Here is a 288358-nt window from a genome sequence, read left to right as displayed (position 1 = left end):
TTCCAGGTCTATCCACTGTCCTTCCTCTATCAAATACCGGCATGAAAAGGCCCAAAAATAAATCTTTAAAAAAAACAAACAAACAAAAACAACAAAAAAAAAAAAAAAAAAAAAAAAAAAACAGCAGTGTTTTCTATTGAACAGTAAATGTACTGATTCCTCAGCTGTCTCTGTAAATAATGACCAATAAGATTATTCTTCTGATATTTTATTTGATAAGTAACCCTTATTTGGACTCAAGTAACTTGCCAGTTCTTTCTAAGCTAGATATTAACAGTGCTAACGTAGCAAAGAAACAAAGTGAACAATCTTAACTAGTATCAGACTGTTTAATCTGACCCATTCAGTGTTGTTGTCATCATAAAATTGATATCTATGTATTTTTATTTTACAGCTGAAACCAGTGTACATACACTGTATAAAAAGACACATAACCTTTTTTTCTCACTGTTTGACATTAGGCCAGACTAAACTTTTCCTGTTTTAGGTCAGTTAGGATTACCAAAATTATTTATATTTGCTAAATACCAGAATAATATGAGAGACATTTTTTTGAGATTTTTTATTACTTTATTCAAAGTCAGAAGTTTACATATACTAAGATTACTATGCCTTTAAACAATTTGGGAAAGCCCAGATGATAATGTCATACTTTGGAAGCTTATATAGGTTAATTGACAACACTTGAGTTAACTGGATGGATTTTAAGGTACACCTCAAACACACTGCTTCCTTCTGTTACATCATGGGAAAATCCAAAGAAATCAGCCATAATAGCAGGAAGAGGATTGTGGACCAGTGTAAGTGTGGTTCATCCTTCTGTACAATTTCCAGATGAAGATGCCACGTTCATCTGTTCAAACAATCATACGCAAGTATAAACACCATGAGAATGTTCAGACATCATACCGCTCAGGAAGGAGACGGGTTCTGTGTCCCAGAGATGAATGTGCTTTGGTGCCAAATGTGCATATCAACCCTAGAACAAAAGCAAAGACCTTGTGAAGATGCTTGCTGAAGGTGGTTAGAGAGTTAGCCATAGTGAAATGAGTCCTGTACATGAGCTGAAAGGCCTCTCAGCAAAGAGGAGGCCATTAATCCAAGAGCAACAAAAAAAGCCAGATTACAGTTTGCAAATGCACAAAGGGACAAAACCTTAATTTTTGGAGGCATGTCCTGTGTTCTGATGACACAAAAATTTAACTGTTAGGCCATAATGACCATCGTTACATTTGGAGGAAAAAGTGAAAAGCTTGCAAGCCTGAGAACACTATCCCAGCTGTGAAGTATGGGGGTGGAAGCATCATGTTGTGGGGGTACTTTGCTGAAGGTGGGACTGGCGAGCTTCACAAAAAAGACGGCATAATGAGGAAAGAACATTATGTAGAAATATTATGGAAACATCTCAAAACATCAGCCAGGAAGTTAGAGCTTGGGTGCAAATGGGTTTTCCAAATGGACAATACCACAAAATTAGTTACAAACTGACTTAAAGACAACAAAGTCAATGTTTGGGACTGGCCATCACAAAGCCCAGATCTCAGTCCTTTTGAAAATTTGTGAACAGAGCTGAGAGGCATGTGCCAGGAGGGCGGCCTACAAACCTGACTCAGTTACACCAGTTCTGCCAGGAGAAATGCCAGCAAACTCTTGTGAGCAGCCTGTGGATGGATACCCAAAATGTTTGACCCAAGTCATACAGTTTAAAGGCAATGCTACCAAATACTAAGGAAATGTCTGTAAACTTCAGACTTTGAAGAAAGTAATGAAAAATTATCTAAAAAATTCTCTGGCTCATTATTCTGGCATTTATTACAGAGAAATTATTTTGGTAATCCTAACTGACCTAAAACAAAAAAGTTCAGTCTGATTGAGTGTCAGACAGTGCATGTAAACTTTTGGTTTCAACTGTATTTACGTTTGGCTGTCATTAGAAAAAAAGGCTGCAACCTGGAGCACACAGTCTTCAACCAGTTACTGACTGCATGCTCAATGATGATCTTCTACTTGATCCAAATTAATCTGGCTTTAGGCAGGGCCACTCCACTGAAACTGCACTTTCGTCTTTAACAGAATCGCTGTTTCACATGGCTTATCGAAAGGAGTGCTCCAGGATCAGTGCTTGCTCCCCCCTTTTTTCAATATACACCATATAACACCGATCAAATGGCCTCTCTTAACACTGTTGTGCAAACGATACACAGATTTTCCCATCCTTTCCACCAGATGACACAACTGTCTCAGCTTGGATCTCACCCTGCCTTGCTGATATTTCTTAATGGATGAAGGAACGCCACCTTCAGCTCAATCTGTCCAAGACTGTGCTTATATCCAGCTTGGATCAAATGAACTCGTGCCCTCTAAGTCTGCCCAAAATCTGGGCGTCATGACTGATGACCAGCTAACCTTCAAGGTTCAGCCTCAATTGCTTGGTCTTTCCAATTTACCCTCTATAACATCAAGAGGATCAGACCCTTCCTGATAGAGCAGGCAACACAGCTCCTGGTACAGGCTCTTGCACACTCAGACCACTGCAGATGTTCCAGAAAGCAGCAGCATGTCTGGTCTTCAATCAACCAAAGATAGCAAGGCACTGCACTCTTTATTTCTCTACACTGGCTTCCAGTTGCAGCTCGCATCAAATTTAAAACCCTACTCATTGCTTACAAAGCAAGTAACTACACTAGAACTTCTCCTGTTCACCCTATTTTCTGGTGCAGAGTGCTGTAGAGTGTGCTGCCTCCACCTCTAAATTCTTCCCAGTTGATTCTGGTGTGAGGCAGGGGTGCGTCTTAGCTCCTATGCTCTTTGGTACCTGTATGGACAGGATAATGAGGCAGGTAGAGGGCAGCGCATCATTTCACAATGTCCAAATCACTGATCTGGACTGTGCTGATAATGCTGTGGTCCATGCAGAGGCTCTTAACTTGCTGAGTGAGGAGACTGAAGCATTGGGAATGCATGTCTTTGAGGATGCCTTGGATGCTGCCATTGAATCTGTGTCTGTGAATAGTGAGAGCATTGACGTAGAGAAGCTCACCTACCTTGGCAGCAAAATGCATTGCTTCACTGACTCTGACTTTCTTGTCCTTAATTTATTCCCTGTGACATCAGGTGTATTAAAAGCTCTCTAAAGACCCCTTAAGGACATATTCATGGACATAAAGCAGCACATGATGACACATACAATAATCCCTCCCTTGTTGAAGCTGCTGCCAGGATTATGACGCTAAGTGACGGTTTGTTTAACAGTGCAGAAAGGGAAAATATTTGCTTTCCAGGACTCAAAGTGCATCTTAGTGGTGTGTGTGTGTTGTTCTGTGCCTGAAAAGTAAAAAAAGTTTTCAGTTCCATGGGAAAAAAACACCAGCCCTATCCCGTCACAACATGACTCACATTCATACCGGTGTGTTCTTGATCTAAAAATAAGGCCTCTCCACCATGCCCACACATCATTCTGCAGTACACCAGCCACGTGGATGTCTGTAAATGAGACTCTTGATCTGGTATTAAATCACCACCCTGATAAGTGCGGCAGTTTTTTAAACTGTAGAAATTCACTTACTTACTTTAAAAGAGCCTGACGACTAATTTTTAGAATTAATTCCAGTGCCTACAAACCAAAATCTACATAGTCTGACTAATATTCTGTTATTTTTTGAAGGTGTTATTATTAACATGAGTCCTCACGCTTTCAGTCCAAGTTATGCCCAAGGCACACTGAATAAGCTGGCATTGCCTTTAGGCTGTTAATATAACTCAACAACATAAGCTCATTACTTATGGCCTGCAGTTATGCTTTAGGATGGTTGCATATGAAGAGTGAGCCCCCGGCATAAATCATAGAATTTATTAATCTGGCCAGTCTACATCCAGGCGTTTCTCACATTAGGACAGCAGTAGCATTCAGAACTTACTACATACTTAATTTAACAACGCACTTTGTGTAATCAATTATTAGACCAAGTTTTGGACACAGCTGAAAGCACTGCCTGAAAAGGATGTCCTTTGTGAAGGGCCAATCCTGGATGGTCTGGTCTATGGAGGATTCTTTGTTTGTGCTGTACCCATCTTAAACTTCTTGCTTCTAAAGGCGTCCTTACACCTTACAACTTTTCCTCTGATTTCAAAGTTGCAGACAAAATTCCAAATTCGTAAAATCGAGTAAAATCATGGGAGTCTTGCTAAAGTTGCAGCTCGCTCCTGTTATCTCGGTTGTTAGGTGTAAGGTGGTCATAAGACTCCATTTTAGCCATTTTAAGGCAGTCTTTCTTCAGTCTTGGCAGTAGGATACTAACATGTTTGATATTGTTGAAAGTCTGGTCGTATGCAAATTGTGTTTCTCAGGGACGTGACCATTGTCCACGACCAACGGGAGCCGGTGTTTCTGTGGTGAGACAACTCTCGTTTTCATACGATACTTTTATTCTGAAGTGTGTCTGGGCTAGTTCTTTGGTTGTTGCAGTAACATGCAAAGTTGCTTCAGGCTCCAACCCAGGATGGTCTACCATACATGGCAGCTCTTCTTCAACCTGCCATAGCCATTTGGTAACTTAAAGTGAATTACAAAATGTCAAATGGCATGACAGTTTGAAAATGTAATCAAATAAATAAGTTAGTAGTTTGGCTATTGATATTGTTAACTGTGGTATCTCCACAGCTTGCACAGTTTCCATGGGAGCAACCAAAAAAATGTAGAGATTGACCATAAATCACAGTAGGTGGGTAAGACGTCTGTTTGGCAAAAGAGCATATAACACAGGTGATTTGTAACAATTACATGTAAATATACACCTAAATGTGGAAGTGGAGAGCAACGTAGTTCACTAAACACTGCACACAGCCTTGACATCTGAAAACAAACTAAAGCTTAAAGATGCTGACAGAAGTTTAGGCTTAATTAATGGGGTGTTAAGTTCAATGGGATCAAAAAATAAATAGATTACTACATTGTGGAAGCTTTTTTGTAAGCACATATTCTTAAACAGACTCAGACACAGAAACAGGTCATTCTGAACAGGGCTGAAACAGGGGTTCATAGACTACAAACTTCACAGGCATGTTTCAGCGACCCCTGAAACCAATGTAAACATTTCTTAAAGGGATACTTTTTTGAGACCTTTAAAGGTTAAAAGTGTCAAGTGGCACCTATGCTGACATGAATATTGCGCAGCACATTTTACCTCAGCAGAAATTAAATGCTTCTGTTTGATGTGTGAGAGCTGTGAAGCGCCCTGCTGTCACAAAGGATCGATTATACACAGTCTTTATGAAAACATCACCAGAACATGCAGATCCTCCAGGATGTTTAGAAGTGAGGATGAAATCCAGATAAGACTTAATACAATATAAAACCCTTAAATCAAGGATCAAACAAAGAAGAGCCCCTCTTCACTTTAAGGATGGTACTTGGGCCTTGTTGGTGTTCTGGGAGTTAAAAGTAAAACAGGCCTCAGCTCAGGGTGTTAAGCCCCCTTCAGACTTTGTATAGAAGAATGTGGCAGATCCATATGTTACTGAGGCATGAAGGTGATTGCATCTGGCTTTAACAACTTATCCAGGAGGGATTTTAATAAAACCTTATAAACCAGTTAGATTTCATTTATCATTTTACAGCCCTGCATTCCTGTATTCCATTGAATCTTTTATGAATGAATTTCAGATATTTTTGTTGCACTGCGACAAATATTTTCAGGACTTACTAATCAGTAGTCAATTTGTGGGACTTTAGATGGGCCACTGAAAAATGGATAAACTCAATTTAGATATTTTGGACATTAAAGGCCCAAAACTGACCATAAAAACCATATTAGATTGTTACATTTCATTCTTAAATAAGATTTTGTCTTCAGTTCACCCTCTTCTTGCAGCTACATCAAATTTCAATTTCTGTAAATTCTGACAGGATTTTTTAACTCATCTTTGGGAAATTGTGCTGATTCAGCCAAAGGGGCTGAAGTAGATTTAGCATAAATGTCAGATTAGAAGGCTTTATTGCAGTCTAAACTATGATGATTTGTTTTTTCACTAAATAGATTTACATAAAGAACTAAGTCAAGTTCCCAGTGCCTGATTGGCAGCACCTGTGAGCATGGGCCCTGCTACAGTGGTCAGTAGATGTCTGCTCCAAGAATTGGCATGCCACGTTTGTCTGATCTGGATAGGGCCTTAGCAATAGGGCAACTTCAAGATGGTGTTCCGTAAAACCAAATAGCGGCATTGTTTGGAGTGAGCCATAGCAGCATCTCCAAACTGAAGGCCAAGTTCTATATAATGGGGGATGTCAGAGACAGGCAGCGAAGTGGGCGACCCAAGAAGACGACACCCCAAGTAGACCGTCTCCTCACCCCGTCAGCACTTAGGTACCGTAGGCTGTCTTCTACAGATTTGCAGTCAAGGTTTGCAGGACGATACGGCTGACGGCTCTCTGTCCAGGAAATCTGGAACAGACTGCACGCAGCCAATCTCCAGTCTCATAGGGCTGCTAGGTGGCCTGCCATGACAGCCCATCACTGTCAGGCCCGTTTGTGCTGGTGTCGACAACACGTGCACTGGAGCCCGAACATGTGGAGGAACGTTATGTTCAGTGATGAGTCCAGATTCTTCCTACGGCAGGTGGATTGCTGGGTCAAAGTGTGGAGAAGACGCGAAGAGCGCTATACTGACTGCTGCTGCACCGATAGAGTAACATCTGTTGGTGGAAGCAGTGCGATGGTGAGGGGCGGCATCTCCCTCACTGGAAAAACAAGGCTTGTCATCATTGGAGGCAATCTCAATGCAGAGAGATATTGAGATGTGATTCTGCAACCAGTGGCAATCCCATATCTCCACAGTCACGGACCGAACTCTATCCTCCAAGATGATCCTCCACAGAGCGGGGTTTATCAGAGACTACCTCCAGAATTTGGGAGAGGAGAGGATGGAATGGTCTGCCAGCAGTCCTGACCTTAACCCCATTGAACACTTGAAGGATCAGCTTGGGAGTGCTGTTCATGCCAGAGTGACCAACACAACCACATTGGCTGACTTGCGACGAATACTGGTTGAAGAATGTGATGCCGTCTCACAGCAGTGTGTGACCAGGCCGGTGACTAGCCTAGGAGGTGCCAGGCTGTTGTGGCTGTGTATGGTTCTTCATTGGCAGAGATTTGGCAAATTTTTCATGGGTGCAACCCATTTACTCAGCTCTGCTGCTCATCCCACAAATGCATGTTCTTTACAATGTGGCACCATTTAAAAAGAAAATAAACAGGCTTTTCAGCGGTATAAGATTTATTGCCAAGAAGCATTGTTACAAAAGAGAAAGAATCTACCAAACACAAGTTTCCTTACTTTTTGTGCTAAGTTTATTTATGAAATGTTTCTTAATCTTTAATGTTTTTAATGTGGTTATTTCATGAATGTAACTGCCAGACTGTGTTTATGAATATAGTGTGATTTTAAAAAAATATCTAAAACTGGAAATATGTTGTACAGCACTTCCTTACTGAGATCTATATGGCGTCTGAGATGAATGGTCTGTGAGAGTGGCCATCAGAGATGAACGGTCTACAGCCAGATCGCTCTCAGAAAACCTTAAAAACATTACACCATAATGCCTCCTCCACCAGACTTTACACAAAGCATCGCACTGTGAAAAGTAAGTGTAGCAGGCACCTAAAACCCATTGCAGGAACATGAAGCATAGTTTATTACTTAAAAGAAGAAGTCTCCAGTGCTTCAGAGTCCAGGTGGACATGCATAACTCTACTCATGCCAACACTTAGCACAATGAACAGTAAAGTAAGACTTGCAAGCAGCCAGGAAACCCATTTTACGAAGGCTCAGGTACCATCTGCTGCAGATGGTACATTATAATCAATTTGCCCAAGTGGCCAACTAGTAGTTGTGTATTCATTCAATTCTGTCAGCAAACCTGGAAGATCCATCCCTCAAGTAGTACATGTCAGACAAAATATCTGAAACAAATAAGCTCTATATTTGGAGTTCAAGCAGATTATACAATGCGTACATCAGTGAGGTAGCCACTCAGGTGTTTGGGGCAAAATGGTGTAGTTCTAAGGAAGGGCATCTCTTTACTGGTTCAATACTTAAACACTTAACATTTTGGAAGGACATTATTGAAAACATCCTGGTTGTTAAAGAAGACATCTGATCTCTTCAGTGTGTCCATAACCTTTAACAGATTTTCTAATTCATCCACTGAAATCTTGTGATGCTGCCAACTCTGAAGCAGAAGGTTTCCCAACAGCTAACTGTGCAGCCTTGGCAACAGGCTGCATGTGTGTTGATTCTTCCATTCATATACTTTATATGCACATTCCCACGTGTGTGCAGCCATTCTGTGTGTGTGTGTGTGAATATTTATAGCCAGGTTGAGCCTGTTTGTGTAACCCACATTGCTGCTGTGCATGTGTCTGTGGTCCGGTTCCAAGGAAGCACAGGAAGTTAAATACTCCTGATTGTCCTTCTGTTGGTGTGCCTCCCATTTGGCAGGCACTGTTGGCAGCAGGCATCGCCAAAAATCTAACAGAGATGTCACCTAAGGCCTTCCACTGAACTTTATGGATGGTGTGACTGTCGTCTTTCAGTTTAAACATTGTGGGTTTAAGTTTAGTTTTATTTACCTCAACACAAGACTAATTCTCTCCACAAATACAATCCAAACACAGTTTTTCTTTTTTTTAACAATGAATTCATATATTTCTTACACCAAACATCTTTTGATATTGTTCAATTTAAAACTGTTTTAAGTTGTAAAACAGTCTGAGACTGTCGACGAATCACAGACATATTCGCAGGGAAAGCTTTTAAAGGAAAGCTTTTAAAGTTGTAGTTTCTCTGACAGAAAGGTTATTTTTTTCTCTAACTTTGGTGATTGGAAACTTCCAAACAATGTACATAAAAATGAAGAAAATTATCTAGCATAAGTTAAAGAGGATATCTGGTAAACCATTAGTCAATCCATGACAAAAGATACCGTTAGCGTTCAACCTTTTTTTTTTTAGCTAGCGTAACAGTTTAACAGTGTTAAAATACCCAATAAAATGGTAGTAAATTCCTATCAAATGAGCTAAACAAGCTGTGCTCTTGTCAATAAGGAAATAGTTTATGCTATCGCTAGCTGTTGTGGTTTAGCCAGCTGCCCTAAAAAGTCACAGATGTCCAGCCTGCTTGCCTTCAGGGTATCTGCTAGTTTATGCAGGACTTGATTTTCTAATCAATTGTCGAGGATGTGAAAGAATTCGAGAATTGTTTCTCCTAATGTAAGGACATTATCCCGGTCATTTTTGTCTTCCCCAATAAGATACTGTGAGACACCACATCTACCAGAACAGAGACACACACAGTAACTTTCAAATCAAAATTCAGATTAAACTTTCAGTTAGGTTAGAGTAATAGTAATGGTAAGGATTAGGATACCTAAAGTTATAAGACGTAATCACAAAATGTTTAATAAAGCAGAGTAAACAGTCTGCTGACATGAAGAAAGCTTGTCCTCCATGAAAATATGCCAACAGGGCAAATATAGATTATATAGCTGAAGCTAAAGCTATGTTAGCTTTAGCTATGCTTGCTAAAGCCAAATTAGCTACATTGGCAAACAGTGTAAGCTCATAAAGCAGCTACTTAAGTTACGTATCTATGTTATCTAAGAAGCTAAGCTAGTTTTAACTATGTTTGCTTTGGATCATGTTGATAAAGCTAACAAAGCTACATTGGCTTATACAGTGACGTCAGTTACAAAGCCAGTATAGCTGTAGGCCTATTAGCTTTAGCTAATGCTAAAAAAGCTAAGGTAGGCCACTGTTCACACATCTCCTATAAAACAGTAGCCTGTTGCACTAGCTTTGCGTAAGTTGTGCCTTAAGTTATGGTGTAGTCCACACTAAATCCTACGTTGAAACTAGTTAAGTTGTGTCATGTTCAGTTGTACCACAGAGACATAAAGTTAATCTTAACTAGTAGAGATTTATGTCCAAACTAGCCAAAATATTGTCACAGATATGACCTTTTCTCCTACTTTATCCAATCACTGAAATGCATTTTTTACAGTTTTTTGATAATTTACCCTTTGGTTAGACCTCTGACCTTTTTCTCTGTTTAATTTTGGAAATGTTGCTTTCTCTGTAATTCTCTGTAATGTTAAGATTTCATTATTTCACTGCCAAATTTTTGTTTCTGAATAAAGTTGAATTCAAAAAGTATCTTAAACTGGAAATATGATGTACCAGCAAATTACAGCTCCTCCGTTCTGACAGAGACAGTGTCTCACATTACCAGTCTGCAAGAGGGAAAGTCTGAGATCTAAGGTCTGCAGCCAGACTGTCTTGCTACTGTTCGGTAGCAATGGTTTGTTCCATTTAATCTTGGAACTCGGAAATTCTGAGTTGATGTCATCAAAAATGCGCCCTGAATTCATAGTCCGACTCGAGAGGGTTGGAGCAACTTCTGTACCCCAAGTTACGAGCACGTGGCAAATGGAAATTATTCTCAGTTACGATATCTGACACCTAAGGTAAGTGGAATGCAGCCAGGAGTTAGCTGTTGATAAGGTAGGCTAGTAGGTTCACAGTAATGTTGTTTTCACTACAAACATGGCTAATTTGCCTTTTGTTTGTTAGTTGCCTATAAATCTAGGACTAATGAAATTACTTTATTTTCCCAGAGACACACCCAAACAGCAAGTTCTTAACATTTAATTTCTTTACCCTGACAGCGATGTTATAGGACAATAGTCTCTGTAGCTTGTATGCTGAATTGTGTGATATACTCTCGTGAGAGGCAAATAAATTCATGAGCCCCTGGTGTTCACAGCTCAGAAGTCTCCTTTTACCATTCTAAGAAATCCAATCACTGCACATCAACCACATCAGGTTACATTACATCAGGCCTGATTAGACCTAATGAGATCAGGATTAGATCATCACTCAGACACCTTCTTATCCACACAGACAGAGACAGCACAGACTCTGCCACTCCAATTCACGCAGCTCTCTGAGGTTGTTGATGCTCCTGTCACTTCATTGTGTGCTTTCGATATTTAATCATGCTGGGACACATTAGGGCTAAACTCTGATACACAAATCTAATTTGACTCACTCAGCTACAACCACAGATGGAGACATGGAGGGGTCTCAGGCTCACCCTGTGTTCAAATCTCTGTTGCACAATGTAAGCATATATCAGGGAAACTTGTGGCAGCCATGTATTAAGGAATACAGATCAGATCTTAGGTAAAAGAACATAGTTAGAATTAGAATGGCAAGACTTAAATCTACCATACCATGGAGGAATACCACACCATGTTGGTGGAATACCACATACCTGTGATGGTTAAACACTCTGCTGGTTTATTTCATCATGTTTTTATTGCCCTTTAAGCTCTGCCAAAGCCTGATGTATTTTTCCACAGCCAAACTGCATTGCTTATTAAAAAGGACACTTGTGGAGACAGAGTACAAACACAAGTCAGCAGGAATGCTGAGATGTTATAATCAAGGATGGAAAATGCAAGCTGACAACTTATGAAAGAAATTAGAACAATTATAGAAACAATAGCAGTCATAAGTCTGCCACGTACTCACAAAGGCCTTACCTCAGTTCTGCCTTTTCATATCATCATTATTATTGTGCAGAAAATAATCAATGAATTGAGACACAGAAAAGTCATCAAGATGCACCTTTAGTCTCCTGTTTTGGATACCTCAGCTGATTGTTCGATTGATTCCTGTATACCAACCTTTTGCCAATTAAACAGACTTAAATTCAGCCTTGTTTTATGATGTGCTTTTGGGTCCCATTTCTGGCTCAGGTGTGACACTTTCCTTAAGTCTGTGGTCTTCTGTGTCTTTTATTAGTGATTAGTTAAGATGTGAAAATTATCTGGTGTCTCATTTATAGAAGTGTATAAAATCCATACAAAAACTGCATGTGCGCCAAAAAAAACAAATTGGCATGTGCCCAGAATAAGTCAAATTTGTTAAATGTTGTTTACACATATCTTTATGCAATTTTCCCTTTATAAATCCTTTCTGACACTGAAGCTGAGGTACTTGTGAATGAAGGGTTGGTTGTATAACACCAAGTTTGCTTCAGCATGAAAGGTCACAAACTAAAGAAAAAAACAGACATCAGTGAATTCACACACTCATCTTATGACAAAAAATCCACTGATTAGATCTGTCTCCCATTATAAGGATTAAATCAGTTTTATCGATCACTATAGGATATTATTTTAAAAAGTTTGATTGATTTACACAGGTTTTTTTATTCAGTTACCTTTTAACCTGTTGAGCTCAGCCTACATTTGACTGTTCATGAGAAACATTATGATTGTATGAGAGCCGAACAGGCTCAATTCACACACTTTGCACTTTTGAGTTAAATGCTTACATTAATGCAGGCGAGATGTGCCCAGTGACAAGAGGGAAAAGATAACTTGGGGGAGCAGACACCGCCATGTCTCAAACTAAAAATCACCCTCTGGTTAATTTTAAGGTTAATATTTTCAGTGATCTGCTGTGTTTCACACTTCTTGGTGTTTTGATTTCTACTTCAAATGAGTAAGTTATGGTTTAATCACTTACAAGCAGGGCGAAGGAAGGTGAGAGTTTGATAATGAAACAACATGTAAACATTATTTCAAACATGTAAAAAGAAAACAGTTTTCATAAATAGACATGAATGATAAAATAGTGGACAGACATAGAGAATAAAATAAACAGAACATGATAAAAACTGTCACGAAATGCCAGACAAAGGATCCACATGCAGACAGGACACAGGTAAAAGTTCAAAATCTGTTTAATGGAGGCAAGGTTTGAAACACAGGAGGTCAATAAGCTCAGGCAAAAGTACAAAAATGGCAGGCAAAACTCGGAAAACTAAGGTCATAAACTGAGTCAAAACACAAAGGATCTATCAGGATAATAAGGCTTGAAAGTAATGCACATGAGGAGTAGAACAAGACGATCTCGCTCAGAGGGAAGGGAGTGAATGGTTTACACAAGGAGAGGGAAGACAACCTAGATGAGGAATCAGCGCAGGTGAAACACATGAGGGGATTTCAGACTCGGGGAACAGGTAGGGATGGGCAGGAAGGAGTGATCTGGAAAAGAGACACAAGGTAAGTATCCAAAATAAAATAGGAAATGACAAGGCTGGAAAACATGAGGGAAAAATAAAAAACTAACTCAACCAGGGGATGTGAAAAAAACAATACTTTGGTTTACATATTTGAAAAAACAGTGGGAAGAAGCATAAAACTAATGTAATCCTGCCCCAGACACGGTGATAGTTAATTAATCAGCTTCCACATCAATGTAAACCTATGCAGTAAATCTAACATCTTACAATAAATACCAACAATTGGTCATATGACAAAATAAGTACAAAATATATTTATCACTATTAGCTATTATATGGTATATAATTCCTAATATGTATATAATTCCTAATATGAAGTATATACAAATTCTTATATTAGGAAGTAAAATATGGCTCACCAAGCATTTTTACAAATTAAACTATCTTGTTATGAGGACATAGATAGTGGAATAAAGTTTTGTATTAAGTGAAATTAAATGTTTAATAAATGCATTCATATACAAACTGGCTTCTGTTCACCACCTATGTGTTCCCAATATTCTTCTGCCTCTAAAACGTTTGTACGCATGGGTCAGAGTTTTCTTACAGGAGTACAGGAGTACACATTTTACCATCAGGTCTGTTTTTCATAGATCTTTTACTTTGTGCGGAAAGTTGCGCACGCAAAATCCAGGCCCTGTTTTGTGCATATGCATGAGACTCCTGGTGTGTCGCCCAGCCTAACATGCATTTGGTCTTTTCAGGTTGTGACACAGTTTTATGTATAACAGAGCATGTTGTAATAGATCAGAAGCTTGCTGAGTGATTTGAATGATTGTATATGTGCAGGATCAGCAAAGCAGCACAGCACTATGTCATCAGCATAAAGATGGCTGTTATAATTTCAGACAGTGGATTTTATGGAAGCAGATAAGGGCCATTTTTGATGAAGAAAATAATTTTGGGCAAGTCGAGATTAAAGTCGAAATTTCGAGAATAAAGTCGAAATTTTGAGAATAAAGTTGAAGCACAATTTTGAGATTAAAGTCGAATGAAAAGGTCAAAACTTGTTATCACTAATAGCAGATCATGGACACTGTGTGTTTATGTGGCAAAGAGAGAGAATCTCTTTGTTGTTAAATCCAATAGTGAGGTATAATTTCACGCATTCATTGATATGAGGCATAAGGCATGCTGTAGAGACAGGCACGATTCTCTGTTTTTGTCTTAAATACTCATACATTACCAGAGAGACAGAACAGCTCATCTTCCTCTCCGTTTGATCACCTGTAGAGACGCACAGGTGACAGACTTAGCCTCAGTAATGAGAGAGTGAAGGGAGATTCATCAATTGTTTATTGATCATAGACAAGTTGCTGCTAATGACAAAATGTTGAAAAAGGCAATGAAAGAACAATTTGTCACGTGTTGTCAATTGTCAGTTGGAAACTCTAGTTAACAGTATTGTGTATGACATATAAAGAAAATGTTTTGTATGGAATTTAGAAATAAAAATCCCCATATGTTTTCATTGCTGCTTTCATGCAGCGCCTCCATGCTTCTCTTCAGATATGTCAGTAGAGTTGTTTATATTGATTGATATCACCACAACAAACAATGATATCAATGAATATGTGAAATTATACCTCATTATTGGATTTAACAACAAATAGATTCTCCCTCTTTGCCACATTAACAGAACGTCTATGATCCGCTGTTCATAAAAACAAGTTTCAACTTTTTTCTTGTCATTTCGACTTTCCTCTCAAAATTTTGTTTCAACATTATTCTCAAAATTCTGACTTTTTTCGACTTTAATCCAAAATTGTGTTTCAACTTTATTCTAGAAATTTTGATTTTATTCTCGAAATATCGACTTTTCAACTTTAATCTCGACTTACCCAAAATTGTTTTCTCCATCACAAATGGCCCTGATCTGCTTCCGTAGGATTTTGCTTGTTTGAATTTCTGTATATTTTCTCTTTTAACCCAATTAACTGGATTTGCTATTTTTTGTTCAGCTCTTTTTTTTTAGTAATGGGACAGGTTTTTGTCAAAGGTTAGAAGTGATCTGAGATGTTTTTTTTTTAAGTATTTTAGCTTTAAGTTTACTCCCTTAAACATCCCACTGCTCTAAACCAGAACCCAGAAAAGAAGATACAGACAGTGATTTGATGTGTAGTGAGTGCAGGTTTACATAATGAAGACCAGAACTGTGTCTATAAAGTATTATACAGTATACGTATACAGTAGGTGTTGTATAGAAATAGAGACAAAGGCAAATCTCCATAAAACTGAGCTTTACCATAATAAGTCAGGACTGTGTGTGGCCTTTGCTTTTAGTCTGACATTCATCGACACACACATTAATTGACACACACTCACTCTCAAACTACAAGAGAGAGCGAGACAGACTCTGGAATGATAAGATATGGATGCTTCAGTACGGCAGCAGTCATGCCCAAAATTAGTCAGGGAGGTCAGCTCTATCATCTCTTTTTCTGTCTTCTTCTTTTTATTTTACACACCCCTCTCTGAATTAGGGTAATTATGAGGCTTAATTATGGTTGTGTTGATGTATTAACACCTAGGTTCCTCTCACAGAGCATCTGTTATGTCCTCATGTCACAGGGCTGCAGTATTTGTTGTTATTAATCTAGATAGCACGTACAGAAGGAGTCCAATAAAACATTCATTTATTACATTACACTTCATATAGAAAGTATACAGTGAGACCTGCTGTTCCTCTGCAGAGGGACAGCAGGTCTTAGAGAGTTACAGTTTACATTCCACACAAAGAATCATTTATTACAAGGCTTAAACATTGTGAGATTATTTATATAAATCTCTAGTAACTATTCAGAAACCCAGCTGTGTGAGTAACTCTTTGTTGAACGAAATAGTCCAAATTGTATTCTTTTGTGTCAGATTAGCATGTCTGCTCTCTGGATACTCTCATTTGTGCTCTCAGATTTGGCCCAGCTTGCTTAAAACTGTAAAAAGTGAGCCCATGAATGACTTACCATTTCTGGAAAGATATAGATTTTTAAGTTGATTTAGGTTTGGGCTTTTAAGAGCCCAGATGAGAATGACCAAAGATAGAAAATCTACTTTTTATCTACCCAGGATCAAATCACTGTAGTATTTCCTGTATTTTGAAAGAAAAAAGGATTGGATCAATTTTTACCTGGCACACACTATAAGATATAGATATTTTTTAAATCTTAGCCTTTTTTTTTTTTTTTTACAAGAGAAACTCAACACATGGTGACAAGTAATGACAAATTTTACTAAGACAGACCACTAAAGTGAGATGTTGCTTCTGTCAGAACGGAAATAGACACTAAAACTTGAAAAATAAAATGGGTGGGATTAAACCTCTGTTTAGGGTAAGGGCCAAGTTAAGGGTAAGGATACAATAAGTTAAAGTTAAAAAGCTGAACTGAAAGACCTGATTACAAAACATCTAATAATAAAGCTGAGTAAACAATCTGCCTACAGGACAAAAGCTTGTTCTCCTTGAACACACTCTGATGCAGCTAACATAGCTAAGGCTCAAGCTAACAAAGCTACTTTAGCTACATAGATAACATAGCTAACCTGGCTAAAGCTAACGAGGCTATGCTAGCTTTGTAAGCTACATAGCTATGATAGCATAGCTACATAGCTAAATGTAAAGCTACAGAAAACTACGTAGGTAATATACTGTAGCTACATAACTAACATAGACAAAGCTAAAGGAAACAATTCTAAGTTAGCTATGTTAGATTATGCTACAGTTGCTAAAACTAAACATTTTAGAAGTAGTTTTAATGATTAGCTTTGTTAGCTGTAGCTATAGCTATCGTAGCTATGGTACAATGGCTCTTAAAAAGTTACATTAACTACATAGCTAGAAAAGCTGAGATACTTTAAGCTAAAGTTAACTAAACTAAAGCTAATGTGAATAAAGTTGAATAATTTAAAAAAAAATTAAATCTGAAATGTACCAGCAAATTACTCTTCTTACAGATGTGGCGTCCCACTATAATGGTCTGTAACAGTGGGGGCCGTTTCTGTTTTCAATTTGACTTAAAGAGGTTTTGTTGTAAATTTTTTCTCCAAAAAGCTGAATTATACAGACCATGATTGATTTATTAAACCCATAAAAAACTAATACATCTAAAGGGCAGCAACTCAACAAGTCAATATTTTATTTTTTGGATCAAAGTAATCTCAATCCTATGCAGGAGTTTTGGATTACACTTGAAGATTTAATTACCTGATCCTAATTCAGCAACTTTTTTCTTTTTGACACTCCAAATTCACAATTTAATCTTTTTACATAAATCCAGGGGCATTTTTGTAGATGACAAGGCCAAGAATGGTTGGGAGTCATGTGTAAGGACCTAAAGGTGGACAAATAAGCTGACGGGTTTTAATAAAGTGGAGATTTATCCTCCATAAAGTAACTTTCTGGTAGGTATTGGCAGATAAGCAGGTCACAGGTAACCTGACACGCCAGATGGATTTGTTTCACATATCGTGAAAAACAAGCAAACGGGTGTATACATCTGCTTTGCAAGGTTATGTCCCAGGACCATTTCCAGAAAACAGACAGATATAGGTTGGAGAGCTGGCAGGTCTGGGTAACAAAAGCTCACACAGAGGGGAAAAAGTTATAAATATGAAGAGTAAGAGAAATGACAGAGGTTGAGATGGATGAGCAGGTGGGGTGGAGATTATCATGGTTAGCTGATTGTAAACAGGGACAGGAGTTTGGCAATAAATGGAGGAACATATTATAAATGTTGAGCACAGAAGAAAGAAAACAGCCTGCAGAGAGGTTTGCAAGGGCCAGAAAAAGGAGAAGCAAATTGAGAACAGGGTGGATGACCATGAAGCAATGTGTTTTAATTGGGCGTGAAAGGATTCTGTTCAGTGTAAATGTTACTGTCACTTACTGAAACATGACATTAAGAATGTAATATATGAAGCCATATAACCTCAGTTCTTCACATCTTTTTGGATATCTGCGTTAACACTGAACCATCTAGCATCACTGTCAAATCCCCCTGCCTTATCAATGTAGCCTTCTGCAAACAATCTTTAAATCTTGGTTCATGCATATATAGTTTTGTCTTTCATTTCATGTAGTTGTATGTATTTTTATAAAGTCCCTGCCACTTGTAATATATTTTGCCAGAACAGTGCACTTATGCTAGAGTTAGTTAGGAACTTTTCTCTCGGTATCTATCATTGCTACTTTCATTAAAAACCTGATTATTGCTTTTTCTGATATTTCCCTGCTGGAATCTCATTTTTGCTGAGGTAGTTATGTTTTTCACATCATGGATTCCATCAACCAGTCTCCATTTTCAAACATTTCTGGTACAAAATGTGTCTTCTGAAGAGCTTGTTGGCTTCAGCTATGCAGGTACTGTGATCTTTGTAATAAGACGGTTTGTGAAATTTCATCCTTGCTGGATATTCCACAGTCAGTTGTAAGTGATATTAGAGAGTGGAAGAGCTTAGGAACAACAGCAACCCATCCACAAAGCAGAAGACCACATAGAATCACATGGTTGGGTCAGCAATTGCTAAGGCGCATGGTGCATAATCATTGCCAACGCTCTGCTGTTTTCATTGCTGAAGAGTTCTGAACTTCCACTGGCATTAATGTAAGAACAAAAACTGTGCAGTCGGAGCTTCATGAATGGTTTTTCATGTCCGAGCACCTGCATGCAAGCCTCGCATCACCAAGTCCAATGCTAAGCGATGGATTGATGTAAAGAACTCTAGACTGTGAAGCAGTGGACATATTATCTGTGGCGTGATGGTGGGTCTGGGTTTGGAGGATGCTGGGAGAATGTTGCCTGTCTGACTGCAATGTGCCAACTGTGAGGTTGGTGTAGGGCTGTTTTCAGGGTTTGTGCTAGGCCCTTTATCTCCAATTAAGGCCAGTCTTAATGCTTCAGCATACCAAGACATTATAGACAATGCTATGCTTCCAACTTTGTGGCAACTGTTTGGGTAAGACTCTTTTCTATTCCAACATGACTGTACCCCTGTCTACAAAGCAAAGACTATAAAGACATGGTTTGATGAGTTTGGTGTGGAAGAACTTGACTGGCTCGTACAGAGACCTGACCTCAGCCTCATCAAGCACCTTTTGGATGAACTGAAACAGAGATTTTGAGCCAGGCCTTGTTGTGCCTGACCTCATAAATGCTCTACAAAATGAAGGGGCACAAATTCACACAGAAACCCTCTGAAATCTTTGGGAAAGTTAGGTGTATCAAAGGCCTGTCATCCTTATGATTTTCTGTATGGCCTTCTGTTAAAAAAAAAAAAAAAAAAAAAAAGTTTGAACATTCCAAAGTGCATTCATGTTACAATAACATGCAATTCAACTCAAATTCCCTGTTACATTTTTATGTATTTAGCTGATTAGAGGAGTATCAGAACAAGGAAAATTCAAAACACTTATGTAGAAAATTTGCCAAATGAAGTTCAGGATACCATTTGGAGCCTCTTTATTGTCAGGGTCAACTTGCCGTGAATTTCTTGCAACCTGGGTTGCTTCATTCTCTTCTTCCCTCTATTGCTGCCCCCCTCCCCTTTTTTTATCAGGACAGTGTGATAAAGCGGACAATCAGTGGGGGGTACAAGGTTGTAAATCAATAAATCTTCTTTCACACACAGCTGGATGTAGATGAATTTAAAAGCATCAAACAACCCTGTCTTTCCAGTCATCAAAGTAGTTTAGGTCAAGAGTGTCTGTTTTGGGGGGGGGGGGCTTGAGGGATAACAGTAAATCAATGGATCCACTAGTAACCCATCCTTCAACACAGATGGGACACTTTAACATCTTCAAATGGACGGGTGATTGGACCTACAACATCAGAGAGATAATAGGGCAGATGTGAGGCTGTAGACGTCATGCCAGGGAAGAGCGGGGCAGTTACAAATAAATCAGTGACAAGCCTATTAAACTCAGCGTCAGCCAATCTGTGTGACACATGAAAGAGGGTTGAGGAAGAGACGCTGATAAAGAAGAAGATGAAAAGGAGAAGAAAGGGGGGGTGAGAGAAAATGCCAGATAAAAATATAGTTAAGAAGTCTGAGAAACATGACCCTGTGAAGTCTTTTTTTAATTCTCTTTTTGTTCCCACCCAGCAAACGAGGCGCATCCTGCCGAGGAAATGGACAGCTGAGGACGAACGCCTCAGTGGCTGGAGTAAAAAAGAAAAAAAATTGTGACTGTTTGGATTTTTTAATTTTGTGTTTTCAGCTGACATTTGAAATTCTTTTTTGACCCATGTGCAAATACTTCAACAGAAAACTTAAAGTAGATAATCACCTTCTGAAATTATGATAGTAAAACAATGCTGATAAGACCATAAAGCTATAAGTTATTACTAAAATACGACTTCCTTACCTTTTAGCTTTGAACACAACTAGAAGCAGGGTCTGGCACATACACTCACATACATGAAAGTTAGCAGCTTAGACTCTCAAGCTCCATCTGCTGACTGAAACTTGCACAAGCAGGTTAGTATTTACTACATTTATTTCTGTGTTTATGTAAAACTAGTCAATAAAAATAAAACCTGATAACATAAATTTCACACTTGTAAACAGTGAATCAAATGTATTGCTCCTTCAAAATAGATCATATTCTTTTAAAGTGTATAGATAGATATCTATTCAGAGATAGGTATCTCTGAAGGATTTATGCAATAAATCAGTGAAATACTGTCTAGTCTGTGCCATTTGAAGTTGCATACATTTTAATTGAGCTATCCATACACATGCAATATACTTGAATGTTTTTTAAAATTTGAAATATATATATTGATGAGTAACAAAAGATACTGTCCTATCATAAATGTAGATTTTGTGTACGCTCTTCTTTGCAATCCAAACTTTGAGTGTTTATGGATGTGAGACATGAAAAAGGAACAATCAAATTTGACATTTCACTGTTGTAAGTTAAAAGTAAGTCACTAGAGGTCACTAAAGATAAATAACAGTGTTCACACATTAAGGTGGTTTTATCATTAGTCAAAGGTTAGTAATTGTCTGGCAGCACCAAGAGGCCATATTAAAAAAAAAAAGTTATCACCAAATAAAGACGCATCAGAAATGATTTTGATACTTATAGTGAGTATTTATGATGTAAATAGAGTGCTCATGGTGCATAAAGTAATGTCAAAACAGAGTTAGAGTTAGAACCTGCTGAGGTTCAAGTCCCACTTTGTCTTCATATCAAGCAAATAATGGTCTTATTAGATTAAAGTTCTTTATCAGGAATAACCCCCGGTGATGTGCCATCTTGTTTTCAAGGGGATCCGACAGAAAGCACATTTGAAACACAGGTTTACAAACCATTGAATAGTGCACAAAACAAACAAAACAAAACATGGCAGAAATGACACAGTGCATCACAAAACAAGACAATAAAGTACACAAAAACAAAAACAAACAACAAAAGAAGAACAGAACAATCAAGTAGTGATAGGTATACACGCCCAGGAGATTCTTCCTGTGGCAAATTTGAGCTGGAATGGTTTATCCTCTCACAACAAGTAATCAGTTTATAGTGAACATTATGAGTATTAATACTCACAAAACATACTTGATCAAGTACTGTTTTATTAAAACTAAAGTGTGTTCTGTCAACTGTTACGGGGCTGATATGTCTGATTTGATCACTTAAACAACTTACCTTACTTTGACCTTTTTTGCACATTCTTTCACTTACCAGCCTGTAACAATGACTAGTGCACATTGAACCAGGATAATCTCATCCATTGCACTTACCACCTCATACTCAAAACGGTGTAGAAACCTTAAGGTGGGACACCTCTAACTGAGTTGGCAACTTCAGTCATGGTGCAAAAATGTCTAATGCCCAAAGGCATTCTGGGAAAACTACAGATTAAGGGATGATTGTCAAACAATTCAATTTAAATGACAAAAAATACTTTGCCTGGGTTTCTAGGCCTTTCCTTATCATTTTAAAAATATCAATAGAGCCAAACAAAAGCTAAAATCATAGACATTTTGTGTTGTTCTCACTTCTGTCTACAGTAAGAGCAACTTTGGCTCAAAGACATGCTCAGATGGCTCAGACTTTTACATTTCTTCTTCCTTTTCTGCTTGTTTGAGTGTTGCTTTAACCTGCTTAGCACTACCCACTGGACAGTGTGTGAATTAGCAAATTGGCAGCCCAGCCCCAAGTTACTACTTGCTTACTTTAAGTTGACTTTTCTTGAAACAGCAGTAAAATGGTTTCCTTCACCCTGAAATAAACTATTACTTGATACAAGCTGTTAATAATTACATATTTGATATCAAGTAAAGTTAACTTAATTATGAGTCCGGATAGCTATCAGGGTTTAAAGTGTAGACACAGACAGGCCCAGGAGGAGGGGGGACTGGAGGCTGATTACCCACTTTTCAGTCAGTCTCAAATTGTGTTGATCTTTAGGAAATAAAAAACTAAGAGAAAAGGGATGTTTTTGCTAGTGTTCTTATCCGATTTAAAAGATACTGGGCAAGTGTGTTGATGCCAGCGTGCCATTAATCAGCACACACTTGCTCACCTCATGTTAATCCTTTCTGATGTATTAATAACATTAATCAATATTTTTGACAGCACTAATTGTTTGATGTTAGAGTAATATATTGCCTTTCGGTCATGTTGTTACTACAATAAGGGACCAAAGGCAAGTACTGCTCATTCACATTTTAGTATATCCTTAGTTATATGGCTTTGTTGACTGAAGATAGGTTTTTCAACATTTTTTCCCTCACTAGCTATGATTGCTTGAAGCAAAATGGAAAGAGGCTTCACATTTCTCTTTGCCTGGTGCCTCACAATTATTAAAACCAGCCTTGCATTCACAGCTCACTGTGTTGCCTTACAACACTGCACTAACAAACAGTGCTAGTTCCAGGATTTATATTGGACCCATAAAAACATGTCGTTTATTATTTAACAAGTCTGAAGTCTACAGTTTCATTTTGTCCTTTTTAGGGATTTTCGGTAAGATTGCAGTTTTGGGATTCACTGAAATTTCTCAATTATCTTTTGTAAACATACTTCTCAGTCCCTAAAAAAGCACCCATCTGCCAAACTCAAATCCTTTCCCTTAGGTGGCACAGAGTAGCTCCTCCTGAAATAAGAGGGAATGTTTAATCATTTACGTCATACCACCCAGTACAAAGGATTCTGCACATTCTCCTGCTGTGACCTCGATCTCAGGGTTTCAAGTGTTTAATCAGAAACTTCTTACATCACATTACGTCATGCAGGGGATCACAGAAGTGTTTCCAATAAGCTCTCTCCTCTATAAACACACTTGCCCTGACTTCCCAACAATGGGAAATGCTTGTAATTCCAGACTGCTTTGTTGTAAAATTACCCCTGCTATCCTGTTGCTGCACTGTTTGAGTTTGTGTAAGTGTGTTCATGAACATGAGTGGCCGTGTTTGTGAACGTGTGTTCGTGCTAGTGAGTCAAATTACACTCAAGTCTCTTTAGGACAGTCCTAAAGATAGTGACCTAGCAGGAGTGTGTTCATGTGGTGTAACGTTGCAACACTTGGCTGCAGAAATAGAGAGAGTAGACCTGCTCTGAAGATATTTGATGGCTATATTTATAGATAACAGAGAAATAATAACACATATTTGCCAATAGTCACAATCAAATGGATGCGAAAGAAAATAATAAAGCAGAGCATTTGCTTAATTTCCTCTTCATTGTACAAATTGATAAACCCCTGTGTTGAATGTGTTCCAACTTTTTAAGTATTGATATTTAAATCACAAGGCAAGAGACAATAATAGAAGATCTTAAGTAGCATAGAAGTTTTTATTTCCCTTGTGCTGTAAAGTTTGGTATCTTATGACATGACATGAAACACCTGTAAACACTGCACTCTGCATTTGAGAGTAAAGAAAAAGGAATATAAAACCATCAATATCATCTAATGTAGAACCTTTAATTTGACTTTATCCTGATCTTAAACAGAGGGAAAACTGTCAAAAACAAGTTTTAAGTTTTATTAATGTGACATGCATGCTAGACTGGGAATATAAGAAGTAGGGCTGTAGTAGTATTCACCCCCTGGGATGGATCGTTGCATGCATGGTCATTTTCTTGCTGAAAAATTAATCTTCTCCCAAACCATAGCTCTTCTGCAGACTGATTAAGATTGTTCCTATATTTTGCCACATTCATTTTACCCTCTACCTTTACAAGCCTTCCAGGACCAGCTGCTGAGAAGCATCCTCACAGCATGATGCTGCCACCGCCGTGTTTCACAGTGGGGATGGTGTGTTTGGCATCTTGTCTGATGGCCAAAAAGCAGCAATAAAAGTCTTTCCATTGTTTAATGATTTTTCCTGCACCTGTAATGCATGCCAGGACAGCCTGTTGTGGAGGGACAGTAAGAGGGCATCGGCAGACATCCATGTTTGTTTTTCTGAAGTCACGTGATCACGCGAGGTCACTGGCAGGTTGGCACATGGGTCGGCATGCGTGTGGTCTCCAGTGATCTGACAGTCTGGCTGAGTCATCTAGTGTGTGCGTTCAGAGGATTAAAGATGAAAATCCTAAGAAATATTTCTCATGTCTGTGGTCTCCTGCGGGTTTAAAATAGTTTCAGATTGAAAAATTGTCTAATGTGTGGCCGGCCTAACATGGGAGAAAAATCTCACCATTTTTTTTTTTTATAATGGTATCACTCATGCTGTGTGAGAAAGGGTGCTGATTATCTCCTCACTTGAGACACCCTGGCAGCAGTTTCGGGGATTAAATATTACTATAGGCTATAAAAAAATCAATCAAGCTTCATACTTAAGTTTTAGCTTGCTTCTGCTGCTCATTATGAGGCATCAGTTTTAGTCCGTTTCAAAAGAAGCTGAAAAAACTCCCCTAAGTTTTTCTATCTAATTTGGGACCCCTTAGTCTTTGCAACTCTATGCTATTTTTGGCAGCGATAAGGACTATGTGTTGTATGTATTTAGCTGTAAAAGTTGGGCAAAATGATCCCTACTGAACAGCATTATATCATCAGCATTATGTTGATAGAAGATATAATTGAAGTTACCAAAACAGGGAACTAGAGGAAAAGAGGATCCAGGACAATTCCCTGAGGCACACCACAGCACATCTAGCAGCTCCAAACATGTAGGGGCCAAGTTTATGTTTGTTATGGGACATGAAATTTGGTCAACACACTCAACGAAGTTTTTGTGTACTAACGTGTTTGTGCACTGTATAATAGAACAGATTTAAACTGAATAAAATTAAAAGGAATTGCACTCATGATCCAGTCTGTTGGTTTGTATAAACTTGAATCTGGAAGGCCAACATAATCTGCAGGAGGGCTTCTCTGACATTCAGGAGTACATGTAATTTGATGTGTCTTCCTCAGGACAGCAAACAGCTTCTCTGCACATAAAACAGGACATGTGTCAAAATGTATAATCATCAAGTCATCAGTCTGAAGTCAATCATTTACTGCCTCAAAGTAGACAGCACTCCTCCTTTGTTCCTCCTCTCTTTTCCCCTCTTCCTCACTTCTCTCTAGGTCACCTTGTAACGACGTCTTTCCTCCTCTCTTTGCCTCCTTCCTCCCCTGAGATGAAGAAGAGGATGCCCGCTGAGCCCTGCCGAGGATGAGAGGAAGAGAGGAAGTTGGAAAGGAAAGGAAGGAAAGGAGACGAGGAGACGAGGAGAAAGGGAGGCAGGAAGGAGAGGGGAAGGGGAGGGGGAGGAGAGGAAAACGAGAGAGAGGGGCTAGTGGATGTAGCTCTAGCTGTGGGCCGGGGGGAGAGCTACCTAGCCCGGGCTGCTCTGCCGAAACATCCATGGGTGGCTGTGTCGGGAGCCACCACGACTCCTCGGGCAGCCTAAACGAGAACTCGGACGGCACTGGAGGTAACTTATCGACGTCTTTTAGTGCCCAAAAGCTTGTCTCATTTTCATAGAGGAGAGGTGGGGGTCCTCTAGGCTTTCTGCATGTTGTCCTGGCTGGAGGTCCCTTCCTTTTTATATCCGAGCCAGACAGACACGCAGACAGACACGGCGGCTCTCCCGGGTTATCTCCCACCACACAGTGGGCCTTGGAGGGATAAATGACGGCTCGTCGCTACTTCACAAAGTGGGAAATATTCACTGTGCGACGCTTCCTCCCTTTGTTCTTTGGTGTTGACTGAGCTAGCCGGCTAGCCCTGTTAGCCAGCTAGCATCTCTGCTTAACAAATATGGGTCACAGACGGGAATGGCATGCACTGGAGTGATACAGTCTGATTTAAATTATGTCCCGACTCCATGGCTGCTTATGGGTTACTGTTATCTTATTGCTCGATGCTTTTATGGTTATCACCAGGCTCTTGTTTTTATTGACTGCGTTGTATAAGAGAGATGTTTACTGCTGGAAAGTGTTTGGGAGAAACAGGAGGAGGCGTCAAAACTTAAGGGGTGCCCCAGCTTCATGATAAAAGGAAGTGTTTATTACTGTGTAATTTAGATAAAGGCATGCGAGCTGGAAACAGCATGCTGTACTCAGTCTGTCACAGCAACAAACCACAATCAGTCTTAACAATAGATTTGGTAAACTTTAACCAAAAAACATTAACCAAAGTATTCCTAAAGACTGGTGACATTGAACATTTGCTGAGTTCATTTACTGACTTATAGTGGGGTAGGTCTGAGACAAAGCCTTTTTTTCTTTCAGAAGATTTATGACAGCATGTTAGACATATCAAATAAAGCAGGAAACATATTTTGTCAGAAAACCCTTTCTATACATACAGGACATCAGCAAATGGCTCAGAGATAGCTCACTCAAAAAAACAAAACAAAACAAAAAAAAACAAAACCTGTGGGTTCCAGCTAGAATTGGGTTGCATCCATATTCATTTACCCTTACACCTCAAAAATTTCCCAAAAAGTCAGTCTGCAGACTGCATCTCTGATGGCCACTATCACAGACTGTTCATCTGAGAATCCATGTATCCTAGGAGGGAACTGTCCATATTTGCAGGTACAACATATTTCCAGTTATAGATTATTTGTTATAGATTTAACTGTATTCATAAACAAGGTATGGCAGTGACATTCATGAAATAACTATAGTGCAAACATGACAAACATTTCATAAATAATACAGAGAGAAAAGCTAAAAATTCTATTCCAGGAGTAAATTATAGACCCATAGGAGTAGATAGATAAACAGTGGCTTGCTTTGGCTTCCTTTGCTGTAGCTAAAGATAAAATAGCTACACTAGATCTAACTAACATCACTACATAACCCAAAGTAGCCAAGTTAGCTTTAGCAACTTGAGCTTTAGCAAATGTAGCAAAAGCAAATTTTGCTACAAAGTTAACAGATATGTTGCATATGTAGTTGCTTTGTGAGCTTAGATCTTGCTTCGTTAGCTTTAGCTAAAGCTAATATTGCTATGCTGGCTATATACTTAATGTTACTACAAAAGTCAATGTAGCTAAGTTAGCTTTAGCAATGTGAGCTAAGCAAAGTAGTAAAAGCTAACTTCACTGCGTAGCTTACATAGCTTTTTTGTGAGCTTAGCTTTAGCTATGTTAGCTACTAGCTCATTTTTTATGTAGCTGACACAGATTATGGAGCTACGTAAGATACGCTAACTGTGCTGTGCTGTGCTGTGCTGTGTATGTATCAATTATGTTTTGCAGGTCAGGTTTTTAACTATTGGTATTCTTACCCTTAACTTAACCCTTACTGTAAATCTAAATAAAAAAACTAACAATCAGGTGTTTAAAACCACATTATAAAAGCAGCAGGTAAGACCAAGCACAGGTCTAAGCAGACACATCATGTTTTATTCAGTCCTTTGACAAAATACCTCAAGCTTAAAAACACAATAAGTAGCCTATGTTTATTACAGGAGCACTAGAACTGGTGTCTAATTGCTGCGTTGTTTTCAAATTGCACTGCTAGTTAGGAGTTTTGTCTCTTTTATTTTTCCTCTTCCTCTGTCACGTGCTTTCTTTTCCTCCCTCCTTCCTCCATCCCAGAGGAAATGAGAAATAATAGTCTGAAAGTATTGTTAGACAGAGAATGTGAAATAATGCTCTGTGTGCTTTTAAACAGATAGAGATCCCCCGCAAGTATGATCTATTTTAGAATTCAACATTGAGCTCCAGCCATAGGTAAGCCTATGAAATGTTGCAGACTGCTTTATCACCCCTAATAACCAACAACAATGGATAATTTAATTTAATGTACATATTTCATTAAAGAAAGTGTTACCAGAAGTTAAATGTAGTTCTGGGCGCACAGATGGTCAAGTGGTTTAAGACGTGCACCATGTACGGTGGTGGCCCGGGTTTGAATCCAGCCTGTGGCCCTTCGTCGCATGTCTCTCCCCATTCTCTTCCCTGTTTCCTAGTCTAAAAAAAAAAAAGTGAAATGTTTTCAGAAACATTCAGTGGTTTTAATTGTACCTGATGTTCCTGCTGCAGATTATTAACACTAACCTTCAGCTCGTTTCTCAGCACTGATATCCCCCCAGAGAGAATTACTAATTTTTTTAAACTCACATTGCTAGTCAAATTACAACCAGCGGTCAAAATTTTACAATTTAGTTTTAAAGAAGACCATAGCACTGAGCTGAGTATGTAGCAGTGCTATGGCATGACGTGTGTCTAAATAATGAGTCCTTTTAATAACAGATTTGTTGTTTGACAAATAAGCCCGTCATCATTAACAGGACTTCTGTTGTCACTTTACAGCATCTTCACACACAAGTAGTGGCACAGCTGCTGGAAACAGACACACTCTTGTGCATGTATTGTAAACATGAACTCATTACACAGTAGCGTAGTTATAGCTCTGGCTCCTGCAGCCCCAGTGCCCAGATACAAGAGTTTGAACCCATAAGTTCCTCCAAAGTCACATCTTTTGGCGCTTGTGAACGTACTAAATGATGATGAGCCATTACAGTATCACTGGCACATAAATGGGAGTGTGATGTAAAGCACTTTTGAGTGGTAGGAGAACTCGAGCACTGTTGTGTAAGTGCAGTCCATTATGCCTTGTGGGTGTGGGCTGGTTCAGGAAGATGCATAGAGTTGCCTTCAGAGGAGACGGAAACTACATGCTGCTAGAATCAGAAAGATTTATGAAATGCAAAATATGGAAGTACATCAGGGATGCTGCATTAAATAGTAAGCATCAAACTGTCTGTGGGGTCCCTTTTGTAGAGGCTTCTATCCGGCAGAGGAAACTTTGTTCTGTAGTTTCCTTGATGTCTTGTCTGTGGAGGGTTTTTCCACCACTGTGAAGTGAGCTATTTTGATCACAGATTGAGATAAAGTTGGGTTAAGGGCTGGGGACAAAGATTTTCAAGATGCTGACAGCCTGGGTTTATTAATTGCCACCTTTCTGCTATTAGATCTGTCTGGACAACTTGTTTGACCTTCTTGGAGATTTCCTAGCTGTCTAAAAGTCACAGGTTTCAGAGATCCTTCCATTGATAAAAATGGATTTGTAGTAACAAATAAGCAGCAGCTATCTGACACTCGGCTGGATGATGACAGAGAAAGAGCAGTTACACTTGAGCACATGTATCTGTTTTCACCACAGCAGGTGTAATAAGTGGATTTACTTACTTAAAGTATGTGGATGTTTTAGTTTAAACTCATCTTTTACTCACAGTGGCCAACATGCATCCCAGAGGATTATTGGGAATTACTGAAAGGCAGGAAAGTAGGCTATTGTGTGGTGTAAATTATTAAATTATGAGCAGACAGATGAGCTGGAAAGTAGGCTAATGCAGAACACAGCCAGGCAGTCAAGTCGGCCATAACATAAAAGCACACGCACATACACACACAGGAATTAAAACAGGCATTTTTGGCATTTTTGATGAATAATGATAAATAACTATGGTTCTTGTTACAATACTGCCAACCTGCAAAATCTATAAAAACATTTTAAAAGGGAACATTTTCTTCAGAACGGGTTTGATTTTTGTGTTTTTCATATCCATCCAAGCCATTCAGAAGGTTGTTTTACTATTTAGTGGCTGCAGCCTCTTGTGTCGCTCCCTCTCTGTCTCCCACACGGCAACTTCACTTTAAACATCTTGTAGTGCACATTTTATGGTTTTCAGCCATGGAACATAATGAATTAAGGCCAACATTTGTACTCACAACCACTTAATTCAAGAAAGACTGAACTGAAAAAGGAGTTCTATCTCTCCAGCCTGCTTTTTGATCATTCTCGGTACGACGCTGTGATGCACAAGCTTGTGTGAATAACATAAATCTATGAGGACTCTGTCATGAGTGGGCCTGTTATTTTGTTTAAAATGCCTCAGTAAACAACAGATGTCCCTCAATCTAGCTTACGTTTGAAAATAAAAAATATATTTTATAACAGATACTGAAAAAAATCTTTTGTTACATTTATAATACTTGTTTATGTTGGGTTTTAAGTGTCTTAATTTGTTTTATATAAGTGCTTGTTTTTTAAATGGCACATCCTTGCAAATGCAAATTAAAGACCAACTGCCAGTTAAAACTTCCTTTTTGTGCAAAAATAATCAGTAAGAGTTAAGGTAAGGGTTAGCGTATCAAAAGTCAAAAAACCTGACCTGCATAACCTGATTACAAAATGTTCAGTAAAGCACAGTAAACAGTCTGCTTAAAGGGAAAAGCCCATCCTCCATGAATACATTCTAACACAGCTAGCTCTATTAGCTGCGTAAGGTATGTAGATAAAGGAGCTAAGTGGCTAATGTAGCTAAAGCTAAGCTCACAAAGCAGCTACATATATATATATATATATATATATATATATATATATATCTTTAATGCATAGCTAAATTAGCCTTGGCTACATTTGATGAAGTTTATGTTGCTTATGCCAAAGCAGCTATAGATAACATAGCTACATAGCTAACATAGATAAGATAGCAAAAGCTAACCTTAAAAAGCAGCCCTGTAGGCTACATAGGTATGTTATCTTTGGAGCTACATTATCTTTAGCTGTTTGCGAAAGGTCACATTGGTAAAGCTGACATAATAACATTGCTTTTGTAGTGATGTTAATTTTGTAGCTATGCTAGCTTTAGCTAAAGCTAATGAAGCTAAGGAGAGCCAGTGTTTGTGTAACGAGCTATACATGATTTAATCACTGATATTTGCAATGTTGTTACTTCAGGATTGTAACTGTCAAACTGTTTTTCAATCGAGCTGAATTTGAAAAAAAAATCTAAAACTGGAAATATTCTTTACTGGCAGATTATGACATTTCGTCTCTGAGATATACGGTGTCTCAGATGAACGGTCTGTGAAAGTAGCTATTAGAAATTTACAGGGGCCTGAATAGATCATATTTCTGCTGGCTCATACTGTAAAGGGTTTGAAATAGTTTAGAGCTCCTTTGTTTTGCATTTATGTAGTGTAAGAGTTTTTCATAATAAAGCTGACCTGACTGATTGGCTGGCTTGTTAGCAGGCTCAAGGCCCACCTCAACTCCAGGTCTTTGCATCTCCAGTATGGTGACCACCGTGAACAGGCTTCAAATTCCCCTTTAGTAAACAACGGGTTATGTCACTGAGACTTCATCCATGCTGATATACAGTCTGCAGTCAATATATATGCCAATATAAGCCACTTGAGAGAATATTTAACGATACTCCTATAATAATGGAACCAGTGGATGCCAACTCATCCCCTTTTTTCCCCAACAGGCTAATATCTCTACTTAAATGTTTTTCTTATATAATAGAAAAACTTGTTTATACCCCAACACTTAAATATCTTAATGAATAATATCATTTATAAGCATTAGTATAGATTCAGGGAGAACTTTAATGGTCTTCACACAATTCTTTGACAACATCACTAAAATCCTTGACAATTAGGAAATTATCCTTGGCATGTTTGTACATTTATCAAAAGCATTGATAAAGTCAACCATGATATTTTACAAAAGAAACTTTCTATTTAAAAGAGTATGCCAAAATGGCTGGTTAATGGCTGATAATGCATGTATCATGTATGTCTCTGTTGGCTTTGCTACACTTCAGAGTGAATGGGAGGATGGGGGAGTGAGTGAATGAATGAGGGGGTGAGTGGGTGAGGGTGGTTCGGGGTTAAAGGAATACAAGCACATTGTTGTTATAAAAGGAGAGTAAGTGGGGGTAGGACTCAAAAAGCTTATGCTTCTTCCTACGCCGTTTTGGACTAATTAAAAGTTTTATTTAAGCTATTGGTTGTATGATATTATGAGATTCTATATACCTGGAATTAAATTATTTTTTTCTTGTTGTTGTTTTATTTTTTATTTTGTTTGTCCAAAATAAATAAATAAATAAAAACGAAATCATTTTCAGGATTGTATGCAAGCCAGTGAGATTTCAGGAGGCCCTGTTCAGCCATGGCTACTACTGGCTCCGTCCCTGACATATTATTGGTACTGCTTTTTACTGGTGTAATCCATCAAGGAATTTTAAATCAAGACATTTTTATTATTTTGGTTGTAAATGTGTTCACTATTTATAGTGTTGTCCCAGTCAAGTCACAAAACACATAAATTCTTGTCAAAATGTTTGTTTATGGAATGAATATGGTTGCACTGCCTTTTGCCGAACCACATAGTTTAACACAGTCAAGCACAATCTTCATGGACCAAGGGCCGCATTTGGCCCCTTGGCCGTAGTTTGGACAGCCTTGGTTTAAGTGGAGCAAAACTACTATAGTTCAGAAGTTACTTATAGGCAAGAAAAAAGTTTATGTCTTGGGATAATACTTTATCTGATCACTCATTTCTTATGGGGTACCACAAGGGACAATTTTAGGACCTTTGCTTTTTCTTATCTATATAAATGACTTGTGTTTAGTTTCAAAAAAACATTTTCTTTATGTTTAATAAAGGATTTTTATTACATCAGAGTGCCTCAGATTCACAGTTCTGACTGCCATCTATACAATGGACTCTTTTTGAAAGTTATCTGGCAAGTCATTGTTCCTTTTTTAAACATTTTTCACGTCGTTTGTTGATGAATCATCAACAAACAACATTTTTCTGTCAGGTAAGGATGCGCAAAGATTGATCTCAGAGATAGACAGAGAATTAAGTAAAAAATGAAATAATAAAGGGCAGGAAAATAAACTGAAATACATGATTAAACTTGCCACACAGGTCAGTTATAGCATTACACAAAACATTATGAAACAGTCAAAGTGTAAACAGTCCATCTGTTAAAGGCCTTATTTACAACCAACAAGCAGTCCGTTGGAGGTTGGTGTTGTTGAACAGTGCTGTGCAATCATCACAGTACATGTGTACAAGCAGCAGGTGTAACTCAACACCTTGAGCCGTCATCACTATCTCTCTTCTGTCACACACACACACACACACAAACACACACACAGGCGTACATACTGTCCCGTACCTGTCCTCCCCTTCAGTGTTGATCCAGATGGTGTTTTTCATCAACCATTCTACTGCAGATGGAGCGCTGTGAGATGCTAACCCTCACCTTTTAGTTTAGTTTTTTTTGGTTTTTTTAGTTTTAGTTTAGCAACAGAATGCTTGAAGCTTCTGTTCTGCTTAATTTATTTGTGAGAAATATTAATTTTGGTGTTCTCTCTTCTTCTCATTCCATCTCTTCTTCTTTGTCTTTTAAAACCCTTCCATTCTCTTCATTACAATCTGTCAATTTATCTTTCTGTTTCCCCCATATTTGGTCATCCCACTTTGCTTTTCATCTCTATGTGGGTTCCTCTCTTTACTCCTTTTTGTCTCTTGTTCCATACACCCTCTCCATTTATTTGAAACTTCTTCTCCTTCCTTGACATCTTCCCTCTCTTTTCCCTCTGCTTCCTCTCCCACCCTCCTGCCCTCCTCTATCATTCTTCCTTCTTCGTCTCTCTCCTCTCTCAGTGGCTCTAGGGCGTAACCAGCCCCTGAAGAGAGAGCGGCCTAAATGGAAAAGTGACTACCCAATGACTGAAGGCCAGCTGCGCAGCAAGAGAGATGAGTTCTGGGATACGGCGCCAGCGTTTGAGGGCCGGAAGGAGATCTGGGATGCGCTGCGAGCTGCGGCCAGCGCCTTTGAGAGCAATGACCACCTGCTGGCTCAGGCCATCCTTGATGGAGCCAGCATCACACTGCCGCACGGTAACACACATTTCCACACTGGCAGATGAAGTAGAAAGTGTTTGTTTTGCTCTCAATAAAATATAGATGGGTGGACTTCATATAGGACAGCTTTGTTGATGATTAGTGCCAGAAGAATTTAAATTCCCTTTTCTGAAGCTGAGGAACAAAGCTGAGGAGTATTTTTTTAACTGTTTGAGCCTTAAAGGCTGAAGATATATTATTTTGAAATATAGTCGTTTTTTTGTGTTTGAGCTCTGTTTGAAATTTTTGTTTTTGACTTAGATTAGTTTTGAAAAGACATAAAAGTGTATTAGGACTGATAAAGCAAAGTGTTGAAACCAAGGATGAGGCAAAGTGAAGGCAATACAAAGCAGACTTTGAACTTAAGTTGTCCACAATGTAACAATGGGCAAGCCAGTAAACTCAGAACAGCCAGTATAAATTTACGGACTCCTGGAGTTTTTGTGTGCAGCTGGTGGAGCTCTTCGGTGATATGTAGATTTAAGAAACATTTAAATTAGAGATTATTAGCATTAAGTTTGGGTTATTTGTTAACTTTTAATGTTGTTTTTCAGTGAATAACATTTATTGATTCAGACTTCTTAGCTGCCAGCTTTTGATGTTTTTCACTGACATACATGCTGCAAAAATAGACATTTTAAGAGTTTGACTGAACTAAACTATACACACTATACACATGATGTTTGTGTAGCAGTCCAGAGTGAATTGACAAGGTATTTTATAGCAATTTAAAAGGTAGAATGGAAAGCTTTTAGATTAGATGTCTAACAGTTGCTACACTTTAGCACCAGTATGTCATACCTAAAGAAACTGCACAGCTTCCCATCCTCACCCACTACCCACTTGAAAAAATATAAATGCATGGTCCAGAAATATAAAGGTCATAAGACAGGGGTCATCACTACATTTGGACAGCATTTGTACCAGTTATTGAAATAGACTAGAAAGAAATAAACAATTTTGGTCGATTGTTAACATAATATTGTATTGGTATTTGTATTTTCTTTCAAAACTTATGTAACTTTTAGGGATCAACAATGAAATCAGTTCTTAACAAGTGTGCTACCGCAGTCTGGCAGTGTCTGCATACTGTATTTTGTTTGTCTGTCGCCTTTTCTCCTTTCCTATTTCTTGACATCAGGAAACCAAAATGCTTAAAAGCCACTGGAGTTTCGCAATCTCAAAAATGTCACTTGGTTCTCCCTCGCCACTCTTTGCATCCACCATTTTCACGCTGTTAGATTAAGCCAACGAGTGGAGCACAAAGGATGATGGGCACCTAAGGGTCGGTTGTAACTAGTTTCCACTTCTGTTGGCTTTGCCCCACCAAAAACCTACACTTGTTGCCCTTGAAGATTATCTGAAAACATCACATGTCCACCATGGTAGTATGGTCTGTCACCTTTCTGTCACCACATTTCTTCGTTAAAAGAACAAAGAACAGCAGTGAGTTTTCAATCACACTCCGAGTTTTTTTCAAATCCTTCGCCTTTCCCAAACACTTCGTATTGAAGGTTTTCCAGATGGATGTGTAAAACACATCCATCTGACGTGTCAGGTTAGATGTCCGTTTGAGCTAATTAAATGTCGTAAAATGCGTATTTTTTATCAGTTTGGTGCAAATGTCAGAAATAACACCAGTACTGATGTGCTTTATCATAGTTCAGTCAGATAATTTAGTGTAAAGATGAAAATAATGTTAAAGTGTTCACTACCTCTATAATGACAGTAATTTCAAGGATACCATGGCTTCTTTGAAATGCCTTGTTATGAAACATGTTTAATTTCTTGTTCTTTTATTTTTGGATTCAGGTATTTTGGTGAAGAAAAAAGAGAGATAGTCTGTCCTACTCCCCTTCAGATGCTATGGAGAACATGAGGTTGATAGTTTCAGTGGTATTTAATGTCTATATATATAGTGTCAGCAGGGTGAGAGCTAAGAGGCTAAAGGATGTAGAAAAGCCTGATCAGGAAGTCACATACACATTCTCTTATAGTTTCTCTAGTCATCGGAAGTGCCATAAACAGGGGCCCAACTCTGCTGAGCATGCATACTTATGTCTGTTTGGACAAATAGCCTGTCCTCTTGTTTTATTAATACACAATACATTTAGTTAAGTTAAGTTGATTTCAATATGGACTTGATTCATAGGAGTTACACACATCTGCAGCACTAAGAACAAGAAAGGAAAAAATGCTGAACCCTTATGCATATCTCAGCAACCACATTTTAGAGTTCAGACTTCAGCTCTTAGGAGATGTATTCTGAAGAAGCAATCAATGAATAATAAATGAAAATAAGTGCGTCTTTGGTCTTCTCAAAGTAGGATTTAATGATGTAATCACTCAGGGAAGTATACTAAAGATACTCCCTTTTGTGAAGCATACTGAAGAGCTTATAGATAGAACAAATCAATGAATCGACGTGGCTAAGATTCAGGAACCCCATCATCTCCTCAAATCAAGAGATTGCTTTCTATTTATGATGATTCTCTTGATTTCTGTTTCATGTTCCCTAGGAGTCATAATACTTCCCCTAAATAAAGGGAAAATATTTTCTCCCTATGATGGCACTCTGTAAGAATCCGAAAGTGTGTTTTCATGTTATCAGTGAAAGTGAAAGTCAGGATCTGCTGACAAGCTGTTTGACAAAACAGCTGTTTGATTCAAAACATGTTCATTTAAAGTGTAAGTGAACCCCGGCTAAGAGCTAACTTCACCCAACTCCGTAATTCAAAAATTTCTTTTCCATAGTTATGAGACGCAAACCCGATTAGTTGGGCAGTTCAAATATAAGAAAATATAGAAACGTCATCTGTTACATCTCAGATGGGAAATTTGTCTGCAGATAACGTGCCCAAGTATATTTGACTAACTTTAATAGTCCTGTATCAGTATTTGTTTAGTAATAAGGATGGCAGCTCTGCTCCACTGAAGGCACCACCAAACTTCAAAGAGGATATAAGGCTACATTTTGGATTTAAAAACTATCACGACAGAGGCAAAGAAAAGCCATATGCAAGATGTGCCACATGAATATAAAATATAATGTAAATACTACTACTGTAGTTTGGGGAAAATTTTTAACACAAAGCTTGATATTTTTAATTATGTGCCTGGTTGGAAGGTTCTTTGTACTGTTTCCAACTTTTGTTCTCTGGCAGCTTTTTAATATTGAAGCAAAACTGGTTTTGTAACTAAAACATCCCTACATGAATCACTATAGAACCAGATTGAATCCAGTTGTGAATCAAATCGACTCTGGCAATCCGTGGCAATACCTGGCTCTAATAGATTAGCAAACACCAGTAGCAAAGCAATTAAATGCCAATGTGTTGTGTTTTGAGGGTCAAATTATTACAACGCCATCATTTATGTTTTTTTTTTTTAAATCCTCAATTAACAGAGGAGAGTAAAAGAAGAGCTCTGTGTCTTTGGGCAGAAAGTAGAGAGGATTATAGTGGGCAAGTGTTGGACCTTTTGGCAAGCCATTGCTCTGTAACAACAGGCACTGTAGTCTGCTTGCCTGATAACAGATTTTTCACACATATTGATGGGTATTAATGACATTTTAAAGGTTGAGAATCAACACATTTAACAAGGTTAAAACACATGTATAAGGTATGTGATATCAGTTTATGACATCACTGGTCACCAGATGGTATAGTTTGTCCAGTTTTACTGATAGAGTCTGAGCAGACATTCATGCACCAAACTTTGTTAATTTTATAATTCTAAGATGCTAATCATTATTCTGAAATGTCATATTTATATGCATAACTCACTTGCTATAGGATCTGGGTTCTCAATAACCCTTTAAGCATATGTTTTCATGTTTGAAGCTTTTAAATCACTAATGATCAATCTTTTCTATTTAACACTGTTCATTTTGGTGAACATTTTCACCCAGAATGAGGCACATCTGGTATTGTCTGGGTGAAGTACCCTGTTGGGTTGAACCTGTCAATAGGTCAATGTTGAGTTTTACGTAGGACACAGACAGGGTCTCAGGGTGAGAGTAAATAGGTCCATCATCTGTTGTTGCATGTGGCTGTATGTATACCATACACATGATTAAAAGATGCTCACAATAAAGAAACAATGCATACAAATCTGTGAGTGTGCAAACTAGAGGATGTTTTTTAAATTTCTTTAAAGTTTCACCTTAATGATCAGAAAAAGTCTTTTCCTGCATGTAAAAGGCAGCCTTGTCTTGTGTTTCTGCTTTCTTGTCATTAATTACTCTATGGTCAGATCGGATCCCGCTGGGCTACAGCTGTGGATTCCCCAGGTCTGATGTCACATTAAAACCATCCAGCACTCTGCTACAAAGAGGCACAGACACATCACAAGAATATTTTACCACTCACAGTATTATGACTTTCTATTACTCTTTTTTGCTCTCACTGTTGAAGTATCAGTTGATAGTTTGTCACCCAGTGCTGCCTTGTTACTAGGGCTGAACGATTTGCAAAAATAATCTAAATGCGATTTTTTTCCCCCAATATTGCGATTGCAATTTATTATGCGATTATTCTTCAATCTTATGTATTTTTTGACAAATTCACACAATAAATAATTCCATTAATAAGACCATGTGCATTGAAAACAATGGAATTATTTCAGAATCAATTAATACATAGTAGCATGAATCTGAATATGGGGGTGCAGCAAGCTTTAAGCAATAAACGAGGTGGCTGGGGTGGGGGAGGTGAAGCTGGCTACCAGCTGATCGCAGTTGGGGTATGACTTTCATGAAGTATTGCTAGGCTTCATCAATTTTATTTAGAATCAGCTAACTATTTTGCTCATATTGCAAATGTGATGTAATTTGCTTTGTTTAAGGACATTATCATTTTTATGTCATCTCATGACGAAGAAAAACATACATAAAACCAGGGCTGAACGATTTGCAAAAATAATGAAATTGTGATTTTCTTTACTGATATTAAGATGGCGATTCAATATGCGATTATTATTAGATTACTCAACTTCTGCATTTTTTGACAAATTCAAGCAATAAATCAATATTATAACCTACATTCAGTTAGGAACACTCATTATACATTTTACCATTTCATTGCAAAATGGATTTAGCTGACACTTTTACTTGGCAAAGAAGGCTCTGCTTTAAAGATGCTACCTAGGTTAGCCAAACTCATGCTTTGACTTTCCAGGGAGCACATAGCTAGAAACCCCCATATGGATGAATATACAGTCATGGACGAAAGTATTGTCACCCCTGGAATTTTCCCAGAAAATACACCATTTCTCCCAGAAACTGTTGCAATTACAAATGTTTTGGTTTACATGTGTATTTCCTTTATGTGCATTGGAGCAACACAAAAAATCAGAAGAAAAAGGACAAAATTAACATAATTTTACACAAAACTCTGGACTGGACAAAATTGTTGGCACCCTTTTATAACTGTGGGTAAATCATTTTTTTAAAGTATATGATGCTCACTTAAACTCACCTGTGGCAGTAACAGGTGCTGGCAATCTAGAAATCACACCTGAAGCCAGTTAGAATGTCTAACAGTTGACTGAACCTTTGTGTTGTGTGCCTGTGTGTGTCACACCAAGCATGGAAGAGAGAAAGAAGAGCCGAGAATTGTCTGAGTACTTAAGAAGCAAAATAGTAGAAAAATATGAACAATCTCAAGTTTACAAGACCATCTCCAGAGATCTTGAGATTCCTTTGTCCACTGTGTGTAATATAATCAAGAAGTTTATAACCATGGAACTGTGGCTCATCTCCTTGGAAGTGGACGGAAGAGAAAAATTGACAAAAGAATGCAACGCAGGATAGTTGGAATGGTGGATAAACATCCTCAGTCAACTTCCACACAAATTCAGGCTGTCCTGCAGACTCAGGGTGCAAAAGTGTCAGCTCGGACCATACGTCATCTGAATGAGATGAAGCGCTATGGCAGGAGATCAGAGGAGAACCCCACTGCTGACAAAATTAAAAAGCCAGACTGGAGTTTGCAAAAATGTACCTGAGTAAGCCTCAATCCTTCTGGGAGAACATTTTGAGGACAGATGAGAAAAAGGTAGAGCTTTTTGGAAAAGCATGTCATTCCACTGTTTACAGGAAATGGAATGAGGCCTACAAAGAAAAGAACACAGTACCTACAGCCATACATGGTGGAGGTTCAAAGATGTTTTGGGGTTATTTTGCTACCTCTGGCACTGGGTGCCTTGACAGTGTGCAAGGAATCATGAATCTGAAAAGATTTTGGGCTGCAATGTAGGGCCTAGTGTCAGAAAGCTGGGTCTGCATCAGAGGTCATGGGTGTTCCAGCAGGACAATGACCTGAAACAAACCTCAAAAAACACCAAGAAATGGTTGGAGACAAAGCACTGGAGAGTTTTGAAGTGGCCAGCAATGAGTCCGGATCTAAATCCCATCAAACACCTATGGAGAGATCTCAAAACTGCTGTTGCAAGAAGCACCCTTCAAATCTGAGAGACCTGGAGCAGTCTGCAAAAGATGAGTGGTCCAAAATTCCAATTGAGAGGTGTAAGAAGCTTGTTGATATTAAGTTGAGGGTGCTAATAATTTTGTCCGGCCCATTTTGGGGGTTTTGTGTAAAATTATGTCAATTTCGTCTTTTTTTCTTTGGATTTTTTGTGTTGCTCCAATGCACATAAATGAAATAAACATGTGTATACCAAAAATATTTGTAATTGCAACAATTTCTGGGAGAGATGGTGTATTTTCTGGAAAAATTCCAGGGGTGCCAATACTTTTGTCCATGACTGTATAAATGACAATGTGTATTGAATAAAATGAAATTTTTCAGAAGCAATTCATCCATAGTAGTACGAATCTGAATATGAGGATGCAACAAGCTTTAAGCTATAATGGAGGCAGCTGTGGTGGAGGAGGCAGCTGTGGTGGAGGAGGTTAAGCTTGTATAGGTGCTGCAAAAAAAAAATGTATTAAACTGCAATTTTGACATATTTCAAGTTTAAGAAATATTGCAACTTCTGCGATTTGTAAATTGCAGCAGGCCATATTGCAATTCCATCTAATTTGTGATTATTTGCCCAGCCCTACTTGTTACCGCTGTCAGATTTAATCTGTGCAGAATGTGACCATAGATTATATCACTTGTTATTTAGGTCCTACTGGATGTGGCTTTTTAAGAATCAATCAGCATTCTTACAGCCTCTTTACGAGTGTCAGTTAGCTCAGATATGCTACAGGATTTGATAGTTATATAATAATGTACTCTTGCCTTCTTGGAAAAAGGAATAGAACATTTGTGGTTTCCCTGATCATATGGAGCCTTTTTACGTAATAGAGATGCCTCAAATGATGTTCTTATTTGTTTTTTTATATGGTCAGCAAAAAAAGCATTATCTTTGATCATTAAATATGACTCTGTAAAGCTGAAATTTGGATGAAACTGCATCAGTTTCTGTTTAAAATGTTACTCTCTATTCAGCCTTCATGTCCACAGAATTGATTCAAAAAGCCCATCAGCAACCAAACGTCTTTTACGTAAGAATGTTTCCTTGCCTCGATAATAAAATGCATCACTCCATAACTGGTGTTATACCATTCCCCCTTCTTTGTAGAGATGTCACATGAAACCCAACAATCAAAGGCATTAGCACCACAGAAAATGTGTTAACACTCCGCACCTGACGTAGAAACACTGGGGTGGAGCTAAGAGAAAGAAGATGAGGTTTATAACGGGAATCCTGGCTCATCAGTGAACATCATTTGGCACTTATATACTTATATTAGCATTTTGGCACAATAGCCATGATGTTTCTGCTCTTCCTCACTCTGAAATGAAATTTATTTGAAACCCAATTCACTTGTGATGTTTCTGTCTTAGAAATATGGAGCCAAGAGAAAGAATTCAATGCACTATTAGGAATAATGCTGGGAGTCCCTGGTTGATATTCTGGTGTCTGCTGCTACTCAGTCTTCTGCTCAGTCTTGTGCCTGTAGTGTGCTAAAATAACGTTATACTTCTTTGAGTTGTAATTTTGTAGTTCATTTCACACTCAGTTGTTTCTTGGTGAGAGTTGTTGTAAGGTGCTGCACACGTGTTACTACAGAGCTCGGGTGTAGATAGTCTCACCCTCTCTACGCTTTTCTCTCTGGTTCTCACATTCACTCTGGTAGAGGCATAGTATGGCTTCACCTTGACCACAGCAGCTGTCATTTTGAGAGTGGAGAGAAACGTCCCGTGGTCTTTGCTGACTCATCTGTCTCCTACCACAAAAAGTCATTGTCAAGTAGCCCGTGGTGCCATTAAACTCATTAATGTCGGAGCGGTGCAGTGACCTTTTGAAGCATTGTTTGCAGAGAAGACAAAGCAGAGGAGTAGCACTTTTGCTTTTGTGGTTGGAGTTTTCAACCTGGGTTTTTTTTTTTTTTTTTTTTTAAGATTTATTTTTGGCCTTTTTGCGATAGGACAGTGGATAGAGTCGGAAACAGGGAAGAGAGCGGGGAGAGACATGCAGGAAATAGTACCAGTGGCCGGATTCGAACCTGGGTCGCCTGCGTATGTGGCGCCCGCCTTAACCACTTGACTACTGGCGCACCTCATCCTGGGTTTTAATTAAGATTTTCATATAAGAACATCTGAAGGACAGTATGTTTACAGTGTATTCACAACAAATCAAAGACAGTATGAGGGATGATTTGCTGTTCTTGAAATTCAACACAACTCTACAAAAAGAAAACAAAGCCAGCTGATTTTCTGACCAAATAGATATCACAAATTTAGTAAGCTATCCAATGAAAGTACCTAGGACTGGGCAAAGTAGCAATATTGGAAAGTAAAATTCACCTTTTGTGTTGTATGCATGTTTAAAAATCCCCCTTGAGGACCCTTTCCTGCCGTTTCCTCTGTAAATGCTGCTGCACAAACTTTCTGTTTTACTTCTTCAGTGCATCCTTTCCCCCCATCAACCAACTCATTACTCTGTTTGACTCAGCATGATACGTTTTAAAAGCCACCCTCCTACAGACATATGAGGTTCCCTTTCTCCTGATTTCACTCAGATACTGCTCCTAACAGTCTTTGTTCTCCATTGCCTGACTCTCGTTTCTCTTTTCCAGCTAGAGACAGAAAAATTCTGTCATTCTGGTCAAGTTTTGGATTTGTTCTTAGGAAAAAAGATGTTTTGAGGGAATACCTAAAACATTCATTTTGATGGTCAGTTACTTCATATTGGAACTTCCGGTTTAACCTTCACCTACAGAAATGACCCAATAATGGAGAAGCTTTTATGTTGTGCTGTGGGATTCAGTCATCTGCTGCAGATGATTGGGATTTTTAAAGTGCTGTCACACTAAAAAATGTTAAACTTGAATATGATAAAAGAAAAAATTAACCATCAGAAACTGTTCTGGTAACTACTTATAAACTGCAACTTTTGATTCTGTTTTTAATTATCAGAAACTGCAGGTAAACCCACTGTGATTTCAATGTGTGGGTAGTAGGGGTGTGACGAGACGCTTATCTCACGAGACGGGACGAGATTTAGGCCCGCGAGATGAGACGAGATTTTACACTTTTTTTGAATTTGGAAAAAAAAAAATACATGGGAGGAAAATATGTCCTTTAAACAACTGAAGGTCACAAATGCAACGCATTCAGGTCTATTCAAAAATGTTTGAACTAAGTACTGAGTAGGCTATCAATGCTTCCAAACAGTATGTTTTGTCTAACCCTGACTCAAACTGTACATTTTCAGTCCCTTCAAATCAAACCTTTCACTTTAACAGTCTACGAAATCATTAATTTACTACACTATGCTCTCGTCACTAAAATTACAATAACTATTTTTAATATAATATTTAATTATATATGATAAAAGCTTTTACATTATTTTGAAAGTATTTTAGGCACTATTTTCAACAGGCCTAAATCTAAAGAGCTGCATTAGTAAAATCAAACTATTTCTCATCCTCTTTAAGGATATCTATATTTAAAACAACCAAAATACTTCTGTCAATAACACCTTTCATGTTATTAAGAGAAACAGATTATTTTGTAGTTTTGTGGTCTTTTTTCTTACATGAGCTTTAACAGTGTTGGACACCACCCACTAATGAGCGTGTGTGTTAATGTGTGTGCGTTGGTGAGTAAGTGTGTGTGTCTCTGCTCTGTCTGCTGTCCGACAGCAAGCATGGCGCGCTTAACTGGGGCTAAAATTTCGGGGTTTTTTGGAGCTAACAGTGGACTCCATGGCGCTCAAACAGAGTTTGTTTTGCTAAGTTTACCGCTGCAGTCATGCTATAAGCTTCTGATTGATGATACGCACAGCCAACAGCTGATGGATGTGTGACTGACAGACGGTGAGACGAGAAGGAAACATGAGGAAGCAGCGACTGTTTCAAAGTTACAAAGTCACAAATAGCGGCACTAAAAGTGAGTCTGAGCTAAATAACCGCTGTATTCTCCTCATGGAGACTGCACAGGTTACCAGCAGCAGAATCTCATCAACTCGGACCGCTACGATCATGTGCGGCTCCACTTAGCGCACGCAGAGGGGGTGGGGGTTGGAGCGGTGATCTTAATGGGTCACGGATCAGCTCCGTTTCTTCATTAGCACACTCACGAACAGTTTTAAAGTCTCCATGGCATCTTTGTGATCTTTTATAATTTCCAGTTTGGTATTTTTTTCTGTAAGGAGAGCTGCTGCTCCTGCTGTCCGCACAATATTGATCTCACGAGATTGATTTTTCCGGGATGAGAAATCTCATGGCGTTTTGATCTTGTCACACCCCTAGTGGGTAGAGTTCCTCATTATGCCACTGGGCAGTGTTTCAATGTGTTTGGATGTTGCTGCCTCCGCTTCCTCCTCTTTACTGTCTTCAAGCGCCCTGTTCTCCAGATAATCTCCGTTGGGAAAGATGTAAACTCCGTGGGCACGCTTCCTTTGCAGTAGTCAAAGAAGCAGTCTCTTATACACAGAATGTCAGTTCTGGTGTAAGTGTAGGGCTTTGTTTTGCTGATAGTGATAGAGTTCTGGGGTGCTGCGTTCGTATGTGCCACCCCATGCTATCTCAATACAATTCAGTAGTCTCCTGTTGATCAGGCAGTGTTCCGTGGCAGTTACTGGCAGTTGTTGTTAGCTTTTAAGCTAGCCGGGAGTTGTAGTTGAGACTGAGGTCTTCTTTTTTCGTCCTTTTTGTGTTTTTCTATTCTCTAAAGGATGTATTCTTCATCAGCATGCATTGCCTTGTAATGAGTTTGGCTCTGCTTTGTTCTTGCTAGAGGAGAACCACCTTGCCACAGATTTTCAAGAATTAGTGCAACTCTGTCATGTTGTAAAATATTAAACAATTTCACATGCAGTTAAACTAAATGCTGACTGAAGCAATAAAGACACTTAAAGTGTTAAATTTAACTCTAAATGAGCTAAATGAACAATGTCAAATCTACTGGAGCAATTTCAGAACATAGTACCTGTTAGCTATTTAAACATCCATGAAGCTTGATGGTCATCAGACAGCAGCTGTTGGGTTCATCGATTGATGGTGAAGCAACGTGTTGGTTGTACTTTGTAAACTAAGTTTCTAATGATGTTATAATTTCTGTTATTTAAGAGTGAGTTTCTAGGTATTAACCACTGATTTCATTTGTCCAGGGGCTCTGACTGAATGTTACGATGAACTGGGGAATCGATACCAGCTGCCAGTCTACTGCCTCTCTCCCCCAGTCAACATGATCGAGGAGCGCTCCGAAGAGCCCGACGGTTCAGATCCAGATTCTGGGGCTGCTGATCCGTCCACAGGCAGTGCCAGCGACCCTGGTTCAGGAGGGGAGTGCCAGCTGCGTCTCCGGCTCTCCACTGGTCGAGATCTCCGGCTGGCCGTTCGTTCTTCGGACACGGTGGGCATGATGAAACGGCGTCTACAAAGTCAGGAGGGCGTGCCGGCCCCCACCCAGCGCTGGTTTTTCTCAGGACGGCCTCTGACTGACAGGCTGCGTTTGGACCAACTCAACATCTCCAGGGACTATGTGGTACAGGTGATCCTCAGCCAGCCTCCACCCCCAGAGCCGCTGTCTACGGTAGGACACACGCCAGAGGCCTCTGGGCGAGGGCTAGAGGAAGGAGTAGCTGCACTGCCACAGGAGCCAACGCCTGTGGAGAATTAACTCCCCTCACTGTGGCTGCCTGGAGGCAGGAATACCAACAGGCTTCCTGTTTAAAAGGAGGATAACAAGGGAGAAAAAAGGATGAAAGTTGATTCTGACTTTTCTCTTTTGATTTGCACTCTTCTCTTCTCTTCTCTTCTCTTCTCTTCTCTTCTCTTCTCTTCTCGGTAAGCTGCTTTTGTTCTGAGGAGGTTTTTCTTTGTTGGCTGTTTGCTGGAGAAAAAGACTATTGAATTGAGAAAAGACTCTTCCTTTTGGTTTTACACGTCAAAATTTTGACCTTTTTGAAGTCTTTTTAACTGTTCCTATGGAAACCAAACAACAAAACCAGAACTTTGTCGGATGGCTAAAAGGGTTTTCTTAGCAACACTGATGATCGAATGTTTCTGTGTTTCCATTCAAGTTCAGCTCTCTGGCACAGCTCATTAGAAATCTGTTTATAAGGCTACAGGGTTAAACATTCATTCATTACCAAGATTTTCAAACTGGGCAGTTTACAGAGAAAGAAATACAGTTACTCAACAATCATTCGTTGTTATCCGCACTCAGGATTAAGTCCGTAGACTAAAACAGCTGTAAAGGAAGGTTGATGCTGTTTAGCAAGAAGACATGTCCTCAGTGTGATCAACACAGTTTCATTCAGGGGGCATGATAATGTTCTACCAAGCTTTACTTCACTCTGCTTCACAAAACAATCAGATCAATCATTGAATAAACATCAACTTATTAGCCTGTGTGTGTGAGTGGGTATTCATATACGTTAAGATGCATTCACACAGACTCATTTTCAAAAAGGATGGAAGTTCAGAAACACAGTTGCATATTTTGATTAAGAATAAAATGTTTTTAATTAAAATTGACCATTGTTTCTATTCCTCTGTCTCTGTCTTCATGTTTGTCCAAACTGTGCCCATGTTTAGTTGGTGAAGTGCAAAAGTCATAATGATAGGATACTTTATGTTCTCTTTACAGCCTTTCTTTAATCACACATTTTAGACTTACAATGAGGCTAGTATAATAGTAAAATTTGGATTGTTGTGTTCTTTATACTTAACATTTGCATAATCATAAGTGACAAATTTGCATTTTTGATACCATGATTTCTTTGCTCAATGTGTTGTAACATTTTTTGCTTAGTAACTGTCGTCTGATTGTTAGCCAAGCAAAAGACTGGATTTATAGAGGGCCCTTAAGAAGTATTCTCTCTTTGGATGTTTTACTCTTTGATTTCTTTTTTTTTTAAATAGAATTTGTCTTTTTTGGCAAAAAAAATCTTTTTACAAAACCAACCTCTTAGGTCAAAGTAAAACCTGATTTCTAAAAAGTAATTTCAACTGAATTAAAATATGTGATGTAAAATAAGTGACTGTGGCTGTGAAGCCATCGTTAGGTGTTGGTAAACCTTGCAGTGTGCTGCAGCACAGCAGAGAGGCAATGTAAATCTGTGATGTGATCCCTAATATGTAGTTTAATCCAGACGTCACTGATATTTATACCCTTATAAAATTCAATGAAGATGGGAAATTTTATGTTGGAGGTGTAATGGCTTCCTACAGTTGGTGGTGCAACAGCAAAATCATGAAATTGGCATTGAAATGTGTAGAAGGGCAGACCTTGATCGTACATGTGAAATTTGAAGCGAATCAGATGTTTCATATGAGAATTATGCCAACTTCCTGTGAAATGGTGTGATATCAAAAATGGTTACCATCACCACTAAGGCTTTCTTTAATAGCATATGTCAGTGATGTGAACAAATATTGAAGCTTTCTATTAAAATCTGAACTTACAGCTACTCAGTAATAGGAATGAAGAAATGGCCCAGTTGTGTCAACTCTACAACAAAACCATGACATGAACATTTGAATGTGTATAGGGGAAGACCTTGATCATACATGTGAAATTTGAAGCAAATTAGATAATTCATGTGAGTCGGCAACTTCCTGTGAAATTGGCGAGATGTCAAAACACTTGCCAGTGAAGGATCCATTAATAAAGCCCAAGTGTTTCAGGTGATTATTTAGGAATTCAGTTGAAAAATGTGATTTTGATACTTTCAGCACAGAAATAGGAATAGACAAATGATGCATTTGTGTCACTTCCTGTTGGCAGGAAAAGGTGCCATGATGACATGTTTGCATGTGGCCGTGTCCAGTGTGATACTGTTGCCTTGCCAGAAAGAGTAGAAAAACATAGAATGATGTATAGTTGCAACAGCTTACAGTAATCCATCACCATCAAAAACACCTTATTTTGAAGTTGAAATGAAGATGGTGGACTTCCTGTTGGGATTTGGGTATGGGTCCCAGTGGTTTTTTTGTAGGTCTGATGATGATCTATAAGCAGACTGAAAATCATATGCCTATGCTGAATGGTATGCGGGGGTTTTAGAGGTAAAAATCAAAAGTCAGGAGGAAATGGTCAGTTGGCAGAAGAGGTCGCTGTAACAAGTGATGAAACTCATCCATCAATGTATTCAAGATCAATCTCTGTGAAGTAGGTGATGACTGACATACACGCTGCAGAGTTAAATAGAATCAAAATAGTTGGCGCACTGTAAAAAATATTTTTTTAAATGTCCAACTTGGGGCCTCGATTCCTGCCCCACACTGGGGTGAAAACTCACAATTCATCCAGCTTTTGATGTCTATCTAGAATAAGCACAAAAAATTTGGAGACGATCCGATGAAACCTGCATGTTACTCTTACCCAGTCCCCTATCTCAAATGTGGGGTCCTGTACAAGGGACTTGCATGATTCTACTACCAGACAAAATATCCTCTGAGGGAGAATTTTCTGGAAGGTTTTGGGGACTTTGTAGACAGGTTATGGTCCTCAAAACAAGCCGTGAAGGGCCAAAATAATAATATCTAAGAAGAACGCCTACACTTTCAGTAGGGTTTTTGTCCTAAGGTCAAATAAGCGGATTTATCAAAATGCAGAATTCATGACACTGGTTGCTCACGGCCAGGGGCGGAGCCAGACATGTTTAAAATCCAGGGCTAAGCCCAAACAAAGGATGGTTGAGGGGTGGGCACTTCCTCAGAATTTTTTTGCTTATCGATCAGTTTAATGCACTTTTTTGCACACTTTTAAATAAAATTTTAATTCAAAATGCCAACAAATCTACACATCATCCAGGCGAAAATAATGTTCAACCTAAATAAAGTACTTAATTGATAACATCATTTTTTTCGTAACCTAACTGAGCTAAAAGTGCCATTATCATTCTAAAATCGTTTTACATCATGCTGGAGTCCAATAATTTTCACTTCTGCCTCCTCAAAATGTCTGAAGGTAATATTTCATGGAACATTGTATAGGTAGGGTAGGAATTTGGTGAAAAGGTTTACAATTGAAGTGTTGCATTTTCAAACAAAGCACATAAAAAGGAACAATTGGGGTTGGAGATATTAATTTATTCACCAGCATGCTAAAAATTGTATTTTTAAAACAATGTTAAAAGCACTTTTACACTGCAGTGAATGTATAGATACGAAAGAGTATTAGGGCCATTAAAAAAATGGGCATGCATTTTTTTTAATTCTAAGAGAAAGTCAAAATTCTCCTCCATACGTACGATCTCAAAAGTAAAAAAAAAAAAGAATCTGATTTTGAAACACTTTAAAATGACATTTCCATGCTGTGATCAGCAAGACCCAATTGTTTTTTTTTTTATTTTTTTTTGTTTATTTCATTTTGCATTTATCTAACACAACACACATAAGCAACATACAACTAACCTGAAAGATTCGGGGCTTTTAAGAAAACATTGGGGGCTAAAGCCCCATAAGCCACCCCATGGCTCTGCCCATGCTCACGGCCAATTTCAGTGTAGGCCACTTTTTATGCCTTTAGTCACATTTGACAGAACAGCTTCCTTCTTCCCTCATTTCATTTTCTTTCTTGTATTCATTATTCCAGCCAGGCAGAACAAGAAAATTCCTAAAAAAAAACACATCGATGAAGAGCAGCCCTCTAGGGACAAAAATCAAATTAAGTCAGTGTCATCTGACAGAAATGCTGCCAACTGGCATTCCCAGTGTGAGTATGAATGATCAAATGTCACTCGCCTTGTAATGGAATGAGGAAGAAACCTGTGTGCCACCTGCGTCTTTTTGCCAGTTAGTCACACAAAGGTGTGTGGAAGTGCTTTCGAGTTACAGAGCAGAGGAAGACGGCTCTTTCGGGTCAGGCTGTACATGTGTGGCAGGCTTAGAGGAAGTGATACAAGAAATGGTCATTTAGCATTAAATCATCAGTCCTCTCAAATACCCTGCAATCTGAAATTGGTCAGGAATTTTGGAGGAAATACCTGTGTGCTCATACCTTTGGAGAGGTGCTGTGAGATTTTATTCTTAAAATACTCTGCCATTTCAAAAGAAACAAATGTAAAACGTTTCAGTATGACTGACAGAATCATTGTAATATAGGTTATGAGTATTATTGTGGTTTCCACTGTGGTTTTAAAGTAAAACAGCACCACCTTCCTGATTTGACACTTTCTTTGAAACCATTAGGAAGACTAACTTTATGACAGTCATCCATTGCCTTTTACATATCTGCATGGCGATGCTGAATTTTCAAAAGCTCTGACTGTAATGAGGGTCTCTGAAAGGAAATGCTGTTCCACTTATTATAAGAGAGAGATTGATAAGAGCATTGTTTAATGTTAGTGGGAGATGAGTGAACAATGGAAACTCCTCCATAAATCAGTATGTAAGGGTAACTTCCCCAAAGTGTGACTGGCATATTTGTTTCTCATTCTTTTTTATTGTGTTCCCAAAACATATTCAACTGAAATTCTGTTTTTCCTTAAAGCTCCTGTGAAGAGTTTGTATCCAGTAATGAAATTAACAGACAACAATTGTGATGCCTCTTTGTGACAAACAAATCAAAACAGGATCGTCAGACGAGACAGATCATTTCAAGATAGGGCCACTTTGACATGCCTCACCTTTAGAGTATTATAATTATTTAAACAAATGTATTGTTGGTTAAGATTTGCTTAGTAACTGAATGTGCTTGGAGAAAAAGAAATTGCCTGCATCATAGCTTCCCATTAATGGCTAACAGGACAAATAAGCAGTCATTGTTATGATTTTGGGGTGGTCAATCACATTCCAGGAGGGCTCTGGTCAGCCCTCGGCTACCACTAGATCTGCCTTTGGTCGGAATGAGAACCATGCTCTGTGTAGCAAAGACGGACACACTGATCAATCATCTCCACATTCAGACACAAAACAAGGGCAAACTTCACAAAACTACCAAACTTTATAGGAGTGATGGTGTCTGAAGATGATTAGAGCCATATGTGTTGTAAACAGGACTTTCAGATGGAGCAGATCATTTGTTTTAAAGTGGATGTAGTGCTGCTTTAAATTTAAAAAAAAAAAAGAAAAGAAGATTAATTATATATTCAGTGCTAGCGCTGGGTATTAATTTCAGGACTGGCATCATGACCTAACCTGACATGCCAGATGAATGTGTTTCACATATCCAACTGGAAAACCTTTCATATACAGCGTTTGGGAAAGGGCAGAGCCTTTAAAAAAAAACTTGGAGGGTGATTTGATGAACGTTCTCTCTGTCACATCTTTACTGGCCAATCAGAGCAACAATACATGTGATAGCCACTACCAAGCTCTGCCCATACCAAAGGACTAAACGCCATATAGAACTGCATAACACGAACCATGGTGACTGTAAACATGTCAGTACACAACTTTTGTTGTTTTTGAAAAGAAAACAACTCACTGCTGTTCAAAAATTGATGGTGTTTAATGATGGCTCCTTGGATATTTTAGCCTTTCATTGATTTTATAGATCAATCATGGTCAATAAAATTTTGGCCTTTTTTGACAAAAAAACCCCACCTGTGTCTGGAAGGTCCATTCACTGGTGAATCAGTATTCCTGACTACCATTACACCATGGAGACAAAAGAACACTAGAAGCAACTCAGAGAAAAGGTCATTAAAAAGTATATGTCAGAGGATAGATACAAAAAATCTTTGAGGTACTGAAGATCTCCCAGAGTTCAGTTAAATCCATCATCATGAAATGGAAGGAATATGGCACATGTGTAGATCTGCATAGATCAGGCCGTCCTAAAAAAAATGAGTGACTGTGCAAGAAGACCAGTGAGAGAGGCCACCAAGACACCTATGATAGCCAGCTCTGAAGGAGTTATGATCTTCATCAGCTGAGATGGGAGAGACTCTACGTACAACATCTGTTGCCTGCATTCTTTGCCAGTCGAAGCTTTATTGGAGAGAAAGTCACTGTTGAGGAAACTCATTAAATCTCGTCTACAGTTCACCAAAAGGCATGTGGGAGACTCTATGGTCAAGTGAAAGACAATTCTTTGGTCTGAAGAGAGCAAAATGGTGCTTTTTGGCTATCAGACAAGACTTTATGCTCTGAGGACACCAAACACCGCACATCACCACAAACACACCATCCCCACTGTGAAGCATGAAGGTGGCAGCATCATGCTGTGGGGATGCTTCTTTGCAGCTGGCCCTGAAAGGCTTGCCAAAATAGGAAAATCCAGGGGGACAATTTTATTCAGTCTGCCAGAGAACTACGGCTTGGGAGAAGGTTTATTTCCCAGCAAGACAATGACCCAAAGCATACAGCAAAAGCTACACAGAAATGGTTTAAAGACAACATGGTGAATGCTCTGAAGTGGCCGAGTCAATGCCCAGATCTCAATCCAAAAGAGAATTTGTGGCTGTACTTGAAAAGAGTTGTTCATGTCTGATCCTTGTTGAACCTGACAGAGCTTGAGCAGTTTTGCAAAGAGGAATGGAGTAAAATTACAGTGCCCAGGTGTTCAAGCCTGATTGAGACCTATCCACACAGACTCAGGGCTGTGATTGCAAGCAAAGGTGAATCTACTAAATACTGACTACCTCCCAGTAGCAACTTATCCAGCAGGGTTTTTGCTCAATCAGTCTCAATCTCTTCATAGCTCTATCCATCACTGTCTGCTTCTGTCTCTTTTCCTCTGCCTTTGTTTTAGACAGCTGAAGGCTGAAGCTGCTGTGAGAACTCTTCTTGTAAAGTTGTGTGCACTTCTCTAGAGATGTGGTCTGTGGATAAAGCTGTGCTGTAAGCAGACATTCAGCTCAGTGGTAATGAGGTAGAAACCTTTCTCCCTGTTAACAGTCATCATACTGTTCGATTGACTTTGAAACTACTATTTTATGGTGTTGATGCTTTAACTGTATGCTGCTACAACAGCAGAGATAAATGACTGACTCTCAAAATAAAGCAGAATGAGAATATTCTTAAAGACACTACCTAGATGATAATTTTCAGAGGCTTCTTTTTATTCCCTTTTCCACTTAAACACATGCCTTTTTTACCAGTGATTTCTTGTTCTCATTCCAGAGAACTTGGGGTAATTTTCCAAAGTACCTGTTCATTTTTTCACATGGTGGTGGTGCTGGTTCCCTTTTCCCAAAGGTTTCTGACTCTCGTGTAGTCCTGACTTCCTCCATGTTGGTCTGTGTGGCTGCACGAGTATTCACACAGTTTCACAATGGAAATGACTGATTATAAACCGTGTTATTGTTCTCGACTGTCGTCATCATCCTTGTGACAGTGAAAATAAAGTGACACAAAGGGGATCTGATGAAAACTGTGGGAATAGGATGGAGAAGTAGCATTTATCAGTAGATTTAAAACATGAATAATTAAAGTGTCCAGATGATAGCCTGAATTATCAATCTTACATCACCAGCCTTTACTCGCAGGTAACAACACACTCACTCTAGCACACACACACCCACACACAGATAGCATGATGTAGTTCCTCTTCTTGTTGGGTTTTCACCCTCCTGCTTCAGGCAGACATAAATACAGAGACGCTCGCTGAGTTCATGCAGACAAACTGAAAACCACCTCAGGCGGTCATTCTTCTTTGACTTTACTCTTCCACTCATTGTTTTAACTGAAGATCAAGACTGGGTTTCAAGGTAAGATCTACTACATTCATTATTCAAAAGCTTTTACCTTAAAAACTCAGATGCATGGATGTTATTTTAACACATTACACTTAAAACTCCTTGATAATGACAGATTCCTTTATTAGAAAGAATTTAGTTGCAAGTAAAAGTAAAGCAAAGTAAAAGTGGACATGGATCCATAAATTAAGTAACAACTGTATCACAGCTGGTTTTGATTATTTTCTCTGTAATGAGAATCTTTCTCACAGAAACATTATGAATAAGTTAACTATAATTTTATGTCAAATTTTACTCTTCAAAAATCATTTTCTTTTTCAGAACCTCATTTGCTCACTTGCTTTTTTAACCTACAGTGCTTAACAAATTTTTGAGACCACCCTAACCCTAACCAAAGTAAAGTTTATGCCACAGCTGCCCTAAATTAACAGCATTGGTACTGGATTTTTTTTTTTTTCAAAAATTGAAAATTGATTGAATTTTCAAATTTACTGATTTACAAAAAACTGAAAAAATAGTAAAGCGCATCAGTATTTCTTGATTAATATGTCACATTATAGTTATTTACTTTCATTCCTGAACAGAAAACTGAGTTTTAGTGGTTGAATGTTATGCTTGATTCATTTGTGACTTCTCAGAGAAGCCCAGTGAGCCGGCTCAAATTTGGGTGAATCCAGTTTGAAATTCCTCATTCCTGTTCAAAATGGTTCAAATGAAAATGAAAGAGTCTGCATTAAAGCACTTCATGATGCTGGATGGTCTTTGGGACAAACATGACAGGTGGTCTAATAAATTTGTTAAGCATTGTATATAGCATCTTTGATTGGGCTTAGCCAAATGGGGGGCCCATGGAGGTCAGCAAATTCATGGTCCATTATACTGAGCTGTGATAACCAGATTTTATTTTTCACGTGAATAATAATCACTCTTATCAAAGCAACAAATATTTTTTTATGTATGTTTTGCCTTAAGTATATTGCCTTTTTCAAATGTAAACCCTTTTCCTGAAACAGATCTCCTTGATCTTAATTCAGGCATTGCACAACTAAAAGATAAAATAGGTAAATATATATAAAACAGAGATGAGAGGTATACAAACTGTGAGGAAGTGATAGTGTGTGATTGATGCCATTTGATTGCTACAATTTAAGATTAAAGGGGACATATTTTACCCTTTTAAGACAGGTTTATATTGTTCTCAGAGGTCCCCAAAACATGCCTGTGAAGTTTGTTGCTCAAAAAAACACTCCAATATTGGATTTTTGCATGTCTAAAAACCCCTCTGTTCTAGCCCTTCTCAGAACAAGCCGTTTCTGTGTCTGTGGCTTTAAATGGTAATTAGCAGTCTGACTCCTCCCCTGACCACACCCCTCTCAGGAAATGGATGTGGCGCTCCTGATGTTACAATGTTACAGACACTTTTATCCAAAGTTTAGGACCTGACTGGGATTCAAACCATCAATCCCCCAGACAAAAGTCAGCAGGGTAACCCACTGAGCGATCCAGCATCTCAGCTGGCAGCTGAGAGGAAGATCAGGAGATGAGGGTGGAACTTTCTTCCAAGCAGGGAGGGCCAACCAAACCTGGGGGCGGGTGCTTCCTCCCTATATGACATCATGAGGGGAAAATCTGAGAACGGCTTGTTAGAGCACACATTTTCTGAAAGTTGGGGGGGGGGGGTTTCTGGTATTTGAGGGGATTGTTGACATACCAGGGGCACATGTTTTTGTTAGAAAAGCCCCCCAAAAAGTGATTTTTGCATAATATGTCCCCTTTAAAGGTCCTTGTAGTTCCTCAAAATAAATTCTAATTGTGTTACTGACCAGGTGTGTCACTGAGCCTCAGCCTTTTAGGATATGATAACCACCGGCAGTAATAAATGGACTTATAATTCTTTATTTCAGATGCATTTGTTGTTCCTCCTGCTCCTGTGTGCTGCTTCATGCTGCGCCAACACTCACAGCAACCAGCCAGACATTGAACCTCTCATGGATAATGGTTAGTAGGCACACAAAGGTGTGTGGAGTGGCTTCCTATATGGGTTATAGAGCATTTTAGACCAAATTCTCATTTCCTTGTCATTTATCCTCACTTTTTGTACATATGTATATGTTTAACCTCTGTGTGTTTTTGTCTATAGTTCTGGTGTTGAGGGTGCCCTATGGTAAAGGCAGCAGGGTGTATGTTAACCTGACATGTGGAGGAGCTCATCAGAATCAGCCTGTGATCTGGAAAAAAGATGGTAATGTGGTTTTATTATGACTGATAATTCTTCTTTCGCTACTAGTTCTCTTAACAATGCCCATGCATTACGCTCCCTGTAATAAAAACTCAGATGTAGACATTTCTCTGAGTTTTCACTGTTGAAGCTAGTGTCACACTGAACATAATATGTCTCAGGTATGGAGCTTGAACCAGCTCTGCAGGGGAACCACATCAGAGTCCTGGTGAGGGAGATGGATGGAGGAAACTACACCTGTCACCAGAGCACTGATGGACAATACCTCAACCACACTGTAATCCTGGTACGATCAGATCCGGACAACAGGACTGTCATTCTGAAGGAAAAATCCCCCAAAGAAGGTAATAGATACAGGGAAAGAAAGTCAAGGTACACAACAAGTTAAAAGACAAACAAAGAAAAAGATGAGTGGTGTTGTCAGACCTGGTGTGAAGAGACTCAGGATGGATGAAAGTAAAAGCTTGGATAAGAAAGATCACCAGAGAGGATGATATGAGTTATGAGGAAGTGACAAGAAAGCAGAAAACATTCAAAAGAAATCATGAATGACTGGGCTCATGGACTATAAAATTATATCAAAGGATCAGCAATAGTTACGAAGAGGTAGAAGAAAGAGAAAGAGTGACAATGTGGAGAGGTAGAAAGAAAAGGACAACACAACAAGTGTCAGAAAGGAAAAGCAAAAGAGAACTAAAAACAAAGTGTGTCTATTTAATTCTTGGATATTATTTGATTTAATCAGGTCATCTTTCTATTGTTAACATATCTAAAAAAGTCACATCCTTTCTAAACTTTTGTGCCATTTGACAATATTTAGTGTCCACATTGATTAAATAAATGCTAAAAAAAAAAGTCAAGACGGCTGCATAAAAAATATCATTTTCCCCTCATCTTTCCATCTCAGAAGCTCCTGTGACGAGTTTTAATCTGGTTATGAAATAGTCTCAAATTAACACTTAAGTCTCTTTATGAAACATATGGGATCACAGTGACAAAATCAATCCTTTCAGAATCAGATTTAGCTTTATTGGCCTCATTTGCTTGCGCAAGAAGGAATTTGACTCCGATTAGCTTTGCTCTCAATGCACAGGAATTGAATGATAAATATTTAAAAACAAAAAACTTAAAATATATACAAGCTCTTGCTAGGTTTTTTCCTTTTATATATAAGAATGTGTGTGTTGCTAGTATGGTTGCAGGATGTGCAGAGTGCAAGAATGCAGACTAGACATGATCAGAAGTGAAAAATACATAAAGATGTGTGCAGATTACATGAGTAAGATAGGATCATTTAAGATAGTTGAATAGTGCAAATGTGCATATGAGGTGAGGCATTTTACCACAGAGAGCATTCTTACAGTGTTTGAGTTAGAGTAGACTGATTAATTACTACAGCATTTCAGTACGGTAAATAGATTAAATAAGTAATTAGGACGGTGAACAGATTAATAAGTGCAAATTTGCATATTGGGTAAGGCATTTTACTGCATTCATTAAGTTACAGTTAATAAATTAATCAATTAGTGTACATGTGCATATGAGGTGAGGAATTTTACCACAGTGAGCTTTCTTACTGTATTTGAGATACAGTAAAGCAGTCAGAGACAGTGAAGGATATTTTACATTAAGCAGAGCTAAAGGTGCTTGTTGAATGAAAGTTCTGCTTTCTGACACTTCAGTGAAGTATTTTTATGTGTGAGTGCCAGTACCAAAGGACTGGTGTCAGACAAAATGATTGAAAGGGGTCTGGCTACAGACTGCAGATCTCAGAAGCCCTCTCTAGCAGACCACAATGTGTGAAGTTGCATCCGTCAGAATGGGAGTGATGTAATTTGCCAGTAAAATGCACTACCTGTTTAAAAGATGAAAATAATAATAACCACACTGTAAACAAGACTACGTAACATTTTATAGATAAAACAGGAAAAGGTCAGAGGTTTAATCAGGATAAAAAAATTTACAGACCTGTTTCCGAAGTAGTTATGCAAACAGTGGTTCACTTCGTTTGCTTTAGCTAAAGCTAATGTAGCTATGCTAGCTACCTTGTTAACAGCACTTCATAAGCCAATGTAACTACATTAGCTTTAGCAACATGAGCTTCAGCAACATGAGCTGTATCAACATGAGCTTTTAGCAAATATAGTCACAAAGGTAATGTAGCTTTGTAGCTTAAATAGCAAAGCTGTCCTTAACAAATGTAGCATAGGATAATATAGCTTTGTTGGCTTTAGCTTTAGCTTTAGCTACATTAGCTACGTAGCTTTTTCATGTGCATAGAATATGGGTTTATGAGACTTGCAAAACTGTATGAGGTGTACCTACATTACTAATACTAATACTACTACTACTACTAAGGCTAGAGCTAGTTTGGTTAGCTTATTTAGATAGGACAGCTGAAAAGAGACAGAAAATATGGGGAGAGTGGGGGAAGACATGTACCAAACAGCACTGTGACTGGGGACAGAGTGTTGGATCCAAAACAAAGTAGAAGGCAAAGAGAAAAAGTCTGCACACCAAGGAGCTTCCACATCAGGCATTTATTAATAATCAAGTGCTATATGGAGTCAATATGCTCTTCTTCAGATTCGAGCTTGTCTGTAATCATGTTTTGCAGGGGAACTTTTTGACTTTCAGCTTTTGATATCCTAAACCTTACCCTAACACTAACTGTAAGTTTAAACCAGTCTTTCTGGGAAACGTTTAGTGTGTATTTCAGTCCTGACAAATGTGGAGTCTCACAGTAGTGGTATGCAAGAGGGGGTGTCTGAGATCTGCAGTCTGTAGCCAGACTGTGTTGAAGTGATTAGCTAAACAATTTTAATGTACATTTTAAATAGAAGTATTGTTTTTGTTGTTGAAACCACTTGTGGCCAGATGGGTAGGTCATGCTCCTTGTGGGCAGCTTGGGTCAAGTCTAATCTGGGACTCCTTTCCTGCATGCCATTCCTTGCCCTTTTATCTCTGTTTCCCTCTCTTTCTACTGTCCCACTCTATAATAAAGGCACAAAAAGCCCAGAAATAACATCCAAAGAACACCCATGAAAAACAAACTCTATAAGCCCATTTAAAAGACAAAATCACCAAAGAAATAAGAGACACTGTTTTGTCCACTGGGGGCGCAAAAATCCCCACAAACACAGAGTCCCCGCAGGAGCTTCAAATGCCAGGACCTTCAAAAGGAATCCCCTGACACACATAAAAATGCTCGTGGCTTGTGTGAGTGTTGTATGTAAACCATACAGTTTCAACAGAGGATTACACCGACTCTGTTTGTGTCCCTCCAGGTCACATCCACTGTACAGCTCCAAACTACAGAGGCTCATTCCACTGCACCTGGACAAGAACGGAGGACAGACCCAACGCTGCTGTGCTGCTGGTGAAGGCTGAGCGGTGAGGACAGAATAACACAAAAATCACCCCTCAAAATCCTGTTTTAGATATATTTGTATTTATCATTGTCTTCCTCTTCTCAGTGATCTGAAAAAGATTCCCTGTGTACTGGATGCTGATGGTTCAGGGGTCCGCTGTCAGGACACAGACTGCCAACACAACGAGGAGCAGCACAGCATCTCCATCACTGTTTACATACGCAGCTACTCTCTCCTGGAGGCTTACAGTAAGACCTTCTACCTCAGAGATATTGGTGAGTGTTTAAATGCTTGTGTCAGAGCTATTTATGGCAGCCCTAAGCAGTCATGCATTTTTTATGCTACATGATGAGTTATTTCCTTTTGTTCTTGTGAGACTTTGTCAAAATTATCTCATATACATAGAAATAGATTTAACCTCTTAGTATGGGCATTGGTTACATGGTCACAACCAGGACTATTATAGTGATCAAGCTAATGTTTGTTCTGCATTATGGTTCCCAACCTGGGGCATGTCTGCTCTGAAGTAGTCAAAAATGGATTTGCATAAATTAACTGAAATTGTGATAACACACCTTTTTAATACTATATTGAAAGGACTTTAATAGATGTGTGTGAACCTACCTTCTTAGGGTTTTGTAAATGAAAAAATTCAGATCAATTATGATTTTTGACATTCCACATTTTATGTGGGTCTTGGGGAGGCTCAGCTTTTTCTAGATACAAGTAGGGGGATCTCCAAAAAAAAAAAAAAAACATAAAAAAGGTTGGGAACCACCGCTCTAGATCATCAGAAAATGATCTCTTCAAGGGGAACCAGATTTGATATTGAAATAATGACATAAATTAATCCATTAAAATGAGAAAATAAGCTTTAGTATCCTGAGATAATGATGGAGTCAATTGAATGTAAGGATATATGCCTGCTTACAGCATCTATACTTTCATTGTTGTCTGATTTGTTTTTCCATTGTTCAGTAATTTTTAAATGGGGTACTTTGACAAAAGTTGTCAGAAAACTTTAAAGAGTTGCTCCTCTTGAAAATTTAGCTTCTACTTTTTGGCCCATTTGTGAAGCAAATATTTAAATCAATACCCGCTGTTTCCTCACTTTTTTTAGTGAGGCCAGCAATGCTCCCAAACTTACAGACCAGTGACAGAAGAGTGTTCAGCTGGGGTTACCCTGAGTCCTGGGAAAAGCCCTGCACATATTTCCGCCTGCAGTTTGAGGTGAAGGTGGTCCACAGTGGAAATGACTGCAGCAGTGAGGATCACATAGAGGTAAGTCAATACATGCATTATTTACTAAAGAATAGTTCAAAGTTATGTCTGAAGCTGCATTTAACCAAGTACACTGAGTCTGATATGAAGCCTCTTCTCTCATGTAGTACAACACCACTGAGCAGACTCAGTACGAGGTCAATGTCAAAACAAGAAGGTTTGTTTTCTGTGTGCGGGCTCAGGACAAATTCACCAGAGGGCCATTCAGCCACTGGAGTAATTGCATGTAAGTTTAATACTAAAACCACTTGAGTATTCATGATTCATCCATACATTTCTCTGACCACTACTGTGTCTTTCTAACCTCTCTGTCTTCAGGGTGAATCGAAACGATGTGAAATGCTAGATCCTGTCACGGACTGTGGCCATGAAGAAATGAGAAGAAGTATTTCTTTTTTTTTTTTAGTTTTTAAGATTTTTAAAGCAAAGCTGGGCTTTAGCAATGAGTCTGTACATGTACAGTATTTATTGATCATTCACTTATTTTATGCAATTGGAATTTGATTGTATTTATTAAGAAGTTGTTCATAATAAAATTAAAATCAATGACTCATAAAAAATGTATACTGTATTTTTTCATGCATATCATGGCAAATGTTTTCCAGTTACAGCAGTGACTGCACTAATTTATTGAAAATATGCTATAGCTTCAGCTTTCATAGTATATGACTTAAAGCTCCCACTGGGAGCGTTCTGTTGGTGTTAGATGTGGCTCTCCTGATCAGAACTTTCTTCCAAATGAGGAGGGCCAACCAAACCTGGGGGCAATGCTAAATGCCACATGACATCATGAAGGGAAAATCTGAGAATGGCTTGTTTCGGCACACATTTTCTGAAAGGTGGAGAAAGAGCTGGGAGGGTAGGGGTTCTGATTCTTGGGGGCATTGTGGACAGGCCAGAGGCACGTCTTTGTTAGAAAAGCCTGAAAAAGAGCATTCTGCAGATGTGACCTTTAAGAGAAATAAACAATTTAGCATTAACTCTGTCAACAGGAGGAACAGCACAGAGTAACACAGTAGCAGCAGAAAACAGGAAACGATGCTGCACACTCCGTGTGTCACTCAAACCTCAGTGTTGATTGGCTGGTTGCTGTGTGACATCAGACCAGTCAGATTGTGTTGTGGGCAGGACATTAGCTGAGGCTATAGAGAGTAAAAACAAAACCAGAGTGGAAGATGGACCTTGCAGTGGAGCCAAAGTTGCACATTTGAATTATTGATTTGGACGATTATCAGTAAATAAAATGCTTTCTACTGATAATCAGCTAAATGCAAAATATTGGCATTAATAATCTGCCAGGCCGATAATCAGTCCACCCCTAGCCACAACCAGCAAAACTCTTCACAGGGAAGCTTTAAAGTGTAATAAACAACAGAGACAATCTAGGTACAAAAAAGGTTTTATTGTCATATTTACAGCCAGGATGATAGAGATGTGATGAGGGAAACACTAAAAAGGCCGATCACAGGAGATCATTCCAAGAAATTTAAGGATTTAAATCTCAAAGAGAACTGTAATCCTGATGAAATCTGAAAATCCCATCCCTGATGTTTCCAAGAGCTTCAGGTGCTCCATACACTCCCACAGCCCTTCCACTTCTTTATCCATAACTTAAAATAAACACTGACATCAAGTGCAAAAACATTAATCTCATTCAAGAAAAGCTAACAAAAACAACAGGAATCTCCACATCTTGTGCAGTCAGTTTCTTGCATCATTCCTCACTTTTTAAAGTACTATCCCTAGAAACAAAAACAGTTTAATAAATGGTCTAAAAAAACACCAACTGTAACAAAGAGTGTGTGTTTAGCAATGCAACAGAGCTGGCATGTAACAAGAAAACAAAAACAAACACAAAAACACTCTTCCCATCCCCTCATTAAAAGCTCACCCTCTACTTAAGCACCTACAGTATATTTGTGTAAAGAAAACATGTAGGATTTCTCCAATCCTCAAGCAGCGAGATATCAAGTTATAACAGGTGATGATAACTGTAACAAATCTCAATCTTAGCCTCTTTTAGTGTCACAGTGGTTTGAGGATTATTGCATATATTACATTTCAGACTGTGGTAGCTGCATGCAGCAGATTGTTGCCAAATGACTTGGATTCATTTTTGATATTTTAGTGTTCTGAACACAATGCCGTAATTTTCACTTGATTTCCTTCAATGTTGCATGTACTAAACTCACCACATGAACTAAGGTAAACAATTACAAATGTTCAATAGCGTCATCACTCTTTGTTCTTGGTCCATCTCAATCTCTTGAAAATACACAAAAGGTAAACTTTTCTTGTTAGGAGAACTTTGTTTACAGAATTTTGTTTTAGCTTGCATTGCAGAGCATTAACACTCGATACTCACAGCAGAGTACGCCATCTCTTAACTGAGAGACAAGCAACATCACACAAACTACAATTCACCATGAAGAAAAATCTTTAACCTACAGTCATGTACAGAAGTTTTAGGTATGTAGGGTGCTAACCACAGGGCCTGATGTGCCACAGCCTAGGGGCTGGAGGGGTCAGCTGCAAAAATCAAGCTAGATACATGTCGACACACATGTCGCTCAGCAGCCAAGGTCAAGCTTGATGGCATCTCTATTGTCCAGGCCTTTTCACCCCTGGAAATGCGCCCAGAGAGAGATCCACAGATATCCACTGTGGATATCCACAGTACAAACAGGGGCTTGTGGCAACCCTACTACTCACTCAGATGGTACCCTAGGCCATGCTTACTCACCACGTCCATCCTTTAAGCAGGCTACACACTACACGATAATTGTGCCAGTTGTTAGTTTGTGTCAACTAAGCAAGTGTTTAACCATGTGTACTAAAAAACATACCATAAACTAACCGTCAAAGGAGGGAGCTGGACCAAAATGAAAACCGTAATGGACTTAGCATGTAGCTAACTTCTAATCACAGTAACTTCTTCACCTTAAAGTCATGTGTGACCGCGCGAGATTTGGAGTTTTGAGAGATAAGACCAGGCCTAGACTGTGGTAGTCAGTGAACAGATCTAAAAATCTTTATGTGTGTGGCAGGCTTATACTCTGCCCCAAAGGTGTGGACTTTGTTATTTTTTCAACAAATTACTATGCCATGCCCCTGGTAATATGCAAAGACATCCAGAGCACGACCAGGGTTGAATCAATCCTCCTTCCCACCCAAAAGTGCCCTCAGGCAGGCTTACTTGCCAAATCTACACCTTACTTCAGCCTCAATTTTTGACCCAAACATGCCTAAAAGTTCTGCACAGTACTGTATGTGGAAGACCAAGTATGTTTAAAAGCTGTTAAGATATGATTTTTAAACTGTGAATTTAACCTAACTGAAGTCAGTTTGTTGTTGATTGTGAGTCTCAAAGGCTCAAGACATGGGGCCTCAAACCTTTAAAGTGTTTAACTCACACGGGTGGATTTAACAAGTACCACAGAAACCGATAATAACAGCCATTATTTTAAAAATGCAAACAATATTTTGTACAAAATGTACATGGCCTAGGAAAGACAAATAACATGCAAACACAGAAATTGGGAAGCCCATCTCAGTCCTGAGCTTTGAAGAGCTGGTTAGCATGGGATCTGTCATAAAGGTTGAAATGAGGGGCTTGTAGTAGCAAATAGTTTGTGTGGATGTTTGAAAGGGCTCAACACTGGGGAGAAGGAGTCTTCAAGTTTTTGCAGAGGGTGTAGTCTGTCTTCAGTGGTGCTGCCTCTTAGATAGGTACCTGCACAACCAAATTCACATAAAAACACATCTAAATGTTTAATTCTTAAAAGTATTTTGTAAATGATGTTGATTTCTATTTCTCCTGAAAGTACTTTTCACAGGTTTTGGAGTGTGTTATGTGGCTACTATAATACGACTGTTTCGTGTGTGCATACCTCTCCCAGTGTTTGTGGTTGAGACCACTGAAATCTTCAAGCTTGGCGATTTCTTTGAGGTACTGAGCCAGTTTGTACAGCTCTCTGTCCTTCTCCCTGTTCATGTGGGCCTTCATGAAGGGTCGGATCTGACACAAAAAGCCACGCAAGTTGTCTTCAAATGTGTGCAAAATGCTACAATAATGAGGGATAGGTCATGTTATGACGACACTGCTGCTGACTGCCTACCTTTAGTCCGTTCTGTGGGTTCATGAGGAAGTTTCGTCCGATGTCGTCAAACATTATGGTGTTCTTCCTGTTGTAAAATTCTCCATACTTCCCCCATATCACACCCAGGGGCTTCACCTGGATATGCGCATGCCATAAAACACAATAGATTACCTTTTCATAAAGCAAAATAACTGATAATATCAGCAATCTAATCTAACAGAACAGGACAGTATTCTAAAAGTAGGATCAGCTGTCTGCGTACCAACCTCCACTACTCCTCTCTTTGGAGTGTGTACTGTGATCATTGCTGCACTGTCCAACATGAAGGTGATCTTGTAGTGAGGATTGTCTGTCACTCCCAGCTCCTCAACACACAAACATACACACACACGCCAGTGTTAACCTCTGTTACCTGACAGAACCCACATATTGCCAGTTAAATTGTTCAACAGTGCCCTCTTTTGGCATAAAGAGGTAGAGTACAGTAATTTTTCAGTCGACTGATGATGGGTGATAAAAATATTCTTCTGAAAAAGAACACAAAAAAACATCACGTAGGATACTTACTTTCATTTTAGCATCGATCCACTTCATACTTGTAGCAGCTAAGAAGAGAGAGTACATGTGAGATTAAACTTTTACAAGAAAACAGTGAAATAAAAAATCAAATGCTTAAAATATATTTACAACAGACAAAAACATTACATTATAGACCGCAAGTCATTGAGACACACCGTAATCTATCCATTTAATAATATGCTGCACAGTTATTATCACAATTGAGTACTGAGACAATTGAATGAAGACACATATTTTTATAAATAACATTCGCCAGCTCATTTATATGAAACAATGCATTTAAGTTCAGGAGAGATTTAATAACAAGAGAAGAAGTGAAGATAGAATACATACACCAGATGACAATGTCATAGTCTTCATAGGCTGATGTAAGAAACTCATGTAGGTATGGTCTCATCAGCTCCTGACCCGTTTCTGCGCACGACTTGTGATCTAAACACACAAATCAGACAGTGAATGCTTTACGTCCTATCCTATCAACTAATACCTGATGTCAGAGCTTTATGTTAATTCAGAAGTGTCAACCCTGAAGCTCTCCCAGACTACATTTGAACAAAATATGTGAAGACTAGAATTGACAAAATAGGCTAAATTTAAACTTTGGTACAAATTTTGATACCACAGAAACTACACATAAAAGCCAGGCAACTATTATAGGGCAATTTATTATTTTTAATCAACAGAAGTTGCAGAGAAACCCCCGCACACTGTCCAACTTGCACAATTACCTTGGTAACATTACATTTTAGACAGTGCCCCCTTCTTTGCTCTCTGTCTTAAGTAGGGCTGAGCAGTTAATAAAAAAAATAGAGTAAATCACAATTTAGCCCTCTGCTTTTTTTAAAGCACAGGCAGTGCAACATTTCTGTAACCCTGAAATGTGTAAAAATAACAGTTTAATGCAATTTCTTTGCAGCAGAGATGTTACGCTCTACACATTATGCAAACATTTGAGTGTCTTATTTTTAAGGTAGGTTACAAAATTACTACTTTTCTTGTCCTTATATGATTTTCTTATTCAAAAAAAGGTTAATAGAGAAATTTTAGTCCAGTTCAAAATAGCAATAATATCAACTTTGCAATATGAGTCCAAATAATTCAAATCTGATACCATTTGAGTTTATTTATTTCTAATATTATGTTGATTGTAAGATAGACTGATTATTTTGCTTGTGTTTGTTGAGTTATACATAAGATGAATAACCTAAAATAATCAAATTATAATTGCAAATTGGAAAAAAAATCGCAATAAGATTATCTTTGCAAATTGTTCAGCCCCATTGTTACAAAACAAAAGACTATCCAAAAAAATATATTTTATAAGGTGCTTAAATATAATAGCATCTTTTGATTGAGGTGTATATTGTGAGTAATTTATATATTGTTGCAGTACAAACTGGATGAATATGTAGTAAAATGTGCTGAAAAAATGTTAAGAATTGTTATATGGATTTATTTCAATGTTAGCATAAAAATGATTTGTTCTTCATTTTGAAAAAGGGGTGAGATTAAATACGTGCATACTTCTTCCCATTCCTTTCCAAAATGTAATCTACATATTTCATTAAGTGTAATCGTTTCATTTGCATCACTTCATTTATTTATTTGTATATGTCTCTATGGCTTTGTATGATAACTTTCTTTTTTCCTTCTTTTTTCACAAGTTAAAAATTAACATTTCAATCAATCAATCAATAAATCAATCAATCGAATATCTGTGTCATTCTAACTCACCAAACAATGTGTAGTCCACATCTAGTACCAAAAGCCTCTTGCCTTCTCTGGGAGGGTTCAGCTCCTCCACCTTATAGTCTTTCACTCTACGAGCAATTTTAGCAAGGTTCTCCTCTCTGAGGACATAGAACAATATTTGTGTTCTAGATATACACATATACAGTGTGTCCACTTATAAATCTTAGCTAGCTTTTATATAGCCAAAACAATAAAAAATTATCAACACAAACCTGTTCTCCACTTCAATGACCTCCTCCTCAATGTCGAAATCATTAACCACATCATCGTTCTCTGGAGGAGGAGCTAAGACATCCTCCTTCACAAGGAAAAAACATTAAAAGACAGAGTATGCCAGAAAGCAAATGTGATATATTGATGCACCACTGTGTGGTAATAAAAACAGTATTACTCAAGTCAGTGTCCTGTGTCTTGTTTTTGTTTAAATTCACCCTGACACCTACCAGGCTTTCCTCTCTGGTACCCATCATCATGATCTTAGTGTTTGGCTTCAGCTTCAGAGAGCCTAGCTTCACCTCATCCTCTGCAGGTTTGCCTAGAGGAAAGAATGAAAGATTAAAATCAAAATAGGAAAATACAGAAGCTAACAAACAAGCTGATTAATCACCATATTTACACACTAAATATCAGATATTTACAGTAAAAGAAATTTCAAACATTGCTCACAAAAATACCCCAAAACAAAACCTACAAAGACCAATCAAGTCAAGATATCTTCCATCTGGTTTCAACATCACATTTCCTTATTTACATTAGCGCCAAAAGATATGGCCTCTCACCTTTCACCTTAAGTCCCAGCAGTTTCTGTCTCTCTGGCAACACCCCAGTCAGAGTCTTAATGGACTGTTTCAGGTCCAACACTGTGTCCTCCTCAGACAAAGAACTGATGTTGTACTCCTGACCTCCCCATTTTATGATTACTGATACTGACATGGCTCACACGGGCTCCTCACATACATACGCACACACACTTAATAGAAGCTGCACGTGCACAGACAAGTGCACACACTCTCAAAATGTAACTGCCAAGCTTAAGTGACATACATGCACACGTACACCTTGAAAAAAGAGAGATGGAAACAAAACAAGGGGAGGTGTCAGGATGTCTTCGACTATTGCTTCAGCAAAACAATGTAAGCAAAACTTGTCGTCACAACAGTTACGCATGGTTCGTTTTATCTAGATAATCAAATACACAATAGGCAAATGCCACCTAATCACAGGTGACAGTGACTGTCCCTGATGTTGATATTTTTAGCATGAGACAGCTAACATTAGCTAGCAACAATGTAAACATGCTAGGCAACTGGTCAACTCGCTCACATTAGCTGACTAAGCTACACGGGATGAGTAACATTACCTGGAAGAGCAAAAATAACATGTGATAGTTGGCAAATACTGTCAAATTCGGTTGAAGTTTGAATGAATGAAGTTTGCCGTTAAGCTTCATTCAGCGCGAGGCACACACTTTCTTCTTCCTGGCGTCCCAAATCCGGCCGGACATGACGTAGATATAAAAGCTTTGTTACCATAGTGACATAATCAAAAGAATGATATAGCTGCAAGTTGTTTTATCCTTAAATGCCTTTGCATCGAAATGTCACAAAAAATAAACAAGGCAAATCGCTACTAGAAGCAAATAAATATCTATCTCCAGCTGTTCCGAAATAAACACGTAACACTGCTTAGTTAATGCATTTTAACATATTTTTGCACTTCAGAAATTATAACTGCTAGGTCACATAATAACTAGACCGTAAGACTGTAGATGATAGGTTGTTTTTCTTAAAGTAATTTTATTTTGTTGTTGTTATTTTTCAATTATCTATAAAGAGTGGAAATTTTTTCTGAGCATTTTATCCCATCGAAAAAATGTTTCGTGATTTTTTAGTGTGTGTTTTAAATACTTAAGTACATCATATATTTTTAGAACGTGTATTATTGTTATGCCACCACTTATTAACTTCTCGTTCATCCTTCGTTTGGATTTACTTGAGTATGGCTGCGTTTACTGCGTTTCATTGTCGACATGTGATTCATACAGTCTGTATTGTGAGCAATGTTGACGCTGACACATCCGTCTGTGATTAAGAGCGTCACCATGTAGCGCTTTATCTTGTCTTTAACATACCTAGCAACACTTCCACCCTCCTGTTCTATTAACCTGGTCAAAGGGTTTACAGGCTCAAATATTTGCTGTATATCCAGGCCTTATTGGGAGCATTATTCGTTGTTTATTTTTATTTTTATTTTATTATTATTATTATTATTATTTTTTTTTTTGCTGTTGTTGTTATTAACATACCATTAAATTACCCTGGTCTAAATTACAACCCAAGAGCATAAGCCAAAATATCTAATGGCACACACCATATTGCGCATGCCCAGTACATCTTTCTTGGTACTTCAGGGTAATGGCTGCTAGGTGAGATGAACGGATCGGCCGCATCCTTTGAGTGCGACGTGCTTCCATCGCGAGGACCGTTAACTCGGGCGGTGCCGAGTTAAAATGGTCGATATCCGACCTGAAACGCACCCAGAAACTGTTGTACATACTGCGAACCTCGTTCTTGCACCGTAAGTTCTCTTTTTTTCTTGGCTGGTCGCCATAGCTAGCCCAGGATACCTAACAGTGTGATAGCTAGCTAGGCTAATGATACAGTTGGACTTCAGTAGAAAGTGGGAACGGGTTGTGCTAGTCTGACGATGGTTCACGCTAACTCTGAGTGTGAATGCTGCTTTGTAAGGAGGGGCTCTGACTCGAGCTAACGCGTTAATGTGATTTTATTCTCAGTTGTGTTGTAGTAAGATTGGTTGTTGACAGTAGCTAACTGACAGCGATGCTAGCTGACTACGTTAGCATGAATTGTTGGCTCCGTGCCTGGTCCGTGCTTGATGCAGCTCTTCATCACTATATAGCACGTACACTGCTACGGCTACACCACCAACTCATCACATTTACGCTTTTGAAAACCAAACTGAGAAAGTTGGCCTTTGCTCTTTATCAGTTTCTCTCTTAAAACCAGTCAAATTAGCAAAGTGTAGCAGTCTTTTGCGACGTAGCTGGGAGATTTTTTTTCTTCCGTCGAGACGGAGGGGTTACTAGAGTTCATGGCGTACCACAATCAATGCAGCACTCACTCATCCGTAATGCTCGGAGGCTCGGTGCTTTATCTGAGCAAGTAACGGTGTAAATAAACCCAAACAGGTGAAATACAACCACCTCATGCCATGTAGCTATCTGTTAATGGATTACCATAGTTAAAAATACAGTGGTAGACGGACGCGTTATATAAGCTGGATTCTGTGAGTGATGTCTCTCTGGCCAGCCGTAGTCTCGGTGAATTCAGTTATGTAAGACACCAGGGTCCTGTCCTCTTCTGCAACAATGTTAAGAAACAGCAACTCTTTAATCGGTTAAATTTGAAATGACAGTTAAAATGAAGTTCGAGACTTGAGCCTCCACGTGCCACATCGTAAGCACGATCAAACTTAATCGATAACCCATTAGACACTTTTATACCGACTAGACTGTTGCACTTGTTGAAAACGACCTGAAAAAAACTAGATTTTTCTCAGATGTCTTTAAAGCTGCCGTTAGTGACCGTTACAGTTTATTTATCACTTTAAAAATCTTACATTGGGGTGCCGTTATTATACCTTTGTTTCTATCTAGGGATGCATAATATTATCAGCATGGTAACAGTATCAGCAGATCTTAGCTGATAAGGTTAATAGGGGGGTAAATCTGTCCTTCTTAAGACCATTCAATTCAAAACCCAATTCAGATACACTACAATTCGGTTCGATTTGATTTGGTTCGGTCTAATTTGATCTGCTACAAACTCATTATGGACTTAAAATAACCAACAAAAATTTTAAATGAGGAAAACAAGATCATTTCACATTTGACCTTATTTATAAAAGACTAAATCCCAGGCCTCCTGTTCGAACATTATGAAATCTTTAAGAAAGTTTTAATCACATATATGCCCAGGTGTCTCACTTTGATAGTTAGTTGGAAGAGTAATATTGAAAATTGTGTTTACTGGTGCATACATTTTGGCCTTTTGGCCTTCTGTACTTGTAACTTTGTTGGCATTATAAATCCTGATAACAGTAAAAACTAAATATTAAATTTGAACAAGAAACACAAATTAATTATTTGTATTGACCAAGGGCTGGGAACCACAGCTCTCTACACACTGTTCTTGAGCTAATCTGAAGGCCACATGATGTTTGGAGGTCTGTAGCAATTGACTGCAGAAATTTGGTGACCTCTGCACACTATGCTCCTCAGCATCTGCTGACCCCGCTCCGTCATTTTACGTGGCCTACCACTTTGTGGCTGAGTTGCTGTCATTCCCAATCGCTTTCACTTTGTTATAATGCCACTGACAGTTGACTGCGGAATATTTAGGAGCGAGGATATTTCATGACTGGACTTGTTGCACAGGTGGCATCCTATCACAGTACCACGCTGGAATTCACTGAGCTCCTGCGAGCGACCCATTCTTTCACAAATGTTTTGAAACAGTCTGCATGCCTAGGTGCTTGATTTTATACACCTGTGGTCATGGAAGTGATTGGAACACCTGATTTCAATTATTTGGATGGGTGAGTGAATACTTTTGGTAATGTAGTGTATGTCAGCAGTATCACTCATACACCGGCCTTGAATATTGGCAGAATTTACAACCTTAACATCAGGTACAGCTGGGTACCTTGCTGCCACACATTCAAGGATGCCACCGTGAGCCTGGAACATTTTGACTGAATCCCCCAACATAAACAGCTATCAAGCCAGTGTATTTTCCCACTTCTCCTGTAGGAGAAGTAGGAAAGTGCTGCTTGGCTCAGCCTCTTGTTGTACAGGAGATGGCGTTCTTAACAACAAAAAAAGGTGGTTCATATATATATATTAGTGCTGTCAAACGATTAAAATTTGTAATCAGATTAATCACAGGGTTGCTGTGGATTAATTTCGATTAATCATGATTAAATATCATTCTGCTTAATCAATATAAATCGCATTTCATTTTGCATAAGCAAACAGACTCAAAAAAGAAGGGAATATATATGCCAGGGCTATTCAATTACAAATTCGCGTTAATGTTGTGTTTTAAGCTGGAAGTGCTTTGGTGAAAAGAAAACTCCTTCCTGCAGAATGTGCATAATACTTTATGTCAGTCAGCTGTTCCGTCTTGTTTTTTTTTTACTCAAATTTCCCAACGAGAGGGCCAACCTGCTGTTTAGCGTTTTCCATATCGAGTTGGTTGGTCACTACTGGATCAACGGCCCATTTGCGCATGCACGATGGCATGCTCGATGGTAACCCTACTTGGACAAACTGCCTGAAATGCGACCCATTACTGATTGCATTAGTTAGCTTAGACATTGTAGTTTTGTGGCCAAATCCAGGTCTGCTGGACTCTGACAGTGTAGCTTGATAACCATGGCTTGATCCCGTGTTGTTGTTAGCATCTTTGCTAACATTAGCAAAGATGTGCTTTGCCTGAAGGTGGTACTTGAAACTTGTTGTGCTTCAGTGTAAACAACAGTTCACTGCAGAATGTGCCCACAAGTTTGATTTTATCTCAACTTTCATTTACCAGCTTTTTAAAAAGAAAATTGCCACTAAGCAGACCTGGGTCCGTCTCCTCACTCGTCACTGCTGGCTGTGTCTGACCCACCTCTCACCTCTTCACCCCAGGCACGTAAACGCGCTTGAGGACTAAGGGAGGAAGTTGAAGTCAAACTGTACTGTAAACTGTATCTGTACTTTTATTGTGTTATTGTTTTAGTTGATGGCAGAAATTTAACATACTTTTTTTTTTTAAAGCACTCATATGTTCTGTAGAGCTGGCCAAGTTTTGACACTTTTGTATGATCAAAGTCTAGATTGTATTTAGACTGATGGAGTTGGCTATGAAAATCATGGTTGGGTCAGTGAAGCAGTTGTTTAAAGCATCCGGGCTTTCATATGTTGTTCTGCACTGTATACTCTTACCTTACTTTTGGACCTGTAAGAACTTTGTGGTATTTATGTGGATGCAGATCTTAGCAGTTTCATCTCGATTCAGACTAGATTTCCCAGGACTGTGTTTCATGTGTCCTTAAATGAACAGCAGAGAGAAATATGTCTTTGGCAGGTGTAAGTAAATGAGGGGAGGAACCCAAACAAACTCAGTTGTATCTGGCTGTAGTACGTGTACCTTTTGACTGACCCATCTTGCAAAAGCACACAAAAACTCAGAGAAAGCAGCAAAACATCACTTAGTGAAATTGCTGTATGTTTCAGAAACAGCTTGAACTCACACACTTTAACTTCCTTGGTCAGCTTGGGTCTGCTACAGGAGATGTGAATCTTTCATTATCTCACAATTCAGTCTGATTCTATTTCTGATTCGGGTTTACATCTTCAATTCAAACAGATTGCTGATTCACAATGTGTTCCAATTTGTTTCAAAGAAGTGCTTATTTCAGGATCTGCTCCAATCTGGTGTGTACTTAAGAGCTGAAAATTATTATTTGAGATTAAAGAGGCATAATAAAGCATGCTCAGGGTAATGGATTTGTTTCAACTTGTCACAAAGTTGCAGGCTGTTTGTATTGAAGTGTTCACGTTAGCTTCTCTCAGGCCCCGTCCACACGGAGATGAAAACAATATATATTGCTGTTTTGTTTTGGAAAAGTTTTCTATAAAGACGGAATCGTTTTAGGAAATATCTGCGTAAACACGGAACCACTGCAAACAACTGAAAACAATGTGGTGAATATCCCAAGTCTGTAAGTGGCGCTGTAATTCTGCCCCGGAAATGCACGAAAAGAGAGGAGGAGAAGACGTTTTAGCCTTAAGAGAGCTACGCTATGTGTGACGTAATCGTTTCAAGAAAGATGCGGATAGCTGTCCATACAGAGACGAAATGGTAGTCGTTTATGGATTCATGCACTCTGGGACTGGTTTTCAAAAAGTATCGTTTACAGTCACTAGAAACGCCGTTTCCATGTGAATGAAATGCCGATATGACAAAAACTTTTGCGTATACACCTGAATTTGTTTCTGTGTGGACAGGGCCTTACAGACAGACAGAAAGCAGAGGTGATAAAAGACAATGTCTGCTGGTCATAAAGTCCCGATGAGGGAACTTTTTCACTCTCACCTCCATAAATAAACGTTGCATGCTGTCTGCTTTATGCTCGTAAATGACCCGGCGTGGGCTGGATCAAGTGATCCTGTTATTAATTACCATTATAAATGAATCAAAAACAATGATCTGAGGTCATTTTGTAGGCTATATAATTGTAAAGTTATCGCACTGGGATAACAGAGATCTTATTATCAAAGGCAGGTGCACGCTGATCGTCTCTTAATTGATTATTTTACTTAGTACAACGTGATGAGCCTAAAAAAATGTATTAATGATTCCAAAGGCTTGTTATGTTAATTTCAGGATCATTTAGAGAACCAAGTAAGCGCAGTGAGGAACCTTTATGGATTAAACTGGTCCCCAATGAGGTGATGTTTTTTTTTCTTTCTTTACCTGAATGACCAATAGTTTGGTTGGTACCTGGGTGCGATTTTGGTCGACCAAGTTTTTCTTTGGTTGACTATAGGCCTAAACATTAGCAGTGCTAGCACCACCAGCTTTTAACCTTTTTGCAGGTTAACGTCCTCCTTCCTGTACTAAATTTCATCTCTCAATGATTTGGTTATATGTGAGTATAACCTGTCACAGGCTCTGGAAAACTTCATCCCTCTTTTCTAGATCAAAATAGTACTTAACTTCATACAATACACTATCAGTGTTTAAGCAGTTAGCAGTTGTTGATAACAGATTGAAGAACATTGTTGCAGCAAGGCAGTAGTCAGTAAGAACAACTACAGTGGCGCTTAGTGGTGGGCGTCTGCGTTTACAGTTTAGACAGAGCGTTCGACTGAGATTGTAGACCTGTACTGATAAAAAATGTTCATAATTAGTCTAACCAATATGGTTAACATGGTCACCATCAAACCATGACAGATGATATGTTGATATGTGAACTTTAATGTCTGTGCTGCTCAGCAGTTGCTGGCTGTTCTGCTTATTTTAACCCCCAGATGGTGGTGCATAATGTGAACTTGGGCTTCTGACTCATTCTTGAAGAAGGATACATTACTTTTATCAAGCATACTGTGCATGCAAGTCTGGCCATTCTTCCTCTTACCCAGAGGGTTGTAGAATCCACTTGGTTGTAACACTTTTCTCCAGTGAAAACAGGATGGTCCAAGTGTCTCATGGCTTCATTGACAGTGCAGCTTTTATGTCAGTATATCAGACACTTCCATAAACATTACTGATGCTAAAAGCTTGCACTGCTAATACTAGAAGTGTGGCTTACAAAGCATTATCCCATGCTGCATCTGTGTACGAGGGAGGGTGGAGACCACGAATGGAGGAAATACAAGCTTATGGTTAATGTGCTCAAACTGTCTGCTGTTGAAAATGCACTTAAGATGAAATGACGTATATTTGAAAGTATCGATTTAGGGTATTTTTAATCAGTTCAGGATCTTAGAAATATTTCCAGTTCTGATGTGAATGAAGTTTTGTCACAGCTCTTCTACTAGCTACAGGAAGATGAATGTTACCCTCTTACTATACATTCATATCTTGTAGTTTTTCCACATTAGTTTTCACCATTATGCCACCTTTGGAATAAACTTTTGAAGGTTGTTAAATAGGGGTGGGAATCACAGGGTACCTCATGATACGAAACGATACGCGATACATGGTCCACGATACCGATATTATCACGACACAGCGATACTGCGACAATCGATATATTGCAAGAAAATTGTGTAACAATACGTCACAGAATATGTCTAACTAGAGAATACAAAATAGTTATAAAATGGTCAAGTGCAGGATTTCTCAGTTTATTCACAACAATTTAGTATCAATTTCACAGAATTTGACACAGACTGAGCTAAATACTGAATATGAAGTGCATAAAGTCTATACATATGTGTGTAGTATAAATATGTATAACTTATGTAATTTTAAGTTAATATTGAATTTAACAATGTAGAATTAAGCTATTTAAAAATATATAGTCCTGCATCATCTTGCATTTTACCTATATTTGTTCAATCTGAAGATGAGGATTTTCCCCATTTGTTGCACTGAATTAAAATGCTACCGTGATTTTTTTTTAAGAAAAAGGGAATACATTATTATACAGTGAATGTACTCCAATCCTTTATATTTCATATTTTATCAGTTTTTTATGTCATCACATCATGTGTTTGTGGAGGGAGACTATGGAGACGAGCTGATCGTCACGTCCAGCTTTAAGGACCGATGGACTTTGTTTTGCGAAGGGCATGATGTGACAGGCCAGTGTTTCTTTCTTGTGTTACCAAAGCCGTCATTCTTAACGACACTACACGGGACAGGTCCTTACAAATAAAATGACTGTGATTATGGTTGCACGAGTAGAGACCAGCGATAGCTTCAGCGGGCTTGTTTGTTGACGTTAACTGTTAGCTGTAGCGCTAACGCGATGATGCCTAACTCGTAGATTTGTCGTGTTGTCTGAGTATTTTACTCTGGCGTGGCATATCTTGCGAATGACTGTCTAACTCCTGTCTAAGTTTGTGCTGTCTTTAATGTTTTGGAAGCCAAAATAAGTCCACACATCCACTATGAATGCAGCAGAAGTTGCTCTGCTGGGTAGGTACAAGCAACCGGCTCACGCAGACCGGAAGTCTCGCGTGATCTCCTTGTCTCAAGAGAGAAGAGGCAAGAGTCAACTGCCAGCTGTCGATGCCTGCCGCCAACTAGCGGTCAGGGGGTGAAATTACAACACAAACTACTGCACCAGCAAAGTGAAGAATTAGCTAATTAATTAAATATCGATACTGCATTTTAAAATATCGACACAGTATCACGCCAGGAAGTATCGCGATATTTCAGTGTATCGATTTTTTGTCCCACCCTTATTGTTAAAATTCTTATACCTTTGATTCTAGGGATGCAAAGATGCATTGGTTTTATACTGTGGGGTAAGTGGTGATTCAAACACCTGAGGGAGGATCAGCAGTGTTCAGTTTCTTTACTCACTGCCACATTAACTATTTTAAAGTGTCAGGAGCAATAGCAGGGCACTTTTCACGTAAATATAGATCATGAAGAGACATCAGCTTTACTTTCAGTCTGTTTCTTATTTTTTAATCAAATAAAATGTGAAAAATACATATGTACATCAATTATCACAATCTCAAAGGCCCTGCTCATGAGCAGGGCCAAAGCAGGCCAGTCCCACCTCCAAATGTGCCAAGCTGACGTCGAAGCGCTTTGCTGGGCCCGATTTGCTGGGGGGATTTACCCCTTCTGCTGCTGATACCCCTCCATGATAAATTTTCACCCCATGAGGAGATGGGGGAAATACGTTTTATCCATGCCTCTACTCCAGCTGTCCATAACTCTGTTACAGTGGTGTCAGCATTCACTGTATGACTTAAACATTTATGACACAAGACCAAAACTCCAGATTTTTGTGCATGCTACGGTCCGATAGTTGCACAGGGCTTCTCACACTGACGGGTGAGATCGGGAAGGACCAGGCACAGATCCAGGAATACACCTTTTTCTCCACCTACTAATAACAAAAGTTTGACCCCTTCTTATTGAAAAATGAATTCTAGGCTTTGAAAATATAAAATGCTGTAGATGTTCGAAACATTTAGCCTATGACGGAGTCTGTCTTTAATTTATTAACTTGCGCTCCAGTAAAATGTGATTGTGTTCATTTTCTGCTCTTTAGAGACCCACAAATCAATAATGAGGAGACTGTTCTTTAACCTTTATGCAGGAAAATCCTCTCCGTTTGATGCTAAGCGTGAATTATTGTTTGTTTACTAATCGTGGAGATTGGGAGAGAGAGAATGTGAAAAGAGCAGCTTGCAGCGCTGTCAGTCAACAGTTTGATTTTTGCTTTAAAACGATGTAAAGTCATTCAGATCAGACGGTGTAGAGAGACTGAGGAGGACTCAAAACGCTGCATCATCAGCTCTACATGCGCCCTCAAACGGCTAGCTCGGTTATGGTGGAAAAGCAAATCCTCTGCTCCGCTGGGCTGCTGTGCAGAGTCAAGCCAAGCCCCGCCATGTAATGGAAAGCCTCACAAGTGTTTTGTGTCTTTTGAAACACCACTGGAAGATTCATGTGTCTTAGCAATGCAGCCAACAAAGTGAACTCCAGTGTTTTGTCTGTTTACCCAATGTGGTTTTTAACTCGCTGTTTAACCACCACACCTAAAATCATTAGCTCTGCAGTTTTGCTTTTATGAACTTGCTGCCAAGTTTAGATAACTTGCAGTGTTTTTTCATTTATTCTGCAAAACATCACTGTTTGGAAGCTTTAGCCTCTGCTATCCAAAAGCTTATCAACCTTGACCCACAATTCCTGTCACAATGGTGACAGAGTTATATATTTCCTCATTTATTGCTGTCCTTTTATAACTGCTGCGGGAAAGTTTACACTACAAACTATAACTCATGAAATATCCGTCCTCATTTTGTGTATTGTCTCTCTTTCTCTGCAGTGCACCGACTGTTTACATCCCATCTTAGTGGTCAGTTCTGCCTGCTGATCAGAGGCTAAGCTGAGGCCATGGCAGTGAAGGACCGTGTAGAGGCGGTGCTCAATGTGGGTCTTCGTGTTCCCAGCATTATGTTGCTGGATGTCCTGTACCGCTGGGACGTCAGCTCCTTCTTCCAGAAGATCCAGCGCTCCAGCCTCTCTAACAACCCCCTGTTTCAGTACAAATACCTGGCTCTCTACCTGCACTATGTTGGTCAGTATTGGTATCACATACACACTAAACATACATAGACACACTGTTACTGCTTATGTCCCTAAAAATGCAGCCCCTATGTATGAATGAATTTTGTTGGATTGTTGTGAAACAGATTATATTAATGCTGTGCCCAGTTTACACCACACATCACTGGACACTTTGATAATGAAGCAGTGGTTGTTGGCATTCATTTTTCATGGAAATTTTATCTAGAAAAATATGGACAAGAAAATAACATTGTGTGCACTCATGCAACCCACCTTGAAAAATTAAGGGCATTTCATTAGTTTTGTGTATTTCTGAATAGGGCTTTAGTAAGATTTGCATTGCTTTCTTCCGTTTTGCCCCTCCATCTTTGTTGTACCTCAGCACACACTGTGCAGACAGGGAGCCATGAGGCTGTGCTTTGCAGTGATATCAGGAGAGTCAGGAGGGGTTGTGTGGCACCAGGACAAGTGCTGCCTCAACAAAACTGTTTCACTTGACAGTAAACTATATATGGATACAGCCATAATCCAGCTGTATTGCTTTGGTTCAAGTGGTGGCATTTTTGCAGTGAGAGTAAATTTTACCAGTAAAACAAGTTTGCAGTATTTTGGTGGCTCTGTCAAACACAACCAGAAAACAGGATAAAACAAACATACAGCCTCTCTGAGAGTGCTGTAACTTCGTGTTTGAAGAAAGAAAAGTGATGATCTCAAATGTAGATTTAAAACCCTCTTCCTTATTGTTGCTGGATTAACAGTTAGGTTACCAGTTTTGGTTTAGTCATTTCTAGTAAATGTTTTCAAGAGAATGTCTTTACATGAGTTTTGCTGAACTTTATCTGCTGCTCCTCACATGTGATTCAAGCAATGCCACACCTTGTAAACAGGATACAAAAGGTAGGTATGCTACTTTGAAGATTGACTGCCATCGTGGATCATGCCACACCAGTCAGACTGCCACAGATCCAATCATTAAGACAAATACTTGTGAAATATAATCTGGTGGTAATTTCAGGTATCTTAATGATGTTGACATGAAATGGCTAACTGAAAGCAGAGTAGATTTTCTTTCTCTCTGTGTGTTTGTCTGTGGTTGTGGTGTCAGATTTGGCTGCAGTTGGTTAATGAGCCAATGGGCTTGGTATGTGCTGATGGGTGCTGTGGGTGGGCAGACAGAATAAATGAGAGGCCCTAAAACCAAACTAACTGTTGCTATGCACTGACTTTTTTTTAAACTTTGTTTTTAGGTAGAAGCCTATTTCTCGATAAGCCTAACGGCTGATTGTCAAAAATAGCTCCATGCTGTTACATAAGAAACATCTGCCACATACACACGCACGTTAAGCAGATCGCTTATGTGACTGAAAACAGTTTGTGGTCAACAAACAGGAAATAATGAAGATGCTTTCATAATGCACATGGTTTCTCTTGTCTCTACTATAGTGATTGATGAGTTCTGTCTTTTGTGTGTGAATCTGTGAATATTTTGTAGGTTACATTCTGAGCTTGGTGCTCCTGACTCTGCCTCGCCAACACCTGGTTAAACTCTACCTGTACGTTCTTACGGCTCTGCTGCTATTTGCTGGTCACCAAGTGTCAAGGTACGAACACTGGACATTTCCTTGAAAATATCAAACTCTTAATCTGACTTTAGGCCTTGAATGAGAGTGAAGTTAAACATTTGGAGCACTCACCACTGACTGACTGCAGTATAGGTCAAAAGCTCAACCTCCTCTTTGTTAACAGATGGGACATGACATGAGTAAAACTAAAAATATATATTGTACCTCAAATATATATTTTTTTTAATTCTCAAAAATTGTTTTTCATAAAAGGTAGCTCTTATAATGCTGATGTATGTCATATATATGATATCATTTTTTAGGGGTTTAGCTTTAATTTGTTATGATTTTAGAAAGGGGTTATAACACAGTTGTAAAACCTTTTTATGCTTTACTTGCAGTGTTGTGTGCACTGGATTATCAGAAGATGATCTGAGCCAAACAATGAGAGGAAATGTAATGAAAACTAACAGTACAGTCGAAGAACTTTTTGTAGCTGTGTAGGGATTAGTGCCGTAGTCTGGTACCAATGTGGCATTGGTGCCAAGACATCTGATTTGTACTGATTTGAATCAAAAAACAGATTTCGGTGCCACATTTTGGTACCACTCCAAATTAAAGTCACAAAATACCTTGAACTTAACGTGGTTCATTTTAGTCTACATTTGTTTTAGTGCAGCAGAGCATGGACAAGTTTTATACAGTTTTCTACTGCAAAGTAATTATCTCTGCTCTACTCACATGTGTCTTTACTTCAAGAAGCCAAAAGTGTTTATTGTTCTTATCCCATGCCTAATTGGCATCTTTTAAAGACACTTGGCTGAATTATTTAGGCCTACAATACTGAGGCAGCTTTTATTCATGTGCCTTCTTCAGTGTTTTAGTTGATTGAAGTGAGCATGCTAGAGCATAACGCTTATTATGGTGCAAAAATAGTATTTATGGTGCTGATTATTTTGATTTTGTTTCAGAGATGTCCCTCTTTTTGATTTTCTGGATGGATTAATATTGGTTTATATTGATAGCAAAAAAGGGGGGAGAGGTCATCAACAAGTGATGACCTTTTTAATGAAGGAGAGCGTGGTACGCTGTATTAGAGAGCTTGTCTCAGCAGAATATATATATATATATATATATATATATATATATATATATATATATATATATATATATATATATATATATATATATACACAATAAGACAATGTAGGAACTTTGAGCACTACCTCTAGTTTGTTTCTGGAATTTGTTGGGCTTCGAAGGCTATAAAATATTTTAAACAGGATGAAAACGGACAAACGCTCTGATCAGCCTTCTCTGTGAATCAGATTGATGAATGACAAACAAAAAATTGTCTGACTTTTACCTAGGTGAAAGTGTAGTCCATTTCCTTCTTAGTAATTGCTGATGTTTCTTTCTCTGTCCCATCAACACACCTCTCTGTCTTGCAGCTGATTGTAACTTGATGCACGTGTGTTCATGACTTTCAGAGCAGCATTTTGACCTCTCTTTTTCAGGGATTATGTCCGTAGCGAGCTGGAGTCTGGCCATGAAGGACCTGTCTACCTGGAACCCCTCTCCATGAATAGATTCACCACTGCACTCATAGGTTTGAATCACACATATGTGCATGGGTTAACACTTATAGAACACATGACAGGAAATGATTATGTCGTGCAGTTTGAGTCTTATTGACAACAAGAATCCATCCTCTGTAAGAAAAGCACAGCTCTCCCGTCAAAGCTCTAGCATGTCTGTGAGTCAAGCTTCCTGTGAACAGGTGGTGTAAAAAGATCAGCATTATACAACAGTTTAAGAGAATATAGGTTTAAAATTGTCAGAAACCCAAATGTATCACGTAGATGTCAAACAATTTGGCCCCTCTCTGATCAAACCTTTATTTCTGATCACCATCTGCTGCCCGTGACATTTCCTATACCTTAAAATGTACAGCATGTTCTCTGGTCCATAGGATCTGGTTTCATTTCACAGAAAAGTGATATGGAGTCTACTTTGCTATAAACAGACTACACTGTGTACTAAAACTACAGAGTTAAAGCCTGAGAAAAAAAAAAAATATGAATGCATTGATAAAGGTATACTGCTAGAAACGTTGTTGTTGATTATTCTCTGTGCTTTTGTAGTGGACACATCTGTTTATACAGCTTTCAGTATTTTCATTTCATGTTAAGTTTAAGCTATTAGCTTGACCAAAGCCAAAGTTCCAGTAAAGCTTTACTTAAAGTCATATTTTGAATGTTATGCATATTCATGTGTGCATGGGTGACTTTTACCTTGGGCCCTGTTTATTTTTCCACCTCATCTTCTCTCATCATCTTTCAGGTCAGCTGGTGGTGTGTACGCTATGTTCCTGTGTGATGCAGACCAAAAGGATCTGGCTATTTTCTGCTCACCTCCTCCCTCTGGTGGCCAGACTGTGTCTGGTCCCACTGGAGACCATCGTCTTCATCAATAAGTTCTCCATGATCTTCACTGGCCTGGAGGTCATTTACTTCCTGGCTTCGAACTTGTTGGTGCCATACAACCTGGCCAAGACTGCCTACAGGGAGCTGGCTCAGGTAATGAAAAAAGAAAGGAAGAAAAACTGGCTGCATGTTGTAGGAACTTCTCCAATTTTATACATGAATTTTAATAATATTAGACTTAAGAAAAGTCTGTAAATAAATCTTTCCTTTTCACAATAACCTTCATCTCCTCTCTCCTCTGTCTCCCTGTGACTCTTCCGGTCCCCAGGTGGTGGAAGTGTACGGGCTGCTCGCTCTGGGTATGTCTCTGTGGAACCAGCTGGTCCTCCCTGTTCTCTTCATGTGTTTTTGGTTGCTGCTGTTTGCTCTGCAGATCTACTCTTACTTCAGCACCAGAGACCAGCCTACCTCACGGGAGAGGCTCCTTTTCCTCTTTCTGACCAGGTAAGACCATAACACTGTTGAGACTATGTTGCTGATATGGGACAGTATCAGTGTGAATTTTGGCAGCTATTTTTAATTCTAGTCTTAGTTCTAGTCTTAAAATGAAATGCATTTTAGTTTTAGTCACATTTTAGTCATTTCTATCCTTTTTAGTTTTAGTCGACAAGAACTCAAGACATTTAAGTCTAGTTTTAGTCCATAAAAAGTCCTCACATTTTAGTCTTTACTTTTAGTCCAAGCATTTATTTTCTTGCCAAGTCTGGTACCAAGTCATGGCAGTGTGTTCTATGCACTCTGCCAGACCTTGGGGCCCTGCTGAGAGGCAGAATAGCTACGGATGCATTGTTTTTTGACAGATTTACCCACAGTGGAGAAATATCACAGATTTTGAATATCCGATGAAAACTACATAACATTTTAGTCTAGTTTTAGTCATCCTGACGAAAACTAAACTTAGTTTTTGTCAGTTTTAGTCATCACAGATCTAATTTTGTTAATCTTAGTCTAGTTTTTGTCATGGAAAAAAAGACTGTCGACAAACATTTTTAGTCATAGTTTTAGTCAACGACATTAACACTGGACAGTATTTAGAGCCTCTATGAAATGCTTCTGTTTATTCATCACTTCATGTATTGTAAATGACTGAGTTCTGTACAAAACAAGTGTGAATGTCACACACTAAATTTACCTTAATCAAAAAAAAGCTTTTAACTATTGTAGGCAGGATGATTAAATGTTTTGAATCTTTTATCAAAATCAATATTATAATATAAGATGAAATTCAAAAACACACTTTAAGAAATCAGGAAAAACATTTATGGGAAAACACATCAAAGAGTAACTAAACCCTCAAACCACTTATTTCTTTCAGATGAAAAGGTATGAAAATGTAAATTCATTAGTACTGTTGATCACTTCCGGACCAAATCTTGACATTATAACACTCAGTTTAGCACATAGCAACTGCCCTCTATAGGTTGAAATAGTCTACTGTAATTGAGTTTTTTTGCCAACTGCTGAGGTCAGCCCTAGAGAGGCCTTTCAGACTGGCAGGGACCCGTCCCAGTTCCAGTTCCTGAACCTAATTTTGACCGGGGAAAAATTGGTGCTGAACCTGAAAAGTTGATTCTCAGCTGGAAACAAAAAGTTCTTTCTTGGGAACGGTGACATCATTAGTGGGCGTATCACATTCAAGGTTGTGAAGAAGAGTAGAAAATAGACAAAAAGTGGTCTGCTGGGGAGGCTAAATGTTAAGTTGTGATCTGGGCATCAACAGAATTCCTGGACAGTAGTACAAGAAGGGGCGAGTTATAAGCCGAATTTGCGGAAGAGATAGTGAAGGCTGGATTCACCTAAACACCAGACCAAATAATCAATTAACTCAAGAAACTGAAAAAGGGAAAGCTTTTCATGCTAGGAAAGATGTTTTCACTCTGATGACCTGCTTCAGTATGAGTATGTGATAGGGGGAAAGGGCTACTTGTTGTGTGAATGCTTGTATACAATGGCTGCTAGTGGAGTGATTAGCTCAGGTTTAGCCACAGCTGCACTTTTGTCAAAACTGGACATTTCTTGATAAAAACAAGTGCAGAAAGCAACACTGTAAGCTTCCATCACAGAAAAGCTGTTTTTACTCTTCCCCCATCCTGCTTTGGCATGAGTATGCAATAGTTAAGGGGGGAGGGGTTACTTGTTGTGTGAGTGCTTGTATAGAAGGCTTGATAGTGGAGTGATTGGCTCAAAATTAGCTACAGCGGCACTTTGGTCAGAAATGGACAGCATTCCTTTATTAATACAAGCGCAGAGAGCAACACTGACAGCTTTCCGCAACAGTAAACAATGTTGTCGCTCTTCTGCTGACCTGCTTTGGCATGAAAAGTGGAAAGTGTTAGTTTTTGTGAGTGATTGTATACAAGGCCTGCTAGTGGAGTGATTAGCTGGGACTTGGCCACAGCGGCAGTTTTGTCTGAACTAGACTGTATGCCTTTATCAAAACAAGCGCAGAGAGCAACACTTAAAGCTTTCTTGGACAGAAAATATGTTTTCAATCTACTCCCGGTCGGTTTCAGTATGGGTGTCCAATCATTACAGTCGGCTTGTCTGGTATATCCAGGGTCTGCTGAAGAGTTACCTGTTTGTTTGGTTTTCACTGTTGGAACGCAGATGTGATAAAAGACAAGCAGGAGGGGAGGGGGGATGATGTTACACAGGGAAAGAGAGGGGAAAATGGAGCTATATAAATTTAAGTCACCAGTAACAATAAATTCCATATCAGTAAGGACAGTACCAGGTTTTGTAACATGGCTTTAATATAAAACATTATGTAAAATTTAGTCACTTTCAGTTTTATGTTTATTTATTGTCCCCATGCTCCATTTAGATTTTGATTTATTTGGGTAATATTTTGATAAAGCAGTGTTACTTATTTTATTAGATGCATGTAAAATATATCCATGCAATGTATATGAGTCAATCTGGCGTGTCAGCTTAGCTGTTTCCTGCTAACAGGGCTTTATGTTTTAAACTTTTGGGATCCGTCAGTTCTCCCTCCCTACAGACATTAGGGGCATTACACACCCCAACAAAAATCCCTCTGCCAGAACACACAATTCAGTCAGGCATTTCAACAGGCATCCCAGATGAATGCGGCCAGCCATATACTAGGTTTTAACCTAGTCTTGTTTTATTTTTACTGGCTGATCTGATGGCAAGTGACATATGTGGTACCATGTGTTGTCACCACAGAGCTAAATCGTTCCTGCCCACTTTTTCTCTGACTCGGAGCAATTGCAGTCAAAATTTGCAGCTCCACCAAAAACAGATGTTGATCTAACACCCTTGGATTGTGGGTAATTGAATACCGTTGTCTGAGATTGCGAATAAACCATTGGGTTGATCCAATGTGATGATTTGAAAAACATGATTCTTCTGCTGCTACTTAAAACTCTCTTTGTTTATCTAATTAAAGAATAGGGGTAAACCAAAAATGCTATTTTCTTATAAATAAGGTAGCTCACAAACAGGAATGTAGTTGATACTGTAAGAAGACATGCATAACACAGCTTTTTGCTGTAGTTACAGTGGAATAAGTTTGAAAAGTTTGTTCCTATGTTTATCTCTTTCTTCTCTCCTCTTCTTCCTCCTTATTTTCTTCAGTATTGCAGAATGTTGCAGTACACCGTACTCCCTGCTGGGTCTGGTTTTTACCGTCTCTTTTATTGCTCTGGGAGTTCTCACACTCTGCAAGTTCTACCTGCAGGGTTACAGAGCCTTTATGAATGACAACACCATGCACAGGTCAGTGTGTATCTCTGTTTGTGTTTGTTTTAGGTGTCAGTTGTTTTTTGGTCAAATTTATTATGTTTGTTTCCTGTCTTTGCAGGGGCATGACAGAGGGCATCACACTGCTGATCCTGGCTGTTCAGACCGGTCTTATCGAGCTACAGGTCATCCACCGAGCCTTCCTCCTCTCCATCATCCTCTTCATTGTTGTTGCTTCTATTCTGCAGTCAATGTTGGAGATAGCTGACCCCATAGTCCTGGCCCTGGGGGCATCCAGAGACAAGTATGAATCTTCTTTTATCTTTTATTTATTAGTTGTGTTTTTATTTTTCTTAGCAATTAAAGTTTCCTCTCTTATACAGTACAGTGTAATAGCAAGTACAAATTTGTTCAAAGTTAAGAAAACTTTTGCAGACATAGTAGTTACTGATGACTTCTTTTTTCTTCTCTTTGTGTCCTTCAGGAGTTTGTGGAAGCACTTCAGAGCTGTGTCTTTGTGTCTGTTCCTGCTCATCTTTCCAGCCTACATGGCCTACATGATCTGTCAGTTCTTCCACATGGACTTCTGGCTCCTCATCATCATCTCCTCCTCTATCCTCACTTCACTGCAGGTAACACACGGGCTGATATCTGCTCACACATACACAAAGTGTCCTTCAGTGTTTTGAGAGGGAAAAGGGAGTTAGATGCCAACAGTGTCTTCCCAAACATCTGCAGGTTCTTGGCACTCTGTTGATCTATGTCCTCTTTATGGTGGAGGAGTTTCGTAAGGCTCCTGTGGAGAACATGGATGAAGTTATCTACTGTGTCAACGGGACCTACAGGCTGCTGGAGTTTCTGGTGTGTTTCACACATGCAGTTTAAGTATCATAATGGCAAACAAAAGAGTATCATCACTGACACACAGGATGACAGTATCTCTACTTAACTGCTGCTGTTTTCCCTCCTTTCAGGTTGCAGTGTGTGTTGTGTGCTATGGTGTGTCAGAGACAGTATTTGGGGAGTGGAGTGTGATGGGCAGCACTATAATCCTGGTCCATTCGTACTATAATGTGTGGCTCAGAGCCCAGCTGGGCTGGCAGAGTTTCCTGCTCAGGAGAGATGCTGTAAACAAGATCAAAAGCCTCCCCACGGCAAGCAACACACAGCTGGAGCAATACAACGACATCTGTGCTATCTGCTACCAGGTACGAGCTCAGTCTTTGGGTTTATATGAACAGACATGGCCAAGAAGAATTCTTAGGCTGAAAGTCACACTTATGGGAAAATTGTGAAATGAAAATAACAACATGGCCCGTGTGTGTGCTTTTATTCTTTCCAGGACATGAACAGTGCTGTGATCACTCCCTGCAGTCATTTCTTCCACGCTGGCTGCTTGAAGAAATGGCTATATGTCCAGGAGACATGCCCCCTCTGTCACTCACAACTCAAGAGCCAATCACCAGCCTCCAATGGCCCTAATCAAGACACCCCTGCAACCAATCAGAGCCCTGCAGGACAGGAAGAAACCATTAATAAGCAGAATGATGGCGCCTCTACAGATGATAGGAAGGAGGAGGAGACAGGGATGAAGGAGGGCGATATTGGACCTGCTACATCCAAAGGAGAAGAAACCCCCTCCTCTCCCCCCTCTTGTGCCACCTCTGCTCCCCAGCCCCTGCTGAACACTCCAACAACATCATCTTCCTCTACTTCTCCTCTCCCTCCAGATGTGATTGAATCACACATAGAGGACCCCTCTCTGTCTTCCTCTGACACCTTGGACATTCACCCCTCCATCTGCCACCATGTGTCGTCACGTCATGACATGACCCCTGCTGAACCTGAGCCTGCCTCTCAGCCATACCCAGACTTCCCACTGGACAGGGAGGAGTCATCTACTGGTCCATCATCACAGCCTGAACAGCCTTGTTCACCTTCTGAGGAGCAGTCTCCTGCTCCATGCAGCCTCTGAGCCCCATCATTATGTACTAGGACGTACATGCATGCACATAAAAACACAATCTGAACACTATGTCTGCCAAATTCTGCCTGCACTCGACAGGTGGCGCAGTCAGCTATCCCATTAAGTCAACAAGAATCATCCATAACCAGATGAAGATAAAAATCCAAAGGCATCCAAGCCGAGGAATTCATCAGTCAGCTTTAAAATGTTTCCATACTGAGTTTAAATTTAATACCAGCAATGATGTCAAAAGGGTGGGTGGCACTTTTTCTGATGTTGTTTTTTTTTCTCTTTTCGGTTGGGATTCAAACTGATACAAAAATGGGAAGATGGGAATGTCATCTCAAAGTTAATCGGTACTTTTTTCATGGTGTCCTCAATATGTGAAATTCTGTATGAAACTAAAGTGTCACTTCACTTTTTTCCACATCTCCTAGATTCAGAAAGAGATGTCAGACCAATAGCAGCATCTCTGAGTTCATCTTATGTTCTTTTCCTTCCAGTCCTGTACGTCTTATTTGGCTTTTATTTGTGCATCACTCGTTTTGATGAACATTTCAGTGTTTGGGTTTTCTCTGTATGTGAGGTGTTAAGAGTCAGAGCTTGCGGCTGTATTTCAAACAGTGACAAAGTCTTAACATTTCCCAAAGTCTGCACATTTCTCAACTGGTTATGATAAAGACTTTCACTTTTGGGTGACAGTAGTTAGGTGTACATGAAAAGACTGAATGTTTCCTGAGGCCATCACATGACCTGAAGCCTGGTGCTAAACAGAAGAATTTTGGTGTGGTCTAGTTAAATGTGAACAATGGTGTAACTTCATTTCATGTGTCAAAGCTTTCTCTGATATATACTCCAATATTTGCATCAAACTTGTTTGGCTGGTCCCAGCAAAAAAAGGAAAAAAAAAAAAACAGTTACTCATCGTCGCCAAATTTTTGTATTACTGTTAAAGAGATGTTATTTTTCACATCATTTTTGCATTACTGCTTGTTGATCAGCAAGTAGAAGTGGACTTCATGAGAGAGAGGAGGGAGATAATGGGAAATAGAGGCCACAGTTTGTGTTTGAACTTGAGAATGTGGAGAGTAACGTAATCCCCAGGGTCGGCATCGAGCACTAACTTTGTTGTTAGCTTTACTTCATTCACATTCGTTTCCTTTTTACAGATTTTAAAGCTTTGTCCTTTATCCACTCATGACCTCACTCCATCCAGATATATCAACCAATCAAATCAAAAAATCCCCTGATTTCAAGGACCATCACTCTCCTCCTGCTGCTCTCTTATTTCATGAGATGTTTCTATTGAAAACTGAGCAATTTTATTTTCACACATACACACACTCAGCCAGCTCCTGGAAAAGAGGGAAAGTTGTGTTGATTGAATTGAAAGACTAATGTTTCGTGAATGCCTGAGAGTCCTGATGCACGCTTATATGTAGAGCTTGCACGCTGCCACTGTTACCATAGCATTCATGTATGTCCCCTCTGTGCTCCCACCTTCCTAATGATTTTTTCTTGTCTTTTTTTTTGGTTGCATTTGCACTAAAGTCATTTCTACTAGCAACGCTCCAAAGCTGTTCTGAGGCTGTCAGCAACCAAATACCCTCTGCCGTGTTTGTGTACATGAAAACAGCCCAATCTGTTTGTGTGTAATGTATATAAATGTTGCTCTGTATGGCATCTATATTAAACCAGAGGAGTGTTGTTATATAGTTAACTTCAGGGCAGGATTTCTCCAAAGCCTCCCAGCAGTTTAACGTTCTTTGTTACTTTACATGTTTGTGAACAAAGACAGACTTTAGACTGAGAAGCTTTAGGGAATGAAGCCTTATGATCTTTGAGACCAGCCAGTGTTACGGCTTCTCCTGTCTGTATGACGCGTCCTCAAGCTGGTGTGATCACTCCAGTGCCCTCTACTGTTAGGAGTGGGATCAGCATGGCGCAGACGGCACAGGAGAGGCATGAGTTAACCCTTAAACAGTATTATTACTACCACTACTACTAAAGGTCTTATTACTATGAATGAATTTCTTTTTTTCATTGGGAAGTGTTGGCTACAGGGCTGAGAATGAATACATAATTAATGTAGGATCAAACCTGACCAATGCTGTGTTTTTTTTTTTTTTCTTTTTTAAGAGAAATGAAATGTAGAGTTTGATGTATTTTGCACATGTTCCTGTCAAAATATGAACATACAGACTTTTCTGTACTGTTGAATAACATTATATTATTAGCCCCATTCCTCATAGATTTTGATTTACATCAGAGCACTTGACATGGTCAGAAACATTTCAACTGTTGCATAAACAACTTTGTTTTCATTGTGTGAACATCATTGGAAACTAAATGGGTATGTGCATCACAGTAATAGACTGTTAGAGAAGCCTGCCAGCTGTTGATTCCAGATGTAGTTGTTCTGTTAGTGACCCATGTAGGGAAAACTGCATTTTTCAAGGAAAGTTAAGCATCAAATATTTTAAGGCAAACCAACCTCTAAATTTAAAACATAAATATCCGCTTTTGTGACAAAGAAACAGCATTTTTGCATCCCAGCTCCTCCTGCCATGTGTGTTGACATTTGAAATAACCCCTGACATCTAATTAGTATAAACTACTTTGGATAGACTTGCTAATTAAAATTACTATGAAATCAGTCCATGTCCTCCCAGTGTCATGATGTCAGTGAATTTATCTAACTGTAAAAGGTTATGCTTGTAATTAATTTTAGTCAACTGACCAGGAGTAATACTTCTCAAATGGCATCTATAACCCACGAGTTCAATATCAGAGCAGTATAAATGTTTAGGGAATCTATCGCTGGGACAGAGCACTCTGACCATGTGTGTCTTTTCTGGATTCTTCTTTAAAGAAAGAATGCAGCACATCCATCCCATCCTGTTTCCTCTGATGTTTTTCATCACGTTTAGGGATTCTATGACTCTGACTCCCCACAGATCTAGTTTTTTTTTGTTTTGTTTTTGTTTTTTTTTTAAATTTGTCTCTTAAGTTTATTCCCAAACATAATTAGGACACGATTTGTAAACCTGACTCTGAATGCCAGTTGTATTCTGTTAAAATGCTCCATGGTTGGTTTTGGACTTTCTATGAATGGCATTGCCTTGGTTCTTTTACAAAAATTGAATGTCAGTAATAAAATGAACCATTCACACCAAACTCTGCCTTTATAGAATTTATGTACTATTTATTTAATTCTAATTAATTTTATATTTGTAAGTATATGCTTTTTTAACAGTGTTAAAAGAAGTATTCAGTTGTGTTGTGTGGGGTTTATGCAGGTGTATGGTGCATACAGTCATAGACAAAAGTATTGGCACCCCTGGAATTTTTCCAGAAAATACACCATTTCTCCCAGAAAGTGTTGCAATTACAGATGTTTTTGCTATACATGTGTTTATTGCCTTTATGTGCATTGGAACAACACAAAAAATCAGAAGGAAAAAAGACAAAATTGACATAATTTTACACAAAACTCAAAAAATGGGCTGAACCAAGTTATTGGCACCCTTTTAAAACTGGGTAAATCAAGCGTGTGATGCTCATTTAAACTCACCTGTGGCAGTAACAGGTGCTGGCAATATTAAAACCACACCTGAAGCCAGTTAGAATGTGTAATAGTTGACTGAACCTTTGTGTTGTGTGCCTGTGTGTGTCACACCAAGCATGAAGAAGAGACAGAAGAGCCAAGAATTGTCTGAGGATTTAGGAAGCACAATTGTGGAAAAATATGAACAATCTCAAGGTTACAAGACCATCTCCATCTCTTGAAATTCCTTTGTCCACTGTGTGTACTATAATCAAGAAGTTTATAACCCATGGAACTATGGCTAATCTCCCTGGATGTGGACGGAAGAGAAAAATTGACAAAAGAATGCAACGCAGGATAGTTGGAATGGTGGATAAACATCCTCAGTCAACTTCAACAAAAATTCAGGCCATCCTGCAGACACAGGGTGCAAAAGTGTCAGCTCGGACCATACCTCGTCATCTGAATGAGATGAAGTGCTATGGCAGGAGACCGAGGAGAACCCCACTGCTGACAAACAGTTATAAAAAGCCAGACTGGAGTTTGCAAAAATGTACCTGAGTAAGCCTCAATCCTTCTGGGAGAACATTTTGTGGACAGATGAGACAAAGGTAGAGCTTTTTGGAAAAGCATGTCATTCCACTGTTTACAGAAAACAGAACAAGGCCTACAAAAAAAAGAACACAGTACCTACAGTCAAACATGGTGGAGGTTTAAAGATGTTTTGGGGTTATTTTGTTGCCTCTGGCACTGGGTGTCTTGACTGTGTGCAAGGAATCATGAAATCTGGAGACTATCAAAAAATTTTGGGCCGCAATGTATGGCCTAGTGTCAGAAAGCTGGGTCTGCATCAGAGGTCATGGGTGTTCCAGCAGGACAACGACCCAAAACAAACCTCAAAAACACCAAGAAATGGTGGGAGACAAAGCGCTTGAGAGTCCTGAAGTGGTCAGCCATGAGTCCAGATCTAAATCCCATTGAACACCTATGGAGAGATCTCAAAACTGCTGTTGCAAGAAGCACCCTACAAATCTGAGAGACCTGGAGCAGTTTGCAAAAGAAGAGTGGTCCAAAATTCCAGTTGAGAGGTGTAAGAAGCTTGTTGATGGTTATAGCAAGCCATTGGTTTCAGCTATTTTTTTTTTCCAAGGGTGTGCAACCAAATATTAAGTAAAGGGTGCCCAGCCCATTTTTTGAGTTTTGTGTAAAATTATGTCAATTTTGTCTTTTTTCCTTCTGATTTTTTGTGTTGTTCCAATGCACATAAAGGCAATAAACACATGTATAGCAAAAACATCTGTAATTGCAACACTTTCTGGGAGAAATGGTGTATTTTCTGGGAAAATTCCAGGGGTGCCAATACTTTCGTCCATGACTGTATTCCCTTTTTTCATTCTCCACAGACTTTGATGGCAAATGCATTAAAAAGTAAAAACAGTTGGCTACTCAACTCAACTTGGCTTTATTTAACCATTTTTCAATACATAAAATCATGCAGTCAGCCCACTTCCTAAAGAGTATTTTGACAGGAAAACAGGATAGAAGTAGAAAAAAGCTAAGAAAATATGCTTGTTATCAAAAACTATTTGAGAAATAAAAGAAATAACATCAGTTAGGCAAAAAAAGGGAATTTTATAAGAAAACAAACCTTTACTGATCCTAATTGATTGGGGGATTTCTTTTTTTTGTACAACTTACAGTAGAGGGCAAGAGTAATTAGCAAAATATAACAAAGTAAAAAGTGAAGAAAATGTGTCCTTACATTGAAGGCCGCCCATAAGAGGGGATAAAGGGGAGAGCTTAGGGGGCCCTGCCAAATGGTGACCTATGGAGTTCAGCCAAAATTATAATCCATCGTAAAGTTAAACTGTGATAATATTTTATTTTTAACCTGAATGATAGTCACTATTATAAGAGCAACAAAAATGAATTTCATACATAAATGCTGTTGTTCAATATTGCCTTTTGAAGATAAAAACCCCTTTTCTTAAAACAGAGTTGCCTTTTTTGGTAATGATAACAGTGTGATTGGACACATTGAAGAAAACCATTAGGAATGAAATGCCAGATATCAGGATGCTAGAAAATAAAGAAGTAACTGTGACAGCTTTAGTAAAATTAAACAAATAAATAAGTAAATAAAAAGTTGATGAAATTATAGCAAAATGGTGCAAAAATATAAGTTGCAAAAAGGGTAAAACAAACAAACAAAAAACAACAACCAAATTGAAAAAAACCTAAATTGGACTCCTTTCTTTAAAATGTTATGTTTTTCCATATTCGTGACCAAAATGGAAAAAACAACAAGAAAAATGGCTAGTTTTAATTTTTCCATTTCTGCCAATAACAGAACAACGAGAGTTTCTGCAATTTTAAGTCTGGTTCAACCAGGAAATGGATCTGTCAGAAATTACACTGACCCAGCTGCATGCTGGGGGCGTTTCTGGTCAGAATTGACTCGATATGACTTCATGGTTCTGAAAATAGTGGAGAGAAAATGTGAATGCATGTTTAGAGTGGTGCATTTCCAGTCTACCAGTGACTTTTTTGATGTGCTTATCTACTTGTCTGTTACCTACAGATAATGATAGATTCATCACGTACAAATTAACTCACTGACCACTTCATTAGACACATCTACGCCATGTAATGCACACCAATAACATCTCTACCACAAATTCTATTTCGATATATCTGACTTTGTAAATGTTGTTGACACCATCAGGGATGATTCGTTCTTTACTGAGAATAGTGAATGTTCCCTTTGTTGAAAGAGGTTTTCCTAATTTTTTGACCCTCTGATGTATGTGAGTGAGGTTGGAAAAATATCACAAACTCAGTATTTTTTATTCCTTCATATCGGTATCAACCCCCCAAAAATCTGTATCGGCCGGACCTCAATTTAGAGTTAACACAGATAACATAAATAAAATTTAGTTTTGCGTCATATCTCCAAAGTGACTAAATAGTAAGTCAAGATGAGGCACAGCTATGAGATTGGGGAAAATCAGACAAAAAGGGGCAGTTTGCACCATCTTTGAAGGTTTTAAACATCTTGTGTACAAACCAAGTTAGCCATGCATGGGCTGTCATTACTGCTGACAACTAGGACTTTAACACACTGTTGTCTCTTTTTCAAGACTGTGCAAAGCTAAAATTGTTAATAAAATTGAAACTTGATTAATGTTGGTGTATGGCCAATGGCATTGAGAAGAGTCTAAACCTGTAGCAGCAGCTCTAGATGTGGAAAGATGTCCCTGCAAAAAACGACAAGTCAGATGCTTGCAATAAGCTGCACTGTATCTTATTTTTAGTAAAGAAGGTGCAGTTGGAAACTTTCACACTATCATTAAAACTTAAATTTATGAAATTAAATGCAAAACATCTGCAGGTGTATTTGAAAGTATGTGAAAGTGCATAGTCATATATTGCACATTTTTTTAGTTAGACTTGCACAGAGAAGGAACACATGTATGGGCAGGTTATAGCATACCAATGGCTAAAGTGTTTTTGTCTTTTTAGACATGGTATGAAGGTAAAGGTGTGGTAATAAACTCCTATTTGACGAAACTTGTGCTTTGTACCTTGAAGAGCTACCAGGTTAGTAGTTGCATTTTATTTCAGGATATTGGTAATAAAACTGAAATGTTTTCTTAATTCTAAAATGATTAATTTATTTTCCCCTTATTAGCTTGTTTTGATTAGGACAATGGAGTGGTGATCTACGATGTTGACATGCTCAGATCAGTAAGCGTCCTCTGAATGTGTAGTCTTTCTTTGATAACGCTACACAAAATAATACAAGACAAAAAGGAAAACTCTGACCAGGAGGACTCTGCCTCCTGCATGAATTTCTATGGAATGACTGCCTGGACCAGGAGAGCATGGTTCCCTCTTTTTAAAGAGGCCAGATGTCCACTCTGGTAACCCAGCAGGCCAAATGTACTTTTGCATTAATGTGTGCACTTAGAAAAGTAGCATTAAAAATGGCAGCATAAACTGGGCATGCACAGTTTTATTCGGCCCTTTAAATTTTAAGAGTTAAGGAAAAAAAGCGTTAAAGTTGTATGTCATAGGAGTAGACCATCTGTGGTATATTTGAGGTCAATAGTTGGGTAGAAATTGGTAGCAGATACAGAAAAATGCTAACCTTGCAAAGCAGATGGATATGCCTGTTTCCTTGTTTTTCACTGGCGAATCCATCTTGCAAAGCTCCCATCTGAACCGTTTGGAACATGTAGGACACCCAAATAAGAAAAGTCTAGACATTCATACAGTCTGCATGCTTCCTTGGCTCACAAAAGGCTCTCAGTATTTACAAGGACAAATTTCAATAACTAATATTACAGAGTACATAAAATCAAGAGTCCTCTGTTGTCTAATGACCTAAAAAATGTATTACTTTATACAGAGCTTTTTTTTCTTAGATTAAATAATTACATTTAATTAAAAATTGCAGAAGCTGCTGGTGAGCTTGGAAGTTGAAACTTGGGAGGTATAGCGCCATCAGTAGGTCCTGTCCAGGCTCCCACAGGACGGCTGGTACAATATTGTTGCTGCCTGTTGTGCCTTCAATCATATTCAGCTTGGAGGCCAGGGCTAAGCCTGTACCTCTGGCCACTGTATGACCGTGGCTATCACAGAAGGCAGCACACAGCCGAGGCTCCATCATCTGCTTCCTGTCTCCTCACTCAGTCAGTTTCACAGCCTGGGCAGCTGCAACTGTAGACACCTAGGTGGTCTGACCCAGGGTGTAGAATTCCTGGTGTCATTTTTGTCCTGACTTGACCTGTGGCGTGGTTATCCACAGCACCACAAGACACAAACATATTGTGATGTGACGTTTGATTTGTACTGGTCATTAAATGGCCACAGTTGGGTTTGACTGTAACTTAGTGGTTGTATAGTCAAGTGTTTAGGTGTCCACCTGTGGAAGGCTGACTTCCTGGGCACAGTGAAAGAAACATCTCAGACTGACTTGTGATCATCTGCTTCCTGGTTAGTTTCATTTACATTCGGGGTTGGGGTGAGAGAAGCGTCTGCACTGATCGTTTGCTGTCTGTCTGTGGGTTATCTTGAAGGGTCTTGTCAGGTCCATTGTCCCTGTGCATGGTGCTCTACAGGGCCAGTGAGGCTTGAGATGTGGAGTCTTGAGTCTAGGTGTATTGTGACTGCAGAAAACGCCTTGGTGTCCTGACAGCTCAGAATCTGAAAACCATATCATTGTGTACCTTTTACACAAACCCCTGAGCTCTGTGCATCAAAGCATCTGGAAGCCACATTGTTGTTGATATTAACCTCAGGCCTGTGTTGCCTCCTGTGATCGCTAAAGTGCTCCTCAGCAGCTCGACCTACAGGTGTAGCCCTGACCTCTCTGCTGAATGTGGCCAGAGGCTCTACAGGCAGCATTAGTGAAGTCTCGGTCCTCCTGCCGCAGCCTGGACTGGACAAGGAGGCTTGATATCTGCTGCTACTTTATCTCTTTGTTTAAATGAACAAATGTCTTAAGGCTGCTCAGTGGTCTCTCACTTGTACAGTACAGACCTGTATCTTGAACAGTTAACCACATTATTACTGAAGTAGGGTCAAACAACAGGATGTAATTACTAATTTAGTTAAAAACTTAAGGCCCATTTTTGTTTGGATTTATCTTTATTTTCATTAACTTGGTTTGTTTTTTTAACTGGATTTTTTTGTTTGTTTTGTAGGGCAAAATTTGGATGAAAACACTTTACGGCCCACTGCAGTTATCAAATTGCAAAAGGTGCAATTTTTATTTAACCTGAATGTGTCAAATACCATTTTAATACATATCATGCAAGCATTCAAGTTTCAGTTTTTCTAGAATAATCTGCAAAAATCTTTTTGTACTTCTTTAAGATAAAATTTGCATTACAAGTCAACAGATATTTTAAGTTGGGTTTTTTTTGGTTGTTTTTTTCAGAATTTTTCAGCCCTAGTGTTATCTACTTAATATTGTATTTGTAGTAATATAGAATGATTTATTGCTCTTGTTTTATAAACACACAAGATGACGGATTTAAAAATCCCATATTAAATGGCAGTTGAAATTTTGGGAAAAAAATTGCAATTGAATAATTTGACAAATAAGTATCTCTGTATGTATAAGTATGTAACTGTGGTCTGAAAAAAGCTTTGTGCTTTAACTCCATGACTTCTAGAGCAGCTCAGAAGTCGACCGATTCTCTGTTGTATCCTCTAAATAAGTGATACTCAACCAGGGCTCTCGAGCCACATGTGGCTCTTTAGTGACCAGTTGCAGCTCTCTTAAGGCTTACTTTAGATAAAAAATTCCTCCCCAGATCCTCTATAAAGGTGAAAAATGTCAGCAGTAAAGACTCATTGCAATAAGTCATATCAATAAATCTAAGTCCACACAAAGAAGACAGACTTTAACTTCCAAATTCAAATGTAAACGTGTATGTTATGTTCCGCCCTGGATGGAGGAACGTGCGTTAAAGAGTACAGAGGAAGCTGATAGCGCATCTCTTCAGTAAGTTCATTCATTGAGGTGTGTTGTCTTGTGTTCAAGGTGGGGCTTCTAATGCCCTCATTTTAACACGTCTTCAGTCACTTCCTGCCAATGCTCTCCCATGCTCGTATTTGATAAGTTTTGCAATGTGCATCATCATCAACGAGCCAAACACGTATCACATTTTGAAATATTGTAAAATTGAGTAAAATTTGTCCAAATGTGGGTGTTTTTTAATCTTTTAATCTTTTAATCTTAAATACTTATAAAAATAAATACTGTCAAAAAGACAGAAATAGAAAAATGAAAGCAACAAACTGGCAGGACAGAACGATTTGTGAGGGGGAGCTGCAGGTGCAGTGGCGTGCACAGACTTTGTCAAGGGCAGGGGCGAAAAGAAAAAAAAAGGGCACATACAGCGTATACTTGTCATTGAAGAGGGCACTAAGTTTTGCATGTTCTCAAGGGCACTTTAGACATGTTTATAGGTTATACAAATGGCACATTATATAGCCTTAAAACAGACTAAATAGACAGACTACTCAAGTTAGTTTGTAGTTAGGATCAGCATCCACAAGAACTTTGTAGATTCAACGTTGGACTGTGAAGAACACACAGAAGTTAATAAATAAATCCCTAGGGGGTCTGGGGGTCTTCCCCCAAAACATTTTCAATGAAGTAGATGCCATTTCCTGTATTCCAGTGCATTTTAAGACCATATTAGCACCAGATAATCCAAACTGGTTCTGTGAGATATAGTTCTGGCTCAATATAGATCAAAAAAGTTCCCAACATGAAAGTCATTGCAACAGTAATGTTTCATAGTATTTCTTGGTCCTAATGGTCTTCTGGAGCTTAGTGTCTTTTCTTCACCTAAGAGAGCAGTTTAGTTTGTTTTGCCAATGAGGAGGGCACTTTAGCATGCGTTTTTCAACAATTGTGCCACGAGGGGGGGGCGAATGCCCCCCCGCACACCACTGTGCAGGTGTGAGGCAGGGCTGATTTCAGCCATTTGGAGGCCCAGGGCAAAGACCAATATGGGGACCCTCCCCTTTTAGCTAAAAGCAATAATAATGAGAAGAAAAAAATATAAATCATAACTTTAAGTTAACAGAGTCACATAACTACAGAAATTGTCCAAATATGACATATTAATATCCAAACAGACACCCATAATACATCAGCAATTTGAAAAGCTTCTCATAGCTCTAAGTCAGCACAGTCCAATATTTTAAAAAGACTTTAGTCCAGATGGAACTTACATAAATAAAAACATATGCTTATGTCTCCTAATTTCTCCTGGTGCCCCACCCCCACCCTTTCTCTCCCTTGACCCTTGAATGGTGGATTGTGAAAGAGACAAACTGTCCCATATGAGCTGACTCCCTCCCTTTGGGTCTGGGAGTGGCTCAACTGGCTGACAAACTGTCAACAGGTCTACCCATCAGCCGGCTTCCTCCGAAGGGTCAGGGGGCGACTGAGGTAGGGTACCATATATCCACAGTAATAATGAAGGGTCCTAAAATAAAAGGAGAGAAACTTTAAAAAATGGAAAATTAACTAATTTATAAGAACAAATGGAGACCAAAGACTAGATATAGAAGCAAGAATTGTAACAGTAGTGAAAATAATCTAAAATGTGGCATTACTAATATTATAATTATTATTGTTTTTTTCCCCCATTGTTTATTTATTTACTTTTTGTCCATTTGTTCTGTTTCTTTTTTTCTTTTTTCATTCCTTCTTCAACATTAAGTATTAATTTTTTTCTTTCTTCTGCATAAACTACTCCTTTCCACACATACACCCTATCAGTATATACTGCATTCTTACAGTGTCTCTCCTCCTGTCTATCATGAGTTACACAACTTAATCACAACTTAATTTGACAAACAATATCCTCACCTTTCTGTTATGTCTGCCCCAAAACAAATACACGCACACACATACATATGTATGATGTATATATACGCACACACACACCCACACCCACACACACACAAAGACATACGCCTTCAACACCCTCAGACTGTTAAAATGTTGAGTCCCTGCTTGTCTCTGTCTTGTCTTGTCTCCACCGTCTGTATGCAATGCTTGTATGCTGTCCTTCACTTGTCATGTTCTGTCTTGCATCGCTTAATAAAATAAAACTAATTCTAACCAAAAATACTGAAAATCAAAATTTAAAACCTGTTGAATAGTTTAAAATTGTTCCAATGCATAGATTGCATGCATTACAACTTATTTAATTTTTGTTTTTCACTTTAAACAGCAACATTTGTTTTCTCCATATTTTTAAGGTATCCTCCTCTGTTGACCTGAACTAAAATGACTGCTTAAAATGTGTTTCCATGTTTGTCAAAAGTCTTGCATATTGTGTGTACCCTGTGCCTCATGTTTTTTTTTCTCTTTTTTTGGCTAATGGATGTTGCAGTTGTTGCTGAGAACATATGGCTTCTGTTCTGATTGTTTGATAAGGTTGTTTAATTAAAGTAAATATTTTTAAAAGGTTCTTCCTGTTTGTTATTGACTGACAAGTAGCCTTTACAGAAGCTTGTCCAGCGAGCCTATTTGGGGGACTTTTTGTGGTCCTTAGAAATTAAATCCACATCAGTAAATCCGCCATTGAACGTACTTTTTTAAAAATACATTTTAAAGCAATTTTCCATCTTAACTTTTAATTTTACAAGGAGCTGTTCCATTTCAATATTAAACTGGTTAACAGATCATTTTCTGGAAATTAGAAATGTCTCTTTCATGACACATTGTGCCAAGTGAAGATCAAATTTAAAATATTAATTGAATCATTTTGACTCAATAAAGCACATTTTTCCTTTGTGTAAAGGACCCTCTATGTTTTACTCGGAAAATCTCGTTAATTAGTTGTCTATATGGTTGTTATTATCGGTGCTTACATGAATATGTCACTATTTATTTAAATCCATGTGAACGTTTGTGCTTTTTAATTCACATACTCCTCGTCTACTTGTATTGCCTTACGTAGCGGACGTGCCTCTCACATTAAGACGGTGACGTCCACGTACAGCCAGTCAGTCAATGAGGCGTCTATGTGCTTTACAGTCCGTAGAGTTTGTCCCTTCTGCGCTCCTGTAAAAAAAATGGCGGAGTCCATGGAGATTTGGCGGGTTCTGTGGAAGTCTTGCCTCGCTGCTTGTGCAATAATGGTAGAAACAGGTGTTTCAAAGGTAAATACAAGAAAGTCGCCCCCATTTCCAGACAATGGTTAACAATTTCAAAGAATAATTTTATGTTTTGTTTCACAGCTATGCTAATCAGTCTCTGTTTGCACCTGGGAAAGAAATGAGGGACCATTTGTGGCAAATTAAAATGACGGAGTGTTTCGGCTGGACATTGTCTGTCATTAGAGACACAACGATACAAAGATGGGATTAAAACAGTTCATATCTTTACCTCGTTGTTTAACCACCTACTCCTCAATGCTGTTACTTTTTTAGTCAGCTAGAATTTCTGGAGATTTCATTGCTCTTGTAGTTACATGGACCAGACACAAGGTGGAGCTGTTGTGTCGTTTTTAAGTCAGTAGAACATGAGCGAGAAAAAAAACCACAGACATGAGAAAAACCGCTGGAGACGCCACGATTTCTGTCGGAGTGAAGAACTGAAGAGTGACATTATGAAAGTAAAAGTATAACGTGCTGTGCTGTGCCAATCGAAGCAATATTTCGTTTCCTTCCTTGTGTTTTTGTTGCCAAAACCATGCATTGCCACTAAAAGAATCATTCTTTTGTATGATTTTATTCCAGCAAAACCTGCGTTTGATTGTTGTTTTTATTATTTGTGCATTTATTTTTATTTTTATTGCCTCAAATAGCCAACACATTGATATTCTATTGGCCAGTAATATAGGCCTAGTCTATATAACTTGTTCCTCTTGACGTGACTGCTTTCCTTTGCACCGTTAAATATAGTTTAAAATAGTCCCTGAATTATTGATTGTTACTCTGAAATGTTTTAGGATTTAGCAGCTTTTCACAAATCAGATTTGCAGTTTTTCACCTTTTCTTCAATTTTATGCTTTTGTTTTTGCAGGAGATTTCTTTGCACTTTTTATTAGATTGATCTAGTCATTGAATTAGAGATTTAAATGAGTCCCACGATGGCTGGCGTGCAGAGATAAATACAGTGATACATTTAGCTTTTATCCCACTCGGATCGATTCAAACACCAGCCCCTCTTAACACTCTTCCATCCATTCACGTTTCTTCCCCTCAGCTGGACGGCCTGGTCCCCCTCTCTCTCCCTCTCTTCCTCTATAGGCAGGAAACTGGAGCATAAAAGACTCTTATTCTCCATAATCAAGGTCAAGAGCGTTTTTCAATAACCTTTGGGAATTAAACCCTGGAACGGCGCCAGCTCCTCCTGCCAATCATCCCCACAGCCGGCTGAATAATACAAAAGTTGTTGACCTTTTGGCACCTCAGCAGATCAATACGCTGCAGCCTCATTTTATTATAGAGTTCTCAGAATTATCTATTAATAGTTTGTTTGGATTCCTCCTCTCGGCGGCGTGATAAATAGTTCCAAATAACAGATGGTGCTGCAGGGAGAGACAAAGCGGACAAATCTGGTAGCAATTATCCTCAATTATGTTCATTGTTATTTTGAGCTAATTATTGTTATTGTCACTTTTGTTTGTGCGTCTTGCGGCGCTGGGCTGCAATAAACGGGCCTGCGGAGGACAATGGGGAGCAGCGATCTGCTGTGATGATGAAATATGGCTTTAACAGTTGAGCCGAACCAGTTTGGTCTAAATAAAAACTCAGATCTAAATGTGAATGTATCAGATTAACCGCATGTCTGCGGCTCAAAGGAGTCTAATAGTGGATTTATGGACTGATACACACACATCAATTGGTTTTCACTTCTTTAAAATGCAGCAAACGCCTGTTTATGCGGCAATATTGAAATTCTTTTCCGTGTTTTTGGGCGTAAAGCCGAAATTGTAGAATTTCGAGAGTGTGATTAAGGTAAATATATATATATTCAGGCTTCTTGTAAAGCGTAAATCAAAAATCAGAACTTTTCTTTCACTCCAGTCCTGTCCTTTCCATTGCTTCTCGTGCGTAAAAATGCATAAATGTCCACCCTGCTCCACGTGCCATTCGCCCCAGCATCATGCGCACCACTCTGCAGAAACAAAAACGAAACTTTCCAGGTCGTTTCCATGCTCAGGTAGTTCTACCCACACTGTCAGAGAAAAGATGTTATTTGCAGACTTATTCTCACAAGGACAGAGAGGCTTCTGCAGTCGGACAGCGCAGGGTGGGACAGATCTGAAGCTCCGTGTCCGAAGCGTAAAGCTCAGTCTTTGTTTGGGGGCGTCTCCTCTCCTCTCCTCTCTCGTCCTGTCCCCTCCCCTCTTTCCCTCTCCATCCCCCCCCCCGGGGTGGGAGAAGCCCGTGTTTGGTTCTCAGAGAAAAAGAGAGAGAGGAAGAGAGAGAGAGTCCTCTGGGAAGAGTCACAGCGCGTGTTTTTCCTCAGAGAGAGCGAAGAGCGGCGAGAGGAAGCAGCGCTGCTCTGGACACCACAGAGCCCATCACGTCCCGGAGCGCTGGGCTGAGAGAGAGAGAGAGAGAGAGAAAGCGAAAAGAGGAAGAGAGGACTCAGAAAATTATGACATCTGATCCGGCTGCGAGTTGATCTCTTTTTTTTTCTGTCTGACAGTTTGAACTGTGGATCTCCACGCGCATCGGAGTGACTTAACCCCATTCTACTGGCTGTTTACGCGCCCTGCTTTCTTCCTGAAGAGTTTAACCCGTCTTTAAATAATTTGGATTCTACTGTATCGATGTGATATCCTTTCACTTTTCGAGCACACCCACTCATCAGAACCAGAGGCGCACATCCAGAGGAATAAACACACAACTGCTTGGCTTCTTGCGAAGCGCACCCACGTTGCCTCTCTCGAATCACCCTGAAGGATCCACAGGAGAACAAGTGCAACATCCAAGCCGGGAGGACCCGAGAGTCTACGGAGGATTTGTTCATGTTTGGGATCCAAGAGAGTATCCAGAGAAGCGGCAGCAGCCTGAAGGAGGAGCCGCTGGGAGGCATGAACGCTGTCCGGAGCTGGATGCAAGGGGGCGGCGTGCTGGACGCCAACACGGCCGCCCAAAGGTGAGCGCTGCTCGGGGTGGAGGAAACATGCGTACCCATGTCTTCTTTTACACGGAAACTATGAGATTTTTTTTTTTTCTGTCAGTGAAGTCTGTGCAGGGTGCAGACGAAGCCGCAATTCAGGGAGAGAAATCTGGATTTATTGCTATAATGATTTATAGTAATGAGCAGAATCTAGAGCTTTTAAACACTTTAACGCATCGTACAAATTTAAGACAACGTAAAAAAAAGAAAGACAACTCATGGCTGCGCGAAAATTTGATTAAGGCTATGAAGTCCAAGGACAGAATAGATTAACTTGTGGGTTGAAACGATTTAGAAATGTTGGATTTTCTATTTTATTTACAAACAGTAAAGTTGAATAGAATTGCACACTTGTTTTTCGGAGTCCGAGATGTAAAGGTGGACATCCCGTGAGCTCCTGTCAGATCAATCACCAGTAAACATCTCATACACCAACAAATCTGGCTTATTTAAGAACGGATCAACAAAGACTTCAGGAGAAAATTTACAGACAAATTTGACTTAGAAAAAATACAAACATGGCTGCATTAAAAGCTTATCATAATCACTTTTAGCACATTAAAAAAAAATTAAATAAAATAAACTTCCCTCCTTGTTCCACCCAAACTTAACACCGACTCCTCCTCGCCCATGTGTCCGCAGTGGAGTGGGTCTGGCCCGGGCTCACTTTGAGAAGCAGCCGCCTTCGAACCTCCGGAAGTCCAACTTCTTCCACTTCGTCCTGGCTCTGTACGACCGGCAGGGCCAGCCGGTGGAGATCGAGAGGACCAACTTCGTGGACTTCATCGAGAAAGAAAAGGTGGGTGTGTGTGCCAGATCCACGCTGACATACGAATTCAGGGGGAGGCGATTTTTCCTAAAGGCCTGATTCATAAATCTGTGTTTAAGGCCATTTTTAATGTATTATTTACGTACAATATTTACATTATTATTATCATTATTATTATTGTTATTATTATTATTGATAATAGCAATGATAATAACAAAAATAAAGATGGTAATGATAATAATAATTAAATGTCATTGAATGTGCACGTAGCCAACTTGAAATACATATAGACAAAATGAAAATAAAAAAACTTACTTTCTTTCTTTTTTGGAAATTGACGGATAATAAACGTCATTGCGTCATCAAATACTTAGATTTACCGCTCCTATCAATCCAACCACTCGCCCTGTGTAAACAGCGGTCGGCCCTGCTCATCAATTGTGATTTCGTTAAATGACATACATGCAGCGGGGCAATTTCGGCTTGGATTCTTTCGGCCTGCAAACATGAGCAGTAATTACAGAGAAATGAAAAAGCCACAGTTACACTGTGATTGCACGTGGTTGAACTACAGAGCTGCCCTGCTTTAATGTGTGAACATAAATCCTGCTGTGAGGGATTCAATAAGTTAGAAGTGCAGGAAGGTCTGCTTTTTAATTTGTCCTTAAAATCTCAATAAACACATTACTCTGTGTGTGTGTGTGTGTGTGTGTGTGTGTGTTAAGGAGACGAGCGGAGAGAAGACCAATAACGGGATTCATTACCGGCTGCAGCTTCTGTACAGTAACGGTGAGTGAGCACACACACTTTTACATTTTTATCACATTAGTTTGATTGGCTGTTGTCTCCTACAATACCAGAGTGTTTGCTCTCTATATCATATTTAATGTGCAGAAATGCGGAGCTGCTTGCCAACAGGCTGTCACACTTTGTTTACATCACAGACATTACAGTGTCACATTTCAAAAGTGCATCAATTTCTGCGCCTAATGTCACAATTTGGGAGCAGCTGTTGCAGAAGATTTAATGCAAACTCCTCTGTCCCTGAATGAGTTAGTCCACCCTGCTGTGTGTAAGACATGCTGTATGGTGCTTGTGGTTTTTCGGGCCTATCAGCAGGGGGAAAGATGCAAACTGGCAGGAACCTCACAGGTGCAGCCTCCTCTGAGGTTAAGACATATGGGCGTACAATTTGTGAACTGCCATTATTGATTTTTATATTACTTGCATGTATAAATGGATGTAGCACAGCCCTTCTGAGCACTATTAACTGAAGGTTCAGACATTAAACAGCACATGCAGAACCTTTAATGGAGGTCTAATGGGATCACGGTTTTCTGGAACAGAGGGTCAAGGGTGTAAAAATATACCATGTCACATATTGTGTGAAATGTAAAGCCTTGTGTTATATTTTAGGATAAAAATATAGGCTAAAAAATACAACCCTAAAAGAACATTTTGAAAAGATTTATTTGCATAATTTAAACTTGTGGGGGTTGTTTTTGTTCTTTTTTTTTTTTTTTTCAAAAGATGCACACGCAATTTCATTGAGGGTTTTGTTATCTCGTTTAAATATTCTTTTATACCAAATATAAAATGTTGAAAAAAACTATATAAAAATAAATACATGCAGCCCTTATGGTCAGTTTTCATGTTTGAGCATCTGGTTGCTTTATTTGAACATTTTTAGGCCCAAACAGGCAAAATGATTAACACGATGTAACTGAAAAAAAAATTAAAAAGTTGCATTTATTTAATTTACAAGAGACAAGAAGAAGTTTAACTTAGTTTCAATAAAAGAAAATAAAGCTGCAGAGAGTTTATAGCTATTGCTACTTTCCAACCTTTGCTGGGCCTTTGAGTATACACTGTTTTTGCTCACCATATATATCTTGTTTCCCATGGGGATTACTATAATACTTTATCTATACACTGTAGGCCTCTTATGACCTCTTTAATTTCAAAGCTTCTTGCCGGGCTAAACTAGAGAATGAAACTCACATTTCTGTCTTAAATTAAATCTGCTTTTTTCAAATAAAGTTTTGTATCATGACAAAATCTAAGTGCAGTTTCTGATCTTTGTCTCTTTTTCTTCCTGCAGGCATCAGAACAGAGCAGGACTTGTACGTTCGACTCATAGACTCCATGACTAAACAGGTAAACGCACATTTTCACACACTGCATCTCACACAGAGGTCTGTCACCTCTCCTGTTACCTCCCTGACAATGAGCTGCTCCGCTGATCCGCCTGTACTCCGCCGCCTTCCTCTTTTCTGCATGTACTGGCGCACACAAAAGCATTTCTGCGTGTGTGTGGGTGTGATCCTGTGGGTGGGTGTCTACGATGCGTGCATGTGTATGTGTGGGTGGGGGCACACTCACACACACCGCATGGCTCCAGGCGTTCTCACATGTACTCCTTCTCTCGCTGTGATTAGAGCGAGGAGGCAGCGAGGAACAGGGGCACAACGCTGCTGCTGCTGCAGAAGCAAGTGGAAAAAGATATAACGGCACCTCTGGGATTTGGTCTGCCGAGCAGCGAGCGCTTTCTGATCAGATCCAATTTTTCTGTTAATGCTTGTGTTATTGTTGATATGAAGCTTTATGAGCGAGAGAGAGAGAGGGGGAGACTGAAGAACAGGCAAAAGACAGACAGACACTTTTAGTGTTTGTGCATTTTGTTCCTCGGGTAAACACTTAGAACGAGGACTGATTTTAATGTTTGTGCACCAGAAACTCTGTTTTTTTAATCTGGTGAGAATCAGTGCTTTTACATGTGTATGTGATGGCTTGAGGAGCCAAGAAGCCGTGCTATGATCTGAATAAGTGCTAATGTGACTGCAGGCTCGGGTAGGCTCACGTTTCTGCCACCATGCTGCACCGTTAACTGTGTGTGTTGTGTGTTTGTGTTTGGCAGGCCTGAGGGAGCACACTGTTCACTAATAACACTGTTTAGCTTCAGCATGGCAGGAAGACAGGCAGCTACACACACATAGACACACACTGAGGCGGCCCTCGCAGTAGAAGTTCAGGAGAGAAAAAACTATAAGATTTGCCTCTCTCCCTCACACACAAACATTCAGATGTCTAAGAAAAATGGAACATGCAGTCATTCTTTAACCCGTGTAAAGGGATTTTTAACATGACCATGGATGGTCATTTTTCCTCATGCTGATGTGTGCAGGTGTGTGCTGCACCTGTGGGCATCGCTCTGGTCTTTGCATGTTTCTACTAGCAGGTTTAAGAGTGTATGAAGAGAAAGAAGAAGAGACAAAGGAATGGAAAGGGCAGACATTTCTTGCTGACATATTGTAGAGGTAGATAGGGGAAATAATGTATGTCTGTGGTGTGTGTGTTTGTGTGTGTGTGTGTGTGTGAACGTGTTAGTCCCAGTGGTGGAGGAATGAAACAGTAACAGGTGGTCAAACCAAAACAGCCCTGTGGCTGGCTTAGTTGGTGATGTCATGGCCACTGTCTCTCCAAACACTCTCACACAGTCAGTGGTCACAGCTACTGAATGTAGATTGATGCTGCTCAGCAGCACAAAGTTAGCATGTTTATACAGTTCAGTTAAAGACAGTGTGATCTCACATTTAACATTTAATCTCCTGAGACCTTTTGTTTGGAAAGCATTTTTAGTTTGACCCACTTTTTTAGAATAAGTTAGACCTGACAAGTTAAAACTTCAACCTTGTCTCTGAAAATGAATTTCTGGACGTTTTCTCTTTCAAGAGTCCCTCCAGATTCCTATGAAAAGTACCCCAAACTGTATTCAACTACTCCTCAAATCATTCAGTAAAACTGTATCATAAAGCCAAAACATTCCAATAAAAATTTCCCCCCAAAATTCAATGGGAAATCCTGAAATTTTCAAAAATGTTATAAATAGTTATTATGATAAAGGATAGCCCCTACCTCCCATATTCCCTTTCCTATTCCCAAGAATGTATAGCTGAATATCCCCTTGAAAATGCCGAACAAATTCAAAACAAATTTCCCCAAGTCTTCCAATAAAACTCTCTAAAATATTTAAACATATCCCATGTAAATACTTTCTAATTTCTAAGCAGTACCCTAAAATACCCAAACAGCAAATCACTCAAACTTTAATGAACATTTTGGACAATTACCTTAAAAATTCCAACAGCCTAAATGATTACTATGTTGTAGAACAGCCATCCTCATATGTGCATGCAGGGTCTTAGGATGTTAAATATTTTATCAACACAAACTTGACTGAAAGGCATTTTAAAACTCAAAAAACAGCAAAGCCTGAATGTTTTAAAGAGGAACAGCAGGCCTGTTTGGAGCTTGAGTGTAATATTTTATTTTTTACATTTTTGTCTGAGGGCATCGTGGTAAGTTATGTAACTTAAATGTGGGCATGAAGGCATAATTAGGATTACTTAACACTCATCCTTTTACAAGGGATCAAGTTTTTTGGTGGTTTTGAATCAGAAATCATGCCTTATACATAACACATGTGCCCCTGAATGAATTTGTCAAGGCAAGGCAAAACAAAACCCATTTCATTTGGCAAAGCCATAAGATGTGCAACAACACTGTTCAATTTTGATGGTTTGAAGCGTGATAAATAAGCATATGTGAAAGTCACAGTTTCTAATCTGATGCTCCTCATGTTAGACTCATTACATGTTTTTCAGCTGATTAATTAAAAAAAATCACCTTTTATCATAATTTAATCAGCACCAATTAAACTGGTAGTTTTATTATTTTTCATTACTATTTTAATGTATTTCACCAGGAAAAAACCTCACTGAGATAGTGCCCTGGCCAAGCGTTGCAGCAGCAGCACGCTAACAAAGACACAGACATGTAAAACAGAGCAATTACAAACATAGGAAAACAAAATCCTTAGTCACAGAGAAGAAAGTCATCAGTCAAAACATTTACAACCTGATGCATCTTCCGCTTCAGTCTAACTTCAATAAGATTCAAAGAGACCAGCTCCTGTAGACGCAGAGTCTCCTGTAGCAGATTCCAGGATGCAGGAGCAATGAACCTGAAACTCCTTTTACCCATTTCAAGATGGACTTTGGGAACAGAGAGCAAAAGTAAATTTTGTGACTGCATCACAGAGTGAAGGTTGTAGCTTCCAGCAGTTTTAATCTGAATGAAATCTCATAAGTGTGGGGGAAACAGATTTAGTAAAGCCTTATAAATAAGGAGCCAATGGTTTCACCTACCTGTGGTCAACGAAGGCCACCCAACTCCATCAAATAGAATACAATGATGAGTTAAGGACTTTAGGGTTGTTACAAACCTCAGCGTCCCGTGGTATACAATTTCCAAAGATTTAAATAATTTGGAAGATGCATGAATGTACAGAACAATCAGAGGAATAAAAGTAGCAGAAACAAGTCTTTAAAATTCATCTGACTGTATTAAAAAGTGCCAAAGCATGGCCATTAAACGAAGGCCTGTGAACAATAACTAAAATACACACATGCTGGGTATGAAAGTGTTACGTGTTTACATGGAATTTTACTTATTTATTGTGATAAATTCAGATTTTTCATATTGCTATAACAATGAAAGATACTGTTCATATTCACCTCTGCCTTTTATTGTTAATTGTCTTTTAAATAATTAGTATTCCCACCATCCCAAAGGATTTAAAAGTTTAAATCATTGTTGTAACAATGATCCTTTTAGAAAGAAAGTCTCCCAAATCTTCAACACAGGCTGTTGAAAGTTAAGAAAATATATCTGAGACATTTTAGATGATGTGTAAAGCATTTGCTGCTAGACGTGATAACCTTCAAGAGTCATTAAATGGGTTCAGTGTTAAAAACAAAAGCTGAAAATGATCAGGTCTTTTCAAGTAACAAATCAGAGAAATACAGGACAAATACCAGTGTACTTTCTTATCATCTGCATCATAACTTCAACTCACCAGATTTATTCTAATTATTTGATTTAAGAGAACTCAAAAACTGTTTTCTTTTAGTTTTAAGGATATAGAAATTTAAACTCTAACATTATCTTGACAGCTTTGGAATACCCATGTTAAATTTTTAACTAAGGGACCCCCCCCCCAATTCATCAATGAATCAAGAAAATAATCATCCAATTCATCAATGATTGAAATAATCATGCAGCGCTACTATTTTGTTTACCTTTACATTAAAAATACACATCTTAATCATTTAAAGTTATAATAGATATTTACCTTATATGTAATGCACCTAACCTGACACGTCAGATGGATGTGTTTCACACAGCCATCTGAGAAACCTTCAATACTAAGCGTTTTGGAAAGGACAGAGGCTTTGAAAAAACTCGGAGTATGATTGGATGAACGTTCTGTCTGTCACATCTTTCAGCAACAAAAGATGTGGCGTAGCCGCGACCAAGGTGTGTGTGCGCAGCTACCAAAGAATAACACGAACCGTGGCGACTATAGACATGTCAGTACACGACTTTTGTCGTTTTTGAAGAGAAAACAACTCACTGCTGTTCTTTGTTCTTCTTTTAACGAAGAAATGTTGTCAAGTTCTGATAAAACTGGCACTTTAGCAGCATCCATGCTAAGCTCTCCCGCCATAATTACACCGGCCTCTTGTTGCTGCTTGTTTACATCATGATTCTTCTGTGCCTGAAAGTACTGCCCCTCAATGCTGATTGGTCCTGTCACTTTCTAACCAGGCGCAGACGGTTCAGACGGGAGCTTTGCAAGATGGATTCACCAGTGAAAAACAAGGAAACAGGCATTTCCATCTGCTTTGCAACATTATAATGCACCTTTATCGACTATAATTTGAGCCCCATTGGGCATGCAGCCCTTAGGTAATCGTCTACCTCTGCCCAGTGATAAAACTGCTGATGATTTCAGTGAAGACTAAAAGAAATAAGTGCCCTGACCTAAGCTTGTGAACCAGCAGCTTGTCATAAAGTGATGACTGGATACTATACAAAAAAATGCTGAATCAATATCTTGCAATATGGATGTTTTCCTCACACTTGTATGTTCATTTTTCTAAAAAGATGATTTGGGATCTGGTACAAAGTGTCTTGAAGTGCAGATGTTGAGCTTTTTTGTCAGTGCTGTCAAATGCATTTTTTTCATTTTTTTGTGTTGTGCTGGGTATATAACTGCTCTTAAACTCATATTACTGTCTAGCTCACAGCTCTGATTGTGATTCTTCTGCCTACGCCGATGTTTGGCACCTAAAGCTGCCACTTGAGTCTGACATCCTGCTATTTCTGCGTGTCTACCTGTGTATGTGCTGAGAGGGCCGGTGTATTCGACTTAAACGTAGGAGGAGGAGAGCGCCTCCTCTGCTCCTCAGATGTAGATTTAGGCGCGTGGTTGATCACGACTCTGTCCCGGAGAATAAAGCATCTGTCACTGCGGCCCTGTCGGATCACTTGCTCGCTCGTAGACCTGACACTAACGCAGGAGGAAGTGTGTTCCCCCGCTTAACGGCTCCTTGTTTACACGCCGCGCATGTCACGCTACTTCAAAGGAGGAGGAGCGAGCAGTGGAGATGCTGCATGAAAGGTCTGGTGAGGAGGAGAGAAGGAGGAGACAGAGGAAAGAGAAAAACAGATGGAAGATAAGAGCGGAGAGGAGAGGTGACAGAAGAAGCAGAGATAAATGTGTGCCTGGATGGTAGAAGAAGTTTCTCACACAGGAGCCTCGCTAAGAGGATGGTGGAAATATTCTCTTTATTTGTTTGAGCTTCAGATATCTCAGCAGGACAGACTGAGTGATATTAGACACTTATGACCTCAGCTTTTCCTCGATTGACAACTTTTCATGGTCGGTTGTGTTTCAGCAGTCCTGTCGTTGAAATGGAAACTCCTCCTGGAGTCCAAACAGGGCTAAAACAAGAAAAGGATTGCCAGGATTAGATAGTTGTGAATAAGAAGATGATTTCAAATTATGACTGAACATCATCTCCTTTTATCAAGACTATTTTAAATGAGTTTGCCAAAAATAGACCAAAATAGATGCACCTTTTCAAGCAGGAAATTAATCTTTGTGATCAGTGTAATACTAAAGCCTATCTAAAAGATTTTTTTTCATGTATTTGTAATTGCATTTAACCATCAAGTCTTAAGTGGAGAAAATGCTTAAAGAAACTCATCACAGGGTCATTTTATCATAGGGTGTACAGTATGACGTGAGGCTGCTAAAAATGTGGCTAAAGTTAGCAGTTAGCTCCGCCAGCCTTCGTTCCTCTTTTATATTGTGCTTAATGTGGTTCCTCATCACTTTGGTTGAGTAGTTAAACATGAGTATAACCCTCAACAGCCTACATACATCTTAACTTCCATGTTCTAGGCCAAAACACTGCCATACCATGCTTTTCATATGACATGCTGAGTTTCTCATGTGGGAAAGTGCGTGGAGAAAACTCTGGCAGAAAGGTAGCAGCCATTTACTGAGGCTACAGCAGCTACTAGTGGTGGGAGGCTTCATTACAGTTTTAAACAAGTGTTTGACCAGGATTTTAGCCCTGTGTTTTAAGATGCATAAAAAGTTTCAACGACTTGTAAATCTTGCGCATTCTGTTATCTGTCTAGACGGCTAACTGTGCATCCCTTGAGAAAGACTTGTATTTATTTACTCGAAGCAAAGCCACACACCGTTTGTAATCCCTGTTTACAGATTCTATTCAAAACTGTATCATCTGTAGTACGAAGTTATTAGATCACTGATCAGGACTTTGCTGATTGTGCTGTGAGTGAGGAGGCTGAAACATTGTTGTAACGTCTCCTGGGCCAAAACAAAGATCCAGGCATTTGGGGATGCAATCCATCGATTCGCTGACTGTGAATCGATGGGATCAAATGCAGACTTGGACTTGGGCCCAGGGCAACTTCTCGTGTCTAATGCTGATGTGCTCAGGAGCGAGGACAGGAAGGGTCAGCTAGGAACAGCAGCTACACTTTTACAACCACATGCATCGTGTAGGGATCAGCTGGGGAGATACCCGGAGAGTTGGGGCATGGGTCTGGTTGAGGTCTGGACGATGGCCATCAGGAGGCCAGAACAGTACAGGACCAAGGTTGATGTGGCGAAGTGCCAAACCGGCACTCCTATACCTGACCTGACCTGCAGCATCAGGTGACTGCCACTCTCTGAGTAATTTCCACATGCAAATTGTGTGTACTCTGTAATGGTGGCAGACATCGATATGATGAGTCAAATCTACTTGTCAGCGTCTGAAAATATACATCGAGCATTTCGTCATCCATTTCTCTCAGCGGTTAAACAAGTGTAAAAACTTCTCAGTCCTCTGTCTCAGCTGATTCAGTGACCCTACATTCAGTCTCCCTGCCGAGTATTGCAGGACAACGCAGATACTGCAGGTTCAACATATAAGTATAAATCAGGCTTGCAGTTAAACTGAGACTCACTAGGAACAGATCATGGTGTTGTCCTCCAGGGCATTGGTTCCCAACCTGGGGTCCGGGAGCCCCCAGTGGGGGCGCCAAAGATCTTAGGGGGGTCGTGAGCCTTTGTCTGCTCTGAGGCTGGCAAAATAACATTTGGAAATATTGACTAAAACCATGATAAAGCTGTTATTAAGTAGTTTATACAGAAGTCTTTTGATAAGAAAAGTATGCATAGGTCTTTTTTAGGGATTTATCAGTCAAACAATTAAAATCTATGTTGATATTTGACGGCAATCTGTCACTTTTTCTTCTCCATTGCATCCTGGGGGGGCTCCGCTTTTCTTAGGTACATGTAGAGGGTGCTCCTAGGAAAAATGGTTGGGAAAAACTGCTCTAGGTCAGCGTTACTATACACTGCCCTAGAGCAGTGTATACAATACTATACAATAACAAAAAACAGAGCAGAACAGACATGAATGACAACAGAATGACACTGATAAAGTCAGAGGTAGAATAAAGGAGGAGCTGGGGTGGAGGAGGGTTGTAAAAGGTAGATTGCAGAGGGAGTAGCAAAGTGTAGGCAGGCCTTGGATATGGCAGCCTGAGTACGATTTGCCAATAGCATGCCTAGATTGCATAGGGTGCCATCAGCTGACAAGGCTTTTGTTAGATCAGCTGATCTCAATTATATGGCAGCCCTTGATTCCATGGCCTGGCTGAACTGACACTATATGCTCGGTTTACTGTAACATGTAAGAAGCTATTTTGTAAAGATATGGTTGTGGTGTGCCTTGAAATTTTGGTTTGCTCTTAAGTGGGCACTTGGGCAAAGAAAGATTGAAAACCACTGCTGTAGGGGATTAAATGAGCCAAGACATGTCAGTGTTTATTTTGCAGACATATCTAGACAGATGAATTTCACTTTGTTATTGTGACACTATGAACACACGGTCACTTCTCAGGTTGCTTATTGGGCTTTTAAGAACACATGCATCCATGTCTGTATTCTCTTGCACTCATTCAAGTATAAGGACATTTTTAACTGCTTCCACTCCTCACTCTTCTTCATGAGCATCTTCATTGGCTGACACATATATGATGAAGTCTTCAGCCCTGTTTGAGACAAATCTGTAATCATTACAGGACTATGAGTCTCAACTTTTTTGTTTTGTTTTACTAAATGTCTTTCACTGACCTGTTTGTGATTTTTGGAGGTGAAGCTCAGGTTCAGAAACCTGATTCTGTTCATTAAGATGAATGCACTCACCTGGCCCTCGGTGGAAGGACTGCTTAAAGTGTGTGTGTGTGTGTGTGTGATGAAGAGAGATGAAGAGAAAACAAAAGTGCAAAAGTGAAGAAAAGGGCTGAGAAAGCGAGAGGTTGAGATGGCAGTGATTCATGTTTGTCCAGCAGAGAAACAAGTTCAGAGGAAGCTTTCTGACCCTGTTTTCTCAGCTCAAACTGACACAACTTTGGCTTCTTTTATTACCATGCTGTCTGACAGTTCCCACACTCAGATTCTCTTTCATTTAGCGGTGATTGAAGATAAATATTAGTTTTAGATTAGACTGAACTGACTAAGTTGTTCTGCCTGAGTTGGATGATTGTCAGTGGAGTGTTAAGAGAAGCTTCTTTGCTCTATAAATGTTTTCAGTCTTGAAACACGTCTAGTTTGCTCTGTAAAAGATGAATTTGCCTCCCTTCGGCCACCTTCCTCTGTTGTTTATGTGTCTCCTTGTAAAGATCTGTCTCTTTAAAAGTCAGCACCAGCTCCGTCCACCTGTAGCAGCGCTGTCTGCTTTGCCGTTAGATTATTTTTGTTTCATATTTCACAGCTGACTGAGTGAGCACAAACCTGGAGATCTGGCCCCCCTGCAGGCTGCAGGCTCAGGTGTCGATACATTTCCTGCAGAGGTTTTCAATTGGATATTTGCACATGCATGGAAAATTATAATTGACAGGGGCCCCGGGCCCTGAGACAAGTGGGGGTCTCCAGTTCCAGAGAAAACAGAGGGTCCTGAGAAAACCAGCTTTTAGCATGAAATGCTTTAGGCTACAACATTATTTTATCAGCACTCTTAGAGTGGATTTGCTCTCTGTTAAACCCTCCAAGCTAGTTTTCTCAGGAGTGTAGTCTGAACAAATGAGGGGCTCACTCTACACCCTTGGATCATGCTGGGGCCCTGCGGAGCTCACACTCACCCAGGGGCCTCTGCTGGATCACAGAGGAGAGGTTTTTACATTGATCATCTCAGTTTTGTTGGCTTGAGACTCTGCTCTGTCAGATGACTCTTCTACACAAACCAATGTGGGTGTGATGGCAGTCTGAGTGGTCTGAACCCGGCTGAAGACGATTAGAGAGGACAAAGAAACTTTTTCACCGCTCTCTGAGAGAAATGGAGCTTGTCACTCAGTGAGACTTGCTGCAGATGGATCAGCAGATCAAACAGACTGGAATAGACCAAAGACTGACAGGCAGGTGTATGGATTGATAGATGGCTTAGCCATGTGTGACTCTGCTTTCGCTTTAGTTTGAGCTTACTAACCAGAAAACATTCAACAATAACATTATAAAGCAGAAACTGTGGTTACTACAAAAAGAATATTAAGCCTGATTTCTTAAGCAGCACTGTTTTATTTTTCTTCGAATATCCTTAAACAGTTTGTGCAAACCAGGTGTGTTTGAGCTTTAAGTGGTTGTGTCATGCTTCTAGGCAGTGTGTGGTAAGATGTGAAACCAGAAAACCTTTAAAAATATATATTTTAACATCAGAAATGATCCATGACAAATCACATCTATCAATTTGTTTACCACATGTAAACACTAGGCCAATCATATCTTGTTTTTGGTCAACTCTGTCAGAAACAATAAAATGAACTTAACTTTTACTTTATTAATTCAAGATGAAAGTCAAGTTTTCCGTTATCTAAAACTGGTGTTCAGTCATGATATTTAGTCAAAAATGCATTATTTTCACATATTCTTTTACTTTTTCACTCATCTGAAGTATCTTATCTTGGGATTTCACGATTTTCTAACTTTATCTTTAATATTTACCAAATAAAACTAATCTTTAAATGTTATATCATAAATATTAGAATGGATTTTAAGAAATAAGCAGAATCAAATGAACAGAGGATTATGCTTTTTGTTTTTGTCAAATAATAAAAAGTAATATGACTATATATTTTGAAATAACTACTAGATTCACACCCTTAGGTTTAGATTGTGGCTCTTGTAAAGTTTTTATTTTATTTATTTATTTTGAAAAGGTTTGGCTCCTTATTTGAACAGTGCTGAGTTACACTGAACTTCATGATACTTAATAATGTGATGGAATTATTAATGCTTTGATACTTTTGGATATTTCTTGTTCAAAACTGATAAAGTTTCTATTACTTTAATGATCTAAAGTATTAAACAGCATCGATCTTTCAAAAAAGACACAGATCTTTAGTTTTCATAAAAATTTAAGTTTATAGATCATGTATTAAGACAGTGTAAAGGAATTTCCTAGCCTGGTAATTAAAAGTAATTACGCAACATTATATCATAAAGTCATATAGAGTTATATATACATCATATATAGTTAGATTTCTTCTGGTTTCATAAGTTTTAAAATCAAGTGTTGTGACAACTCTAAGTGCTCCACAGCTGAATTGAATACCTTCAGATCAGACACCCTTGCTATGTTTTCCTACAGTGCACTGCTGCTAACTGTAGCCATTTCCTCTCAGCTGTAGGGTGCAGTGGTCTGAAAACATGCAAATAAGTTTGAATGCATCTGTGTGCTGACACAAAACATGACTATGACTTATCAGAGATGTTTGACTGATGTCATTTTAGTGCCTCTAAAATAATTATGAATAATCTGATTTTTTTTTTTTGTCTAAATTAACCAGAATGATGGGTCAAGTAAATCTGGATTCATTTTAATATTCACAAAAGAGCAATGAATTTATTTAATTGTCTCTGAGATTTTTATTTTTTATCTAGCTATGTAAAATCCTAATGTGAATTATCCTGCAGCATTTTAGCAAGCAAGCAACTTTATTTATATAGCACATTTCATTACAGGAAAGCTCAATGTGCTTTACAATGAGGGTTTCAAAACATCAACAGTTATTTCCATAATCATAAAAAAACTTTAGAAGCTCGTGAATAATGACATCAGAGACAGGACAGAAAATATACAATGGAAAACAAAAGAGGGCATATGGCCACACACGGATCACATAAACACACAGAAATTATTTGTATGCTTTAGGAAATAGATAAAGATATGAAATAAAAGATATGAAAATAAATGTTTTTAGGTTTTTATGATCATATATATTTCCTCAATTTTATCATTGTCATGTTCACCCATCTTGAATCATTTAGTCCTACTCTCTGGTGTTTCCTGAGCTTATTTATGAAATCATGTCCTGAGTCAATCAGAGGCTGTTCTTGGAGAGTCTTGAGGTGTTTTTACTTTGAGCATATTGTGTGATGAGGGTTCATAGTGTTTTCTTTTCTTTTTACGTTAATATTTCTGTCTTACATATTGTTGTATGAAAAGTAGGCTATGTGATGGTGCATGGATTGGCACTGTTGCTTAACAGCAAGAAGGTTCCTGGTTCAAATCCTGGTCAGGTCGGGTCTTTCTGTGGTGAGTTTGTTCTCACCATGCATGTGTGGGTGCTCTCTTGGTGCTCCAGCTTCCTCCCATACATCTCTAAACTGATTATATCTATCTGAAAACTTCTCAAACTCACTTTTCACTTTGTCATGGTGTGGACTGAGTGTAGATGAATAAGGTTAATTTTTTTTTCAACTGTAGCTTCAGACTGCAACAGAAAAAAATTGAAAAAAGTGAAGGGGGTCTGAATACTTTTTGAATGCACTGTATAAGAGCAGTTGAACAGGTGTACCTAATGAATTGGGCGATGAGTGAAGAGGCTCCTTTATTTATTTCAGTGTGTTTTATTTCTAACCAGAAACTCCTCACAAGAGCTTAAAGCTGCACTTTTTTGCTTTAAACCGCAGAACTCAACCATCATATATCCAGTATTTCATTCTTTGCTTTTAATGTTTGTAGTTAGACCCAAAAAGTCAAGATTTATCTACCTGATGGACTTTAAATATTACAAAATAAATCTTGATTGTTTAACATGGGCATTTTGACTGAAGGGAACTTTTTTGTTACCTGAATCTGATCTCTGATAACAAGCACATTTGAAACTGTCATTCTATAAGGCTTTGTTAAAATTCTGTGTTCATTCCTGTGTATTGTCTGTGAGCTAACACTATATTTCCACTTCTGTTTCCCCCCACAGGCGATCGTTTATGAAGGCCAAGACAAGAACCCTGAGATGTGCAGAGTGCTGCTCACACACGAGATCATGTGCAGGTAAAGGATCAATGCATACATCTACTTTTTCTCCTAAATTATCCTCTCTCTCTTTTTTAACACACTTACAGAAAGTTCCCACCAATCACCTCTCTGTACTCGATACATTTCTTATTTTGTCACACTCATTAACCCCCCCACACATACACACCCAGACGCACAGGCATGAAGCTGTATGCGTTGAGGATGATGAGTTTTTAGCTATCAGAGTGGTTGCTTTAATTATAAACTAAAGATGAATTTCTTTCTGGAAGTAGGTTGGGAGGAAAGAGCTCTATTTATAGAGGCATTTTACAAACCTATCCTATACAATGGAAAATGTGTGTGTGGATGCAGGCTTGGTGTGTAAGTGTGAGATGCCTGGTTAATTAGGACACAGAGAAACTCATTAGTCAATCTGAACCCTCCTGTTGTTTCATGGCTAACAAATGGGCCTTCCTGCACAATCTGACGATAAAATATAGGGTATCTCTCTCACACACATACGCACACACATATGTAAACACATTAGACACAAAGAAGTATGCATATGCACGCTCTCTCGTGCACTCCGCAGTTATAAAAATTCAAATTTAGCACATGAATTAAGTTGTTCTTATTCCCTGACCTTGTCACCGAACAACTTTAAGTGTAACAATATAAATTGGGGTTCATCTATATGCACAAGCAGGGACTTTAGCCGTGAAATCAGGAACACTAATATTTTATTCTATATATGCTCACTGAATATTCCTCCGCCTGAGGAGGTTTACAAAGAACACATTGAAATTCTGATAAGATTTACAGGGAATTTATAGATAAATAGTATTTTGAAACAGATATTATGGTAAAATATTGCTGTTTATCATGCAGAGAATGGACATGAATAAACTGTTTGCATAAAATGAACTGAATCCACAGTTAAAAAGTCTCCAGTGTTAAAACATTTCCAGAAATTACGACATTGTAAACATGGCTTGTCTGAAGCAGCAGCTGAGGTCAAAGTTATGGACATTTCCTTATGTTCTGACATGCTGATTCTGCAGCACAGGCCTCACACACTAATGTAACACACACAAAAAGAGCGCGGGGCGTCCATTAATCAGTGTGGCTCATTGTCACTGTGCTGCTATTAGCCATATGTTCACAGCCAATCTGCCAGCATGCAGACCTGCCATGCAAACCTGTTTGGAGTTCTGCTGCCATACGAGAGGTTTCACTTATGAATGGATGAAAGGAACACATGTGACGTTTATAACATGTGTTCAACATGACTCTTGGTTAAAGTGTATGTAGTCGTGTTTCACAAACCACCGTCCACTTCTCACAGAATAGCTCATAAATCAGCTTGTCCCAGTTTCTTTGAAAGCTTTACGTGTTAATGTTTGTGAGATATATTCACTTAAAAACCTAAATGTTACATCCTGTTACATTGGAAGTATTTCAGATATCTGTACACAGTATTTTTAAGACATTTGGTTTTTATCATTGATTGTGAAGCTTGTTCATTTAGGATTCTTAGGATTCTTTTGGATCTTCATTTCCCAAATTCTTTTTAAATAATGTTTCGTGAGTTGAATAATGTTTGGCTGCACTGATCTTTTTTTTCGCTTGATATACAAGGTGCAATAAATAAACAAAAAGGGAGTGCTTGTCTGCTATACTCACTGTTACATCAACAACATTCAACACAGCCTCTCTGTATCTAAAATTGTTTTAATTGATAATTTAAAGAAAAGAAAAAATAAAGTGTCATAGATTGTGAAACTGTGACAAGTATAAATGAATAAATACATTAAATCTTCATTTTAGCTTATAGGAGCATATTATATTCTTCAGTGGAGCAGATTTCATGATGTGTTATTATATGATTATCTTGCAATTAGAGCTGTCACGCAATTAAGTTTGTAAACTGTTTTTATTCACACAATTTCAATAATTAATCATGAATAAATCATTCATTTATGTTGCATTTCAAATCAGTATCTAAGTCCATACTGACAATGTGGAATGGCTCCTACCACTTGCTTGACTTGTATCAAATGACTACACAGAAATGTACTTTATGGTGTTTGTTTTATAGAGAATGATTTAAATGAGAGCTACATTACTATACCAGTTTATTCTGAAACCATGACCTGGAGGTAGTAGGCAGCTTTAAAGAGCTTTTTCTGTCACATACAGTGTCAAACACAATTATAGAATATATCAAAGTGCACATGCAAAATGATTCACTTAGGTCTAATGATCAATGCTTAATGTGACTGCATCTACAGTTTATTTGCTTTACTGTGATAATTAACCCTGTTAGGCCATGCAGTATTTTTTTAAGAAACTCTTCTTTGTTATTCCTTTACTATGCTATTAGTAGTCATAAGCTAAGACTACTTAAGTCCTTGTTTGGATAACCGCCTGCTTTTATTTTTTAAGAAAATAAGAAACTTTTAGTGGGTAAAGACATTAGCTTAACTACAGAGGAAAAAGTTGCTACAGATTGAAAAGTAAAGAAAATCTTAAGAGAATGAGTAAAAAAAGAAAAATGTCTGCTCATACAAAGAATATATTGTTGTAAGAAGCATCCCCACAGCATAACGCTGCCACCACCATGCTTGGCAGATGGGATGGTGTTTTTTGTGGTGATGTGCAGTGCTTGGTGTCTTCCAAAGGTAGCGTCTTGTCTGATGGCCAAAAAGGGACCATTTTTGTTTCATCAGACCAAAGAACCTTCTCCCAATTGACCATGGAGTCTCCCACATGCTTTTGACAAGCTCAGGTCCAGATATGATGTGAGTTTACTTCAACAGTGATTTTCTTATTGCTACTCTCCCAATCAAGCTTTGACTGATGAAGAACCCAGGCATCAGTTGTGTGCAGAGGCTCTCCCCTCTCAGCTGCTGAAGGCTGTAACTCTATCACAGTAGTCATAGGTGTCTTGGTGGCCTCTTTAACTAGCCTCCTCTGTAAAGTATCATTATATTTTCACATTGAACTTTCTTCATAAATACAAACAAATGTTCTTGTTCATCAGCTGCCTTCCCTTAATATTTTTCTTTCATTTTCACAGTCAAAACATGAAAAATGGCATCTTAGATTCTACTCTATTGTTTAAATCCTGTGCATGTGTGTGCGGTCTGTCTGTATGTTGTGTGTGTGTCTATGGTAGGAGGAGGAAGAGTGTGTGAGCAGATGATTAGATCACCAGGATCCACGGCAATAAGTGCTACATTACCCCCATCCTGCCCCCCATCCCCTTCCATTTATAACATCCTCCACTTTGCTACTCTTCTTCCACTGTCCTCCCTTAATCTCCTCATCTGCTCCCCCCTTCCTCACCCCTTATCTCCCATTCTCCTCCTCTCAAACCTCTCATTGGTGCTGTGACGGTCCCACAAAGTGACCCAGTTCATAGAGCTGCAGACAGGACGTGACAGAGAGCACAGAGAGAGGAGTTAGATAGTAGAGACAATGTGTGAGGTGTAACGTATCAGCCTCTTTCTTTCCACCCCTGCCATCTGTGACGCTGGGAAACCTGAGACATCTCCCCTTCCTCTTTCTTCCCACCCAAACCTCTCCTTTCTCCCTCCTCTTGTTTTAGCTTTCCCTCCCACGCTCAACCTTTCACTCTTCTCTTGCTTACACCTTTATTCATAATTGATGCACACAGGAAAGCTTTGACACACTAATACTGCAGATGTGTGAATCGTGGTGCACATGCCAGGTTTTTTTTTCTCCTCGCTGTGTGTCCCACCCACTCCTATTCTGTGCCTCAGGCCTCTTCAATCCTCCCCCACCCTCCACCTCACCTGTTCATCAGAACAATTAAAATTGACTGGAAGTTGTCTCATACTGTTCCAAAAATGATGCATGGCATGTCTGCTCTCGAAATAATCAATAAGAGAGTCTGTAGAGGATTAAAACTAGAAAGGGTTTCTTGAGGTTTAAACATGATGTGCAGTTTGTCAGATTATGTCTCATTGCTTTTCTGTTAGGAGAAAAATTGAGACAACAGCAGGGTCTTAAGTAAAAGTCAGACATACTGTTGACTTATATGTCATTCAGAATTTTGGCTTTATAGTTTGTCTTGTAAAATCGATATTATAAATCCGATCAGTATAAGATGCAGTCTATTTTGAAGGGGTAAAACAGTTGAAACTGTATTACTGCCTTCCAGTTTTCACTGTGTTGCCATGGAAAATTTGTACTCCTCTTAGCATTATGGTTATTGTTGAGCTCTCATTCTTTGGTGATAGTTGTGAGGTACAGACCCACAGCCCATAGTCACTCTGCTTACCTCTACTGGTCACTATACCACCATTTTCTTTAGATGCAGGCTCATGACCTAAGGGAGAAAATCTGTTAAAAACAGGCTCTGCCAGACCAGTTCATGTTACTATGTATCCCAGCACCTTTTGAGCATGTTTGAGTTAAAACTTATTCCATTGAAAAGCCTGTTTATTTCGCTGTTAAATGGTGCCACATTTGTAAGGAACATGTATTTGTGGGATGAGCAGCAGAGCTGAGTATGTGGGTTGCGTCCATTAAAAAAATGGTCAGATCTTCTCTGTCAGTGCTGAACAGCTTATTTTGCAGTTGCTATTGACTCTTCTTTGGTGCTTCTGGTACCCCCAGGTGCTGATAATAAGGTGCCTGACTGGACCCTGCTACAGTGGTCAGCAGGTGTCTGCTCTAAGAATCGGCATGTTTCACTAATCTGGAAAGGGCCTGTATGATCGCACAACTTAAAGCTGGTGCTCTGCACAACCAAACAAAATTTCCTATAACAGGGATTTGAGAGACAGGCTGCAAAGTGGATGTCCAAAGAAGACGACACCCCAAGAAGACCGTTGCCTCACACCGCCAGCACTTAGGAACCATTGGATGAGGGTCCAAGCGTGAGGGGAACACAGAGAATACTATGCTGATTGCTTCACCAATAGAGTAGCATCTTTTGGTGGAGGCAGTGTGATGGTGTGGGGCGACATCTCCCTCACTGGAAAAACGAGGCTTGTCATCACTGGAGGCAATCTCAATGTAGAGAGATTTCAAGATGAGATTCTGCAACCAGTGGCAATCCCATATCTCCACAGTCTGGGGCCGAACTCTATCCTCCAAGATGACAACAAAGCCCCTACAGAGCAAGAATTTTTTAGAGATTACCTCCAGAATTTGGGAGTGGAGAGGATGGAACAGCCTGCCACCAGTCCTGACCTCAACCCCATTGAACACTTGTGGGATCAGCTTGGGTGTGCTGTTTGCACCAGAGTGACCAACACAACTACACTGGCTGACTTTGGATAAGATAAGACCTTATTGATCTTAAGTCAGCCAGCGTAGTTGTGTTGGTCACTCTGGTGCAAACAGCACACCCAAGCTGATCCCACAAGTGTTCAATGGGGTGAGACTTGCAACAAATGCTGGTTGAAGGATAGGATGGCATCTAACATGAGGAGGTGCCAGGCTGTGTATGTATGGTTCTTCTACATACAGAGGGTTTGTTCAATGAGTAAATAGTTGAATTGCCAGATTGTCTTGTTTCTTCAGACTTCAATCCACCAAACAACACCAAACAAGAGTCAATAGCAACAGAAAAATAAGCTGTTTGGCAATGGTAGTAACCCACACAGCTCTGCTGCTCATCCCACAAATGCATGTTCCTTACAAATTTGGGCACCATTTAACAGTGAACTAAACAGACTTTCCAACTGTCTTAAGATTTTTTGCCAAGAAGCATTGTTACAACGATGAAACAATCAACCAAACACAAATTTCCTTTCTTTTAATGCTAGGTTTATTTTGGCTGACAATAAAAGCTTTTATAAATGTGTTAATGAGCTTGTAGAAAAACTGATAACTGATCATGTGCCAGTTGCAGTGGCAGAGATATTTAGTCTGAGTTTGTCTTTCTTCTCAGTTGACCAAAAGATAGTTTGAGAGATTTTTTCAAATGGTATCAAAATATGGCTTCAGTACTCAAAGAGATAGCATCATTCAGACACTGTCCAGTATTTTCCACAGTCTATGGATGTAGCCCATTTGTTTCTAGAGAGGTGTTACGAAGCCCAACAATGGCTGTTGAAATCCTGCCAACTAACTTCCTTCTTCTCTATCAGCAAGCTAAGAGGTAGAGCTGAATGTCTGAAGTCCATTTAAGGAGCAGCAGTATTTTGGACATTTTCCTTACCTCAGTTTTTTAGGTTTGTGGTTTCTACTTGACTAATACAGGACTTCAGGTAAAGGAATTATTTGCACTAGTTTATTTGGGGCATCCAAGCAAAGACTGATTAGAATTAGAGGTGCACTGAAGATTAAAAAAGGGAAAATCCACACCTCCCCTCTGCACGTCTAAGTTAGCAGCACCAATTGAAATGTAACTTCCAGGGGTACAAGAAGCTCTTAATTCACTTAAATCCATGGTATCATGTCTGTTTTAAGTACTCAGCTCGTACCCTTAAAAACTTTCTTTTTTTTTCTGCTTCACACTCGCTTTACATGTCATGTAGCTCTATTTTTATCTGTGCTGTCACCGTAGACCTGCTTAGCACTGCAGTTCCGTCTTTGACCTGCTTTCAACAGATTTAATCAATTTTCTGTGAGTTTGCTGTTAAGCTGAAGACATTGATACAGACATAATATGCTGAAACATTCTAACATCTAAATCTGAACTTCTGTGTAATGTACTGTAAGTCTGAGTATTTTCTAACTCTTCTTCTACTGTCTCCTCTTCTTGCAGTCGATGCTGTGACAAGAAGAGCTGCGGAAACCGTAATGAGACACCTTCAGACCCTGTTATCATCGACAGGTACTGACTCTCCCTCTCTGTTTCTCTCTCTCTCTCTCTCTTACACACACAATCGCACACACTCGAGGCGAGTTGACCTGTTTGAATGGCGGCATATGACAGGATGTTTGTGTGTTTTGATGATCAGCTGTCGCTCCTGGAATAGACGCTTTTAGACAGAAGTGATGGCTTCTGATGGAAGACGGAGTGAGACTGAGTCTTTAAATCAAACACTTGTGGTACTGAACTGGTAAAATAGCAGGAATTTGAGGTCCATGTGTACTTTTTATGATTCAATTTAGGCCTGTGCAGGGGTTCACATAAATGCACATCAGCTGCTCTGTTTGCACCTCATATCTGTCAGATTCAGGCACATGCACATACACAAGAGCATCCTCACATCTGAGTGAACAAACATCACTCAGATGATTGTGTGTGTCCTCTACGTAACTCAAAGCACCGAGCTGTTTACTAGCAGAAGCTGTCTGTTGCCAGTTTTTCCCTACCTGCCTGTCTGTCTGTCTGATTCTTTCTTTCTTCCTCCTGTCTCTCTGTTGAGGTGGAGGACTGAAGTTATCCCTCCCTTACCTCCCCTCCTCCTCCCCCTGTCTCTCTCTGTCTCTCCTGCAGCAGCTTCAACAGAAGCGCAGGAAAAATGGGTCATGAGCAAAGAAAAAAGTGACAGAAAAAAACTGAAATGAGATCCATCCTCATTTTAATCTGATTTCTCCTTGGCAGTTGTTTTAACCCTCTGTGATCAGGTTTTTCTACGTGTAAGTCTGTGTGAGTGTTTGGGAGAAAAATTCACAGGGACAGGAGTGGAGGAGAGCTGAATATCATCAGTGTCACCACATTATGAGAGAGCTCAGCGATCGTTACCAGAGGACGGTAAAAAAGTACTGTAACTCGCTGTTCAATTAAGAACGACAAACAAATAAATGAAATCAACTATCTTTATTCCAGTTTTTCTCTTATTTTTGTCCTGATGTGTACATTTAACCTAAGCTTTGATATACAGCATAATCACAAAATTCAGGACTTTGTCAGATGATGCACATCTTGTTTGTTTCTTGTATTTTAACTGTAAATGAGTAAGAGTGAAGTAGGAATGACAGTGATTTTTAAAATTTACTTATATCACTAATAAATGATTTAAACAATGATTTATTACTGCTCAAGTCTTATTGTAACTATTAAAATTAGTAATTTTAAAGTATTCTGACATCTTTTAATTATTTTAGTACTTTCTTTAGACACATGGCTTGAAATCTCCATCTAATGCTCTTTAATGCTGTGTAATGAAGCCTCTCGCCATCAGAAGCCGAGGTAGCTTCCTGTCAGAGCTTTCTGCCAGCAAATTCGCCGGGAGAAATTAGCTAAATAGGGAAATAGAAGCCAGGGAACATCCTTCATAGCTACGTAGCTTATTTATCTGCTTTGTAAGCTTAGCTTCAGCTATGTAGCTGTGTTAGCAATGTAGCACATAGCTTTCTTAGCTATGAAGCTATGTTATATAGCTTAGCAGCTGCGTTAAAATGTTTTAACAGAGGGCAGGCTTTTTTCTTGTAAGCAGACTGTTTACCTGGCTTAATTAAAGCTTATTTGCTGTCAGTAAACATGAATTTTGTATATTTAACTATTTGAGCCACAATGCAAAAACACAACATAGATATAATTCTATATCGTTAGCTTTTACTATATGTTATTCCTGTGAACGTGGGCTCTAACATTTGTCCTGTGTGAAGAAGTATAAGGAGTTTTCATTTCCAACTCTAGCTGTATATCCACTTTAACTCTCACCTTATTTTTGTGTTTGGAAACCTCTCATTACTTGGATAAACACTCTTTCATCTGTTTCTTAAAGAGATGTTTGGTGGAGGAATATCAAACATCATACTTCTCAGTGTGTGCCAGTCACATTCTTCTCTTTCCTCGGCTTTCTCAGAAATCTCAGCCTACACTCCATTATATATCGGCCTAAAAGGTGTGTGTATCTGTGTGTGCTCACATGTGGATGGTTAGTTTGATTTATTTCTCGTAGGAGTTATAAGTTCTATATTTTATGTGACAAACTACAAGATAAACAACATAGTCACTGTAAGTTGTTTATCTTTATGTGTGTATCGAGCCTGTTTGGAGACTATTAGAGTGTGTACTTGTGTGTTTTTATGGCTGGAGGAGAAGATCAGAGTGCATTGTGGGAGATGTCAGGGAACTTGGTCAGGATGGAATGTCAAGGTTACCGTGGATACCGTGGGATACTTCCTGTAGCCCCCTCCTCTCAGAGTAACATCTGGAACTCTGCACTCATAGTGAACATGTGGAGAGAGACTAAATGAGAGCTTTAGTTGTGTCACTGCTTCTAATCAGGCAGATACTTTTAATGAACTGGAAATCTCTTCTAGTCATTGACAATCTGATGTTTGATGTTTGAATTCATTTATAAGTATTGTTAAAATGGGGGACTGACCCAGTGAGCGCCAGCTGAGATTTCAATGATATTTGGTTCAAAACCGAGGTCTGAGGATCTAAGACTTCTGTTTAACCATTTTCAGTGATAAAACATACTCATGGTGTGACGAGACACAATTTTGTTTCATGATTTTGATGATGACAATTATGATTGTACTGGCATTTGGCCAAAACTATCATGGTCAGTGAAATGTAGATGATGCAGAGACATCTTTTTAATACATTTGAAATTTCATACAAAACCATAAATATTACGCTCTGTCTGCTGTGTGATGTTAACCGGAAGCACTGCTACACACCCATTTCAAAGCAATTGATTTTTCACTTCTTTATTTAGCAGATGGTTGAGAACATTTCACACACAGATAGCTGTGCAGTCACAGAGAGCACAGAAGATCTGCAGTGATCTTGTAGCAAATGTAGCTATATCCCAGTCTCCTTCCTTCTTTTCTACAATAACATATTTTTTTACTCAATAACCATTTACCTTTTTTAAAATGTGCTGTTTGTAAATTTTTATTGTCATGTGGGGATTTAACTCAATATGTTTTCCACATTTCAAAGCACTTGATCACAAAGCAGAGATAAATTAAAGGCTAATATATTAAGCATTTATACTTAAATACAAGTCTGCCTATAAGGGGGGTTAAAGAGGAGAGGTTTCTGGGGCCCAGACAAATGGGGGGCTCCTTGAGGAAAGGAAAATCATGGTACATTGTAAAGTTAATTTGTGATAACCATATTTCATATTTAACATAATTAATAACCAGTCTTATTAAAGCAATTAAAAAAAAGTTATTTACCTATTAATTGATTCTGTAGCACAGTATAGCCTTTTTTTTTTTTCAAAATGCAAACCCCTTTTCTTAAAATAAAATGGCATTTTTTTGGTAATGTCAACAACGTGGATCGGCACACTGATATAAACCATTAGGAATGTTAGGTCAGACTTCATGGATAAGCTGATGTGCACAAATGTCTGAGAATAAAGTAGAAGGAACAGAAATATTCTGAAGGAAAAATTAATTTAATGAATGCAAAAAAGAGAAAAAAAAAATTCAAAAAGTGGCAAGAAAGTCGGAGAATTAGTTACAGAGTGGCAACAATGAGTTAAAAGTGGCAAAATAGAATAGCAGTGGCAAAGATGGGCTGAGAAAGGCAAAAAGTGGCACTGGAGTAAAAGGTTTTAATAGTGGCAAAATTGAGATAACAGCAGCAAAAATGGGCGAAAGAAAGGCAAAAGGGGGTAGAAATGAGCAGAAAAATAGTGAAAGCGATTAAAATGTGACAACAATGGGTTACAGAGGCAAAAATGTGCAAAAAAATGGCTAAATGGGTTAAAAGTGACAAAAAAAATTGCGAAAAAGGGTTTAAAGTAACAAAAATAGGTTTAAAGTATCAGGTATTGGTTAGAAGAGGCAAAAAGGTATTTAAAGTTTGAAAAGAATGTAAAATTGGGTAGAAACATTGATGAACGGGGGTCTAGATGGGGCATTAAAAGGTAATTTGAGAATCAGAACCGGATAAAAGTTTGACACACTTTTCAGCTCCAACATGAAGTAACTGTTTGCCAGGAGTCTAGCACCACTGCTAATAATCCAACACACAAGCAGTGATGTCATCAATAAATCACAACTGAGGGAGGAGCCATTGTCTGGGTTGGTCAGGGATCCACTGCATGCTGTGGTCATGCCTGGTTATACGCACTTATATTAACTCTTATTATAGTATAAGCTAAGACCCGACTAGACTAGACTAGACTACATGAATTTGCTGATTTTGGTCTGACTGTGTCATTGTAGCCATCAGGGACATGTCCACAACTATTTCCTTTTTGTTTTCTTCCTTTAAGAGAGCAAAACTGCAACAGCCTTTGATGATTGGTCAGGATCACATTTGTAGTGTCACCACTCTGTCAGCCAAGATAGGACAAGATTATTTTTTCGTAGACTGACATAATGCCATCAAAAAGCCAAAAAAAAAAATTCTTATTAGAAGTGAGGTCATGACAGAAACACAGTGTTGACGTTAAATGAGTCAATCTGTACATTTGTAACCAAAGTGAGGTTATTTTTCCCGTAACATAGATTTCACTAATGACATCCCCCTACCTCTTTAAGCCTTTTACAGTAAATGCAACTTCAGTGGGTGTTAGACCCTTGCTGCAGTAAAACCCCACAAAACAGAGAAGAGACAACTACTGTATTCTTTAAGGTTATATAATATATAGTTTATAAAAATATGCCGTTTTTTTTTTCCTGAGTAGCTCTGTGTTTGATGATTTGACAGAAAAAAAACAAGTCAGCTCTTTAGACTGCTAATAGAAATCATCAAAGTCATGCTGATTGTACTCTTACAGCTCAGACTAAAATGAAATCAAATTTTTTAGACTTGTTGACTGTTCTTCAATTTCAACAAACTAAGCTCACATATGAGCAGTGTCAGTTCAAGGAGTTTCATGTGTTCATAAAAAGACAAAAGTATATCTTTAAATTTTGGTGCAGAAATAACTTAAGAGTATGACTCTGAGGGCTCATGCTCTTCACTTGTGTCTCCCTTTGTGTGCTTGAGCACCTGGACAGAGGGGCTTTGGATCCAGGACAAGCTGTGGCTAAATTCCTGGTCAGCATCCTTTGGAGGTCATGGCTTTGTACACCACCAAGGTCAGACTGTGTGTTGTTAACAGAGACAGCCTGGTCTATGGTGGGAATTTCCTCTTTACGTCACCAACCTTGACAGCTGTGGTGAAAAATGAAAAACAATGAATCTTGGGAGAGGTTTAACTGCTGAGAATGAAGCTATAAAAGACTCTAAATTTGGGTAAAGAGTAGCACATTTCATCTACATTGGACATTTAAGTAAAGAGTGAGAATGACTGCAGGGCAGAGTGAACTCAACCAATAAAAACCATGAGATGCTCTATAAGGAATGATGCTCTTCCCATTAGCATGTTCTCTCATCTAGGAAAACATCAGATTAATAAACCTTTTAATGCCAGACATTATAACACAATCTAAGGCTGGAGATATTCTGGCGGTTTCACCTTGCATTTCTGCTTCATGAGCATTCTTGTACATAAACTTGCCATATGTGATGCAGGTTACTGGAGGAGCCCACTGGAGGGCAAACCAGAGAGCTCAACTACCTGGTGTGTGGGATGTAAACTACAAACATGGAGACACACAAAGAGTCTACTGTAATGTAAATTTTGAGATCAGAAATCACTTTTTATTGAATCAATCAGTATTAACATCAGAAAAATTTTATTTTAGTGTACCCTAATTTCCTTGGACTTAATGTTATCTCGTAATTTCTCAAGAATAAGATGGTTACATTGGAGTAAGTTGGCATTTTACCACATTATAACTCTGAAAAATGAAATATTAAGGAAGTATTTACCCATTAATAATGTATTATTTATCAAGTCATTCCTTGTAATATTGTGGCAATTCTCTGGAAAATACATGGCATTTTATCCAAATCCCCTAACACTGCCCTAACTCTAACCCTAACCTAAGCCCTAAACCTAAAAATTACTTTAAAATTATTCATGCAGAACTCATTTTGATTAATTCACCTGGGAATTATCAAGCAGCTTATATTAAAAATGATCACCTTATTTCTAAGAAACTACTAAGTAAAATATCGCCTAATTACCAGAGATTTGCCACAATATTACGGTGTTAGCGTTAGGGTCAGGGTTAGGGTAAAATAAGACCTAATACTAGAGAATTGCCACAATATTATGAGGGTTATAGTTAGGGTAAAAAAAAACCCTAAATACCATAGAATTGCCACAATTGTACGAGGGATTACTTGATAATCAATATGTTAAACTATGTAAATACTTCCTTATTATTACTGGATTATTATTTGGTGAAATGACGACTTATTCCTTGGTTAATCAATCTTTAGATATGATTAACCAAGACTTGACTGAGAGAGCTGCTGCACCCCTGTCCTTTTCTTGCAATCTGTAGCATCTAGACACAAAAATGTTTTTTGTTGGCTCCTACTTTGGGAAAAGGCTAATATAAACATTAACCAATGTGAAGAAAACAATACAAGTAAATCTAAAAATAACCATAGGAAAAAAAAAAAAAACTTATTAGCAGATGACAACAGAACCCATTTGTTTAGTTCTTTTTATGCCAAAATATCCTCATCAGATATGTTTCCATTGAAAATCTGAATTAATATAAGCCACAGATGCACTCAGCTAAAAGTTCACGTTCACTTGTTGAATCTTAACACCGGTGCAGGGACACTGACACATTGTGGAGATTTATGGACTTGGTTTATCAGTGTGTCTTTAAAACTTTCGTCCATTGTTATCTCTGCTGTGTTGATTGTGACACTTCCTTATCTTTTACACTGCCTCTACCACACACGTCTTCACTGCATCTTGCATCTGTGTTAATTTTTTCAGGACGTTCACATGTGACACATCAAAAAAATGGCAGCCACGATGCATCTGCGTAAATCTTTGTCCTAAAAAGTCTTGTTCCCAGTGTTCATAGTGCTTCAACAATCTCAAACACACTTCAGGCTACTGTGTTTATTTCTGGGCACAAACAGGTGAAAGAAACAGAAAAGTATTTGCTTGTGATTGACAGCTCATTGCATTGCTTCAGTGCAGATATCAGTCTATGTGTGTACTTGGATGTGTATGTGCAACTGACAGCCAGCTGCCAGCGTGTGTGTAAATGCATCAGTGTGTGTGTGGCCCAGTTAATCCGTGTTGTAGCACAGTGAGTGTCCTGCCGCCTCCCGGGGTTAATATAGGGTTAACGACATGCAACGATATCCTATCATACGCCTGCTTGACTCCTAAAGAGCCACATCCACTCTCCTCCTCTTCTGTGTGGGGCTGCCTTTCAGTTTGTCGTCTTTGCATCTCCTACTGTCTTTTCTTTCAATCGCTCATCATCCTCTTCTCCTCATTTTTACTCTACATCTTTGCTCCCCCCCTCCTTCATCTCTCTCTCTTTCCTCCTCTTACCCCCTGCCTCTTCTCCCCTCCCTTCTTCTCCTCCTCCCTGCCTTTTTTTCCTCTTTTACTTTGTTTTACTCTCTCTGTGGCCCTGAGGGGTTACCTACCTCACTGCTCAGCTCGCTGCCTGTTTAGACTTCAACGATTGGCTTAATAGGCTCAGTCTGTGTGTGTGTGTGTTTGTGTGTAGTCTCAGATCGGTGTCACAACTTGAAGAGAGCAGTTTGTGATATTGTGTGTGTGTATGTAGGCTGTGCTATGGAGACTATTGGTTGTCCTCCTGAAGTCTAGAGGGGCCCACATAAGCCTGGGGGGTTTAAGGGGTTCCCCTAGTGTGTCTGTGTAAGGTATAGGGTTAAGAGGGGTCACGGCTTGAGGAAGAGATGACGGGAAAGAGAGGAAAGAGGACGGAATGGGAAAAAAACTGTAGAACGAGGTGATCACGTTAAAAAAGCATTTACAAGGAGTAAAAGGAAAAAAGGAGAAGGAGAGTAGGGTGAGGAGGGAGGGAGAAAGGGTGGAGGCTTGTCTAGGCAGACAGGGGAGAGAAAAGAGGTGAGGAGGAGCAGGGCAGGGTTTGTTTCAGGGGATAAGAGCTTCAGTCTGGGGAGTCCTGTCAATCAAAGAGCGCTGGGTGGGGGAGGAGGGGGCGCTGTCAATCAGCTGGAGGAGGAGGAGGGGGAGGAGAAAGGCGATGAAGGGAGCTAGGGGGATCTTCTAAACGATCTCTTCATCTTTTTGCCTTTGTCTTCCTCTCTCTCTCTCTCTCTCTCTCTCTCTCTCTCGCTCTCTTTCTGTCTCTCTCTCTCTCTTGTCCTACTTACCAAAATATCTCTGCCAACCTGGTCTGTCACTGTTCGCTCAACTGTCACTGTCTGAGGCACACACGCTCTCACTCACTTTTCTAAAATAGACAGTGAGATAATCTGCCTTCTTCTGTCTTGACCCGTCCTCTTCTCTCCTCTCCTCCTCTGCCCTCCTTTCTCTCAGCTCCACCCAGCCTGCAGACTTACATTTTTTGGATACCCAACCATAATTAGGAACAGTTTCATAACATGACAGTGATAATACAGTGTGTAAGGAAATGGCAAATTATATGACAGTACTACAGCAAATATCCTATTGTGAACCCCTAAAACCAGATTTTGGAGCAGGTTTTGCCTTTCTGTCTTTTAGATCTATGATTGATGATTGATCTATTGTGATATCACTCAAAACAAATAGTTCAGTATCATTTACACAAATCATTCAGAGGAGAGAAAGGTACATACTCTATAAGCAGTGTTTCCCAGCTATTTTCCCCCAAGACCCAAGAGAGAAGAAAAAGTGGCACACTGCCATCAAAAATCAACATAATTTTAATTATTTCACTGATAAAACCTTTGTATAAACAACTTACTAAATCCTTTATCATGGTTGTAATCAATATTTACAAATCTAACTCTGGCAGCCTCAGAACAGACAAAGCCCCCACCCCCCCCCCCCCCCCCCACACACACACACACACACACACACACCCCACACACCCCCCACACCCCCCCCCACCCCAAGATCTTTGGTACCCCCCTGGGGGGTCCCAGACCCTAGGTTGGGAACCAATGCTTTAGAGCTTTAGAGGATATAATACAACATGATCCAATACAATCAAGTGTGATTAGACACGGTCAATTGTGATTCAAAACAAAACAAGATGATACAATACAATTTGATGTTTGATATGAAACGGCACAGTAGGATACAATGCGCCACAGTATTAAATGATATGATTTGATAACACACAATACGGTATGGTGTGGTTAAGTACGCTACGATATGATATAATACGACTTAATCTAATACAATTAGATGAAATGATATGGTACAATATGATTTGTTACGATACGATTCGATTTGATATAGCATGTAGGAAATGGCACAATACAATATGATACGATACAAAACTGTGGTGTAGTGCGATGCATTGGGCTAAGGTATGATACATTAGATTGGATACAGAGTGATACGACACGACAATATGACATAATATGATGCAACATGACAGCATTACAAGTCCCCAAAATTACAAAAGTACAACACAAGCTTGACAAAATACAAGATAACATGACACATTGCAATCACAGTATCACAATGTCATAAAATAATGGCACATGAGGCACAATACCAATGCAATATGACCATTTTCTTCCATGACTCATGCAAGTTTCCACTACAAGTTACTGTTTCACATTGTCAAAAGGGTCCAAAACTTCATAGCTCCTTTCACACATGTACTTACCTCCTGAACATTTTCAGGCAGTGTTCAAGAGGGTTTCCAGTGTGAACGCAACCCTCTAAATCTGTTCATCCTGACTTCATGCAGGCTTTATCCTGGGTAAAAAGTCAGTATAAAGTAAGAAGTGGCTAATCCGTACTGCAGGTAACGGTCATGAATTTCTCTCTCTCTTTCATGCCGTTCAGTATCACTTCCTGTGTTTAAGGTCAACAGTTGCTCAGAGATGTGGATGTTGGGAATTATTCATACCATCGACTTAATGCCAGCGTTCACTTCTCTCCCTGTGTTGCTGCTGGTGTGTGCGTGTGTGCGTGTGTGTTTATATTTTAGTGGTGGGAGTGAGGGACAGAGAGAGGGAGAGAGAGAGAGAGGTGTATGTTTTATTCATTTCTCTCATTTAGTCTCTCAGTCTGCACCTGTCCTAGCATTTAGAAGTTCACTATTCACATTACTTGCCGATTTTGTTTAACTGCCCATTTCAATGGACACACACACAGGCATGCACACACGCACATTGTTTGTTCAGCAGCTTTCTTAATAACTACCTGGCCTGTTTAGGGTCAGAGCTGGAGGCTGTCTTTGCTAAAGTTTGTTTTTCTCTTTTTTGTCTTTTGTCAGATATATTTTATTTTACTATTATTCACTATTTTATTCTAGATCGCATAAATGTTTAATTGTCACAGCACTTGAAGAAAGGAATTGTTTTGTTGTCGATGAGTAAGAGTAAAAAATCCTCTTTTTTTCTCTTCCTTCGTCCCTCCTCCTGTCTGCATCGTTTGAGGTTTAAGTTAATAATAGTAAGAAAGCTGGACCGCCACAGGCTAAAACTGGGGTCCACGCAGATGTGTAACTCACCCCACTCACTCCCTTTTTGTAGCCTCCCCCTTTCCTCCTCTTTCACCTCCCTCATCCTCCCTTTCCTCCTCCTTTCTCCTGCCTCACTCCCCCAGAACACACACACCCAAACACACAATTACCCACACCCTCAGGCAGGGATCACGTTACCCTAAAAGCTACAAACACAGACATCACGGCCTCACAATCTCTCTTATACACGCACACACATTTTCCCATCTGTTCCGGTCAGAGATGTTATGATGCCTCGTTTACTCTGAGGGTCTGTTGTGAGACACTATCGTTACCTCTCTTCACTCTGTCAGGGGTTCAATAGATTTTTTTTTGTACACAATACGTGTAACTTGACATCATTTAATGAGGATAAAGTGATTCTTAAATTCTGGAAGTATTCAAACATGTTCATTGACCAGTTTTTTTTAAAAGCAGAATGCAGCAAATTCTGCCTCTCTTTAATTTTTTAGGGGAGATCATGGCTTTCAAGTGAAATTGTAGGTAGTGTCTCAGTTAAGGTTGTATTGTCAAGATGCCAGATTTTTAAATTTAAAACAGTACTAGTAAAAATCAAAGATTATTGGAACCTTTTCTATACCAGTGCAAAAAATGTAACTTCTAAGCATCCAGTACCTGGTAATTTCTTGTTTAAATCACCAAAAATGCAAGAAAAGTAACGGTGTCTTAATAGCACACAAACTTTGGCATTGTCTTTCTATTGTAATAGCTTTTTGTTTAAAATACAACAAAATACCAGTCGCCTGGTTCTCGAAGCGAGCAGCCTGGGCTCAAAAGATCAGTTCTGCACATCTGTACAGTTTCTGCCTTTTTGCACCTTTATCCATACTCTTTGTGGTGTTTGGATTGTTCTTCGTATTTTTTATTTTACTACTATATACATTTTTTTATCCTGTAAACATCTATTTAAGTCCAATCCCTTAATATTTTACATTCTCTATCTTATTTTTAATAGCTTGTTTATACTTTTATTCTTCCTCTTTGTTACTTGTTTTGCACCAAACACCAAGTTCAATTCCTTGTATGTGAAAATGTGCTTGGCAATGAAACCCAATTCTGATTCAGATTCTGATTCAGATTCTGATTCTGCTATCTATGTTGTTGGATTTTTACCGTTATTATATCAAAGTTTAAATTCTACTATTATTAAAACTGTATTGCTCAACACATATCTCCTACTGGCTCAGTTGTTTCTTGATTCAGGGCACTGGCCATCAATGAGCACAAAACTAGAAGTATTTGAATAGCTGAAAGGCTCAGATATGTGGGCAGTGATTCAGAGGTCTGGGACCCGGCTGTGGTACAGGACTCCAGGGACTTATTGACCTGACACTGTGCATCAGAAATCATTTCAGTCCAGAAGCACTGCACATATTTTTACAGAACATTGTATCATGGAGCCTGAGGGTCAGCAGTGTGAATCAAGAGGCATGTTTAACTCGTTTATGCAAAATGTATATCAATAATTTCCATTCAGCTGGCTGGCTAATGAGATGACTGGCTAATTAACCTGCTGAATGACTGATTTAATGACCCTGCTGATTGATCGACAAACTTCCTGACTGATTGACTCTGTGATTATGTAACCTGCTACTGAACTGGATGACTTCTTCCCTGGCTGTCTAACAAAATCTACCTGACCGACTGGTGCGTGCGTGTGTGTGTGGTATGTGGATAACCTCCTAGTGTGCGATTAGACTGTGGTTAGAAGCCTCTGGGTACCGACACACAGAGATCTCTCTCACCCTGCACCCATTACTGGACAGCCATTAGTCTCTCTTACACACACACACATTTATGGTATCAAGGAGAGGAGCATAAAGTGGCTCATTCACGCTAGGTGGTTAGCTGAGGTGTGTGAGCATGTGTGCATGAATATCTTAAGCTCTGTCATTAAAAAGCAAACAAATTTAGTTCATCTGGAAACTCCCTGAAGACTCTGCAGCCACACTCATGCATAGATGGCAGTGGGAATTTTCCTTTCACCACAAAGTGGGCTGGTGGTAAAGGTGTTTTGGGAGGCCAAGTGAAAGTGTGTTTACTTACTGTATGAGAGCTTGTGTAACTGTAAAAAGGAATTTAGGAGAGGAGAGGAGAGAAGAAAAGAGGAGAGGAGAGGAGAGTTTAAATGTGCCAGCCATGCATCATTTCATTATTAATAGCCATGTCGGGATAAAAATGCTAACCTTGTCTGATCTAACGGACGGCTGAGTCTGCAAGCGCTGTGCTCCTTTGTGTGTTTATGGGTGTGTGAAGGGGGGACACAAGTCCACTATGAGGTCTTGTTTCTCTTTGTTGGGGCTGCACAGGGTGAGCTGGTGAAGTCATTGTAACCCACACAGGTATAAATATCTGACAGAGCGTGTGGCTGTGTGTGTGTGTTGGGGCGGTGTTTCCCGTGCCGAGTCGGCCAGGAAGAGAGCACCAGTGTCCTGCCGAGAGGGGCATTGTTATCTGCCTCCCAACACACCCACACCCACACCTTCAGACAAACACATACAAATGCATCAGCAGACTGAGCGTCCTGATCCGCACACCGTCTGTGTCTCCACGGTAACACATAGCACACACCCAAACAACAACAAACACTTTTTTTTTATTGCATTTTAGTAGACAAGAAGACATCCACTGCACATTCATTTACACTCATTTAACATTAGTGGTGCATGGTATACCCAAATTCTGGTACTTTTCTAGTAGTTTTAATTCAAAAAGGTAGATTACTGGAACTGATGTTAGGTAGTTGTAGGACAAATGTGGCTCTGGTGTAAGAGACCAATAGGGTATTAGACAGACTGGGAGAATTGAAAAGTTTTATGTGGTTCTCCACAAGCTGGCATTATGAGCAAGGTAGTCAGACAGTTTTACTTGGCAGAGAAGATTCTGCTCAAAAAATGCTCCAGAGATTAGTCAAGCAGCATACTTCAACTTTCCAGGAAACGCAAGGCTAGAAACTCCCATATGGATGGATATGTTTATGACAATGCGTATTAAGTACGATAGAATTAGTTCCAAAGCAATTAATCCGTAGTAGAGTGAATCTGAATATGAGGGTGCAACAAGATTTAAGCTCTATAGGAGAAGGCTGGGGTGGAGGACATTAAGCTTTGCCATCTGCTGCGGCATGGTGCATCAGCATCTATGCAAGCAGGGATTAGTGAGAAGTATGTCATATTCAAATAGACCGCTGAGTCAAGAGAAAAGGCTGTGATTGGCTGTGGGACCTGGGAGGTGATAATTAGGATCAGCTGGCTGTCAGCTGATCATAGCTGGGCGTATGACTACTGTGTCCTGCATGAACTAACACTAGGCTTCATTTCCCACACAGGTGAAAGAACATGCCACCAATGTCACCCATGAAGCTACTTTACTCTCAGAGTAGATGCTGATGGCAAACGATAACGGACTTATCTAACCTGTATGCAATAGGTGCTACAAGACAGTGTTGAATCAGCAGTCACTTAAAAGCTCACCTCAGTGATGAAAACACAGTTCTCTCTAAGGAGTAGCAGGAGGATGCTGAACTGATAACTTAAGGTTTCATAATGTAGCATTAGAAAATCCATAGCACAATGGTTCCCAAAGTGGGCCATGGGCTGTGGGCCCCTGCAGGGGCGTGTGGTAAGGCAAGAGGGCAGTCTGCATTTTGGATTGGGGTGGAAAAGGAGTATCCACTGCTGGGCAGGAGAGCCCTGGCCACACTCCTGTGAGATTTTTTATGCTTTTGCCTAAATCAAGACAAAATTAAGCTCAAACCTGGACCTTGATAATGAAATGAGAGTGGCAGTCTCACAGCTGCACCTAAGACTGAAGATGTGAAGCTACAGATAAGTCCACGGTTCATCTTCAGAGTCAGATTTTAAAAACACAGTTTTTTATTGAATATCGAACCAGTACTGTTTCAGTTTGTAATATCTTGAAACTAAACTCAGTATCGTATCGAAGTTAAAATTTTGCTCACAGTAAGTGTGAGGCATAATGAACCATGTATCTGTTTTTTTCTGCTCTTTTTAAAAGCTTGAAAGCAAGTTTACAGCACTACACAAATACAAACGAACATACACAGCTAGGCAATTGCAGTCCTTTGGTACTGCGGAGGTGTAATCTGTCAGACAGGAAGCTGGCGGGGTCAAAAGTCACCAAGCACTAATCGATTAGCCGTCAGTTAGTGCCGCGCTTGAGAGGAGTGCACAGCTGAGGCCAGCTCTTCCACTGTGTGTGTGTGTTAAGGTTTGTGAGTGAGTGTGTGTTTGTGACAGCGCTGCGTGGGTGCATGTATTTCTTGGACGTATTGATCACAGAGAATTTCTACTGAATTTTTGGTCTGACCCTCTGAGGTTAAATGCTTCTCTCTCTCTCTCTCCCTCTCTCTCTCTCTCTCTATCTCTCTCTCTCTCTCTCTCTCCATTCTTTTCCAAGCTGGGAAAAGAGAGATAGAAACACTTGAACTTGGGTCAGGCTGTGTGGGCGTTAGCCAGCTTAAGTGTCAAAACCACCGCTATCATCTGGGTATTTATTTAAAATGAAAGACTGTTTCTGTAAATCTGCATTTCTTCTCTGTGACCTGTGGCTTTGGTATAAATATATCTGTTCTTCTTGGCGTATTAATAATGCAGGCTTTTGTAAAAAAAAAAAAATGCCCCGAGAGCAGAAAGGTGATGGCAACTCAGTGTTTCAGTTGTCTTTGTTAACTGACAGGACAGGAGGGAGTTTTGATTTAAGAAGAAGCATCCAAACACCTGAGTTCACACGATAATCTGATAATGTCCAAGGATCACTGTAAGCTTTTATTCTCTGATTTAAGGTTCAAACAGCTCATTGTAGGGTCCTTTTTAAGTTTTAAAGCTGTAGCATGTGGTTGGATTATCAGTATACATACAGTGCTGTATCTGTGCAGTTCAGTAAGGTGCTGACTGCTAATGTTACTACTCCAGCCAACCAATTATGTAAGAAGGTGCATTGTCCAGAATAGAGACACTTGTTTCAGAGAAAGAAGATTTGCAGGAACACATTGCTGAGATGTTGCAGCAGGATCCTTGAAAGATGGTAAAAAAAAGAGTACTGTGCAGAATTTTTAGGCATTTTTGGGCCAAAAATTGAGGCTAAAGTAAGGCATAGATGTGGTGAGCACACTGCCTGAGGCAGTGCTCTAGATCAGTGGTTCTCAATTGGCCTAGAGTCAGAATCCACCACCAATTCCTGTTGACCAATTGTGAGCCAAATTTCTACAAATTTTCAATCATAATCACATAATTTGATGAAAAATGGAGCAGTTTTGGCTTGAAATGGAAAAATATATGATAAAAAGGGATTAAGACATGTCTTCAAAATAAAAGCATATAATAGATTTTTTGCAAACATTCATGACCAACTAAAAATGGCTTCCTGACCCACCAGTTGAGGGCCAAGGCTCTGGATATCCTCAGGTGCATGAAAGTAACCTGTTGAAAAATAGCACACCTTTAGGGCACAATAATAGGTCATTTCCACCAAGCGGTCTGGCTCAGTTCGGTGCGGAATGTCACGCATTTTTTGCATTTCCATAGAGAAAACGTTGGAATGGGTCCCAAAATAGCGAGCCGGACTGTCCCACTTTTTGGCACCCTTCTGTAGGGGTCCCAACCTATCCGTACCAGAAAGGTGGAGCTACACACACAACAATAGGGGCTGCACTGATGTCACATCAGTGCACGACTCAGCTCCTCGCCTCCGTGCTGCAAACATGGAAGTCTGCGCTGTGAGAAGCGGGCGAAAACGGGAGAAAAACTGACTAATATCTGCCTAAATGGGAAATGTTTAGACTCAACGGACATCCAAACTGTTTCCTAGTCTGTGGATATTGCTGTCTGGCCACAAATCAAGTTTCCTGATGTTTATCCAGACCTGATTTTAAGAACACAAAGCAGAGCCCAAAGGCTCACATGAGAAACTAAATTAATGCTGAAGTTTTATGAATACGAAGCCTTAGAACAGTTGATTCTCATCTGTAACTAGTTATTAATCTACTTCTTACGTTAGGTAACCTGTGAAAACATCGCTCTGTGGTTGTTGAACATGTTTATAAAACTTGCTGCAGACTATTTTAAAACGAGATCACTAGACTAGATATATTCACATATTAACGTAGCGTTACGACTCATACCGTCTCTGTACACGTATTCCATCAGCTGAGGAGCTGCACTGACAGCAGTTAACATTAAAATGTAGTTATTTTTTTAAAAAGCACTTTCAGCTGAAATAAAGCAGTTTACTGCTTATTCCCGACTCATTTCTGTCAGTCATCCTTTCTATAACTCTGCGGCTGGACCAGCAGACTCGCGCTGTCTGTGACATGCATGCTTTTATAGCCCGCCCAGCAAGTGAGAGCACGGGTGTCTGTGGAAACGCAAACTATTTTGGGGTTTAGCATACTAAACCATACCAAACCGTACTGAATCAAACCGGACCCCCTGATGGAAACACGGCTTAAGGGATGGATGTGATGAGGCCTCGGGTACTGACTGGGTGGGTGGTAAGGCTAGTGGTTGGTCGATTATCTGTTAGACAGATTATTGAGACCGATATTTGGCATTTGGCTGATTATTGGTATCTGCATTTTATTTTACAGGTAATCAAAGGTAATTAATCAAATGGGACACTACTATGTTTCCCACTGCAAAGTGTGTTTTCTTCTCTGGCTTTATTTCCATTCTCAACAGTCTCACCTAATGTCCTTTTTACAACACAGTGTGATCGGCTGGATGTCACATGGGCACCAGCCAATCTGCACTTAAGACTGGATACCACTTTTTACTCTTGTTTAATAAAGAAATGTGGTCAAGGTCTGATTACACTGATCCTTTTCTATGGCTACATTCAAGTTTATCACTACACCAGCAACCACCGGCTCTCTCTAGAACAACCCCCTCCCCAAACTCATACTGAAGCAGGTTGGCAGAGGAGTGAAAACACCTTTTCTGCCGTGAAAAGCTTTCAGTGTTGTTCTTTGCTCTTTATTTGCCAAGAAATGTGGTCTAGCTCTGATAAAATTGACACTATACTAGCTATATCTGAGCTAAGTACTACACTGGCTGCAGCCATTGCTATCAGACAGCTCACAGTACAACTTAACCCCGACCATAGCTACCGCCTTGATCTTCTGAAATGTCACTGATTAGTCCATGCAGTTTGGCACAAACGTTGTATATTAAGGATTTACAAGATGGATTCGCCTGATGATGTCTGGCATATGCATTTGCTTTGCAAGGTTAGAGCTTATGTGATTTTTAGGGGACTGGATATTATACCCTTCATTCTCTTGCCTCTCAGGATACCATGGATCAGTGTAACATTAATCCCATGTGCATTGACTATTATCTTAGTTATTAATGTATAACTATCAATAAAACTGCAGGAGAAACAAAATGTTTGTGCTTTTCAGTGGAGGTCTACAAGCTGGATATCTGAGTGCCTGTTTAGCTGCAGGAATTATGATTGGCTCAGGGCTTTGGAGGGCAGGGCAATAGGTCAATTAGCAGTTGCTCTGAGCTTTGACCAAAAAAGAAAGTCTTTACCCTTTTAACAACAATATTTTTTTCTAGATGCGTTTAGTGATGGGTAAGATGAGTAAAATCTCACCCAATCTTACTGGATTTTATTTCTCTACTGGAGCGATCCATTTCAACATCCAGACTATGGATATTTATTCTATTATGTATATGTCCATCAGGATAGTTTTAGGGACGTCCTATCTCACATTTAAGGTCTAGCATTAAATAATCATAGGGTGTAAAAGTTAGACAACATGTAATTCTGAAGAGTATAAATTAACATTGTTAAAGTTTGTCCTCGGTTCAGTAATAATTGTCGTCCATATTCTCCATTCAGATGTGTTGTGTGACTGCGTCCCCGTCTAATTATGACTCCCTCCCAGTCAGCGGGTCTCCTGGGAGGCTGCTAGGTGAGAGCGGGAGAGCGACATTAGGGGATTAGTTTTTAGAAGGTTTAGAAGGTGACCACCTCATTATAAGACTACATGTTATAATGATTTGTGAAATAGAGGGAGACTGTGTGTGTTTCTGTGTGTGTTTTATAATGATGCTCAGTGTGTCTTCCTTTGGGAGCAGCCGTGTTTGTTGTCTCTCTCTCCAGGGACCCCAGCTTCTGACCCTCGACCTCCCTAACTAATCCCAAACCCTCGTACCTGAGATTTCTCTTCTATCACCGACACATACACAGAAAAGAAAAATGTCCTTTCACGTCTTAGGAGCAATTTAGGACCAATTGCAGCTTCTATCTGCAGCTTGGAGTCAGATTTATCCCCTCCAGCCTCTATATGTTCATTTGTGAGTCTGTCTCTGTATGTGCAAGCTGTTAAGCAGTAACAGATAGCCTGAGCGCGCTGCGTGGCGATGCTGTCATTACCGTTGTGCTTCTCCGCTGATGTGTCACGGCTGATGTCACACGCTCAGTTGGCCTCGACGACAGCCACCATCACTCAGACTGTTTACTCCATTTTTACAAGAGTTATCACTCACTCCCTGTCGCCGCCGCCGCTGTGACGACCAGACGCCCCATGCTGCTGCCGAAAGCAAGCGCTGATATAACACTGGAGGCCTACAAGCCTTCACACACAAACTGGTGGCTGTCTCTGCTTTTTGTCTAGCCCATCAACACATGAAAACAGAGGGAGTGAAAAAAGTCCCCATGCTTACTTAATTTTGTTTGTGGTTAGTTATACTGCTTATTAAGTGCATTTGTATGTATGTGGATGAAGCTTTATCTCTGTGTATATTCAAGAACACATCTGCATGTACCGCCATACAACCTGCATGTGTATGTGTATCTAGGTTATGCTTCTTATTTCCACATGATTAACTAACTCACATCTCCGAGACTGTTCCCTCCACCCCAGCCCGTGCCTACCCATAAGGCTGTGTGTCAGTAGGGAGCGCTTGATTTATGCCGGCTGAATATGTAACGAGACGTTGTAAATTCAGCAGCCGGGGCTACATGCATCACTATTCTGCACTGTCGTAATTTAGGTGCCACCCGCATATCTGAGATGCTAATGGGTTAAATTACTGGGTTAGTTCGGGAGATTTATACCCAGCTAACGAGAGTAGCACTGCGATGGGGGATAGTGTTGGGGGTAGGAGGAATAACTAGGGGGGTGGGGTTTAAGACGAGAGGATGGAAAATAAGGTGAGAGTTAAAAAGAAGGTTTGAATATTAAGTTGGGGGGGGTGTAATGGGGCAGCAGTGGAGGTATGGACTCAGAGGGGCTAAAGTCACCAAGCAACCATAAGAGACGACTGCAGCAGGTGATATGAATGTGAATAGGATCAGTTTATTAAATCTGTTTTTAAAGTAAAGACAGTAAACCATACTTAATTTATTGAAGGAATGGTAACATTAGTGTGTTCACTTTAGAACCACCTTGACAAAGTTTTCTCCCTGAATAAAGGAAAATTCTAAGAAAACAACCACAACACTCACATCCTTGTCATGCATAAAGGTGCCACACATGGACTAAAAGCATGAAGTCTCAGACTGATTTAACTCCTGGTTATGGCTTAGTAATGGCAATGTTGAAGTAATATTTATAGAGATCATTTATCATTATTTATTTCTAAGTCATACAGAGGTGGAATTGTTTCCTGATCTCTGGAAAGTTCGTGCATCATAACATTTGCAGCGCACTTCCATTTGCTCTCATGAACAGTAAGCTAATCTTTACCCTATCTAAGCTGTGCTGCTACCAACCTTGTCATTAGATGCTTCATGCGATAAGACCAATTCCCCCCCCAAATAACTGCATAATGGCTCAGCGTCTCCATGCATAGGTGCATATTTGCATATGGATGCCTGCTCCACCAACTAAGATTTCCACCCCTTACTGTGCCCTTATAACCTTGCAAAGCAGACGGATACACCTGTTTTTTACGCCTCCATAGGGCGCTGCTCGGTAGTGGCTACGTCACGTGTATTGTTGCTCTGATTGGCCCGTAAAGATGTGACAGACAGAGCGTTCATCCAATCCCCCTCCGTTTGTTTTTTTTTTTTTCAAAGGCTCTGCCCTTTCCCAAGCGCTGTCCATGAGTGATTTTCCAGATGCATGTGTGAAACACATCCATCTGACGTGCCAGGTTAGTACCCCTAAGGTGTGAACTTCGTTACTTTTCTAACAGATTATCTTTCCATGACCCCTGGTTAAATGCAAAGACATCCAGAGCACATCCTGACTTGTGTTAAACGTCCTTCCCACCCGATGGCGCCCTCAGGCAGGCTTACTTTCCTTTACACGCCTTGCTCCAGCCTCAGTTATTGGCCCATACAAGCCTTAAAGTTCTGAACAGTACTAAAGCTTGCCTTGTCAGGAGTGATGAAATAATCTTTCATTCTGACTGTAGAACTTGTTTACAGATACTGCACCAAACATCTTTTTTATTCATCCCTAACCCATCATGCCTATTGTCTTAGTAAAAATAACAGTGAAGATTTGTTGCATGTTGTGGCACACATGAGGAATTAAACTGACAACAGACATCAGTTTGTAATTTTTCTTTTGTCTGCTGCTCAGTGGATGGCAATTATTGACGCAAATTAGCTTATGAACACAAACCAACACAACCACATACACTTGAATGACGATATATATCTTTTGGTTCCCTCCCTGCATGCTCCATCTCCACCTCTCTCTCTTTCCACCATCTGTCTGCTCTCAGTGCCAGCCGGTAATTAGTCCTTGTAAAGTCAGTGTAGTGAGGAGTCCCTGTGTTTGGATACTGCTGTCTAGTCACACACTGGGGGGAGCGGCTGGGGGTGTTAACAGCCTGTGTTTTATCTGTCAGGTTTGCGGCTGTTATGCAACACACTTCAGGGTTAAGGTTAAATCTCAGGAGATGCAGCCAGAGTGCTGTGACGTTATTTACCAGTTAAATCAGTTTGTTTTTCCTTTAGCTGAAAGGCAGTCACATATTAAAGGCTTAGAAGGAGGAAGGAAGTTCCTCTTCAGAATCTGTGTGTTTTATTTTATGCTTTTTGGACGTCTTTTTCATGTGGAGTAAATGTTTGTGTATGTGCTGTAATCTGTCCAAAGAGGCCATAAAGACATTAAAAATACTGTTTAATGTAGTTTAGGTAGCCATGTGAAAGTTGAAGTTTATAGACACCACACAAACTAAGCTTGTAGCTTATTGTAAACACGTGTATCAGATAAATGCAGTGCTTTTTTAGCCACTAGATTGATCTTTGTACACACATTGTAGGCTTTTTTCTTCTTTTTTTATTACAGTTTAACAATAACAATGATAGCTACAAAAACATTTTTCAGTGAATTAATTTGCAGCTCTCTTTTTTTCTTACTACTTTAAATAAAACAGTGTTTACATGTATGTTTTAAACTGCATCGTAATATGGGTTTTGATTTTGTCTTATCTGATCTGGTGCATACACAGTGTTATTCCTCTCTTTTTCACATGTCTGTGGGTAAATCGTTGGCATCGACGAGTATCATTAAAACTGATGTTACACAGTAATCGCTATCTCTACCTCTAACTCAAGGAGTGAACTAAATCTTAGGCCTGGTCCACATATAGGTGTGTATTTCTAAAAAACAAAGGGACTTCTGTTCACACATCATAAATCTGGAAAATAGATTTTTAGGCTTTTAATATCACAGTCAAACACCTAAAGCTGCCCATAAAGGAAGATAAAGTGGAAAGCTTTCTGAGGCACAGCCATTTGGGGACCTGTAAAGGTCAGAAGAATCATGATCCCATGTGACATTAAGCTGAAGTAACCATATTTTCTTTATCTGAATGATAACCACTCTTATCAAAGTGACAAATATTTTTTAATCTATTTATGCCGTAGTATATGGCCTTCAATATCTAAATCCCTTTTCTTAAAACTGAATTAAAAAACAGGTTTAAGGTGTCATAAATGTATTTAAAGTGGCAAAAACTGGGCAGAAAAGGTAATGAAATTTGATTGAAAAGTGGCAAAAAATGGTTAGATGGGCAAAAATTGGTCAAAAGAGGCAAAAAATGGGCAAAAAAAAATTGAAAAAAAGGGTTCAGATTGGCAAAAATGGTGAGAGGGACCTGGATGTGTCAGAAGACCTCCACTTCACACCGGAAGTCGGACGAGTGCTGCCATATCTCGTCTTCTAATACCGGAAGTTACTTGAACTGAATGGCTTCTTCGTTGTTTTCTTTGTGCATTGCCGCCATATTAATATAGGCAAGTTCATCACAGAGGGAAATATAAGTAGACAAAAAAATATGTGACTTTTCAGACTAACAAGCATAGTTTGTTATTACATAACTTTAATTTTACTAAATCGATTTCTGATCCAAATTCAAATATCACTTTGCACAGACATAATATGCAACGGGAGATGGCTGGCCGGATGCCAGTGTTGCAGCCATGTTGCCAGAGGCAAGTCCACTATGTCATTCAATACAGTAGACAAGGACTGTGCATGTTTTCGGAATAAAAAGCTCAAATGACGAGATTACATGCATTTTAATGAATCATTTAATAAATGATTGGAAAACTCACTAATTTTTCGTCTACTTGTATTTCCTTATTTGGCGGACTTGCCTTCATCAACATGGTGACGACACACCGAGGAAACAACGAAGAAGACGTTCATTTCAGGTGACTTCCTGTATTAGAAGATGAGTTATGGAGGCAATTTTCCGACTTCCGGTGTGAAGTGGAGGTCCTTGGATGCATCCAGGTACTCTTGAAAATGGTTACCAGAGGCAAAAAAACCTGCAGAGTGGCAAAGGTTGGTTGAAAGTGCCAAAAACATCCAGAAAAAGTGGTAAGAAAGGGTTTATAACTTGGTTAACAGGGGCATAAATAGGCGGATTGTGGCAAAAATGGGTATAAAGTAGTAAAAAGGGGCCGAAAATTTGATATAATGTGTTTAAAGGTGGCAAAAAAAATGTCCCTTCTTAATCAGTGCCAAAATGGGTTTAAAGTTGCAAAAATTGGTTAATAGAGGCAAAAATTGGCCTAAACTTCCCAAAAAGGTGTGCAAAATTGATATAAAGAGGCAGCTAGACTAGTATCAATGCCACAGATTGAATACACACGCATTAATACTATTGATAAAACTGGTGTTAACGTTGCATCTTTCACACAGAAAATAGCTCTCACCCTGTGCTGAAAAACAGGGATGCCAGAATAGAGGTCAGAGGAATAGAGGTCACTGCTCCTTCTTACAACTCTCCAAGAACACATACACCACTGCCAACATCAGTGGTTTTGGATGAGACCCAATTCAGGTTGGTGGGGTAACTCTGAAAATGAAGTGATGATTGCAGAAGAACGTCAAGAGATTTTTCATGTCAAAGGCATCGTTGCTGTCTGTATGTGAGCAGTTGACACAGTGAGCTCTTTACAGCATGTAACAGGGCATTGTTGTATTTGAATGTCAATGGAGATGTTTGTGGTAACAGAGCGTGTGTGGACAGGATTATTTTTACTTGAAAAATTGTGGTAAACTGGTTTCTTTAAAATGTGAGTTGAATTAACTTGTTCATTTAAGTTGAGTAAAAAGTGCTGAGATGATTGGACTGTTGAATTTAAGTACTATTGGTTGCAGTTATTTTACTCACACTTTTAAGATAACCTGTTTACTTGATATTTTTATTTCAAATTAAACTGTGCGTAAGTAGAGTTATGGTTTACTCTACAAGCACAAAGAACTTTATGCTCTTCTATAAAGTTTATGCAGCTTCAATAAATCTAGTTAACACTACAGTGATAGTAAACTTGTGAAATCAATGATATTCAGCTGATTCCAATAATCAACTCCCAGCTCCCAGAGCCAATCACTGCTGTTTCTCTCAACACAGTGGTCCATTTAAATATGACATACTTCTCAGTAATCCTCGCTTGTATTAATGCTGGCGCACCACGTTGCTGCTGCTGGCAAAGTTTATCCTCCACCCCAGCCTCCTCCTTTATAGCATAAAGCTTGTTGCACCCTCATATTGAGATTTATGCTACTGTATATTAATTGCTTTTGAACTAATTTTATTGCAGTCAATACACATTGTTATAAATGGATCTATCCCTATGAGGATTTCCAGCTATGCACTCCTTGGAAAGTCAAACCATGCTGCTTGACTAACCCAAGGAGCATCTTTTGAGCAGAGCCTTCACTGACAAGTAAAACTTCGTATCCATTTTGCAATAAAATTTACATTTCTAGCAGTCTTGAGTCATGAGCTTCAAATTGTATCAAAATAATTCCTGACACTTTTTCCAGAGGTCACAATAACTGCCTTTGTGTGGACAAGGCCTTGGTAAACTTCAACTTGTCTGGGATCCCTCTGCCCTCATCATCTCTAGAACCCTGCCCTTTCATCGTGTTGCTCCTGTTCTTCAGCAGCTCCATTGGCTCCTGATCAACACAGTTTTTCAGAATCAGCTCCTCACCTACAAAGGCCATCCTTACTCTCACTCCTCTGTTGCATCCATCCACCTCACTGTACCATCGGCCTGCTTAACCACCATGGCCTCCTTGACTCTGGAACTATCTCCTGCCAGACATCCATAACATCAGCTATCTTCATACCCACATCCTAGCTCTAAAGCCATGTTTTTAAACTGGTATATTCAATCTAATAGTTTTCCTTTATTCAAAATTTACACAACATTTATGCAATATACAATTCTTGTTACTAATAAGTCCGATATCCTGAATATTCCTTTCTAAGCTGTGACATGTTACTGTTTGACTGTTGTACTGTGTAAGGCCTTTAACTTGATACCCCAGAGTAATAATAGCATTTATTAATAGGACTGCTGTTCTTGAGCTATGGAAAGAGCACACACAAAGAACCCCCCCTCCCCTCCTGAGCAGAGCAGGGCTGAGAACAAAGTTTGTATTTACTGTAGGCTCAGGTGACAATACATGACAAACTGAAATAGACTGGGTGGTGGTCCGCACTGCGTGCGTTTTTCTTCCATTAATCTGTGCTCCTGTTTGTGTGTTAACACCCAGCCTGGGCAGCTCGCCTCACAGATGAGATTTCCATCCGAACAGGAAGTGGATTGCTGCCACTTCCTGTCCAGGACACAGCAGGTCAACACATACACAGACACACACACATTACAGAGTTGATTTATATGTAACTCGTGAACTTTTTATGTCTGTGTATGTGTAAATGCAGCAGACATTTCCTGGTTTTATGGATGTTCAGACAGGAGATGAGTCTAGACTGATAGTCACAGTTCTTCACTTCACTGACTTCCTCTTACTCACTCCATCACTTTTTCTTGTCTCTAGAAATATGTTCACACTTCAGCTCTTGTTTGTAATTATCAGAAGAAGTCAAAGTTTATGAGCTGTGTTTAGAATCAGGAATGAAAGAATTTGATTCTAGTCATGGTCTTATATAATGGCATTGATGAAACCACGGATATATAAGGGTTTATTGTCAACAGACAGAAAGACAGGCGGGTGCAGACAGGGTTTGTGACTGACTGTTGTTGCTTTTTATAATTAGTTCAGGAAGCCTCGACAATCGTCTGTCAGTAAAGAGAGGGGATATCAATCTCCAGCTGACAATAGCAGGAAAGACAAACGCACACACTTATGTACACACGAACCGCTCCACATTCCCCTCCTGCATTTGTGTCAGTACACTTTAGGCCTATGTTTACTCGTGTATCCTACGTTTACCCACAGTGAGAGGGTGACTCTTCGTACATTTCACATGGGATGCTGAGCAAAAAAGGTTGTAATCTCCCTCTCTCTCTCTCTCTCTGTGACCAAATGAAATTTTAATGATGCTCATAGAAAAGAGAAAAACAACACTGCACTGCAGCAGCAAACAGTGATGGGACACAACATAGAGTGGTAACAAACCCTAGGAGAGCATCATGAAAGGAGAAAGAATCAGTGATTGATTTGGCTATTGATTTAATTTATTTTCAACTTTATTTTCATAAGCTTATCTTGAAACTACTTTAAAACAAATACAACTTCTGGGCTTAAGCCAGCCAAGTAAACATTTTTCAGGAATCTACCTGGAAAAAATCTGTGTTATTCTAAATCTATAGATTTCATTATTGATAACAGTGGATGGATCTTGTTCTTTTTTATCCATTTTATCTGGTGGATCAGTAAAGTGATGCACATATGCCATATTCCATCCATTTCTTAATGATGGATTTAACTGTGAACTCTTGGGAATATTCTGTTCCTTGGTTTTTTTCTATCCATCCCCTGATTTATACTTTTTAATAACCTTTACCTCTGAGTTGCTTGGAGTGTTCTTTTGTCTTCATGGTGTAATGGTAGCCAGGAATACTTTTAACCAGTGACTGAACCTTTCTTACCTTAGAGCATGAGTTCTTAAATCTACAATGCTCTGTTTTGGAAATAAAAATCTATACTAGACATGATAAAAAATATTTTTTCTAATGTTGTAAAAGATTTATAGATTTTTGACAAACAACTTTAAGCTTCCAAATTTTTAGGTAATCAATTAATCCCGTAAATTTAAGTGTTTTAATGTGTTCAACCAAAAAACCTTCAATGAAAAGCTACTGTGTCTAAAAAAAGTATTCACCCCCTTGAATATTTTACCCTTCATTTATTTTATAAATCAATCATGGCACATATTATTTGGCTTTCTGACTGAAAAGAGAAGACAAAAACCCCTCTTTAATTTCTAGGCAGATTTAAACCTGTGCCATATTCCTTCCTTTTCATTCAGTTTAGTGCGTTTTATTTTTTTTGTGTAATGATGTAATGGTAGCCAGAAATACTGATTGACCAGTGACTGGGCCTTTCAGGCACAGGTGTCTTTATACTGCAATCACTTGAGACTCATACACTGCACTCAGGTGATCCTCATTTCACTAATTGTGAGACTACTAGCAGCAATTAGCTGGTCCTCTGTTCAGTAAGGTCAGTCACTTTAAAGAGGCTAAATATTTAAGCTTACGTTACAAATTTTATATAACCGACTTTTCTTTGAGAAAAAATCAGTTTTCACTTCTGTGTGACACTCTGGTGTAAAGTACTTTGAAAAAATATTTCCAGAAGTTCTGGGCTGGTTAGAAGACAGGATTTAATTTATTGTGATGCCTTTATGAAAACTAGACCATCAACAACAAACTTAATAACATTTATATGGTTAGAGCTGCTGCCTCAGGGCTGATGTCACATGATGCAGAAACAGCCCTGGCTGACATTTTCTGCTTAAGATGTACAGTAAGGGATACAATTTACCATAGAAAGACAGCAGGAGGATATTTGTCTCCTGATATTCATAATTAAACTACATGTACAAGGTAAGATTCACAAAGAGAGAGTCTTTGTCCACAGAGGGCGCCAGGATCAATGCAAACAGGCAGGAAACTGTCTAAAGATGATCTTCCCTCCAGCAGTAATCAAGGATATTTATGTTTAAGATTGAAAAATTAGAACATTAGTGCATTATAAGGTCACACATGGTAAATCATGTCATACTGTTTCAGCAAGTATTATAAAAATCAGATAACGGGTGTCTGAGATGCAAAAAATCTTAGAAAAATAGCAAGGCAATAAATGCATGTTTTGAATAATTTTATAGAAACACTGGTATATTATGTCAGGTTTATCAGCATGGGAGTGTCATACATCTAGACCCAATGTGATGTGTATATGTCATCATTATTTTCAGTAACAGGAGTAAAAGCATACTTTTCCTTAGGCTGCTGTTGTGAAAATCTGCTGACCTCAGCAGTTCCTTCACTTTACTGAAGCAGATAATAAATGTACAAAATCTGCCAAAGTGTCTATTACTCCTTCACCTTCTCTCTCCATCTTTCCAAGTTTTCTCTCCCTCTGGGCACAGAGCTCCTGCAGTTAGTCAGTAAATTGCAAATGTGTTTTTAGGAACTGTTTTACAGAGATCCCATGCTGCGTTTATGACTCCTCTCCTCCAGGAGGAGAGAGGCTGGACTGGACTGGCAAGGAGGTCCAAAAACAATGCAGGGTGCTGCTCGACTCACAAGAAAGCTGTTCATCTTTACTCCCTCTACTCCACCTCCTTGTTCTGCAACTTCTCCTTCCATCCTTTTATCCTTTGTCTTTGTTTTTGCACTAATCCTTGTTTCCTACTATCAGTGCTCATTTCCTGTTCACCTCCCCTTGATTTGTTCGTTTCTAGGGATGCACCAATGCAATAGTCTGACATCGATATCAGCTGATATGCCTGATTGACAAACATCAACCCACTGGAAAATTATGTAGCATGACATGATGCCAATGTTGGAGAATTAAGTAAAGGAGCACTTTTAAATCCCATCTTACCCTGTGATATCTTTGTAACTACTGCCAATGCTGTCACAGCCATGGAGGCCCATTCAGTGAAGCTCCCACTGCACAGTTTTCGCACCTACATCAATGCCAGTGGAAGTTCAGCACTCTTCCACTGTGGAATCAGCAGAGCATTTTTATGCACTTCAGGTGTCGTTGACCCCACTCTGTGAATTTACATGGTCTTGGACTTCATGGCTAAGTTGCTGTTGTTCCTAAACGCTTCCACTTTCTAATAATATCAATGATAATTGACTGTGGAATATCCAGCAGGGATGAAATTGCACCAACTGTCTTATTACAAAGGTGGCATCTGTCTCAGTACCACTCTTGAACTTCAGAACGACACATTTGTATCAGAAATGTTTGCAAATGGAGGCTGCTTGGCTAGGTGCTTGATTTTATACACCAGTGGAAAGACCCCACCATTTTGGCACTGGTTTCATGGTATTAATGCTGCCATCTCTGCCTTCTCACCTGCAGCGAACACATCGAGACTCCATGGAAATTCATACATGCTGCTCCTTCAACCATTTTTCCCTACTCTTAATATTTCAGAAATGTTCACGTTAACTAGTCCATGTTTGCTTGTCCTTGTGTATGGACGGTTGTTTGTAGTAAATGTTCATCTCATTTCTTCAGGGAGTTCAGTTCTTCAGCTTCTCCTGAACACAGAAGGATAGACGAGGAGGAGGAGGGCAGCTTCTGAGGCATTTTCTTTGGTCTATCTATCTACAGCTTTCCTTCTCCTCCTCTTCTTACTCCTCCCTCCATCTCTCTTTCTCGCTCTCTCTCTCTCTCACCCGCCACCTCCTCCTGCTCCCTCACATTAATTCAGCAAGGTACTAAATATTTCTTTTAGTAGAAAAAGGCGATTTTGCTCGTTTGCCAGCGCTCTCACCCTCTCCGCACACCTCACCCCTCACCCCTGCACACATGGGAAGTGCTTTTTTATGGACTATCCAGAATTCTAAATGTTCAGCTGTGTTTATGGCTTATTAGGCAGTAGCGGGAGGGAGGGGGGCATGTGTTTTATTGGCTTAATTGGGAAAGAACAGCTTCCTTGCTGCATTAGCACTATTTTCCTCTCATCAATGGCCTTGGCCGGTGAGTTGGTTGCTCTGTGCAGTCAGAGATGCCCTCACTGGGCTGATGTTTCTGCTGAGGACAAGAAAAGGGCTTCTGTGCACGTGCATGTTTGGGTTTTGATGCAAGTGTGTAATAGAATCAGTAAGGTGCAAGTTTGAGGTGAAGATAAAAAAATCAGATTTGTGAGTGAATTAAGTTGTTTTGCCACTTTAGTGTAAGATTAAAGTATAGTGCTGCTTTCCAAGGCTAAGAGTGTAAGTTTACTTCTGCTGCAGAGATCCAGATGAATATGCATTGGTATAAGGATGATATACAGCTGAATTAAATACTGAATCTGAGCTAAAAGTGTGTGTGGCTTTTTTTAAAAGGTAAACACTGTGTGTGTGTGTCAGCAGGCATGTGTCCTGCTCCTTGACTGTGAAGCTGCTCCTTTCACTAGTCAAGTGGAGAGCCGATCCTGGATGCTCCTTTGAGTCTGATAACACACAGTGATCTTGTAATGTGTTTTATCTCGCTCTCCATCCCTCCCCAATCCGTTTGACTCCCCCTCCTCCCCTCTCCAGCGCGTGTTGCGCTCTGTCGCTCCCCCAGCGTCAGAGGTGGAGACCAAACAGCCGAGTTATTTATTGTGATGTTTTTCGTGGCCGCCTGGTTTAAATAACAGTTTGGTCTCTCTGCAATCCTCCCTCTCATCTCTCTGCCTTTATTCTCTCGCCGCTTGCTCTGTCGCTCTTTTTCTTGCTCTCTCTCTCCATCATATATACACACCCTCCTCCCATCATGCTCTGGATAATGGTACATTGTTAACGGGCTGTCTTTTGTTTGGGTTGTGTTCCTGGCTAAGTGGAGGGTGAATAGTTTTTAGATGACAAACATGTAAGCTCTGTGCCAGCCATTCTGATGTGCAGAGCTGGGGTTAGTTATACACGGAGCGTCTGAGGCTGGTTACCCTCAGTCAGAGCAGATTTACAGCGGACTGTGGTGTCAGCTAGAACTGTGTGTAGTTATTATGCCTTTGAGTGTTCGGGGATGACTGTGATGACATTAAGCCTAGTTTGAAATACTGACTTGGCCTCACTGATTGGCATTCTAAAGTTGTTGTGCCAGAATGGCACTTAAATTTGTTATTATCTGTTTGCAGAAGGATTTAATTTTCTTCTCCAGGGACATAATGAGCTTAAACCCTGTGTAATTCAATTCCCCGGCTTGTTGAAGTTTTCATCTCTAATCTTTTCTGTTTCAACTGAATATGAGTCTGTCAGGGACAGATCTGCCCATACCGAGCTTTAATTGTTGTATTAGTAGATCCACAAATATGTCCTGCAAATATGTGACGTTAACTCATAATTTCAAACATAAATCTTAACATTTTTATATATTTACACACCTGAGGATAGTTTAGAGCTAGTTAAAGCTACATCCCATGGCCTGTTGATTAAAGCCATAGTCTATGCAGTATTCTTTGGTATTGCATCTAGGGATGTGCACTATAAGCCGGCCCAGTGAATATATTTGGCACCAACCACTACTTGACACAATAATGGGGCTGTAGATGTGGTTAATGTCTACTGCCATGATGCTCTGACACTCAGATTTAAACATGCACAATAATTGGATTGCATCTTAAAACACTGCAGTGGAATATTTTAAAATCTGGAAAGTTGAGATAATTTTTCTCCTTTTGTAATGTGGAAAAAAAAAGGTGATGCAAGCAATGCTGGTGTTAGCCGCACTTGCAAACCAATTTGGCATACCTGCAGATGATAGCTGGTGATTACTGAGTATATTGTTGACTGGAGACTCGCTGACTAGGGTAAATATAAAATTGTGCTGAATGAGATTTGTAATTAATTGTTATTTTACAATTGTAATTGTAATGTTCGCTAGGAACATCCCTTATTGCAACCCAGACATCTGGTCAACATTTCCAGAAAACTGCATTTCCATGTCGGAGCATTGGCACGCTCTGAGCTCCATTGTAGGATGTTAAGTCAGCGATTACAATGGCACATATTCAAATAAACGATACACTTCTCCAGAAGATAGAACCTCTAAATCTCAGGAGATGCCTTAAAAGAAGTGAATAAAATGTAAATGAAAACAACAGTCCCAACTTTTGTGAGGACTGTTTGGATCCCTGTTTGAATTAGGTACTCTCTGGAAAATGCAGCTCTCTTAAAGGAAAGATTTTCTCCACATCACATCTTATGTTCCCCGACCCGGATCGGAATAAGGGGTATAGAAAATGGATGGATGGAAGTCTTCTGTTTCTAAATGACCCACTGTGTTTCCAAGGTTTCTTTTACACAGGTAGACAGAATTGTTAGTACCTTTCCGTTAAAGAAAGAAAAACCCAAAATGGTCACTGAAATAACTTAAAACTTGAAAAATTCACTGAAAATGAATTAATGAAATAAGACACTGCTTTTCAATTGTGGTTCAGCAGATTCAACTTAAAAACAAACTAATGAAAATGGCTTGGACAAATTGAGGGTACCCTTAACTTAAAGGGACATATAATGAAAAAATCACTTTTTCTGGCTTTTCTAACAAAAGTATGTGCCCCTGGTCTGTCCATAATCCCCTCAAGTGCCAGAAACATCCATTCCCTCCCCACCTCTCTTTCTCCACCTTTCAGGAAATGTGTGCTGAAACAAGCTGTTCTCGGGTTTTCCCCTCATGATGCCATGTGGGGAATAAGCACCCGCCCCCAGGTTTGGTTGGCCCTCCCTGCTTGGAAGAAAGTTCCACCTCCTCTACTGATCTTCCTCTCAGCTGCCAGCTGAGATGCAGGATAGCTCAGTGGGTTACCCTGCTGACTTTGATCTGAATCCCAGTCAGGTCCTTAACTTTGGATAAAAGTGTCTGTAACATTGTAACATCAGGCGCGCCACATCCATTTCCTGAGAGGGGTGTGGTCAGGGGTGGAGTCAGACAGCTCATTAACATTTAAAGCCACAGACACAGAAATGGCTCGTTCTGAGAAAGGCTGAAACAGAGCAGTTTTTAGACATGCAAAAATCCTATGCTAGATTGTTTTTTCAGCAACAAACTTCACAGGCATGTTTTGGGGACCTCTGAGATCTAAACAGGTCTTAAAAGGGAAAAATATGTCCCCTTTAATGTCCTGCTGCACAACTTTTTGAGGCAATCACTGCAATCAAGCAATTTCTTTAACCTCTGCACCTGTCCACAGGTATGTTGTCCCACTCTTTATGAGCAAACTGCTCCAGCTGTCTCAGGTTTGGAGGGTGCCTTCTCCAGGCTGCATGTTTCTGCTCCTTCCACAGATGTTCAATAGGATTTAGATCAAGAGCTTTAAAGCTCCTGTGTTGATTTTTTTTCTTTTTTTGCTGGCTATGATATGGACTTAAATCAATACTGACATCTCTATATGAGCTACAGAAGCAAACAAGGCCATCTTGGACAAGCCTACTAACGTGTGGTTATTTATAATGCATAATTCTGCCGTGGGGTAGGCGTCCATTGGAGTGATTCACAGCACAATGCAGAAACAGCCTATAGACATTTTCTAGTCCAATAGTGAGCGATATGATTGACAAATAGCAGAAGGAGATTCTTTTGAAATGAAGATGAAAATAAATGAAAGGATAAGCTGTATCACTTTGTCCACAGTGAGCACCAAAGTCCATGTAAAGTAGGAGCTTTAACTGCATGTAAAGAAATCCTTTCTTAGATGCATGGTCATTACTAACACTGTTTGTGTTCTGTTTGACACATGTTACAAGTCCTGTGTATAAATGTATAAATAAAAAGTGTAATTTAGATTCATGATGCCATGCCTACAGTCAAGTCCAGACCTGTGACAGTAACGTCTTTTTCCACCCATTTGAGCATGCATCCTCACACATTTGAAAATATATACACACAATTTTACTACAAACCTCCACACACACATCCTCTGTATCTCTGCAGGCTTTTTAGATCCAAATCTATCATTGCAGAGTGATGCACATGTGAATGTCTGTTTTATATATACTCACAGTCACACACACAGGGAGCGTTTATGGCAGCAGCCCCATCGTAGACGTGATGGAGAGTGTGAAGCTGCATTTTAATGGATGATTATGTTTTATGTTTTCTCTACAATGACCTGCAGTGTCAGACCAATATTGTTCACCTCACACACACAGACACACACTCCCATACATACATTTCCAATTCTATGACTACCCCTCTCTGTAATATCCGTCCACCATATGCCCCTAACCCTTACACACACACCCGAACACACAGTGCTTCCATTCACCTCCCCAGCCTCCCCCCCCTCACCCTGGGCTGTGTCGGGGGTGACACCAGGTGCTCTCGTCTCTCTGCAGGGCAGAGCAGAGCGTGACTTAACATCCAGCTTTTATAGTAAAGGACATTCTCCTCTCTATTACCTACTTATGGAAAGGTCGAGCAGCGTGAATAGAAAGGTTGGAAGCACTCATAATGTAAAACGCATGCTCTCCTCCTCCTCTCTACATGCGCTGTCAGCACTCTCGACCCTTTACCTTTCTTAATCTGACACACAGAATAAGCGTGATAGAAAGACAGACTGACAGGACTCTGTCAAAACCAGCTCCTGTCAGAGTGAGGGAGGAGAGAGAGGGAGATACCACTCCTCTATCAGTGCTGAGTGGCAGAGCGGGACAAAGGAGAAATTATTGTGAATTCTGAGGACCATTAGCATGACTATAGATGCATTAAAATGCCAGATAGTGGGAGCAGGAGGTGAGGGGGGAGGTGAGGGGGGAGTTGAGAGGGCATAGAGGAGGGAGAGTGGAGCAGGGAGCATGATGTCTGAGTTAGTGTATCACAGTAACTTGACTCCATCCTATGATGCTTGGTCAGTTAAAATTCAGAAACATCAAGAACATAAAGAAAATAATCAGCAGTTAAAAAGAAACTGATTAAACACTATTTACTACTAATTATTTACTACTCATATTCATCTTTTCTTAAGTTCCTAATCATAATATGGCCTGCCTTTCTTCATCAACACACACTTCTGTAAGATCATTTTTGTACACATAAACCAAACAGTTATACCTATATAAGCTTACACATGTATTAGGTTTAGATAGACCCTCTGGTTTAATCATTATCTGGCTGCTTTCACACTTTAATTCCAAATATAAGTAAACCTAAAAAGCATAGAGAAATTTGTGTTTGGTAGATTATTTCTTTGTTGTAAAATGCCTCTTGGCAGTAAATCTTATACTGTTGGAAAGCATGTTTATTTGCCTTTTAAATGTTGCCACATTTGTAAGGAACATGCATTTGTGGGATGAGCAGCAGAGCTGAGTATGTGGGTTGCACTCATGAAAAAAATTGCAAAATTTTGCCAGCTTTATCCCTAGATTCAAAATGTTTTTTCTTAGTCTATAAAGAGCAAATGAGGTTTCCTCATGCAGGATTGTAACTCTGTTCTAGTGAGCAACACTGATTGTTTTACACTCTCATCATGTGGATTTCTCATACGTTGCTTTTCTAGGTTTTTCAGTTCTAGCAAGAGCTTTTTTTCTCTTGCATTTTTTCCTTTTGTATTGCAGTGCTGTAACTAATAAACCAGCTTCTACATGCAGCCTTGAAAGCCTCCCACACAGTCTGAATCAATGAAACAGAATTCAAGTTTATCTCAAAGAATTCTGTAATTCTAACTTTAACCAATTTCACAACTTTTCATTCCTTAAAAGCATATTATTAAATTTTCACTGTTTTGTTTTATGTGTATTAAAACAGGGAAAGAATGAAACTGATATAGGAGCGTGGTCAGATATTAGGATGCTATGAATCACAGAATCAACCACATTCTCAGTTACTGAGTTTGACATTAATAGATAATCTATTATAGAATAAGAGTTATGTACTTTTGAGTAAAATGTGTATTGACGGGAGAGTGAGTTAACACAGCGCCATACATCTGTTAATCCACACGTATTTTGTATTTCTTCAAGGGCTGCAGAGAGAGCGTTATCTGCAGGAAGGGGGCGGTTGGAGCGATCCAACAACGGATCTTTAACCAAGTTAAAACTCTGTCAATCAAAACTGGGTCTCCCAAAAACTTTGATAGAACAACAGTTAATTTAAAAAAAATTCCATCTGTCCAGAGTTTGGGGCATATATATTAAGAATTGTGATCTTTTTATTTAAAAACAAAAAGGCAACTTAATTGTTTGATAATTTAACAAACAAGAGTCTCAGATGCATCTGCAAGACAGCCACAACAGCCTGGCACCTCCTCATGCTGTGTTGGTCACTCTGGCATGAACAGCACGCCCAAGCTGATCCTACTAGTGTTCAGTGGGGTTGAGGTCAGGACTGCTGGCAGGCTGTTCCATCCCCACCACTCCCAAATTTTGGAGGTAGTCTCTGATAAACCCCGCTCTGTGGAGACGAGCATTGTCATCTTGTAGGATAGAGTTCAGTCCCTGACTGTGGAGATATGAGATTGCCACTGGTTGAAGAATCTCATCTCAACATCTCTCTGTATTGAGATTGACTTCAATGATGACAAGCCTCGTTTTTCTAGTGAGGGAGATGCCGCCCCGCACCATCACACTCCCTCCACCAAAAGATGTTACTCTATCAGTGCAGCAATCAGCAAAGCATCCTCTGCATCTTCTCCACACTTTGACCCTATGCTTCATCTCCCGTAGGCAGCAACTGGAGGTACCAAAAGCTTAAAACAAGAGTAAATAGCAACAGCAGAGTACGCTGTTTGGCATTGGCAAAAAAGATTTAGCACATTTTTTTTTCATCCCATAAATCCATGTTCCTCGTAAATGTGGCACAGTTTAAAAGGGGAATAAACAGGCTTTCCAACAGAATGAGATGCAACTACAAGAAGCTATGTTACAACAAAGGAGCAATCTACACAAATTTACTTACTTTCTGTTCTAAGTTTATATACAGTTGCAGTGCAATCCCAATGCTTCATTACATCCTCATAATAGTAAGTACAGCTGATTAGCTGATTAATTGCAGCTGCAGATGTAAAGAGTAAAAAGCATGATTTAGCAAGTCTCTTGTGATGGGGGCGCTGTGATGAACCATCTCACAGCAGTCATTTACCACCTTATTAAACATGGAGACGAAGGTCAGGGGAGAAATTAGCAAGACTACTCCTTTGACAATGAAGACATTTTTTCCATATTTCACTGTTACTTGCCTCACTATTAAAAGTGTTTGTTTTGTACAGTAAAGAATTTTTAGCTTATCACCCCTCACGTGTTAATAGGCACCTATAACAGAGCTACATAAGCTATACATAAGTTATCTGTGTTTGAATGTCTTCATGGGGGACAAGCTTTTTTCCCTGTAAGCAGACTATTTACTCTGCTTTATTAAACATTTGTAATCAGGTTTTGCAGGCCAGGTTTTAAACTGTCAACTTTTGGTGCCCTAACCTTTATCTTAACCATAATCCTAATCCTTGAATTTTAGGATTCTGAGATCTAGGTAGACTCAGATTAACAGTTGTGAAAACTGTTGTGCCAATGCACATAAAGGAAATAAACATATGTATACCAAAAACATTTGTAATTGCAACAATTTCTGGGAGAAATAGTGTATTTTTTTCTGGAAAAATTCCACTGGGGGAATGTATTTATCTGACTTTGGACTAGTCAGATAAATGCTATTATAACGATTGCCTTAAATCAGTGTTGATGTTGGCACATTCTTTGTGCTTTTATAACTATTAATATCATGTCGAACATTATCACATGGAGCTATTTGAATCAGTATTGCTACAAAAACTGCAGTTAATGCAAGACTTGGGTAGTGAAAATGACTTCCATATAAAAGCTTTCAGCACTAAAACAGATGTTTCTGTAGGGATCATTTACATCTGTCTGTAGTAAAGCAGTTAAAGTATGCCTCCATTGAGGCTCTACTGTACCTTTAATTTCTTCTATTTTGTGAATCCAAGTGTTTTTCTTCTCCCCACATGTGCCATTAGACTCTACTATTGTCTGTGTTTTAGCTGTGAGCTTTAATCTAATAAAGTGTGTGTCCGTGTGTGTGCAAATCAATAACGATATATAATTCACTGCATCCAGGCCCCAGCACTCTTTATACCCACACATACTGGCTATTTAATATTGCATGAGGACACACATACAGATGTGGGGGGAGAAATATGTGTGTAAGGTGTGTGGCCCTTAGGATTATAAAAAAGCGTCTTTTACGTTCCTCAAACCTCCTCTTCCTACGTGATCTGAGTGCATTTACTCTTTTCCTTCTTCTATTTTTCCTCCTTCTCTCTGTTTCTTGTTTTTTTACTATCATTTCTCTCTTTCTATATTCCTCTGTCTTCCCTCCGTATTGTTTTGAACCTCACCCCTGGGGTCTCCACATTCACTCTCTCTTTCTGTGTGAATAAATAAGAATTCATCACCACATTTAAATAGCTCCAGGGTTGCAGAGACACTCACACATAAACACACACTACTCCCTCCTGTTTAGAAATCATTAGAGTTTAGGGTCACCAGGGGTCTCGTCTCCCTCTCTGGTCACCGTGCTCCATCCTGATTGGTTGTTGACACAGCGGGCCACTCAGCCGCCTGTTAGCTTAGCTGTGCTTTTAGCCTCACCTTGCCTCCAGTGTGTGTTTGTGTTAGCTGAATTATTTAACAGTTACAGCCTCTGTCCATGTATTTCCATATGTGTGCTTACATGTGTGGAGATGTGTATGTGCCCTCTGTCCTCCTCATCCTATAGCGTTGAGTTTCCTCTCATTGAAGCTGATTTATTCACATTCACACATTCTCTGCTGGTTGTCTTTCGGGCCTCTGCATTCATATTTCATCGCCTTCTGACTCTCTATGAGTTGCTTCAGTGTGTTTTATTGCAACATGAAAGAGTGGCTCCATAAACATGTTAATGGCTTTGATCACGTAATGAGCTGAACAAATAGGAAACAACAGGGAGATTAAACAGTGAGGGATAAAAAAACATACTGTATGCACACAGCCGTGCTGTTTGTCTGAGTGGGAGCTAATTAGAGCTTTACACGCTGCCATTCTTTTACAGTGCGAGGCTCCAAATAACAGGAAGTACCACCAGCAACACTCAGGGAGTAAGACATACGCACACAAACACATATCATACGCTCTTATTTGTCTTCATGATAACATCCAACCATGACAGAGAACAAAGGAGGGAGGAGCTGTTAATTGAACGAAGGCTTTAATTACATTTGGTGATGATTTTGAATTATTAATTGTTTTTCTTTGTCTAATTGATTGAGGAAAAAAAGTGAAGGCAAGGGCGACAGAAAGAGAGCAAATCTAAAAATAATGATGATCTTATCTAAAAGCAAAGGCTTTCAACAAAGGACTTTACTTTTTTTTTAATACTGTTATGTTGCAGCCTGATGCTACAGTTAAAAAAAACACATTTTTATTCTCACTGATCTGAACTCAATACCCCATCATGAAAAACTGAAAACAGAGTTTTAGAAATCTTTGCAAATTGATTAAACTAAAAAAATGAAGTATGACATTTATTCAGTATGCAGACCTTTTGCAGAACCACTGCCTCTTATTTCTTTTGATCTTTACTGAGATGTTTCTACACCTTGTTTGGAGTCCACCAGTTGTAAAAAACATGACTGGGCGTGATTTGGAAAGGCACACACCTCTCTAAAGAAGGCCTCACAGCTGACGAAGTACAGTGCTTAACAAATTTATTAGACCACCACCCAAAGTCAGGTTTATGCCACAGTTGCTCTAAATTAACAGCATTGGTAATTACCAAAATCATTTTGTATGTTTCTGCGATAGTTAATACACCAATATGTAGAAGCTCTTTAACCCAAACGATATTTTTAATGCTAAAATATAATTATTATTGTTATCCATGAATTTTCATATTTACTGATTTACAAAAAAATTGAAAAAATAGTAAAGCACATTACTATTTCTTGATTAATATGTCAAATTATAGTTATTTACATGCATTCCTGGAGAGAAAAATGAGTTTTAGTGGTTGAATGTTATGCTTGATTGATTTCTGACTTCTCAGAGAAGCCCAGTGAGCCGGCTCAAATTTAGGTATGAAAAGGTGAATTCAGTTTGAAATTCCTCATTCCTGTTCAAAATGGTAAAACGTGGAGAGCTCACTGAAAATGAAAGAGTCCGCATTAAAGCACCTTATGATGCTGGATGGTCTCTGAGACAAATATGACAGGTCTAATAAATTTGTTAAGCACTGTATATTATAGCTAAAACCAAGCCTTGAGGTCTAAGGAACTGCCTGAGTTCAGAGACAGGATTGTTGACAGGTACAGATCTGGGAAAGAAGTCAAGTGGAAGAAGGTCAGCGCAACCAAGACTCTTCCAAGAGCTGGTGGCCCGGCCAAACTGAGCAATCCGGGGGGGCAGGGCTTTAGTAAGAGAGGTGACCAACCTTCTCGCTAGTGAGATTTAGATAGGACAGTGAACAGAGTTGGAAGCTTGGACAAGAGACAGTTATGGATGACATGCAGTAAAGGAGCCCCTGGCCTTGTGTGAGGACAACGGCTTCTGTACACTGGGCACACAGGCAGAACCACTAGGTTACCATACCACCCCACAGCACATGTTTTTTAGGTTATGTTGTGTTTTTGGTGATTGACACCATTAACTAACACGTTAGAATAAAGTACAGCTCTTCAGTCAAAGCTTTGGATCTAGAGAGAGGGAGCAGTTGCAGTCCATTCAAAATCACAGGTCTACAATGGCTAAAATACTGACGTCTCTCCAACTCTGAAGGTGTCTTATGAATAGGGTTGGGTATTGTTTGAATTTTTCTGATACTGGTGCTAAATCAATATTTTTTAATCCAGTGGCGGCACCTTGAAAGCAACACTGTGAAAAGCGGTTAAAAAGTGGCAAAAATTGGTTAAAAGAGGCAAAAATAGGCAGTAAAAAAGATGAAAAGGGGTCAAAAGTGGCATGAATAAGTAGTTTGAACATCAGAACCCAATTCAGCTTTAAAATGAAGTAATGTTAGCCAGGATGCTAGCCCCAGTGCTACTGATCCAACACAAATGTACTGATATCATCAATAAATCACAACTGGTGAGGGCCCATTCTCTATTTTTTTCCAGAGGTCCAGCCAACTCTGTGGCAGCCCTGCTCATCCCTACTTATGAAGATGTGAAAGTAATCTCTTACAGATAATGAAAGAACAGAGGAGGTTACACTGGTTTTCATTGGCAAATATGCTGGCAAATTTGGCAAACAAAATGCTGCTGATGTTACTTTAAAATTTAGGTAGTGTGCAGGAATTTACTTGTAATTTTTGGTGATTAAAATATGAAACTTCACAGTATTGGGTGGTTAGGAGTTCTATTTTGCTGCTGTAATATGAAAGCAGGTATTGATATTGTTTGGATTTTATCATTTATATCTAGGTTTAAAGTTTTGGTTTTGTGACGAGCCTAATTAGAAGTGATCCCAGTCTCTGCTCCGTCATTTGTCACATCTGACAGCAGAAGTTTAAGCTCTGATTTTGCTTGAGACGGTTTTCTTCTTCAAAGTGATTTCTTCTTAATCTAACCCAAATGTGAGCATAGCATGAAAGCTGCCAGTCAGATCAGCCGAATGAGTGGGATTTAAAATTAGAAGGAACATGACTTGTAGGTGATGATGTAGCACTTTTAAATGACAGATGACGGATAATGCCGGCTGTAAAACTCGTCTCCTACTTAAGCTGTAAAGATAAATTAATGACAAAGAGATGAGTGGAGGAGTGCAGATTTGTTTCTATTTTCATCATTACCCACAAGTCCTCTGTTCTCCTCCTGAGTGGAGCTCCTTGTTTAGGAGTTCTGGCTTTGTTTTGTAGTCGGAGCGTCGCTTTTTCTTCTTGTTTTCTTTCTTGTGTTTTTGTCGTGTCTTCCTCCTTCTTCTTCTGTGTTCTTGATCCGTGAGGTGTTGTGAGTTGTTTTGTCTGGTTAATTACCTACACCCCGGTTGGGAGGTGAGTGTTTGACAGTTGTCGGTGCTGTGTGTGCACACATGTGGCTGTGTGTGTGAGATGGATCACATGGGGAAGGTGGTGTAAGTCTGATTGTGTTGCAAGACCTCGCTTATGTGACAGCATGTAGACATGATGGCTCTGCTGTTGTTCACGTAGTTGTCGACTCTGCTGTTGTCACTCTCTCTTCTCTCTCTAATGCACCATAAAATAGCGCCTGTAAAATCTTCTCAGTGAAACTGAGGTAACAATTTGCACTCAGATTAAGTGCATAAATGTTACCCAATGTTTGAGTGAATGAACAACTGCAATAAACACAAAGAAAGTGGGTAAATTTAAATTCAAAATTCCAATTAGATTCTACAACTTATTACTTTTGAATCAGAATCTGGTTTACTGCCACGTTCATATGAATATGTGAATAGGTTATAGCGCAGTTTTTATCTAAATGAGTATAGCACACACAGTTTTAAACAGTAGAGATAAAACCCCGTGAATGTTAATGTAAGAAATGTCTGTTTAAACATGCATTATTCTGTCTGCTGGTTCTGAGATTTAGTGAGTCTTTGAGGAGGTGGGAAGGCCGGAGTACTGTTCATTAGACTGACAGCAGAGGGGAAGAAACTGTTCTTGTGGCAGTAGGTTTTGGTCCTGATGGACCTCAGCCTCCTCTCAGAGGGGAGAGCCTCAAAAAGTCCATGTGAGAGGGGTCGGCTATAATTTTGCCCTCATGCCTCAGAGTCCCGGAGAGATGGTAGATTGCAGCCAATCCCCCTCTCTGCAGAGCCGATGCTACGCTGAAGCCTGTTTCTGTCCCCCTCTGCAACTGTGGCTGTAGCATACCAGACATTTGTTGATGAAGTGAGGTTGGACTCAGTGATGGCAGTGTAGAAGTGCACCATCACCGTTTTTGGCAGGTTCAACTTCTGTAGCTGTGCAGGAAGTACATCCTTTATGAAAACAAGTATTATTTACTCTTTATTGTTACATATGGGATATTTTATCTTGTGCATTTTTTATTCATTGGCTTTACACAATAATATTTTGTACTTCTTTCCACTCAAATGAGGTACAGCCATGACATTAATAGAAGCCTGAGTGGTGCAATGAAAGGAAGAGACAGACAAGTGTACTTTAAACCAAGGAAGAGCTCGTCAATTGAATATAGCACACCTGTCATGATGAGGTCACAGCCACTTCCAAAGGCAGAACGTCACTAACTGGTAACTTCACTCATGTTGCAAAGGTGGGAGCATGTCAAAATAATCTTAACAGTGATTACTGCATAACAAGAAACATTACAACAACAAAAAAGCATATTTTTAGTAGTTTGGACTTTTAGTCCAAAATCACAATGCCCAAGGGCATGCTGGGAAAAAAATGCCCAGGCAGAGCCTTATGCGATCAACCAGGCAGTACATACCCAATATTTTTAGTTAAGTTTTATTTATTTATTTTTTTGTCTTGCAACCATTATTGTATCCACTATAATAAAGTTATTTTTCTTACTTAATTTCTTTTAGTCCAATTTTAACAATTTGGATATGCTTTACTACTCACACAATCATTTTTATAGTAGAATGAGGAGTCTCCCGTTGTACTCCATCTCTTGCTGTCTTTTTCAGCGAGGAACTATGTCTTTGATCACAGCAGTGACACTGATTAAAAGGAATGATGCCTGTCGTGAAGGCGGATGTATTCTAAGACTAAAGTAGGGACAACAAGGCTCCCTCTGTTTCCACCTTTTTTTTATTTCTTAAACTCTTTGCTCCCACATTTTGCTTTTAAATCCTCATCTCAAGTTAATTCTTCAATCATTGGTGTTGCAGCTCGCTGATTCCCAATGTATGTGAACATTTATGCGTGTTGGTGCGTGTTTCTGCATGCTAAGCGACGTGCCACATCAGGTACTTTTGAACAGGACAGCAGAACCTGTCTCTTTCTTCCCCTTCATCTCTCTTTAACAAGTTCATTTATTCATGAGCATCAACACAGACACAGACACACAAATACACACCAATATTTTGGTTGGGTGGCAGGAGGATAGACTGTTGGCAGATGAAAGCGAGAGTTCCTGAGCTGTTGTGTTAAATAGTCTGTCAGCATGACACACCAACACACAAACCCCACCAAATCATCGATTTAAAAGTGTTGTAGAGGAGAGACGCTTTGTTTTCAGATTTACAGATTTTAATTATTAAAAGTGTAAAAGGTAGAAAATAATAAGCATTAATTATTCATAAAGTGCATGTTAATTGGTTCTTGAATATTCAAAACAAAACAAGACCATGAATATTCAGATGTAGAAGAAAGGATTAGAGCACGCAAATGAAGAAAAGCTCCTTTAATGAGAGGAAAAGAAAGGAAAAGGAAATGTAATGTGTGTTTGAGTGGATGAGAAGAAGAGAAAGGGAGATAAAATGAATAAAGGAGTGGGAGGAGGTGCTGCAGAGAAGAGAAAATGAGATGAAGAGGGAAGGCAAAAAGGAAAAACCAGCGGAGAGTCAGGGGGGGTCTTTTGTGCTCCCACCATGATGGATGACGGTGTTGACTAAACGAGCTAAATTAGAAGCTTTTTTCCTGCAACTCTGTTGAAATATTATTAACACGCAGCAACTTTAGTGAAACATATGATTCAGCTGCACGTGTAATGACCTTGGCTATTGATTTGGGAATAGAGGGAGCGCTGGTGTTATTGTAGTCAGAGTGGGGGGTTTACTGCACACTCTGTTGCAATGCAGCTCTGTCATTAAAAACATTAACTCCTCACATGCCTTAATACACACAACACACACACATATACGCACAAATTTAATAGCTTTAATTAGCTGGGCATGTGTCCGGCCTTGTAATTAGCTAATAACAGCAACATGGATGTGGTTAATTAGTGGTAGGCGGTGCTTTGAATGAGACAGCCAATGACACCATTACTGGGCCTGCTGCAGGAAAAACACATCTGTTTTTATTGTGAGAATCTTTTTCACTGCTCTGTTAATTGAACATGAAAAATACCTACACTATTGTAGATTTGCAGATTTATATCCACAAACTAATTATCTCTTCTTTCTCTTTCCTCTTTTTATGTGCTGCTCTCCTGTGATCTTCCACAAAGGTAAGAGAAGAAGTCTTTAAAGGAACATTACATCATTTCAGCCTAATCTCTCATTACCCATGAAAAGGAGCAGATTATCTGAAGGGCTTGTCATCTTTCTTCTCTTCATCCTCCTCCTCATCCTCCACTTAATTGGTGCCCCATCAACCCGTTAATCAAATTACTTCTGAACCAAAATTGACAGTTTTCATTAATTATAAAGGATTATTCTAATTGCAATTCAAATTTATTCATTTACAACAGACGGCGCTCAGTAATATTTCAGTGAATTAGCATATTAAATGGAGTGGTTCCTACATTAGTTATGGTAATTCATGCATATTTCCTTATTTGGGCCGGGTGAACCATATGTGTGCCACGCGGCAGGCAGTTTATGTGCATGTGTTTGTGTGTGCATGCACAGGTGAGGAACCTCGACAGCGTTTAATTTGTTTGACAAACGTAGCGAGAGTTAAATTCTCCAACCTGCCCTGTGGATCTTTCTCACCTCCTCTCTTACTCTCCTCATTTCTTCCTCCTCTCTCTCTCATTACCCCTTCACATTAAGGTCATACAATAACCTATGGGTCGCTTTCCTCCAAAGGTGAACCTTTTAAGATATGACTTTGCAAACCCTGAGATTTTTAAGGTGAAAAAAGCAAAACGAGGAAAGATAGGATCTTTACATTAGATGTTAAGGGAAAAGCCAAAGTTACCAAGAAAGGTGGAAAAAGTACACATCTATTGCACTCAAGTAAAAGTACAGTTATCCTGGTTAAAATGTTCTTAAGTAGAAGTAAAATTACTAGTCTATAATTCTACTCAAGTAAAATTAAAAAGTAGTTAACTTTAAGTAGTTTACTTTAAGTACTGAGTAGCTACTGGGGTGCTGTACAATAAAATTTGATCTTGTTGTTCATTAAAGAGGGGGTATAATACTTTTCTGATTTTTAAAACATAAATGTGTTAAAGGGACAGCAGCAAAAACAAAGCGTTTCAAACGGAGGTTAAAGTAAGGGTTTTTCAGGACGCCAGAGTGAGAAACATGAGGAGTTTTTTGAGCTGTAAACCATGTGAAGCCTTGAAAAAAGGCATAATACCCCCTCTTTAAACTCTTCTAAAGTTAAATTAACACTTTAAAGGTGTCTTGTGTTGATAACTTCACTACATACTGCACTTTTTAAAGTGTTTAATATTTTACAATAGGTAGAGCTGTAGTAACTGTTGAAAGTCTGTGCCAAGGTGTATCTCCTCTGGCAAGAACAAAACCGTGAGTCAACCTCAAAGCAAGGCAAAACTTACATGCTGCTGCTCTAAAGTGCCTTAAATTGTGCCCTGGGGACAAATAAAGTTTTTTTTAATTGAATTGAACACTGATGAAAAGTATATTCTGTGTTACATTAAGGACCCTCGTTCTCAACTGGTGGGTCGGGACCCAAAAGTGTGTCACAATGCCATTTTCAGTGGGTTGCAGATGTGCGCCTGAAAACAAAATATGTGGCAAAAAGTCTATGATAGGCTTTTATTTTGAAGGAAACATCTTCATCTCTTTGTTCTGTTAGATTTTTTGTTCCATATTATGTCAACACTGCTGCATTTTTTTTATTAAAAATGTGATTATGACTGGGAAAATAAAAAAAAAAAAAAGAAATTTGGCTTGCGATTTTGTCATTGAGGAGGTTGCAGTGGGTCCTGAGGCTAAACCAGATGAGAACCACTTCTTTAGCTACACCTTAAGTCATAGATGGGAACTCTAACTCAGGGGATAACTTCACTCATGTTGTAAATGTGTTTAACATGAAAAACGACAACAATCCAGCATAGACGTGAACAAAAGGACTCCAGCAGGGATCACTTTACAATAGGCAACATTCCAACACATATTAACACTCTGCCCAAAGGCATGATGGGAAACTCTGCCTACACATCCCCCAGATTTGAATGGCAGTGGGCAAAGCTTGTATCAGCTGACTCTTTACAAAGTTGGACAAAAAAGGGTGGATTAACACTGTCAAATAACCCTAACACTGTAGACCATTTCACTCAGAATGGAGTTATTAGACTCTAAAATGTTTAACACTGAGATATCAACACTTCTGTTTTTTGATGTGATGTGGAATCATTCTTTCTTTACGTGCTACGGTATAGTAAGCAGAGGTAGAAAAGTACAAGAGTATAGCACTCAAATAAAGTACAGTTACTCTCGCCAAACTTACTTAAGTAGAAGTGAAAGTATTTATGTCCTCTTACTTATACTTAAGAAGTACTAGGATGTTGTGGCTCCTTCCATTGTATTACAATATAGCAAATTACCCCCATGGCAGGTCCTGATATATTTCACATGTTGAGCCCTAGTCTGTGCAGAAGGGAACAGCTGGTGGAGCCATGGTACTGACATCACACCACTTCCACTCATAAAATGGCACATTGAACTTCTCGCCTTAATGATAAGGATCCCTCAGTTGTGTTTATAACTTTATAGATTCCTTTGTCACCTTGAAGAAAAACTCAGGGACATTGAAATTTGTTGGCTCTTGTGTTATATTTCCTCTCACTGTTCCTCCTCTACTCAGCAAGTCAATGGAGCTAACAATCATGGCATTTCACACCTTTAACAGCATCAAATAAACTAATTTCAAAGAAAGTATTTGGATACAAAGAGGACTTACATGATGTACAGTTGGTGTACTTTCAATTTTAAGATTTGTCCCATACCTCATCTGTTAATATGGAGTAGTGAGGCCTATACTGCAGCCAGTATGTAGAGGAAGCACTAAATCTTTTGGCTTAACTTCCTGGAAGCAGTTGTGCCTTTAGATTTTTACAGTCTATGCACACATACAGTGCTTTTAGCATACTGAACTGCTTCATCTTAAATATGCATACATTTTATACTAAATATTTTGTCAGCAAGTTCTGAATTGGCAGATTTCAGATACAGAGGCTTTGTTCAAACCCCCTTTATTTCAGACAAACAAGATAACTTAAGAGTCTTTATGAAACTCTGCAGGTTTTATTTCGACATATTTTTTATAACTATTCTGTTAAAGCATTAGATGCTGAAGAAACTGCTGTTGGTGAAGTTAGTAGAATTACAGGTTAAGTCTTCTTTGGTGGGAAATTTGATGTTTTAGTTTCTATTTACCCCATAATATTATTCCTTCATCAACCACACATTTAAAACGTAGCCAAAGTGAAAATCTGTCTTTAACCATGTGTCGAAAAGGCTCGATCTGTATGACACCTATGCGGCACTAAAATGGATGTCAATATGAGAGACTAAAGGGCCGTGACAAAATGACCTTTTTCATGGTACAAATAGAGTTCATATTATATCCTAATTAACACTAATAAATATAAGGAGATGTGATGGTTGTTTCATGATGTTATTTGATTTTCATATTCTAAATCAGTGTTTTTTAGGGCTTTCAGCATTTACCACATTTATCACAGTGCAATTAAGGTGCAAATTAAAACAGGATATTTTTCAAATTTTGGAGCTTTTGTCCCTTTTGTCACACTGAATTGAAGTCACAGTAGCTTCTTCCTACCCCCATGGATTTGGCATAATGTTATGTATGTGATTGGTTCCGTGGGCCTTTAGAAAGATAGATGACAAGTCAGATGGCAAGTGAAAAGCAACTTTAAGACATCATCATTCAGATATTTTACGCTATTTTATGCTGGCATAAACAAGATCATTGGCTACCAGTGAGTCATTTTGTACATGTGCTCCTGTGTAGTTCTTAATGTTTTCCTGTATTTTACAGCGTATGCACAGTGAAACTGTCTCTTGACTCTTAGTCATCATGTCAGACTAATGGTCTAGCACTTGTAGTATTTGTTTAAATATCATCTCAAAACATCATTATTATACAATACTTTTTTACATCAATTTAGTTCCAAAGTCAGTGGATTGATCAGTGTGAACTTAATATTTTTTTCAAATAGCAAAATAATGGAGTTTTAACCCTTTAAAGCCTGATACCTCAAATAATAGCCAGAAAAGTATCATTCTTTTGGAACTGAGATGTTTATTTAACCTTCAACAGGAAAAAAATTAACATGTATATGCTTTTTGTATCACATTTGATGCATTAGGCGTCTCTGGTAGTTGATAATCCACTGAAGGGCTTTTTTACAATTTATCAAATGTATTCAAAAGTTGTTTAAGGAAATTATTGATCATACTGATTAGACAGACGTCTCACGAAATTGTGTATCAAATATGATACAGTAGGCTTTAAGGGGTTAAACATATAATTCTAATGTGATTGATCAGGATTACAAAGGAATTTTTGAAAGCCCTTACAATTTTATATGGATTAAAGCACCTTTACATGATAAAAAGTACTCAAACTTTTGAACAGAATAAGTCTGTCTCCAGGAAGATCCATCTGACCCTCACAGTAATGATTCTGTCAACTGATTTCTCATCTTCTTCATCTCTGGTATTTGTTATGGAAGTAGGTGGTGGATAACCTTGCAAAGCAGATGGATACGCCCATTTCCTTGTTTTTCACTGGCGAATCCATCTTGCAAAGCTCCCATCTGAACCGTTTGGGACCGGTTAGAAAGCGACAGGACCAATCAGCGACAAGAGGCAGTACTTTCAGGCGCAGCAGAGTCGTGACGTAAACAAGCAGCAGCAAGAGCTGGTGCAGTTATGGAGGAAGAGATTAGCGTGGATGCTGCTGAAGCGCCAGTTTTATCGGAACTTAACAACATTTCTTTGTTAAAAGAACAACAAAGAACAGCAGGGAGTTGTTCTCTTTTCAGAAACGACAAAAGTCCAGTACTTACATGTCTATAGTCGCCATGTTTCACTTTAAACACATCCATCTGGCGTGTCAGGTTAGGTGGTGGATAGTCAATACAAAGTAGCTGCTGATATGAGACAGGATGTGTACAGTGATCTTCAGTGGTTACCATGAGGTTTGTAGCACTAGCATGTCATTATACCGCTTCTCTGGGCAGATGACAACATTTACATGACCACAAGAGGTCAATGCAAGAAAAATAACTCATAAACAAACTGAGCGGTTACAGAGTGAATAGAACAAGTAACACACAACAAAGCCTAGTGAAGTGTTTCTCCATCAGCATCATCACCACAGAGAAACTCTCCAAACAGTCAGTGTGTGTGTGTGAGTTAAAGATGGTGGTGATGTCACAGGCAGTGAAGCTGTGTGTGTGTAAGAGTGAGTGACTGATGGAGAGAGGAGGAGACAGCAGAAGAGAGGAAGAAGAGGTTCCTGTCAATATCACTTCCTTCATCACTGCCTTCCTTCTCTTCCCTTCCTTTTTCCCCTCTCCAACCCGCCATGAATTATTAGTAAGACCAATGACAAAGGTGCACTCATACACACAGAACCCTACCTGTCACTGCAGGTCAATGGCATGATGCCTCCAGACTTTGGAATCACCAAGAGTGTGGGTCGACTTTTTAAGGGATAGTCGGGGCGAAAGGTGTGTGTGAGTGTTTACTGTGGTGCTAAACTGTGTGAGTGTGTGTCTGTGTGAGTGAGAGTGAAAGAAAAAAGAGCAAAAGAGAGAGAGAGAGAGAGAGAGAGAGAGAGAGGGGGTCTGAGCTTAGATCGATTTGTAGTAAGCTGTTTGTGTGTGTGCAGACATGTTTGGCTCAGAGCTAGTGATCTTTTAGCTCTTCACCCTTCACTTTCACCCCCCCCCCCCCCCCCACTCTGTCTGTCCCTCCTTCCACCTCCTCTCTTCTTTTTTCTCCCCCTTCCCTCCTCCTCCTCCTCCTCCTCCAAAATCAATCTCTCTCATCTATAATTCAACAGTTTGCCTTCAGCCTTTAAAATACACACCACAGTAACCTCCTCCCTCCCTTGAAGTCTGTCTCTGCCCCGTATCTTTTCCCTCCTCTCCTCGCCCTGTTTCTCCCCCCTCCAGTGAGGGAGACCTCAGACAATATTTGTGCTGAAGGTAATCACGCTGTAATTTGGTCTAATAATAGCCCAAAACTGGTATCACGGTTCAGTCCTGGTTACTCATTTAGCTCAAAGATTGTAACGACACTAACAATGTGAACAGTGAATGTATGCTTCATTTTGATCAATACAGTACTGGCATCAGAACAACACTGCTTTTCTCTTAGGTTTACATTATGCTGATTTTCTTGGCAGAACAGGAATAAACAACTTAAAGATCTGAAAGTTCCTATAGAATACACGATAACTCCCATTCATAGCCATTTTAGAATTACTTCCAGCATCTTTCTTGGAGCTGGTGTTAGGGCTTCTCTTGCCAAATAAAAGCTCCCGTTTGCAGAAACTGGCCAAAGAAATGTGAATCAGTGTTATAAGAGGCAAAAATGTTTGCTTCTACACACGTCAAAGCACTTTGTAAACTTTGTAACATTGTTTTTAAATGTGCTATACAAATAAAGTTATTATTATTATTATTATTGTTATTATTATTAATAACATTATAATAATAATACATTTTATTTTTAAGCACCTTTCTAAGCACTCAAGAAAACTTTACAAATTAAAAACATTTACAACTAGAAAAGCACTCAGAGAGTGCAGACCTCCTCCATTAGCCCTATCTCCCAAGAGTGAAGAGTCCTTTAAAAACATTCCTGGATCCAGATGGTGATCCGGATCACTCCCAAAATCTAATTTGCAGATTACTCCCTCCCTGGTGGGGTGGAGACACGGTGAGGCAAAACGTTGGCTTCGCTATGGGTGGACTGTCATGGTGGAAACACCCATGGTCTCACCGGACGACTGAAAGTCATGGAAGAGGGTGAATATTCCTCTTTTCCTCCCAGCATTGTGAGTATTCTCGCTACAATTTGCTGTCTTTCTCTCTGTTACGCTCGGACTCGTCTCCTCGACCGGGCGTGCGTCTTTTAAACTGTATAAACTCCAAAACTTTGAATAGAAACACACCAAAAAATGCTGCTGGGATTGAAGTTACTCATGTCCGCCATCTCCTGGTGGTAACAGCGCAGACCTCCGCCATTAGCCATATCTCCCAACAGTAAAGAATCCTTTAAAAAACTCCTGGATCCAGACGGTGATCCGGATCAGTCCCAAAATCTAATCAGTTCCTCCTTATGCCATTTCTGACATTTCCTGAAAATTTTATCAAAATTCGTTTGAGTTATGTTGCTAACAAACAAACGAACAAACTAAGAAACTAACAATCTAACAATCTAACAAACGAACAAACTAACAAAAGAACAAACCCTCTCGATGACATAACTCTCTTTAGCGGAAGTAATAAAACGAGATAAAATCTTTTTACAGTATCAAAAGGAAAAAAGTAATTACACTGAATAAGCTCTACTGAACAGGTTTGTTATGAGTCTGGATTTGAAGAGAGGAACAGAGTCAATGTTTCAGGTGTCTGGATGGAGTGAGTTCCAGAGCTGGGGAGCAGAGCGGCTGAGAGCTCTGCTCCCCCATGGTGCTAGGGCAGGTGCAGGGCACAGTGAGGTGGATGGAGGAGGAGGATCTGAGGGAGCAGGACGAGGCGACTATGTGGAGGAGATCAGACAGATAAGGGGGGACGAGAATTTGGATGGCTTTGAATGCATACAGGAGGATTTTTAAAACGGGTTTAAAGTAGAAAAAATTGATATGAAAAACAGTGAGACGCGGTTAAAATTGGTAAAAATGGGCAAGTAGTGTAGTGAAAAGTGGTTAATAGTGGTAAGAATGGGTAAAATAGGTGGAAGAAGGCAAAAATCAGCAGAAAAAATGGTGGGAAGGGGTTAAAGGTGGCAAAAATGACATTAAAGTGGCAGAAATGGCTGGGAAAAGTTGGTGAAATTGAATTAAAATGGGCAAATATTGGTTAAAGATAGCAAGAATGGGTGAAAAAGGTGAGGAAATGGGATTTTAAAAGTGGCAGAAAAGGGTTAAAAATGCGATAAAAATGTGTTAAAAGTGGCAAAAACTCAAAATGCATTTTAAGTCGCAAAAATGGGCAGAGAAAAAAAATGTAAAAAAGGGGCTAAAATGTGACATAAAGTGACAAAAAATGGTAAAAAGACTAAAAAAATTGCACAAAATTGATGTAGTGGCTAATAAAAGTGGCAAAATGGGTGGTAAAAGTGGTTTCAAGAGGTTAGAAATTGGTACAAACAATTAAGTCCAAAATCAGAACCTGACAATAGCTTCATAGACTTTTCTGCTCAAAAATAAAGTAACTGTTGGCCAGGATGCCAGCACCAATGCACATGCACTGATATCATCAATTAATTATAACTGAGGTGGGCCCATTCTCTGGGCTTGTCAGGGACAACTCCACACAGTCATGGTCCTTTTGCATCAAATGGGGTCTTCCCCTGCTTGCTGATGTTTTAGGTCCTTTGTATTTGACTTTGAGAGAGCTTATATATGGTTGTAGTTACTGAGTCCACAGACATGGTGGTATTAGGTCTTTTTATGATGCAACTGAGAAGAAAAAACACAGTGGGGTTAATGTACCATAACACATTGCTTCGATTGCCAAATCCCATTCATATTTGGCATTTCTACAAAATAGTTGATAATAATAACTCATAATTGTGCTGATAAATTGCCCATATTCCGTCAGAGCTTGTGCCCCACTCTGTGCATCTCTCTCTGCTGCCCTGTCACAAACTGATGACATCAGTGTCACCACTACGTGTAAGCATGATGTAATGACACTTGTACAGGTCCGCAGCAGAGCGGAACGTGTACACTGTACAGGTTATTAACACTTATTTAATCCCAGGCCTGGCAGGTAGAACAAGCCGGCTCATAGACATCATACAGGCCAGCTATCACCGCCTCGGCCCACTCTGTCATTTAAATATGCACAGATGACAACAATGACAGCATTAATAGTAATGATAGCAATATGAAGCTAAGCCCTCATCATCATCATCATTAGCATATCTCCTGGGAGATGAGCTATGATTGACAGCTAGCTGGCTGTTTTTGGGGCTGCAGCTCAGCTATCAATTACCTCTGTGCATATCAACCATCATTATGTAAAATAACTCCGCTCAGCTCGACTCGGCTCAATTCTCTTAAGTCTTGTTCCTTCGCATAACTCTCTTTCCCTCTCCCATGCATCCCCTCCCTCCCTCCCTCCCTCTTTCCCTTCTCCTCTGCCTTTTTTCTTTCTTTTGCACTCCATTTCGCTCCCGACCACTCGCCCCCTTTACTTTTAGTTGCACTTTCTTCTACATATGTCTATGTTTCTTACTCTCTCTTCTCCTCTGCTTCACTCTCCTGCTTCTCTAACTTGTAGTGTTGCTCATGCAGGGAGTTCAGTGTGTGCATGTGGGCATCTTCTAGGTCTGCAGATGACAGCTTGTTTTCAGAAGTCGTTTCATACAGTTAAAGTTCTGGTGAGTCGTCAGTCCAGGCAGTAAGCAGAAATGACTGATGGTGGATAGTAATGCAGCCCAAGATAAAAATGGAAACATCCATTAATCTATTTTTGTGCATCTTAGTTTACTCACTGTTGAGTAATTTTGGAAAATCTTCATTGGTTAATGATAATTGCTTTGAAATCTTTTTTGTGTTTGTAAAGCTAAAATGGTTTTTAAGATCAAATTCCAAAACTTCACACTTGAGGATTTTCTGTTTTTCTCAGTTCAATTTAAAAATTATAAAAATCATTCAGTCTTAGTATTATTTTTCTTTTTACAAAACAAGAAATTTGAGGGCTTCAGCTTGGAGAAAAAGGCATGTGAGCAAAAAACCAACAAATAAATTACAAAAAAATTCAGGCAGTGAGTCCATTCAGTATAAAAATGGTAATTGAAACTACACATTACAAGCAGATTTCCAGCTTTTAGTTTGGCTATGGCAGAGCAGTTTCCAGCTTGTGCAACGCTTGGTGAAAGTCACATTTTTATAATTCATCCAAGTCTAAAGTGCATTTCCAGTCATTCTTCCAAGTGAAATGATTTCATATTCCTCCTTAGATCCCTTCTTCCTCCTCTCTCTCTTTGCTTCTTCTGTCATATTAAACCTCTTTATAACACTTTGTCTCTTTAAAATAAAAAAATACTGCTATTAAACACATCTTCAGAGTTTTAGTTTGACTTCTTTAATCTCAATTAGCCAGATTATAGCATATTAAATATATTAATTCTATAAAATTATATATGTTCATACTTAAGTGTTTTACTATTCTATATCACATTTAACTTTTTATGTTTTATTTCCACTTGTTTTACACCTTTTACTATATCTTATATCTCATGTTATTCTGTATTTCCATATATCCATGTTAAAAGGTTATTAAGTAGCGCTGCATTTCACATAAATGTTTGCAAGTTATACCATGTCACCTCATATCATCACGTGTCTCTTAGAGCTGTTATTTACTGTGTCTATTTGATTTCACATGTCTTATAAATTTTTATTCCAGTCATATTTGACCAATTTTCTGTTGCTGCTACACTGGAATTGCATTCCAGGATCACTAAAGGATTATATTTAGAAATATCTCTCTGGCAGGAACACTCTCATCATACATTTAACCATTTATTGCAAAAATTCATAGTCGCATTTATGACGATGTGTGTTCAATACAGTGGAAATTAGTTCAGCAGAAATCTACTCTGTATTATAAATTATTAGTGTGCAACAAAAGCTTTTGACTAGAAAGGAGGAGGCTGGGGTGGAGGTGAAGCTCCGCCAGCATTGGGGAAGTTAGTGGTATTAATGAAGCAGAGATTAGTGAGGAGGACGTCATATTTAAATGGAGAGCCGTGTTGGGAGAATGAACTGAGATTGGCTGTGTGAGCTGGGAGATGATAATTGAAATCAGTTGGCCATGAGCTGATAGCAGCTGTGCCTACGACCGTGGTGTCCTGCATGAACTAGCACTAAGCTTCATGTTTGAAGAATAAAGGAACTGTCCTCACTGAATAACTAAAGTTTATGTAGATCAACTGCAAGTTAGATGTACCATGAGTTTACTAAGAATGAAATAATGGTATATATTTGTGTAGTTTACAGACACACATCTAAGAGAAGGTGGGCAGGTACTGAGCTGAAAGAAATAGCATAGAGTGAACAGAAAAATGTCTTGTACACTGCAGGGCCCCAGAAGTCAAAAAGTATTTATTGCACCAAAGTAGTGATGTTTCGAGCCCTGCTGCTCTTCATCAGACTCATATATTCATGTAGACAGAGATTTGTGCGATGTCACCCATGTTTTTTGTACACATAGTTTATTACTACTCTTGGGAATATAAACTATACTACCCACAAAGTTAGAGTGTAACAGTGACCTCTCTGATTGCTGGAGTCTGCTGTTAGCATGGAAATGTTTACTGGGCCCACGAGCATCAGCTGTTGGCTGATGATGGCGACAAACCGCTGTTCTATGAAGCATGCAAACCGCAGTACATCACAACATTGTTCCTAACAATAAGTTATTTGTAATGATGTGATCCATAATGTTCACTGTTATTTAATCCACACTTCAAAAAGCCAAGTTGGTACCAAATAAAGAGCCCGCTTAGAGCCAAACAACCAGCTTTACTGAGCTGAGCCAACTAATCTGGATCTCTTAAAGAGACAAATCTCTCGTCACAGCAAGTGAGGTTAGAGGTTGTCACAGAACAAGTGCTGCGTAACACCGCTCGTCCAGGCTTTTCACGAAGTCTTTTTAATTCCTGTCTGCTGCTGTTTCTGTGACTTTAAAGACTTTTTTTCAAATTTCTGCCTGAGTATTTCTCTACTCTAGGGACACAAAAGTATTTTAAGAATCAAGAATTTTTTTATTTTCACACTTGCAATAGTTGTCATAATCTTAAACAACCTAAAACATGGCTTTTTTTTTTATATCATTTTTCTATGCAGAGATCACTACTTGCCCCCCAAGTGGTGTTCTCCACTGCTTGACGTCATCTGCAAAGAAACTACACAATATCGACAACAGATTTAAATGTAGAATTAAGAATTAAGGGATTTGCAATGGATTGTGGGATGAGTAGATTCTCTCCCTCTGAAAGAATATGTACACATTTTTTAATCTTTGTCTCTTGCTCTGTTTTTTTGGAAAGCTGTATTTAATCAAATGGCTGGTTTAGTTTCCAAATTTTGACATGAAAATTTTGTAAAATTTAAACTGTTGTTTAATCTAGGCTGAGTGACTAAAAAGTAACTAAAAAAGAGTAAAAACTTACAGACAATAATTGAGACAAATGTATCTTTACTAGTAATTTGATTTTAAATTTACAAAGTTACATTAGATAATCATAATTAGGTAATTTTCACCAAAACAATGTGGACTGTCGAAGCTTTAATCTCTGCTGAAGAGCTCTTTAAAAAGACATTAAATGTACAAAGAAATGCCAAGCATTTCCCTGTCCGGAAGCAGTAGATTATCACATTGTTATTCTGATAACAGCCATACAGAGGGCTTGATAGTATTTCCTATCCATGTTCTTCTCCTACATGACTTCTCAGAGGGCTCTGCTATCTGCTGTCATCACATTAAACAATAACAAGCACTCAGTGTAAACAGGAAACAGGAAGACGATCTTCAACTGATCAACACACAGAGTGGGAAACTTACACTACACATATGAGCAAGATGAGCTTTCTGTGACAACAGACTGAAAGAAAAGTTAGAATAGGTGGTAGGTAATGTTCAGATTAATGCTGTAATTCATCGTTATTTACAGTATTTTAATTTTATGTTAATATGTTTGCACAGACTGGTACTGCATATTTTTCTTCGACAAAGCCTCCTCTCTGTGCAGAATGGAGTTATTTTATGCAGCTTACAGCCATTACCTGATCAGTTACTGGCAGTCCCGATAGGCTAACGGGCATTAGCAAGTTGTTTCACACACATGCACATGAAAAAAAGATAGTGGAAAATCATCATTCTGTCAGAAAGCAGTGCCAGGAAAGTTGGCAGGCAGGTGAAATAAGACATCTAAAGAAAGCAGGGAGACAGAGGAGGCAGGAGCAGCAAAAACACTGATCTGTTGTTCAGTTTGTCTGCACTAACTGACTGCAATTTCTCCACCTGTCAGCAACCACTCACCAGAATGCTGCATGTGTGTGTGATTTAACGTATCTGTGTTTGTGAGTGTGTGTTTTGTTTTTTCTCCTCCAAGGCAGCATCGTTATTCTTGGCTCAGTAGAACAGCGAGTCTTCGGGGAATAAAACGGACACAGACATTCAGTTGTAGACACACGCATTCGCTTTCACACACACCCAAAAGGCTGGAATTCCCCCGGATGTCACCCTTGCCCCTGTTGGCATTGTAACTGTTTAAATGACAGGACAGTGGTTGCAAAAAAACTCCCACAATCTTCTTTCTTCATTCTCTCCTCCATTTGTTTTCTCCTTTACTCTCACTCGTTGGCTGTGCTTCTCTCACCATCCTCTCTCCTCCGTCTGTCCCTCTCTGTCTCTCTCTGTCTCTCTCTTCAGGTCTGTGTTAGCCCTGTATATTAAATATTAATGTCAGTTGTGCTCTGAGCCATAATTGCCATCTCAGCCTCTGAATAATGGATGTTACTGTGCCATTCACTACTACACCATGGCTAACAGGCAAAAAAAAAGAAACCTCCAACTGTGGTGTTGCCATGCTACTTCATTTTAGCCCCTAAACAACATTAGCATCCCAGTGTGGTTGATTGAATTAATGTAGCTAACGGGAATTCTTAAAGGAGCAGCTAGCATCCAATTGTGGATGAGTAATATTGTTAAGGCATGATGGACTAACAGGCTGGTAAAACTAAAGTTGATTATCTTAAGGTTGTCGAAATGGTTCATACTGTTTAATACCTTTTAATACCACATTTTAAAATGATACAATCTCTGTTATATTACTGGCTGATAGTATAAATACAAAAGCAGTGGTTCTCAACTCATCTAGCGTCAGGAAACACAACCACAACTAACGACAAATTGAATCCAAACATCTTCAATTTCTGAATCATAACTTTATGTTTGAATGAAAAATTGTGCAGTTTGGACTTCAGATGCTACAACACAAAGAGATGGAGACGTGTCCTTCAAAGTAAAAGCAAATCATCAGCCTTTTGCCGCATCTGTAGCCCACTAAAATAGCTTTGGGACCCACTTTTAGGTCCATTTGACAAACAAGACTTTAGAGAACTACGTCAGTTTCACGAGACATGTGCATGAAGGAGAAATGAGCAGACAAACTCCTGCTTACTAAGGCTGCGCTATCAATAATAATAATTTCAATTATTCTTAATTTCATTCATTTCACGGTTATTAAACATGAACACTCATAGATTTTATAACTTCTACTTCATATGCATTTGTTGAAATTAGACACATTAGACACACCAGTTAGCTTTTTGCATAGTTGGCAACTGCAGATGAGGAGTAACAAAAAGCAGCTAAAATGCAGGACTGGTTTTAGGGTAAACTCGGGATAAAAGTGGAGATTTTCAGATCGCAGCAGCACCGTACAAAGCTTTGTCGTCATGGCATCTTTGCACTTTCATATCAGCTGGCATCAGTGTAACATTGGTGTCCCAATCTGTGTTTTTAGATTGCAGTGTTACAAAGTATGAAAACTATAGCTGAAGTTCCACATCAGCAGAGCTCTTTTCCTCTATTGGCCCTCTGGTTAGGATTTCTAACCTATAATACCTCTGGTACCATCTCTGATACCAGCATAGGAGTGGGTTCCCTCTGTCCCCACATTACACTTTTGTAATATACATGTTCAAGGCGAGATATCACGGAGTGTAAATATTGAGCCTTGAACTGGCAGTCTGAATGGGGCTTGTGTGTGCCAACAAATTAGCTAAGGAGGCAAAAGACGACCTTACACAATGTTCATTTGATTTAAGAGAATCTTCAGTGGTTTGAAAGCCACCTCTCTTAACATTTAAACATCAATATGTTTGCTTGTCCCATCATTTCATTCATCTATCATGTTACAAATCTGGTTTTCTTTAAGTGTCATAGCCATCATTTCTAAATAAAAAAACTTTTAGGGCCAGATTTTTAAGCCTAATCCTGTGTTATTTTTGCATGAATGTGCAAAAAAGAAATAATTGAGATCATTTGACTTGAGGGACTAATAAAGCTTCTCAGTGATCATTTAAATGTTTTTCCATCCAAAAACACTCATCTTTAAGTTCTTAAATTATAGGAATGGTCTTGTTCTTGTCTTTCTTTAAACATAATTACCATCTTTTATTCTCTACAACTCTCAGTCTCCATCCAGATGGTGTGAGCGTTTTGTATGTTGGTGTGTGTCTCTTTGTGTGTATGGAACATGCAGGACTGGTGTGAGGTCAGCTCTCTCAGCGTGGTACTCACAGTGTTGCAAAGGTCAACGGCTCTGTTATCACTTGAACATGATCGGGCCTCGCAGAGAGAGAGAGAGAGCATGGTAGAGGAGGGAGAGTGAGGAGAAGCGTGCTCCCCTCCCCCACACTCATTCTGACTCTTATAATTGCCCGCTTTAATTGGAGGCCTCTTAACGACCAGTGACTGGACCAGCCAATCAATTCACACAAGGTGTGTGTGTGTGTGTTTCTGTGCGTGTGTGTGTAGCTGCGGGGCCTTTTTCGTTGCGGAGTTGATTAGGCCAGACGGGGTCAAGTGAAGGGGGAAGAGGAATGCACACACACTGCATTAAAATGTAGAATATGTTCTGTTGGCAATCAATGAGAGAAAACACTCTCACAGGAAATAAATAGAGCAGGCGCTGGAAATATGAAAAATAACAAGTGATAATATCTGATCGTTCAGAAGATATCGCCTGGGACACACTGCCTGCCTCGACCGGCTATAATGTGCTAGACTGCAGCAGTGTGTAGACAGCTTTTAGCTGTAGAGCTCATACTTTAAGACATCTGTGTGATGAGTTTGCCTTTAAAGATGACCATTAATAATCTACTCTGCCATCTCTTTTCGTTTTGAATTTATATGATATATAGTTAAGACAGAAATTTGAAAGGAACAGGGCTGAAGGAAGTTTTGGAGTTGCAAAATCTGTTTTGTTGTGTATCAGAGACTTTCATTCTTAACTTTTAATGTGAGTCCCTGCATGTGTATATCACAGTGACGTAGGTATCCAGATCCTTTGCAACAACACTTGAAATTTGGCTCAGGTGTCTCCCATTTCTCTTGATATTTACTGAGATGTTTCTACACCAGAGCCAAGAGGTCAAAGCACCTGCCTGCAGAGCTCAGAGACAGGATCATTGTGAGGCACAAATCTGGGGAAGGCAACAAAAAACTGCTGCACTGAAGGTTTCCAAGAGCACAGTGGCCTCCATAATTGTCCGGTAGAAGAGGTTTGGCACAACCAAGACTCTTCCAAGAGCTGGTTGTCCAGCCAAACTGAGCAATCTGGGAAGAAGGGCCTTTGTAAGAGAGAAGACTGAGAACCTGATGGTCCCTTTGACTGAGCTCCAGACATCCTGTGTAGAGATGGGACAAAGTTTCAGAATAACAGCCACTTTCAACTCTCTGAATGCGCATACCACTAACAGTAGGTGTCTCGGTCTCAACCCCAAAAAGTCCTAGTCCTGCTGTGATCTTGGTGCAGTCTGGTCTCCGATAGTGAAGTCTTGACTTCAACACTATTTGGCACCATGCAATAAAATGGATCTGGAGGTCTTACAGCAGAATATTGTAAGCACGCAACATTTATTTCCCTGCTTTTTAATCTATTTCATAGAAGCATTTTTTCATTTCCTGCACCACGATAAAATTATGATTTACCTGTGGGCCTTTTTTGTATTTTTAAATCTATTTTAGTGCCCATATGGGACTTTTTACCAGTAATTTTCAATTTAAATGTGGACAATAAGTAGAGTACAGCTGTAGCTACAAGTGTCCTTTTCACATGTAATTTTATATAATGGATTTATTTTAGCTTTGTTTAAAGACTGGTAATAATGACAAAATGAACAAATATAATCATAACTCAGAATCTGATACATTTCTGTGACATGTTGCAGAAAGGAAGTGACCTCTTTTATGAGTTGGGTTACACTATGCATAAGGACAGAGAGAGCTACAGACTGAGATCACATCCAGCAGCATGCAGGGAAATGAATCCATGGAAATGAAAAAAAAATCTGCTTCACACTTTTTTTTTTTTTAAATGACAGCCAATGTCCAGACCTCATGGACATCACCACCTCCCTCTGAAAAAAAAAGACTCTGATATAAACAAGTTTCACAGGTAACCTTCATGTGTTGAGGGGAGGGAGCTTGGTAATAACTGGCTAAAACAGTGAAAGGTGATAAAAACCATATTGGCTCCAATCTGCCTCTGCTACACTGTCTTCTTTGATGACTGCATTGTGTCTGATCTCCGCTCCCCTGTTTGACTCTTGTCATTTAGGACACTGTCTCTTGGATTGTCATAAAAATTAGCATGCTTTGTGCAGATTGTGCAAATAATTTTTTGGACGTTGATGGTTTAGGAAAATACAAAGCAGTTCCATACAGCCCAAGTATGTCTTATGTTCTAAGATCATCCTATCAACCATGTTCTGATTCAGAAAAACTAAATGTAAGACTTTTATTTTTGGTGTAGTGTTTCTGAAAGTCTGCCCTCTTCTCCCACAGCTTCTTTAAGTTTTACATATTTAGAGCAGATCAGCAGGAGAGAGTGTGATCCTCCTTTACACAGAGATGTTCAGCGGCGGGTCAGCTGAGGTGGTCGTGTTAACGCTATGCTAGTGTTGTGAGAAGAACTAGACAGTGGGAGGTCAGCGGGGGTCACCGTGGCTGTCCTCCACTGTGATAGGCTGTCACCCAGGGGTGAGGGGTCAGGATAATTAGGCATGCAGAAACCCAGCGCCGGTGTTCTAACGAAGCCTGAGCTCGTTAACGCACAGTTTTACACTCAGACCTGCCACTGTGCTGCGCTGCGCCGTCACACACGCACACACTCACACGCAGAGCACATGTTTGCAGACACATACACACGCACACACCTCTGCTTTGTTCTGCTGGTCCAGTACAGGGGCTGTCATCTCTGGAACAGAGGAGCACAGGCTCTTCCATAGGGGAACGGAGGTGATGAAGACATGTGAAAAGTTAAAAATTACCAGTTAGGTTGCTTTAAGAAGATAAACACAGAGAGTGGACACAATTAAATATAACAAAGAGCTTTTGCAGATTGTGTAGAACTTTTACTTTAAAGCTTCAGTGGGGAGTTACCAGATGAAACAGACTTTAATCTTTACTTATGCCTCTTAATAATCTACAGAGGTTAGACAACCATCATAAACAAGAACATTTCTGAATGATAATTCTTAATATTTGAATGTACTACCAGGACAAGGGGCAAAGATGAACATTTTCTGGGGCCTAGTCCTCTGGAGGGGTCCATAGGGATCAGAAATTTATCTATTTATTTATTTAAATTTCATTTTTGTAATATCATATTTTCTTTTCTGTTCTGCTTCATTTTATCTTATTTTATTTCATTTTGTTTTAGTTTTATTCTATTTTATTTCATTTGATTGTATCTTGAGTAAAAAGTAGCCTGTTTCAAAATATTACATACCCTGTTTCAGCACACATCTTATATCACTGTTTTTAGCTGTACATTTCATGCATAATAAAATTAAGGATTTGAAATTCAGTGATTACACTACAACAGCTGATCTGTGAATAATAACCAAAGCATCACCTGCATTAAACTGTTGAAAGTGACAGGAGAGCTGCATATTTAACATGAGACATCTTGCTCTCTCATAAACGGGAGGGATGCTTGACCTTCTTCCTCTTCTTCTCTGTCTGATTAGCTGCAGAAGTGCACAGGTGACTCTGAGTAACATGATGTGTAATGGAAGGAGGAGATTGTTTATTGGCCATGGACAGCATGCTACACACTAAAAATGTTTTAAAATTATATATATAGAAAAAATAGTACATGCTGTCTATTGTGAACTCTAGATAACAGTTTGTAAAGGAAACATGAGCACAGCACCAACTGAAGTGCAGGTAAAGCACTCGAAGAAAGACAAAAAAACCTGTAACAAGCAAATCATGTTGCTTAAGAATGAAGAAAAGCATTAAAGAGGTTCATGCACACTGATGTACAACAGACAGATTATTATATTGCTTGTGGGATTGTGTTGCCTTTATTGGTCTGTAACACACGTGTAACAAAACCCAAACATACATGTGAACAGTAAAACATGTATATGTTTGTGTGTCTGCCTGTTTGTTATTGTGTGAGTGTGCAGTGTTGATGCCAGGCGGGCCAGCTGGCTCACACCAAAACACAAGCTGGATGTGTTTGTTAGCTGTTGATGGCCATCTGTGTGTTTGATTTATTCTGTAATATAGATTCATGACATATGGTCCCATTTCAAACACACAATGTCAAAACGGTCCCCCTTCTTTAATTTTTTACATCAGTGTTAGAATTAAGCAACGTCTCAGGTTTAGGGAGCTGGTTTTTGACGTGTTGGAAGTTGTCCGAATTGGAACAGGGCCTATGGTTTTTGAAGGACTTTTAAAACAGCTTTAAAGTACTACTGAAACAGCTTTGGGTGAAATAAAGTAAAGACAAAGGTTAATCTAATCCAGTATAATGTTGAGTATAAATAAAGTAATGAATGTTGAAGTACTGGATTATAAAAGTGAAGGTCAAACTGAAATCTTCCCAAACTTCCACAAGCTCACAGCTCTAGTTTCTCACTAGATTTTCAGCTTTTTTCTATCTTCATCCAGTGCCTTTATGTGCTTTTCAAAGAGTCCTCAGTTGGTGTGGATTTAAGAAAAAATAAACACACTCCACACATCCACACGGATATTCCATGAGGAAATTCACTTTCCAACAGTATGAAATATTAATTTCTCTCTGTGTGTATTTGGGCATCTCTATGTTGAGCATAAATTCACATATCCTAAAGGAAACTTGCAGGTTCGTCTCCATTCTGCTTTGACTGTTTCACCCCAAATTTTGCCTGTCCTCTTTGTCTCCACAGATTCTTCCTCAAGTTTTTCCTCAAGTGCAACCAGAACTGCTTAAAAAATGCAGGAAACCCCCGAGACATGAGGAGATTCCAGGTAGACACCATGCTTTAACTTGTATTCTTCATTTGCATGTCCGTCTCCTTCTCTGTGGACTTTTTTCTGTCTTCAAAGATGCACATAATGGCTATTGTACCACAGTAATGTCAGTGCGTGTGTTTTAGTGTGAGTAAATAAGCTATCAGCGGCCTCACAGGAAACATGTGATCCTGACCGTGACCAGTCAGAACATAAATATACACAATGCATAAGACAAAGAGGGCGGTGTAGGAGAGAAAGAAAGACAAGGAAAGGGTAGAAAATGCAAAAAAGAAACATGGAAAGAAAAAAAGGAAAGAGACCAAGGGGAAAGGACATGTCAGGAGGTTGTGAGTAAGATTTAAAGCCACACAGGCTTTATTATTTCCTTATCTCTGTGGCTACAACACAATCAGGAAGACAGCACTTGAGTCGTAGTAGAGATAGTGGACAACCAGGAGATACTGATAGATTTATTACTATGGCCTGAGTGTGTGTTTCTGATATGAATACATGTGTAGTTCTACTGATTTTGTCTCACATGTGTGTTTGCTGCATCTGTACTTTATGTGTGTGAGTGTGTGTGTGATATAGGACAGAAAGAGTCATACAGCAGCGAGTGTGTGACAGTGTCTGTGCCTCTAATTGTGCAGCTCTATTGTAGTGGAACCAGAGAAGACAGCTCTGTTTCCCTAGGAGATAATTAAGGGCCGGACCCATCAGGAACTATTGAACAGAGGAGGATAGACACCACACACACAGTGACTTGGTGTGTGTGGAGGGTGATGGTAATAGCAGTGATAACGGGTTACATTTAAAGAGCTTTTCACACTTTCACGCTTTTAACTCCTCCTCACAGTGATCTTTAGACCCCAACTTTATACTTTTTCTCTCTCTCTCTCTCTCTCTCTCTCTCTCTCTCTCTTTGCCCTTTTTTGCTGATTCTGCACAGTTAGAGATAAACCTGGCACAAAAACTAAGGAAATTTGTTTTGGGTTGATTATTTCTTTGTTGTAACAATGCTTCTTGGCAATAAATCTTATACCATTAAAAAACTGTTTATTACTCTTTAAAATGGTGCCACATTTAAAAGGTGCAACATGCATTTGTGGGATGATAAGCAGAGCTGAAGATGTGGGTTGCACCCAAAAATTTGCCAGATTTTTTCTGCCAATGCCAAACAGCTTATTCTGCCATTGACTCTTGTTTGGTGTTTGGTGGATTGGATGATTGAAGTCTGAAGAAACAAGTCATATTTGCAACTTAACTATTTATTCATTTAACAAACAGGGGCCTCAGTAGTGTGTGGAAGAACCATACACAGCCACAACAGCCTGGCACCTCTCATGCTGGTCACCAGCCTGGTCACACACTGCTGTGGGATGGCATCCCATTCTTCAATCAGCATTTGTCACAAGTCAGCCAGCGTGGTTGTGTTGGTCACTCTGGCATGATCAGCCAACCAAGCTGATCCCATAAGTGTTCAATGGGGTAGAGGTCAGGCCTCCTGGCAGCCCTAAGAGACCGGAGATTGGCTGTCTGCAGTCAGTTCCGTATTGTCTGGGCAGAGAGCTTTTGGCCATATCATCCTGCAAATCTTGACTGCAAATCTGTAGAAATCAGCCTACAGTTGGGTGCTGTTAGGATTAGGAAACATCCTCTTGGGGTGTCGTCTTCTTGGGATGCCCACTTTGCAGCCTGTCTCTGACATCCCCTGTTGTATGGAACTTGACCTTCAGTTTGGAGATGGTCACTCCAAATAATGCCGCAACTTGGTTTTGTACCAGCTTGAAGGTGCCCTGTCGCATGGGCCCTATCCAGATCAGTCAAATGTGGCATGCTGATTCTTGGAGCAGACATCAACTGACCAATGTAGCAGGGCCCATACTCACAGGCAACTGATTATCACAACCTGGGGGTACCAGAAGCTCAAAACAAGAGTCAGTGGCAAAAGCAGAGGCAAATTTTTCATGGGTGCAACCCACATTCTCAGCTCTGCTGCTCATCCCACAAATGCATGATCCTTACAAATGTGGCATCATTTAAAAGAAATAAACATGCTTTCTAATAGTATAAGATTCATTACCAAGAAGCATTGTTACAACAAAAAAATCCAAAATTCAAATTTCCCTACTTTTTGTACTAAGTTTAGCTTGCAAATTGCTAGCAAAATGCAAATTGCTTTTAACAGTCTTTATTGCTCTTAATTTTTTTCTAAATGAAAGAAAAAAACAAGTTTATGATCTTCTCTTGAGCTAGAGATATTGATTTTAACATTCTACAACCATCACTCAGTGGTAGTAGTACTGAAAGTTTTTTTTTTTTTTTTTTTTTGGTGTATAAATATCTTGATATTTGGCTGGAAAAATAATTTTCATTTAAACAGCATGTTGAATATCTCATTGGAAAACTTTGGCAAGAACTCAGGTTTTTGTTTCATAATAAATCACATTTTTAGTTTAGTTTAGTTGAGGCTGTTGTTCTGTCTGTGCTGGATTATGGTGATATCTTTTACAGACATGCTGCTGCATCCACACTCAAATACCTGGACTCCATTTATCACTCTGTTCTTAGATTAATAACTGGGGATCCTTATAACTCTCATCACTTTATTACTATGGTGACGTGATGAACAACTGTATCCTTGTATCCATAAATCCCTGGTTGGATGTACTCCATCCTCCATAAAATTTACTATAAACTGGACCACTGGACATTACCAAACTCACTCTACTGACTGTCTAAGGCTACAAGTCCCATGGGTTTATTCTGAATTTAGTAAAGCTGAATTCAGCTTTTGTGCTCCTAAAATGTGGAACAAATACTACAAAGTCTTAAGATCGAGACTTAAGCTCCCCTAGACAATTCATGATGATCTTGAATCGTTTCAACACCATGTTTGACTGTTTTAACTGAGCATCACCCGTTCTTGTTTAAATTTTGTTTTTACTGTGTACTTTTGGATCTTGAGGTCTTTGTAAATGAGGGAAACCTCAATGGCTGACTTAAACAAAGAGTAAATGAAATTAAATCTTTATCACTTCATTGTTCCTCTCTCCCTGTGCCCCTCCAGGTGGTGGTCTCGACTACGGTGAGCGTGGAGGGACACGTACTGTCAGTCTCCGACAACATGTTTGTCCACAATAACTCCAAACACGGCCGACGGGCCCGAAGGCTCGACCCTGTTGAAGGGACGCAATCGTACCTAGAGCACGGTAAAACGAGCGTGTGTGTGTGTGGGTGTACGTGTGTGCATGAATCTCTGTGAGTGTCAGCAGCATGGCCACCAGATGGTTGATGGTTTAATCCTATCAGGTGATTCCTGCCCCTCCATCTGGCTAATCCAACCCACTACACACACGCACCCATACACACAAAGTACATGGTGTGATGATGTGTGCAAGAGAGAGAGAGTCTAATATCATTATGATTCCTCTCTGCAAACACCCAGATGATCGGAGCTTGCTTTCTGACTGACAAGCTTTTATCCTGGGCTAAGATATGAGCTGTTACACAATGCTGAAGTGACATTAAACCGACTGTATCCATTCTGTCTGCAGAATTAGCTCAATGAACCTTCTGTGTGTGTTTTTATCAGTTTCATATTATTACTTTAAAAATAAGCTGCCCTGATCTCATATCAACAATGAACACTGCAGCTTCTGTCAAAATATGAGAGCATCACTTCAATGAATAAATTACTAAGGAAACATCAGGACTTTTTCCTTCATCTTCATGGAATCACAACAGTTTTTTAAGTAATGAATTAATTACCTTTAATCAGCAGCTTGTCTATGACGCAGCTTTTTGTTTATGTAGGATATTTGGTCTTGAAGTTTGAGAACAGTCTTTGTTAAATAGACAGAAAGTTCATTTACAAGCTTTAAAAATGTTCATTAGTGTCTCAAGGTCTTTTACAATAGAGGCAGTGAACTTCTGTTTTATTTTTGGGGGAATGTGGCATAATTATTCAGATGATATGTTAATATTCTGCCTGTCAGTCCCTATTCATTGGCTCCACAAACCCTAAAAAAGGAAGCAAATAAGGTCTAAAATAGAAAACAGAAATTAACTTAGACCTTAAACTAAAATTAATCATTATTTTCATTTGTTTCTTCGCTTTTATTGTGCTCAGTTTACAAGAGGAGATGTCATTAAAGAAATCAGTTTTCAAAAGGACTTAGGATTTGAAATGTGTGCTCACAAAGGTGTAAGCAAAACCAAAGTGTGAAGAGAAATGAGACACAGAGGGATGAAAAGGTTTCAATCTAGATATCCCTAGCAGTAAGGCTGTCAAAATTTGATTTCTTTAATATATTTTCAACCACCACATTTGAAATAATACAGTCCTCATTCAGTTCAGTTTATCTAATTTATATACCCCTTTAAAACAATCAGGGCCGACCAAAGTGCTTCACAGTACAAAAGGCAAAACATGAAACAAGAATGCATCATTATAAAACAATACTAATAAAATAAAATCCATTAAAGTTTGACTTAAAAAAAATGGTAAATGGTTAATCTGTTGGGATAAAAAAGTTGCATCATGAGCCTAAAGAGAAGAGGTTTATTCAGCAGTTGATTTTATGTGAGGAGGTAAGTTGTTCCACAGTTTGGGACAGGCACTGAAAAAGCTCGATCACCCCAGATTTTGAGCTTCTTTTGGGCACATTTAGGAGCAGCTGGTTGGCACCTCAGTGCTATGGCATGAGTCTGAACATGAAGCAGTTCACATAAATAAGGTGGTTAATACCACTGAGCTGAATCACCAGGGTTAGATTGATACTGAAATTGTTTAAGCTAATACTAGAAAAGAGTTTATATGTGTCCACACTTTTGAATGTTTATTTAACACTTTGCAAATATATAACTCTGTCATGCTGTTCATCTTTAACACTCACAGTGTTGCTTTTTACTCATAAGATGTACTTTTAACACAGTTTTGTGTTACTTCCTTTCACATTGAGTGTAAATCATAATGAACATAGATTGCCACCTCACATCATGGCAATGTGAGGTGTCTTATGGTAACCAAAGAGCAATGAAACAGGCCCTGAGCTAGAAATTGTCCTAAGGTGAAAGTCTGCATTCTCTCCATTATTATAGACCATCCATTACCACAGTCAGGAAGTGACTTCACTCAAGGTGCAGACGTATTAAACATTAAAAACAACAATAATCCACTCAGAACAGGAGCAAATGAATCCCAGCAGTGATTCCTGTCAAACAGGCAACATCTAAACACATCAAAAACACACATTTAAACATTCTGCACAAAGGCATAATGGGAAAACTCTGCCCCCAGATTTGAAATGGCAGTGGGTGGAGCTTAGATCAATTAAATCTCTACAGAGTTGGGTTAACACTGAATGGAACAACACCGTCAAAGACCTCCAACACAGAAGGCCATTTATTCAGAATGGAGTTAAAATTACACAATCAGCTGTGACATGTTTAACACTGATAGCTCCACACTCCAGTTTTTTAGAAGCCAACAACATAATATTCAAATCAATCAGTGAACAGGAAGCCAATGTAGAGAGAGCAACACAGGGGTGATGTGGTCCCTCTTTTTTGTGCCTGTTGAGAGGCAGGCAGCCTCGTTTCAGAGAAACTACAGACACTGGACTGAATGTTCCATCCCCACATACAAATTCTAATGAGCGAAAGGATTGAACAGTGCTGAAGCTTAAATAAAAGGTGTTAGTTATTCAGTCATATTTTGACTAAGGTTGTAGCAAGTAACAGGGTTTTAATTGCAGAAACACATTGGCAACATTTTGCCACTGTTACACACTAGTTTCCCTTTACTTTTAGTTGTTAAAAAACAGTAGCCAGTAATGGATGCCAGAGGCTTGTATTTTTTGTTATCATTGTCGCCAAAAGAATCAGTCAGATCAAGGTTTAAAAAACTGGTCTCAAAACAACCTCAAAAGAAAGAGACTGATCATGGCTATAGTGGAAAATGTCTTTTTCTAAACTGGCTGGTGAATCAAGGCTCAAAAGTGTGTTACAGAGTGTCACAGAGCTGTTTTTAGTGTGTGGCTTGACAAATAATGTGGTAAAAAGTCAATTTTCTCAAGATTTAAACCTATTTGATTATCCCGGCATACTCAGACACTGGCTGCTTATTGGTGTCAAACAGAAAGACCTGAGGCCATTTATGTTTTTAGAATTTTCTGGCATTTGTGAGTTTCAAACTGTGACAATTTTCAATAGTTAGAGAGCTGAAGAGAGTATCACTGACACCTTTTCCTTCTCTGTCTTTAATCCTCCTCTCTCCCCCTAGGAGCAGCTCCCTGCATCAAAGCCATCAGTCCCAGCGAGGGCTGGACCACAGGGGGCGCTACAGTCATCATCATAGGAGACAACTTCTTCGATGGTCTCCAAGTGATCTTTGGTACCATGTTGGTTTGGAGCGAGGTCAGTCTGCCAACAAGCATCATCCTGTCTGCATGTTGTTTCAGCCCCTTGGCCGTGTGTTTCTGCCCTCCAACCCTTGGAAGTAATTCAGTATGAAAACATGCTTTTCCTCCTGGTTAGCCTCTTAACTGTGTGTGATGGGTTGTATGTTTCTGTGTTTTTGGATGTGGGTGTGTAAATGTGAGCCTAAATAAGGTTTGCTCCTAATGAGTCCCCTCCCGCCCCTTTCTACTCTCCCATCCCCTCTCCCCCTGCCTAATTCTTTCTGCTGATCAAATCAGCAAATTTTGATAGCCATCAACCTAAAGCTCGCACACATACACACACAAATACACACAGAAATACACACATAGCTTGCTATCATACTTTTTCCCAACACAGCCCCTCTACAGATTGTTTATTTGTCTTCTGACTCCACTCACAGTGTGCGTCGAGCGACCATGGCTCCGTTCCAACAACAACACCAAGTGTGTGTGTGCATCCTGGCATACATGGATGGTGTGTGTGTTAAGAGCTGAAGGGTTTGTTTACCGCGCTGAGAGCCACACTTACACACACTAACATGTGTACAGAGTCTCAGTTCAGTTTAGTTCAGACTGACTCACACGTTAGTTTGAATGGATTTCAGCCAACAGAATGTTTCATTTGCTCTCAACCTGATTATTGATTCTGAAGCCAGAATAAACACTTTTTAAAAAGTTGTCAGTAGAAAGTGATTGTATGTTTGCCAAGTTCCGTTTGTCTGGAGAAATCTAAGATTCATCCTTAAACCCAAGCCAAATAGTAAAAGCAGTTTGTAAAAAATCCATAAAAAATCACACTCATACCTTAGTTATGCATCTGCCTCATAGTATCTGTAGACGGTAAATATACAGAAAATGCTGCAAAGATTAGGATTTTTGTTAGTTTCACAAACATTTGGTATATTCTCCATTCAAATGATGAAATTATCATTATCATTTACTAAAGTAAATAATTTGGGATGTTCAGCCGCAGTAATGTCCTGGTTCCTACTGCCCATCAGTCTTCATAGTTGGGATGGGGGCCTGTGAGGGGCTCTGTGGTAGTGTAGGTAGCATCCACGCTGTCACTACCTGTAGGTGATAATGCTGTGGCAACTGAGGGCTATGTGGTTCTACATATCAGTAACCCATACAGGCATAAGTTAGATTGGAGGTCTCTTTACTGAGCATTTATGGTTTCACTCATGGGCAAGTGTCTTGTTTTTAAATAAATGTTCAGTAAAGAGGCGTCTGATCTCACTTATGCCCCTTTGGGCTGCTGATAAGTTACATCACCTACATGGCACTCAGTTGCCACAGCTTTGTCACCTTCAGCAAACCCAGCCTCCTTACATGCACAGTACAGGAAATGACAATGCCGATGCTTCCCTACACTACCACCCTCACAGGACCCCCCATCCCAACTATGATGACAATAAAAAAAATATGTTTGCAGGCAAATTTACAAGTCTGAGTATGACTGGAAATCAAAATCCAGAATAAACAAAGCGTATTAAGAAATGCTCTTTTTATCACATCAGGGCAGGGCTGTGGCTTCATAGGTTGGTGTAACCTGCCTAGTGAAAGCACTTAAGTTTACAGGTGTCTAGAAAAGTGCTATACAAGCTCAAGTCCATTTACCATTTATTGTTCATATTAACAAGCATAAATGCAGCAGAAGTCTATTTCACAAACCCAGTAAATGTTACAATGAGGCTACAAAGCTCATGGCAACAGTTATGGTCAAAATTAGCATCTTGAAGATTTTCATTTTACTAAAGGGCCAATGTAAAATCTAAAACATGTATAACATGGAGCTTTGAAAAACTTTAAAAGTGATGATTGTGCTGATATCTTATTAAAAGGAGCTCAGGTCTTTTTGCATAGCAGTCCAGTAAATTATGTACTCTACATATTGAAGTGACTTGTGTCAAAACCAGATCCACGGTGAGTTTTAAGGTAACAGATTTTTTTTAAATGTATTTATTTATTTATCTATTTATACAGGGGCAAAAGTATGGTAGTACATGGTGTAAGGTTATTATAGTTAACTGAAAATAAAAAAATAACTAAAACTAAAATGCAAAAATCAATTTAGTTAACTGAAACTAAATAAAAACTGAGTTTAAAAAAAAACTAACTAAAACTAAATTCTGTGCTGACAAAACTAACTAAAATTAAATTGAATTAAAGACAAAATCTTCTTAGTGTTAGTCTCTGACAACAGCATAATGGCTTACATGTATTCCCAAGCCTGGAGAGAGTAAAATCCCCTGATTTGATTGGAGAAGACCTCACATGATGGTAATTTTTGTAAAGTTGTGTACAAACATCAAAATAGAATTGAAATCAGAAGTGATGAGCCCTTTGGGGTCTCGCCCCTGACAGGTATCCGATATTGCCTAAAATACTAAAACTAACACCAAACTTATAAAACTAAAACTAAAATGAAAATGAAGCGTTTTTGCAAAATAAAAACTAAACTAGACTAGCAACCTAGCAGAAAAAAAACTAATTAAAAGTAAACTGAACCAAAAACACAAGGTAAAAATGAAATAATAAATAAATAACCCAAACTATTATAACCTTGGTGTGGTGTTCACTAGCAGTTATTAAAGTGTGGTACAGAGACCCCTTAAAGTCATTTGAAGCAGCGTTTTTTTTAACCTTTTTTCTGTCAAGACACCCTTTAAAAGTTCTAAAAATATCAAGAACCCCCAGTAAACATATAGATCAATAAATTGGAAAAAAAAAAAAATCTACAACCCTGCCAGGGGATTCATGTAATAACAGAATTTATAAGATAAACTTTAAAGCTGTGATTCAGAACCGATGGGACCCAAAAGTGGGTTGCAACTTTGTGCCTAGGAAAAAAGGTGGTTAAAGTCTATGAAGTACTCTATAGAGGTAATTAATGATAATAGAAATAATAGAGAAATTATGTTGGGTGTCATCAAAAATGGGGTGTAAAATGCAGTTACTTTATCCTGTCTCTTTTTTTTGGCCATATATTTTGATCCGTCTAAGATCGGAACTGCTATATTTCACATTAGTGCAACTGCACCCTGGTTGAGAAAGGAAGCTTGCACATTAAGACATGCTGATTCTATTAGATTAACATACTGTATGTATATTTTATATGTAAGTGGTACAAACACAGTAGATTTCTATATTCTGAGAAAATGTATAAATAGGTTGACATGAGGCTGCAGTTGTTATGTAATCAGTCCTGGGTGGTGATGTCAGATGGTTGAATTGTTGTTTGTCTTATGTCTTTTAAGTTTAAGCCTGAGTGCTGTTTTATAGAAAAGTGCAATAGGGAAGAACTTACTGTCATGTAGATTGAAGTGAGTACAATTTGAAAGATGTGGGAAAGAAGAACAAAGCAACCATTTGACATCATTACCCTGAATTTATAGCACAACAGCGGCAGCATGTTAGTCTGTTTTTTAATTTTTTTCTCAGAATATAGAAATCAAGTGTGTTTCTTCTAACAACAGACATAATGACAACACCAACTAAAAAAAAGCCTGTATGCATGGTTCCCCTCTAGCGGTTTCCAGAAGATCACAATTAAATTATTTCCATTATAAAATGTTCCTATCATAAAGTAACGTGCAGCCGCCTTACTATTCAAAAAGATTTACTCTAAACCAGAAGTGGTATGAAGTATAACTTGGCTATGATAAATCTATGGATTCTGTTGGATAAAAGACTCTAGAAGTGATCTAAGTGTTTGCTGTGACTGTATGATAAATACTTGTTTACTTTCTGTCCTCTTTCAGTTGATCACGCCACATGCCATCCGGGTGCAGACGCCTCCCAGACATATCCCCGGGGTCGTCGAGGTCACGCTGTCTTACAAGTCCAAACAGTTCTGTAAAGGCACACCGGGACGGTTCATCTACACAGGTAAACGCAAGCGAGCACATAAACCTGTACATATGCTGAATGATTAAAGTTCATTTTTCTAAGTTTTCTCTCCATCTCTTAGAGGTGAAATTTTCTCTTTAAATGAATTTTAGATGTTTATTTGCCTGTATAAGATCCTTTGTCATGTGTGTTTATGTTTCAGTTCACTCTGGGGCCAGACAGTGTCGAACTAATGACTGTAGATTAGTCAACATTAACGAGCCGCACTCGTTACAATGTTGCCATAATCACAGGGTCGTTAAAGCAGCTACAATTAAACAGTCTGCTCTTTATAGCCCTCCATACTGAAACTATTAGTGAAATCATCCAGAACACCCAGTTTACTAACACACGTTAAACACACAAGATGTTGGAAAAGAGTGATTGCTGACTGTGAATGAGGGTTTTCCTGTGAAAGGAAAGTAGTGAAGCGAAAGAAAGAAGAAGGATGTGTGGACGTATTTGCCCAGTTGTCCGCACATACATGCGGAAACGGATGGAGGTGATGTGATGTCTGGTATTGATCCGCTCAACATGGCTCCATCACATCGTGATCATGACGTCATTCACAAAGAGAGAGACAGAGGAGAAAAACAGCAGCTGTATAAATTCTTTGGGGTTCGAGACATTTAATGACCCAATTAACCAAGGGTGGATACAAAGATTTAAACCTGATCAATGAAGAAGGAAAAAATCACTATAGATAAAGTGTCAGTTTTAATGTTGTTCATAAAAGCTTTCATTTAGCCTGTTCAAATGAAAAAGAGTTAAGTGATGACCTTCAGCTACGGTCATTCATACTGATTAAAAGCAGGTAACAGGACCATGAGCAACAGGATAAATTTCTACACAGTCTTTTTCATGCCTGGACCCACAGCCATGGGCAAATGAAGTGATGAAAGAACCTTTTTACTTTTTCCACTGCAAAGATTTTCAATAAATGATACATCTGACCACCAAAGACAGCAAGCTAACACAGTTGGTAAAAAAAAAAAAAAAAAAAAAAAAACGGCACAAGAATATTGTAAATCCTCAAAAAGGGACAACAGCCTTTATTTATAAAATAACAGAAGGTACCAGGTCTGTATATGAAGCAGGCATATTGTTTGGAGTCAGGCCTTTATTTCTATATCTCTTTATTTGAGAAGTACAAGTGTTTGTATTTTACAAAGCAATTACTATAATATAACAGCCCAAAATAAAATGTTATGTGGAGAAGGGATTATCTGATCACTCAATGATATCAAGATAACCTACATATCTTTTGTCAAGTTGACTAAAAGAGGATTTTAAACAACTTAAAGGGTTTGGAAATGGTGCATGAAAACAGCTAACAGCTGCTTCTCTCTTCTTTTCCTCAGTCACACACTTTCTCTTTTAGGGAGCAATATTATCTTCATCTCACATTTTTAACATTTGAAATCTGAAAGTGTGACAGTAAAAACATTTTTATGTTGATCTAAAATCAGGGTTACTTTGCGGAGCATTGTTGGAACAGGACTGCTCAGTGAGAGGTCATGGGGATTCTGATGGATCCATTTTTCAGGTTCTTTGCAGATGACATCACGCAGCAGCAGAAAACTACCTACCCTTGGTGGGCAAGAAGGGATTTCTACAAAAAAAATATAAACATTCTTAATACTTCAGCTACTTTTGGGCCATTTAAGCAGTGAAATCTTTAAGCAAAAAATAATAACATTTTTAAAAACTTAGAGAAACAGCGGCACAACGGTACAGATTTGCCATGTTTTAGCTCACAAAACTCTGAACGTGCCCGTGTTTATTTAGCTGATGTCTGTCCCACCAACCACTCATGCTCATTGTGAGGGGAAAGCCATCTCTTTTCAGAGATCCTGATCGTTTGGCTTTGGCCTTTTTGTTTATTTAATCAGATGTGAGTCAGGATTATTTCTTAAAGATGTGTGCCTTGTCTCGCAGTGATGTTTGACATTACCACAATAATCATGACGGTTATATGGAAACGTACAAGACATAGATAAGACTGGATCAAACTGCCTGTAGCATGGGAGAGAATGAACATATAACAGTCAGTCCATTTTTTAATGGAAAAAATTGTATTTTCTCAGTTCTCCTTTCATTAACAAAGCCCCTTTACTGTCACTGACTGGCTTTGTTTATCCCTCAGTAAACCTTCCTGTCTGCACTGCTCCCCTAAGTGTTTCCATGTTCTTTTGCAATCCTGGTCTGAGCAAACAATTGCATTAAAATCCATAAAAATCAAAGAATGCTACACCTTTGAATAGACTGCCATTTAAGAGCATTAAAAGCTGTGCTGTTTCAAATGAAAACACACAAGAACTAGCATGTTAGCCTTTGATTATACCTCGACCTTCAAGGGCAGGCCCTTATTTGTTTGTGCAGATCACAATCCTCATCATACCAGACCTAGCCACAAACTGACTGCTGGTCTTTATTTGAGTATTTACAGAAAGTGCAGATCAAAACCACTAAATAAAAATATGTGGAGCTTCATTCATGGAGGGTGCATCACACTGAATCATGTGTCAGGTGATCAGACAAATTTCCAGTTAGCAAGTCACAAACTCACAAACTGGTCTTGTTTTAGGGTAGTCACTTGGCATTACCCTAATATCAGAAACTGGTGGATTGGTGAAGCAAAAATGTCTCCTTGACATGTATTTTCCACAAATTAGTGGAAGGGGAAAGGGTGAACAAAGATGGCTGCTGCCTGTGAAATCCTAGCTATGCTGTAGCACTCAGAAGGATTTTTCCTTCTCTATTCTGTCATGGTACAAAGGAGAGGACATGTCAAAGAGGTAGTCTGGCTCTCATAACAACTTCATTAGTTTCTCCTCCTTTTTGTTTTTCTGTTCAAAGTTGTAGTTGTAAATTACCATCAGGTGACAATGGAAGATAGAAAAAATCTCAAAGAAATGAAACAGTCATGCAGTTTATAGGCGTGCAAAATTCCCAGTCTTCACAAAAGTTCAGTCCGTTGCTCAAAACTCTGAGTTGCTCAGACCTTGTCTTTGAGGTGAGTGTCAGACATTACTCTTCTTTAAAAGTTTTTTTTTAAGTCTTAGATGGCATAGATTGTAACAAACCAAAAGTTTCTCTCAGGAGGTTTAAAAGTTTGTCTTTCTGGAAAAGTAAATAGCACCCCTCTAAGGTTAACAATATGAAGGAGAATTTTAATTTTTTAACATAAAAGGCAAAAAAAGTTGCTAAAAATCTTTTAAACACATTTGATTGGATTTTTATCAGCCGTTTCTTTGCAAAAATGTTTTTGGCCCTTTTGCCTCCTGCAGTGTTCTTTAGTCAGAACCTCTTTGGTCAGACCCTGAGGCAAGCCAGCTGATAATTGGTCCGTCTGCTGTCCCGCTGCCTCTCCTATTGGGTCAAAATGACCTCTCGTGACCTTGCAATTGGCTGATCGCTTCAACATGTGACCCAGGAAACACAATCTGTAGCTGCGGTCCCCCGACCCCTCCTCAAGGTTGACTTCTCCCTAGAAGTCACAGGGGAAAGGTTGCAGCGGTGAAAGCTGATTGGCTATGGTGGTTTTTTCCTGTTCTTTAGCGGTGCAGTTGCCTCTGGGTGTAAGGACCGAGCAATTAGACACACACACACATGCAACGACTCACAATGCAAACGCACTCAAAGCACTCTCAAAGGGTCATGTCTTACACAACTTACCACACGCACTTTCAAACAAGGGTGGGAGTTAAAAGTAATTGTAAATCAGAGAGATATGAGGGAGAGATGGTGGGTAGTCTGGTAAACAGATGGTCTACCACACAGTGTGTACTTACATATACACACTGTACACACATTTACACTGACTGGGTATGACTGATTCATTAGCTCATTGGGAAAATAAAAATTGTCAACAACACACACATAAAGACACACTTATAACAGTAGCAATCAATACATAAACACTCACATAAAACCTGTTGTACAACAGTTACAAAGCTTTGGCGTCATTATGTCTGAGGACATTTGTATTGATCCACAGCAGCTGAGTATTGGTGTCCCCATCTGTTCATTCACATTGTGTTATGGTGTCTCAGAAGCGCGAGAGAGCACAGCGCAGCAAGAACTGAACACACAGACAATCAAAACATGCACATTCCAATAAATAGGCATAAATAGGGTTTTTCCGCTCTGACTTTCGGTCCAAACTAAGCCGTGCTGATTTACTTTTCCATCCCCAGTTTGGCAGGGCTAAGTCGAGCCGCAGCCTGAACGGGGTGCTCGGGTGGGAGTATGGGCCCTGCTCCAGCTCCAAGCATGCCGCACTGACGTCACAGCTGTTTGTCATCATTAGGAGACATTTCGCAGACGCATTTAAGTAGTAACTGCTGCACCAAAATTTGAATTACCTGCGAGATTACCAATAAAGGAAGAAGATGAAATTTTGAAGTAGAAACTACGTTGGTCGGTAAGGGCAAACCGTTGGCAAAAGCCAGACGCACTCTAAATGAAACAAAACGGCTTCAATAAGAGAAACGCTTCAACTTTAAAGACACAATCAAAAGTCCAAACGAACTTCAAAAGGGGAAACGTGATGCAGCTAACTGAACGCTCCCCAAGAATCAAAAACAAATTTATGAACGACAAACGCACTTCTAATACAGAAACGATTCCACACTCAAAACAATACTAATCCAAAACTTGCTTCAAAACCAGAAATTTCAAAAAGCACCTGGCCTCTAGGGGGTGCTCTAGCAAGAAGAGTGAGAGGGTGAGACGGATGAAAGAGAGAATGACGGACTTGTGATTGTGTTTTGAAAGTCATTACATGGAAATAATACTCATTACAAGTATGTTGTTACATCAGGGTGGGAATTTTTCCCCCCTTCTTTTTCTGATCCCTCCCTCCCTTTATGTTCTTATACTGCTGTCCGATTGTCACAAATGGCCTGGGTTCTCACACTGCCAAGTGAAACTTTGTCTGAGCCTAATTGCGTCAGAAGTTCAAATAAATTCCCCTCCTTATTGTAAATAAAATGCTGGAGATGTTTGAAGCATTTTACCTATTATAGAGATGCTCTTTTGTTGAGTCGTAATTTATTTACTGGCGCTAGTAAATCATACAGTTCTTACCACCCAATCCATAAACATGATCATGTTCATTTTCTGCTATCCCAAAGACCAATAAATAAACCATTAGTAGACTATTCTTTAATTTCTATGAAGGATAGTTTTCTCTTTTTGATGATAAGCGTGAAATATTATTTGACTATTGAGTGCATAAATAGAAAGAGAGAGTCAGTGGGAATGGAGCGGAGGTCTGCTGTTAGTCTGAGAGTAGATGAGTTTATTTAAGACAATATAAAGACAATTAGAGCAGACAGGAACATTCAGCTCTAACTCCTGTCTTCCCTAATGCCAGTTTTTCTTCGTGTCATAAAGAAATGTTAATCCAGTTGTTAAATCACATGACTCTCAGTAGGTACTGTATTAGTGACAGGAAAGTCATTACGTGGCAAGGTAACATAGCGTTTTCTCTATCAGTATATATATTTACAATTCTTTTTAAAAAATGTGGGCATACATTTTTATATAATATAAGCTTTAGCTTTCAGGTTTTGTCATGAAGCCTAGTTTATGATCATAGCTGCTGTAATTTATATTAAATCAGACGTGGTCTAACTTATTGGGTACGAATTGGTGAAAAACCACAGTGGGGACATTTTCTTTGCCTTTAATCTATAACCAGGCATACACTGGGCTCTCTCAAGCCTATTCTCACCTAATACTTTTTTAGTCCTGTAACTGGGCTGTGGTGCATATGGTGAGAACACAACGGCCGACCTTGCAGACCATTTGGCCTTACCGGCCACTGTAAGAAACAATAGCCAATTCTTGAAGAAACAATGCTAACCAAAGCACAGCAATTTTACGTCATCAACTCAAACAAACCTATATCCAGGTTGTTAATGTAACAGGTTAGAAAGAGAAGGCTATGGGGTCTTTAAATGTATGAAGAGGGTCTTAAAAAAGGTCCCAGAAAGTTATTCAGATTTTCTGTATAAACCCTGTGACATTAGGTTTAAGGTTTTATTTTGAAAAGGGGCAGGAAACAGAAAAAAAGAGAAACATATGAAAAGAAATAGAAGACAGAAAGTTTTAAAACTAGATTGTAAAGTATTGATCCACTCATTGGTGGATCACACATACAGTCATATGCACATGCAGATACACATGTGTGCACACGCACATATACAAACACTCAGAAAGTCAGAAAAAGAAGAGGAGCTCAGGAGAGAGAGATCTCATCTCATAAGGGGAAGAATGAAGCAATAATTCAGTGGTATTGAACTGCTGGCTGGCGAGAGAATCGATCCCAACACACCTCCTCCTCCTTTTCTTCTTCTTCTCCTTCTTCTTCAGCTCTATCTGTCCTTTCACCCATTTTAACCTTTTTCTACCTCAGTCACCTTTTTTCTGTTTTCTTCCCATGCTTCACTTTAAGAAAAATGTCCTAAAAAGATCAACAAAGATGTTACCTCTATATAATAATAAATAAATCCTACATACAGCTTTAACATCTCTCCCTCTCTTTTTTGCTACTTCCCCCACCGCTCTCCTCCTGCCTGCCTCCTCTCTTCACGTTTTATTGTGAAACAGGAGTGGAGGGTCTGTCCTCATGAAACTTCTATGAGTATTGATCTGCGGGCAGCTCTGGAGTCTGAGAGGAAGAGTGAGGCAGGAGGAGGAGTGATGGGGGAATGGAGAGAAGAGAGTGGCAGAGGGTGTAGTTCAGAAAGAGGGGGAGGAGTGGAAACAGAAGACGGGGTGAAGAGAACAGGAGGGGTTCATGCAAAGATGCTCTCACAGGCAGCATGAGCGAATGAGTACAGAGGAGACAGATTCGGTCCTAAACGTTTGCAAATTATTTTGAAGTGTCCATATTTACTACTCTGGAAGAGTTACAACATGGAAAAGGCTTGTAATCACGAAGTAACTCTGATGATACAATACAATATGGTACAATACAATATGATGTGATACGGTATGATACGATATGATGCGATATGATATGATTTATGAAACTTCCCGATACAATATAAAATGATATGATACAATAAGATGCGTCAAGATATGATATGAGACTATATGATACAATACAATATGATATACATATAATTTATATATGATATATGAAATGATGCAATTCATCAGGATATATGATACAATATGATGTGAAACAAAATGAAACGGTACAATACAGTACAATACAACACGGGTTCACAAACTTGTTAGCTTTTTTTAATTTTATTTTACAATGCAAAACAAAATGATTCACTGCATGTAAAGACATCACTATAAAAAAACTGAAATTGTTGTTACTGAAAATAACAATGCAATCACTTTATGATACATTATTTTTTACACTAATACATTTTTAAACAGACTGGCTCCTTGCTTGTTTTCTGACCTTTTAGACCCCCATGTTTTGTCACATACTCTTAAATCCACAGATCAGTTTCTTCAGACCGACCTGAATTTAGAGTTGAAGCACAGGGGCGACCAAGCATTTTTAGTAACTGGAAATCTCAGCCTTCACGTTTGTGTTGTGTGCCTGTGTGTGTCACACAAAGCATGGAGAAGAGATAGAAGAGCCCAGAATTGTCTGAGGACTTAGGAAGCAAGATTGTGGAAAAATATGAACAATCTCAAGGTTACAAGACCATCTCCAGAGATCTTGAAAGTCCTTTGTCCACTGTGTGTAATATAATCGAGAAGTTTATAACCCATGGAACTGTGGCTAATCTCCCTGGATGTGGACAGAAGAGAAAAACTGACAAAAGAATGCAACGCAGGATAGTTGGAATGGTGGATAAACATCCTCAGTCAACTTCCACACAAATTCAGGCTGTCCTACAGACTCATGGTGCAAAAGTGTCAGCTCGAACCATACGTCATCTGAATGAGATGAAGCGCTATGGCAGGAGACCAAAGAGGACCCCACTGCTGACAAAGAGACATAAGAAAGCCTAACTGGAGTTTGCAAAAATGTACCTGAGTAAGCCTCAATCCTTCTGGGAAAACATTTTGTGGACAGATGAGACTAAGGTAGAGCTTTTTGGAAAAGCACATCATTCTACTGTTTACAGAAAAAAGAATGAGGCCTACAAAGAAAAGAACACAGTACCTACATTCAAACATGGTGGAGGTTCAAAGATGTTTTGGGGTTGCTTTGCTACCTCTGGCACTGGGTGCCTTGACTGTGTGCAAGGATTCATGAAATTTGGAGACCATCAAAAAATTTTGGGCTGCAATGTAGGGCCTAGTGTCAGAAAGCTGGGTGTGCATCAGAGGTCATGGGTGTTCCAGCAGGACAATGACCTGAAACATACCTGAAAAAGCACCAAAAAATGATTGGAGACAAAGCCCTGGAGAGTTCTGAAGTGGTCAGCAATGAGTCCAGATCTAAATCCCATTGAACACCTATGGAGAGATCTCAAAACTGCTGTTGCAAGAAGCACCCTTCAAATCTGAGAGACCTGGAGCAGTTTGCAAAAGAAGAGTGGTCCAAAATTCCAGTTGAGAGGTGTAAGAAGCTTGTTGATGGTTATAGGAAGAGATTGGTTTCAGTTATTTTTCCCAGGGGTGTGCAACCAAATATTAAGTTGAGGGTGCCAACAATTTTGTCTGGCCCATTTTTTGAGTTTTGTGTAAAATTATGTCAATTTTGTCTTTTTCCTTCGGAACAATTTTCTTGTCCTTTATTTTTTTGGCATCACCAACCTTTGTGCAAGTCATGGCAGGGCACTCTGGCATTATTGGAATAGAACAGACAACAATAAAAATGTGCACTTTGTTGCTCTCGTAAGTAATGGTGAGGGTATTGGCTCTGGTCTCCGTGAGACCCCCCCCCCCCCTTGTGGGTGGTCCTGTGCTTTCAAAATAAATTTGGACTGGAACAACCTTACAGCCTTTTTAACAAAAATAAACTGGCATGTCTGTCATTTATTGTCTTGCTAATGGACAGATACATAGATCCTGTTAGATCTAATTGTATTTATTGTTTTTTCGCCACCATGGCCAACTTTCTCCATATAATCTCATTTCAATGGCTGCATATCAAAGTTGTCATTTTTTTCTCTATACATTGGCCATAAGGAGATCTCTCTAAAAAAAATCTGTTGTTCTCAGTTCTCTGTTTTTTGTATGTTGTCGGCCAAGCTTAACTTCCAAGTGGCAAATTATTACCACAGACGCGCCCAACTGGCAGCATGCAATCTTATTTATTACCTCATAAATAATCATAAACTCAGAGCTGGAAGGGTTTTGTCCTCATGTGTTTTACACCGATTATTCAGCGATCCACACAGTTAAACACACAGCAACAACTCCTCGTTAACTGTCCAAAGCTCTGTTTCCAGTTTTGACTTTTGAGCCAAAATTGCAAAATGGAGTTTAAAAGGAAACCCATCTGTAGTGTGAGATAGTGCTGGTTTCTTTCTATTGGTATTTATGTGTATTTATAGTAGGAAGATGTGCTTTTGCTGGTGTCCTGATGCCTTTTACAGCTGATGTGTGATCAGTTGTCTGCTTTTGCAGCTCTGATGCTATTTCTGTCTGTGTGGAAAGAAACCCAGAAAATCGTTGGAGAAACCTGACCTTTGGAGCCAAAGAACACATGAAGGAGCACATGCACTTACAGTGCACTGCCCTACACAGATGTTTAAACACACCTACTCAAACATATAACAGACATTCACACATCCAATGATTTAAAGAACCTATTGTTCTATAAATAGAGTCAGTTGGAAACACTTTAAGCCCAATGCACTGAAACCACTTTAAGTCATCCTGCTGTTGGATTAGTTTCTGCTCTCTTAAAAGTCTCTAGAGATGTACAGAGGGGGGATCTGACACTGGCAGTTGATTCTGACAGTTGATATCCCTCCGACTGTTAGGCAGCTGTTTCTGTGTTTTATTTTTCTCAGCCATAACTGAATTTAGAGTTTTCCCCTCTTTCTGGATGGGTTAACACTCACTCTCTTCTCCTCTGTGCATCCTCTCACCTCTTCTCTCTCACATGAGCTTTATTCTTGTTTTATCATCTGTCACCCCCTTGTTTTCCCTGTTCTCCCAGGCCAACCTCCTTTTAGAAAAACATGCTGGTATTATTATAAATAAATCATAACTCATGACTTATCCAGATTTTTTTTTTAAAGAAATTGCTCTCAAAGTTTGGGAACGTTTTTTCATGTTGATTTAACATCTGGTACTTTTACTGCCTGTAATTTATGAAGTTATGTTGCTAACAAATTGAGCATTCGGACAGAGCTAACAGAAACCAGAACCTTGGGTGTGAGGTGATAATTGAACAAAAGCACATATAAAGCACATGCACACACAACATGCACATGCACAAAAAGAAACAACCAAACAAAAATGGAAAGACATTCAGCTGCTAGTAATTTATCATCGCTGGATGTGGAAAGTACCAAATATCACTCCAGCTGCACACATGGATGTTACACACTTACAAACACACATACAAGTTAAGTAATGAGGGTGAGGAGGATATTTGTTCATTTCAGAAGATTCAACACGTGCAGACACACATTACACACTCTAAAGCATCGTTGAGACTGACAGAGCTTTCACAGCTCCACTTGATTGACGTGTTGATTGGCTGAAGGCTGAGGGAGATCATAATTGCAACATTAAAGCGAACACTAAGCCCCTTTTAAAAAGCCTTTCATATTATACCTGCAGCCTTAGTTATACACATGCTTCTGACAGCTAAAGTAACTCCAGCCAACTTATAAAGGATCATTCCACCCAAATTACTCCCTCTCTTACTTCTTATGGTATTCATTATGGCTGAGTTTGAATCGTATTTTCAACTCGAAGACTATGTTGCAAGTTAATACAACCCCAATTACAAAAAAGTTGGGACACTGTGTTGAATTTAAATAAAAAAGAGTGCAATGATTGTCAAAAACCCATATTTTATTCAAAATAGAACATAAAATTGATGTTGGGCCAAAACCCTGTATCTCCATTTTTCATGTTTTAATTTCTATTGGTGATCCTTTGCATCTTCCTGTGGGTTTTGAACAATAATAAAACAATAAAGTGTCAAAAAGAGGCTTACTGGGACCATTCTGTGTTGAATTAATGGAAAAATACAGTCTTTTTTTCATTCCCTGGAAAGTGGTGATTTTGGAGATACAAGGTTTTGGCCCAATGCCAGCAATAAACAACATATCAAATGATGAAACTGAGACATTTTGCCATTTCATGAAAAATATTAGCTCACTTTGAATTTGATGGTAGCAAAACATCTCAAAAAAGTAGGGACAGGACCATATTTATCATTGTTTGGCATCTCCTCTTCTTTTCACAACAAAGTATATGTTTTGAAGGTGAGGTGACCATTTGCTAGAGTTTTGGGTGAGGAATCTTGTCCCATTATTGTCTGATGTAGGATTCTTTGCTGGATTTTCTCTTTAATGATGAAGGTCTGAACTGTAGGCAGGCCAGTTCAGATCTAAAATGTCTATACATTTTGGCACTGACAGTGCCTTTGCAGGTGTGTAAGCTGCCTATGCCATGGGCACCAATGCAACCCCATACCATCAGAGACGCAAGCTTTTTAACTGTGCATTATAACAAGCTGGATGGTCCCTCTCGTCTTTAGTCATCTTTGGTTGCCACAAAAAAAAAAAAAAAAAAAAGAATAAAATTTGATTCATCAAGCCACAGAACAGTTTTCCCTTTTTCTAGCCCAGAGAAGTTTGTCTTTACCCATGATTCCATGTTCAATTCTGAGAGACGCTGTCTCTCTAAAATGCTCCTTTAGTACCCCGTCATGTTACTGACCTCTTGTCTCATAATCTAATTAGTTGCAAAATGCTCCCCCGGCTGTTTTTCACTGTTGCCCCTACTTTTTGGAGATGTGCTGCCCACAAATTTAAAGTGACATCATGTTTATCATTGATTGTTAAAATGACTCACTCTCAATATCTGATTCGATGTTGATGTCGGTGGTTCTCAACTGGTGGGTGGGGGCCCAGAAGTGAGTCGTGGAGCTGTTTTCAGTGGGTGGAGGATGGGTGCCGGTAGACATTTGGTCCATATATTTATTTTGCTCTGTCTAGGAGTTACTTCAGGTTGTTTTCTTGAGATTTTGACTTAATTTATCCCGCTGTTTTAATTAGAAATAACTTGAAGAAAGGGGGTTTTCCCATGATAAGGCCATTATTTCTGAAAATCTCCACAAAACCCCTGAAAAACATAGTGAAATGTTTACATTTATGTACTCCTAAAGTTCTTTCCAGTCTCTGTGTTTGGTCATATGTTTTGCTTCTTCTAAGTCTAAAATTTTAATGTTCTACTGTGAATATGATACAGGTTTATTTTTGTCATTATTGAAGTCTGTTTTTATTTACATTTCTAACATTGCCCCAAGTTTTTGGGATTGTGCCTCAAAGAGAAATATACAGTTTAACTCAGTACAGCGCACTAGTCAAGAGCCAGTACACCTGCAACGCACAAATCACAGTTTTATTAGACTTCACAAGTCAAGTGCCTGTAAGACCGTTTAAATGAGTTTTATCATCATTGGTGTTTAATAATAATGTCACGTTAATACACAATCAAATGCAGAAAGAGTAAAAGAGTATGCTACCTGGTCACTGCATGGTTAGTGATCAAACTGAAAAATAAATAGGCTAAGGATGGTTTTCATTAGGGATCCAGGCCACATTCACCTGACTATTCAACATAAACATTTCAGACAACATAGCAAAAACAAGGTTTGGATTGCAAAAACTACCAGTGTATCTTGAAATGAATTCAGTGCAGTATTGATAGAAACTGGAAAACATTTTTCTTATAGATGTAGAGAGAATTTCTTTCTAGAAACAGAGACACTACATCTGGAAAGATGTGAGTCTTTGCAGTGTAGCATTTACAGTAAAGCTTTAGTATTTACCACATTAGAAAATTTGATCACAATTTGGAAAATGAATTATTGTTTCACCCTCAGAACATTAAAAAATAATAGAACCTTCAAGGAAGATTGTCTTTACTGAAACTATGTGGCAGTGACTCAGGATAACCCACTGAGTCTGCCAGATATTTACCCTGTAAAAACCAAACCGACTGTCCTTTTAAAATGCTCACAGTCCTGTGATTATTTACATAATCAAAAAACAAGACATTTTTATTCCTTAAGCAGCATCAATAAATTTCTTTTACTTACTTTCAAAGGTAGGCAATATATATCACACGATGATAATAAACACTTAAAAACTCATTTCTGTTTTATGGCTGTAGAGGATGGCAGAAATTGATATTTTTGTACTTTGGGTTAAATTAATCTATTTCCCTGGAAGATTCTCTCCTGTGAATTTACATCAAGCAACTTCAGAGGATGTTTGAAATGAATTTTCGACAAATCTGTATGCTGAGGCTTCCTTGATATATTTGTCCCAAACTAGTCTGCTTAAATAACTTTAACTATTATGGTTACCATAGTAGGAACGAGGCTTTACTAAAGAAATAAGGGGCTTAGTCCTTTGTTGACAAATTGTGATTCAGTATGAATCATAATGACTTTGAAAGGAGTAGGTACCATAGAAAGACATAACACTGTCCACCTGCCAGGACAACCTGAACATCCTCAGTGGAGAAAATGCTGTGGAAAAGCTCTTCTCTAGATGTCATAAGTTCCAGTAACCATCTTACTGGCAGACTGTGAACTGTCGACCTTTCAGTGATTTATCCCCCCTTCTCTCACCTCCAGGCTTCTGTCAGCTCACAGAGATCCTGCTGAGCAGCTTCGTTATTTTCAAGCCAGTTTAGCTAAAAAAAAAAGTCTACTCTACAGCATGATGATGCTGAGAAGTAAAAGTCATAAAATAAGATGCCGTCCTCTCTTTTCTCTGGCCTAGATCAGCACAGACATCATTAATCTGTGACTGCTGGTTGTCATTTTTGTAGCTATGTTCTTTATAGAAGAAAGAGCCTTAAGCATTAATACATAAACCAGCAACTACCTCTTATTGTGAGAATTAACCTAATGATATTGTCCACAATCAGATCTCTAAGTGCAGAGAAACCTGTTTTCAAAGGTCCATGAAACACATTTTATGTTTCACACAAAGGCTGAGAGTTATGGAGTTACAGGAAAGGAATTTGAAAGGACGTTATGGGCATTTCAGCTAATCCCACAGTGCAGCATTAAGTCATGAATGAAGACCCACTTTTTTAGGAAGCAAAGGTGCATGTATCATGGGATCTTCAAGCCAAATGTATCTGTATGATGTACGAAACCTCCTATTAAGCAGCCATTTCTCTCTTGTGCTTGTTTTCCTCTTCATGCTCCTCCCTTACTCCTGCAGCACTAAATGAGCCGACCATTGACTATGGGTTCCAAAGGCTTCAGAAGGTCATCCCTCGACACCCTGGGGACCCTGAGAGGCTTCCAAAGGTAAGAATACAACTGATTGTACTATCACAATTATTCACAGAGCAGAGCAGGGGAGGTGAAGATGTGGGTAGTACCAATGAAAAATGTGGCAGACCTTTGCTGCCAATGCCAAGCTGCTTATTCTGCCATTGACTCTTGTTTGGTGGATTGGATGATTGAAGTCTGAAGAAACAAGACATATTGGCAATTTAACACTTTATTCATTTAACAAACAGGAGCCTCAATAGTATGTGGAAGAACCATACACAGCCACAACAGCCTGGCACCTCCTTATGCTGGTCACCAGCCTGGTCACACACTGCTGTGGGATGGCATCCCATTCTTCAACCAGCATTTGTCACAAGTCAGCCAACGTGGTTGTGTTGGTCACTCTGGCACGAACAGCACACCCAAGATGATCCTACAAGTGTTTAATGGGGTTAAGGTCAGGACTGCATGCAGGCCGTTCCATCCTCTCCACTCCCAAATTCTGGAGTAATCTCTGATAAACCCGCTCTGTGAGGGAGAGTGCTGTCATCTTGGAGGATAGAGTTCAATCCCAGACTGACAAAAATTGAGATTGCCACTGGCTGTAGAATCTCATGTCGATATCTCTCTGCATTGAGATTGCCTTCAGTGGTCACAAGCTTTGTTTTTCCAGTGAGGGAAATGCCGCCCCGCACCATCACACTCCACCCAAAGATGTTACTCTGTCAGTGCAGCAATCAGCATAGTGTTCTCTGTGTCTTCTCCACACTTTGACCCTACGGTCCACCTGCTGTGGACAGAATCTGGACTCACCGCTGAACATAACGTTCCTCCACATGTTCAGGTTCCAGTGCACATGTTGCTGACACCAGCGCAAACGGGCCTGACGGTGAAGGGCAGTCATGGCAGGGCTCAGTCTCCTTGAGGTGTCTACTTCTTATAACGCACACTTCGGGGCCATCCTTCATTATATGAACTTGGATTTCAGTTTGGAGATGGTACCAGGGCTCACTCCTAAGAATGCCACAATTTGGTTTTGCAGAACCCCAGCTTGAAGTTGCCCTATTGCATAGGCTCTGTCCAGATCAGTCAAACTTGGCATGCCAATTCTTTAAGTAGACACCTACTGACCACTGTAGCAGGGCCCATGCTCACAGGTGCTAAAAATCAGGTTCCAATCAGGCACACAGCTTCACAGCTTTACATTTATGTCCTGTGATGTTCTCTTTCAATATGAATGTCACCTAGGCACGTATGTGTATGCGGTGCTCCTGCTATGCCTGTGCTCTCTCTTGCTTCTGTGATGCTGTAACACAGCATGGATGAACAGATGAGGACACCAGTATTACAGGAGTGAAGAATCAATTTTAATGTTTTTGGACAATAAATGGTGAAACTTCATTACAGAGCAGAAATGCAATGTGAAAAAGGCTACTACATAAGAATCTTGAATTAGTGGGTTCTTTTCTCTCAATGAATACACTTCAAATAAAACAAACTATAGCCTCTAGAGAGAACAAACCAACAACTTCTCTGTTACGTTGAGTCACTGCTATCAAAGAGCACACAGCGATGCACAAACATGAAACCAAAACACTCAGTACAAAATAATTTTGTGTTTATGTTTTGTTTGTTTTATGTGAGATGTTTTTTTTTTTATTCCTGAGTAGAACGTGTTTTCAATTCTCCTGTGGGTTGTGTTTTTACCACTTTGTGAACTCTGTGTGTGAGCTGTTTAACCTCATTTACACAGTGACTGTTTGAATCTCCTCTGGATCAGAGTCACATCTGATTATTTGTTTATCAGCTGGAGATCAAATACACAGTTTAAAGGAATAGCAGATGTAAATAATTAACAACAAACGATGAGCTCGGCTTTGATTCAAACACTGTCATCCAAACACAGGGTGACTTTCCAAATTTCATGTATGTGTATGTGTGTTAATATGTGTGTGTGTTTTAGCCTGACCTGACTGAACTCGCCTCTCAGGGTGGGCGGGGTCATGACCTTTGAAACAGCTGCAGTTGATTGGGTCCCCATCCCTACTGGAGCTGATCCAGGATTGGCTGTCTTTAGCCATCACATCATGAAAGAATAGGCGCTGGCCATGATGTGATCATGTGGCGATGTCGTGATGTCATCATGGGCGTGAGGCTGACTCCTTCACCCTTCACATGTGTTACCAATAGAAACTTTGGGAACATGTTCAAGTCACCACACACTCAAAGTTCACACCTCAGTGTTTGTGGAGGGAATCATGAGGGTTTTACTGCTTTTATATGCTCACACTACTGAACTCTAAACAACACTGTGCTTCTTGTTGTTTTTAAATTCCCTCACTTGGTTGAAGTATAAAAACACACTAACGAGTGTCACCTGAGTGATGGGCACCTAGAAGTAAAGAAGTAAACCAGGATGTTCAGTTTTGATGATAAAGGGTGTATCAGCCTAAAACATGAAGCTCTTTTATTAAGTTTTTAGCCTGTAGTTGTTTTCCACCCTCTGTTAAAGACTGGCTCACTCTGACATAAACACATGTGCACACAGATATGCACATCTGGCTTAATCTGTGAGAAAAATGTCAATTATGACACTTTTTTTTTACACTAGGCATGCAATGCTTTTACGTCTCTCACTGGTTTCCTCTGAAAGCAAAGGAAAGATCAGACTTTACAGCTCATGCTGTCAGATGTATTTATACAAGAGATCACTGAAGCCAGCCAGTGTTTTTGCTCATTCGTGCATTGTGAACTCTCAGTTCCCATGAAGATTGCTGGAAAGTGAGTTAGAGAGAGAGCCAGTCAGATACCTACTGTGCTGTAATGTCTGAGCAGTTTCTCATGACTGATGTTATTGTTTGGTTATTTCTTATATTTAAGGCAGGACATTTTTATGTAGAATTTTAAAACTGGTGAATTTAAAGAAACAATATGTAGAATTATTGCAGCAAGATATCAAAATTAATTTAAAAGTGATCATTTCTTCTTTGAATCAACATCTCACAGTCAAGGCTGCCTATAAGAGGGGATGAAGGGGAGAGCTTTTTGGGCCCAGACATGGAGGGCCCATGGAGGTCAGAAAAATCCTGATTCATTGAAAAGTTAAATGTTAACCTCTTTTCTTAAACATTATTACTTTCGGGGGTAACTTTAACAATGTGGATGCGCACCTTGAATGAAATCATGTAGAAAGTGAGGTCATACTTCAAAGCTTCTGTGATGAGCATTTGTTTTGTTTTGATTATTGCGCCCCCTGTGGTCAAAGAGGTAGCTTTTACCTCTTTGCTGATTTTGCCCTGTATGTGTAAGCAGTCATTGTTTAACTGTTTGGCTGCTGTAGTTTCAGGCATTGAAAACACCTTATAAATATATAAAAAAAATATATATAAATATAAATATATATAAATATCAATTCTGGTTACTATTCACCACTACTGACCACCATATAAACACTTCCCTTTCAAGCTTTTATATCAGGGGATGTATTGTTTTTGTTCCCATGCATAGCCAGTCATGCTTATTATAAGCAACATGAGGTCACACAACATATTTCTAGTATGAGTCACAATAAGATCAACAAAGCTGCTGGAAATGCAACCAAAGAAGCTCGATACATCGATCTCTTTAACACACGACAGGGAGAACAGTCTGAGTCAGATTAGGAGCTCTTCCTTCATGACCAAAGGGAGCAGAAACACTGATTTGTAAGAAAATAATAATAATAGTTGAAAAGACTTTCAATGGTTTTATATTTGAGAGAAAACCATTCAGGAGCCACAGCCTGTAATCCCACGTTGTCATCCTGTACACCTACAGCTCTAATGTCCCTCTCTGTATCTAATGTCAATATAGAGATCATTTATCATAATGCTCTGTCTCAGCTCTATGGAAGCGTGTTTTAATATGCAAATGAGGAAGTAATATTAGAAATAAAAAGAAAATCATTAATCTAAATGATAAGATACACTTTATTGCCAAAATAATTCACTCACCCATCCAAATAATTGAAATCAGGTGTTCCAACCACTTCCATGGCCACAGGTGTATACAATCAAGCCCCTAGGCATGCAGACTGTTTCTAAAAACATTTTTGAAAGAATGGGTCGCTCTCAGGAGCTCAGTGAATTCCAGTGTGGTACTGTGATAGGATGTCACCTGTGCAACAAGTCCAGTCCTGAAATTTCCTCGCTCCTAAATATTCCACAGTCAACTCTCAGTGGTGTTATAACAAAGTGGAAGCGATTGGGAACGACAGCAACTCGGCCATGAAGTGGTAGGCCACATAAAATGATGGAGCATGGTCAGCAGATGCTGAGGCACATACTGTGCAGAGGTCACCAACTTTCTGCAGAGTCAGTTGCTATAGACCTTCAAACTTCATGTGGCCTGAACAGTGCGTAGAGAGCTTCATGAAATGTGTTTCCATGGCTGAGCAGCTGCAGCCAAGCCATACATGACCAAGTGAAATGCAAAGTGTCGGATGCAGTGATGTAAAGCTCGCCGCCACTGGACTCTAGTTCAGTGGAGACGCGTTCTCTGGAGTGACGAATTGTGCTTCTCCATATGGCTATCTGGGTTTGGCGGTTGCCAGGAGAACGGCACTTGTCTGACTGTATTGTGCCAAGTGTTAAGTTTGATGGAGGAGGGATTACTAAGGGATGGCCCCTTACTTCCAGTGAAAAGAATGCTGAATGCTTCAGAGGTTTTGGACAATCCCTTGCTCCCAACATTGTGGGAACAGTTTGGGGATGGCCTATTCCTGTTCCAATATAACTGTGCACCAGTGCACAAAGCAAGGTCCATAAAGACATGGGACACACATTGGTGTGGATGAACTTGACTGGCCTGCACAGAGTCCAGACCTCAATCTGATAGAACACCTTTGGGATGAATTAGAGTGGAGACTGAGAGCCAGGCCTTCTTGTCCAACATCAGTGTATGACCTCATAAACACGCTTCTGGAAGAATGGTCAAATATTCCCATAAACACACTCCTAAACCTTGTGGAAAGCCTTCCAAAAAGAGTTGAAGCTATTATAGCTGCAAAGGGTGGACCGACATCATACTAAACCCCATGGATTAAGAATAAGATGTCACTTAAGTTCATATGCGAGTCAAGGCAAGTGAGTGAATACTTTTGGCAATATAGGGTAGTAAGTAATCGTGACATTTAAAAAATCAATGGTAAAGGATAAAATGTAATTATTTTATATAAAGTCATAAATATGAGACAAAAAGTCCAAATTGTGAAATAGTGAGTCATATTTATGAGATGGGAAGATGTATGTAGAGTATTAGATAGAAAGTTCAAATCATGAGACATTGATTTTGGCTGTTTCTTTCTAATCATTACCTCTTTTGATCTCATAACTATGACTTACTGTCTCTTAATTCCAATTTCTGTTCTCATAATTTTGACCTTTTCGCTCATAATTACTTTCTAATCTCTAATCTTCTTATTCATACTAAGATTTTTTCAATAATCACATCCAACATTTTTCTTTTTAAGTGGTGTAAAACGGCCAGGGCTGCACGGCGGCACAGGGGTTAGCACTGTCGCCTCACAGCAAGAAGGTTCCTTGTTCTCCTCCCGGTTTAGAGCCTTCCTGTGCAAAGCTTGCATGTTCTCTCTGTGAATGTGTGGACTCTGAGTATTCTGGTTAGGTTATGACTCTACTTTGGCTGTAGGTGCAACTGCCTGGTTGTCTGTCTCTATATGTCAGCCCTTTAATTGACTGGCGACCAGTCCAGGGTGTACCCTGCCTCTTGCTCGATGACAGCTGGGACAGGCTCCAGCCCCCGGACCCCCAGTGGGATAAGCGGTGTAGAAGAGGGATGGATGGAATAGTAAATGGCTATTTTTACAGTAGAGTCTTCCATTACTTAAGACTGCTAAGACTCTTATTCATCATGGCGCTCTCTGTTTCAGACAGGTTCATCTCATGTTTGTTTCTGTGTCTTCCTTTTGTGTGAGGCAGAGCGTTATGTGTGTTCAAACCTCAGTCATTAATCATGCTGAAGCCATCTGATCGATTAAACCATGAGACCTTATTACTACTGCCCACCAGTGGTCACTGTGTGTGTGTGTGTGTGGGTGTGTGGGTGTGTGTGTGTGTGTGTGTGTATATATGTGTGGTGGGGGGGTGGAGGAGAGTTAAAAAGAAACCTAGAGCTTGTTGATGTATTAGTCCTGTCTTTGTTTATTCAAATGTTGGATTTAAGGCATTTTTACTTCTGGAGTCTTAATGTGTGAGTTTGTGTGTGTGTTGATATGGGTAGGCGGAGGATGATTGGTGCCACATTACACTTGCCAGCATTTTTTGAGTATTGATCTGCCTTTTTATTGGAGTTATGAGACTCTGATACAAGCCCAGTAATACAGACAGACAGACAGACAGACGGGGCAGTGGAGTGTGTGAGAGGATTACTGGTGGACAGCAGATTCTGTAATTGTTCAGTGAGCATTGAGGAGATTTTGTCACACACACATAAACACACCAGTGTCGAGCTGCCAGTTTGTGTCACTGTGATCTCCATCCATCCATATGTGCACATACATTAAACATACAAGGGTTCACAAATTCACAGCCTGCAAAAATACTGACAGTTTTCCTAAATGTAATTTTTGTTGAACCTTGAGTTAAATGAAACGGTCTGAGGCCTTCATGGAGATGACTTCTTCTCTGTGTTTTAGCAGAAAACTCCAGATGTTTGTTAGAAACACAACCGAGTGCAAAAAGCTATACAGTTACAAGCAGTAAGAATGAAATATTTATTCATTTTTCAAGAACGTTAGCGTTTTGTAAAAGTAGAAACCTAAGGATTAAATAGCATTAAAGAAATGAAAAGATGATCATCAAGAACCAGATTCCACTGTTTAATACTCTTATCTGCTTCTAAGCATCTGTGTGAGCGGTCGGTCCGTAACTCAGAGAGTGAAGAGCAAAGAAAGAAATCATTCACCTCTCCTTGTTCTCCCGCTTCACTGGTGGGGCTTCTGTCCAAATTTACCATCAAACTGAATCAAAAAGATTGGAAAATTCAGCAAAAGAACATGCAAGTTTGCCAAGTTGTTTTCCTCTAGTGTTAGATGAGCATTAGGAATAACAGGTGGAGCACTAGGTGGCGCTACTCATGAAACAAAATGAAAAACACTGTAGAGGGAATAAAAGTTCCACTTCACTTTTTTTTTTAATTTGACAATTTTTCCTTCTCCAAGTTTAAAAACTTTTATTTTGGGAAGGACTTAAAGTTTTTGTTTGTATTTTCAGTGTTTCCAGTCCAGTTATTTTTGAATTGCAAGAGCGCAAAACCCATACCCACAAATGCATAAAAGGGGGAAAAAAACAGCTGTTTTTTATTTTGTTTTTATTATTGAATCATGCTTGTGATACTAGACCTTTTAAATCATAACACCTACAGTACATGTAGGCCTGCAGGCCCCTGACAAACCCAGTGGATGGACCCTCCCCAGCTGTGATTTATTTAAGACGTCAACACCATCAGTGTTGGAACAGTAGCGCTGGTGTTAGCATCCTGGCTGACAATTAGCTCAATTTTGAGCTGAAGCATTTCAAGCTGTTGCCTAATCCACACCTATATGCTGCTTCTTTAACCACTTTTAATGTTTTAACTGAACCCTCATTCACATAAACTTCACAGAACGTCACATTGGCGCAAACCCGGTCCCCAAGCCTGAATGAGTTTGACACCCCTGCTTTAGAGCAATAAGGAGACTGCATCTTCCTCCAAATGAATGATAACACAAACACTGTAGTCACAATTTTGTCACTTTTTCCATAGATAACTGCATATATTTAAATCTGTATTTCATAGCTGGCACTACTTCAAATATTTCTGCATAAACCTTAAAAAATGATTGTTTTAAATAAGTAGAAAAATTCATGTAACTGTTGAGGTTTAATTCATTCAAACTCATGACGATCACAATGGTACATTAGTGGACTGGTGTAAGTTAATAAGTTATATTTTATCTATAGGGCACAATATTATTATTGGCATGATTTTTGTATTGATATCGGCAGATAATAGATCCAGAAAACCAATATAACACGTCCTTTAACTTGACTTAAAATGTTCTGTTAATTTCAACATCCTTCAAAGATTAGATCCAGATTTCTCTGTCCTTCATTGTTGGGGTTTAAATCCAGAATTTCACCAGTGTTTGTCATCTGTGTTTGACTGGTGACTCACCCATCTGACATGTTGGTGCGGCTCATTTTGATGATGTCATACATCCCACTTAGGTCATGTCATCAGTATCACCACCATGAGTAATCCTAGTGATGCACGAACACACAGACAGGAAACCATGAAACTCTTCCCTCTCTCTCTGTCTCCAGTCAGTGTCGCTCATATTATACCAGATTCACATTTCAACGTTCCCATCAACCACACATCCTGATAACTCTATCTCACATTGTATTAGTAAGGAGAGGATGAGTGTGTATGTGTATGTCAATTCTAGTGTGTGTTTAAGATTGTACCCCACATCCCTGATGTAAAGTATGACATCATCTCAGTGCAAGGAGTGACCCTGCATGTACGGCATCCTTAATGGGACATTAGAGGCGGATCAAACAGCTAATGTATCAGCATTAGGGAGGAATAAGTCATGTGTGTGTCGTGGCACATGCACACTTCACACACACATCTGACCTCTCAAATCCTCGCCTCAGCATTTCCACATCCTAATGTATACAACCTGCAGGTGTGAGTAATGTATGGTTATCACATTAAGGGTGCTCATAACTCAGACAGTAAAAGCAAGAAGACACCTCCTGTTACTGCTCCTCTCTGCTGCAGAGCTGTCTGTTCTGGCAGTCGTCTCCTGCCTCTCTGTCCGTCTATCTGTCAGCAGATTCACCCAAAAAGGCAAGAATAGATTACACTCATTCAGGAAGTCTTGAAGTAGAGTTAGACAAACCCTGTCAAACACTTCTGTCGTGATATTTTTACATGAATTGACAGTGGGGCACATGGCAGCTGTATATTCCATAAATACAACAGATAAATTAATTTAGGAAAATCACATCAATCAATCAAGGTAAGAGATGAAAGGATCAGAGTTTGGCCTTCTAGTAGTGAAAGAAACAGGCAGCAATCTTCTGTCAATCTGCTGTCACAATTTATTAATATTCTACTGTAAAAAATGCAGATGATGGAAAGAAACATGAAAGAGAAGGTCAACCTTATCACAACTGTTCAAGCACTGATTTGCATGTCACTGGACCAAATTTGACAAAACTATCCAAACTTATCGTCCCTCACTATCAGAGGAAACTTCACATTCTGATCTATTGGAAAGTAAAGGCAAATGAAGGCCTTAGAATAAACATTAAACACAACCAAAGCTATTTAAAAATATGTTTTACATTACAGACTGCCTTATGCACAACCATCTTGGAGTTTAGCAAATGCCATGACCTTTTTTGACGGAGGTCTCGCTGCTTCCATCCGACAGGGAGAATCTGCTGTAGTGACAGATGTGTGAAAGATATATTTAGGAAGATTTCAGGGCAACCTGTATCAACTTTTTCTAGACATTTTCAGGGGTGAACTTGTGAAAAGGCCTGAAAAACTTCCTGAAACAGCTGCAGATGAAGTAAGATAGGAACATCAACTTCTGTGTAAATGGAGTAAGTTGTGTGTGTGCTTAAATCTCACTCTGTTGATTATTTATGGTGCATGCCTGAGCTAGCCAGCCTGCTAACTCAAATCATACAGTCATCTTATGTACACGTTTCTCAAAGCAACATCAGCAAATCTTTTTTTAAACATTGTTCTATCACAGTTTTATTTCACTTAAGTTCAGTTTACAAAACTTTTGTTAACAGTAAATGAGCGAGTTTTCTTAAAGGGTTTTATTGCTAATAGAACTACAGGTAACCATATCAATCAATCATTTATTCAATCAATCTTTATTTGTACAGTGCTAGTTCATAACCCATGTTATTTCAAGACAGAAAGAGTAGGTCTAAACCTACTCTTTCTGATATTATTTAGAAAAACATAAAATTAAGCCTATGCAAGCACAGTTATAAAATACATTTAGCAAAGTTACAGTTTTAAGGAAAGACTTCCTGTAACAGACAAAACCTTGAGAAACCTCAGGCAAATCCAGACTCATGTTGAACTTTCAGCTGCTGTGTTGGGATTTTAAGGGCATAAATGGAGACTTGGAAAGAGCATGTCTAACTTTGATTGAGACACTTTTGTCTCATTGTGTGCAACCTATACAAACAAAGAACAATTTGCAGGATTTGCTGCACACAGGAAGATATATTGATTCCCAGTTTAAACACCAGACCAGTGCTGTATCAGACCAGTGGTTCTGAACTGATGGTTTAAAAGTGAGCCACAAAGATCTTTTAAGGTTTTCTGACATCCTCCTGTGTTGATGGGTCATTTCAGTCTTTCTTTTTTTTAACTTTTTACCTATAGTTTTTAGATAGAACAAAATTGCAGGTACAGTGAAGTAAAAAAGAAAAATGAAAGACAAAAATAAATTACAAAAAAAACCCAACACAAATAATCAAGAGGTCTTGGATTGGTCCAAACTTAAGGGCAAGAAAATTACCTCATACAAATGAGATGCTGTAAAAAAACTTGTCTTTACCATGCACACATATCTATGGATGAATACACATACACCCATATGCATACTCATACTGACAACCATGCACATGTGACAGTTATCAAAACACCAGCAGACATAAATCAGCCAAATAATTGTTCCATTTTTCCCACTGTTTCTCTCCAAGATCTTTTTGGGGCCGTCTGGAATAAGTCAGATGTTCCTAAAGATGCAACTGTTTAACAATGCTAACAAAGAGACCAGCTGTGGGGCAATTTTTCTGTAACCAGCACTTCATAATGGCTTTTTTTTTGCTAGCCGCCAGCAAGACTTTTAGAAGATAGGTATCATTACTATTGAGACCATCAGGGAAATGTCCAAGATGGAGGGATTTAAATTTTGTACTGATAGTGAAACCCAAGATTTTTGAAATGACTGTTGCCACCTTCTCCCAGACAGGCTGAATGAGGGGACAAATCTAAAACATAGAAGCGTGGTCAACTTCAGTCTCTCTACAATCCCCACCAGCAGGGAAGCTGGTTGCTTGTTTGCTTGGATTTTTGTTTAGGAGTGAGGAAATAACATATCAAGTTCTTCTGACAGTCTTTCTGTAAAGATTTAAATGTATTAATCTCCTTTTTCCTGGATAGAAAAGCTAGTTTTCTCAAGATAATAAGAAAATTCCTTACTTTTAGTGCTGTATCAGAAAAATGAAGTAAAATAAGATGTCTGCATGCATGACATTCTGTAATGATGTATTTTTTAAACATGTTTGTTTTGTTCTATCTCTATCCCTATGCCTTTTCTATTTAGGGAACTGCAACATTTTTTTCCATTTAATAGATCAGAGTGGTTGAACTTTTTCTTTTTTTTTTTTTTTAATTTGGGGTTATGATTTCTCCTAAGAAGTGATGTTGAGTCCTGATACCAAACCAGTTAAGAACCCCTGACTTCTCATTTCAATGCAGGTGATCTCATTTGCCATCAGAATGTCATAGCTGAAATATTACAGACTGTCTAAATAACGTCCATACAAACTTGAAGGTGCTAGAAGCATTATTAATTTGCACTGAGCAGGAGGTAATCTTCTTATTTACCGACACGACCTGAAAGAGATTAATAAGGCGATGCAAGTCTGTGTGTCTAAATATGAAAAGAAGTTAATGTGCAAAGTATTTAGAGTGCACTAATGGCAGAGGATGTGAGTGATGCAGCAGCCTGCAGACCTGATAATGATGATGTTACCAGAGGATCATCTTTCCTTCCCGTTTATCAGCCAAAGCTTTACTGGAACCGCTCGAACTCAGGATCAGGTTTCAGTGAGTGTGGGTGTCGGTGTGTATGTGTGCCTCTCAGCTCTCCAGTCTAATAATGAGAGGTTAACAGAGAGCCAGCCTGGCCATAATAATGTGCAAAAGATTGAATTTAGCACCATGGACAGGCTCACTAAAACTGCCGCCTGGCTCTGTGACCTCTCAAATCCCCCACACACACACTTTTACACATACACACACTGATAGAGGCGATATGCTCCTGCTCAGGCACACTCATGAACTGTAAGTGTGCATGTGCGAGCGAGCGAGTGTGTCACACACAGCAGGTTAATACTGTGAAGCAGAGAGTAATTTTCTCTCTGTCGCCGGGTGGCCTCACGCTGTGGAAACGACAACACATTAACTGTTAAACAAGACACCTTAGACCCCAGGGTGGGCGCTAAGAGAGGAAGGGAGGAGAAACAATAAAGAGACTGAGAAAAGAGAGAATTGTCGAGGGTTCAGTGAGTGGGGAAAATACAGGAAGAGAATTCCCTTTGCGGGGGGAGAGTGGGAAGAATGAACGACAGGAAGGAAAGGTGAAAATGAAACTAGGAAGAGGATGAGGAGGAGGACGTTAAACATTAGATTCAGCAGTGATCGATAACACTAGGGATTCAAATATGAATAAAAATGAAGGCGCTCTGAGGTGAATGGAGGTGTTTATGTTTATAAGCTGTGTTATGGCTATGAAATATATTGAAAAAAATGGTTGGACAAATCCAAGACTTTGCCCTTTGTGGTTTCATCTGTTTGTACTGTCACTAGACTCACACTGATTTCAGCAGCCATAGTGCAGAAGAGCCTACTGAGCACTTATGAATTACTTTAAAGTACATTTTAAATACCTGTCACTTGAAGATGTCGTTTAAAGAGAAAAGTAGATGCATAAAAGCACTTGACTTGACAGCAGATAATCTGCCTTTTAAAGGAACGAAGAGCAATTTGTTTATCATGAAAAGACGGTGAAAAAGATGCTGGTTGATGTTGTGTGAGGAGGAGGGGAGAGTCGTTTTTCAAATAACTTTTATGTGTGTGAATGTGCATCAGACTTTAATCTACAAAAATGCATCTACAAGCTTGTTGGTGAGGTTTGATGTAATTCAGACTTGATTACCTTGAAGATGATTTTTAAAGGCTGCATTACATGTGTTTTTTAAATTACTGAGCCAAGTACTACGATGTTTTTCTCTCTCTCTCTCTTTCTGCCAGGAGGTTATTTTGAAAAGGGCAGCTGACCTGGTGGAAGCCCTCTATGGTTTGCCCCACAATAACCAGGTATGAAACTCACACAAACACGTAAACATCCATGAGGAATAGAAGTTGTAACTTATAACTCTTTTTGTGCGTCCTGTAGGAGATAATCCTGAAGCGTGCAGCGGACATCGCAGAAGCTCTTTACAGTGTTCCACGTGGACACACTCAGCTCTCAGGCTCTACCCACAGCAGCATGATGGGAGTCAACTCCTTCACCGGACAGCTGTCTGTCAATGTGTCTGAACCAGCACAGGCCAACCAGGGTGAGACTTTGGAGTCTCTTTCACATTGTTTAATAAAAAAAGAAAATAAATATAAACTCAGCAGGCATAGTGTCTTTAACTCTCCAGTGTCTTTTTTTAACCTTTCTTGCATGAATAGTATATAAAGCTCGTTGCTGTAACCCAGTGCCGTTCAATATATTTTGGCTTGTTTATCAAAAAGATACAAAAATGTCTTTAATGTCAAAGTGAAAACAGATTTTACCCAAGTAATGTCAATTAAATAGAAATATGTTTTGTAAAATAAGCTACTGCATAAATATTCACCCCCTTCAAGTCATTATTGAGTAGATGCAGCCTTGGCTGCAATCACACACAGAGTCTGTGTGGATAAGTTTCTGTCAGACTTGCACATCTGGACACTGCAATTTTACTCCAATCTTCCTGGCAAAACTGTTCAAGCTCTGTCAGGTTGCATGGGGTCGGGTGTGAACAGCCCTTTTCAAGTCCAGCCACGAATTCTCTACTGAATTGAAGTCTGGGCTTTGACTCGACCACTCCAGATCATTCCCCTTATTGGCTTTAAACCTTTTTAGTGTAACTTTCATTGTATGCTTTGGGTCATTGTCTTGCTGAAAAATAAATCTTCTTCCAAGCCGTAGCTCTAAGTAAGAGACTGAATAAAATTGCTCTCCAGGATTTTTTTTTTTTTTTTACATATTTTTGTTTGATTTACATTGTTCCATGGAAATCTGTTTTCACTTTGATATTAAAGTGTTTTTGCAGTTTTGTTTTTTTTCATAAAATCAATAAAAGGGTCAAATATTGAATGGAATACTTTTTGTAGGCAGTGTAAATGCAGAAAATCCAGATCACAAGAGTTCTTGTTACAAAAATTGATACGGATTGTTTTTTTTAGATAGATAGATAGATAGATAGATAGATAGATAGATAGATAGATAGATAGATAGATAGATAGAAAGATAGATAGATAGATAGATGATAGATAGATAGATAGATAGATAGATAGATAGATAGATAGATAGATAGATAGATAGACAGACAGATAGATAGATAGATAGATAGATAGATAGATAGATAGATAGATAGATAGACAGACAGACAGACAGACTTTATTCGGGAAATTTGTCTTAGATAGCGGTGCCACTGGCTAAGGGCACGATATACATAAAAAACACCAGACAACATAAACAGTTACATTTGCAAAAGGTCGGCGACAAGCATGGTCAGTAGTTATTACACGAGAAGATTAAAGTGCAGTGTTCATTGCAATAATCAGTGAGAATAAATAAAAACAAGTTAAAAATTATCGAATAATGACGAGAATTAAAACATGGATAAAAGAATGATTAAAACATGGATAAAAGAGGAATAGTAATATCAGATAAGAGACTGGTGGCCATAGATAAGCTAAAAAATATACAAAAGTATATAACAATTTCAGGAAAGAGTTACTTGGACTGTTTGTTAAGAAGAGATATAGATGTTGGGAGAAAAGAGAGCTTGTAGCGGTTTGTTTTGTGTTTGCTTGCTCTGTATCGTCTCCCAGAAGGCAGAAGTTCATATTCTAGAAAAAGAATATGAGAAGGATCATTCAGAATTTTATGTGCCTGGTTGAGGACAACACTATCGAAGACAGACTGGAGGGAAGGGTTTATGAAAATAAAGACTGAATTTAAACTGAATTTGATTCTGAAACTTCATGCTATAATGTTCAGATCACTTTGACTGACAGTGTGTTTGCCGCCTTCCCCTCTTTCCTTCTCTCCATTGCGCTTTCTGCAGGTTTTGTGCGCAGTAGCAGTAGTGTGTCCCCTCATGGTTATGTTCCCAGCTCCACACCTCAGCAGACCAGCTACACCTCAGTCACCAGCACCATGAACGGCTACGCCAACAACACCGGCATGACCAACCTGGGAGGCTCGCCCACTTTCCTCAATGGCTCTGCAGCCAACTCGCCTTATGCCAGTGAGTGAAGAGCCTTAGCTGCAGGAAAGCTACTTCATAAATGCAGTTAAAACGCTACAGATTTAATCACAGTTGTTCAACACTGCATACATGCATAAGAGTCCTACATATGTAGTAAATACTGTACATACACATGTCTATGGGTGCTAAATGAAGGGCTCAGATCTGCAGTGTGGAGATTCCCCCATGGGTCTTTCTGTCTCTGTGTTCAAAAACAGTCACCAATTCAAAGCTCCAGTTTGTCCTCCCTACATCCTCCTCCCTCCTTCCCTTTCCACAGCCTTTCATCTGACAGCCACACCTCTTTCCTCTCTGCCGGTTAATTGCCTCCCTCTTCCATTTAGCAGAAAGCAAGGGGGAGAGAGGGAGGAAGGGGAGAAAAGAGGGATTCAGAAAGATTTTTTTTCAGCTGATCACTGGAGATGATGGCTTAAATTAATATGGTTAACAGTTTGCTGTAAATTCAAAGCCTATTCATAAATGCTACTATGTGGCCAAAGGTGATTGAAAACAGAAACATTACATCAAAAGATGATCATAAGCATCTCATGCCTCTATTATTTGAACCACTGAACTGCCTGTCTCTTTATGCAGATGATGTGATTCAGTTGGCATCAACAGCCACCTCCCAAACAATTAGATTTTAAAACCTCATTAGAGATTTATACTCATTAATCCACTAGGGCTTTATGGCTTGTGTCCACTTACACTTAGTTTGTTTGTTTGTTTGTTTGTTTGTTTGTTTGTTTGTTTGTTGTTGGGGGCTGGGGTGGGGGCTTGCGCCAGCAGTGGCCATATTTTATACCAAACCAATGTTTTGTGTTTTCAGTGCTCTATAGCCAAACCGTAGAACTAAAAAACTGGTTCCTTTGAAATTCATCGTTCATCCAGAGCTGCTGTTAAGTTAAAGCCCCTCCAGTACAACATCAAGATTGTCCCCGTTTGCTGCACTATGAGATGTGGGCCAAATCATGAAACTGTCTCAGATGAATGTACACAGTTACATGGACTACCACGTCTCCAGACATTTGCTCATATATTCTGAAAAGACCAAACTCCACTCACGTTGTGTCATGTATGAAAAGCTGTTTCTCTTCTAAACCTTTAAAAAAATGTAAAAAAAAAATATACTTTGTCACTTGGAATTTTTAGCTTTTCTAATCCACCCCACCCTCTCCCTCCCTGTCTCTCTTTATATCCCATCCATCCAGTTGTCCCATCCAGTCCAACAATGGCCTCCTCCACCTCCCTCCCCTCCAACTGCTCCTCCTCCTCTGGCGTCTTCTCCTTCTCTCCAGCCAACATGGTGTCTGCAGCCGTTAAGCAGAAGTCAGCCTTTGCTCCAGTGGTCAGGCCCTCCTCCTCCCCTCCGCCATCCTGTACCAGCGCCAATGGAAACGGGCTCCAAGGTAATTTACCTCGACAACAGTCAGAGGATGAGCTCTAGTGTGTTTTATTGATTTTGATTCTTAGATTGTTCCATCACTTTATTCCAGGCTAAAAATATCCAATGCTTTTTTAAGGTGTCATTTAAGTCAGTGTGGACATTTACTATCACTCTTTAATTCTTTGTTAATCCCTACAAATCTCCTTGCAGCACCATTAAGTTGACAGTGTGTTTTTAGGAAAAAATTCTCTACAGCCCTCAATAGATGGTCATTAGATCTTCCTACATTCAGTCACCTTACTCTCAGGTTAACTGTATCCACTTTAGTGATCTCCTACTTTTAATCTAGTGTCATTGTTTAGGTAAAAGAAAAGGCTTCTATCATGTCCTATACTTTCTTTTTTTGTCCAGAACTCAAACACAAAAAACACATTTCTACTCAGTCATTTACCCCACAAGGTTTATTTAGTTGACAGTGTAATAAAAAGAAATTTTGTGATGAAATGAGATTTTTTCATATGTTGAAGGAGCTCAGCTAGCCTCTTAGCTCAGTACAAGACTCCTCTGATGTCTTTTCTCCCTTCATCTGGCTAAACAACGGCAGACGCTTAAAGGTCAGCAGGACTGAATAAATTGTGATAGTGATCACGCCAGGTAAATCAGTAAATTGATTAAACTATGGAAAAATACTTTTTTGTAAAGTGTAGGGATCATTCTCAATATACGTAGAAATGTTCCGATGAAAATTGTAGCGTAGAAGTCCATTTAGATCTGTAAAGTTCCAACTTTCCTCCATTCCCTTTCAGTCCTAATGGCTGCACCACTTCCTGATCCCCAACGGACACTCATGCGTCATCAAAGTCATGTGACTGCAAAGAACCTATAGGAGTTATATATAACAAGAATGATCCATTCTTTGACTCAAGTAATGAAGTTGTACTTTCCACCACCTTTTTCAATACTGAGCTGATTTCAGCCTTTAAGGCTTTTTTGTGGTGAGGTTTGCCTTCATACAGCTTGATCTGTTAGATTAACAGTTTCATGCATTCTTTCTGTCCTTTATCTCTTTATTCATAACTTTTAACCCTCCCTCCTTTGATTACCCTCACCCTTACCCTTCTTTTGTCATTTCTGCCTCTCTCGACCAGATCAAACATTTGTGGACTCTAGCAAGTACTCAACAGCCAGCTCTCTACAAGGCCTGGCCTTCACCTGAAGTATGTTCCTCTGTCTCTCCCTTTAAACCTGCTGACTATGAGCATGTGAGATAAATAGTGTGCTGACTAATATCAGTGAAGAAATAATGAAATGTTTCAGGTTATTTAACACTCCTCTGTTTCTCATGTCATGCTTTCTTTTTTCTTTTACTTTCCTCGTCTTCCTTCTTTTTTATCCTCACCTCTTCACCATCTTCCACTAGAACTTTTCATCCACTTCTCATCCCACAGCAAAGATCGATCCATTCTGTTGCCTAGTAACCCTTCTCTGTTTTCCTATTGGCTGGGAAAAAATGGCAGGAAGTTAGATATTTATAAAGACCAGGAAAAAAAAGGCATTTGGCACTGAGAATTTATTTCTCAACATCACTGGGATTGTGTGTGTGAACAGAGAGCATATGCGGGGGTGTGGGAACTCAAAGCTTCATCTCAAAGCACAGCTGAAATAAACACACCCCACTTTTAGCTATACACACACTTTCCTCTGTCACACTCACGCAGTGATCACACACTGGCAGCTTACTGGGGAGCGATCAGCAGTGACAGCTGTTCGACACTCTTGACAGTTTATACTGGCAGTATACCTGTCCTACAGTGTCTCTGAGTGTGTGTTTGAGGCACAGAATGAGACAAAGAAATGCAGGTTTGTGTTAAAGAGTAGATTTTGTAGAGATTTGTCATGCTGGTGTTCGAAAAAGTGTCATTTTCTCTTCAGTTTTCTTGATTAATTTATCTTTTCAGCATGTTTTGTCCATGTGTGCATTTGTGTCACTGGGCTGTTCCTGCGCCTCACATGTTGACACCCATCCCTTGGGTTTCATACAAAACGCCATGATGCAATCTGCCACACGAACATACAGTAAAATATCCCAACTGTTCCCAAGAATTCAGCGTTAGTGTATGTGCGTTTTTTTCTGCTCAAACATGCTGATTTATTGATCTATTGATGTCTGAAATGTCGCTGCAGTCACACAGCTGCACAGATGGGAAAACATATTGATGTGTTTATGAAGAGTCTTTTATAACCACGAACATATTTGGCTTTGTTTTGTAAAAATTCTCACCCGTCTTTCTCTCTCGCTCTGTTTTTCTTTCCAACAGCAATCCCAGGGATGATCGTCCCACCCATGTAAAGGTGTGAGTGTGCGCATGCGTGCGTGTGTGTGTTTGACATGAATCAAGCACACTCACCGATCCTGCCGGAGGATTTCGGTGCCAGTCAGACTCCGGTCGGGGACGGAGGATGTAACCGTCCCGATCATGAAGGAACAAACCCAACTCAGGCCCTTTCTAACACGAGAACAACTGCAAGACTTTAAAAATGACAAAAAACAGACTATTTGCAAGTAAATAAGTTGTTAAGAATTTGTACACCTTGATGCTTTTATAGGAGAACTGCCACGCCTACTTTTGACTCTCCACGGACACGTGAAGTGTATTTATTTTGGAGAGAATCTGCTCTTGAGTGATTGTTAATTTTTTTTTTTTCTTTTGGTGCAACAGTAAACGTGTGAGAACCATCTTCTATCTGTATATCACATGAAGGGTTTTTATTTATGAAGTTTGGTTATAAATGAAGGAATAATGTGAAGAATAAGAAGAAAAAAATGATGAGGAAGCTATGAGACCCATGCAAGGTTAAAGCAAGCCGACACAGACAAGCCAAGCCAGACACTTCCTTTATCCACACCATCATCACTCTTTTAGCACAAACCTTCATCTTCCTCTGCATCTTATCGATCATCTAAAAGATTCAGACGCCTGCGAATGATGCTGCAGTTTGAGCCATTCAGGAAATCCAAGCGTTGATTCTCAGATTTCTTAAAATACATCTGCTTTATGTTTCAGCGTGCCACATTTTCACAACAGATCACTGTAGTTTGAGCCAACAGCTCCGTCTAAGATTGAAGGAAGGAATAAGACACACTGCAGTGCTATTTCAGAGTTGATAAATCAAGTTTAGATGTAAAAAAAAAGGCCAAGATTTGATGCAGCTTGATAATTAGAGATAAAAATGTGAGTACTTGGTGCCAGCAGCAGCTTAGCTGTTGAGGCTTTGAACCAACAACTCTACTCCACAGTCTGTTAGCCATGTTAGGTCTTTTGGTCATTAGATTTTAGGTCAGAAATTCAAATTTTAAAAATGATGTAAAGACTAGTTTCTCTAATTTCTTTGATAATATAATAATAGGAGTCTCTTTTCTATATTCTTACAACAAATGTTGCCATCAATAGTGGGGGTGTGCCATATGGTCTATAGCAGGGCTATTCAATTACAAATTCAATTTGGGCAAATTGTAAAATCAAGAAATGTAGCTGGGTCAGACATGTTCAGCACCCAGTAAGCAGCTGGTAATGTCAAATTTCAAACCAATGCAGATCAATTTGATGAAAAATACGCACTTTTTATTCATAGTCTTCCTTTTAAATTTGGCAACATGACAAAAGCACATCAAAAAGTGCAGAAAAACACAACAACAGAACTGTATTTGAACATAACCTGAGGTAGTAGAAATGTTTTCTTCACTTGAATAAAAATAACATACTGAAAATAATAATTTTGGTCACATCTTACCCAGGTGTGTCTTAAAGTGCATAAAAACTAAATTTGCCCAGTTGTAGCTACAGTTGAAAAGGACATGTTTTATAATCGGTATTTTGGGGCTACTTCTGTCAGCATCGCTAGCAACACTTCAAAACAACGCAGTGCATTGCTGATAGACTGTTGCTAGGCTATGTGGAGTGTTGCATTCATGGTCTGAAATACTGTACGAATTTATGAAAACTTACGAAACAGGTTGCCCTCTGCATCTCTGGGATGACCACAGTATGGGCCACTTCGGGGTTGGTTCTGGGCCGCATGTGGCCCCTGGGCTGCTAATTGAATAGGTCTGGTCTATAGTGAACCAGGGGTCCTTACAGGCTGGATAAAATGTCTCTCAAACCATGATCTTATGTAATTTTAGATGTAACATTACTATGACACGTCAGATGGATGTGTGAAACACATCCATCTGGAAAATTAATACTAAGCATTGGGGAAAGGGCAGAGGATTTGAAAAAAACTCAGCGTGTGATTGGATGAACGTTCTGTCTGTCACATCTTTACGGGCCAATCAGAACAACAAAACACGTGACGTAGCCGTGATTGAGGTTGCCAAGCACAGCTACTGAGGAATAACCATGGCAACTGTAGACATGTCAGGACACAACATTTGTCGTTTTTTAAAAGAAAACAACTCACTGCTGAAAGTACTGCCCCTCGCCGCTGATTGGTCCTGTCACTTTCTAACTGGGACCAAACGGTTCAGATGGGAGCTTTGCAAGATGGATTCGCCAGTGAGAAACACAGAAACGGGCGTATCCATCTGCTTTGCAAAGTAATACAAGGCCTGCATTTGCAGAAAGCGTTGCGCAGTATACAGTGTGAAGGCCGCAGCAAGTGAGACTGAAGCTCTGAGTTTTTTCTGAAATTTAAATCTAAAGACCAAAAGATGACCTAATGCTGTTAACCACACGACAGACGGAGCCACACTAACCTCTGTAGGAAGGTAAACTTCTCTTAAAGACTGCTGCCATGTCACTCTGTGAGGAGCCTCACTCTGCTTAATTTTTTGAAGTGTTTTTTTTTTTTTTTTTTCCTGGGGTTTTACTGTGATCAACCAGCCAATGAAATTGTGTCTTTTTATTTTTCTGTCCTTTTCTCCTGGTCTGTTTGCCATCTGATTAAATGATTTATCAAAAGCATCACTGTCGTAAAAGAATCACTGCAAAGTGTGTTGTTCATTAGTATGGGATTAAAACTGCCCTTGAATTAAGCTTTTCTGTTCCAGTTTAAATGTGTTTGAACTGTCCCCATGTCCCCAGATGTCTTTCCCATTTTACACTTGTTTTTCAAATCTTCACATCTTTGCCAGTCTTAAAAGAAAGAGAAAAGAAGCCTCATTTTTTTTAAATCACTGCTACATCAGCTTTGCAGCTTTTTTACCAGTCTTAATTTATGATGTTTTATTTGCCAATTCTCCTTTTGAGATGCTTCAACAGTCTTATGCCACAGTTTCTTTGCCACGTGTCTTTTTGAGACTGGAGTGAACAATAAAAAAAAGCTCTAAGTGCTTCAATTCAAAGAAATTTCCACAAACAAAAATAATTTGAACTTACATTCTAACTGATGTTACATGTTGTGTTTTACCAGTTTATTATCAGGATTCTTTATAGGTCTGCTATCAGGAGGTCTGAAACCTGAAGGCACCTGGATGTTAACCAGAGATCCATAGAAATGAAAGAAAAGGTGAAAAGTTGTAGCTTGATATATCTAACTCCTCAGTATCCTGAGATTAAAGATCTGCCATAATAATTTAAATTGGAAGTACCATTAGGGCTATTTTAAAGAATTTGATCCTTAAAGCAGTTCAGATATGTCCTCGTTTGTTTTGTTTCTCATATTAAGAACTTGAATGTGTCAAAGATTTTCATCATTTCATCATTTTAAAGCCAAACTTATTCTGCCAGTTTGACTCAAGCTGAGAAAAGCCCTGATGTATTTGTCATTCCTTATTTGCTAAAGTTAAAAGAAGCAGAAGGATGTTTTTTAAAGTGCCCAAGATTGTTTGTATCACTATTGTGTTAGTGTTTTTATTTGCTTATTTGTCTTCCATGTTAAGGATTTAAAGGTGGAAAAGTGAGTGCTGATAGAAATCCAACTCTGCACTCTTTTTTCACCCTTCTCTGCTCCCATCAGGTTCTCTGTCGTCCCTCTCACCTTGTTTGGATTGTACTGTTAATTCTTTGTATGTTTGCCCTCTTTTTCTTTTCTTTATAAAAATGAGCCACCTATTTATTTGATGTCAAAAATGGGTCTGAAGACCACTCTTCTGTTGGTGTCTAATTGTGAGACTGCCTGTGGGTGTGTGTCTGAGTGTGCGTGATGTTTTAAAGCTAAGGTATGTTGTTTTTCATAGTACATATATAAATACCTGTACAGGAAGGAGTTTGGTTAAATGAAGTTTGATCAGAAGCACTCGTCCATCTTCAGATATCCCAGCTCGTCTGCATTCAGGCTGACAGTGGAGTTCTTCATTCATTCTCACATTAGGATCATTGTCAGTGAGCAGGAAACAGGAAACTACTGTAAAGATGATTATGTGGATTTTTTAATTTTATTTTAAACTCTGAAGTGTAAAATAACTTTTTGACTCTCACTATATTTAATTAAAGTTCTTTCTTCTCTGTGAACAGGTGTCAAGATTGGATTTTTTTCTTATCTCTGTCAACCATGTTGGAGTTCAATGCAGAGCCACATATGGAGGGTAACATTGCCACTATCGTTGATGAGCAGGCACTTATTTAAAGTGGGATGCATGCAACAAGATTATTTTAATCAGGATAGAGTTAATATGAATTAAATAATAATTCATTTTTAATATTTTAATGAAAAAGAAATGTGCAATGTCCTCTGCAACTAGACTTCATCGTGATGACTACATTTACTTGAAGTGAGGCAAACAAGAGGAATAGGCTATCCACTATGTTGAGTATAATCGATGTATCGCAGCTTTTGCCATGCACGATGTATAAAATGACAATATCGTGAACATCCAGTATAAATTATGTGAAAGTTTTGAGCCGACAGCATGCATTTCTCGCTGCACACATCTCTCACAGCAGAGAGCTCTCTCTCTCCCCCACCCCTCCAGAAAAATCACCTCCGCTCATGCGGGTTTTGAGAGAAGCAAGGGAAAGGAAGGTATGGCAAGCCATTTTAACATTTAAAAGCTAGACTGGATATGTGTTGCAGAAATCTGTAATTCAATTTTGCCTCGTCAAAAAGAACATTTCAGATATCCACAAATACATTCTGCCTATCCATAATAGTCATTTCAGATATCTACAACGTCATTTTAAATAGGCGAAATGACGTCACTTTGCCATTCATGTGTATGGGGTTTCTCATTACAGATGTCATTCAACTTTGAAGAGGAAGAGGTCGAACTCACGCAGTAATCATTAAAATATGCCGCAAGATGACTCCGAGATAACGGCGGCAGTAACACAACATGTCACTAAAGACATGAGCCCAGTGTTGTTGAAAGCCAGGATTTAAAAATCTCATAAAGACACTCCACCCAGAATATGAAATTTGCCTGGGCGCAAACATTTTGCTGAAAACTCCCTGCCAGAGTCGTACATGTCAGAGAGAAGACGGCCCAGCAACAGACAAATGTGATCCACTTCTCCACAACTACGGAGACTTGTCTCACGCTAACAGTTCAAAACACCGACAACGAGGAGTTAAAATGCTCCTGCCTCCAGACAAGCTTTCCTCCCCCTTGATCACACAGGACAGTTTCTTCAATAAGGTCTAAAGACGCTCTCATCTCATGAACTTGTCAGAAACTGGTCCAGTGTTCATCAGCACAGATAACGGACTAATATAGTCACAGCTGTGAGCCTGAATGGAGGACTAGACTACAGGGTTTTGGCCTTCGGCTGCATGCAGGATTGGCGAGTTTTGTGTAGGTTTGCTGCACCCTTAATGAGGAAAATAATCCTTTTATAATTAGCAATAGTGAACATAACAGAAAACATTTCAGGACTTTTCATACACTGTAAAATACAGAGTATTTCATGATTTATGTATTTTGATTTATTAGTAAAAGACTGAATGAAGTCCTTCTCCCTACATCTCATGTCCCATACCCTTTTTCCTTCATCCCTCCATCCTACACCCCTTACTCTCATCCTTTGATCACATGCTCCTTAACCCTCATACCTTTATCCAAAAACCCCATAATTAAAACGTAAGTTCTCACTTACAACAGATGTTACCCTTTCCTAACATTTAAGGTGTTGCACCAGCCATGAACGTTTCAACGTAGGCTTCAGTTATAACTTAAATCTTACACCTAACCCCTACTAGGTGTAAAGTCCTTTGTAGAATATGGCTGTCATAGTGATAGCTCTGAGGGGATAACCCAGAGAGTAACGAGGAGTGGAAGATTTTACCGGCAATTTGGTGTCAGCACTGCATTCTGTATGATCAATAACAAGGTTGTTTTCCATGAGCGCAGATAATTTCTACCGTCCACTGTAAACTATCTTAGTGATTATCTTAGTTATTAGCGATTTCACCACTCTGTATCAGTGTTGTTAGTTTACTACTGGCTCTTCGTTTAGGTTTTAAATACTTAGATATGCAAATGCCTGGTCATATTGTTCATCCTCACTGGACGTTGTTTGAGTATTAACCGCAGTTAGCACATTATTTTTAGCTATTGGCATCTGTCGTAAGCACTGGGTTAAAAAATGCTTTTCAGTGATTGGTTAAAGTAAGAGAAAATGGCATATCTGCAACAATATTTTGGTTAGTTTGGCTGTAAATCTCTACTAGTTAAGGTCAACTTTACGTCTATGTGGTACAACCGAACAAACTTAAGTAAGAATTTAACTAGTTTCAATGTAGGGTTTTGTGTGGACTTTACACCATAACTTAAGGCAGAACTGACATATAGCTGGTGCAACAGGCTACAGACCTGTTGAACATAAGGCTTAACATAAAAAGGGCTTTTCATGTCTGATCCCTGTGCAACCTGAAATGGCTTGAGCAGTTTTGCAAGAAAAATTGAGTAAAATTGTAGCGTCTAGACGTGCAAGCCTGATTGAGACCTATCCACACAGACTCAGTGCTGTGATTGCTGCCAAAGCTGCATCTACTAAATATGCATCGCTCCTTCTGTTGAAGTGGTGTGAACTAGCAGGTGTTAGAACATCATAGAGTGTCCTGTTGCAGCAGTTGCAAGTTTTAACTTGTCTCTTTGTGAATCTTTGGTCTGTGCTTTTAAAAAGTGGTTTCATTTAAAAGCATTCTAAAGGTGTAAAATATTCCAGAGGCATTCTAAAGGCATTTTATGAAATTCTAGAGTTGATGCACTTCAGCCAAAACAATGTTGATGTTTTTGTTTGTTTTTGCATTATTTTCTTCTAAAGTTGGACTTTCTGACACACAGGACACAGATTAGCAAAGACATGTCATCCAAAGGCCTGAAGAAAACTCCGCTGCAGGAGCAAATCGAGCAGGCCCGCTCTGAACTCCAGCTGAAAGAGGCCCAAAGAGCTGCGTTCAACAAAGAGGCTGAAGCCAGGTCGAACACTAGAAAAGCCTACGCCACACAGCTGAAGCAGGAGATCGAGCTGCTGAGGAAACAAATCACTGAAGAAGGTAATCAAGATGCAAATGTGATCAAAGAGGCTCTACATGACAAACCTGAGTTATTGCACTTTTGTTCCAACATGTCAGTGGAGAAGGCCTTTGCATTTTTACGCCGAAAGAAACTGTTGTTGAAAAAAGAGCTCATTGTCCTCGATAACAACATTCAGGTCAACCAACGCCGCCAGGAGGAGCTGAAAATGGAGTTAAAAAGAGCACAGTCTACTGCTGATGCTCAGACCCACAAACAACAGGAATTCTTCAAGAACCTTTCAGAGCTGAAGAAGGATGTGGAGAGGATCCAGTCAAAGACCATGGAGCTGCAGAACCGGATAGCTGATCTGCAGAAAGTCAAAAGTCAGCTGCAGAAAGAGGCTCTCACTTTTCCAGCCCAGATGAAGACAGCAGAAGCAGAAAAGCTGAGGGACAAAAAGAACTTGAAGACCTGCACTCCAGTTGCACCATCGCCCAGCAGTTAAACGAGGCTACAGAGGCCGAGTCAAAGCAAACGAAGAAATATTACAACGAGAAGCTCATGGAGGCAGAGAGCATTAAAGCTAGCAAGAGGAAGCAGATAAAGGAACTCCAGGCCCAAGTTGAAGAGCTCAGTTAAGAGATTCAGAGAAAAAACAAGCAGAGAGAGGAGCAGAGAATAGAGGCTGAGTGTAGCATCATGATGGCAGACGAGGGAGAGAAAGTCAGAGTCATTTATAATGAAGCTTTTCAAAGAATCAAGAAGGCCACTGGTATCACCAATATACAGGATTTAAAACAGCACTTTCTCTCTATGGAGGAAACCCAGCAGCATCTGGTGAATCAGAAGGAGGAGAATGAGAAGATGCTGCATCAACTGAATGAAGAGATAGAGCTCCTGATCCAACAGTTTGAGGATGTGAAAGAAAAAGCACAAGCAAAACAGTCCAGGAACAACCAAGAGCTGGAGCTACACAAGCAGATCCAGGATGCACAGCGTAGGTGTGACGCTGCTAAAGAGCAACTGAATAATCTTGACAAAACCAAAGTCATCATCTGAGTTTGTTTGGAGAATCTCGCTGAAAAACTTGAACACATCAAACTACCTGAGGACAGAGAGGTTGTGGAGTCTCCTCCTGACTCAAACGAGTATTTACTGGAACTGCTGACTGAGTACGAGCTCAAGATGGACTTACTGTGGGAGAAGCCTCAGGGACAGGATCGGGCTGCTACCAAGACAGAGATGGAAGAGGTGGGCTTCTTACAGACCAAGGGACAACTGCAAGCTTCTAACACCTTTGTAGAGCTGCCAGATGACCTCTCTGAGGAGGAAGATGAGGCTAGAAAGGATGACGCTGATTTGCATGTTCTCCCACTGCATGCATAGGTCTCTCCAACTCCAGAAGGAACTTGTTATAGATTGGAAATGAGAATTTATAATAAATCATATTGGAAAAACACATTTGTTTAAAAGCAATTAATGCATATTAGCATAAATCTGAATATCAGGGTATAAGAAGCTTTATGCTATAAAGGAGGAGGCTGGGGTGGAGGAGGTTAAGCTTTGCCAGCAGCAGCATGGTCCATCATCATAATGCAAGCAGAGATCACTGAGTAGGAAGTTATCTTTAAATTTACCGCTGTGTTTAGAGAAAGAGCTGTGATTGGCTGTGGGAGTTGGGAGGCAATATTTGGGATAGGCTGGCTGATAGCTGATCACACCTGTATACCTCTACCTCATTAAAGAGCTGTAAAGGCTTTGACTTCTGTTATTGATGTTATCAGGTTGCAGAGTAATGGATCATGGGTTGTCAATGAGGCTGTTCAATGACTCCAGTGTCAACACATTCAAGGGCAGACATACTGCAGGCTATGCACCGTTAATAACCTGCAAATAGAACAAGCCCTTGCAAGAGTCAGTTTTACTTTTGGTAATGCAAACAGATTCTGATGTGTTGCTTTTCTCTGTATGTAATGCAGTAATGTTTTTTTAAAGTAACAATACCCCACACTGGTGATCAGTACTACTATGAAATACTGGGAAATGCACCGTCACCTCTGCAAGCAGCTGCCCCAATCACACACTGCATCGACCTGGTAGGATTGAAAATTAGTACCTCTTTAATTGTGTTTTGCATGTGGCCACTTAGTAACACACACTGCGTTGGCAGCATCACTTTTTAACAGCTTTTCCCCCTCAGTAGGTCTTAATCCTGCAATTAAAGAGAACAGTGGTTGGAAAATAAAGCATATGGATCTGTGCTTCGTAACTATCAATGTTCTGTGGGCTGAGAGCTGCAGCATCACTAGGTGGTAGCAGGAGTATATACTGCATATGGTGAAAACAGGTGGTGCCAAAAAAGCAACACAACTGCAAAAAACTGCACTTTGTTGACTCTGCAATTGTATATGCAGTGAAAGTCACCACACAGGAAGGTAGTTTTTTTCCCACTGGGAGAGCCCCTAAACCAGTGGTTCCCAACCTTTTTTCCAGCGAGCCCCCTTTACCTGTATCGTAGAGGAGCTGAGGACCCCCAGGACCCACAAAAACAAAAGGTGAAACATGGATGTCAAAAATTAACATCAAATTTAAAAGTTTTTATTGTTCAAAGCTATATAAAATAGCCCCACAAAAGCCTTTGCATGAACCATTCATGAGTGTTTTATCATGATTTTAGTTTATTATTTTTTATTTTTCTGTTTATTTGTCAGGGACAATACATAAGCATTGTTGCATTTAATTACAGTGCAACTGATGCAATGTATAAAAGACATCTAGTCATGGCTAATTTGCAGTCTTTGTCCCTGGTTAGGCTTTTAAGAAATAACACATATGATACAACAGAATAAAATGGACATAAAAGACTAACAATAGCAGTAGACATAGATGAACAACCACAAAAATGCATAAAAACAGCAGCAGCAAGACAAACATAAACATGCAGCCATATACATAAAAGCTAACAGTAAGGCAGACATAAACATGCAGCCACAAGGGGTCCCGGACCTCAGGTCAGGAACCAAGGCCCTAAACAGATTGTCTTTTGCACTGGTTCAACTTATATTCCAGAGTTCATTCTTTTTTTTATTTTATCATACATTATTTTATGCCTTAATTTACTTTCAGTGCATCATGATAAAAGATAAAATTTATTTTCAATCGTTTAGGCCTTTGTTCATTGGCTGTACGCATGAGTGTCAGTGTACCTGGTTGTCTGTCTCTATATGTCAGCCCTGTGATTGACTTGCGACCAGTCCAGGGTGTACCCCACATCTCACCCAATGACAGCTGGGATAGGCTCCAGCCCCCCTGTGACCCCCAACAGGATGAGCAATGCACTCCCTGGAAAGTCAAAGCATGATGCTTGACTTACCCAGGGAGCATTTTTTGAGCAGAGCCTTCTCTGCCAAGTAAAATTGTATATCCATTTTGCAATAAAATGTTTAAATGACCAGAGTGTTTTTGAGTGAACTGATGAGCCAAGTAAAACCAGTATGAGCATGCTGTGGGGATGCTTCTCAGCAGCCAGCCCTGGAAGGCTCCTAAAGATAGAGGGTAAAATCAATGCAGAAAATTCATGAAAATCCTGGAAGAAAATCTCAGCCAGTTTGGAAGAGAACAATGGTTTGGGAGAAGATTTATTCTCTAGCAAGACAATGACTCAAAGCATACAACGAAAGCTACACAAAATGGTTTAAAGATAACAAGGTGAATGTTCTGGAGTGGCCGAGTCAAAGCCCAGCTTTGGGTTGCACCAGCTGTGCGTAAGTTCAAACATACCCATTTATTTTCATTTCTTCATTCCACAACCTTTACCTTCATCCCTACATCTCACAGCTCTTAAACTCATTCCTACATCCTTCAACCCTTTCATTCATCACCTTATTCAAAATTGTCTTATCATCAATACCATTCAATTATTCTTACTGATGGCTGTTTTAAAGGTGCAGTTTGTAATATTTAGCCTAGTAGCATTTAGCTGAACAAACTTGGTAACATAAAGCAAAACATTTCAAGACGGTCTATCTAAATAAGTGTTTAGTCATCTAAATTCAAAAATAGCTATTTTGAAAAAAAAAGAAAAGAAAAAAACCCAACTCAGAATAAACCTTTAATTCATACATAGGGAGGGTCCCCTCCATGGATGCTGCCATCTTGGATTTTTACATGTTTCCATGGTAACATAGAGGAAAAAGGAAAATAAATATATACAGTTATTGTATTGTATTGTATTCACATTACAGATACACATTAAATTCAACTGGTTGCCACAGTTTCAAGCAGAGAAATGCAATCTAGAACCCACTTCTAGATGTTCATATTCAGTTTTACACACTGCACCTTTAAATATCTTTTGGCAAAACAACTTTAATGAAATCCAACTTTCACAGTTAAATGTGTATCAGAGTGTGGACTGCAAAATGTCAGTGATGCACCCAAAAAGCAAATCTATAAAGTTATAAAAGAAAATCTTAGGATGTCAAAAGTGTGAAATGATGAAATAATTTATTTGAAATGTGACTCATAACTTCATAACTGTTCAAATATAAAACACCTTTCCTGGAAATTAATTCAGCAGAAGAGGTCAATCAGTTCTACCACGTGTCATAAAAAGTCAGACGTGAAGCCCTTCTTCACTCCACAGACTTTTTTCTTTCATTATTTAAATCTCCATTCTTCTGTCACATCCAACTGTTCTTGACTCCAGGAGCGCTGATGAAACCAGGCCTGACATACATGTGGTTATACTCACCAAGCGTGTTTGTGCATGCATCTGTATGCTGGTGTGTATTGTGTTGATAAACAATACTAATTCTCCAGTGAGACCAGTGTCTGTAATTAGACAGATGGGCCCAGCCTGGAGTTAGCTATCGGCACAACTACAGGCAGCGTGTGCGTGTGAGGTGTTATTCTCCTATTCCTAGCCTGCAGGCTTAATCAAAGAGGAGCCACAGATGTCTTATTGACACCAATTAGTTGCTGTCTCATAGCGCACACACAAAACACACCCACATTCACGCACACTCACACATGTGTTTGGAGTGTAAACACATTTTTATTTCAAAGAGAGATATGAGTCTAATCCAGAATAATTTATGGCAGTGTTAGATGAGTTGAGAAATGCTCTTGATTTGTTTGAGCACTAACAGCACACATTCACAGTTTATAAAACAAACCAACTCTGTGGCTGGGTGCATGTGTGTGTGCGTGATGATGCCAAGTGTGAGGAGACAGGACTGAAGACATCCATTAGCTAATGGATCTCTTCTCTCAATTTTTTTTCATCTCTTTCTTCTTCTTTTATCCCTCTCATCCTCCCTCCATCACCACATCCCACTCTGGGTGCACTTAACCCCATCAGGGGGAACAACACTCACATGTACATTCTCTCTCACTCACATTTTTAATCCCCGCTCTCCTCCCTCCTCCTGTCCTCCTTCAGCTCGGTTCTTAACCTTTATGAACAGGTTAAAAAAGCAAAGACCAAGTTGAGCTTTTGATATGGATCCTTAAAATCAACACATAGTACGTTTACATGCATTTAGAAAAAGCCTAATTATTCTGCTAGTCTGATTTAAAGACACATGTAAACAAGTTAATCCAACTAAACATAGTAAATAGGATTTCTTAAAGTAAAATAACCATACCTACATACCATACATAATATGGTTGAAGATTGATTTACTCATGCATGTATACACCTAGTATACCAAAATTTCAACTTTGATACCCCTGCCAAGTTAAGTATCATGGTATTCATTACTGAAACAGTACTTGGGACTGAAATTATCCTGGTTCAATACCTGAAAACAAATAGATCAGAAACAGGAAGTCTACAAAGGATTATCACATTTTGGCAAAAACACTTTATTCACAACCTAAAAAGTAATAAATACATATAGATATAGTTTTGTGTTTATATTGAAGTATTCAATATTCCATATTTATTTGTTCAAATTTAGTGTGCTTTTGAAAATCTATGAGACTCACTGAGTTTAAAACACTTCTTTTATCTTTTATACCTAATTTCATGTATATAAAGGCCAGAAGTTTATCTGCTGTTCGAATGTGATTCCATATAAACATTTGATTTGAAATTGATTGTTCTAAAAATACATACTATCATCTATTAATCTTTGGGCAGGCATTTTAAACCAGTATGTTGTTCCATACATCCAATCACATTTTATTTTTGTATTCATCCAGGACTTTATGTTCTCTCTGGGCACTGATTGGTTCACAGAGGAACTGTGACTTGTCTTTTTAACTGACTGTTAAATCTCACACTATAAAGCCACTCAGCAATATCATTTAACATAAGCTAATAGGCCAATTGTAAACTCTTCGGTCATTTTAAAGGTGCACAAATGAGACACCATTTAACTTTAGCATTATACATCTGTCCCCCAGAACTCTCATTTTCCTGTATACCTGTCAGGCTTTTTATGCCACAGAGTGAGGGTGATTGTGATGTGCTAAGGGTTGGCTGAGGCTGCATGTATCATATAACATAATTTAACAACCCATCATCTCTCTTATAGCAGGCTGTCCAACCAGCTCATACACTAATCCATCTACAGTGCCTATAAAAAGTATTCAGCCCCTTGGATGTTGTACCCTTTCACTGGTTTTATAGATAAATGGTCAATATGATTTGGCTTTTATGACCAAAAAATGCAAAATAAACCTCTTTATTGTCAAAGTGAAAACAAAAATCTGCAAAGTGATGTTAATTGAATAAAAACATGTAATAATATCAATAAATGACCGCATAAAGATTCACCCCCTTCAAGTAAGTATTTAGTAGATTCACCTTTGGCTGTAATCACAGCATGGAGTCTGTGTGGATAGGTGCACATCTAGATACTGTAATTTTACTCCATTCTTCTTTAAAAAACTGATTTAAGAGTTTTCTAAAAAGTGTCTTTCCCTTTGCCACTTTCCTGTAAAGCTCTGACAGGTAAAGAACCCAGACAACAGTTGTTGTATGCAGAGTCTCTACCATCTCTACCCCTTCAGAGTAGTCATAGATGTATTGGTGGCCTCTCTCACTAGTCTCTTTCTTTCACAGTCACTTGGTTTGTAAAGACTGCATGATCTAGCCCCATTTACACACGTGCCACATTTCTTCCATTTCTTGATGACTGATTTAACTGAAATCTGGGGAATGTTCAGGGCCCTGGAAATTTTGTTTTGGATCCATCCCCTGACTTATACTTTTTAAAATATTTCCTCTGAATTGCTTGGAGTGTTCCTTTGTCATGGTGTAATAGTAGCCAGGAATACAGGAAACCAGTGTCTGGACCTTCCAAACACAGGTGTCTTTACAGTCATTTGAAACATTCACCACCTTCAGGTGATCCCATTTAACTCTTCATGAGAATGCTAGCACTAAATGGCTGGACTTTTTGGATTAGATCAGTGAATATTTATGCAGTCAGGTTTTTAACCCTCTTTATCAGCAGTACTTTGTAGAAATCTGTTTTCACTTTGACATTGAAGATTTTATTGATTGATTTCTTTTTTTTTTCAATTTGTAAAACAATTTTTGGTCAAAGAAGCCACATTATATTGACCATGATTTATTTATAAAATCAATAACAGGGTCAAACATCCAAGTAGGTGAATACTTTTATTGAAACTGTATTGACAGAGTCATGCAATGAGGTTTTATTCATAGAACTCTTTAGTGTATGTAAATGCATCTAATCATCTTATTACTATTACCTAATCATTCTCAGTTATCAGAATAACATGGTCATGTCAACGTTTTCAGATTCAAATTGAGAAAAAATATATATTTTTGTGCTTCCTCACATCAACACAATTCCTAAAAACAGATGCATTTTTCAAAATCGCTTCACCCTGATTTTTCAAGTCAGCCTTTGAATATTTTTTTCTTGTGAAGTCTAAGTGAGCTGATATGCTAACACAGCAGGAAATACTCAAGAAAATTCACAATCAAGCAGAAGGATTGGTGATTCACATCCTTAGACTGGAACATAATCAAATACTGTTTAGTGTGTGACCAGTGTATTCTTTGTGTCCATATAATGATACCGTTTCATTATGTTTTCGGTCCAGCAGTAGGTTCCTCTCCACTATTTTGTTGATATTACAAATATCTCAACCTACTTGAAATATTGAAATTTTCTAGAAATTTTAGGTTTTTGTCATTTTTCAGAGGCAGAGAGGATAGAGCAACAGGGAAGAAGTTTAACCAGTGAATAAATATGAGGATGAGTAGGAGATGATGAAGAGTCAAGGGAATCAGAGAGTGACAGTGAAGAGGAAGGTGACATGATGATGATGATGTGTATGAGGGTGAGTGGTAATGGAGTCATCTCTTGATAGAAAGGTGATGTTTCCGTATCATTTAACCATCAAGAGGTGTAGAACAATGAAATTTAACCGTGCCTGAGCTTCTCTTTGTGTGTCAATTGAACTAGGAGTGCTAAAGTGAAGTGTGGAGGATGACACCCCTCACTGCCACTCCTAAACCACTTGTAACAGACAGTCACACGCAGTGACACACACTAACATACACTCGTACCCACTCACTTAAGTGGAGGGTTTGAAATTGAGCTGGGACTTGGAACGAATACTCCAAACAATTATCTTTCTCTCCTGTGTCTAGTAATCCATTTCCCATGAATATATTCACATCTGCTTTGTTTTTTTCTCTTTTCCCGCTCCTCCTCCTCCCTCCCTGCCTTCTTCCTCCACCTCCACCTCATGTTTACACCTCCTCGTTTCTCCTCCCTCACAGGAGATGGTGTCCCTCCCTCAGGGCATCAGGCAAAATGTGACAACAAAGTGATCATTTTTTGTCAAAGGCAGCTGAAATCTGTCATATAATGTCCACACTGTGGTCACAGTTGGCTGCACATAGTGCATGCAAGATGATGATGAAAAAAATGTTACCATTTTGTGAAACAAAATGGGTTGTTCTGAAGAGCTCAGTGACTTCAAGCATGCTACTGTGATGAATGGCACCTTTGCAATAAGACAATCGGTAAAATTTCATCCCTGCTGGATATTTCACAGTCAACTAGTGATATCATTAAGAAAGTGGAAGCATTTAGGAACAACAGCAACTCAGCCATGAAGCAGTAGACAAACACTGGACTGTGGAGCAGTGGTAACATGTTCTGTGGAGTGAAGAATCACGCTTCCCTGTTTCACTGCTTGATGGGTGAGTCTGGGTTTGATGGATGCCACGAGAAAATTACCTGCCTGACTGCACTGTGCCAACTGTGAAGTTTGGTGGAGGAGGGATAATGTATTGGGCTGATCTCCAGTGAAGGGCAATCTTAATGTTTCAGCATACCAAGACATTTTGGACAATGCTATGCTTCCAACTTTGTGGCAACAGTTTGAGGACAACCCTTTTCTATTCCGACATGACTGTGCACCAGTGCACAAAGGAAGGACTATAAAGACATGGCTTGAGGAATTTGGTGTGGAAGAACTTGACTGGCCCACAGAGAGCTTTGACCTCAACTCCATCGAGCACCTTTGGGATGAAACTGAAGGAGATCGTGAGCTCAGCCTTCTCGTCCTCACTGTTAAAGCTGCAAAAGGGGGCCAACTCCTTAATTGAGTACATATATTTGAATACAATGTCATCACAGTTCCTGTTGGTGTAATGGTCAGGTGTATAAATACTTTTGTCCATACAGTCTATCTTGAGATAGTAAAGCTTGTTTTCCTGTGACACTGGGATACCTTTCTGGTGATCAGAAAAACAAAAATGGTTTGATCATTGTGATTAATTTGACACTTAGAGATAAGTTAAAACTCCTGTAACTTCATTGTCCAGGTCTTAATGCAGCATATCAACACACAAAAAGACTAAACACTATCCTGAAAGCCCAAAGATGTGTAGCAGACAAAAAGTCAAACATACATATACATACAGTATGCCTACATACAGCTGTGACAACTTCCCTTGACAACAGCCCAACTAAAGAGCAGGACCAGTAGCCTGGCATTTGTATCCATGCTCTATGTATGGTGGCTTTTGTCCACAAAGTAGGCTGTCAGGGATAAAGTCTGGTCTGTGGCCCCTTACCTGTATGTTCTCACCCTCTCTCTCACACAGTGGCCAGCTTTCACTGAAGCATTTCTGCCATCTTAATTGTGTTTGTTGGGAGTGTAATTAATCACTAATCAACCCTTAACACAAGGCACAGCTGATGCTCATTGGAGAGTAATTCATTTTGTAGGTATTTAATCATAAATATTGGTTGCATTCCACTATGTGGTACCAGCTCAACTCTACTCAGTTTTTTTATTTTTCATTAGGAATCATGTCAGGTACCTGGTCATTGTTGGTGTCAACTCTTGCAAGGTTCAAAGTGAACTCAGTGGGCAGAGTATCATCAGTAGGAGCATCACTGGGATCTCCAACATGGGAACCAACTCTCTCATACTGCTGTATGACATCTGAAACTCTCCTGTATTCTTCAAATTTATTTTGTCTTGCTGCTCAAAAACCTCTCTGGAACAAAACTGGTCTGCTTGCTGTGACAAAAAAAAAAAAAAAAAAAAAAAAAACAGACTGAGAGCTTTGTGTATTATCACCTAATTGTTCTCCATTGGTGTTATGTTGGATATACATTGGTTTCACAAAACTGTGCTATGATGAGTACACCTATGTTGAGGAGGTTCTGTTAGACTATACTGTGATAGAAAATGAAGTGCCTGGTACTAAAAATGAGTAGTGGCAAATTTAATTGAGCTGGTACCACATGCAGAAATGCACCAAATGTATGCCCCATACTTAAGGTTGTGCTGGGAGACTCGCTGTCCTTGATGGTTCTTTTTAAATTGACTGCAACCAGTTATTTAAAGAATATGATGTGTTAGTCTGTCTTTGAAAAGTGAAACAAACAACTGATAAAAGCCTGACATTGGGATACGTAAAATAAGAACAACAATCAATATAAAACTAGTTAATCAAATAATTATGAAAATACTTATTTTGACTAACTGGTCCCTATTAGGAAACAACATTTGTCCCTTCTGTAAAGAACCTTAAAAAAAAACAGCATATCAATCCTCTTTCTGTTCTCTTTTATTGTGCTCTTTTGTTGAACTGTATTGTTTTTATATTTCATTAATCTCCAGATTTCCCTCTGCTGCCTGCTGGTGATCTGAGAAAAATTAAGCACTCTGAGTCATTTTAAATCAAGGACAGTGACATCATCACTTACTGCCAATGATGTCATCACCTGCTGCCAAGAAGTCAAGATTATCAACAAGATGACGCCCAGAAATCAGTGCTGACTGCCAAAGATGATTCTCTCCTTTGAATAATGATGTCACCCTTTATTAAAGTTTAAAAACAGAACAGGAGATATTCAGCTCTTCTGGTTTGCTTGCACGATAATGATGATGATGTCACTGTGGTGTGTTTAATAGATATCTACATAAGGATGCCATGTTGGGGCTTCTGAGATGCATGACACATCTCATGATAAATGTAAGACTGTGAGTTCTATCCACAATTAAAATGTGCATAATTCACTAAAAATATATTTTTTCAAGCTGTTTGTCATAAATGTCAGACATGCATGTATGATCCAGGATTATTGTTCCAATAAAAAAAGTGTTCCACACAGAAATGTTTGCTCTAATATAAGGTTACAATGATTCTCAATAGAGCAAACAGAGCCCTAACATTTATGTCATAGAGGCCATTGTATTCAGTTATAGGAAAGGTCATTATCTGTGTATGGATGAATATTTAATTTACTTGAGAAAATAATTTTTATTCTATTTTTTTCTAAATCAAGGAGATTATAATTTCAGAATTATAGAAAAAATGAAAAGAAAGAAGATATGCATCTTTTCTTTATTACCTCAAGTCTTGTGTCACCAGCCAGCATGAATTAATTTCAGTCTGATCTGTTTGAAGTGAGGTCAGCATCTTCCACCCTGAGAAATATCTATCCTAATCATCTGTCTCTTTCTCTCTCACACATACACACACACATACACACAAACCAGTCTCCTGTCCAGTGGCTGTGTTAAAGGTCAAACCTAAAGGTCAGATGTCAGGTTTGTGATTTTCTGTCCACCAGAAGGAGCAGTGAATCTTCCCTGAGCAGACCTGATCCTCTGTCTAAAGACCTTCTGTTAAACAGCTTGCAGCCACACGTGCCATGTAGCCTCCACGCTTTTAAGGAAATCTCTGATTAGAGATTCTAACTTCACTGTTTGCAAGAACCCTGAATACAAGCTAGTGTGTACATGCATTGAGCAGTTAATCAGAATAAAAACCTTGACATTTGCATGTCTAACTTAAAACAGACGGACAAAGAATCCGTTCCTCTGCACTGTCAGATTGCAAGGGGTTGGGCGTGAACAGCCTTTTTCAAGTCCAGCCACAAATTCTTTATTGTATTGAGGTCTGGGCTTTAAATCCACCACTCCAGTCTTTGTCTTTAAACCATTTCTCTGGAGCTTTCGCTGTATGCTTCAGGTCATTGTCATGCTAGACAATAAATCCTCTCCCAAGCCGTAGTTCTCTTGCAAACTGAATACGATCCAGGGTTTTCATCTGTCTTGTTGCTTTCATTTTACCCTCTATCTTTACAAGCCTCCCAGGGCTGGTTGCCAAGAATCATCCCCACAGTATGATGCTGCCACCACTGTGCACCACAGTGGGGATGGTGTGTTTGTGGTGATGTATAGTGTTTGGTGTTGAACTTTCTCCCACTTGACCATGGAGCCTCCCCCATGCTTTTTGGCAAACTCTTGTTGAGATTAAATTTGAGTTTTCTCATTCAGAGTAATATCTCAGCTGATGAAGCTTGTAACTCCTCCAGGGTAGTCTTAAATGTCTTGGTGGCCTCTCTCACTCTTCTTTCTTGCACATTCACTCAGTTTGTGTGAAAAACCTGATCTAGGCAGATTTACACATGTGCCAAATTCCTTCCATTTCTTGATGATGGATTTAATGCAATTCCTGTGGATGTTCAGGGACTTGGAAATCTTTTTGTATCCATCTCCTGACTTAAACTTTTCAAAATCTTACCTCTGAGTTGCCAGGAGTGTTCTTTTGTCTTTATGGTGTAATGGTAGCCAGGAATACTGGTAACCAGTGACTGGATCTTTCAGACACAGGTATATTTATACTACAACCACTTCAAAATCAATAAAAGGGTAGTCCATGTACACATAGGACAATCAAGAAGATAGAAGATTTTTTTCAAGAGTACATCTCACATTGTTGCACAACAGCAGTATAACATACCAAATAATTCAGTTCACTAATCATAAATTTTTTCAGAAGTGATATCCAAACAATACGATTATTGTTTTTTTATTTTTTATTTTTTGTTGTTGTTGTTGTTGTTTGCTTGATTGTTTGTTTTAATTTGGAACCATTTGAAGTCATTTTCTTTAAAAAATCCTCTCTTGGGATGTCTCCGGTCGGTATGCCATGGAATGAAATCAAGACACTGACATTATAACAGAGTAACTTCATGTTGATGTGCTCCTCATCCTCACTATCAGTGTAGCACTACTGCAGCACAGAAGCACAGGCCAAAGTCGAAACTAACCCTGGTCTCTCATAAAATAATACAGCTGAGCACTCCAAGGCCTTCTCTTTTGCCTCTTAATCATAGTGCCAAAGTGGCTTGGCAACGAGAAGCTCAAACATAAGTTTATTTGTATGTGTAAATTTCTGTTCATGCACAAGACTGCTTTCGCTCACATCTCTAGAAAAGGTTGGTGCATCTGTACAGAAGCCTTATGACATCTCACACTGACCCAAATACACTTTTTTACCTATCCCAGATCATTTTAGACCAAACCCCTGGGGATCATGGCATGACCAGCTTTGGGTAAAACTTCATACGTGAACTCAGTGAGAAAAAGCTGCAAAAATCACTCCTGCAAGAGAACTTACAATGCATCAGTTTCTGCATCTGCATCTCATTTAATCACTAAATTCCACCCCCAATATGAAGTGATTAGAAGAGCATATGTGGGATTTTGACCTGAGTCCACACTGAATCACTACTGTGTTATTTCAATCAACAATAAAAAGTAGCAAAACAGACCTACATTTACGAGAAATATGTACCACTTTAACCTGTGAGGGCAGAGCTCACTCCTCCATGCCGCTCTCTATCTGCTCAGTGTTGCTGTTGAACCCGAGCCAATTGTATAAAACCTCTGCCCAGTGAACCAAAGAGTGTGGGTGTATGTGTGTGCGTAACTTAACTCCAGATATTAGCTAATTTGTGAACATTTGAGCAGAGGGAGCGTGCACACACACACACACACACACCCACACACACACATGCCCAGTGTTTTAACAGTTTCTCAACACATCCCCTCTGAGCTCTGTGAAGCTCTCTGCTGCCAGCTGAGAGCTCAGGCAGGAGGTCCGCGGCCTCCTCTGACCCGCTCTAACACTCCTGGGATCTTTTTGCAGAGAACCTCTGACTTGACTGTGTAACATGGAGCACTGTTCAGGGTTTGATCTGCTGCTGCTGTAAACACACAGACACACCACCAGGGATCCAACTGTTATCAATAGTTCATCGGCTACCATGGACTTTAACCCCTCGATGCTGAGCTGCAGTCCAACTTTTCTCTGATGCATTATTTGTTTAGAAATAAGTTTAATGATTTCAGCTGAACGTGTAATTCGTTAAAGCTTTATCAACTCTTTAAAACCAGTATAGCCTTATTGATTGTGTTCTAATGTCTTTGGCTTAATTAATAAACCAGTTTTGTAAGCATTGAAGCATTTGACAGGAAATGACTCCAGTACTTATGCACAAAACGGTACACTGTGTGTGTTTTTTATCTGTTAGAACATTGTTTGGATTGTGTGGATTTTTGTGCCCCCTGTGGACAAAAATCTCACCCCTCTATATTTCAAATAACCTTGCAAAGTTGATGGATTGGCCAGGCTCCAGGTCCCGATCCATCTTGCAAAGCTCCATTCTGATATAATTGTGCCAGGTCTGAGACCAGATGGACTAATCAGTGTCATTTGAGGAGAATAAGGCGGTAGCTCTGGGTGGGGTTTATTTGTTCTGCAAGCTGGTAAACAATGAAAACTAGTGAATAGTCTGAATGTAGCCATAGTGGCAATTTATTTAATGTCATTAATCACACTTGACCTCCTGTTGATGAAAAGAACAGCAATGAACTGCTCTGACAGCTTTTCCTAATGGAAAAGATACTTTTGCTCTTCCCCTAACCAGACTCTGCATGTGGTAGCTCTGGATATGGTTTAGTTTGGTTATTAGAGGTGATTGTTTTTTTAATTACTTTTTATTTGACAGTTACATGTGGGCATTTTAAGCTAGGAAAAACAACAAAAGAATACTGTTGGGTTATCAGGGAAAAAAAGACGTTTACAAGGAATTAGTGATATGCATTCATAAGATGCGGTCGCCATGGGCTCGGTTTAATTTTGCTGTTTTTATTGTGAATTTCCCTATGACAATATATCTATACCTATTAACTTTTTTTTCAGTTATCCTCTATCCCTCTGTATTTTATTATTTTTAGGACATCTTTTGCTTGTGTTTGTTGTATTTTTTTATTATTTTGAACCCATTAAAGCCTGAAAACACAAATTAAAGCCAGAAAATTCTGGGGTTTTTTTGGAGGTAAAATGTTAATTTCACTTTCTACAGAAATCCAAAAAATCAAAATTTCCATATAATTTGTATATAAATATATATTATATTCCATTAATACATTAGGTGTTTTTGGTAACTGATAATCCAGTTGAGGGCGTTTTTATCATTTAACAGATTTATTCAGAAGTTTTTTTGATTAATTTATGATCATATTGATTAGATAGAGGTGTCATTAAAGTATGTATCAAATATGATACAACAGGCTTTAAGCGGTTAATGTCTTTCAATGATCTTTAACTTTCTTTGCAGATATCACTTAAAAATGACAGTGGTTGCTCCTCCTTAGGTGACTTACCTGTATCTGGTGGATCTTAAGATGTACAGTATGTTAGGCACTCCCCTTGCCTCTCTGTCAAGTTGTTATTGGTTAAAAGCCACATAATCATTTAACCTACCCATTGGCTTTGTTGCTCCATTGGCTGGTTTTTACATGTGGCTGTATCTGATTGGTTACATTTAAGTACTTTTGTATTATTTGAAATGTTTTAATTGTTTTCAGTCTCATACTACTCTTTTTAAATGTTGTTTGCAATGAGTTTCTTGATGACCCTGATGAATGCCACATGCCAAAACGCACCGGTCTAATAAAGTTATTGTCTAAACTACAAGTGTTGCTGGAGCTTTCTGTTTCCTTCAAGACTTTATTTATCCTCCATGCACCTTAGAAGTTAGTGAAGTTGTACTAGATATACGTACATACCCACAGATTCAAAAGGCTCCTTGTAGTACACATTCCATCAGCACCATGGCTCTGCCCCTCCTTTTTTAAATCATGTTTTAGTCGCTTTTGAACAGTTATGCTTCTCTTTCAAAACTTTTGTATGTTATATGTGTTTTGTGATGGATGTTACACTCTTGTTGGCTGCAAAACAAATCTACCTATGAGTGCAGATAAAGTAGGCTTAATCTGAGGGGTTAAAAATTTGCTGGATTTTTTTTTTGACTTGACTTGACTTGACTTGACTTGGTTGTATGTGGGCATTTTAAGCTAGGGTTACACAACAAAAACACTGTTGGTTAGCAAACTTAAAACCTTTATCTTACAAAGAATCTGAACAGACTTGTAAGATTTGGAAGATATATTAGAGGAGGGGGTTTTTAGCTTTACTTGGATGAGTTGGATATAGCAATTTCCCACAAAATGAGAGATAAGTTTGACGCTTTAATTTGTCTTTCATTTGTTGTTTTGTTGTTTCTCTTGTCTCTCTCCTCTTCTTGCTTTGGTCCACCCCTACCCCTCCTTCTAGCCCTTTCCATCCCCAGCAGAACCAGTGTAGCTGGGCTTAATACTGCTTGTGCTGTGCTCATGGTGACTAATGCTGCTCTTTATGATTAGAGTCTAGACCGCCCTCTTTGTAAAGTGTGTTGAGATAACTTTGGTTATGAATTGGGGCTATACAAACAGATTGATTGTTTGAGACGGGCTGATAAGAAAGTTACAGAGGAATAGGAAATTTGAGGAGGGTGTGGGGTGACATGCATCAAACATGAGTTAAACTTGGGACGAGAGCACAGAGGTTTGTTACTTCTCTGCATTTCATGGGGCATCTGCCTGCCAACTGAACTAAACCGCCAACATAATTAAAAAGTGACACGTTCAGCTGTGTTATAGGGTGAGAACATGCATGCCAGAGATCCTAACTGGTTCAAGGACTACAAACCAGTTCAAAGTTTCCTGCAAGAGGCAGATATTCTGTTGTTTTTTACTTTTATCACTGCATAAAGACATGGTTGTCATTTTATAGACAAACGCTGCAGTAAATATTTCATTTATCATGTTTACAGTAAAACAAAACTCCTAATGTACGTTTTATGGCTGACAAGAGAGCTTTAACTCTCTATTCACCTCCTGATCTCTGCACACAGACACAGAAAAATACACAACCTGTACTGCAGGCCAGTACACTCAGGTCTCTGACACCCCATGCACTAATGTGTGTGTATGCCACACTGTATCCACTCTGAGAGGACACACACTCAGGTTGTTTTTCTAAGGAGTGTTTATGCAAAGGAAGTTGGATCCTGAAACTCGCTGCATACTTCACATTTATGAAGGCTGGAAACGGCCTGACTGCTGATATGATTATAGCAAGAAGTGAGCAGGAAAACACTCTGACATTCTCATATGGAAGCCATTATCCTTTCTCTACACATCACTTTCTCTCTCTATTTATCTTTACCTTTTCTTCTTCTACATCCCCCCCGCCCCACTGACTTTATCTCTGATTTCTCTCTTCATTTCTTTTTCTCACATGCTCTTTGTTTGCTTGCTCAAGCTTCATGCATGTGTATCTAACTCCTGCTGTCAATTGTTTTATTTCATCACAACTGAGCACACAAATACACACACAGTGAAATGGTTTGATTAACTGCAAGTTGGCCTGACGTTTCTCCCTGGATCAGCCACAGTGTTAAGCATTAAAAACTCATAATTCACTATTAACACCCAACCAGACCTGTGAGCATGTTTGTGTGTATGTGCCTTTCTCATAAGCCCCCTCCGCCCATCAATCCACTCCCAAATGACATCAGAAGAGTGAGGAGTGGGAGCACAGAGCATGACTGACAGAGACCAGGACAGGAGAGGGGATAAACCCTGAGGCTGTGAGTGTGTGGTTGGGTGGGTGTGTGAGAGCTCTTACATCCTGGATGCCGTAATGACACAATCATTTTTGGCTGAGCAGAGTTGGTGAAGACACACATGCACACAAACACTGTGAAAGTGCGATCCACCCTGCCTGACTGCGGCTCGGTTTCCAAACATTGCATCAAATTCCCAGAAATATGACAACAGAAACCTGAGGAGCCAGAGAGAGTTTGCTGCTGACCTCTGAGTCCTGAAAAGGCAGAAAAAACACTATTTAAACACATTTAAGAACTTGTGTTTTTATTTAAGCTTCATCTCTGTAACTGACCATAACCTCTTTAACATCAAAAACCCAGAGGTGCTCGATGCTCAGAGGTCTAGAGCAAGATATAACACCAACCTGCTTTTCTGCCCTGATGAAACAGTCTCATTACAAGACTACATGATTGCTATTTCATATCTATCTCTAGGCTGCATGGTGGTTAGGGCTGTCGCCTCACAACGAGAAGGTTCCTGATTCAAGCCTGCATTTTCTCATTGTGCATGCACTGGCTCTGTCTCAGTATTCAGGCTTCCTCCCACAATCCAATGGCATGCTTGTTAAACTAAAATCTTACCTGGACACACAGTAGTCGATTTTCAAATTATAGACCATCAGTTTAGGGTGCAACGTTACTGTAATTACACTTCTGAACTACAGTAGTGTAATTACTACTGTGACCTGTGCCCCGGTCAGAAACTACTCTGTGAACACCTCATCCAATCTGTTTAACACTTGCAAAGGCAACACGCTAACACAAAGCTAGAAGCTACAGACCCCTTAGTGCAGGGGTGTCACACTCTGTCACAGCCAGGCCAGATTCTGAATTTAGGTCTAGCCTGAGAGCCTTACAGGGTCAACATTTAAACATGAATTCTCATTTTCAGAGAAAAAACTCAGCACTGATGATAACAGTTCTGAGATTTTAAATAAAAAGTTCAAAAGGTCAAAACACAAAATTAAAAGTCAAAATAATGTTTTAAAAAGGCAAATAATTTAAATAGAAAGTTGAAAAATGCAATAAAATTAAAAAATCATGAATTTAAAAGGTCAAAATATGTGTTTAATATTAAATTGTGCATGTAAAAGGTTAAAATATGGGATTCAAAGTCAAAGTTAGGAGTTGAACAGGTCAAATGTGAAATACTATTCAATATTATTAGTTAAAAAGGTCAAAATATTACTTCAAATTTAAAATTTTCAATTCAAAATATAATTAAAAGTCATAAATATGAACTGAAAAGGCCAAAATATAAAATAAAATTTCAAAATCATGTTTAAGTCAATTATGAGATCCAAACTTGACAAAATGAAATTAAACCCAAATTAATTTCTTTTCCCAAATTCTTGACATTTTCTCAAATTATTTTTACTCTTTACTCTTCAGATTTTCATGTCCTATTTTAATCATCAAGGTTAAGTTTACATTTTATACTGGAGGAAATCTTCAGACCTCAAAATAGAAATATGATATGTTTTTGCAGGCCGGGAAGAACTGTACTACAGGCCGGATTTGGCCCTTGGCCTTGAGTTTGTGCCTTAGAACCTGAGTGAGGCTCAAGATAACTGCATAAAGCTGACACCTTCAAAGCATCCAAAAATCTGTTGAATACACCAGCAACAGGTAACCACAAAAGCTGAGAAAGTAGGCTTGTGGCAGCATGTATCATGGAGGATGTGTTCCTTACTGTGGCCTTGTTCTTGACATATTTTTCTGTAAGGTGTCTTTCTGGTCTGATTTTCACAGCTTTGCTGTCACCTTTTTTGTATCCAAGAGTAGAAAGGAGAGATGTTGTGTAGCTCCTCCTAGCATGTGCTAGTTGTAGTGTTATGTAGAAATATCAACTATAATAACACATAGTAGATGTAGCAGACTGCCCACTAACTTCTTGTGGAGCACATATACACTAAGACCCATAGATACATACACTAAGATTGCATTCTAACACCTTTTACTGCATAAAATAATGCCATAACATTTTTAACATCAATGTGGAAATATGTAAGGTTTATCATTGTATTTTTCACTGGCAGTTAAGTTTTCAGATCTCAGGTGACACAGAGTAATACAAAAGTAATGTACCTAGTAGTGTAACTGATTACTTTTAGCTGTGAGGAAGTAAGATAACCTATTAGTAATGAGTAATGGTTTACTTTTTTGAGTAACATCTTTACTACCTTGAACTTCTACTTTAAAATGCTGCTGCAAGACGTCTGACTAGGTCCAGCAGGAAAACTTACATCACTCCTATTTTATACTCCCATTGGCTCCCAATCAATTACCAAATCATTTTAAGATCCTTTTTTAATCTATAAAGTCCTGGAGCCTGAATATATCCTAGATCTGCTAAATCCATACATCCTCAGTGGATCCCTCAGGTCTTCTGTCCAGGCTCCTATTGTGATCCCTCGAGTTAATTTAAAACTAAAGGTGATCATGCAATTTGAATCTGTGGTGCTGACTCTATCCTCTTCAGTTGTGCTCTGCTGCTTCAGCAGTGCCTTCAAAAAGGAGCTTAAGACACATTTTTTCAGACTGGCTTTTTTAACATCCAAACATTGATCTGTCATTTGCATTTTTTTTTCTGTGTTGTTAAATATTTTTGATGATTTTTTCTTATTGTTGATGTGTTGTCATATATTTTAACTGCTGTGAAGCACTGACTCACTACAACTCAACTAATCCATTATGAGTTACATTTTTTTTTCATAAAAGTATGCATGCCTCTGCCCAGTTCGTTTTCAGATTATGATTATATTTTATTCATATTCTAGTGAAGCTATCATGCTAGAATTACAGATTATGCACCCATGGCTTTACTGACTGTATTAACCTGGCAGTTTCTGACACGTCATGTAACAAATATAGACCTTTAAGGAGCTGAGCAATGCCAAACATTGTTAAACCTTACTTTAAACCTCATTAATTACACCTAACAGTGTGTTAAAGTTAAATCATGCTCTACCACATGCTGCTAAAACATTCATTACTGCATGGTGGGGTATTAAGAAAAGGGTCAATGGCAGTGTAGACATACAAAGATCTTGCTCAGATCTGCTTTTCCCCTCTGCTTCAAAGAGCTTTGAGTCATTGTTTAGCTCACTGGTGAGATATGTCACTACTTTAAGTCACTTATTGCTCTTATGGCACACACTCCAGTATGAACAGGCAGTTGATCTCAGAAAAAATACACTAAAGCCCACTCTAACATTACAACTGACATTTAAACAGTAGAAACAGTATCATGTAAAAACATAATCAAAACTCTGCATTTTCATGAAACTCCAAATATATGTCAGCTCTGCAGTCGGATGGAGCTAGATGTTTTAATCCACAGCGCGTCTCAAAATCCATGTAGTGTGATCAGATGTCATGATTGTCAATCAAAATTTATTTCTGTCACTCCTATGTGGCCATGAAGCAGTTTATAAATATAAGACTTAAATAAGGTTGCCCAGTGTACCCTATTAGCTTGGACATCCCATATTCCAAGCAGTGTTAATTTTAGCAGCTTTTTTAATTTTAGTCTTTAAATGAAATTCATTTTAATCACATTTTGGTCATTTCTATCTTTTTTAGCTCTAGTCTAGTTTTAGTCAACAAAATCTCAGGTCATTTTAGCCTAGTTTTAGTCTATAAAAAAGTCCTCACATTTTAGTCTTTATTTTTAGTCCAAGGATTTATTCTTGGCTTAATCTGGTACCAAGTCATGGCAGTGTGTTTTATGCACTCTGCCAAATCTGGTGTTCCTGCTTTCTATAGCTGAGAGGCAGAATAGCTACAGCTGCGTTGTTTTTTGACAGATTTACCCACAGTGGAGAAATATCACAGATTTTGAATGTCTGATGAAAACTGCATTACATTTTAGTCTAGTTTAAGTCATCTAGACGAAAACTAAACCTATTTTTTTGTAGTTTAAGTCATCACAGATCTTTTTTTGTTCCTCTTAGTCTAGTCTTTTGTCATCGAAAAAAAGGCTGTCGATGAACATTTTTAGTCATAGTCAATAAAATTAACACTGATTCCAAGCTTAATTTGCTTGTCCAAAGCAGGGCACCCCTTGTCCTATAGTGACATTAGGCTAGGCCCGCCCACAGAACTGACTGGGCCCTTGACAAAACCAGTTGTGATTTATTGATGATATCAATGCAAATGTAATGGATCAGTAGCACTGATGACAGCTGGCTAACAGTTACTTCATTTTGAGTGTGAAAATGTGTCAAACTATAATTGGGTTCAACTTTCAAAATTATTTCCTCAAGCTACATTTTAACCCTTTTTTCATCATTTGTGAACACATTTTTAAAATTTTGCCTTTTTTGATATTTTTCACCCTTCTTGCCTTTTTTAAACCCATTTCTGCTTCTTCTTTTTTTGCTGCCTAAAACCATTTTTTTAATCTTCGCCCTCTGCGTGACTTTTTTGGGGGGGCACTTTAAACCATTTTTGATACTTTTTGCCACTTTTTGCACTTTTGACCCACTTCTGCTGCTATTCGCTCATATTTGCCACCCTTTCTGCCCATTTTTACTGTTTCTTTTTACCAATTTCAACCCATTTTGGGTGTTTTTTTACCCTGTTCTTCCACTTTTAACCAATTTCTGTTGCTTTTGGCAGTAATTTTTGTCGCTTTCAACTTCTTGCTTACTTTTTTGCCACTTTTGACCCATTTCTGCTGCTTTTGCTAATATTTGCCAGTGTTTTCAGAATTTGTGTCACTTTTAATACATTATTGCCTCTTTTGCCATTGTAGCCCTCTTTTCCTACTTTAGTTGCCAATTTCTTTTGCTCTTTCACATTTATTTTATTATTCTCCATCATACTGTCTCAGTTTTTAAGTACCCATCCACACTGAAAACATTTAACATGACCAAAAAGGGTAATTCTGATGCAAGAAAAAGGAGTTTACATTTCAAAAACGCTATGCTGTACAACAGAATAAAATCATAAAATCATTTTTTTGTCGCTTTGATAAGAGTAGCCATTTTTTCTGAATAAAAAAAAATGCTTTTCACAAATTAACTTTTTCCTGACCTCCATGGGCTCCCAGTTTGGCTTGGCCCCAGAGCTGTGTTAATATGAGTATATGTGATACTGGTGAAAAGTAAATGAAGATGGCACACAGCAAAAATTTAAAAAATTTAGGTTCGCCTAAAAAAAGCATTTTCAGGATGAATATCCCTTTGAAAATGATGCAGCTGCAGCTCTAAAACCTTATCAGAACATAGCATAACATATAAGTCTGGAGTTTGATATGTCCATATTCATTTATTTGTTATTTGAGTTGTGTTTGGGGCATGTAAAAAAGGTTTATATGGTCTTGTAGCCCAGGTTCTGCTGTTTAATTTGATGTGCAACATCACTATATTCTTTCATTATTAGTGCATTATTTCACACCAAGTTTGCCAATGCCTCTGAAGGGTTTTTTGCAGGTTCTTTGTCAAAAAGAGGCAAATTATACTGACCGTGATTGATTTACAAAATCAATAAAAAGGGTAAAACATCCAAGAGGGAAAATACTTTTTACAGGTACTGTATGTCCAGCAGAGAATAAAACACTTAGCATGCAGAAGATCAGACTAATTTCATGAGTTAAAAAAAGTTTTTCCTAGATGATATTTCATGGAAATGTTAAAGATAATAGGAAAAAAGGCAGTTTTTAAATCACAAGAATTTTTACAGCAATCTGAGTCATTATTTTATTCTTTGTCATTATTATTATGTTTGATTTACCTTCAGAGTTCTTCTAATGCTGTGATGGTTAACAGCTGTTACTGCTTGTGTTTTCTGCCATGTAAGACTTCTTTAGGCTTGTCATCTAGCCTTCACAGATTTAAATTATTCACCACATGTTAAGAAGTAACTGTTTCTAATATGTTTGATGGCAGCAAAGCAAGATACAAGTTGTATTAAACTCAAGTTTTCTGTAACAGCGATTCTGAGGGCACAGGCTTTAGCACACAGCACAGTTATTTTGAGTAGTTTCAGTTGCTGCTGAGTAAAATTAGAGAAACAAGATAAATGCTGCTGCTGGTGGCATAAAAACAGATGTAAATACAATGCACATGGAAGTTAAACTTGAAGCCGTTATATAAAAAACACACTGTGGCCTGTCTGTCTCCCATAAATAGAACAGACCAGGGTCTATTTAGGAAAACTTTCACATTTGCAACACAATAGTCTGAGGTCTACCACACATCAGCAGCAGCAGAGAGGAGACAGACTGTGTGAGAGGACTAAATAGAATCAGATCTGGCTCGCAGAGAGAGGTCATATGCCTCCTGGACGTGGAGGTATCCCCTGAGTCTTACTTTGTTTGACTCCCGCGGTTACAGCTGCAGCGTTTGGTTCTGGTTTGGTTTAGGGCTGATATGTAACTCTATTGAAAACACTGGCACTGAAAAGGGACAGCCTGGGAATGTGGTGGGGAAAACACAAGAAAAATGAGCTGAGAATTGTCTGTTTGCTTGATTCAAAGAAAGAAAAAGAGCGTAAAATCATGAGAGTTCATCTCAGGAGAAACTTGGAGTTTTACACATGCTGTCATCTCTATGGATTTGTCTCAGGCTTGTAAAGAAATACTGGAAAATGTGTTTGTAGATGAGTGAGGGCGGGGCTTTGCTCCACCCTGTGGTGAGATTGGTGGTTTGCTGTCCTTGCTGATGGATTGATGGAGGCTGCACTCCTGCGGTTGGATGAAAGGTTAATCCATCATTCACCTGTTCAGGTGTACTGCAGATATTTACTCCCCTCTCACCTCATCTAACTTCTCATCCTCACCCCGAATCTCCTGTGTTTTTTTCCTCTTTAGACATATCCACACATGTTAACATGTCACACTTTAATTTAAGTCAGCTTTAATTCAATAGCACATTTCAATCACTGAGGCTCTCTGAAGAGTAATTAGATCTAATGCAAACGTTTACAATTTAAAAAAAGTCATTTTTAAAAAGCACATTATAAACATTATAAAACACAGATTGATAATGATTAAAACTGAGGACTACTACATACTACTACTTTAACCAGAAAATGCCCACACAGCTGTGATTCCAGAAGATATTAAGGTCTCTTAACCTGACACGCCAGATGGATGTGTTTCACACATCCATCTGGAAAACCTTCGATATACAGCGTTTGAGAAAGGGCAAAGCCTTTGAAAAAAAACTCGGAGGGTGATTGGATGAACGTTCTGTCTGTCATATCTTTATGGGCCAATCAGAACAACAAAACACGTGATGTTGTCCCCACCACTGAGGTGTGCGTGCGTAGCTACCGAGCAATAAACGCTATGTAGTCTGCGTAACGCAAACCATGGCGACTATAGACATGTCAGTACACGACTTTTGTCATTTTGAAAAGAAAACAACTCACTGGTCTTTGGTCTTCTTTTAATGAAGAAATGTTGTCAAGTTCTGATAAAACTGGTGCTTTAGCAGCATCCACGCTAATCTCTTCCACCATAATCACGACTCCACCTCCCCTGAATGTACAGCCCCTCATCCCTGATTGGTCCTGTCACTTTCTAACCAGGACCAAATGGTTCAGATGGGAGCTTTGCAAGATGGATTCGCCCGTGAGAAACACGGTAATGGGCGTATCCATCTGCTTTGCAAGGTTAAAGGTCTCTTACACCTTTCAAGAACATTATAAAAATGTGTTTAAATTATTCATATCTTATGGTGGCTTGCTGATCTCAGATCTCCCATGAAGGATTGTTGATTCATTGAAAAACATTTACTCTGAAAATCTGCAATCCTAACAAGAATGGATCTTTGTTTCACAATCTGCTGCTTTGGACCATATTAGGATGGACTGATCAACAGCTGGCTGAGAGTGAAGCCAAAGCTCCCCCTGCTGACTAGCTGCATTGTAGGTCATAATCTGTGCCACCTCCATGTTAACAGATGGTACATAGATCAAACTACAAATTCAAACCACATTTTTTCTGAAACTTACACTCATAGCTTTAATGTGATGTCAAACACCTATGAGATTGCCTCCTGGCGGACCAGAACAGCTCCCTTCTGCTGTGCACAATAGATGTTGGTGGTCTCAGTGAGACATGAGAGTCCTGTGACAATGTTGTCGTAATGTTTTGAGTAAGTTCAAGTCGTGCTTTGTGAAGAGTAATTTTGCCAGTAAGCAAGCTCCTGCTCGGTGCTGCAGAATGACCTGTAGCTGCGCTGCGTGTAGCTTGGTCTTCAGTTTCTCATGTGAACTGATGCAGATATGTGTTAAAGATGTTTATTGTTTCATGAGCATTTCTATTCATGCATTTAGCATTTGTTGAGGAGAATATAATTTTTTTAAGATATCATTTTGCTTGAAAAGAAAAGTAAAGAAAGGAAAGGATTTATTACAGTTTATACTATTTATCTTTTCTGCTTTAAAGAAAATATGAGTATTACCTACCTCTAACTCTTCTTTTGTTACAAGAAATGTAAATTCATTTTTTGTAAAATGTTTCATATGTTTAAAGATTCTACTAAAAGCTCTTGATGAGGAAACAGCACAGAATCACTCTTGTGATTATTTCTCCCCTTTTTCAGGGGTGTGACAGATGCACTAATCTGAGGTTATACTTCTACTGAACACTCCTGAGAAAGAAATCAAGAGAGGAGCAGATAGTGGATTAACACTGTTAGATGTAGCATTAATCCACTGCTTGTTGGACACTGCTATTTTGCTCCATTGTTTTATTGAATACCATAGCGAAAAACAGCCCTCTCTTCCATCTGGCCTACTCTGCTGTAGACTTTACCCAACCAAAAGATCTTAGACTTTTACCAGCAGTTTGTTTGTTAATGTGTGCTGTGATTAATGGAAGGAGCATAAAATCAGCTCAAATGAAATCATCTCGCAGCCTTTTGCACATGACTTGCTTTTAAATTATGTCACCATAAGCACTTTACAGCATCTATCAGGAGTTATTTTGGTTTAATTCAGTACGACTGAACGAGCAGATATTTGTAAATTCTATTTAAGCACAGTTATTATAAACAGAGATCACATAAATATTCCAGTGTGTTTTTTGATCATTATCATAATGTCATTATTTTCTTGTAAATGTGGTAACTAACTTTTGTTTCTCCTACTGAAGCGCACAGGCTTTCCTGAAAACCACCCTGACGCTTCAAGGTTTTATAAGTACGGCTGCCAGGAAAATGCACGTAATGTTTCAAGGCTTACGACATGAATAGATTTTATATTGCATGTTTCTCCTGGTAGCCTGTATAAAACAGTTTCCTCCTTTTGTCCATGAACAAGCAGACAGCGATAATTTTGGCCTTTATACATGTCAGAATTTCATATACAGCACATATACATCATAGTTTCTGTTGCCTTGGCATTAATCCATAGTAAAAGTATATTTTGTGTTTTAAAAAATAAATTCCTCTCTGTAAACACCTACAGAATAAAAAAAATCACTATGAATGCAATTATTTTGATAAACCAGCTCATCCTTTCCTCTTTATCACCCCTTTGCCCTCTCACCCAGTGTTCCCCTCCACCCCTTGTCTTCTCCAGTATACTGTATGTTGTAAACCAGCGGGCTATGTTGGTGGTGGGCCAAAGGAAACCACCTATCACACTCACATTCACACACTGACATACACACACTGTGAGGGTGGTAATCCAACTTTCTGTGAACCATGTGGAAGCCATTGCGGCATAATCTGTTGTAATTGTGTTGTATTTGAGGGAGAGCTGGTCTACATTACCTCCTTCATTACAACGCTTGTGTGTGTTGTCGTGTACTGTGTGTGCTTTAGGTGCACAGAAGAACAGGGTAAAGTGGGAAAGTTATGCAGAAAATGAAGAATCTTTCAAAATGAGGGCTGAAAGTGAAAACAGAGAAGGTAAAAAGCTGTTCACAGTTTTCATCCACGGTCTCAAATCTCCACTTTGACACCTGAGTAAAGCAGTAACAAAAAATTAGTGGGTTTAGTATTTAAAGAGGCATACAAGTCTGTGTACTCAAACATATACATTAATGTTCGTCCATTCTTACTAACCCATCCACCATTACACACACAGATTGCATAATTACACATAATGGATTGAACGCTGCCGGCATGCTGGAAGTAAATTTAGCGTGTATATATGTGCGCAGACCTCACTCTGTGCAGTTCACCTGCAAACAAGCTGAAATGAGCCACATAATACATGCTGTTTGGCTCCAATCATCATCCACAGACTGAGGTTAAAAGGGCACATGCCTTGTGAATTCTGGATTAACTGTGATAATATTCAGCTTATTCAGTGACCTGTAAATATAATATCATCAGCAGTATGTATAGTGCATCCAGAAAGTATTCAGACCTTAAATTTTGTTATGTTGTAGCCTGATGCATGAAAGCCTGCAGTATGGCTGGCTCAGTCCAAGTTTTAAGCCTATAGCAGCAAAACTAACTAAGAGCTGGTCCAGACCTGAATGATTATCAGCTGTTACAGGCCCTTCTTCTCTGACCAGCTCTTGGTAAGTCCTTGTGCCAAACTTTTTCCATTCGAGGATTATGATGACTTCTGTGCTCCTGGAAACCTTCAGTGCAGCAGAACTTTTTCTGTGGTTGTGTCTTACAGCAATCCTGTCTCTGAGCTCTACAGGCAGTCCCTTTGACCTCATGGCTTGGTTTTTGCTCTGACATGAACAGTAAGCTGTGAGTCCTTCTATGTATAGAGAGATGTCTTTCCAAATCATGTCCAATCTATTTAATTTACCACAGGTGGATCCCAGTCAAGATGTAGAAACGTTGCAGCAAAGATCCAGACAAATGTGGGAACCTAAGATATATTTGAAGTGTTTTTATAAAGCATATGATATTTATGTCAATGTGATATGTAAGTTTTCTTAATTTTGATTGTCATTACACAGTTTTGAGTGTAGATTATTGAGAATAAAATGCTTGGAATGAGAGTCTGTCTGTGTGTAGAGATGTTAATCTAAACTTAGACTGGAATATTGCAGCAATCACCAGAGGAGGGCCAGCCATTCAGTATTTGGGTTTTAAATAAGAGCAGCTGATGAATCTAAACCATCAAGATTCATTTTATGAGACAAGCACAGGACCAACACCAAGAGAAACAAACGGATTATTGTTAAAAGAGTTCCTTAACTTAGGCCTTCTAGTCTTGCAATGAAACAAGTGAGTAATGTGGTGCTCGAAATGGAGCTGCTGCCGCTTCATTAGGAAAAGAGCCAGCTGAGGTGGTTCAGGTATCTGATCAGGATGTCTCCTAGTCACCTCCCTCTGGAGGTCTTCTGGACTTGACTAACTGAGAGGAGACCCCAGACTTGCTGGAAAGGTTACATATCTCATCTGAACTGGGAACGCCTCTGAATCCTCTAGGAAAGGGTGGAAAATGTTGCCAGGGAGAGGAACCTCCAAACCTCGAAGGACTCCTCTATGCAGCTGGGCCCAAGAAAGCTCCCCTCCCTGAATGGGCGGCCTTGGCAGTGGTTACTATTGGAAGAATTGTTCTTTTAAAAATCACATATAATTTAAAGTTTGTGAAGTTGGCTCCAGTAGTGGTTATGCAGAAGTATCTTTAAAACTTTTCTGACAAGTCCAGCCATGCAGCTGCCTCCTCCCGCCTGCTCTGAGATCTGACTTCCTGTGTGAGTCCTGAATGGAGCCTCCTGGTGGCATCACTCACAGAGCATTGCACCGGTCAGCCCTGCCAATGCCGCAGTGATGGATGCACTGAATTCCTGGCTGCACACTCACCTTCATCCATCCTGGGGAGAGAGCAGAAGAGTGAGTACAGAGAGGTGGAGGAGAGAAGGATGAAGATGTAAGTGTGGAGAGGAAGCAGAGCCAGAAAGAAGAGGAAAACGTCTCTCAGCGCCCTGCTAAGAGTGAGATAAATAGGAAGAGCACTCTGATCCATGAGCTGCTGAGTGATTGAGCTAATACCTCCTCCAATAGTCCTCCCATCACCTTCCTCTTCCTCACACGCTCTGTTTATTTATTTACCTCAGCAGAGCAGCGTGGGGGCAGAGAGGAGGTGTGATGAATGGAGCAGAAAGTCACAGAGAGCCGGAGCAGCACTCGGACACCCTGAGTAGAAGTGTTTGGGTGAGTTTTGTGTATGTGTTGTGTGTCCTTTTGTAAACCAATCTCAAGCTTTTTATGAAGTATTTACATTTTAACAGAGTGATGTCACAGTCAGCACTTTTTCCAGAGGACAGTTTGAGTTAGCTGATTGGAGTTTAAGTTTAGGAATGAGATTAAAACAAGCAGCACAAACAAGGAACCAAATCCTGAGCCAGAGCCCAGAAACAGTTTCACTGCTCTGACGTCAGTGGGAAAGACCCTACATTTTCTCTCAAAATACAAACAGCCAAAAAAATTCAGGGCTTTTTGGTGATTTTTTTTTCAGACCTGGGGAAAAAGACTGAAATCTGTGGCCAACACACCTCAGTCATTTATTAGCTTTGTCCCAATTCAGGGGCTGCATCCTTCAGAGGGTAAATGGGAAGACTAATTGTCATTGCCATCTGTGTGGTGGTTCTCAATCCACTGGCTCCAGCCTCAGTCCAGTCCTAGTGAAGCTCCCCTAAGTTCTTGAATCTGCTTCATTTGACAATCCTCTGAAGGCTGAGGTTATCACTGTTGCTTGAGCTCCTTTTCTTACCACACTTTTTCTCTTCCAGTCAACTTTCCAGTAATATGTTTTGATACATCCTCTGAGAACAGCCTACCCTTTCTGCAGTGACCTTTTGTGGCTTACCTTCCTTGTGAAGGGTGTCAATGACTGTCCTGGACAATAGTCAAGAAAGCAGTCTTCCCCATGGTTGTGGCTGTGTGTACTGAACCAGAGTGAGAGAATAAAGGTTCAGGAAACCTTTACAAATCAGACTTTTTCATTATATGAAAATGTCTTGGAATTTTTCACTTTTTATGAGATGAATCTATAATTTTAAAAAGTTTAACTTTTTGAAGTAAATCAGAAAAAATGCACATTTATAGGATATTCTTAGTTTTTCAGATGCACCTGTACAGCTACATCCGAGCCAATTATAGGTTGCCATTGTTTACCAGCTCTGCAGTCAAATTAAACCCACCTGCAGTTACCACCTCATTTTCCTCAAATGCTACTTTTTCCATTCAATCTCAAACCAGGCACACACATTTCAGACTGAAGCTTTGCAGGATGGATCTGCCTGATGACAGACATGGAACCAAGCCAACCCACCAGCTTTGCAAATTCAGCTACTGTTTACTATTTGTCTTCTTTCATTAGGGTGTCACAACTAAAAGAATTGTTATTCTTTGAAAATATGTTTATCATTTACTGGTGTTGTAGTCAAGACCACTTTATCTGAGACCAAGACATGCCCGAGACCAAAGTGCATCAAGACCAAGACAAGTCCAAGACCATAAAAATGGATTTTTTTAAAAAAAATCTCAATGTTGAACAGTAAAAGAGCACTCTCTCTTTAATTTTAGTTTGCTTTTAAAGAAATTTGAAGGCCAAAAAAAGTGTCTGCAACTCTGTTTTCAAAGCACCACAATGAAAAATTCTCTAATCTTAGCAAATTTGTTCAACTAACATCTTGTCAAAAATAAATCCTTAAATGCATTAAAAAGCCACTGACAAGTCTGGAATTGTTGAAAGGTATAAAAATTAGATGTTTATCTATCTCAGATGAATGAGGCCTAAAATAAGTGTTAAGAGGCATTTTTGACAAGAAACAAAATGGACTGGTTTGTTCTCTGTTTATAAAGGTGTCTGACACATGAGGAACTTGAAAAGATTTCCACTATGGTCAAGTGGAAGAGGGAATTTTGGTCTGATGAGACTAAAATGGTCATTTTTGGCCATAAGACAAGACACTGTTTGGCCGACACTGGACACTGCACATCACCACAAACACATCATCCCCACTGTGAAGCACAGTGGTGGCAGCATCATGCTATGGGGATACCTCTCAGCAGCAATTCCGGAAAGGCTTGTAAAGGTAGAGGGTAAAATGAATATGAGAAGATTTATTTTCCAGAAAATGACCAAAAGGATGCAGCAAAAGCTACACAGAAATTGTTTAACGATAACAAGGTGCTGCTTCGTAGAATACTGTTTTCACTGTTCTCAAAAAATCAATAAAAGGGTAAAACATCTGAGGGGGTAAATACTGTCTATAGGCTCTCTATGTTTCATTTTTGTTTTAGGATTTGCTGTGTGCCATTTAAAGTTTGGCCTGCAGGCTTAAGTTTGAACATCGCTGCTTTAAGCTCTTTCAAAGTGACTTCTATCTAATAAGCTATTGTGGCACCAAGGAGAACAAAAACTTGTCTTAAACGTTTAGAAACTTAATTGGCTAAATTAATCTTAAACACAGAAGCACAATGTCCAGAAGTGCTGCTCGGGAAAAGTTGGAGATCTTTTGGGAGAACAGATTTGGTGTCAATCTGTTCGCTCTGCTCTTTGCTCTTTCCTCTTTGCTGTGAGTGTTGTGCAGAATGTGTGTTGTGTGTGTCTGTATATGTGCATGCGTATATGTGAGTGATTTTCTTTGCTAGAGTATAAATGTTTACATGGCTCTGGAATGTTCTGAAATGAGATCTACTCACTGGAGAGTGCCAACAGCCACATTAGCATGCACACACAGACAGAAACACTGTAGTGAGCATCACAGGTTAAGTTTATTGGTTATACTGTCGGTTTGTTCGGTTTATTCTATCCATTCCTCCTCCATCTAAAACTGAACACACAGCTCAGAAATATCCTGGAGAAATGTACTATCATTCTCAGCACACACATGCACACCCACACACACACACAGTATGTCATTATTGTTGTGTTGGTTGCATCAGGCCAAAGGGACAAATAATGAATCAGAGCTTGGATAAGTTAGAATGACCCCCCTTTAAACAGAATCTGCAGCATTACAGAGACGACACTTGATCCCAGACCCCATCCCCACTCACACAGCATACACACACTACACACTTAGACAAAAACCCAGGATAGTTGGCCAGGGGTGAGCGTGGCTGTTCTGTTTGACAACTAATGAAGCGGGCCTCAAAGACAGGATGGCACATGCTGCCATTTCCATTCTGAACACACACTCACACTGCCATCCTTGACTCTGAATAACAATCACAACAAATCAAAGTGGCTGTGAGGGGGAAACTTTCCTCATTGTCTGTTTTAATTTGAGTCTTATTTAACGAGTCGAGAATCAAACGACTGATAAGAGGGTGGGCGGCGGGCGGGCGAGGCGTCGCATAGAGACGATAAAAGACGCTGAGAGGTAGAGAAGAAGAAGACGACGACAGAGAGACATCAGAATCCATCAGTCTGAAAATAGAGCAGTTTTTTGTTTCATCCGACAGGGAGAGGTGTCGATAATTAGGCTCTGTCAGGTAGAGTGTGCTCCTCTGTTTGTGTATTTGTGCGTGTGCCTGCAGAGTCCTAGTCCCAGTATGTGCTGAGAGTACTGTAAATGCATGGGTAATGGTTGTCAGTGTGTGACAGCTATAAATGGCCCTTTAGTGCAGTTCTCTTCACTACACTGGCATACACACTTTCTCCCTCTGTGCTTTTCTCACACACACGTTAGTGCAAAGGATCTTCATTTTCATGTTCATCGACTTAATTATCATCAGCAACAACACACACCCTGTTTTTTCACTCAAGGGAGCAAGCTGAGAACAAGGCTGTTGGAGGTTCCCATGCAGCCTGTTAACATCACATACCTGTAAATAAAAAAGCTACATGAGCCAATTTGACTGATAAATTACTGTAAATGATATTTTTATTGCTACAAGCGTCATTTAAGGTCGTTTATTTCAAAGACAGGATTTAATGACGTCCACGATCAAAAGATAATAAGTGCATGTGCTAATAACAGCACAAGTCAGCCTAATTTGATGTAATAAAACACTTAAGTCACAATATGATATATATCACAACTTTTGGTCCAGGATAAAGTTATATCATGAGTTTATACAATCATCCAGTTATTATAAACAAATAGCCAGTTTGTGAAGAAATGCATTTTGCATTTCCTGGCCCCTAACCCTAGGCCCAGAGTTGTGGGCCCTGTTGCTTATGCCTGGTTTCCACAGTCGTATGGTTACAGAGGCAAATCAACAGAAAGCTCATGTTGACATTTTTAGGCATGTTTCGGCCAAAAATCGGTTGCAGTAAGGCCTAGAAGTGGCAAGTACACTGCCTAAGGGCACCATGGGCCGCGAAGGAGGATTAGCATGGGAAAATAATCTGTCCATACCTTAAGGGTGGGGCAAAGAGGGGATGTGTTGAGACTAAGCATAGCCTAGGGCAGTGGTTCTCAATTGGTGGGTCGGGACCCCAAAGTGGGTCGTGAAGCCCTTTTCATTGGGTTGCAGATGTGTGCCTGGGAAAAAAAAATTGCAACAAATTTTCTAAGAGACTCTATAAAACATGCATGTTTTGTCCCCTTTCATTGTTTTGTTACCCCCGTTACTGACTTAGGCCTAAGCTCTGCTATTTTTCATTAAATACATCTGATTGACCAAATAATTTCTTTAAAATTTGGGTCACAATTCTCCCTGAGGACTTGATGGTGGGTCAACCAGTTGAGAACCACTGACCTAGGGTATTGTCAAGCCAGGTAGTAGGGTTGCCACATGCCCCTGGTTTCATCCATGGATGTCCCAAGAGCACGAAAAACTACTGGCAGTCCCCAGGCTTATTACCAGGGGTGAAAGGTCCTGACAAAGGAGATGCCATCAAGGATCTTGGCCTTGGCAGCCATGCGACACACGTCTGTAGACATTTGTCAAGCTTGAATCTGCCGCCCCCCAAGTCTCAAGTTGTGGCACGTCATCCTTACACCTCCTTCCTGCATACAGGTAAGTCAACAGGAAGTCCATTCACTACTATGGAAATTTCTGTGATGTCCAACATGCCTGTGAAACTGCTCCACAAGCTATGACAACTCATGTACATATATTGGCTTGATATAATATGCAGTCATATCAACCACTTCGATATCAAATATGTGAGGATTTATTAGTTGTTATGAAGTGCTGTAAATAAAAAAGCACACCAACACTGGACTGTGGAGCAGTGGAAACATGTTCACACTTCTCTGTTTGGCAGTCAGTTGGGTGAGCCTGGGTTTGGAGGATGCCAAAGGAGAACATAACCAGCCTGACTGCATTGTGCCAATGGTGAAGTTTGATGGAGGAGGGATAATGGTATGGGGCTGTTTTTCAGGGTTTGGTCCAGACCCCCTATCTCCAATCAAGGGTAATCTTAACACTTCAGCATACCAAGACATTCCACACAATGCTATGCTTCCAACTTTGTGGCAACAGTTTAGTGAAGGCCTTTTTCTATTCCAACATAACTGTGCCCCAGTGCACAAAGCAGGGACTATAAAGACATGGTTTGATGAGTTTGGTGTGAAGGAACTTGACTGGCCCACACAGAGTCCTGACCTCAGCTACATCAATTACTTTGGGATGAACTGGAATGTAGATGGAAAACCTGACCTTCTTGTCCAACATCAACATTTCAAAGCTTTGGTAACCTTCCAAGAAGAGTGAATGCTGCTATAGCTGCAAAAGTGGGAGGGGCAACTCCATATTAAAGTGCATGTGAATATAATGTCATTACAGTCCCTGTTGGTGTAATGGTTGGGTGGCCAAATACTTCCGTCTATGTATTGTATGAGTGTGTTGACCACATAAACACACATCCTTTCAGAGGTCACAGTTCAGTCTATTGTACTGAAGCCAATGGACTCTTATCTGTTTATTCATGAAGGTTTACTCTTTTTTACATCTGTGTGAGCAAGTGCACCGTTTGTGAATGTCTGTGTGAACGCCCAGGCAGAGAAGACCATTTTCAGCCATTTCACATCGCATCTCTAGGGACACTGTGTTGACTGTGCTTTGCTGCACAGTCAGGTCTGTGTGAGACTGAGCTGGTAGTTTTATTACATTACTGTCAGGCACAGAGACCCTCTGTGGTACAGCATCAGGATGCACCCTGATCCACCACCAACGAAACGTGTGCTTGTGTCCGAAGGTCTGTGTTTCACAATATTCATTTACATATCCCTCTAAATATGAAATGGCTCTCTGATAAATTCTACTATTTATATTAGAGCTCTTTCCAGGGATCGCCCATGCTTCTGGGGCTACTTTAATGTGAACAAGTGTATAAATGAGTGTACAGTGTGTGTTGTATATGGTTGCCATACAGTTGATGTCTCAGTCACCCAAAGGCCACAGGTGTCACCCAACATCACTGACGAGAGCAGAAGCTGCTGATGGAAACTAATAAAAGAGGATGAACAGAATGTTTTTGACAGCTGGCCAATCATCTCTCCTAAAACTTTCCCCTCAATGACATCACCGGGACGTATCTGTCAGGTTGACTGTGAGACTGCTGTCCAAAGTTTCTGACTTTGGGGAATGCAACAAACAAGCCTGAGAACATGTCAACAAAATATCTGACTGAAGCAACTGGTAGCAAAGTAAACAGTGTAAACAATGATTTTAGATACTGCTGTGATTTAATTTGATTACTAAAACTGATCCCAGGAATGCAGAGAGGTTATAATTCTAATAGACCTGCAGGGAATTTCTAAACATTGGCCTGTGTGATGTCACTGACCCTCAATAATATCTAAGAGAATATGTAGATCATGACTCTGGCCACTTCTTTCATTCAGAGCCAGGGACATCTTTGTGTTATACACAAAGCTCGGCTCATGACTTTTGCATTTTTCTCTTTGTTTATCTTTATGAAAAATGAAGGAGACACACAGCCTTAACTTTCAAAGCACTCAAAGGGCATTATTTTACACTTGGGGCAAGGGATCTTTTATATGCAGTTGTCATTTTTACACCCAGCACTCCTGTGCTTAAGTAGCACATACACCTGCACTCTCATTGGTGCCAATGAGTCTGTTTGAGTTAAAACTGAGGAGTGGTCAGTCAATGCACCTCAAATTTCCCAAAGCCTGGTCTAAACTGAGTTTTTTATCTGACAGAGAGCTAAGATAAGGAAAGCTTGAGGCCGAGCATTTTCATGCATCAGAAGGAACCCAGGGCCCACTGCACCAGCATATGGTCTGACAATGGGTCTGAGGACCTCATCCCAGTACCTAATGGCAGTCATCCTCCTAGGGCTGTTCATGTGAAATGAGAAAAAAAACTGACATTATATACTAGAGATGCTGCTGCTTTCTTGCAGTAGTTGGCACAAGGGTTGGAAAATCTACCAGCCACTCACATTTTATACCAGCCACATTATTTTAACAAGCAGCATAGTATAATGAGGTAAAATACAATAGCAACAGCATTTAAATTATAAGCCATTTAATTAATAAAAATACTTTAACTATTAGAGAAAATAATGGCATGCTCTGTGTCACGTTAATATTAATCTGAGGCTGGTTTATGAGCTTTTCAGGTGAGTTATAACAATCATAAGGTTATGCTGGACAGTGTGAGTGTTATTCTGTTATCACATATAATAATATTATTTCCACATGTCCCATGTGAAAACAGGATAATTGTAGAACTTCTTAGGAATATACAGAGCAAGATCAGACAGAGAAGAGATGGAGCCTTTTCTTTACATGGCTCACCAATAACAGACACTTTAAGTTTCTCACTGTTACTTTAACTGCTAGTGCTCAGTCAAATTTGACCTGCAATACAATTTCTCTCTTTTCTGCAAATTATCATCCTGAGACTCTCAAAACTGTTATGCAGCCGTGTCCTTTCTTATCAGTTCAGCCTGAAACTCCCTCTTGTTCCACTTCATCAGTGCTATAATGTCTGACAGGCATGAGTTACAGTATTATCATCAGGAGTTACCACTGTTTCACAGACCAATTTAAAGTGTAAAGTTTACTTATGCTGTCAAATAAGCCTTACTGAATGCAAATGAGTCTGACATCTGAAAAATTTAGCAAACAACACAGAATGGTAACAATTATTTAAGAAACAGGCATTAACATGTTCATAACAGGTAAGATTATGTATTTTGGTAAATGTGCTTTATGATGAAACATGTTTGTCCCTAGATGACTTTATCTACTAATTTTCTTTCTCTGTATATCTGTGCATGTCTTCATCTACTCCTGTTGTCTCCATGCCTGTGATCTTTTGTCAACACTCCCATGTTTCTGTTGTAATCTGCATGTGGACCAGGTTTATTTAAGAGGGAATAATGATCATAAATATTGCAGGATGTAGAGCAGCGCTAACCTTGCAAAGCAGATGGATACACCCATTTCCTTGTTTTTCGCTGGTGAATCCATCTTGCAAAGCTCCCATCTGAACCGTTTGGGCCCAGTTAGAAAGTGACAGGACCAATCAGTAATGAGGGGCAGTACTTTCAGGCGTAGCAGAGTTGAGACATAAACAAGCAGCAGCAAGAGCTGGTGCAGTTATGGAGGAAGAGATTAGCATGGATGCTGCTAAAGCGCCAGTTTTATCAGAACTTGACAACATTTCTTTGTTAAAAGAACAAAGAACAGCACTGAGTTGTTTTCCTCTCAAAATGACAAAAGTCGTGTACTTACATGTCTAAAGTCGCCATGTTTCGAATTATTCGTCAGTAGCTGCGCATGCGCAGCTTGATAGCGGCTACGTCACATGTTGTGGTGCTCTGATTGGCCCATAGAGATGTGACAGACAGAACATTTACCCAATCATACTCCGAGTTTTTTTCAAATCCTCTGCCTTTTCTCAAACCTTTCCTATTGAAGCTTTCCCAGATGGATGTGTGAAACACATCCATCTGGCGTGTCAGGTTAGAGCAGCGCATCAGGTGCTATGACAAACATGCATGTGAGGAATAAAAACATAAAAGCAATCTTCTACCAGTTTATCAATCCTGGATGAATTCTACAATGATAAAAATGATTGTCAGGTGACCTGTGGGTGAGCTGCTCAGTCATAGGCTGTTTCTCAAAGCCAAGGAAGGATACTCCAAAGGCCGTTTTTGAAGGATACTGCGTCTTTGTCTGCCGCCAGACTAGAGGACTGTTCCAATGTCGAGGATGCCCAAAATTTTTCCAAGGACTTAGAATAAATATCGGACGTAAAACAAACAGGATATTGGTTCAAACACAACATAGAAGATAGACCAGTTGCAGTGGAGAATTTTTATGTTACTGAGTCAAAGCATCACAGCACATATTTGACTCCAGCTCTGACACAGGGAAGAAGAGGTGGGGCTCCTTCGTCAATGAGAGCGTGGTTCTGCTTGGCTCTGCTCATAAAGTCAGAAGAACAAGCACAAAAGCATGACTCAGTTTATCCCATTTACTGTCACAAAATGACTCATTTATTCACCAGACCCAGTGTCAGAAAAGGTGAGCAAATTTACCCAACACTGCAAAAAAATACCCACATTTGGTTGGTGGCGGGTGCAAATTTTCTACCCTTTATGCTGCAATTAAATACACATCTATTATGTAGAGGGGAGGACCCTAATCATACAAGTGAGATTTGATGGAAAGCAGAAGTGTCATATAAAAAGTGAAGTTGAAGTGACTTCCTTTGAACTGGCATGATAAAAAATGCTCACCAATAAAGAAATGGCCCAGTTGTGCCATTTCCTGTCACCAGAAGGGGGCGCTACAGTAATAGGATAAAATAAACTTTTTAATGTGTAGAGGGGCAGACTTTGACCATACGTTTGAAATTTGAATGAAATCAGATGTTTCATTTGAGAGTTACAACAACTTCCTGTCTCAAATGGCCACCATGGCCAATGAGGCATCCTTTTATGAAACAAGTCAACGTTAGGGCAGACACTGAGGACTTCAGGTCAAAATCTGCTCATGATAGGTTTAATACAATAAGAAGAACAGAGAAATGACCCATTTGCATTACTTCCTGTTGGCAGTAGAGAGCGCTGTGATGAGTTATTTGCATGTGGACTGAGGGAAAAAAAATTCTGGAGTCAATTGGATAAAGTTCGTTAATTATGCAACTTGTTAATCACACAAAACGCCAAAATTTGACCAAATAATGTCTGTAGTGTGGTTCCTGTACATTTTAGAGGATCACCCCAAGTCTTGACCTGATGCATAACAGTTTTCATGCCTGTAGCTCTTACCCAGTCCCCTATCTCACTTTTGGGGCCCCTGTGGTGCCCCTGTCTGATGTACATGTAAAATTCCACCACCAGGTGGCTATGGGGGACAATGTGGGGTAAAGTTTGGTGAGTTTAGGGGCATATTAAGGCCCTGAAAATAGGCTGTAAATTGCAGAAAAAAATAATGCCTTCAGATACAATAGGGCTCTCGCACTCTCAGTGCTTGGGCCCTAATTACTGCAGCACACATATTCTTATAGCCTATCTTGTCCTACAAAAAAGATGATGAACTTGACTTTGCACCACAGGGTTGATTTTTTTTTTTTTTTTTTTAAGATTTATTTTGGGCATTTTTGCACCTTTATTCAATAGAGGAGGACAGTGGATAGAATCGGAAACAGGGTCAAGAGTTGGGGGAGAGACATGGGATAAGGGGCCTCAGGCCAGATTCGAGCCCGGGCCGCCCACGTACATGGGGAGCGCCCTTAACCACTAGGCCACCTGCTCCCCACCACAGGGTTGATTTTTAAGACAATAAGTCCAGGCAAGACAAAATGGTTAAAAATAGCTTGGGGCTTGAAGGGTAAATAAATCAGGTAGCTGTTCTTAATATTGGACTGCAGTTTCAAAGTGTGAAATAGGTAATTAATTCACTGAAAGTGCTATTTTCAGAAGGGGGATGTTTCCAATAGCAATAATTGGCTGCTTATAGACACAGGTGGTCATGTGATAGTGTGTTAACAGTTAATTCAATGCTTGTCAAACCACAGAAATGCAGGAAAATGTTCCTCATGTTTTAACCTCAACAGACCATTATTTTCACAACTAGATGTTCCTTTTTTCCCTTTATAGCTTTTTGTGTTCTTGTGAGAATTTATAAAAACACTACTCAGCTCCTCCCAGCCACAGAGATCTCTGTTTGTTTAATGGACTGACATTTATTATAAGCCCACACCTCCGCCACAAATAGCTCTCTGCTGTTGGGAGCTGGAAGAGTTAGCTTCTCTCTTTAGTGTTTAAGTGTTGCTAATGTGAGGTGACAGGTTAACTTTGTGGTTCTTTCCACCATACCAGTGCCCACTGCTGAACCTCTGTAAAAGTACATTTGTGTGTTTTTGTGGTGCAGTGGGAGAGTTTCTAGTAGTGTGTCCAGGCAGTAATCACGTCGTAATCTCCATCAGGTTGTGTTTTCTCTGGAAGACTTGGGAGGGCAGAGAGGAAAAGAAGAAAGTGGGCGAGAAGGAAGGAGGCAGTAAAACTCTGGTTAGCTCCGTCAGCTCTCCTTCAATCAACGGAGACGGAGGAGGGGGGCAGAGCGAAGCCATAGGAATGAAGAGAACATAAAACATGCAGGGGAAAAAAGAGGGAAGTCAACCAGGTTGGCAGAGAGTGAGGGAGCAGCAGGACAAAAATATATATGGTTTCTTTGGGGTTTCAAAGTATTTGTTAAATGTTTTATAGAAAGTTACAGCCGTCTGTGGTGGCAGATGGTGAGAGTTTGACACATGTGACCATAAATAAAGATTATTAGACTGTGAGGAGGGGGTGTTCTGTCCACCAGTCACAGCCCTGCATATTCTCAGTCATCACTTGTCTGTAGTTTGTCAGTCGCAGCAGACACATGTGGTGCACACAAACACACAGAGAGCGCTGATGATAGACCAGAGCTCTGAGTGTGTGAGAAAGAGAGAGAGAGAGAGATGATACACAGTAAATGGTCAAGTAACAGGTGAGGTAGTGATTAGAGCAACTGTTGTGATGAAAACACGATTAAAGTGGTGTAAGACACACACGCACACATACACACACAAGATAACATACCTGGCCTTACACACAGCAGGCTTTTCTATTCTCCCACTACCACAGACATGATCCAGCTGTGTCTAAGTGTGTGAGTGTAACGTGATACTGTAATGAAGCTTTCAGAGCTTCCTGTTGTGTCTCTACTCCTGTCAGGGTTCAAACACTCTCAGAAACCCAGACAACAAAGAGGTTCACCTCAGCATCAGTCCTTCAGCTTATATCAGAATCATCAGAATGATACACACCTATATGATTGCACCATATAAGTGTGTATTCTGCCTCTATATGCGTTAATGTAATTAATAACATTCATCCAACTGATTAAAAGAACATTAATGGCATGTCACAGTAGAAGCACAAGTTAAATTAATAAATAGATAGTTGCTGTGCGCAGTGTTGCAGAGATGATGTGTCTTTTTTGTAGGCAAACCTACAAAAGAAGAAGAAAGTATCGTGTGGGTCCATCAATCAAAGCCCATTGTTTTGTCAATCGGTTTTTGGATAATCCAAAAATGTGTGATGGTTCAGTTTTAGTTTTGTTTTTTAGTTGTGTGATTTCTGTGTTTTTGTTGTTTTTCTTCTCTCTTTTCTGTTCCCTCATTCCTTCTCTCTTCAGCAGAGCTTATGCATGGCAGGGTGCAGGGCTGGCTTCTCCTGCTGCAGCAGATGGGGCACACCTGTCTTCAATCAGCTCATCTCCTCACACTTAAACCCTCGTTCAGTCAGAACCACTTAGTTAAGAGACAAACAAAGTCTTCAGTTAGAAATATTTGGATTTTATCTGCATCTTTTATAATTCATGTATTGCTGTTACTTTTATTTGTTGGTATGGCTGTTCAGGGACCCCCTTGCCCTCCCACAAGCCTCTGTGGAAGGCGTCAAGCAGGAATAGCACACGTTCCTGCCCTTCCTCTGCACACATGGCCTACAAAGCCTGAGACAGGGAGAGAAGCAGCAAAAATCCCAGAGCAGAACAGGCATCGGTAACCACAGAATGACAGTGATTAAGTCAGATGTAGCATAATTGAGGAGCTAGGGTGGAGGAGGGTTGCAAAGCAGCTTGCAGAGGGAGCAGCAAAGAGAAGAAATGTCAGAGCATCTTAAATATGGCTGCATGAGTGCATTTAACCAATAGCAAGCTAAGCGTGAATCAGCTGGCTGTAAGCTGATAAGGGTTTGCCTGAGATCACCTGATCTCGATGAAAAGGCAGCGCTTGAACTAATACTACATGCTCAGTCCTTCACTCCACTACTCTGCCAGATAGTTCTGTCCTGTTCAGTTGTGCTCTCTAAACTCTTGCTAGTATTTTGCCACATATTACTCTCTGGCACTTACCAGTGATTCTGTTTGTTTAAGGCTCTCATGTGCCTTGCTGCTGATGACATAGTGCCAGTATTTTCATCATGATTTTCATCTGTGAGTTTCTACAAGCCACCCTGCTCTCTGCTGTCGCTGCTTGCCTTTTTGTTTCTTTTTGGAAAAAAAAAAAAAAACTTTTTAGTTTAGCAAATGAAGTCAGTGTCATGCCTTAGGATCCTATTTCACACTAATTTAACAGAAAGTTTTTGGACCCGTTTTTCACGTACTTTCATATTTTGGGGGGTATAAATATGATTTTGGAAGATAAAAGCTAATGCTAGGCTAGGCTAAGAAGGAGTGATGAAATGTTCTACAAAGTCTGCCAACTTTTTAAACTAATGGTATCTCATCAGTAGTTACTCACAGCATTACATAAAAGGACGCAATAACAACAATGCTATGAGCAATTATGCTTAGTTTAAATCAACAGGACCATAACACAATAAAAAAAATGATACATTGAAAAAGAGCTTCATTTGGTGGCAGGCAATTTAACTAAGTTTGTTTAACTCAAGATAACAAGTTGCAATTCAGGTAAACTTAATGTAACTTCTTTACCTGAGTTGAATTAACTTAATTCAGTTACTTGTTACCAGTTGAAACTGTTTTTTAAAGTAGGTCCACATTTCCTTAAAGGGCTATGTAGCCCTAGCACTTCACCCTACCCCTCTATTCTAACGACAATCTGGTCACTCTACATGACATGTGACAAAAACTTTGGGGTAGGCTTTATTAAGTTTAAGGGGCAAGTTGAGCCTTGGTATCCAACTTTTATTTCTGCTCTTCACTCTTCTAAAGACATTGTTGTTAGTGTGACCCAGTTGGTGGCTGTGTCAGTTTTAATTTCAATATTTTTCTTTCAGTAGATTAGTTTATATTTTCTGTGTGATAATATTAAATATACTCAACAAACCCTGGTCCTAGTTAGCCATTTGTTATAGTAGCTTCCTTTTGTAAGACTTGAAAAGTGCCAAAGTTCACTTCCAGAGGAATTCCAGGTTTTAAGACACACTACTGCAGTACTCTATTAGTACTGAAGTAGATAGGTGACATCTCCCTGAAGTAGGGATGCAA

General features: G+C 39.3%; 5 protein-coding genes across 7 annotated transcripts; 4 read left to right on the top strand and 1 right to left on the bottom strand.

The window, feature by feature from the left end:
* The first annotated feature begins 25876 nt into the window (after positions 1-25876).
* ubtd2 (ubiquitin domain containing 2) lies at positions 25877-47378 on the top strand. Its single transcript, XM_041800619.1, has 3 exons — positions 25877-26023; positions 34023-34259; positions 45891-47378. The coding sequence occupies exons 1-3, from the start codon at positions 25954-25956 to the stop codon at positions 46400-46402; spliced, it is 819 nt and encodes a 272-aa protein (XP_041656553.1). The 5' UTR covers positions 25877-25953; the 3' UTR covers positions 46403-47378.
* Positions 47379-54305: 6927 nt separating this feature from the next.
* Positions 54306-61699, top strand: il12bb (interleukin 12B, b). Its single transcript, XM_041801902.1, has 9 exons — positions 54306-54386; positions 56279-56372; positions 56515-56616; positions 56775-56957; positions 59901-60006; positions 60090-60259; positions 61105-61265; positions 61373-61491; positions 61584-61699. The coding sequence occupies exons 2-9, from the start codon at positions 56279-56281 to the stop codon at positions 61609-61611; spliced, it is 963 nt and encodes a 320-aa protein (XP_041657836.1). The 5' UTR covers positions 54306-54386; the 3' UTR covers positions 61612-61699.
* Positions 61700-62666: 967 nt separating this feature from the next.
* On the bottom strand, positions 62667-69186 carry ublcp1 (ubiquitin-like domain containing CTD phosphatase 1). Its single transcript, XM_041800597.1, has 11 exons — positions 69057-69186; positions 68476-68754; positions 68140-68231; positions 67909-67994; positions 67679-67794; positions 66278-66376; positions 65933-65970; positions 65632-65730; positions 65384-65500; positions 65156-65283; positions 62667-64998 (listed from the first exon to the last, which is right to left on the bottom strand). The coding sequence occupies exons 2-11, from the start codon at positions 68627-68629 to the stop codon at positions 64971-64973; spliced, it is 957 nt and encodes a 318-aa protein (XP_041656531.1). The 5' UTR covers positions 68630-68754; positions 69057-69186; the 3' UTR covers positions 62667-64970.
* A 929-nt stretch (positions 69187-70115) lies between these two features.
* Positions 70116-92445, top strand: LOC121518839 (RING finger protein 145-like). The gene is made up of 12 exons (XM_041801499.1): positions 70116-70273; positions 79286-79537; positions 81020-81128; positions 82607-82698; positions 83433-83668; positions 83844-84019; positions 87176-87316; positions 87402-87584; positions 87765-87912; positions 88019-88141; positions 88255-88488; positions 88623-92445. Exons 2-12 carry the CDS (start codon positions 79354-79356, stop codon positions 89253-89255), a joined length of 2259 nt encoding a protein of 752 aa, XP_041657433.1. The 5' UTR covers positions 70116-70273; positions 79286-79353; the 3' UTR covers positions 89256-92445.
* Positions 92446-102359: 9914 nt separating this feature from the next.
* On the top strand, positions 102360-237954 carry LOC121519139 (transcription factor COE1-A-like). 3 transcript variants are annotated; one of them, XM_041801952.1, is made up of 18 exons: positions 102360-102492; positions 104993-105445; positions 106112-106268; positions 106964-107027; positions 108340-108395; positions 120927-121000; positions 127710-127778; positions 192771-192852; positions 195908-196049; positions 199124-199257; positions 203045-203171; positions 217532-217620; positions 230710-230775; positions 230855-231017; positions 232782-232964; positions 234176-234373; positions 235500-235568; positions 236670-237954. In XM_041801952.1, the coding sequence occupies exons 2-17, from the start codon at positions 105315-105317 to the stop codon at positions 235565-235567; spliced, it is 1803 nt and encodes a 600-aa protein (XP_041657886.1). In that variant the 5' UTR covers positions 102360-102492; positions 104993-105314; the 3' UTR covers position 235568; positions 236670-237954. The 3 variants fall into 3 exon arrangements, with proteins under 3 accessions (XP_041657886.1, XP_041657885.1, XP_041657887.1); XM_041801951.1 differs by lacking the exon at positions 102360-102492 and having other exon boundaries at positions 104792-105445; XM_041801953.1 differs by lacking the exons at positions 102360-102492; positions 235500-235568 and having other exon boundaries at positions 104792-105445.
* Positions 237955-288358: the final 50404 nt, after the last annotated feature.

Source organism: Cheilinus undulatus, linkage group 12 (assembly GCF_018320785.1).
Source record: "Cheilinus undulatus linkage group 12, ASM1832078v1, whole genome shotgun sequence".
In the NCBI taxonomy this organism is placed as follows: domain Eukaryota; kingdom Metazoa; phylum Chordata; class Actinopteri; order Labriformes; family Labridae; genus Cheilinus; species Cheilinus undulatus.
The sequence above is the reverse complement of the archived record's forward strand: the minus strand, read 5'-3'. Positions and strand labels throughout refer to the sequence as shown.

Coding starts and splice junctions, on each gene's coding strand:
- LOC121519139 (XM_041801952.1), top strand. CDS start 105,315: ATGTTTGGGATCCAAGAGAGTATCCAGAGAAGCGGCAGCAGCCTGAAG. Junction 203,172..217,531: donor GGGACGGTTCATCTACACAG/GTAAACGCAAGC, acceptor TTACTCCTGCAG/CACTAAATGAGCCGACCATT. Junction 217,621..230,709: donor ACCCTGAGAGGCTTCCAAAG/GTAAGAATACAA, acceptor TCTTTCTGCCAG/GAGGTTATTTTGAAAAGGGC.
- ublcp1 (XM_041800597.1), bottom strand. CDS start 68,629: ATGTCAGTATCAGTAATCATAAAATGGGGAGGTCAGGAGTACAACATC. Junction 67,995..68,139: donor GTACCAGAGAGGAAAGCCTG/GTAGGTGTCAGG, acceptor TTCCTTGTGAAG/GAGGATGTCTTAGCTCCTCC. Junction 64,999..65,155: donor AACCACAAACACTGGGAGAG/GTATGCACACAC, acceptor TTGGTTGTGCAG/GTACCTATCTAAGAGGCAGC.
- il12bb (XM_041801902.1), top strand. CDS start 56,279: ATGCATTTGTTGTTCCTCCTGCTCCTGTGTGCTGCTTCATGCTGCGCC. Junction 56,958..59,900: donor GGAAAAATCCCCCAAAGAAG/GTAATAGATACA, acceptor GTGTCCCTCCAG/GTCACATCCACTGTACAGCT. Junction 60,007..60,089: donor CTGCTGGTGAAGGCTGAGCG/GTGAGGACAGAA, acceptor TCCTCTTCTCAG/TGATCTGAAAAAGATTCCCT.
- LOC121518839 (XM_041801499.1), top strand. CDS start 79,354: ATGGCAGTGAAGGACCGTGTAGAGGCGGTGCTCAATGTGGGTCTTCGT. Junction 83,669..83,843: donor CCTACAGGGAGCTGGCTCAG/GTAATGAAAAAA, acceptor TCCGGTCCCCAG/GTGGTGGAAGTGTACGGGCT. Junction 88,142..88,254: donor ACAGGCTGCTGGAGTTTCTG/GTGTGTTTCACA, acceptor CCCTCCTTTCAG/GTTGCAGTGTGTGTTGTGTG.
- ubtd2 (XM_041800619.1), top strand. CDS start 25,954: ATGGGTGGCTGTGTCGGGAGCCACCACGACTCCTCGGGCAGCCTAAAC. Junction 26,024..34,022: donor GAACTCGGACGGCACTGGAG/GTAACTTATCGA, acceptor CTCCTCTCTCAG/TGGCTCTAGGGCGTAACCAG. Junction 34,260..45,890: donor CAGCATCACACTGCCGCACG/GTAACACACATT, acceptor TCATTTGTCCAG/GGGCTCTGACTGAATGTTAC.